The sequence below is a fragment of the Ornithorhynchus anatinus genome, chromosome 20, assembly GCF_004115215.2.
Source record: "Ornithorhynchus anatinus isolate Pmale09 chromosome 20, mOrnAna1.pri.v4, whole genome shotgun sequence".
NCBI classification, from domain to species: Eukaryota; Metazoa; Chordata; class Mammalia; order Monotremata; family Ornithorhynchidae; genus Ornithorhynchus; species Ornithorhynchus anatinus.
In genome coordinates, this window is record NC_041747.1 from 20,503,580 (window position 1) to 20,791,937 (window position 288,358).

General features: G+C 41.8%; 1 protein-coding gene and 1 non-coding gene across 3 annotated transcripts; both read left to right on the forward strand.

Annotated features, from left to right (window-relative positions):
- Positions 1-105,411: 105,411 nt before the first annotated feature.
- Positions 105,412-233,244, forward strand: PDGFD (platelet derived growth factor D). 2 transcript variants are annotated; one of them, XM_029048169.2, is made up of 7 exons: positions 105,412-105,803; positions 185,412-185,616; positions 193,039-193,219; positions 210,638-210,697; positions 214,352-214,550; positions 224,169-224,383; positions 230,491-233,244. In XM_029048169.2, the coding sequence occupies exons 1-7, from the start codon at positions 105,674-105,676 to the stop codon at positions 230,617-230,619; spliced, it is 1,119 nt and encodes a 372-aa protein (XP_028904002.1). In that variant the 5' UTR covers positions 105,412-105,673; the 3' UTR covers positions 230,620-233,244. The 2 variants fall into 2 exon arrangements, with proteins under 2 accessions (XP_028904002.1, XP_028904003.1); XM_029048170.2 differs by having other exon boundaries at positions 185,430-185,616.
- On the forward strand, positions 190,189-190,326 carry LOC114805969. The gene has a single exon (XR_003754100.1). It is a non-coding gene; the product is annotated as a small nucleolar RNA SNORA7 (small nucleolar RNA).
- Positions 233,245-288,358: the final 55,114 nt, after the last annotated feature.

Genomic DNA, 288,358 nt, shown 5'->3' on the forward strand with positions numbered 1-288,358 from the left:
TCTAACATTGTACATTTATCAAGACAAAAATCATCTCCTTTTCCAGGCTTCAGTGATCTAGGTGGAACAGGTCTTAGACTCAATGGCCACAATATTGTAAAACTGTTTTACTTTTCCCCAGATTCCTTAATCACTGTCTAATTCCAAGTGCCATGCCTAAATAGGCCCAAGTCCTCCTGTTGAGAACTAATCAATGGCATTTAAAGTGGAATACAGTAATTACTGAACCCTCCACGTCTCACAAAATATACTCTTGTCAGAGTGTGTATGATTCATTCATTCATTAGATGGACACTTTAATCCTGCTGGGTGAGGAAAAAGAATATGATAATCAGGAAGTAAAGTGTCCAGTCATCCACTTTCATGCTGGAAAGTAAAGTTTTGCACCGGTCTGTCCCCTGACTACTAGAGGGCAGGTCCTGGATGCTTGATTTGTGTTCAGAATTCCGAATTTCAACACTCTACCCCTTTCTCATTTTGTTTCCTTCTCTCTACCCCCATCCTGCTACGCTTTTTAGTCCCCCCCCTTTTACCGTACCCCCAGATCCTTGACTCCCTGAAGGTCCCACACCCCGGGAGTCCTACTAATAGACCGTATTCTTCATTGAAGACAACCTAGAATGCTTGTTCAGTTAAGTGTAGCCACAGGTTAAGTGCTAAGAGATAGCTTAAGACATAGCACTTCTAAAGTAAATGGTAATTCTGTTCCAGAATTCTTATGTGACTTTGAAAAAAATCAATACTGTCTGTAATTGGAAACATCCTCTTCCTTCCAGGACTACTGTCTAGAATAATGAATCTTGTAAAAACATTTTAAGATCCACGGATAAAACACTTAGACGGGTGCAAATGTATTGTTGTCAACCAATACCTCCGATTCTCAATTACCCATGCTAATGGGGCAGAGACACCATGGATAATGCAGATCTACAAATCATCCGCACTGTGACTCGATGTTTAATATGTATCCAAGTATCTAGTACAAGTTACTGGCAGTTAACAGTCTGGTTCTTTTGTTCAGTGGTTGAAATAGGGCTGGAATCACCCATCAGTGCACCAGGTGGTATTCTCTGGTCTTTCTACCCTTAGCCCCTTCTGTAGCAGGGAAAGGCCTCTCTATTAAGAAGTTCTTTACAACAAATCCTTCCTTTCCCACGTTCCCTGCCAACGATGAGCTTACAGTCTAGAGGGAGATATCATGATTGATTGGAAATGAGACCCAGGCCCCCTCTAAGCCAAGAAAGCTGATTCTTTTCCACTCAGAGGGTCAAAAGATGAAGTGTATGTCTTAATCAGATGCACACTCTTAGCGACAAACCTTCCAGGAACCCAGTGAACAAATACATAATTCTGCAAGGCAGATTGTCAATATAAGATTTCGTAAACTGGGTAATAATAATAATAATGTTGGTATTTGTTAAGTACTTACTATGTGCAGAGCACCGTTCTAAGCGCTGGGGTAGGTACAGGGTAATCAGGTTGTCCCATGTGAGGCTCACAGTTAATCCCCATTTTACAGATGAGGTAACTGAGGCACAGAGAAGTTAAGTGACTTGCCCACAGTCACACAGCTGCCAAGTGGCAGAGCCGGGATTCGAACCCATGACCTCTGACTCCCAATCCCAGGCTTTTTCCACTGAGCCACACTGGGTACGTGAAAACACCTCAAGAAATCGATAGTCACAAATAAATGAATAAAGTGTGTGGCTTTATTGGCTAGGCCTTTCTAAAAATGTGTCATTTGGTTTCAGAATGTAAAAGAACACAGAATGAGGTATCTTTCAATTGGGGACAATTTCTTAGCAGCAAAAGGTCATTTTAGCGTATCCCTGTGCTTTTTTTTTAATGGTATTTGTTAAGCGCTTACTGTGTTCCAGGCACTGTATTAAGTGCTGGGGGAGATGCAAGCCAGTAAGATGGACACAGTCCATGTCCCTCCTCGGGATCACAGTTGTAATCCCCATTTTATAGATGAGGTAACTGAGGCCCTGAGAAGTTGTCACGTAGCAGACAAGTGGTAGAGGCAGGATTAGAACTCAGGCCCTCTGACTACCAGGCCCGGGTTCCATCCACTAGACCACGCTGCTTGTCCTGGTGAAACAACTTCTTTCTTCTCCAACCCTCTCTCTTTGCAGTCTCCAAAACACTTTTGAACTTTCAGAAGATGCTTGACTTGGTTAGCACAGTCTCTAGTCAGAGGTGAGGGAGATGTAGCTGAAAAGTAGGTTTAAGAAGAAATCATTTTCTATTCTGTAATCTGGGTCAATAAGGTGAGTGTTTGTTTCCCCCTAAGGAAGAAAAAAAATCATCAGTGATATTTATTGAGGGCTGTGTGCTGAGCACTCTACTAAGCGCTTGGAAGAGTACAATACAATAGAGTTAGTAGACACGATCCCTGCCCATAAAGCCTTTTTACAGTCTGCAGCCTAACCAGCAAAATGCTTTCCCTTTGATTCCTGGGGATTTTCTTTGGTTTTGTTCTGTTTATGCTCCAGAAAAAGATCTGCAAAGGCAAAAATAGAAGAGTCACTCTTTAGTGGAATTTTGCATCTGCTTAGCCAGCTCTAATCCTGTTCTAATGGTTACTCTTCTCTCTGATGTGCTTGCATTTTGACTGCTGAAATTCCCTAGTGACAAATTCAGTGCTTAAAATTTTCACAGAGAAGTCGATGACGATCATGATGATTCATTCATTCATTCAATCAATTATTTATTCAGTGCTTACTGTGTGCAGAGCACTATACTAAGCGCTTGGGAAAGTACAATGCGACAATAAACAGTGACATTCCAGTGCTTACTGTGTGCAGAGCACTTTACTGAGCACTTGGAGAGTACAATATAACAGAGTTGTAGGCATGTTCCATGCCCACCTTGAGTTTACAGTCTAGAGGGGAAGACAGACATAAATACAAATAAATAAATGCTTTAAAACCAACGATAAGGAGTGTCTGTTTGACGTGGAAGTGGATAGACAACAAGTGGTGATTCTTGAGGAGTGGGGAGGCATGGACTGAATGGTTTTGTAAAAAACAGAATGGTCTGAGCAGCAGATTGAAGTATGGACTGGAGAGGGGAGAGATAGGAGGCTGGGAGGTCGGCAAGGACGCTGATGCAATAGTGAAGGCAGGTTAGGATAAGGGCACATAGTAAACGTTTAACAAATACCACAGTCAGTATTTCCAGACTGACATTCTTCTTGTTAAATCGAAAGCACAACCAATTAATCAGTCGATCCCTGCCCTTTAGTAGCTTACAATCTAGCGGTCTATAACCAGTTCTCTGGAGAATACTGAAAAACATTTTATCACTGGTTTTACAGCGTGAACCTATAAAAAAAAAAGAATATGTAAAATCACTAATGTCATAAGTATCACAGCCCTTCTGGGCATAATTGACCTGATTCTTTTATTTTGTCAGAAGCAGAGGAAACCCATATGGCATGACCCAGACATAGATGAACTCATTTTAATTTTATGAGATTTCCTTTATAAAGAGAATATGAAAAACTGATTTGAGGGAAATGTAAAGTGATTTTAAATAATTTCCAAGGGTTTAATTTTTCATTTTATGGTTGAGAATACCTGAACATCATTTTCCCTCCCTGTACTTTAAAATAACAACTGAGCAGGTCATCTTTCCCCACAGCCCCCACACCGTTTTGAATGAAATTCAAATGAACTTGATTGTAGTTATTCACTCATTTTCCACGTTCAGAGTCCCTTACCTCCTCAAACCATCTGTCTTTTGCTGCGATTGAGACGCATGCAGTGGCTGGGTCAGATCTCAACACCAGCTAAAGAAGGAGCCCAGATTTTTGTTTCCAAATCCAGAACTAAAAATAATCAATGGAACTAGGACCACAAAGGTTTCTCTTGGATGATCCTGTACGATGTTAAACTGGGCTTAAATTTTGATGCTGGTTCCCTGGTCTGTGTTCTTATCATTTCATGTGATTTATATGAGCAGTCATTTTCCAAGAACAGGAAATTAAATATCAGCATCCCCATGATAGGAGCTTTCCAAAGTTGAAATTAAAAAAAAAAAAGTCTGACTAGAAGGTCCAGAATGTCACGCATGTTACAGCGGACAGCAGTAGGACATGATGATGGTCCACCGATCCACACCACTTGATTTAGGGAGGAGAAGAGACTGGGAGGGGAAACCAAAAACAGATTCCAGAGCCGTTTTAAAAACTTCTGACCCTCAAGAAGACAGGTCTCCATCCTAAGTTCCTCAGGGAGAATTTCCAATGCTGTTTGCTTCCCCCATTGATAATTTATTTCAGTAGATTGTAAGCTCTTGCGGTTAGGTGATAATGTCTACTAACGTATTCCAAGTGCTTAATACGGAGCTCTGCACATAGCATTCAGTGAATTCTACTGATTACGGAAGCAGTTGTCTGAAGCTGGGGTTCATCAAGACACCTTTGTTTGATGCAGGTCAAACAACCCAGGAAGACCTGGAGATGTTGCGCCCACTGAGGGAGGTAGAAGAATGAGTTGAAAGAGGGTGGTTACCCTGGATTCAGTTAGAAGAATAAGGTACATGTTATATATGTGTTACTATAAACATGAATTTTTTTCTCCCATCAACCACGCAGACTGGGGCTGTAAAATGGCGGCCACTTCAGAACATCCCAAGTAGGATTTATTGCACCGATCACATTGGTCAAGTGCTCTGGTTCCAGATCAATCAATCGGTTAGTGACAGATTAATTATAATTATGGTATTTGTTAAGCGCTTACTATGTGTCAGTCACTGTTGTAAGCGCTGGGGTAGATATAAGGTAATCAGGTTGGACACAGTACCCATGGGGCTCACTCTCTTAATCTCCACTTTGCAGATGAGATAACTGAGGCACAGAGAAGTGAAGTGACTTGCCAAGGTCACGCAGCGGACAAGTGACAGAGCCAGGATTAGAACCCATGTTCTCTGACTCCCAAGCCCTTGCTCTTGCCACTAGGCCATGCTGCTTCTCATGGGGGTTGAAAGAGAGAGATCAATTGATCGATCATATTTATTGAGCCCTTACTTGCACAGAGAACTGTACTAGAGATCAGCCGAGGATAACGCTAAGGTAATGGACTTGTGAGAAAGGGTGGAGATTTAGATTTAGATGTAAATATCCAGAGGTGGACATAGCTCACGCGTTCTTCTGGGCCGAGGTGGAATGCCTAATACTAGATATTGTGAACCCAATACTTAATAGCTACCATTTTAAAGATGAAAGGTTCCCCCACTCTGTGAACGTTTGCACGGGACTTCTTCCAAAGATCGGTTTCCAGTTGGGCTAAACAAATTTCAACAGCATGGCAAGGGACTGATACTCTTTTTCTTCTTGACATGTAGAAGTCTCTAACTTAAATAGGCATTCCTACCGATTCCATATCATTTTTAGCTTAATTTAAAAAGAAATTAATTCACAGAATTAGGTCCGCTTTTCATTACTTATAATCATTTCAGTAAAAGGCTGATTTTGAAGCTTTGAATAATGCACATTTCTTTCAGAGATTAGAAGGTGGGGCCCATACTCCTTAATTTATATTTACGTCCCTGTCATATGTTGAATAATCCAAGTTATTTTTGAGAAGAGGGGTAATGTATTAGTGCAGATTAAATAAAATGATTCATATTGTATTGTGTTAGGGTTCAAGTGACAGTAGTTTAATAACTGGAAAAGGGACAGTTTTCTGTGATAGTTTTCTGTATGCAACCCCTCTTCTCTTGACCAGAACAAGCGACTTACCTGGAAGAGGGTTGACTCTGGCTTTGTTCTCCCGTCCCTTTCCTGGCTACGTTCCCGCTGGTGCAACTCATTCCTTCATGGAGGGTGTCCTCAGTGAGTTTCTACCTGTTCTAGAAACTCCTGAGGTCTCCTCCTACCCCTGTATGTGGGGCTACTTTGAGTGACTGTCAAAGGAGGAAAGGGGGAGTTGTGACCAAAAAAAAAGGAAATTACAATTTTCATTTATTGGCAAAAGCTGGACCGTTGACCCTGGAAAGGACCACTTTCTGTTCTTGAGTTCTCTGTGCAGTTATAGAATGTTTCCTAAGGAACTTTCGGGTCAGTTAATATCAACGAAGAACATATTGGGAAAAGATCAATTAAGTCAAAGCCACTTGCCCAGCTAAAAGACCTTGTGACACTGTGGAAATTGGATGATTTTTCCCGTGAAATTGTTTAGGACTTTATTCACCTAACTGGAAAACAAAATCTTAAAGACCCAAAAGATCTTTCTCTCTCAGTGAGAAAAAGAGACTCTATCTGTAGCCAGCTCAGCGTTTTTCCATTCCTCTTCCTGGAAAACTCTCCTCTCTCTTCTAAGAACAATCGATCGATTAGTGATATTTGTTGAGCACTTACTACTTGTAGAGAACATCGTATTTGGAGCTTGTAGATTCCTGCCCTTGATGACTGTACAACATAGCCGGGGAGACAGGCAGTCACTAAAATAATAAAGCAACAGGAAGAAGAATTATTATTATTGTTCTTGTCTGTCCCTCTCCCCCGATTAGACAGTAAGCCTGTCAAAGGGCAGGGACTGTCTCTATCTGTTACCGATTTGTACATTCCAAGTGCTTAGTACAGTGCTCTGCACATAGTAAGTGCTCAATAAATATTATTGAATGAATGAAAGAAAGAAAGGTATATTTGGACTTGGTATGGTTGAAGTGATGAGGTATCTAAGACACATTCGTAGGTGATGTGAATGTTTGTGAGACCTTGTGAGAAACTTGTGTGGAAGCCCTCAAGTGGCAGATGGCGGGCTATAACTGATGAGCTTGATCAAGGTAGAGGAGCAGCGGGTTCTAATGGAAAGACCAGGGGCCTGAGAGTCAGAGGACCTGGGTTCTAATCCCGGCTCTGCCACTTGGCTGTGTGAGCTCGGACCCAATTATCTCTGTGCCTCAGTGATCTCATCTGTGAAATGGGGATTGAGTCTGTGAGCCCCATGTGGGACGTGGACAGTGTCCAACCTAACCTGATTTTTTGAGCTCTACCTCAGTGCCCGGAGCACAATGAGCACTTAAAAAGTATCATTTCAAAAAAACCATTCTTGGAGGAGATGTGCTTTCAGAAAGGTTTCGAAGAGGATATGGATTTGAAGGGGGAGGAAATTTCAGGCAGGGGGAAGTGTGTGAGCAAGAAGTTGATGGGGTTAGAGATGAGAAGAAGACAAGACATGGCAGGTAGGTTAACCTGAGAGGACAAATCCCCCCTAAAAGTTTACATCCTTAAGGCTCTGAAGAGCCATCCTGCTTATTTTCTCCTCCCAGACATTCCTTCCCAATTTCCCATCCCGTCAGTAATCTCGGTATTCCAAGCGTTTATCTGTTCACTTATTCTTCTGCCTTTTTCTTTTAGTCTTGTCCCTCATATTTAACCAAGATACATTCATCAAATTGAGCCTACCACTCTCACCATCGTCCAAGTCCTATTAAAATCACATCTCCTTCAAGAAGCCTTCTCTGACTAACCTTGCAATTCCCCTTTCTATTCTCCCTTCTATGTTACCTATGCTTTTGGGTCTCTACCCCTTAATTACTTTGATATTCCACCTCACCCGCAACCCCACAGTACTTTTTATGGTATCTATTAAGTCGTTAATATGTGTCAAGGCTTGTACTAAGCACTAGGGTAGATTCAAGATAATGAGATTGGACCCACTCCCCGTCTCACAGTTTAGGAGGGAGTAGGATTTCATTCCCATTTACAGATGCCAAAACTGAGACACAGAGAAGTAAATGACTTTCCCAGGGTCACACAGCAGGAAAATGTCAGAGCTGGATTTAGAACCCAGGTCCTCTGACTTTCCGGCCTTAGCTCTTTCCACTAGGCAACTTTCCTCCATCTGTAATTTATTTTAATGTCTGTGTCCTTCACTACATTATAGGCTTCTTGTGGGCAGGTATCATGTCCATCAATTCTGTTGTATTGAACTCTCCCAAGCGCTTAGTACAGTGTTCTGCAACTGTAAGCGCTCAATATACACCATCGATTGATTGATCTACTGTTTCCTGTTGGATTGTGTCTTTGACTTCTTTTTCATTTTCCCTAATCATCTATTAACAGTGCTCTGCACACAGTAAGCCCTCGAAAAATATCGTTGATACTGATACTAACATGGATGCATGTTGTTTTAAAAAATGGATTGGTAGAATTTTAGTGATAGCTAGATATAAAATTGGCTTCTGTTAGAATTAAGTGCCTGTTGTGTGCAAAGCACTGTTCTAAGGGCTAGGGAGAGTACACTAAAATTAAAAGAAATAATCATAATCCCTGCCTGCCAATGAAACAGTTTCTGGCTGCAGCATAACTGGTTGACGAAACAAAATCTACTTTCCCTTCATGTCCCAGTTAACCAAAAGAATACAGAGTGGCAAAATGGAGATAGAAGATCTGAGGATCACAGAATAACCGAAAATGGAATACATTTAATGGGCACTATGAAATTCAATCTCCAAGCTGTGACAAGAAGCCACTTGATTGGGGCTGAATGTGCTCAGAGCAAAACGAATGTCTATTTATTAAAATAAAAAAAATCCTGAATCCACATATTTGTTTGGCACAAACATCGGTCGCCAGTTTCTCAACAACAAATGGGGAATTTGACACGGCTGGACGGCCCAAATTTTTGAGTTGGCTCGAGGACGGGATTGACCCTGGGACTCTGCGGTGGTTATGCTGGACCCACTAGGGAGTTGCTTCGATGTGCCCGGAGGGTCACGCGATTGGCTCTTGGAATATCTCTGCACCGCTGCCTCTCTCCTAAGTGACTCCAAGCCAGAATCTTGCCACTCCGATCGGCTTGGAGCAGATTGATTCGCCACATGGCTTTGCTTCAGAGCCAGGTCAGAGAGCAGCAATGTAACAGATCACAGGCTGCTGCCCCAAGGCCAAAATTTAGTAGAGGAGCCACTGATGACACTGGAAAATACTGGACAGTGCAATGATCCAGAAACAATTCACCGTCAGTCATATTTATTGAATGCTTTCCATGTGCAGAGTACTATACTGTTTGGGAGAGTACAATACAACCATAGAACAGGCACATTCCCTGCCCACAACGAGCTTACAGTCTAGAAGGGGAGACAGACATTTAGAGAAATAAATAAATTACACATAGTTATATAAATGCTGTGGGGCTGGGAGGAGGGATGAATGAAGGGAGCAAGTCAGGGCGATACAGAAGGGAGAGGGAGAAGAAGAAAGGAGGGATTAGTCAGGGAAGGCCTCTTGGAGGAGATGTGCCTTCAATAAGCCTTGGGGATGGGGGGAGAGAGTAACTGCCTGTTGGATTTGAGGAGGGAGGGTATTCCAGGCCACAGGCAGGACGTGGGAGAGCGGTCGGAGGCGAGATAGATGATATGTTATGTCCATTAGGAAGGTTATGTAACATAATGTAATAGTAACTATAATGATAATTTTTTGTATGTGTTGGTTAGCACTTACTAAGTGCCAGGCACTGTACAAAAGCTCTGAGGTAGATGCAAGAGAATCAAATTGGACACAATCCCTGTCCCACATAGAGCTCCCAGCTTTAATCCCTATTTTAAGGAAAGGTAACTATTTGTTCAGTGTTTACTATGCACTAAGCACCGTACAGGGGTAGACACAAAGTACCTCCTGTCCTGCATACTCACAGTGTAAGTCGGAGGGACAACAGTTACTGAGTCCCTATTTTATGGATAAGGAAACTGAGGCACAGAGAAGTTGTGACTGCCCAAGTCACTCAGGAGGCGAGTGGCAAACCTGGGGTTAGAACCTAGTTCATCCGATTCCGGGCCCGTGCTGCTTCTCATTGTGATGTCTTATCATCCCTTATTAAAAAGTTATTAGTACTATTACTATGATTAGTTCAATCATTATCATGATTCAATCATTCATTACTGTGAATAGGCACAGTGACTCTGGAGCAAAGCAGTGCGTTAGGAGTACCCTTGGTCTCTCACACGTTTGAGATTTGGAATATTTCCACCACCAATATTTTTGCGTTCCTTATGACACCTGCAGATTCAGGTGAAAAGCAGATTTTTTTCAGCTGAAAAAAAAATCATTAAAAAATATAACTGCTCTTAATCATTCAGTGGTATTTATTGAGCACTTACTGTATGCAGTAAGTGCTTGGAGAGTACAATTTAACAGAGTTGGTAAACATGTTCCCTGCCCGCAACAAGCTTGCAGTCTAGAAGGGGAGACAGACAGTACTATAATTAAATGAATTAAGGATACGTTCATAAGTGCTGTGGGGCTGAGGGAAGGGTGAATAAAGGGTGCAAATCTAAACACAAGGGTGTGGCAAAAGAGAGTGAGAGAAGAATTGAGGATTGTAGTAGGAAAGTAGCCAGGTGAAGTAGGAGGGGGTAAGGTGATCGAGTGCTTTAAAACCAGTGGTAAAGGAGTTTCTGTTTGATACATGTCCTAGTGACTAGAGCAGGGGCTTGGGAGTCAGAAAGTCTTGGGTTCTAATCCCAACTCTGCCATTTGTCTGCTGTGTGACCTTTGGCAAGTCACTTCACTTCTCTGTGCCTCAGTTACCTCATTTGTAAAATGGGGATTGAGACTGTGAGCCTCATGTGGGACAGGGACTGTCCACCCTCATTTGCGTGTATACATCTCAGTGTGTAGTACAGTGCCTGGCACAAAGAAAGTGCTTAATAAATAGCATAATTCTCATTAAAATTATTATGTGGAGGTGGATGGGCAGTGACTGGAGGTTCTTGAGGACTGGGGAAACATGGACTGAACGTTTTTGTAGAAAAATGATCGGGGCAGCAGAGTGAAGTCTGGACTGTCGTGGGAAGAGACAGGAGGCTGGGAGGTCAGCAAGGAGACTGATTCAGGAATCTAGGTGAGATAGGATAAGTGCTCGGACTAACATGATAGCAGTTTGGATGGAGAGGAAAGGCTGGATTTTCTCAACGTTGTGAAGGTTGAACCTACAGGATTTAGTGATGGATCGAATATGTGGGTGGAATGAGAGAGGTGTCCAGGATAATGCCAAGGTTAGGGATCGGGAGGATGGTTTACTGCCTACAGGGTTTGGAAGGGAAGTTCTGTTTTGGACGTGTTAAATTTGATGTCAGGACATCCAAATAGAGTTGTCTTGAAGGGAGGTGGAAACGCAAGACTGCAGAGAGAGAGAGAGAGAGAGAGATCAGGGCTGGAGATGTAGATCTGGGAATCATCCACCAAGAGGTGGTAGTGAAAGCCTTGGGAGTGAATGTGTTCTCCAGTGGAGTGGATATAGATGGAAAATAGAAAGGGACCCAGGACCAAACCTTGAGAGACATCCAGGTCCCTAAAAACATAATGATTTTTGATCTACGAGGCTTAGGTACTTGTTTGAAAGCAAACCATCTCAAGTTAACCTGTTGATAAATCTAACTCTTCGACCTTGATCGATAAAATATAATACCATCGTTCTTTCACAAAATATGGAAATCCTATTCTTTGTCTTCCCTCAAGACAAGAAATTTAAAATTGAAGCTTTCCTACGCTAAAACCTTTGAAGCCTCTTCTTAAACACATTCCATAAACTGAATTTCTCATTTTGATTGAAAGATAGAGTAAGTCAGTTTGTAATACATTGATTTGGTACTTTTGATGCCTGAAGGCTTTCTGTTTTATTAGTTATCTGAGAAGCTTACCCATCCATAAGTCCTTCTTAAAATCACTACCTTGCTAAAATATTCCCTAGATAAAAATATTTCCGAATCAGATAGCTAGATAATCAGGAGGGCCGGGGCCTAAGAGGGTAAGATTAAGACTCTAAATAAAATAACGGTCTTCTCCTTAAAGTAGTAATAGTATTTATTAAGCACTTACTGTGTGCAAAACACTGTATTAAGCACAGGGAAAGAGTACTTCGGTGGGAATTACACCTGGACCACGTATCCCAAGGGACCCACAGTGTACTTGTGTTTCGTTGATTCTATAGAGAGGGATCTTGAAGCCCACAGAAAGCCACCTTTCCCCCTCAATCACATTTATTGAGCGCTTACTGTATGCACAGCCCTGTACTAAGCGCTTGGGAGAGCACAACGCAACCATAGAGCGGACACATTCACATTCCTTGCCCATCGAGCTTACATTCCCTCTCCAAAGTCTCTGGCACATATCTCCTAGGAAGAGGGGACAATCTGAGTGACCTGGGAGTGTGGCATTAATGAGTGTTGAAGAGGATGGGAGGGGGAAGGAGTGTGTTGTTGCTTGTGTATGTCTGGGGGGGATATCGGTATGCAGTTATAATTATAACAATAATTGTTGAATTTGTTAAGCACTTATACTGGGTCAGGCATCTCGTTAAGCGTTGGGCTAGATGGAAGACAATCAGGTTGGACACAGTACCTGATGGGAATCCTTGTCTAAGGACAAATCGGGATCAGAACACCCCCTGCCTACCCCCCATCTGCCCCAGGGGGTCTCCTGAGCTAGGGAGCTGCAAGCTGAGTTGGGATACCAAGAAGCAGTGTGGTCTAGTAGATAGAGCACAGGCCTTAGAGTCAGAAGAACCTGGATTCTTATCCTGGCTCTGCCCCTTGTCAGCTGTGTGACCTTGGGTAAGTCACTTCACTTCTTTATGCTTCAGTTCCCTCACCTGTAATAATGGAACGATGACTGTGAGTCCTAGGTGGGACAGGAACTGAGTCCAACCTGATTAGTTTGTAGGAGCAGCGTCGCTCAGTGGAAACAGCCTGGGCTTGGGAGCCTTGGGCAAGTCACTTAACTTCTCTGTGCCTCAATTCCCTCACCTGTAAAATGGGGATGAAGACTGTGAGCCCCATGTGGGACAACCTTAATGTTAATGTTGGTATTTGTTAAGCGCTTACTATGTGCAGAGCACTGTTCTAAGCGCTGGGGTAAACACAGGGGAATCAGGTTGTCCCACGTGGGGCTCACAGTCTTAATCCCCATTTTACAGATGAGGGAACTGAGGCACAGAGAAGTTAAATGACTTGCCCACGGCCACACAGCTGACAAGTGGCAGAGCTGGGATTCGAACTCATGAGCCCTGACTCCAAAGCCCGTGCTCTTTCCACTGCGCCACGCTGCTTCTCTGATAATCTTATATCTACCCCAGTGCTTGACACATAGTAAGCGCTTAGCAAATACCATTGTTATTATCCACTCCAGTGCTTAGTTCAGTATCTGGCATGTATTAAGCGCTTATCAAGCGTCACAGTTTTATTTATGTATTTATTTTAGTGGTAGCAGGAACGGCCATTGCTATTTTTTAAAAAAGAAGAAAGCAAGAACACTATCAATATGGGGGGATCTTCAAGGGGAGCCCTATCCAAGGGGGAGGGGTGGGGAAGGTGAGTCAATGGTGCAGAAAGAAAGAAGGACCAGGAAAGCCAAGGATCAAAAGTGTGAGACAGAGAGGCCACGTTTCCAAGAGAATGGCAGCGAAATCAGGAAAGTGCTTCCCCTTTAGAAGAACCAACCTGTAGATTAAGAACCTGCACTTGTGGACCAAATGGCTAATTCAGTCTTGTGGATGTGGTTACCAGTTTCACTCAAGCCGAGGCCTTCTTTGCTTAGCAAACTAATTAGGAAAACGCACACAATATGAAGAGAATATATGATCGTGTGTATAGAGAACAAGATGAATCGCGAAGTTCTTTAATTAAACTTGGCATTTATGATCTCACAGATGCTCACTCTCATTTGCTATAAAATGCCATGATTTTTTGACACCAGAAGGAGGGAAGCTTATTGCACGATGCCATAAAACCAGACTTCATCTAGCGGTAATTAGTCATAAGCCACTAATTTGATCGCGATCCGACTTTACCTGAAACATAGACCGATTGCGAAACGGAAGTCCTTTTGAGTTGCTAATCTGATTTGGTTAAGTTTACTTCGCTATCTCATTTTAATGAGAATTAAAGCAGCGGGGCTCAGTGGAAAGAGCCTGGGCTTCGGAGTCAGAGGTCATGGGTTCGACTCCCGGCTCTGCCACTTGTCAGCTGTGTGACTGTGGGCGACTCACTTCACTTCTCTGTGCCTCAGTTACCTCATCTGTAAAATGGGGATTAACTGTGAGCCTCACGTGGGACGACCTGATTACCCTGTACCTACCCCAGCGCTTAGAACAGTGCTCTACACATAGTAAGCGCTTAACAAATACCAACATTATTATTTAATGGAGCAATTGCACCCTAGAAGTTCACAGCAACGGCACATCAAAATGAGTCACGGGAAGGGGAAGGAGTGGAGTTTTTAAGGATATGCCCAGATGTGCTATGGAGGTAGGGGTGGGGTGAATATCAGAATGCATAGCTGGGATGGACCCAAGTGCATGGTGACAGAAGGGCGGAAGAATAGGCTGGGGACACAAGAGGTTAGTCAGGGAAGCCTTCCTGGAGGAGATGTGATTTTAGTAGGGCTTTGAAAATGGGGACAGTATTGCCCGTTAGATATGAAAAAGGAGGAAGTCCCAGGCAGGAGGGGGGGGATGAACAAGGGGTCAACCGTGAGCAAGACAAGATCAAGTCAGATTAAGTAGAGTGGTGTTAGAAGATGGAAGACTGCAAGCTAGTCTGTAGAGGGACAGAAACAAGGGCTCGTTATGGTCAGGGATTGTCACTCTTTATTGTCGTGTTGTATTTTCCCAAACTCTTAGTTCAATGCTCCGCACACAGTGAGCGCTCAATAAACACAACCGAACGAATAAATGAACGATCTCTTTTTACTGTATTTTCATCCTTTTATGACTACTGCCCTTTGCAGATTTCTTGGGTTAGGGCATATGTGATCCCTACTCCCGCTCTAGACTGAGAGCTTGATATGGGAAGGGAATGTGTCTATCAAATCTGTTGTATCGTACTCTCCCAAGTGCTTAATGCAGTCTTCTGCATACAGTAAATTCTCAATAAATACGACTGATTGATTGATGCATTCGTGGACAAAACACTGATCCCGGGGAAGGATGGAAAAGGGAGGGACCATTATTGGAACTAATATTTGTAATATTAATTTTTTTTTAATTGAGGGCCGAATCGCAACTTTCACTTCTTTTATTCCCCATGTTCTTAGTAACGGTGTTTTGCCCAGAGTACGTGGCTAATACGCTAGTATGTGGAGAAGCAGCGTGGCTCAGTGGAAGGAGCACGGGCTTTGGAGTCAGAGGTCATGGGTTCGAATCCCAGCTCTGCCACTTCTCAGCTGTGTGACTGTGGGCAAGTCACTTAACTTCTCTGTGCCTCAGTTCCCTCATCTGTAAAATGAGGATGAAGACTGTGAGCCCCACGTGGGACAACCTGATTCCCCTGTGTCTACCCCAGCGCTTAGATCAGTGCTCTGCACATAGTAAGCGCTTAACAAATACCAACATTATTATTAATTACTGTTAATATTGACACTGATATTATTTTCTCACTCTTCTAAATTTGACTGTCTCTATCCTTACAGATTCATGACGGGAGGTTTTAGCGACTAAGGAGAAACTAGAATTCAGATTATTTTTTCAGTCCTTTGAAATATTCATGCTTTATCTGATCAGGGCTAGTTTTTTAGTGCAGAGGTAGGAGATGAATTTTCAGTAGTTCTTCAGTCTTCCAAATTTGTTGAAATTCCAGCAAGGAGTACTCAAGAGGTCAGAATGTAATTCTTTTTTACAATCCAAAAATGAGTCTAAGGAGCTGATTAGGGAGCCAAAGCAGTCTTTATTCTGGATTCTAAACTGCATGCTTTAAAGTTTCTTAGGGGTATTTAACTTCAAAGACTCCTAAAGCAGATCACTGCACTCCAATAAAATCTGATTGATACTTCAAAGTCCTCTGCAATTTCTCTCTGAAGCCAAAATGCTTTTTTTCCCCCTTTTTCTATCAAAGTTCCTCTTTATAATTAGTCACTATTGTGTTAGACCCTAGGAATTTTGATATAAAACTTCATCGATGTTACTGAGTTAGACTCTAAGCTCCTTGTGGACAGGGAGTATATCTATCAAATCTATTATGTTGTTCATTCATTCAATTCAATAGTATTTATTGAGCGCTTACTATGTGCAGAGCACTGTACTAAGCGCTTGGAATGTACAAATCGGTAACAGATACAGTCCCTGCCCTTTGACGGGCTTACAGTCTAATCGGGGGAGACGGACAGACAAGAACAATGGCAATAAATAGAATCAAGGGGAAGAACATCTCATTAAAACAATAGCAAATAAATAGAATCAAGAGCAAATAAATAGAATCAAGTTGTATTCTCCCCAGCTCTCAGGACAGCGTTCTGCACACAGGAAGTGCTCAATTAATGCAATTAATTGATCGCAATTTTGCACGAGCAGGATTTTGGGGAACCAGGCAATTTTAATTTCTTCCACAAGAAGACAGGTAACCATCTGTTTGCATATATACTTAACACCTGACAGAAGAATAACTTGGCTACCTCGGTTAAAAATCATTTGTTCCATTATCCCAAAGAAGCCTCTAAAATTCACCATAAAAATCATCGACGCTACGTCCGAGGTATACAGTGGAGCACGGTTAAAATTTCCATTCGTAAAATTGATATTTGTCTAGTGTCATTTAGCTTTTGTATGGTTCCACACCTGTGCCATATTTTCAGAGAATAGCAATTCCCTGAGGGCAGGAACTGCAGTCTTTGAAATTTCTGGTTAATTAGTAGAGCAACTAGCAAAGCATCGTAGACAAGACCAAGGTCAATCTAGCTCGGTTTCATGCAATTGTCTTACCCCCTCTAGTGGATGGAGCCTACAGAAGAGGAATTTTTATTTATTATAGTTAGTCCTCAGATTTATAGCACAATTGGTTCCCGAATTGCTGCACCTTAAATCCAACTGGTGTATACTGGAACTCATTTGACCAGAGCCAATATTATAAATGGGGATTGATTCCTGGGCCCAGCTCAGAAATCCTATTTTTCACAAAATTAAATCCTCGGCCACCTGTAGAGAAGTTACGGAGCTACATTGCTATGTTCATAGCGTCAGGGAAATGTTTCGACGGTGCGGGAGACTCAGACTTTGTCTGAGAAACAGCATGGCCTAGTGGCGTTAGTCCGAGGAGCTAGGTGTCTCCGGTCGGGAGAGCCGGGTTCTGATCCCGGCTCCACCGCTTGCCTGCCGTGTGACCTTGGACAACTCGGTTATCTTCTCTTTTTTAGTTTCATCATCTTTAAAAATGGGGACAAGATGGTGAGCCCCGTTTGGGACGGGGCTGTGACAGTCTGCTTATATTTTCCTCTGTCACAGCGCGTAGTATAGTAAATTGGCACACAGTAAGTGCTCGACACATACCGTGATTGTGATCATTATTATTATCGTCTGAAGTGAAATGGATGTATCTTCCCTTCTTGGTGATACTCCCTGGCGATCAGTTAACGCCTCCCACCCTCTTCCCTCCAAATCCTTTGCACTCTCTCACTTGGCTCTCTCTGCCCTCTTTCAATTTTAAACTCCCTCTCTTCTAGTTTTACAATCTGTTTCCCAGTTGCCCCACAGTTTCCACGTGCCCCTTCCCCACCACCACCGATGAAATACTGAAGGCAGTCAATGACAGTGCCGGGAAAGAGACCCGTGTCTGAGGCCGTCGCTTCTATTATTGTCTGGCCAATTCATAAGAGAGCTATGGGCCTCTCTATCTGGCAATCAATGGCATTTATTGAGCACTTAGCATGGTACCAGTGCTTGGGAAAGTACAGTACAACAGAGTTGGTAGACACATTCCCTGCCCTCAAGATGCCTACGGTCTAGTGAGAGAAGGGCCAATTTTCTCAAACCTTTCCCTCAAGATCGAAGTGAAATTAATTTGGTAATTTCACCTTTATTTTAGGTTACATTCATTTCTTGAGAAAACCTAGTAGCCTGCATTTTAGAGGAGATCGATTTCCAGAGAAGGTATGTTGTCTATGTATAAACCGAAATAGCAAATGATGGAGTTTAAGAAAAATCTTAAAAGTGATACGCAAGAATAGATTGTATTAAATTTACAAATTTGGATGAATCACACTACATTTATATCTTTACAACGCCAGCATTCCTGGTTCGCCAGAACGTTATACCTTTAGTCGTACCCCATAAAAATTTTTTCTCTCTTGATTTTTGTCTGAAGACTGGAATAACCAATGAGAAAGCCAAGAGGCATTGTCAGAAGTGTGTTGTGGAAATAGCAGGCAGCTGGATGAAAAAGGAAGGGAGAAATCACTGATTTATCCTGGTCTGACTATGCCATAATGAGTGTCTTATCCAGTTATGTCAGTGGTATATAAAGAAGTTATTTGCATATTAATTCAGAGTGTTGTACAAAGCATCAGCAGAGGAGAAAAGGCCCTGAGACTGCAGAGATGATGTTCAGATGCTTCCTTTTTCTCGGACAGAGATACAAATGGGTACTGTATTTCAATTTAGCTAAAAATTAAACTAAAATATCACAGTGCCATTACCCCTGAGCAACATATACCGGATGGAAAATGTTATCTAATAAATAAGAAAATGATTCTCTGCACCGTCTTTGTGCTTTGTATCGCACACTGGTGATTTCTTAGCGTGGCAGTAAATGCTAGCTCACATAGCTGGGGAGAAAATTGAAAAGAGTAGACTAGGTAGAAGATCTAGGGTGGGGAAAGCATTTTGCATTGAATCTGCCCTCTGGGATTTTTCATTAAGCATGGCATATGTCCTATACTAATTCTACAGGCTTCAAACAATCAGGAGCAATCCATCCGAAAACTTTAATTCTTGTCACTCACGGTTCTATATCCCAAGCCACAAATAGTCAGAATGGGTAAGTTATTCCGAGTTCTCTAGCCTGCAGAAATGTAAATTTACGATTTCATATTAATTCTTTGCTCTCGCTCTGTGTTGATAGTGCACAGTGTACAGTACTTCTAGATATACTGGCAGTTATGTTAACCATACAAACCCCATATGGAACATTGTCGTATTTGCCTTTTTCAATAAGGAGGGAAAAAAATAAAGGAGGATTTGAAGGTTCATGCAGTCTGGCGACCTAAAAGCACAGGCCTAGCCACCTTCTTTCTGGCATGACCAAAAATGATCAGAGAACCTAAAGATCGGATAGAAATGGAAATTGAAAGAGGCTTAGCAGGTGACACACGCACACTTCTAAACCATTAGAAGCTGTGATTAGGGAAAACGGCCATTATAACTAATATTCCTGTTTCTAGTGGCATTATTTCCGCAGTGCCTCGGCTTGCGCATCCCCAGAAAACCAAGGAAAAAGCTAGAATTTCTAACAGTTCTATAAATTTCAAGATTTTTAATAGAGTTCTTGGTAACATGACAGTTGTTCATTGCATCACTTTAATGTCTATAACTTTATTTCAAGGGCTTTGAAAGTAACCATCATCATAATAACTCGCTCTCTTCACAATACAAAAACAAATTTACGTAAGGTACATAAGGCAAGTTCATTGCGTTATATCTTTCATGCTTTGATGGTTGGATATGATAGGCGTTCTAAAGTGGCAAGTAGCAGAGCCCTGAAGAAACAGTAACAATGCAGAAAAGGCAGGAAGAGATTGTAAAATTGCCACTGGATAGTAAAGTCCTTGAAGGCAGGGCTCAAGTCTTCAACTCTACTGAACTTTGATGCTCACCCCCACTCTCAGAGCACTTATGCCCATATTGTACTCTCCCAAGTGTTTTGTATAGTGCTCTGCATGCAGTAAGTGCTCAATAAATATCTTTAATGATGATATAATAATTATGATGATAGTATTTGTTAAGCACTTACCTTGTGCCAAACTCTGTTCTAAGCACTGGGGTAGATACAGGATAATCACGTTGTCCCATGTGGGGCTCACCCTTTTAATCTCCATTTTACAGATGAGGTAACTGAGGCACAGAGAAGTTAAGTGACTTATTGCTTCCCCCATCTATGTTTTAGTTCACTGTCTGTCTCCCGGCTACACATGAGCGCTTTATGGGCAGGGATCTGACTCGACTTAGATTAGCGTATTTTGGACACATAATCAGGAGGACTAATTCACTGGAGAAGACACTGAAGCGAGGAAAAGTCCAGGGAAAATCTGGAAGAGGAAGACCGGGGGCTAGATAGAGACCATTAACAACAATAACAGAAGAACCGTTAGAAAGGTTACAGGTTACGGCAGGATGATCTGGAGAAAATATATCCATAGAGCCGCTATGAATAGGAAATGACTCGACGGCACTCGATAGTAAAAGAGTACAGTGCTCCGCATACAGTAGGAGCTCAATAGATATTATTTAAAAGACTCTCTTTTCTTTAACACTTTTCATTGTAGCACGTAAGATGGAGAGAAAATGGGCTACCGCTTTCTGGACTGTGAGCACTCTAGACTGCTGTCTAGACTGTAAGCTTGTTACTGACAGGGAGCTACCAATTCTGTTGCATTGTACTCTCCCAAGAGTTTAGGACAGTGCTTTGCACCTAGTAAGAGCTTAACAAATACCGGTGATTGATTGATTGATTGCTTTCATGACCTTAAAGATGGAACCTCACGTTCTGGCCTCTGCTATTGACTTGTTGAGCCACCCATGAAAATCTAGTTAGTGAGCTTATAGCTGAGAGCAAAATGAGAATAAAAAGTAAACTCTTTGTGGGTGGAAAATGTGTCTGCCAACTCTGTTATATCGTATTCTGCCAAGTGCTTAGGAGATCGATTGATCGTTGTATTTCAAATCTTTTAACGGGGGCTCAGGGGTTCATGTATGGCAGGGGCTGGGGGCTGGGGAGGGCTCTTCCTTCCTGCCCACCACTCTATAGTCAATCAGTGGTATTTACTAAGTACTTACTATGTGCAGAGCACTGTCCTAAACACTTAGGAGAGTACCACAGGTAAGAGCTGTACTGCAGTGGCCTCAGTATTTAGAAAGTCACTATATATAGAATGATAACCCTAAAATTGGTGGTTTGTCCATATGAACATATTTTTTTGCCAGTGTGCTGTTTATCCACACATCGTGTTTTTTTGCGGAGAAAAAAGCTGGGTTTAAAATATATGAAAGGTACATTTTTACCAAAAGCTCTTTTTTCTATGTACATTTCACCCTGAAGTGATATTCTGAATTGTACACATTCCAGCACCACTGTTCCCTCCCCTCACACCTCTTTACCTCACCACTCATATCAACACGTGATACAGGAAGCACAAGGCTAAGGTAATAGGTCTGAGCCCCTTGCCTTAATGGATGGCTTCCTGTGATTTGTTTCAAATTGACAAACATTAGAAGTTACAAGTCAAAACTCTTCTGTTACACCATTCAACCTGTTTCACCCCATTCTGATAGCCACCAGAAATAACGTCACTGCATCTTCTTCTTAGTAGACCATGAAATTAAAGTTCAGCAAGCTGAGACAGCCAATAGGTCCGCTTTTTGGGTAAGGACCAATCTTTACAGTCAGTAAAGAATTCATTTTGGGGGGAAAAAAAGGCTCTCTAGGAAGCATAATAGTAAAGATCATAATGTTAGAACAATTCATCTGGACCGGACCAGATCAAGTAGAATGGTCCTAAATGCTGTCAAGAAACCAGACAAAAAGAACTATTTAGCTCTGTTATTTCCGGAGAGCAAAAGTTGCTTGCCATGTTGTATTAAATCATAGACCCAGAGAAGTGCTCTGACCCATTCCTCTGCTTTTGTTCCAACTTAATCTTAAAAATGTGAAATAATCTCTTATGCTTACTTTGATTTCGGGCAATCTCTCGGGGGCTGGATGAAGGCAGTCTCAGTTTCCTCATCTGTAAAAGGGGGATTCAATATTTGTTCTCCCTCCCACTTAGATTTTGAGCCTCATGAGGGTCAGGTACTGTGCCTGACCTGATGATTTTGTATCTGTTCTGTGGTTTAGTACAGCGCAAGCCCATAGTAAGCAAATAACAAATACCATAATTAGCATGGCATAGTAGATACAGTACAGGCCTGAGAGCCCGAAGTTTCTAATCCCAGGTCCACCACTTGTCTGCTGTGAGGCCATGAGCAAGTCACTTCACTTACTCTGCACCTTAGTAACCTCATCTGTAAAATGAGGATCGAGACATTGAGCCCCACGTGGGACAGGAATTATGTCCAACCCAGTTCACTTGTACCCCTCCCACGCTCTCCCCCCAACAAATCCTAGTGCAGTGCCTGGTATATAGTAAGCACTTTACAAATACCACAGTTATTATTATTATTATTATTATTATACTTACCTCTCCTTTTTCCAGTTGATTAATCAGTAGTATTTATTGAGTGCCTACTCTGTGAAAAGCACTATGCCAGTTCTAAGCACCTAATACATTAGAATTAGTAGACATGGGCTCTGCCCTCAAAGATTTTCAGTCTAGCAGAGTTTACATTTGAGCAGTCTTAGATTGTACTTGTCTGTTGTATTATTGTGTTAACGGTCTCCCAAGGGCTTAAAACAGTGCTCTGCACACAATAAGCATTCAGTAAATGCCATTGATTGATTGATTCATGAGGGTTCAATTTTCCAATTCTTTTCATTCTTTTCCTCTAAACCATCTCTAATTGCTCACATCCTTTTAAAAGTTCAGTGACCAACAGAGAATGTATCTGTTATACTGTCACATCAGATTCTCTTAAGCACTTAGGACAGTGTTCTGCACACAATAAGTGCTCAATAAATATGATCGACTGACTGACTGACAAAAGTAGACACCAGATTCTAAGAAAGGTTTGACCAGAACGGGATAACTTTCCTATTCGTACGTGTCACACTCTTTATTAAGACACGTGACTTTGAAATAACAGCAATATATCACTGAATCCAATTCAGGCGCTAGTCATCTATGACTTCAGATCTTTTCCTGTGGTAAGCGTACGTAGTCAATTTAGCTCCATCCTTTAATTGTGATGCTAGTTTTTCACTCTTAAATGTTTTACCTTGCATTCACCCCCATTGAATTTCATCCTTCATTTAGGACTATTTTTCCAATGTGTAAATCACAGAGTAACAATAACAGTAAGATCCTTCTTTAGGACTTTCATCCTTTTGAAAATTGGTTCAAATGATTCTTAATAGGCCTCAAACTTAATGACTCTTATTGAAGATTTTCCTTATTTTATGATCGTTCTTGATTTTTCTGAGAATGCATTTGAGTTACTTGGGATGCCTTGGTGTGCCTAATTCAACACTCAAGTTTGGATCACTGAATGTTGGAAAACTGGCTCAATAATGGGTGAGAGATGTTGACAGATTATTTGACCTATGAGATTTAAAGTGTTGGTATATTTTTTTTTACAGTTCCAGAGGTTTGAATGCAAACATAGACCTTGCATTTTATTGAGGTTTTTGTAGTCTAATAGAGATGCTTTTTTTTCCTCTTCAAAACCTTAAAAAGTTAGCAAGCTTATGTTTTTTAGTATCTGAAAGTAACTGCTCTGAGCACATGAAAACACTGATGTGTATCACCAGCTCTGCATTCATTGGAAATGGAAATGTAGCTTCAAACTCCATTGTATTATTAAGGCTATTTTAAGATCAGGCTACCATGAGACAACCGTAAAAACAGAGACAGGTACTGGGTGGAACAAATTGGTTACTGCAGCAAGGATATTTGCTTACTTGTAAACAATGCAGGGAGTGGGGTGGGGGAGAATATCAATCTCACATTAGTCTTTACAGCTGCAGTTGCCCACATGGATAAGGTCTTATCAAGTGTAATAGTAATCATGGCATCTATTAAGTGTTTACCGTGTGCTAAATCCTGGGTTAGATACCAAATTATGAGATTTGACACAGTCTCTGTCCTTCATGGGACTCGTAATAATAATAGTAATAATAATGGTATCAAGCGCTGTTCTAAGCGCTGGAGGGGATACAAGGTAATCAGGTCGTCCCACGTGGGACTCACAGTCTTAATCCTATTTTGCAGATGAGGGAACTGAGGCCCAGAGAACTAAAGTGACTTGCCCAAAGTCACCCAGCTGACAAATGGCAGAGCTGGGATTAGAACCCTCAACCTCTGACTCCCAAGCCCGGGCTCTTTCCACTAAACCACGCTGCTTCTCTAATCTGTCTTATTCCCATTTTACAGATGAGGAAACTGAGAACTAATTAATCAGTGGTATTTACTGAGTGCTTACTGAGTGCAGAGCCCTACATCAAGTGCTTGGGAGGGGGCATTTAAAATTGAATTGTTAAACATAATCGGTGCTTAGAACAGTGCTTAACATTCGTCCATTCAATTGTATTTATTGAGCACTTACTGTGTGCAATGCACTGTACTAAGCACTTGACGCATAGTAAGGGCGGAACAAATACCATAAAAAAGGAGTCTTCATTCTGGTGACCCAGAGAGGTTGTGATTGGCCAGTAGTAGGGCTGGGATTCAGAAACAGGTGTCCTAATTCCACCATCCTATGTAGATATACTTGAACATGATAGATAGGATATATGTAGATAGATATAGTTCTATGCATAGATAGGTAGGAGCATGATGTAGAGAGAGAGCCCGGACCTGGGAGTCAGAGGTCATGGGTTCTAATTCCGGCTCCGCCACTTGTCTGCTGTGTGACTCTGGGTAAGTCACTTCACTTCTCTGGGCCTCAGTGACTTCATTTGGAAAAAGGGGATTGAGACTGTGAACCCCACATGGGAGAGGGACACAAAAGATTCCTGACTAGGGACAGTTTTTTTTGTTGGTTTGTTTCTTAATGGTATTCGTTAAGTGCTTACTGCGTTCCAACTACGGTACTAAGCAGCGTGGCTCAGTGGAAGGAGCTCGGGCTTGGGAGTCAGAGGTCATGGGTTTGATTCCCAGCTCTGCCACTTGTCAGCTGTGAGACTATGGGCAAGTCACTTCACTTCTCTGTGCCTCAGTTACCTCATCTGTAAAAAATGGGGATTAAGACTGTGAACCTCTTGTGGGACAACCTGATGACTCTGTATCTCCCCCAGCGCTTAGAACAGTGCTTTGAACATGGTAAGCGCTTAACAAATACCAACATTATTACTAAGCACTCGGGAAGGCAAAAGCTAATATGGTTGGCCACAGTTCACGTCCCTCATGAGGTTTACAGTCTTAATCCTCATTTTACAGATAACTCAAGCAGGGGTTCACAGTCTTAATCCACAGAGAAGTGAAGTGACTTATCCAAGGTCACCCAGCAGACACGTGGCATCACGGGGATTAGAACCCAGGTCCTCTGACTCTCAAGCCCACACTCTTCCTATTAGACCACACTGCTTCTCTACTTGAACTATCCCTAATAATCTCACCTGGAGCAGTGACAAGGAGCCATTAAATGTTCTCCCTCCTATTTAGACCAGACTCTAAATTCCTCTAGACTGTAAGCTTCTTGTGGGTAGGAAACACATCTGCCAACGCTATTGCATTTTACTCTCTCAAACACTGGGGACAGTGCTCTGCACACAGTAAGTACTCAATAAATATTAATGATTGATTAGACTGTGAACCCCACGTGGGACGGTGACTGTGTCCAATGTGATTAACTTGTTATCTACCCCAGGACTTAGAATAGCAGCACATTGTAATTATTTAGCAAATACCATTTAAAAAAAAAAAAGGAAACCAACTTATATTCGTAGTTGAGAATTTGCCTTCCCTCCCGTCTGAGATTACACAAGAGCTCACTCCTTAGTACGATAGCACTATTTTTTTCCAGTCAGACTGGCTTTGGCAGCCTCAAAATCAGCTTCTACCAAGACTTGAGCCAAATGCTACTCTTGCAAATCAACTCTTTGAGGAATGGTGGGTAGGAAATTGCTCCCCTTTATAACTTCAGTTCCACTGCCATCTTTAAGGGATTCTTCAGAGATGAGTCATTATTTTCTCTTTGTTGAACCTCACAAGTACATCTGCTACTCATCAACGGAATGGTTAACCTTAGGACAGGGGGTTAGTGCTTTTTTCCACACTGCAGAAATATGCAAGAGCAGACGAATGCCAGAATTGTCCAAGAAATAGACATTCTAGTACCAGGGAAGAACGCCCCGTAATATTAGTGTTGGTATTTCTTAGACATCTATTATGTGCCACGCACCGTACTATAAGCACGGTGGTAGATAGAAGATAATTAGGTCAGATATAATAATAATAATAATGGCATTTGTTAAGCGCTTACTATGAGCCAAGTACTGTTCTAAGTGCTGGGGTAGATACAAGGTTGTCAGGTTGTCCCACGTGGGGCTCACAGTCTTAATCCCCATTTTACAGATGAGGTAACTGAGGCACAGAGATGTTAAGTGACTTGCCCAAAGTCACACAGCTGAAAGTGGCAGAGGCAGGATTAGAATTCACGACCTCTTAGTCCCAAGCCCGTGCTCTTTCCATTGAACCACACTGCTTCCCCTAGTTCCTCTCCCATGTGCGGATCCCAGGCCAAGTAGGAAGGTCAACAGATATTGATTCCCCATTTTACAGAAGAGGAAACAGAGAAGCTAGGTGACTTGCCTAAGATCACACAGCAAAGTGAGTGGCAGAGCTGGGATTAAAACCCAAGTTCTTTAACTCCCAGGTCCATGTTCTTTCCACTTAATAATAATAATAATTATGGCATTTGTTAAGCACTGCTTCCTGATAGCCAAGTATTCATTAATTCACAACTCCTGGAAATGCTTCCCACAAATCAGTAGCAGCAGCAAATCAGGAGAAGCAGCGTGGCTCAGGAGAAGCAGCGTGGCTCAGTGGAAAGAGCACGGGCTTTGGAGTCAGGGCTCATGAGTTCAAATCCCAGCTCTGCCACTTGTCGGCTGTGTGACTGTGGGCAAGTCACTTAACTTCTCTGTGCCTCAGTTCCCTCATCTGTAAAATGGGGATTAAGATTGTGAGCCCCCCGTGGGACAACCTGATTCCCCTATGTCTACCCCAGCGCTTAGAACAATGCTTGGCACATAGTAAGCGCTGAACAAATACCAACATTATTATTATTATTATTATTACAAATGAAACCTGCCTTTCAAATCAACTGAGATGCAGTGTGGTCTAGTGGAAACAGAACAGGCTGAGGCGTCAGTTTTCTCATCTGGAAAATGGGTTTGAATACCTGTTCTCCCTCCTACTTAGACTGTGAGCTCCCTTAAGGGACAAAGACAGTGCCCAACCTGATAATCTTGTATCTGCCCAGTGCTTAGTTAGTGCTTAGCACAAAGTGAGCACTTAGGTACCACTATAATTAGTGGTATTATGATTACCAAATTATTGTTATTTGCTAACTCGACAGAATTAGGTCCTCTTCTCCTTAGCAGATTTCTGTAGAAATACCACCAAGACCAGTCACCTTAATGTGGTCTAGAGGATAGAGCATGGGCCTGGGAGTCAGAAGGCCCTGGATTCTAATCCTGATCTGCCACTTTTCTGCTGTGTGACGTTGGGCAACTCACTTAACGTCTCCATGCCTCAGTTACTTCATCTGAAAAATGGGGATTGTGACTGTGAGCCCTTTGTGGGCCAGGCATTGTGTCCAACCTGATTAGTTTGTATCTTCCTCAGCATTTAGAACAGTGCCTGGCACATAGTAAGCGCTTAACAAATACCATAAAAAGGTACTTGACACATAGTGAGCTCTTAACAAATACCATAAAATGCAACAAAACAAAAAGCATTGTAGAAAACTAATCTGGTGTAACCCACAGCAGTAGGGAATGGACTGGGCGACTGGATCAAAGCAAGCTTCTGGAAGATTTTGATTCAAAGTTGGAGATGTGAAGAGAGGCCAGGCTCTGGGGTTAGGTAATTTAAGAATGATGGAAGAGGCAATCTTTACATGAACAGGAATTGGGCAGAATTGTTGCCTACTAAGCCACTTCATCAGCCAAGCCCATGTGCCCTGATCAAAGTCTCACAGAACGTGTGTCTTCTGTGATCCTGAAGGACAGATATATGTATTTGGAAGAAGTATCAGAACAGTTGCAAGACTGTATAAATCATATTAGTAATAACAGCTGCAGAACTAGATTTAGTGTAAATCCCCCCAAAGACAAGAATAATGGCCACCAGGCAAAATCAAGAAGAGCTGAATGTATAAAACTAGAGAATTGGGATTTGGGGCAAGTGAAGGGAGATATATTTAGTGATTATGATGACGGAGCCAAGCTCTTTTAGAATGACAAATTGATCTACCTTTGACCATATGGAAACTCTACATCTGAAATAGGCAACAACACAGACCCATAAAAGTCATGGTTTCAGATTTACACCTGAATCACAGCCGGAGAGAAATGCTATAGCAGCAGTGCCAGGTGAAGAGAAAAAAAAAAAATGTTCCAAAAGTATTTTCCTATGGGAATGTTCCGTTTCTAGCTCCTCTACTGTGCATTCTTCTATGTGTGAGGAATCAGAGAAGAGATTTGAATCAATCAGTCAATCATTGGTAGTTACTGGGGCACTTACTGTGTTCAGAGCACTGTACCAAGCAATTGGGAGAGTACAATGTAACAGAATTTAGTAAAGTCCCCTGCTCAGAGAGGAGTCCCAATACCCACTTAACAGGGAAAAGTTTCTTCAATGATAGGGGAAGGAGAGAGGCTTTCTGGAAGTCTTTGTTACAGGTATCCAAAAGCCGGGGGATTGACTTGGATCTTCATGATTTGAAAGGTGCAGGCAGGTGAGATAACAAGGTTAATGAATTCTCTAGTTGGAGGAGATGGAGTTAGGAAAGGGAGTTATTAGAAATGCAATGCCAAGTGGCCTGATGTAGACTTGAGAAGGCTCTTAATGCCTACGGAGACGATTGGGGAAGAGATTTTTTTTTCACTAGGATATTCCTGCCGCAACAGTCTGCTGTTATTAGATCTTTGAATTTCCTTTTTGGTATGTGCACACCAGTCCATTTCCTGTTCCTTTATCTCCTCTCCCCAAACCCTCTGCTTTCCCTCTCTTGTCCTTCTTTCCTTCCTCTGACCCGCGCCCCCCCCCCCGCCCCCCCGCCAAAATATCAACCTACTTTCACACAAGTTCCCCGAGGGAGGGAGGTGTTCTGAAGCTTTGCTCCAAATTTGTGTTTCTGAACCTTAATTCACTAGAAAAAGTACTAGCAATGAATTAAGTTTGTAGAGCAGCCCCCGTAGAGTTTGAAGTAGATAGTGACCAAAATCAGTCGTTGGATTTAACCCCAGTGAAGCTGAACTAGAAAGATTCCAGGATTCCAAATGGAATTTGGCCACAACTAAGTGAGTGGTTGGATTTTGTTCTGGGACTCAAAGGGACAGATCTGCAGACAGGTGCAGGGAAAAGATGTAACATTTGGTAACAGGGGACTGAGGGAATGGAGAAGTGAGAGATGACTCGGGTTTCTTGCTCGGTAAGGAAACGGTAGCATTATTCACGCTGATGGGGAAGTTAGTCTTAAGGAAGGGTTTTCAGGGAATGATAAACAGCTCTGTTTTGACATATTTAATTTGAATGGACAGTTGGGGTTTGATAGAGCCTACAGCCAGAGCCTGATGAAGGATTTGAGTGATGAGAAAATTTCTGGGGTGGTGGATAGATTTGGACATAATTCATTCACATATACATATGTTACATTACTAAGCACCGGGCATAATTAATCACTGAACCCATGGTTGACATGGCCTTTCTCCAACTACAATAATAACAATAAAGATAATAATTACAGTATCTATTAAGCACTGTACTAAGCACAGAGATAGATATAAGATAATTGGACATAGTCCCTGACCCAAATGGGGCTAACAGACTGAGAGTGAAAAGAGAGAGAGGAGCAGAAAATTCATGAGAGAATCTAAAGAACCCCCATTGTCATGGGAGGGGAAGAAAAGAGGCCCATTATTATTATATTATCAGTCAATCTATCAGAGGTATTTACCAAACAATTGCTTCATGCAGAATGCCATACTAGTGCTTGGGACTGTACTGTCTACTAACTCAGTTATCGAGTCTATCTGTTCAAGAGGGATTTCTCACTAAAATCTTAGTAATCTAGAGGGTTTCCCTAAATCAGGCACTCCATCACATTAAGCCTCCATATTTGAAAATATCCATCCATTGTTCCCTGGCGACGTTCTTGTTTGGGAAATAATGATTTCATCACTTTTCAAATATTACAAATATTTCAAATGTTACAAATGAGAAGCCACTGCTGGTTAGCGCTCACCCGACCTGGGTGGAGTTAGAGGATTTCCTTCGCAAAGCTTTCAGCGTTCTTTTTAGTCACTTAGGTTTCTTATTGTACTCAACCCAGCTGCTAGTATAGTGCTCTGCTAGCAGTGAGTGCTCAATAAATACAACGGACTGACTGATTGGACTCCTCTGAGACTCTCCTCTGAAGAATACTTCCACTGTAATCAAAGTACCCAAACCCTAGTTTAATTGTCATTTCACATTATCAATCAATGGTATTTATGAGCACTTACCATGTGCAGAGCACTGAACTAAGCACTTGAGAGAGTACAATACAACACAGTTGGTAGACACATTCTCTGCCCACAACGAGATTGCAGTCTAGAGAAAAACATTCACAAGGTGAAAAATCTCCATGCAATCTGTTGGGATCCGTACTCTTCATTCTCTGCATTACATACCTCTTAACAATGAACTGAGTATAAATCAGTAGAATCTATTCAAATCTTATCTTTTATATTATTGTCACTTTGCATTTGCATAGCTATTTTCCTCTGAGAATTCAAGGTGCTTTCCAAAACCATATGGAACATTAATACTCAAGCAATACTGTTGTGGTGACAAGTAGGTAGAAGAAATTAAATGAAAAGAAAATAATTAGAAATCTGAACAGCAGTGGTCTTTTCCTGCCCAGTGGGAACACCAAAAATCATTTCCTAATGACCACCATCTCCCCGCAACGCAATTAATGGGAAAAATATTATGGATGCATCTAAGACCAAAAGAGTGACATCTCATTAATTTCAGCAGGATCTGAAGCAGCTATCTATCTAATCTCTCTATCTCTACCTCTCTCTATTATCTACCCAACTATCAGAGAGCACCAAAAAGCATATTCCAGAGAAAAATCACCCAAGAGTAATAAGGAAAAATGATCACTTCTTTACTCTTGTGAAAATTCCATCGGAACTAAAAAAAAAAAAAAATACAAATCCTTAGTTTGCTCTCACTCCATCCTTCCCTATTTCTTTTATCCTCATCCTCCAAAATCATCATTATCAGCAACAAAATAATTTACTGACCATCTACAATACACAAAATGCTGATACAATACGCACAATACATACAATATTGTATGTACATACAATACATATAATGCTTTGGGAAGAAAAGAGGAAACTTGAAGGGCCAGAGATCACAATCAAGAGGCAAGGACAACACCAAAATAATGAATATTTAATCATTAGACTGGTAAACAAACCCTATTCATCAAGGCTACTCAGAATAAATAGATCTTCTGTTTCCCCCAACCTCCCCGCACTGGTGCAGAAAAGCGTTTACTCTAGAATGTAGACTAGAGTACGCTAAGGTGTGACGCTGCCTTCCTGTTCTTCCATATTGAGCAGCACTTGGGCACCATGATGGTAGATGGTATGCCAGGGTGAGGGGTGGAGAGGTGAGGGAAGGGGAAAGATTCTAAGGCCTCAAGTTTCCTGTGCTGCCTGGCACCAGGGGGAATGAGCTCACGCCATTCTCCACCATCTGTTCTACTGGCCGGGGGGGATATATATATCTTCTCTGGCACATTTAACTTTACTATTTCAGGCATTTTTCTTAAATATTTTAATTTTCATGGGGCCAGTGGAATCTCATGTTGCTTTTTATTGGCCGGATATTATAGTCTCCTTAAGGACCATGTTATTATGCTCCGAAGTGTGGAATGTTTGCTGCTATGTTTCCACTTGAACCGTTTGTCCTTCTAATGAATAAATACCAAATTTAGCATTGATCCTTATTGGATTCTTCCTTTTGACGAAAGGCTCATAGAGGGCCGTGTGGCTTAGTGGAGAGAGCATAGGCGTAGGAGACAAAAGGACCTGGGTTCTAATCCCACCTCTGCCGCTTGTCTGTTGTGTGACCTTGGGCAAGTCACTTAAGTTGTCTGTGCCTCAGTTTCCTCATCTATAAAATGAGGATTAAGACTGTGAGCCCCATGTGGGACAGGGACTGTAATCAATGTGCTTAGCTTTTATTGACCCCAGCGCATAGAACAGTTGCTTGACATATAGTAAGCACTTAACAAATACCATCCAAATACCAAGGTGACACAGCAGGCAAGTGGCAGAGCAGGGATTAGAACACAGGTCCTCTGACCCCAATCCCAGACTCTTTCCATTAGACCACACTATACAAGAGGTAAGTCCCCGGCCCCACACAATCTGTTATAATTCTAGAAATGCCCTAATTTTGATGTCATAAGCAAAAATATAACTCACAATGAAATACATCTAAGAACTATTGACTGGAGGTTTTGAAAAATGTAAATGAATCTTCAAGTGTTCTTTCTTCAATCTTTGATTTTTTCCCCCTTTCCTGGTGCAGTGATTGGGAAAATATGCTTCTTGAGTAGCCTGCTTTCTTGCTATTAAAGTAGCAAGTGCCCTTTTCACCTAAAGCTACTAAGTCAGATGCAAACAACGGGCACTGAACAAATGTCAGAAAAGTAATGGAATTGAAATGGCGATTTCCTTCAGCCAAGCGCTGGATGGGAACAGTCATTTTGAAAGTCTACCAATGCTTCAGGGAGCTAAAAGAATGGATGACATGAAATAAGCACAGATCTGATTCCAAAATTAGACTCAAGTGTTCTGTTTGAAGAAGGAGAAGGAAGATTGGATTTCTTTTTAGGATGCAAATTAAGATCTGTGTGGGCTTCCTTTCTGTTTAAAGTAAAGCTTGATTCAGTGGGAGGTGTTATTTAGTCCTGTGCTCAAGCCACCAACCCTGCTGTTTCTCACATTCACCTTGGTATGTCTACCTTTCCTCCATCAAAGCAACCTAATATTTTCCAACTCTAAGGACCTAATTCACACGAGAATATTAGTTTCCAAGCCTCATTTCTTTGGACTGAAATTGAAACTACTAATATTTATGCTGAGAAACTCTGATCTGGTAACTGCTTTTCATTCTTTTCAAATTACCACACAGTCATCTCATGTAGACATCTCCATCGATTAAAATTCCATGGTACAGAAGGAAATGAGAAAAAAGGTTCTTCACTGGACAATAACAAGCCCATAATTTTTATCTAGAACTCCAGATTCAGAGGCAGCATCCTTTGATATTGAAGTAAAACAGAAACTGCAGATTGGTGTAATGTACTGTAGTTATGGAGATGGCACAGGAAAAAAGGAGTTTGAAGCTTCATGTAAATTTTTTATCTTCAGCTTGGGAATACAACTAAATAGCCTAAATATTCAAGGACGCCCTTCATAAATGATTTCCAAATGTTAAACTTTGGACCCACCACTAAATACATTTGGGTTTCAAATACTACGCATTTGAAATTTGACCATTTTGTGAAGCTGCTAGGAATCATTTACATTATTATTGTTTTATTAATAATTTATTATAATTATAATATTAGTAATAATGAATTCTGGTATTTGATAAGTGCTTATTACATGCCAGGCACTGGGGTAGTTACAAGATAATCAGGTCCCACATGGGGCTCATAGCTTGAGTAGCAGGGAGAACACGCATGATTCCCCATTTTGCACATGAGGGGAACTGAGGCACAGAGAAGTTAAGTGACTTGCCCAGGAGAGGGGTGGCAGAGTGGGGATTAGAACCCAGGTCCTCTGACTCCCAGCCTCTTGCTCTTTCCACTAGGCCACCCTGCTCAGAAATGGTGGATTTAGAAATCACGGGAGCCAGAACTGACTTAAAATTGGTAGAGCATGTTCCCACTTTAAACAGATGAAAAACAGAACCTGCATGATTCAAGACAGTGTACATACAATTTCCTATTTACTTAATCAACCAATGGAATTTATTGAGTACTGACACTGTGCAAATCACTGTTCTTAAGTATGATGTATAGGGAATACATACTAGAGTTACAGACACAGAAATAGCTTCCACCTCATTGTTTGCACTTCTCTTTCTACTGTAGATAAAAATTAAAGGCCCCCACGAACCACCGTGTACCAAAATTGTTCTTGCCCATCCCCTTTAAATGTGGTGGAGATCAGGGGGTGGTGAAGGGTGATGTGAAAGAGGGTGACTGCTTTTGCTTGTCTTTCTGGGAGTAGAGGGGAGAAATCATCGTCTCTTGACCCTCACCCTCTATGTTCTTCCTTCCTAAACTGGCGGGGACAAACCCCTCTTCTGCCCACCTCAGGTTATACACATTGGTACCCACTGGGATAGAATCTCCATTTTACAAAGACCTGAGGCACAGAGAAGTAAGTGACTTGCCCAGGGTCACACAGCAGACAAGTGGTGGAGCCAGGATTAGAAGCCAGTCGCCTTATTTCCGGGCCCATGCTCTATCCACTAGACCGCACTGCTTCCCATGCTGTTTTGGTGCTGAGCAGACCCAAGATTCTGATGAGGCTGTGTTGGCAGAGGGAAATTCTCCCCAAGTCCACACTTGCGCGTCTTATGCCAGCCTACTTCTTGGGGAGAAGTGGGAGAAGTAGCCTAAATCACCTTCTGGTGAAATAAAAAAAAAACTCCTTCAGTGTTTTCCCATTTCTTCTTGCATAAAACCAAACTTATAACTAAACTTTGTCTTAAATAGTTTATCTCTTGGTTTCTCTCATCTATCTGCTCTCTTCTCCCACTACACTCCAGACTGTGATCTTCACTCCTTCCAAGTTAGCCTTCTTACTGTGCCTTTCCAAAGACTCTTTGACTTTTTCCCCTAAATGGAATTCCCTCACCCCTCAGTTCAGCCAAAACCACATTTCTTCTCTTTTTGCAAGCTCGCTTATAAAGTCACGTCTTCCAATACACATTCCCCGAGTAATCGCCAACCTTTCTGGTTTTACTGCCCCATTGATTAGGTTAGCACTTTTGTCTATGTTTATTTGCTTTTATTTCTTATTTGGTCAGGAGGTTTAGGAGTTGTTGTTTTTTGGTTTGGGTTTTTTTTATGATATTTAAGTGCTTACTATGTACTATGCGCTGCATTAAGCTCTACAGTAGATTCGAGATAATCAGATATCCACGCCCTACATGGGGCTTGCAGTTTTAATCCCCACTTTACAAATAAGGTAGCTGAGGAACAGAGAAGTGGGGTGACTAACTGAAAGTCACACAGTAGACAAGTGGCAGAGTCAGAATTAGAACAATAATAATAATAATAATGGTATTTATTAAGCACTTACTATGTTACAAATGTTTCAAATTGTTCTAAGTGCTGGGGTAGATACAAGGTAATCAGGTTGTCCCATGTAGGGCTCACAGTCTTCATCCCCATTTTACAGATGAGGTCACTGAGGCACAGAGAAGTTCAGTTGACTTGCCCAAGGTCACACAGCTAAGTGGCAGAGCTGGGATTAGAACCCATGACCTCTGACTCCCAAGCCCGGGCTTTTTCCACTGAGCCAAGCTGCTTCTCATGTTCTCGGAAACTCTAGGGAGGCTTCTTGAGAATTCTCACTCTGAATTTTCTCACGTATTCAATTCCATTCACATTTCAATTTCCAGAAGTAAATCATTATTCATTTGCATGCTTTAGTGTTTTTCTAGAATAATAATGGGATTTGTTAAGCACTTACTATGTGCCAGGCACTGTACTAAGCGCTGGAGTGAGTACAAGCAAATTGAGTTGGACACAGTCCATGTCTTACGAGGGGCTCACAAGTTAATACCCATTTTACAGATAAAGTAACTGAGGCATGAGAAGTGAAGTGACTTGCCTGAGGTCACACAGTGGACAAGTGGTGGAGTCAGGATTAGAATCCATGGCCTTAGGATTCCCAGGGCTGCCTTATGATTCCCAGGGCTGCTCTCTGTCCGTCACACCATGCGACTTCACAAATAGAGAGAGGGAGAGAAGGACAAATTAAACTTGGTGATCTGTATTTTCCTCTGTGAAAATGCTACCCTAAACCCAGGTGTGTGCCTTCTGAGCCATGAACTTATTTGATTTAACTCTAAAAATGTTTCTGAGTTTCCTAAGAGGCCTTTGCAAAATGACTTTTCAATCATTTATATGCCTGTTCTTTTTTTCCAGTAACCCAAGAGTCCCTTTGATAAGTCTCAGATGTGATCAAAGTTTCCACACTCAAATTTCAACTGGATGAAATATCCAGATGAAACAAAAATCACTCTGATAAATAGAAAAAGTGTATTTCTTTATTCCACTCATCTCAAAAATCCTTTTGCAATATTCCCATCAAAACTCCAGGATTTGGGACAGAAGCCAACTGTGGAAATTTCACTAGAAGAGACCCTCCTCTTTGAAAAAAGAGGTCTCTAATTCAAGTCCACCCAGGGATTTACTAATATATTCAGTGATGCGGTCTTTTTGTCATTTGACTTCAGTCAGTCAATCAATCAAATCAAGCACTGCTTCTACTGCAGTAATGAATTTTCATGATCACAAGTCACCCATTCAATGTAACTGCATGGAAATCCTAAACAAATCGACAAAAATGTTCTCTTGTGATCCAGATTTATCTCTGGCAACACACTAGGCAGGCACCCTGGAAGGTATAATAGCATTTTACTTAATTATTGCAGCAGTAATGGACTGAATTATTCTCAGGTGACCTGAAAGAGATCATCTGCCTTTTAGATTTCCCAGACTACTACCGTGATGTAATTTTGATTCTGGGACAATCTCCCTCAGTTGAGTAGGGCCCAATCATTGCTATACAATTGTAAATCATGCATGTTTTTGCTTATCTGAATGACGTTCTCTTGGTACTTTTTTTTTTCCCAATTTCACTTCTTAGAACAGAACAAAGAACATAGAACAAGCTGAGCAAGCTGATCCTAGTATATATAGTACATAGAACACAGAGTAAGTGCTTAACAAATATATATACATTATATATTTACATATTATATTTATATATGTATATTATACATATATATATTTATATGTATATTACATGTAAACACTAAGGATGACCTAAATCTATTACTGCAATATCTTCAACTTTAAGTCCTTCCCTATTTTTCAAAACAATCATAGTGCTGAATCTTGATATGATATAAATTCTTCTCCACACTGGGCTCTGCTACTTTACCTGGGTCCCGACGACCTTGAGAACTTAGATGTTGTCTTGTCAGGCAAATCAAAATACAGAACTTTAACCTTGAATTTTGATATTTGGAACTGAAGAGCTTCCCTCCTACAGTACCGTGTAAGGAAAGGGATTTTCAGATATCCACTGTGAGGGGCTTACGCTGCCGTCAGAGGTTCATCTTAAAAGTGCAGATGCCTCTTCTGGGAGTAGAAGTCGAGTAGATATTCCCCACAAAACATTTACTCCCCTGGAGGCCCCTGAGTTACAGATGAATAAAGCCCTAAAGCCCTCTGACTTTCAGAATCACCACACAAAAGGATTATGTGGTACTTTGCAAAATTCTTCTAGCTAAGAAGGAGCAGAAGACACATACATACATCATAAGAGGACCTGTCAAGAAACTACTGTTCACCTTTTGTTTCTTTGCCTCCAAAGTCATAGGGAATACAATTATCAAAGCATCCATCCCTCAGAGTCTGATTCAATGATTGGAATCTGGGATTTCCCCACTCTTCCAAATGCATTTCTTTCTCCTGAATTTTCACTCTAGGTAGAAAAAGGCCACTCGGTTTTGCAGGAAACCAGATAATATTAGAATTAGAACTCCAACATCTTGATAGCCTATTCACAGTAGAGTAAAATAAAGGGAAGAAAAATGACAAATAAGACAAGCCAGAGGCCTGGAAAAATGCTGAAGGTGCTTATTACTGTTTATTGTCACTCTTGCTGTTTCCAAATGGACAATACAGATCAGGAATAAACTGTGGTCTATTACATATCTCAATAGCAAATTTAAACTGAAAAAGAGTGTATGAAAAAATGGGCTCACTGTTCTTACATATTTGGCTCCATTTTCTGTATCCAGAGCTTGAATTTTGACTGGCTTTTCTTGACCTCATACCCTTAAAATAAGCTGATAAATTTCCCCTCTCGATAGTTGTATGTACCTTAATGCTGCAAATGTGAATTCTCCACTGATTTCTTTCCAATCCTGGAATACTACTGACCCATAATCCAGGTTTTACATTTATTCCTTGGATATAAACCAATTTAAGGTGACCAATGCAAATGTCTGCACATTCATCCACAGAAGGTGAAAATTGATTTTCTACTTGAATTCTCAAGGTTACTCAGTGATCGTGACTAATTGCAGAAAGATCATTTCTTGTTCATAACTAAGAATATCAGTAAAGGATGAAGTAAGTTTTAACCTTCCCCCTCCCCATCCGTTCTTTGTTCTAAAATGTCCCGAATGCAATTACCAAAACCGTTGACTCTGCTGATTCTTAGGAACATTCAACCTCAAACCATCAGAATGCTTCTTGAAGTTCCTCATTTAATGTAGGTTTCTTTTCCTCACATCCACTCCCATATTATTGCCATATTCGCCTTCCAGCTGACTGCTGTGAGGCTAATGGTTTATCTATACTTCAATTTGGTACACTTTAACTTATTTTGAGTGCCTCTCCATTAACCTCCCCGTTTGGAACCATCTCCTAATCCACGGTCATCACTGCCCTTATCTCTTAGTCAACATTCCTTACCCATATTAGTATAAATTGTGATCACCATGGATAAGGTGATAAGGGATGAGAAGCAGCGTGGCTCAGTGGAAAGAGCACGGGCTTTGGAGTCAGGGCTCATGAGTTCGAATCCCAGCTCTGTCACTTGTCGGCTGTGTGACTGTGGGCAAGTCACTTCACTTCTCTGCGCCTCAGTTCCCTCATCTGTAAAATGGGGATTAAGACTGTGAGCCCCATGTGGGACAACCTGATTCCCCTATGTCTACCCCAGCGCTTAGAACAGTGCTCGGCACATAGTAAGCGCTTAACAAATACCAACATTATTATTATTATAAGGATGCCCTTCCTTTTGGTTACTCTACTGCCTCCACTTCCTCTTTCCCAAAACCCTCTTTGATACCCTACAATCCTTTTTCCCCCTTAATCCCAATGAGCCCACTCTCTTCAACATCACCAATGGCCTCCTTCTTTATCATTCTAGTGGATTCTACTGGGTCCTGATCCTTCTTGGCCTCTCAGCTTCCTTTGCTACTGTGAACACTATCTTCACCTGGAAACATCATTTGAGCTTTTTTTTTTTGGTCAATTGATTGTTTTTGATCTTTTTTGCTGGCTTTTTTGTGTCTTCCCTCTCTCTAACTGGTGGGGGGCAAGAGGGTGTCCCTCAAGGCTCAGTTCTGAGTCCCTTCTCTTCTCAGTCTACACTCACTCCCTTGGGAAACTCATCCATGCCCATAGTTTCCACTTCCATCAGCAGGCTGCTGACTCTCAAATCTACCTGGCCAGCCCCAACCGCTCTCCTTCTCCGCAATCTCACATTTCTTCCTGTCTCTTTGCATGGAGCACCTCAAGCTTAACATGTCCAAAATTTCCCTCCCAAATCTTCCCTCCCAAGTTCTCATCTTCCTTCATCTCCTCCAGCTAACTTTTCCCCTCCCAGTTGAAAATACCTCCCTCTTCCTCACCTCTCAAGCTCATAATTTTGGCATTATCCTCCCTCTCTTTCAACCCCATATTCGCTCCATTGCCAAATCCTGTCAATCCTTCTCCACAAAATTTATAGTCTGTACCTCCTTCCCTTTCCTTCCTTCTCCATCCAAACTGCTACCGCATTGGTCCAGGAACTTGTCATATCTTGACATTCATTCATTCAATCATATTTATTGAGCACTTACTGTGTGCAGAGCACTGTACTAAGCACTTAGAAAGTACAATTTGGGTTTTGAAGCATTATTTTGCCGTATAATAATCTTGGTGTTTGTTAAGCGCTTACTATGTGCAGAGCACTGTTCTAACTGCTGGGGGAGATACAGGGGAGTCAGGTTGTCCCACATGAGGCTCATAGTTAATCCCCATTTGACAGATGAGGTAACTGAGGCACAGAGAAGTTAAGTGACTTGCCCACAGTCACATAGTTGACAAGTGGCAGAGCCGGGAGTCGAACCCATGACCTCTGACTCCGAAGCCCAGGCCTAGAAAAGGACATTAAAAAACATTTCCTTCTAAAATGAAATAGGTTATAAAAATGCCAAATATGGATTGGAATAATGAATAGATGACAATAAATGGGCTGTGTGCAATCAAACCTTATCTTAAATGCCTTTAACAACAAGAAAACTTTGCTTAGCTTTTGTTTCTAAACATCCAATTAACAAAGGTAAACACAACTAGACTTGTTCCTAGTAAAACCATGGCAAATGAATCTTTTTTTGAATAAAATTAGCCTCATGGTAAAATTTTACAATTTAGGCAGATTTTCAAATTTCATTTTTTATTGCTCAACTCCCACTTGGTCTCCTGGTTTTCCTTCCTTATTTTGTATTAATATGATTGACTCTATTCTTTCCACAAAATGGCTTAAAATTCCAGTCTGCCCACTCAGCCTTACAAGTCATCCATTCATTCAGTTTGATAGCAAATCATTCAAGTGAGTATACACCGCTACAATCCTGAGTAATTTGAATGCAAATTGAATCAATACAATATCTTGGAGGAGTTTGCCCTTGGAAAAAGCACAAGTTCAACAGCTCTTCTAGGTCTTTATTTTCGTACTGTAAGTTTCCAGCGACCTGACTAGACTGTTGGCATTTCCACTGTAAACACCTCTGAAGGAGGTGAAGAACTCCAGGCTGGGAAAACTCTTGTATTGGCAAGCAGATCAAACTGGGAGCAGGAGGCATGCAAGGAGAACATGATCTTCAGCGTGACTACCTCTTGCTCTGGCTGTTGCCTGCTAAATATACTCTTTTCCAGTGGAGAGACCAGAAGTAAAAAAGAAGGCAAGTAGGGCATGCTAGAACAATTGATCGGGGTTTGCGGTGGAACCACTGAGAAGCAGTGTGGCCTAGTGGAAAGAGCGCAGGCCTGAGAGTCAGGGGACTGGGTTCTAATCATTCATTCATTCAGTCAGTCGTATTTACTGAGCACCTACTGTGTGCAGATCACTGTACTAAGCACTTGGAAAATGTAATACAGCAATAAAGAGAGACAATCCCTGCCCACAACGGGCTGCGTTACTTGGTTGCCGAGTGATTTGGGGTAGGTCGCTTAACTTTTCTGTGTCGCAGGCTCCTAATCTCTGAAATGGAAATTAAATGCCTATTCTCCCTCCTACTAAGCCCCACGCACGAGACAGGGACTGGGTTTGACCCATTTATGTTGTCCATCACTTAGTATAGGGCTTGGCACATAGTAAGTGCTCACCATATACCATAATCATTACAATTACTATCAATATAATTATTGTTATCATTAACCACGGTTGCAGCCATACCTAACAGAGAGATTAGGACCAGAGAGAGTTGCTCAGGAGAGTTAGGGGAGAAGTGGACTCGCGAAATACTAGGCTATAAGCTTGTTGCTGGCAGGGAACGTGTCTACCAACTCTGTTACATTGTACTCTCGCAAGAGTTTACTACAGTGTACCGCACACTGTCAGCACGCAATAAATTTGATTGATGAGGAGAGATCTGGCTGACTGGTCTCTTCCAGGACCCTAATTCAGATGGGAAAATAACCATCAGCTGTTCCTTACATCAGACTCTCTCTGCCTCTCTCTTCTCTAATCTGCCTGTCTGTAATCTCCCTTGGGTCTCTATCTCTCCCTCTGTCTCTCTCTCCCTCCCCGAACCCCTTTACTTTAGATTACAGTTTTGGGTGTCAGAGTCTGAGAAAAGAAAGAGAAGATTAACATGATGAAATAAAGTTAAAAAAAAAAGTGTCCGGAAGGATGACACAGATACCGTTTTGAACGCCACAGGCCTTTAGAATTTAGGTCTATTGACATTCAAAGTGTCGATTTGTAACCTCCGGGAAAATACCAGGAGATAACAGACTTCACATTAATTTCTAACATTTAGAGAGAAGTGGAAATTGACAAGAACTTTAAAATGACTACCTTAAATTAAAGTGATATTCATTTTTTGGCACAAAACATTACTGCCAAGAGTTAAGATCGGGATATGAAAAAGACCATTGTATCACCAACAGGTGATTTAGGGGAAATTGAAAATATTGAAGGAAAAATAACAATTGTTTAGTCCATTTATTTTCACAGTTGCTTCGGGGAGCAACTGAGTCAGATATTATTAGGGGTAATTAGGTGTGTTCCCTAATTTCAAACCCCTGGAGCCTTTTGATTATCTGTACTGAAAGAAGTTATTAACTAAATGCAGACAATCATAGACAACTAGCCCACAGCCAGTGCCAAGAGCACATAAAATAACAATAGAAGGGAAACTAGGTATAATTATGCTAAATTTAGTTTTGATAAGAACTCATTCTGCATAAGCGAAGGCTCAATGGTGAAAAAAATAGTTCCCAGCTTTTTAAAGGAAGAAAACACAAATTTAGATCTAAACTAAAACACATATAATGTAAATTCTTTTTACAGGTTTCCCTGTGAGCTACTAACACAATGAAAAGAGGCTAGTAAAAATAAGGTCAATTCATCCAACATCTCCCCAAATCATGTGTGGTTTTCATCTGGAAAACTCTAAGTAAGATGAACATGGTCAATTGAAACAGTCTGTTCAAATGCTTCAGAGGGAGGCAGATTATAATCTTGAGAGCAGATATCATGTGTACTAATTCTAATGTATATTCCCAAATTCTGCATAAAGTAAGCACTCAGTACATAGCATTGATTTCTTGATCGTGTTAAAATGAACACTTACAAGGGTGCATGTTCACTCAGTTGTACTTATTGAGCGCTTACTGTGTGCAGAGCACTGAACTAAGCACTTGGAAGAGTACATATAACAATAAACACATTCTTGCCCACAAAGAACTCACGTCTAGAGGGGGAGATAGACATTGATATAAATACATAAATAAATATAGATATATACAGATGTATGTGGTTATGTGGTATGTGATTAATTCCTTCACAAAATCTGAGTTGACTGGTGTTTAGCATCCTTAGGACACCAGGACTGCTTCATCTTAAAAAAAAAAATAATTCACCAGCTTTGTATGTGACACAGACCTGTAATGGCATCTCCTAAACTGCATGTATCGAACAGATCAATGTCCTTTCAGGACAGCTTCCCTTTACTTCTTAACAGTGGTAGAACTACAACAGATTTATATTCTTTAATGATATTTATTGAGTGCAGAGCACTGTAGTAAGTATGTGGGAGAGCAAAATATAATAGAGACAGTAGATGATGACGATGGTATTTGTTAAGTGCTTACTATGTGTTCTAACACTGTTCTAAGAGCTGGGGTAGGTACAAGCTAATCAAGTTGGATTCAGTCCCCGTCCCACGTGAGGCTCACAGCCCCCATCCCTATTTTAAAGATGAGGTACCTTAGACACAGAGAAGTTAAGTGATACAGTACATGTGCTCAAGGAGTTTACAATACACTCTAAAGCAGTGAGATTAGGGGCTCAGGATGAGTGCCAGTTTCTCTGCAGAGTGAGCAAACCAGAGACTTCCCTCCAGCCATTCAGAGAGGCTCCAGAAAAAGGGTCTGGAGGATCAATTCAGGGATTTACTCACAACAGTGGGGCCTCCTCTAGACCGTAAAGTCGCTGAGGGAAGGAAATGTGTCTTTTTATTGTTATATTTTACTTTCCCAAGTGCTTAGTACAGTGCTTTGCAGTAAGCACTCCGTAAATACAATTGATTGAATGATCGATTGGCATCACTATTTCCCTGCCTTAGGATAGGGGGACTCATAGCCAAGGGCTATGGTTTGACTCCAATCCTATCTCTGACTGGGATGACTCAAAGCCAGGAACACTGGGTACAGATCTCTGTTAGAGAGTGAAAATGGGGCTGTTGGATCCTTGAGAAGGAGCATGACCTGGTGGATAGAGCACGGCCCTGGGAGACAGAGGACCTGGGTTCTAATCCCGCTCTGCCACTTATCTGCTGCGTGACCTTGAGTGGGTCACTTCACTCGTCTGTGCCTCAGTTATCTCCTCTGTAAACCGGGGATTAAGACTGTGAGCCCCATGTGAGACGTGGACTGCGTCCAACCTGATTACCTTGTATCTAGACCAGTGCTTAGTACAGTGCCTGGAATAGAGTAAGCACTTTGCAAATACTGTAGAGAAAGAATGTAATGTAGGTAATTCATTTTTAATGTTGTTGTAACCAAATGCCATGTGACTGAATGTGCCCTTTATCATTTGAGCTTGCAGAAAAAATGGATTTTCCTATTAATAATGCTGAAGATGTTTATTAAGTACTTACTATTAACCAGTCGCTGGGGTAGATATGAGATAATCTAGCCTGTGAGCTCATTGTGGGCAGGAATGTGTCTGTTGATATATTGTATGCTCCCAGGCGCTTAATACACAGTAAGCGCTCAATAAATATGATTGAATGAATAATCGGTTGGTACAGTGTACCACATGGGGCTCATAGCCTAAGAGGGAGGGAGAGCAGATATTTCATCTTTATTTTACAGATGAGGAAACTAAGGGACCCAGCAGGAAAGTGGTAGATCTGGATTAGATCCCAGGTCTGTTGATTCTCAGTTCCATATTCTTTCCATGCAAAGAGGAAAGCAGCAAACTTCCCCTTTGGATGTATGTTAATGGCATGAGGACAAGCCTCTAGTTGTTAATTAATTATGGTATTTATTAAGCACTTACTATGTGCCAGGTGCTGTACTAAGTGCTGAGGAGGATACAAGCAAATCGGGTTGGAGCCAGTCCCTGTCCCGAATGGGGCTCACAGTCTTAATCCCCATTTTACAGATGAGGTAACTGAGACACAGAGATATTAAGTGATGTGCCCAAGACCACCCAGCATACAAGTGGCAGAGCTGGGATTAGAACCCGTGATGTTTAGAACAGTGTTCGGCACATAGTAAAGCCCGTAACAAATACCATAATTATTATTATTATTATGACCTTCTGATTCCCAGGCCCGTGCTCTATCCCCTACCCCATGCTGCTTCCCATATGGATGCCAGCTGCCATTCTGAAGAGGCATTATTTGGTGATCTTCACTTGACTTTGTTTCCTGATTTCTAATCAGCAGACCCTGATTAGTGACACTGTTAGCACTAATTTTGCTTATTCTGTGGATACCAGGCCATGATTAGCTGAAAAAACAGCAAGAACTGAGTTGAGATTTCTTCCCAAATTCCTGAGAAGGCAACCAGTAAGGATGCATATAATCACCCCCGTCAAGAGTTACAAATTAGGTCATTACCTTTAAGCCTCTGTCTTTCTTCTGGATCATTCTTTTCTTCCCAGTTACTCATCCCAGGCCCCAGAGTGATCTCAGTTAGGTTACTCTAATTCACACCTGCTTCTTGTTAATAATCTCTTTTTAAAAAAAAATATGGCATGTATGATCTTTTTCTCAACGAAGGTAATTATGACGGTATTTCTTAAACCTTTACGACGTGCCCAAGGCTGTGCTAATTGATGGGTGGGAGAGGGCAAGATCCCAGGTTGGCTAAAATCTGAACTGCTACACCTCCCACAGCCAACACCCATGGTGGTTGGGGTATTCTGGGAGGAGGGGCCAGTTTTTGGCTTTAAAGCACTTAATCACCTTGCCCCCTCTTTACCTTACCTCTCTACTCTCTTATTACAACCCAGCATGCTCACTTTGCTTCTCTAATGCCAACCTATTCACTATACCTCAGTCTCATCTGTCTCACCGCTGAGCCCTTGCCCACATCCTGCCTCTATTGTTTTATATTTCAAATGGTAGCACACTGGTCTCCAAGAAAAAAAATCCCAATTTCCCCTTGGGATTCAGGCAAACCTCACTCGCCTCCTGCCCAAATTTCACAGGTGCACTGGGAAAAACTCCTCTGACTCCAACAAGAGGGAGATTAATAGCCGGGCCAAAAAGACAGAACTTCAGATCGGAGGGTCTTACTTGAAAGTCCTCCACCCGGGCAACCATATGTAACTGACTTTATCTACTTCAGGTATATAAATAGATGAGGCAGCCCTGAATGTTCAGAGAATTGAGATTTCAAATAACCCGAGACCACAAAGCCACACCTCACCTCGTTCTCTTGCCTGACGGGGCTTTCGAGCATTATAAATGGATAAAATGGTGACTCCTTAGCTGTCTCTGAAATGAATCCCCACCTTGCCCCGGATAAAAGGAAAATACCCACCAGCCACAAACCCTTGAGAAATGAGTGGTGTGGACCTTTTATCTCTGTCTCTTTTTTTAGATATGAAACATATATTACACTTATGTTATGGATCAAATAGGTTCTTTGAAAATTTCTAGTTCATAAAAACATGTTTTCACTGGGATGAGGAACACTATATCATTTGAGAATCTCTACTGGCTAAGCAGTGTCCCAGGAGTCAGCAGGAATAGCCATTCTGGGTGGAGGTTAATAGGCCACTTTGGGGAAAAATGTCATCCCTTTTGCCAGTTTACCGCAAGCGATTTCCTCCAGGGACTTGGGTGCTCTCAGAGAAAAGATGGAAAACCGTGTTTCCAAGCCTCTACGGAGAGTGAACTTGCTAGGATAGGACATCTGCTGGTGATGTAAAACACTTCTTGTTTCAGGGATCATTTTTAATGATAACAATAATGATAATTATGGTATTTGTTAAGTGCTTACTGTGTGCCAAGCACTGTACTAAGTGCTGGGATGGATATAAGCAAATAGGGTTGAACACAGTCCCTGTCCCACATGGGGCTCACAGTCAAACCCCATTTGCCAGATGAGGTAACCGAGGCATAGAGAAGTTAAGTGACTTGCCCAGGATCAAACTGCAGTCAAGTGGTGGAGAGGGGATTAGAACCCAGGTCCTTCTGACTCCCAAGCTAGTACAGTGCTCTACAAACAGTAAGTGCTCAAATATGATTGATTAATACTGGGAGCTTCTAGAGAGTCAACTCTGTGCAAAGTTTGGCCCCCATTTGACTTGTAGAATAATAATAATACATTGTTAAATATTTATTATGTGCCAAACACTGAATTAAATGCTGGGGTAGATGCAAAATAATGAAGTTGGACATGGTCCCTGTCTCCCAGTATAGCTGGAAAAAAGGGTATTGAATCCCCATTTTACTGGTGAGGAAACTGAGGCACAAAGAAGTTAAATGTCTTGCCCAAGGTCACACAGCAGACAAGTGGCAGAGCTGGGATTCAGTACCCAGGTGGTCGTCTGACTCCCAGGCCCAAGCTCTTTTTACTAGGGCATGCTGCTAGTTATATCAGAAATATGGTTTCTTTTTTGAATTGTTGCATTTTATTATTTTTGCACCGTGGATGATGATGGAAATATGCCCAGGAGTTCTATGCAGTAGCAATGAGCAATTTCTTGGCATTTATCTTAAGAAATGGTCACCACACAAGTCTTGGTAATGACTCTGACTCCTTAATTTGATTATGTTGGAGTCACTGACTGGCTCTTAGAACTTAGAGCAAGAAGATCACCATGAGGCTGAATTATTCCTCTTTAAGACTGCAGGAATTATGGTGTCATTCATTCATTGTAAGTCAGTCATATTTATTGACCGCTTACTGTGTGTAAAGTACTGTTCTAAGCACTTGGGAGAGTACAATATAATAATAAACAGACACATTCCCTGCCCACAATGAACTTTCAGTCTAGAGAACAAAATATAGGGTGGCCTAAGATGAAGAGGCGGAATTTGGGCTTCTTGAAGACATTCCGTTTATTTTGAACTGTGAAGTCTACTGAAGTCTTATTCTTGAGTAAAACATTTTCAGGCCATCTCACTGATGGTAACTGTCAGCACTAGTAATGTTTAATGCAAGTGATGAATGGGGAACATGGCGTTTGTCCATCCAGGAGAGCAAATGTACCAAGTCAGCATAAGATGCAATTCTCTGAAGTGAATCTCATTCCAGGAACTGTGACTCTGATTCTGTCGGCTCCTGCATTAGGCTCTGTATTCATTAGCCAGATCCACAATCTCTGTCTCGTACCACACATCGACGGGGCTATGAATAGGCTCTCATTTAGCAGTACCAGCCACTGTCACTGATTATTATTATAATTATTATATCAAGCACTTACTTTGTGTCAAGTACTGTTCTAAGCACTGGGGTAGATGCACATTGATCAGATTGGTCACAATCCCTGGCCCACATGAGGCTCACAGTCTAAGAGGGAGGGAGGAAGAACAGGTGTTGAATCCCCACTTTATAGTTGAAGAAACTGAGGCATAGGGACATTAAATGACTTGCCCACTTGCAGATAAGTGGTGGAGTCAGGATTAGAACTCAGGTCCTCTGACTCTCAGGCCCATGCTCTTTCACCATGTGTCACCATACCTTTCTTTATTACTTACCATGTTTCTAGACTAATGTGATTTGTCTGTCCCAGCCATATACTAAGAATGGGCCTGGTTGTCAATTGAGACTTTGAAATAATAATTATAATAATACATTGTGGTATTTTTTAAGTGTATACTATGTGCCAAGCACTTTACTAAGGTATGGGGTAAGTCATGGGTTCGAATGCCGGCTCTGCCACTTGGCAGCTGTGTGACTGTGGGCAAGTCACTTAACTTCTCTGTTACCTCATCTGTAAAATGGGGATTAACTGTGAGCCTCACGTAGGACAACCTGCTTACCCTGTATCTACCCCAGTGATTAGAACAGTGCTCGGTACATAGTAAGCGCTTAACAAATACCAACATTATTATAGAAGATAATCAGGTCCAACATAAGGCTCCTAATGTATATGGGAGGGAAAACATGTACTGAATCGCCATTTTGCAGCTGAGGGAACTGAGGCCCAGAGAATTGAAGTGACTTGTCCGGGATCACACAGCAGACAAGTGGCAGAACCTGGGATTAGAACCTCTAATGCTCTAACCACTGGTCCATGCTGCTTCTCTAGACTTCTCTGCTTCTCTTTTGATTTGAATTATTCTGCTGTCCCAGGGAAAAAAATCCATCCAAGTCATATCCTGAAATAATTGGATGACTGAGATGAAAATATACTTGGGAGGGACCTTACTATCCAGAAAATTTGCAAGTAGATTCAAATGTAGAGGCATGTAGATTCATCCAAGTCTGGATGGAAATAGAAATGAAATAGAGAAACGGAGGATTGTACTCTCCCAAGCCCTTGGTACAGTGTTCTGCACCTAGTAAGCACTCAGAAAGTACCCCTGTTGATTGATTATGTGAAATTTATTTTAGGTTCATTTCCTCCATCCTCATCACCCTCTCAGTTATCGATTAAATGCCCATTTTGTGCCGAGTCTGGTTATAGACGGTTAAGAAGCTACCAGAAATGTCTTAAGCAGACTACCTGCCCTTGGAGGAATTTAAAATCTGTTTCCTGAAGGCTAAATCTAATTTCTATTAGAATCAGGTGATCTAGGCTGGTGCTTATTTTCAAACACGGGTTATTTCATTTGCCCCTCAAAAATCAGTCATCGGCCTATAAAAATGCGATCTCAGACATCAGATTTTGGTTACAGGAAAATGGAAATGCAAAGCACTTAATGTATTGCATTCTATTAAGGTGAAATAATCTGGCTAAATTCACTGAACAGAAAACAGAAGAGAAACAACGTATCTAAAATCTTTTAAATTGTCATTGTTTCATATTGACTTTGCAAAAGCTATTAGTGATGGTAAATAGGTGTTTCTGCAAAATATTTAAAATCAATACTGATTGGAATCGATTCAGTAAAAAAAAGCAATGCAGTATATGTTTAGAACTAAAGATGGCTCCAGCGACTGCTTCATTTCCATTTTTAGAATAATTTGATTTATCACCAGTCACATACAAATATTTAGAGAGACCTTATGACTTGATTAAATTCAATTGCCTCCTCATCTATCTTTCCCAAGTCATTTCCCAGTTTGTCTGACAGCAGGTTAATCACTATGACTCATGAGAATGTAAGCAGAAATCTTACAGATATTCTTCTTTCGATTTATTTGAAAATATGAATCCCTCATTAAAATTATATAAAGCTTGAGGAGCACAGGAGACAATGCTACTAATGTTTGTGTGAGCCCTCTCAACTTGTTAAGGCAAGAAACTGTCCTGAAATAAATTATTTCTCACTGATTTTATTTATACATATTTTCACCTTCAGATTTGCAAACAGCCTAGTAAACAGTAGTTGCTGAATATGTAATATATAATTATATAATAAATACTCTTGTATACATGTTTATACAATAATATTTGTGGGTATTTGTACTCCAATCTGCTGGTAGGGTGTTTTTCTTTCTTTCTCTCATTTTTAAAATACAAAACTTAAAGATTTAACAGTCTCTACAATGGGATAAAATTTCACTTAGATATCAGCAGTCTAAATACTCTTAGAAATCCCAGAATGATGGTCCAAGAAGGGAGCATGGTGGGATCGATGGGAAATAATTGAAGGGATCTGATTTTTTGCCGTCTCCCAAAGTTGATGTCTTCTTCCCTGACTCCAAGTCTTCAGGAGGCAGGATTCCTGCTCCTTTCTGTGTCAGGGAAGAGAGGGTCTGGATGAGGCCAAAGACAGAACAACTGTGTGTGAGAAGCAGCATGGCCTAGCGCAAAGAGCACAAACCTGGGAGTCAGAGGACCTGAGTTCTAATCCTGCTCTGCCAGTTATCTGCTGTAAGACTTTGGGCAAATCACTTAACTACCCTGAACTTCAGTTCCCTCGACTGCAAAATAAGGATTCAATACCTGTCCGGTTCTCCCTCCTACTTAGACTGTAAGCCCCATTTGAGACCTTTTTTTATTTTTAATGGCATTTTTTAAACACTTACTATGTGCCAGGCACTATACTAGCACTAAAGTAGATACAAATTAATCAGATTGGGCAGAGCCCATGGCCCACATGGGCTCACAATATTGCCACTCATTTTTACAGATGATGTACCTGAGGCACAGAGAAGTGAAGTGACTTGCCTCAGGTCACACAGCAGACAAGTGGTGGAGCCGGCATTAGAACCCAGCTTCTCCTGACTCCCAGGCCCGTGCTCTATTCACTCGGCCATGATGTTTCTCCAGTAAGGGCTCAATCAATACCATTGATTGATGGAGTTGCCCCTCAAAAATCCAAACAGCGTGACTGCATCGGCTGCTTTGGTTTTGAGTAGGAAGGCAATCTGCAGCAGGACATCCAGGGAGCTCCATGTGAATTCGTAGCTTCAAGCGGGAAAATGAAGGAGAGAAAGAAGGGCGCCTCTCGGTTGGGGAATTGCCATGTTAACATTTGCAAAAATGCAGGCGAATACAGTGCCTTCTAAAAAGCATGATGGATTTTGTCTTTTACTCGAGCTGAGTCACCTCATCTTTCATTGCTCTGAGCCTGTATTTTGCTTTGCTCCTGCCCCAGGAGCTGAACTTTACTCTGGAAAGTGACTTAACTCTTTCCACGCACTGGGATAAACTGATGTATCATACCGTAATAATTGATGTCCTAAGGAGCTGATAAAATACTTCCTAATTTAGTCCACCTGTAGTACCTTGCATTTCTGGGGAGCCATTCCTTCCAACTAATCAGCACGCTGAACCGATTCAATCCCCGAAGACTTTGGGTACTAGTTAAGAATAATAATTGGGGTATTAAGCGCTTCCTATGTGCCAAGCACTGTGATAAGCATTGGGGTAAGTACACTATAATCAGATCTCACACGATCGCCTCCCTACTGAGTAAGGAGGAGGGAGAACAGGCATTTTATCCTCATTTTACAGATGAGGACACTGAACACAAAGAAGGTAAATGATTTTTCCGAGGTCACACAGCAGGCAGGTGTGATTAGTACTGTGTCTCCTAAATCCCGATCCTGTGGCCTTAATAATAATAATAATGATGGTGGAAACAGCCTGCCTCTTAAATTGGGGTAATGTATAATAATCTTTTCAGCATCAGGGAAATGTCCTGTAAGCTTGCTGTGGGCAAGGGACGTACTTACCAACTCTGTTGTACTCTCCCAAGTGCTTAGTAAAGTGCTTTGCACACAGTGACAGCTCAATACATACTACTGATTGATTCACTTATTCAATTGTATCTATTGAGCACTTATTTACAATCTAGTGGGGGAGACTAATTCTTGATTCCAATCGTATTTATTGAGACACATTCCCTGTCCGCAATGTGATTGATCGAAATAAAGCAACGATATATGCAACGGATACCACCACGGACCGAACAGACCCGAGAATGTATGGTGCTTCCTGCCCAGCTAAGATTACATTTTTGACGGTCGTGCCCTTTTAATTCAGTTCATTTTGATAGTAACGTCTACTGAGCTTCTACTCTGTGCAGAGAACTCGAGAGAGTATTATAGAATTAGAAGAAATGATGGCGCTTTACAATCCCCCGAGGGAGATGGACACTAAAATGAATTCCAGAGAGTGGAGAACAGTGAGGAGTAAAGATACGTTCATAAGTGTTCAGCGGGCTGGGGAGGATGGAGGAAATGGGTACCCGCGTGCTTTGGTGTTGAGGAATTGCTATTGTCCTCGTGAAGTGAAGAGGATCTGTCTGATTCAGTAGGTCATGTGAATTTAACTTTAGTTCAAGAACTCCTCAGGACAATAGCAGCCAAGTCAGCACCGTCAACAGTTTTGATTGACTGATTGTTCCATGAAGAACTCTTCACTAAGCACTCTGGTGGGTATGAGTGGGAGATAAGGCTGAAAAGAGGCTGAGTTAATTTCTTAATATTTAAAAGCCCGTTCGCCTAATTATCCAGGAGCAGCAAAGCTTAATTATTAGGCGGTAACAAGGGCGAAATTAGGGTAGAATTATTTTTTAAAGGAAATTTCCTTTTCCAAGAGAAAACGCTTTTGGTTATTGAGAAGGAAGCAATTAAATGCAGGGACATTATAACAGCGTCGGTGTGCTTTAAATAAGAATACTGAGAGTGAATTTTCCAGGAATCCTTAAAATAAATGACCTAATGCATTCTCAGAGGAATTCTGTTAGCGATGCTATACCTAATGGAATATTGCAGCATCCAGGATTGGGAAGGAGACAAGGGGTTGGGGCAGAAGAGGAGAGAGAAGAGAAAAATCCCACACATCCAAATGGCAGCAATCAGTCAGCCAGAGCGGGCTGGACCTCCGGATAAGGCTCTTGGAGCATCAGAGACCACAAGAATGTGGTCTAGTGGAAAGAGTGGTTAATAGCATGGCCTAGTGGATAGAGCAAGGGCCTGGAAGTCCGAAGTTCTAATCCTGGATTCTAATCTTCGCTTTGCCACTTGTCTGCTATGTGACTTCGGGCAAGTCACTTAACTTCTCTGTGCCTCAGTGACCTCATCTGTAAAATGGAGATTAAGACTGTGAGGCCCAAGTGGGACAACCTGTTAGCCTTGTATCTATCCCAGTGCTTAGAAAGTGCTTGGTACATAGTAGGCACTTAACAAATATCATTATTATGCTCATTATTAATAATAAGTGCTTACTATGTTCCAAGCACTGCATTAAGGTGCTGAAGTAGATCCCTGTCCCACATGGAACTTACATCTCCATTTTACAGGTGAGGGAACTAAGGCCCAGAGAAGTTCAGTGACTTCCCCAAGGTGACACAGGATACCACACAGAAGCAGCATGGCAGAGCAGATAGAGCACGGGCCTGGGAGTCAGAGGTCATGGGTTCTAATCCTGACTCTGCCACTTGTCTGCTGTGTGACCTTGGGCAAGTCACTTAACCCCATTTGCTTGTATCTATTCCAGCATTTAGTACAGTGCCTGGGACATAGTAAGTGCTTAACAAATACCACAATTATTATTATTTTCTTTCTCTGGGTCCTTATAGTTGTTCCGCAGATGGTGAAAAACCAAAAAGATACACATGAATAAAATACTTTTCCTTATCATGTTTTCATTTTTACTCTTCCTTAGAATCCCCCTTTCACTTTCTCTTTGTTCTTAAAACACTTCACAGAAGGCCCAACAATTTTGAAATTCCTGGCTTCTCTATACTCTTGATTAATGTCACCAGAGAAGCTCTAGTGTGTATTAATCTGGGTGTAAAACCCAAGATAAAGTTTTTCTGTGTCCCCATGTTTCATTAGCTCGGATTGTTTTCAAGCAACTCGTGAAAAGAAAGACAAAGCTTGTCTTTGGGAATTATTTGGAGATATAGCTTAGGTGTTCTGGGCTTTCCAGATGGAAAAGCATTTTGGAGGCTTCTGTAGGAATGAATTTTTTGTGGCTGTTAAGAACAGTCAGGCTAGCGAAATGATTCTTAAATCCACCACAATTACTCTTGGAGTTCCCTTTATTGTTCATCTTGACGTCCTTTCTGGCACTTAAATCTGTTGGAACTTTATAACAATTCGATTTTGTTCAGCTTCTCTGAGGCAGTGGGGGTGTTGGGGAAGCGGAGGATCAATAAGGCACAGACAGAGCCCATAACCCTGAGGCCCATACTTGAATAGCAGAGAATGGGAGCCAGGTTTTCTCTATGCCTAATTAAGCTAATCCCCACTCTTAGAATCCTAATGTCCTGCAAAAGTTATTGATCCTAATCATCTCTTTTCTCCCCTCAGGGGAAGTATTCATGTCTTTTGAACTGCTTTCTTGCTGCTCAGATCTCATCCTTTCTTAATCATATCATTTGTGTATAGCCCGAGTTGTTCTTTGTCTCTGTCTCTTGTTAGGCAGAGACAGAGAGGCAAAAATGGAAACAAAATGTGGTTATAGATAGGGCTTTCTCAAGTGTGGGTTGGTATATAATTTCAGTTTCTTCAGATTTATTATTAATCTATAGTCCTGTGCTGAATCTGCAAAGCACTCCAATCAATTATTGATCAATCAGATTTATTGAATGCTTACTGTGTGCAGAGCACTGTACTAAGTTGAGGACAGGTTCTTTCACTCAAGGAGTGTTTCATGTTCTCTTGGGTCTTCTTCCAGGAAGCCTTCCCAGACTAACCTCTCATTACCCCACCTTAACCCCCCACCACCTTCTCCAAAGCCTAAGAACTTGGTCCCATAACCTTTAAGAATTTAGGATATTCACGCCACCCCGACTCCAGTGCATTTTTTTACAGATTCTCATTCTCTGATGCTTCCCCTACATATTCTTTATGGTATTTGTTAAGCGTTACCATGTGCCAGGCACTGTACTACGTCCTGGGGAAGATACAAGATAAATGGATTGGACACAGTCCCTGTCCCGCACTAGGCTTGCAGCTTTAGAACAATGCTTGGCACATAGTAGGCACTCAATACCACAGTTATTATTGTTGTTATTAATCCCCATTTTACAGATGAGACAACTGAGGCACAGAGAAGCTAATTGTCCAAGGTCACTCAGAGCTGGCATTAGACCTCAAATCCTCTGACTCCCAGACCCTTGCTCTTTCCATTAGGCCACAGCGCTTCCCTCTCCGGAGTTAATTTTAATGTTTGTGTCCCTCACTAGATTGCAAGCTCCATGAGGGCAGGGATGATGTCTTCCAGCTCTGTTGTACTTTCCTAAACACTCAGTACAGTGCACTGCATAGATTAAGAGTTCAGTAAATATCACTGATTGACTGCACATGCCTATTGAGCAAAAAGTGTTTCCCAGTTTTTCAGAAGCATATTTTATTGTAGTTCCTTCATTGCATCTTCAAGCACGGTAGCACAGGGTAGACTGAATAAGACTCCAGGTACCAACCAGCGCAGCTGGTCTTCACTGGAGATCAAAGGAATCGTACTTTCCAAGCACTTAGTACAGTGCTCTGCACACAGTAAGCACTCGATAAATACAATTGAATGAATGACTCCCACACTGGGTGAAGATAATTTCAGGTGCTTCACTATGTAACAATCTACTTATACCCTACAGCTACAAATTCCTACCTTCAAAACCATATTCTTAAATGAGCTTCATTAGAAGAAAAGGAGAAGCATTTATCGAGTGTTTATTGGGTGCAGAGCATTGTACGAAGCTCAAGGAAAGTGCAACAGAGTTGGTATATTGGTTGATGGTTCATTTGTTCGCAAATAGAGTGAATATGCCTTAATGGTGAGCAATCAGCCATATTTATTGAGTACTTACTATGTGCAGAGCACTGTATTAAGCACCGGGAGAGTATAATTTGAGTTGGTAGACATGTTCCCTGCCCACAATGAGTTTACAGTCTAGAAGGTGATACAGACACCAGTATAAATAAATAATGGATCTGTAAAGAATGGCTGTGGGGCTGAGGGAAGGATGAATAAAGGGTACAGATCCAAGGCAAGATCAAAACAGAAGGAAGTGGGAGACGAGAAAGAAAAGAGGAGGAGAGAGGAGAAGAGAAGACGGCAGGCTTGTGTCTACCATTTCTACTGTATCATTTTCTTCCAAGCGCTTAGTACAGTGTTCTGCACAGAATAAGGGCTCAATAAATACCACTGAATGACTGCTTTAATTTCCCAATTGCCGCCTCTGCCTAACCACATGCCTGGCTCTCCTGCCTTTAGAAGCCTACATCTGTCCATAGTTCTCTAGCCCGAGATAGGCAGAAATTATTCTATTTTAAACCTGCCTTAGTTCATTTTCAGTGTTTGCGAGTTGTGTGTTCTTTGCTTTTAAAGTTGGAATTTTAATGCACTTTTCTATTTTAGCTTAACTGTGAGTCGAACACCTAATTGGTACCCAAAGCGCTTTTGTGTGGATCAAATGGGGAGAGACACCAAATAAAATAATTACTTATTACAGTATTGCAAATATGGATTTTCTAAAAAGTTTACATTAACTAGTTTCATCTACTTCATTATCTCTGTAACTGTGAATGGAAGTTGCAAACTGCCCAAATAATGAGATTTCCCTGCAGGAACTCCAGGCTAATGATGTAGAGGGGAAGGAGGAACATTTGGGAAAACAGAAGCTTTCAAGCTATTTATGTAATATGTTTTATTTTGCTAATTCCACGGTGATTAGGTTACTCATACATAAATAAACGCAAATCCCCATCATATTATTATCTCATCTCCCAGAACACATTTAGAGCTTACGGGAAATTCCTGCATATCCAAATTTCACAGAGTATCCCAATTTCATTTACCTTAACACTTCTAGAATCCACCCTTTCATCTCCATCCAAACTGCTCCCATGTCAATCCAAGTGCTTAGTGTATCCTGGTTTGATTGCTGCTTCAGCCTCCTCATTGACCTCTCTGCCTCCTGTCTTTCCCCACTCCAGTCCTTACTTCACTCTGCTGCCTGGCTCACTTTTTCTAAAAAAAAAAAAAAAAAGTCCATGTCTCCCTACTCCTCAAAAACTTCAAGTGGTTACTCATCCACCTCTGAATGAAGCAGGGACTCCTTGCTGTTGCGTTAAGGTATTCAGTCAGCTCTCCCCCCTCCTACCTTACCTCCCTGATTTCCCATTACAACCCAGCCTCCACACTTCACTCCTTTCACACCAACCTATTCACTATACCTGTCTCCTCTATCTCACCACTGACCCTTTGCCCGTTTCCTGCCTCCAGCCTGGAACTACCTCCTCCTTCACATTGACAGTCCATCACTCTTCCCTCCTTCAAAGCCCTCCTAAAAATCACATCTCCTCCAAGAGGCTTCTTCTCCACTGCTTTCAAACATGCCCATATCTCCCCATCCTAAAAAAAACCCTCCCTTTACCCCACAGCTCCCTCCAGTTATCACCCCATTTCCCTCCTACCATTCCTCTCCAAACTCCTTGAGTGAGTTGCTTACGTCCACTGTCTCAAGTTCCTCTCCTCCAGTTCTCTCCTTGACACCCTCTAATTTGGCATCAGCCCCTTCACTCCAGAGAAACCACCCCCTCAAAAGTCACAATGACCTCCTTCTTGCCAAATCCAATGGCCGCTACTCCATCCTAATTCTCCTTGACCTCTCAGCTGCCTTCAATAGTGTCGACTCCCCTCTTCTTCTGGAACGATTATCCAACCTCGACTTCACTGACACAGTCCTCTCTGGCCTCTCATCTCTCTGGACACTCATTCTCCGTCTCTTTCATGGGCTCCTTCTCCGCTGCCCACCCCCTACCCGTTCAATTCTGGGTCCTCCTTCTATTCTCCATCTCCACCCACTCCCTTGGAGAATACACAGAGTCAACTATCACCTCTACGCAGATGATTCCCAAATCTTTATCTCCAGCCCTGATCTCTCCCTCTACCTCTTTCTCTATCTCTTTCTCTTTTCAGTCTCATAATTCCTCCTGACTTCAAGATATCTCTACTTAAATGTTCTGGTGTCATCTCAAACTAAACAGATCAAAAATAAAAGTCCTTATCTTCCCACCCAAACCCTGTTCTTCCCCTGACTTTCCCATCATTGTAGATGGCAGGATTTATATCTTTATATATAGATATAGATAGATAGGTAGATATGAGAGTGTGTGTGTGTGTGTATGTGTGTGTGTATTCCATGTAAGAAAGTCCATCTCATGTTTCTATGCTATCCCAATTCAGCCACCATTTGTGACTAATTAATGAGCTTTCCTACCTAATGGATTCAATTAATGTATTTTAGTGGATGACTGAATTCTAAAGTTTTCTATGACTCAATAGGGAATGATGATCCCAGCAAATTTGTTTGTTCTAAATGCATCATTCAAGTTTTCAGACAGATTGGATTCAATAAAAGACCAACTATATTTTGTCAATCACATTTCCCTCTATTGTCAAACTCATTTGCCTTGTAAAAGAAATTCAATACCAGTGCTTCAAATTTCTTTATGCCTAACTAATAGCATTTCCTTTGGTCAAAGTAGTTAGATGTCAAAGATGCTTTTAGAATATTTTAATGAGGCTTTCAAAATCTTTTTTTCTGAGAAACACAATCAAATTCCTCTAAACATATCTCATAAAGTAGTTACAGAACCTGTCCTATTATGATTTTCCAGTTATCATTTTTACATGGCTTTGTGCCCCTAGAGCACTTTGATACCCCAGACCAACAATACTTTTATAAATATTCTTATACTCTACCATCTCCCTTACCCCTAATCTCTTTTACTGTCTGTCTTCTCTTATAGATTATAAATTCCTGGTGGGCAAGAATCACATCTACCAATTCTGTTGTATTATACTTTCCCAGTCTTGGAAAATTGATTCACTTCTTTGCCAAGGTCTCTTTTTTTTTGCATAATTAAAAAAAAATCATTTTTGACCAGATTTTAGGACAGGCCTTAAAAAGTGGGTAGGAGCCATCCTTCTTACTTGACTTTGCTGGGTTCTGTTTTTCTCAGTGCGTGACCCTATTTCCTGTCTTCTTCCCTGTTACCTCATTATCATCTTTACCATCACAATTACTATGTACTGAGTACCTGGTCTGTACAGAGTACTTTTTACTAGAGGTGTTGGCCCTGAACCCTGAATGCTTTCAAGCAATCGATGATATTTATTGAGCATTTACTGTATGCAGAACATTATACTAAGTGCTTGGCAGATTACAATTCAATAGTTTGCAGATATGATCCCCTCCCTCAAGGAGTTTACAATCTAGTTGAAGAGACAGACATTAAAATAAACATGCATTGGGCTCACCAGCACTCCTAAAATCCCACCTCATCCAAAAAGCAGTCTGTTTAATTTCCCAGCACTCTGAGCCATATATCATCCTTTCAACTATCGCTAGCACCTATGAATTTATTTCTACCCTCTTCAGTACTCCTAAAAATATATATATTCTTTTATTTTTACCTCTCTTGTAAAAATTATATGTCCGTCTTCCCGTTTACAGTGTAAACTCCTTGTGAGCAGGGAACATAACATTTCCCTAATGTGCATTTCCCACATGCCATTAATAATTGTGATATTTGTACAGCACTTATACTATGTGCTGAGCACTGTACTAACCACTGGAGTAGGTGTAAGATAATCAAGTCAGATAAAATCCCTGTCCTACAATGGGCTCACATTCTAAGTAGGAGTATTGCAGTATTGAATCCCCATTGTACACACCCACACGTACATAAACATTCATGTATATGTTGAGCATATATGATTAATTTATTCTGACCTCTCTAGTTGTAAGAATTTTTATGCTAGCCTCCCACATGAAAGTAAATACTCCTACCTGGACAGTGCTCTGCACATAGTAAGTGCTCAATAAATATGACTGAGTGATTGGGCAGGGGATCAGACACTTTTTTGCTCTGTACTTGCCAATCAGCTAATTCAGTGCCCTGAACCAAGTGAGAGCTCGATAAATCAGGCCATTTCTATTACTCCTATTGCTGTTGCCACTGGCCAGGAAATCTGTGGAGCTCCAGTGATCCCCGGATATTTATCTCAGACTGTGCAGCTCAGGTAGAAATTTGACCAGTTTTCCACAAACCAGTGGTGGCTTAGTGGAAAAAGAAGTGAACTCCGAGTCAGAAGACCTAGGTTCTAATTCGGGCCCTGCCACTTTACCTGCTCTGTGACCATGAGCAAGTTGCTTCATTTCTCTGTGCTTGTTTCTTCATCTGTAAAAAGGAAACAAAACACCATTCTTCCTGCCTCTCTTAGACTGTGAACCCAAAGTGGGACAAGAAGTATGTCCCTTCCCGATGCTATGGATTTAATTAAGCGATAATTTCTTCTGGAAAGGTTGGTTTTTGCAAATCAGGGTTAGATGTAACCACATATTGCTGTTAGCAGAGCAGGCATTATCCAAGCAACTAGGAAATCATGGCCACTTCCTTCATTGTTCCTTGGGAACCTGATAATTTCCTGCTGAATTAATGGACGGGAAATCAACAGACCCATGAAGAAAACTGTAGTCCATGATTCCCCGCCCCCCTCCTTTAAATTCCCCAACTGATGAAGCCACAAGGTGGAATAACTTCTGGGAAGAATGCAAAGTTTACTTTGGCCTTATTACACTCCCTTAGAGAATCCTTGCAAATTATCAAAAACCAAACTATCTGAATCTAACAGGAATTGGCTTACAGCAGGCAGTCTTTCACTTGCTTGAAAGCGGTAGAAGAAAATAGAACATAACGCGTAGAGTTTCTGAGACTGCTTTTGGGACTCTCTTCTGAGTGGAGAGCTATGCTCTTAATTCACCAACCAACCCCCAAACACCTCTCCTTATTGTTCAGAGGACTAAATTCTGACTTTGGGTTGACCTATGTATTTTCCATCATAGAGTATTTCTCTTAATTATATATTCAGAGCAAGAACCCAGAAAGGGGGAGAGTTTGGGACTCTTTGAGGTCTCGGGTGTTTCTGGGAGGTATGAGATCAATGTCACATGTTGAAAGCTGGTTGTCGGAAGGGAGAATGTCTTTTTATTGTCCTACTATACTCTCCCAAGTGCTTAGTACAGTGCTGTGCATACAATGAGCACTCAGTAACTGTGAATGAGTGAATGAATGAAAGCATTTATTCCCATTTCCCCTTCTGAGAAGCCCCTGACATGCTCACAAGATGGAGCAGTTCCTGGTTCTTTTCCATCCATTTCCCTCTCCCCTACTCCTCTTTGCCTTTCCTGTTCTTCTCCTGCCTCAATCAGGAGACTTCCTGTTTCCTTGGGCTGATGAAGCAGTGTTCCCCCCTTCTTGTTCTGCCCTTTTGCCCTCTCCTCATTCTTCCCTTTTCTGATTCACTCAGGCAGATCCATGTCCCTATTCTGTCCTTTCCTTTGAGACTTGAGAGGAATATAATAATAACTGTGGTATTTGTTAAGCGCTTAGTACGTGCCAGGCACTGTACTAAGCACTGGGGTGGATACAAGTAAATTGGGTTGGACACAGTCCCTGTCCTACATGGGGCTCACAGTCTTAATCTTTGTAGTCTTTTTCCTGTCAGTGACAATACCAATAATCGTGGTGTCTGTTAAGTGTCTATTACGTGCTGTACTAGGGACAGTATATGCCAGTGGGTCACAATCCCCATCCGACTTTGGGTTTATAGTCTCGGAAAGGAGACTTTTTACTCCCCATTTTACAGATGAGGAAAGTGAGACACAGAAAAATTGACTTGCCCAAGATCACACAGCAAGTAAGTGATGGAGCCAGAATTAGAACCCAGGTCTCCTGACTCCTAGGCCCAAGCTCTTTCAGCCAATCAGTCAGTGGTATTTATTGAGCATTTAGTGCATTCAGAGCACTCTTTCCACTAAAATATGCCAAACCTGGAAAGTTCTTTGCATTATAACATAGAATATATTTGACATTCCTATTAAAATAAATGCCATATTTAATAACTAGATAATATTTCATCATCAGTGATACGAACTGAACACTGTGTGCAGAGCACTGTATTAAGCGCTTGGGAGAATACAACAGAGCTGTTAAAAGCATTTCATGCCAAATATTGTTTTTCCACAACTTGGAACACTTCAGGGGAACTCTCTCAAGAGATGGTTAGGTGTATTCTAATTTCTTCACCTTTACAAAATCCTCTATGTTGTTTTTAACAGCTAATTCCAAGAAAATCAGAAAGGTTTGGTTAGGTTTGATTTTTTAAACCTGTGAAAGTTCTTTCGCCTTCTCTGAGTCAATCCTGATCCCTGGATCCATAGAAAATACTTGAATCTAATAGATGGCAAGTTCCTTGAGAGCAGGATACTCATTTTTCTTAATCGCTGTCAGATTATTCTGGGTTCACCCTCCAGTACTTGATGTAAACCTTTTGAATGAAAGTTCAAATGCAAGAGTCACTGAAAACTCAAATATTATTCAGCTAGACCTTGTTATGATAAATTGTAAATGTCCTATTGATTACTTGAATGGCATTGTTGTTTAAAATCATTAAAGAACCTATTACCTCTTCTCTGGGACTAATATTCCAAAAGAAGGATATTTCTACCCTTTTGTAGGTCACATTTCCAAATCAACTGAAAAGCGTGGAAAGGGTTCAGAGGACAGCTACAAAAATTGATTGAATCTTAGAAGAACCCTACTATTAATAGACTTCAGAGAAATGGCTAAAGAAAGGAAGTCTGTAGAAAAGGGGGAAAAAAACCGAAGGGGGTGATCAAAACGAACTGCTCATCAACAGTTGTTACAGATAACTGTGGTTAGTCCAGTGGAAAGGACAATGAGAAGATCTGGGTTTTAGTCACAGTTTGGCCTGCTGAGATTCATTTGAATCCCACCAGGTGGATGAAGGTTTTTGAATGAAGAACTAAATAGGGCATGTTACAAGATGGGCAAGTCCAGCAGGAATCCTGAAATAGAGCAGGCTAACATGGGTCAATCATTGGTATTGAACACTTACTGTATGCAGAGCATTGTACTAAGCGCTTGGGAGAGTACATTATACAGTACAATATAGGTGGCAAAGGCCAAAGAAACTGCCGAGGTGCTGTAAAACTAATAATAATAATAACTGCGGTGTTAAGTGCTCACTATATGCCAGACATGGTACTAAGCACTGGGGTGGATGCAAGCAAATGGGGTTGGACACAGTCCCTGTCCCATACGGGGCTCACAGTTTCAATTCCCATTTTACAGATGAGGTAACTGAGTCACGGAGAAGTGAAGTGACTCCAGTAGCATTTATTGAGCCACCTACTTTGTGCAGAGTGCTATACTAAGCACTTGAGAGAATTTAGAGTTAGTTCACAAGAACCCTGCTCTCAAAGCCCTGTCATTCTATCCAGGGAGCCAGACACTAAATTACAGAGAGGAGGAAGAAGGAGAAGGTGCTAGGTATATAATAAAATTGATGAATGCCAAACCCTGAGCTAAGTGCTGGGGAACATCGATAATAATGGAATTGGCCACGGTCCCTGCCCTTCGTAGTATAGTCTGTGACGGAGCCAGGGGGGCCAACAAGTTTATCCTTGTTTTACAGATGAGGAAACTTAGGCAGCAAATAGAAAAGTGACTTGCCCAAGGTCACTCAGCAGGCCAGTGGCAGAGTTGGGATTAGACTCCAGGTTTCCTGACTCTCAGTCCTGTGACCTTTCCAGTAAGATATATCTCCTACCCAGATCCTCTGCTTTCCAAGATGTGCTCTTTCCACTAGGCCACACTGCTTCTCTACCTCTAGGAATGTTTCTCCTTAGATTAATTTCAATGAAGGATTGTCAGGTTCTCTTTATTCAAATTGCAGCCCCATCTCAATGGGGCTAAATAAGGAATTTGGGGCCACTTTCATCAGAACTGAACTGGCAGAAGTAGAAATGGCATCGGGGACTCCAACTGCTTGCAGTGCACTCTACTAAACACTTCTCGCCTTTAGTCTGGTGATCAGCAGTGGTGTTCCATAAATGAAAGGGACTTCTCTTCAAAATCCTTCTGCCTTCACTTCAGCACTCAGGGTTTCTTCGTTTTTGTAAGGAGGGAAATGTTATTCCATCTAATGGAAGAACAGAGTACGTGTCTATGGTACACATCTTGGCATTGATCTCACAACTATCACTCTGAATGACTTTTTAGTGCCGCTGTTCCCATATGACTCAGCAAAGACATGATTTCAACCAAGATGCTCCTGAAGTGAAATGAGAATTATGTGCCAGCAGATTCAGTCTGGAGAGCCTCATTTGCTCTCAATTTCTGTAATAAATCTTTACTTTTTGACATAACTGAGCCAGGCATTTCCATTTGAAAGTTGTACAGGGTGACATTTCCCACAAAGACTCATTTGGGGTAGGGGGAACTTGAAACTAAATGGAAGTTTTCCATGTTCGTCTCGGGACTCCATGCTGTATCTATACAGTCCTGTTCCTTTCTCTTTCACGCAGTATCTGTCATTTTACTGTTTTCAGTTGAGTTCCTATAAGTGTGGCTTTGAGAAAGGCTGTCCAACACCAAAGGGAAATAAGGTCTTTCAAATCTTAGCTACATCTTGAGGTGGACTCTCTGTGACAGAGTACCATGGAGACATTCAAATCATTTCAATTTTGTTGGACTGTACAGCAGTGAAATACACTCTTTCAAGTGCCCGTCATGAAACTATTTCAAATTGCTCCTCTGCCAAATGCTTCTCCTTCCTTTCTCTCTTAGTGGTCTCCATTCTCCCTTCTATCCACATGTCTGTAGGTTCGTAGATATGTGATATTTGTTGACCACTCTCTTAAAAGAGTACATGGTTTTCCACTTAATAAATTACAGAAGGAAAGAGCAAGCAGTAAAATGTTTCACCATGAAAGTTTTCTTCACGCCTTAAAGCAAAACTATATGAGGTAAGATGATATGGCAATGCCCGTCTCCCCTTCTAGACTGCGGGCTCGTTATGGGTGGGGAAACGTGTCTACCAACTCTACCAACTTTTTTTGGCACTTTTCTTTCATCAGAAAGGTATCCGTTTCTTTACGACAAACAGGGTTTTGTGACACCTAGACAACTATTTGGGTTGATTTCATCCAAAACAGTTGAAAGATACGAAACAATCCTTTCAATTACTATGAACAGTGTATGTATGATGCACAAGGTGCTGTCTGAAAGCCAATTCACAGTAGTTAAGAGGCGTGAATTGATGTTTCCTAGCATAAATTTCCCACTGTGCATCCTTAGTTCACTTCACGCTGCTTCCCTTGCATTATTCCAGCTGCTGAATGAGTCGATCTCACTGTGTCTGCTTAAATACATGGCACATTGCTTACACAAGTTCTTGCAATCAAGATCAATGGGACCCCGGTGACAGATATTTTTTCAAACGTATTTTAGTCTGGGCAATCACTGGATTTGGCAGGCTTTCCTTCCAATTACAGTGCTTGCTGTCATAATCAGTTAAGCTGCAGCATTTTACTACCCGAGCTTGTCTAACAACTCTTTATAGTGTACTTTCCCAAGCAGCTAGTTCAGTGCTCTGCACACAGTAAGCACTAAACAGATACTATTGATGTTGGACAGAATGTGCAATCTCCAGTGAAGTTCATACTTCTTTACTCATGCTGGACAGAGTAGATTAGTCATTAGACGACCCTGAGACAGAAATCTTTATCCTACCCTTGGACCCTGTTGCAGATTTAGTGTGAGGTATATCATAATTTGAAGGCCAAAAAACACCAGAATTCTTCACTGAGCCCAATTCTCCATCCAGTTACTACTACTAATAATAACAATAATAATAATAGTGGTATATAAAGGGTTTACTATGTGCTAGGCACTGTTCTAAGTGCTGAGGTCAGTACAAGCAAATCGGGTTGGACACAGTCCCTTTCCCACGTGGAGCTCACAGTCTCCATCACCATTTTACAGATGAGGTAACTGAGGCACAGGGAAGTTGCCCAAGGTCACAAAGCTGATGAGTGGCGGAACCAGGACTAGAACCCATGACTCCCATGTTCTTTCTACTGCTCTGCACACAGTAAGCCTTCCATCAGCGTGGCTCAGTGGAAATAGCATGGGCTTTGGAGTCAGAGGTCATGAGTTCGAATCCTGGCTCGGCCACTTGTCAGCTGTGTGACTGTGGGCAAGTCACTTAACTTCTCTGGGCCTCAGTTACCTCATCTGTAAAATGGGGATTAAGACTGTGAGCCCCATGTGGGACAACCTGATTCCCCTATGTCTACCCCAGCGCTTAGAACAGTGCTCGGCACATAGTAAGCGCTTAACAAATACCAACATTATTATTATTATTATTAAATATGATTGTCTCTGTTGTCGAATTGTACTTTCCGAGCACTTTGTACAATGCTCTGCACACAATAAGCGCTCAGTAAATTCGATTGAATGAATGTTTGATTGATGTATCTACCCATTGCTTGGCACACAGTGTATGCTTAATGAAAATCAACACTATTGTTACTAAAGGAAGGGATGGATTCAGGAAATATTGTGGAGACATATCGTGCCTGACACATGATTAAGAGTGATACGGTAGGAACCCTGTGCTCTGTGGCAAGTACTTTACTAAGAAAGTATTCAATGTATATATATATATATATATATATATATATATATATATATAAAATGTTATATCGCAGGTCCTACAAAGCAAGGAAACTCTGGAAGGGTACTGGAAAACTTGTTTATTTTCAAATCTGGAATTGATCTGTGCTAAATGATAAACATCTTGTTTCAAGTCTTTACAACTCAGGCTTTTAATTTCTAAACTGGAAATAGCAACACGGGTCACTAATTTACATAAAAGGGTGCTAAAAAGATCTTGGCTTAGAAATGATAGAAATTGAACAAGGGAAAGATTTTTCAATTAACCAAGACTGATTTGATCATGAATCCAATTGTAAAAATTGCCTCTGGACCTTTTTCAGTGTAATATGTTTAATATCTGGGTTGGCTTAAAGTTTGCTACCTGCAGTGCTTTTTTTCCCCCCTCAGCAAGTTGATCAATTGATTTGAACAGATGATTCATTTGATTCAATAGAAGGCTTTTCAAACTCAGTAAACTGAAATTTATGAAGTATGTGGATCATTCAGTGATGTATTTCACCGAAGGACCTATTCTGAAAAATCAATCTCCAAAATTTAATCCAAAAAAATTGATCTGTTTGCTAAGCTGAAATTTTAAATGAGATAAGAAGTGATTTCAGCAGGCACCTTATTTGTTCATCTGGCTCAAAAAATGCAATTAAATGTAGTTCTGATTGGAATTAATATTTCTATTATGGTAAAATCAATACATAATATTCTTATTACTAGGGATTCCATTTCAAATCTAGTATACTTTTTTGACATGAAATTTCAGATATAATTTCTTTTACTGTCAGGTGTCGGTTAGAGGAGTCGAGAAATTGTCCAGTTCTGGCAAAAGGGTCAGAGATCCAGGGCCTGTATAAATGACAATAATGATAACATTGATATTCGTTAAGCATTTATTACATGCTAAGCACTATACTAGATACAAGATTATCAGGTCAGGCACAGACCCTGCCCTACATGATGCTTACAGTTAAAGTAGGAAGGAGAATGGGTATTGAATCTCTATCTTCCAGCTGAGGAAGTGGAGGCACCGAGAAGTGCAGTGACTTACCCAAGGTCACCCAGCAGACAAGTAGCAGAAATGGGATTAGAACCCAGGTCCTTTGACTTACCAGGCCTGTGCTCTTTCTACTAAGCCATGCTGCTCCCCAAGAGACAGAGTGGAGGCAATCCCTGACAACAAGCCATTACCCTCTTTCATCCCTACGACTTCAGCCTGCCTCCCCTTCCTCCCATCCATATATACATATATATATATATATATATATGTAATGTTGGTATTTATTAAGCGCTTACTATGTGCCGAGCACTGTTCTAAGCGCTGGGGTAGACACAGGGGAATCAGGTTGTCCCACGTGGGGCTCACAGTCTTCATCCTCATTTTACAGATGAGGGAACTGAGGCACCGAGAAGTTAAGTGACTTGCCCACAGTCACACAGCCGACAAGTGGCAGAGCTGGGATTCGAACTCATGAGCCCTGACTCCAAAGCCCGTGCTCTTTCCACTGAGCCACGCTGTAGATATGCACGTAGAACAGTACTCTATACACAGTACTCAGTAAATACCATTGATTGATTATATACATATAAATGCGAATTGACAATTAGCATATTGATCACATGATATAAATATTTCCTTTAAATGCATTTCCATTCAATATAACGTTTGGGCTTTGAATGATTACATTAGTTTTTATTCACTGATATCCCAATCTATTTCATGAAAGTCCTTATCGAGCCTTGATAAATGAACTGTAATACAGTTCGAGTGTAAATTAGGCACAGAGAAGCAACTTGGCCAGAGGGAAAGAGCATAGGGTAGTAAAGGATCTGGGTTCTAATTCCAGCTCTGCCACTTGTCTGCTGTATGATCTTGAGCAAGTCACTTCACTTTTCGGTTGCCTCAGTTCCTTCTCACCTACAAAATGGGGGTTCAGTACCTGTTCTCCCTTCTACTTGAAGTGTCAGCCCCATGTGGGACCCGATAATCTTGTATCTACCCCAGAGCTTAGTACAGTAATCGGCACTAAGTAAACACTTATCAAATACCACAATTATTATTATAGGGAATTACATTCTCTCATTTACTTATACTTCATTTCACTGCACAAAATAAGCTTTCCCAGGATTTAGTTTTGGCTTTTTTTTTTTTTAACAGAGACTATGCTTTGGGGCTTTCCTGGAAATTTTCATTTGAGTTAGCAGTACATATCCTACAACCTAAGATTCATTATATTTTGAAGCACAAGCTAAAGTTCAAAAATGTTGGGTAAACAAATTAAACTTCACTTACCATTATTAAATATGATTCTAAAGAAACATATTTGCATCAATAAAAAGGAATCAATTTTTCACTCTGTCCAAGTTAAATGAACTGCGCTTGACTGGTTATTCTTTCAGAAAACCAAAACCAACTTGGAAATTGTTGCTATAATGATGAGAGAAATTACTAATGCATTTTGTCAGAGCCGTCAACGTTTTTTAAAAGTCAGCTGTGTACTATTTATTCTTTATTTCTTGAGTCCATGTTGTCAGTTTCCTGTAAGATTCCATTTTGATATCTGGTGCAAAGGTAAATTTAATTAAAATAAAAGATGAAAGTGATTTATTTTTCCCCAAAAAATGGATAACTCACTCAAAAAGCATGAATACTAATTTTTAAAATGGACCTGAAGTACCTGAGTTCAGATTCAGTAATAGTTGTGGTATTTGATAAGCACTCACTATGTGCCAGATATTATTCTAAGTGCTGGGGTAGATACAAGATAATCAGGTTGGACACAGTCCCTGTCCCACAAAGGGCTCACAGTATAGATACCCATTTTACAGATGAGACAATCAGGTTGGCACGGTCCTTGTCCGAAATGGGGCTCACAGTTTAAGTGTCAATCAATCACTCAATCGTATTGACTGAGCACTTACTATGTGCAGAACACTGTACTAAGAGCTTGGGAGAGTACAACAGAATAGTTAGATTTTAGTTCATCCAGTGGACGGGAAGCATATAGAATTGATTACCACAGGAAGTTATGCAAGCTGAAAAATATCTGTGCATTAAATTTGATATGATTTGTTTATATTGTGGATTCATGTAGAACTCTTACTGAAAACTCACATCTATCAATCATTGGTATATACTGAGCACTTACTGTGTGCAGAGCACTGTACTGAGAGATTGGGAGTGTACATTACAACTCCCTGCCCACAAACAGCTTAGAGTCTAGAGGGGACATTTACAAAGTACATTTACATTTACCACAGCATATTTTATTATTTTCTCTTCTAAACATACTAGTGAGGTAAGGAAGGAATATACTGAACACTTATCTATGTGCAGAGCGTAGCATTCATTCAAACATATTTATTGAGTGCTTACTGTGTGCAGAGCACTGTATCAAGCATTAGATTTTGTAATCTAGTCGGGTCATTGACAAAGCAAATTTACATCTATTACAGCCCGTCTTTTTTTTTTTGTTATTTTATCCTCTAAACATACTAGTGAGGTAAGGAAGGGCAGGCCCAATTATTTCCATTTTACCACTGGGGAAACTGAGGGGCAGGGAGGGTATGCGGTGGGTGGTGAATGCAAAAACCAGGGAAAGTCAGCCCCAAGTTGGACATGGACTATGTCCAACCTGATTAGCTTGTATCTACCCCCTTGCTTAGGACAGTGCCTGACATAGTAAGTGCTTAACAAATATGAAAAAGTACGCACCTAACAAATATGATGATTATAGCATTAAAGGCAGTAATAATGATATAGTATGGAGAAAGCTGGTAGTGGGCCTTGAGGCCAATGGTAAGGGAGAACAGAAAGATTCGTGGCTTGAATAAGTTCAGCTGTCTGGAACTGAGCTAAGAAAATGAAGCTCCAGGGCTTCTTGGAATAGAGATGTTACACGAACAGACACTTTGAAAATAGACAATGAATTCCAGAACTTTATAAGATTGTGCCATTCCTCTTTTCTTAAAATGCCTTTCTCTATCACTCTAACTTGTCAACTCCATTCTACATTCAACGCAAAGCACAGAGCTGCTTTCCTTTCTTCCTACCTACTATATTCCCCTAAAATTTACACTTATGCAGCAGATTTGGGTATTAATACAGTCCTCTCTTCATTCGATCGTATTTACTGAGCATCTACTGTGTGCAGAGCACTGTACTAAGTGCTTGGCAGAGTACTAAACAACAATAAACTAACACATTTCCTGCCCATAACAACGTTACAGTCTAGAGGGGGCAGAGAGCGACATCAGTACAAATAAATAAATGACAGATATGTACATAAGTGCTGTGGGGCTGAGAGAGGGGCAGAACCAAGGGAGCAAGTCAAGGCAGAAGGGAGTGGGAGAAGAAGAAAAGAGGGGCTTAGTCTGGGAAGGCCTCTTAGAAGAGATGTGCCTTCGATAAGGCTCTCAAGGGGGAGAGTAAATTGTCCGTCGGATTTGAGGAGGGAGGGCATTCCAGGCCAGACGCAGGATGTGGGCGACGGGTCAGCGGCGAAACTGGCGTGATGGAGGCACAGTGAGAAGGTTAGCGTTTTAGGAGTTAACTATTCGGGCTGGGTGGTAGAAGGAGAGTAGTGAGGTGAGGTAGAAGGGGGCTAGGTGGTGGAGTGCTTTAAAGCCTTTGGTGAGGAGTTTTTGTTTGATGCAGAGGTGGATGGGCACCCACTTGGAGTTTTTTGAGGAGCATGGTGACTCATCCTGAACTTTTTTGTAGAAAAATGATCCGAGCAGCAGAGTGAAGTATAGATTGGAGTGGGGAGAGGCAGCAGGCTGGGAGGTCAGCAAGGAGGCTGATGCAGTAATCCAGGAGGGCTAAGATGAGTGATTGTACTAACGTGGTAGCAATTTGGAAGGAGAGAAAAGGGTAGATTTTAGCGATGTGAAGGCGAGACTGGCAGGATGTAGCAATGGATTGAATATGTGAGTTGAATGAGAGGGGAGTCAAGGGTAACACCAAGATTATGGGTTTGTGAGACAGGAAGGATGGTGGTGCAATCTACAGTGATGGGAAAATTATGGGAAGGAAAGGGTTTGGGTGGGAAGATAAATTCTGTTTTGGACATGTTAAGCTTGAGGTAACGGGAGGACGTCCTCTAGACTGTAAGATTCTTGTGGCCAGGGAGCATGTCTACCAACTCTGTTATAGTGTACTCTCCCAAGTACAGTGCTCTGCATTCAGTAAGCGCTCAATAAATACCACTGATTAAGAATATCCGAAAACTAGAGCAGCACTTGCAAAGACCTGAAAATCTATCTGGTTGAGGACAGACTCTGAAACTTCTCCTGAGCCTCCATTTTTTCTCTCCTCAGGATGCTTTGTGGCAGTTTACTTGGAAGAGATTCATGATGGAATCTCTTTCAGGATCATGTTCTGAACTGTTGGGCTTAAATAGAATCATTCCTCTTCAGTGTATTTTCTAGTCGATGGTGGTTCAGGGATTTTTGAATATCACTGTCAGCATACTACAAGATATACAGCAGTAAAGCTGTATTTTCCAAAATCCTAACAGCATTAGCAAATAAAATAGTTGTTAGCCCAATAGCCATTACGAGTGTAACTGAAAGGTTTAAAAAGATCCCTGAATGAAGAGGCAGGTGAAAAAAAAATGGAGAGGAAGAGGGGAGGGAGAGAGATGTGATACTGTATAGTCAATAGAAATACCAGTGGATGTGAAAAAAGGAGACAAATTTCAGCTGGTCAAAAGGGCTGAGTAATTAAAATGCTAGGTGACCCCTCAGGAAAACCTTGTTTTCACTGTTTTATTCTCCTGATATAAAAACTCCCCCAACACAGACCTGCAACTGGAATCCTATACTATTAGTAAATCTACAATGCCAAAAATTTTTTCTAACTCATTGTGACTTTTCAGGATATGTCTTGGATACTAAACTCCTTTTAGTTAGGCTTGCTTGTCTTTTCTACAGAGTATTTACTACTATTACTGCTAATAATAATAATACAAATAAACCTATTTTTTCATGTTTTAAATAGTGGACATCTGGCACCTGGCAAACTTCAGAGACTTAAATTAGACCTGGAAAATAACTGATCCATTTTAACTCCATCTAAACTCTAGGTATATTAAAAGTCGATTACATTATCTTTGGAATGTCCCAGGCAAGCTGTTTAGCTTGGGAAAATATTTATATAAAACTAAAGTTTTTTGTAAATATGATGCCATATTTGAATGCTGGAGGCAGTTATAATTAGATATCTCATCCCTGACACCATACTAAGCATTGGGATAGATACAAGCTAATCAGGTTGGACACAGTCCTTGACCCGTGTGTGCTCACAGTCTTAAACCCTTTTTTCCAGATGAGGTAACTGAGGCACAGAGAAATGCAGTGACTTGCCCAGGGTCACACAGCAGATGAGTCGTGGAGTCAGGTTTAGAACTCAAACCCTTGGACTCCCAGGCCCGTCATGCTCTTTCCACTAGACCACACTGCTTCCTTCGGGCAGGAACCGGGGATAATAATTTCCCAATCTCCCATTCTGACCTTTTCACTGTTTAGCAGTCTCACTGGCAAGACCACCTTCCTGCCTCTATCCTAAATACCTCATGCTGCAACTTCAGTTGATTCCTATCATTATGTGTTCAGTGAAAGAGCAGTTGGTCACTTCCCCTTTTGTTAAAGCCATTTCTATGTCTGAAGGTCATTACTGAATCACCTCAACTAATTTTCCCCAGACTTTCTTGTGTTTCCCTTCAAGTTTAAATTTACCACCATTTATTATCTTTTGAACTTTCTCCAAGTTCTGGAAGCTGTGTGACCTAGTGGAAAGCTCACAGGCCTGGAAGTCAGAGGGCCTGCATTCTAATCCCAGGCTCAGTGGAAAGAGAACGGGCATGGGAGTCAGAGGTCATGAGTTTGAATCCCGGCTCTGCCACTTGTCAGCTGTGTGACTGTGGGCAAGCCACTTAACTTCTCTGTGCCTCAGTTCCCTCATCTGTAAAATGGGGATTAACTGTGAGCCTCACATGGGACAACCTGATTACCCTGTATCTCCCCCAGTGCTTAGAACAGTGCTCGGCACGTAATAAGCGCTTAACAAATACCAACATTATTATTATTAGCTCTGCCACTTGCCTGCTGTGTGACCTTAGGCAAGTCACTTTACTGCTCTGTGCCTCAGTTTCCTCATCTGTAAAGCTGAAATCAATGCCTGTTCTTCCTCCTATGCTGAGCCCCATGTGGGATCGCAACTTTTATACAAGCTGACTATAGTGTATCTACCCCAGTACTTAGTGAAGTGCTTGGAACACAGGGCTTAGCCAATATTATTATTATTATAGTATTCTCCACATCCTCATTTCATTATGGAACTCTGAATGGGACCCATTATTGGAGTAAAGAGGTGAGCTGTTCTGAGAATAATCTAATGAGAGAATTATCTCTTGGGTCTTGAATTATATTCTTCTGGTTGGATCTCATCGATTTATTTTTTGATCAGGGGTGGGATTTGTCTGTTTCCTTTAAATTAAAAGGCTATATGGCTGCCACACCCAGTCATCCTATGTTTATGCTTTCAATCCTTATGATGTCTGATAAGCATTTGGGATGCAACAGTTTGTTGGGGCTATAACCACTATGACAAGCACAGTGGATGTGCAGTGGAAAAATCTCTTCAATAGCTTTGTTGGCTGTGTTGTACTTCCCTAAGTGTTTAGCACAGTGCCCTGCACAGCACAAGTATTCCATAAATCCCATTGATTGATTGATCAATTAATTAGGGGATTTGCAGGGATGGTAACAGAGAAGGCCGAGAAGTAGAGAATTGATGAATTACAATAGATCCACTTAAAATGGACCAAGTCTGGAATAATCGTGTTCAAGGCGTATCACGGTGATGAAGATGAGGATTTTCAAAGGTGAAAATAAGTGTTACGGTCTCCACTAGAGCTATTTTACTTGGGTGTGAGCCTTTATATTTTCACCTCCATGATTTCTCCAACATGGAAATTAGTCTTTACAGATTTGTGTATTAAAGTCTGGAGCATACAAGGTTTCATGTGAAAAGTGGAGGCAGTATTTTGTTATGGATAGAAAAGTGGCTATAAGATTGGGAACAGAAACCAGAGATAAGTGGCCATTCTTCAGGATGAAGCAGCATAAATACTAGGGTTCCACAGGGACTTAGTGTTAATTTAGTTCAACAGTTTCTGGGTTAACATTAACTGGTTTTGGTTGTCATTTTTATAAATGATGTGAAAGAGGAAGTAACGTCTTCCACCACTTCATCCTGGAGACTTTCGCTGCAACCTGCTTTGATCCAACATGGCAGGATGGACAGCAGCAACCACAGCAGGCCGCCTCCACAAAATGTGGAGAAACAGCATGGCCTAATGGATAGATCCCTTGCCTGCGAGTCAATAATAATAATAATAATGTTGGTATTTGTTAAGCGCTTACTATGTGCAGAGCACTGTTCTAAGCACTGGGGTAGATACAGGGTAATCAGGTTGTCCCACGTGAGGCTCACAGTTAATCCCCATTTTACAGATGAGGTAACTGAGGCACAGAGAAGTGAAGTGGACCCATGTGTCATGAACCCCGTCCAGGTATCGCTCCCCTTCAATATAGGCACTCCGACCTAAGAGCCCTTAACCAGGGATTTGACTCCCTTATTCATTCGGGTGCTCAAATGACATGTCAAAAAGTAAAACCAAACACCACTGTTACAATGAAAAGCTTTATTTTAAATAAAACAGGGGTTAGGCACAAATACAAGCATGCACGCACACACACACATACCCCTCCTCCCCCCACATCTATAGTTACCAATCCAACTGGTTTTCCTGCAGTCTTGGTTGGAGGAGTTTCAAGGAATCAGATGGCCCACAGCTCATCATCGTCCTGGCTCAAGTCTTAGGTGCTGGCTGCGGCAGCCATAGGTGTCTCGGTGCCTGGTTTAGGTGATTCCGTGTCGGGCAAACTGGGCCAAGAGGGACAGTTTGTTCCCCCCTTTTACCCATTGTTCTTGGTGAACTGCAGCAGCGGGGGCTGCTCAGGATTGCCTGCTGTCTTCTGCTCATTAGCAGGTAAGCATGGCCCATATGGCAGTTCTTTTCCTGCCCAGCAGAGCAATTTAGCCCCTCCTTAAGCCCTCACCAAGACAATTCAGTTCCTTTCCTCAAAACTCCTCAGAGAGGTAATACAGTTTCTCCTCTAAATCATCCTTTGGCCCTGTTGCTCACAGGGTCAAATAATACAAAATGGAGTCATTCTCTCTCACCACACTAATCCCGGCTCTGCCACTTTTCTGCTTTGTGACGCTGGGCAAGTCGCTTCACTTCTCTGTGCCTCAGTGACCTCATCTGTAAAATGGGGATTAAGACCGTGAGCCCCGTGTGGGACAACTTGATTGCCTTGTATCTACCCCAGCACTTAGAACAGTGCTTGGCACATAGTAAGCGCTTAACAAAATACCATCATTATTACTGCTTTTTTTCCATTGCATTTATTCATGCTCTTTATGTGGGTTTTTGGGGGATTCTTACTGTTTTATCTCTCCTTATGTGTCGGTTACCAGTCCACACCACTAGAAGGCCAAGGACCATGTCTAATTCTCACCTGTGTATTCTCTCTCAGTGCTTAGTACAGAGCTCTGTACACAGTAAGTGCTTAATAAATATTATTATTACTTCTACTTCTTTTACTCTTCCAGGTGGTGAAATACCCTGAGGGTGGGAATGAGTTGCAAGGAGATTTCATAAATGCAAAAAAATGGCAGAGGAAACTCAGACTGAGCAACTGAAAGGTAATACACAGAGAGGGGAAATAATATAAACTGTAATTACATAACGGTGAGCTCTGAGCTCCCAGCAGTGACTGACAAAAGAAATCCCAGAGACGCTATTGACTGTTGTTTTATATCACTGGTCCCTTGGACTGTAGCAGCCAAGAAGACTAATTTAGTACAAATAGGCCTTTACATTTTTAGACACCAAAACTAAGAGCAGCAGAGTGCCAACTTACAGTTTTCAGAGGCATGGTGGGAAATTTCGGGAGGGCAGAGCACCTGGAAATCTCACCCAGTAAAATCTAGCGTAGTTAACGGACAACAAAATCTGAATTTACAGGATTGCATTTTTCTGCCAAAAGATTTCCATTACTCCAAAATAGAAATAGTTCTCCAAAACGGTATGTTAGCCACAAACTGCAACTCTCATTTTCACCCAGACTTTTTAAATCTTAAAAGACCTATCTCAGCCTTGGGATGGTTCTATGGTTCCGGTTCACTTGTTTGGAAGAAATTTATTCTGGAAGTCTTGTTTTACATCTCATTTCAAATAGCACTGTTCAACAGGATGTTATGCCCACGTTAGTAATAGGGTCTGTGTTTAACTCTTCTCGGAACGTTTATGTGTATATTGCATTGCATAATAACAGTAAACCATTCTAGAAAGAATGTGCTTTAAAAAATGATGAACTTCTGTCTACTGCAGCATGACATTACCTGCTATATGTAATCATCATCCTAAAATGCAGAGCTTATTGAGTTCTGTTGCTTAGATATTTTACTTCAAAATGTGCTACTTTATTAGGGTTTTCAGCATTATTGAAGTTTCAAGAGTGCTTTATATCTGGCTATTTTATTATCATCCATCTTTTTTGAGCTTTATCCTTGATCTATAAACAAGTAATTCTGCCTTTCAGCACAGCTTATAGATCCTCTACGAATTGAGTTCAGGCAACATTCACTTTAATTTTCTTTTTCAATTTTGTGCCTGTTACAGGCCGCACTTTATAAGTTTCTTCTGATGAGCAGCTTGTCAGACCTTTCCAAATTTCATCTGACACAACTTGGCTGATCCCAGAGACTGATTTAAAACTGACCGACCCACAAATCTGTATAGGTTTGGGCCAGTACTTGAAGTAAAAACGAATAGATTGAAGTGATTTCAAGAGGAGTTGGTGTGTCTGTTGACTCTGACTATGTAAACTTAGAGACAAACTCTCAAGCACCCTGAACATTGAGGAACAGAAATGGTATCCTAACTGGTCCCACCAGAATATGAACTGCATCCCCCAAACAAAACTAAATTAAGGCAACACAAATCACTTCTCTGGAAGGATAACTGGGGAAATCATTCCACTTTTACATTAAAACAAGGACTTCAGAATGCTTATTCAGATTCAATTTGGGGGGGGGGGAGGGTGGACAAAAGATAAGGGACCAGACCAATTTGGGGAGGAGGAACCAGTCTGACTGGCTCCTCCTAAATCTGAATTCATCCTTACCAAGATTACCACTGTAATAGTAAAGCTATGTTTAAAAAAAAAATACTACAGAAGGAGCCTAATCTCACTGCGGCAGAGAGAAGTGAGTCAAGAAAGCCAGAGCTGTGGTTGTGGGTGATTCACAATTGTCCTTGGTCCAGATGGAAAAGTCTTTCTTGGGGGAATGCTTTCTTGTGGAAAATTAGCAATATCATTTTAGCTTTTGATGACAGTATTCAAATCTTATTTTTTCCAATCAATCGATGATATTTATTGAGCATTTACTTTGTGCAGAGCATCATCATCATCAATAGTATTTATTGAGTGCTTACTATGGCCAAGGCACTATACTAAACACACCAGAAAGTCCAGTACAACAGAGGTTGTAGACAACTGGCTGGCCACAACAAACTTACTTATAGAGAGGAATACAGACATTAATACTAATGAATAATTTCTAATTTATAAATATGTAAATAATTATTCTGTTTGGTGTCTAGCTCATAAATTCTCCTTTCCCTCTTCTTTCTTCCTGTTGTTTCCCTCTTGGGATCACTTTAATCACATTCACGTAACTGTGACGGGCAGATTTTTCATAAACACTTTTAGATCTTGTAAATTTTTCCCAAGAAAAGACACCCGGCAACAAATTCTCAAGTCTTTAAATCACAGAGGGTCGTTAGATATTACGACTCAACCATAAACTGTGGCGGAGCAACTTGATGACTTTACATGTATTACCCATTATTAATGAATTATGTCACAATGAAAAATAATTAGGATGCAAGAGCAAATTAGTTTTGCATGCAAAATTGGCTTATGGTATTTCTCACTTTTTAATTGTACCTAGCTTGACTGGAACAGTAATGTGGTGGCCAAGTGTGACTTCTAATTCATTCAATCATTCACTAGTATGGAGTGCTTACCGAGTGCAAAGCACTGTACTAACTGCTCAGGAGAGTACATTATAACAATAGACATTCCCTGCCCACAATGAGCTTACAGTCTTGAATGAAAATAGTCTCCTCATTTGCTCCATAAAGTAAGACTGGAAGGGCTTCTTTTCTCAAATTTATCCCTCAAACAACCAGTTTATTCATTTTATGATAATAATTGTGGTATGTATTGTTTTCTATGCACCAAACACTGTGCAAAGCACTAGGGTAGATATAAAATAAGCAGGTTGGACACAGTTCCTGCCCTACATGGGGCTTACCATCTCAGTAGGAGGGAAAACAGGTATTTTTATTCGCCAGTTTACAGATAAGGAAACTGAGGCACTATTTTCTATTTCATTTAGGCTACTGCTAAAACATAATCCTTTAATATACACTTTTCTCAGCTAGTCAGACAACTCGTTATTTTATAACATCAAATGGAAATTTCATTCAAACAGGAGAAGGATTCAGCACTTGATGAACATCCTTTAGAAGTTATGAGTTTATTAGAAAAAAAACTCAGCCAAATTTGTCTGGAATCAAAGTCCAGTGTAATCCTGTCAACGCGTCAATGACGCTCCTTGAGCTATTAATGTGAGCAGTCACGGTACTAAGTACGATAGTTTGTAGACATGATCCCTGCCCTCAAGAGACCTACAATTAGGTGGGAGAGGAAGTCATTAAAAAAAATTAGATAGGGGAAACAGCAGAGTGTAAAGATATACACTTAAATGCTGGGGGCTAGGATGAGTAACAAAAGTACAGACCCAAAGCAGCATGGCAGGAGAAGCAGCGTGGCTCACTGGAAAGAGCACGGGCTTTGGAGTGAGAGGTCATGGGTTCGAACCCCGGCTCTGCCACTTGCCAGCTGTGTGACTTTGGGCAAGTCACTTAACTTCTCGGTGCCTCAGTTCCCTCATCTGTAAAATGGGGATTAAGACTGTGAGCCCCACGTGGGACAACCTGATTCCCGTGTCTACCCCAGCGCTTAGAACAGTGCTCGGCACATAGTAAGCGCTTAACAAATACCAACATTGGAGAAGCAGCGTGGCTCAGTGGAAAGAGCACAGGCTTTGGAGTCAGGGCTCATGAGTTCGAATCCCAGCTCTGCCACTTGTCGGCTGTGTGACTGTGGGCAAGTCACTTAACTTCTCTGTGCCTCAGTTCCCTCATCTGTAAAATGGGGATTAAGATTGTGAGCCCCACGTGGGACAACCTGATTCCCCTATGTCTACCCCAGCACTTAGAACAGTGCTCGGCACATAGTAAGCGCTTAACAAATACCAACATTATTATTATTATTATTATAGAGCATGGGCCTGGGAGTCAGGAGGTCACAGGTTCTGATCCTGACTCCACCACTTGTCTTTGGTGTGACTTGGACAGGTCACTTCACTGTGCCTCAGTTACCTCATCTGTAAAATATGGATTGAGACTGCGAGCTCAACAGGGGACAGGGACTGTGTCCCACCCCATTTGCTTGTATCCATCCCAGCATTTAGTACAATACCTGACACATAGTAAGGGCTTAACAAATACCACAATTATCATGATTATTATTAAGGGAGGGTGAATAGGGTGGAGAAATGAGAACCAAACAGTTCTAATCAGCAAATAGGCTGTCCAAGTGTAAGGCACAGACACGTGAAATGTCTATGCCTCTGGAGTGTAAACTCGTTGGGGGCAGGAAACATCTCTACCGACTATATTAGAGTGTACTCTCCCAGGCTCTTACTACAGTGCTCTGCACAGAGTAAGTGCTCAGTAAATGATTGATTGAAATGGTGGGACCCTGATCCATGAAAATCTCTTTAATCCTGAGCTCATTGATCTGGTGGTTCTTTTCCACTCAATTACTTGTTCCTGACTTTAATGGAAGCTGACAGAGTGGAAGTACAGGAAAACGGAGCAATGTTGTGTTTACTACAGCCTTGGGGATCCCTATGACTGATGAAGTAGCAGGAATAATAGTCAAACTAGCAGGAATATTCCCCCCTTCTAGACTATGAGCTCGTTGTGGGTAGCAACTGTCTATTTTTATTACTGCACTGTATTTTCCCAAGTGCTTAGTACCGTGCTCTGCACACGGTATCCGCTTAATAAATACGATTGAACGAATGAATGAATGAAAGGAATAGTAGTGGAAGTAATGATGGGACTAGCAAGAGTAGCATTAATAGCAGGGACAGTAGGAATAGTATTAATAGCAGATGTAATAATAATTAGAGGTAGTAATACTAATAATAATAATACCCCATCCCTTCATACCTTATCGGAACGTTTGCCCCCCGTCTTTCTTCTCTCCCTGACGTCCTTTTCAACTGTTCACTCTACCAAGCTTTTTCCTCACTGCTTTCAAATAAGCTCATGTCTCCCCTATCCTAAAAAAAGAAAAAAAAAACAAACCCTTCCCTTAACCCTCCAGTTACCACCCCATCTCCCTCCTACCATTCCTCTCCAAACTCCTCGAGCGCGTTGTCTACACCCGCTGTCTCAAGTTCTCCTCCTCCAACTCTCTCCTTGATGCCCTGCAATCTGCCTTCTACCACCTTCACTCCACAGAAAAAAACGCCCTCTCAAAGGTCACAAATGATGTCCTTCTTGCCAAATCCAATGTCCTCCACTCCATCCTAATCCTCCTTGACCTCTCAGCTGCTTTCGACACCGTCAACTACTACTTTCTCCCGGAAACGTTATCCAACATTGGCTTTACTGCCTCTCCTGGCTCTCCTCTTATCTCTCTGCTGTCCGGTCTCTTTCACAAGCTCCTCCTTGTGTCCTCCTTGGAGAAGCAGCATGGCTCAGTGGAAAGAGTCCGGGCTTGGGAGTCAGAGTTCATGGGTTCGACTCCCGGCTCTGCCACTTGTTAGCTGTGTGACTGTGGGCAAGTCACTTAACTTCTCTGTGCCTCAGTTCCCTCATCTGTAAAATGGGGATTAACCGTGAGCCTCACGTGGGACAACCTGATTATCCTGTATCTACCCCAGCGCTTAGAACAGTGCTCTGCACATAGTAAGTGCTTAACAAATACCAACATTATTATTATCCTCCTCTGCCTCCCATCCCCTAACTGTTGAAATTCCTCAAGGTTTAGGTCCCCTGCTATTCTCCATCTGTAACCACTCCTTTGGAGAACTCATTCACTCCCACAGCTTCAACTAGCATATCTGTGTGGATGATTCCCAATTCTACATCTCCAGCCCCGATCTCTCTCCTTCTCTGCAGACTCACATTTCCTCCTGTCTTTAGGACACTTCTACCTGGATTTCCTGCCAACACTTCAAACCTATGTCCAAGATGGAACTCCTTATCTTGGCATCCAAACCTTGTCCTCTCCGTGACTTTCCCATCACTTTAGAAAGCACCACCATCCTTCCTGTCTCACAAGGACGTAAACTCGGCATTATCCTTTATTCATCTCTCATTCAACCTGCATATTCAATCTATCATTGAATCCTACCGAGTCAACTTTCACGATGTAGCTAAAATCCACCATTTTCTCCCCATCCAAACACTGTGACCATGCTAATCCAAACACTTATCCTATCCTGCATTCATCCATCTGTCAGCCCCAAAGCACTTAGGTACATATCCTAAGAGAAGGAGCGTGGCTTAGTGGAAAGAGCACAGGCTTGCGAGTCAGAGGTTGTGGGTTCTAATCTTGACTCCGCCATTTTTCTGCTGTGGGACCTTGGGCAAGTCACTTAAATTCTCTGTGCCTCAGTTACCTCATCTGTAAAAATGGGGATTAAAAAAGGTGAGCCCCACATGGGACAACCTGATTACCCTGTATTTACCCCAGCACTTAGTGCTCAGCACATAGTAAATCCTTAACAAATACCATAATTATTATTATTATATCCAAAATTTCTTTATATTAATGTCTTTCTCCCTTCTAGACTGTAAGCTCTTTGTGGGCAGAGAACATGTCTACCAACTCTGTTATACTGTATTCTCCCAAGTGTTTAGTACAGTGCTCTGCACATAGTAAACACTCAATATGATTAATAGTTGTAGCAATAATAGTTATAGCAGTAATAGTAATCTTTGGTGTTCTGGTAGTAGTCATAGCATAGTAGTGATAATAGTAGAAATAATGATATTAATAGCAGTGCTAGTTTCAGCAATTATAGTAATTGTAATAGTAATAGTAGTTATAGTAATAATGGTAATAATATTGCATTTTATTAAGTATTCACTGAATGGAATGCACTGTACTCAAAGCTAGGAAAAGTACAACCTAAATACAAGACACAGTTCTTGCCCGAAGGGACCCTACTCTGTTGCAGGGGAGTCAGACATAAAAACATTTATGAAGAGTGGAATCAGTAGAAACAAACTTCCAGTTGGATTATTGACTATTGGCTGTGCTTTCTTAGTGATAATTCTTTAGCGAGGTGATTCACATCAAATATTTTAACTAATTATGCTTTTGCAACAGCAGGCTCGCAATCATTTAAAAAGAAGTCATTAAATTAAAATGAATCTCTCGAACCAGTGCGTTATAATCCTAATAAATCAAATGTCTCATTTTAACTCAATGGAAAGCCTGCTAGTGAGCCAGTAAATGAAATGAGAGTTGTTCTTTTCTTTATGCAGTAATTGGTATGAATGATATCATTGGCAACTTTGGTTCTATTACTCATGTTTCTGTAATTTTTATGTTCTAAGGATGAAGAGGGAAGAACCCTCGGCCCACATTCTTTCCAACTAGTCCTGCAGACAAGACTGTACCTAACATATGTTAGCTTGTATCGGGGATCTCCAGGAACTGAGCTTCTCAATCTTCCACGGCCACACTTTTATAGCACCTACAAAAGGTGGTTACACTGTTGTGAGATTCATTAATAATGAATTAATTCTCACCATTCTCATTATTAATTATGAGAAGCCCCAGGGCTTAATGGGAGGAGCATGGGCCTGAGAGTCAGAGGACCTGGGTTCTAATTCCAGCTCTCCCACTTTTCTGTGTGACCTTGGACAACCACTTAACTTCTCTGTGCTCTCAGCTTCCTCATCTATAAAGGCTGGGAGTCCCATGTGGGACATGAGCTGTGTCCAAACTGATTAGCTAATATCTACCCCAGGGCTTAGTACAGTGCCTGGCAAATAGTAACAAATCCCATTAAAATGAAACAAAATAGTAACTTAACAAATCCCATTACAACATAATACTGATGAAGATGCTGATGACAAGGACAGGATGTTTTATGGCAGCTTATCACTGAAACTTCTTTCCCTGACTTTATTTATTTTAGTATATTTTAGTATGTCTAAGGAGCATGAGGATTAGAGGTAATGATTGAAAGAGCAGTGAAGAGGTGGGTATTCTCAATCAGTGGTATTTATTGAGCACTTACCCAGTGCAGACCATTTTACAAAGCACTTGGAAGAGTACACTCCATTAGTGCTGTTAGGAATGATCCCTGTGCTCAAAGAATTTACCCTAAGGGTATATTTATAGGAGTGCCCATCTTATTAGCAGGATTTATTGAGTGCCCAATGTGAGAATAGGGAGATGGTTGGAGGAAGTGGTCATGTAAAATTTCAATGAGAATATAAATGAGAAGCAGCAGAGTGGAATGGATAGACCACAGGCCTGCGAGTCAGAAGGTCAAGGGTTCTAATCCCAGCTCCGACACTTGTCTGCTGTGTGAACTTGGGCAAGCCACTACAATTCTCTGCGCCTCAGTTACCTCATCTGTAAAATGGGGATTGACACTGTGAGCCCCACGTGGGATAAGGACTGCGTCCAACCTGATTTGCTTGAAACCACCCCTGTGCTTAGTTCAGTACCTGGCACATAGCAAGCACTTAACAACTACTATCATTATTATTATTATTACTTGCCCAAAGTCCCACAGCAGAAGAGTGGCAGAGCTGGGATTAGATCTTTAAAGCAGTCCACCACCTTGCCCCCTCCTACCTCCCCTTGCTTATCTCCTTCTACAGTTCAGCCCACTGCTCCATTAGTGCTAACCTTCGCACTGTGTCTCGATCTCATCTGTCTCGCTGCCCACGTTGTGAGTCTGGCCTGGAACGCCCTCCCTCTGCAAATCGGACAGACAATGATTCTCCCCTGCTTCAAAGCCTTAATGAAGGCGCATCTCCTCCAAGAGGCCTTCCCAGCTAAACCCCACCTTTCTCCATCTCCCACTCCCTTCTGTGTCACCCTCACTTGCTCCCTTTGTTCTTCCCCCCTCCCAACCCCACAGCACTTATGAATAAATCTGTCACTGTATTTATTATACCGATGTCTGTCTCCCCACCTCAAGACTGTAAGCTCATTGCGGGCAGGGAATGTGTCTGTTTTTTGTTGTACTCTTCCAAGCGCTTAGTACAGTGCTTTGCACACAGTCTTCAATAAATACGATTGAGTGAATGAATAAATGAATGAATAAACAAACCCTGGTCCTCTGACTCCCAGGCCCATGCTCTATCCCTTGCCATCTGCTTCCCTATGATAGAAAACAAAGAATTCCCAGAAGCAGGTCTAGGGTGCTGTATGGAGTAGCTTAGTCCCTAGAGGACACAGAGGCAGATATTTGGGGGTAAAAGCCAAACACCCCTATGTCCAAAGTAATCACGTTAAGAAAAATCTGCTTCTTCATGTCTGTCAAACATTCATTCTTAACTCTGGGATATTCATCCCCATCCTTACATTTAGTGTTTCCCTTCCATGTCATATTTTATCCAATCATTTTAAGACTACTGAACCTCAGAAGAATGAACTGTTGGGTTGGCAATGCAGCTGTAATTAATTGAAACAGACTATTAATGGAGACCCCTGCCTCAATTCAGGTGGTGCAAAGCTGGACATTAAGGAGCTGCCCCCAAACACTCTGGAATTGAGGTTGGAGGAAGAAGGGTTATCATAAGAAATTCACACCCAATTAAAAGGCAGGAAAAAAAATTCCCTTTTATGCTTGTCAACAAAAATGCTTTAGCAACACAGATATTCATAAAGCCCATCTTCTAAACTTTATGACAACCTCACAGCTATTCATAAAGCCATCTTCAAAACTTTATGACAACCTCACAGCTATTCATAAAGCCCATCTTCAAAACTTTATTAGCACCTAGCTGCAGATTGCAGTGCTTTATTTTCTCCAGATACCCCTAAATCCTTGTTCATTTTCCTTTATACCCGGGTAACCCTTTTCTTTAAGACTGTCCATATCTCCAGCAAGGAGTTAGGAGCAATAAAGTGAGTTGATGCATTCAGTCAAATATTATTGAGTGCTTACTATGTGCAGAGCACTGAACTAAGTACTTGGGAGAGTGCAATACAACAATTAACAGACACATTCTCTGCCCACAATGAGTTTACAGTACACAGCGTTGAAATTTTTGAGTAGTATTTCCAACATTATATATCATTTTTTCCCTCGACATGTAAATGAGGACCTTTTAAGGATTTCTTGCATGTTATTTCATTGTCAGACTGACTCACATTTAAAAATATTTTCCTTTTTTTTTGTTTTGTCATCATTATTCAGAACTTGCTCTCCTGTGACCCTCTGGGCCATAAATGGGTCTCACACATATAAAAGCTTTGCATCAGGGATGAGAGAGTGCAAGAGAGTAAAACTCCAGCAATCTCATCAGTCCTTTTATGCAGCTTCTCGGTCCGAGGCTCAGTCGACCATTTACTGTGTGCAGAGCACTGTACTAAGCACTTGAGAGTCGAATATAACACATTCCCCGCCCACAGGGAGCTTTACAGTCAAGAGACTTCCAATCTACAGTCTGTCCATCATTCTTGATCTCCGTCGTCATCCTGCTGTGTGCAGAGCACTGTACTAAATCAATTAATTGACGTATTTATTGAGCGCTTGCCACTCACTGTATTGAGCACCTTGAAGAGTGCAAACATTGGAAGGTTACAATAGAATTAGAAAGCAAGATCCTTGCCCTCAAACTTATTCTTGGCTTGGGTCTTCCTAGCCTCTGGACTCCTAATAGTCATATTGTCCTTTCACTGTCCGTCCAGGACATTATAATTCAAGATAACGGGGAACACACCCGTTCCTCCTCTTACCTTTCTCACCAATCCTTTTCATTCACTAGCTCCTCTTCTTGCATTTCCCCTTCTCTCCAGAGTTCCTTGACTTGGTTGTTGTGGTCAGGGAATGTGTCTAGTTATTGTTGTATTTTACTCTCCCAAAAGCTTAGTGCAGTGCTCTGCACACAGTAAGCTTTCAATAAATACGACCGATGTCTCGTCAGAACCTTAAACAAAATATTTAAATAACTTTCAAAAATAAACAATGTTTTGCTAAAATGTTAATTGTTAAATTATAACATTTTTCCAAAGTCGTGGTTACAATAACATACTTGGACTTCTCTCAGGCACCAAAATGTTCACTTTCAAGTACATAGCCAACATATATTAAAGAGCATCATGAGAACCTTTAAAAAATACTCTATCTGTAGATTTATAACTGCAGGGCCCTAAGTAAATTATTCAAGAAATGAAGAAGTTGAAAACAATGAAGAAGATGGAAGCAGCGTGGCTCACTGGAAAGAGCACAGGCTTGGGAGTCCGAGGTCATGGGTTCGATTCCCCGCTCTGCCACTTGTCAGCTGTGTGGCTGTGGGCAAGTCACTTAACTTCTCTGTGCCTCAGTTACCTCATCTGTAAAATGGGGGTGAAAACCGTGAGCCCCACGTGGGACAACCTGATTACTCTATCTACCCCAGCGCTTAGAACAGTGCTCTGCACATAGTAAGCAGTTAATAAATACCAACATCATCATGAAAAAAACAGGGTGCATATTAAATTCAGTCTTCCCATATTCACATTTCAAGGTCTTCTGTTTCTGTATGTTCCTGTGTGTGTTTGTTTTGATGTTATCAACATAGCTGGGAAATAACCTTCCAGCCATTCTGTACTTCAGAGTTAAGATTAAGCCAAATCTAACTGAGCAACTATCTGTGAATTTAGCACTGATCTGATCTAAATGGGCTAGTAAATTTCCCTTTCCAGTTGGTTCCGGGTGCTTTTTGGACCAAATATAAGCCTACATCAGGATATGTTTTCTACCAAACCAAATTACACATTGCAGTCCACTGCAAGAAGCAGTTATTATTACAGTCATGAGCATCTAAGAATCTCCTAAACTCTGACAAAGAGGTAGACTACCTGATTTTAATGAAACCCAGGAAAGCAGGCATCACAAACTAGCTCCAAGCATTTCAAACACTTCACTGATGTCTGGCATGAAAGGAAAAGAAAATCCTGTTATTTCCTAATTAGAGGTGATGTGGCTTGATGCATTCTGTTCTGTTAAAACTCTCTCTGAACGTTAGAATAAGTGGAAAAAACAGAGAGACTACTCTTGCTAAGAACAGGAAAAAACTTATACTAATGCAAGGAGGGAAACAGAGAGAGCAAGGTTTACTCAGAGCAGAAGACAGCTTTTCATTGAAAGATTTACTGTGAAAGGATGGCTGTCTGCACACTCTCTTAAGATGGTTTTTACATAAGGTGCAGTTTTCTGTCTCAAAATGAAGCTCACACTCCCCTGATCAAACCTTCCTGAAACTCCAACTGCTCCGGGATGTTCTCATCCATGAATTCCCACTATCCTCAATTCTGTCAAGCCCTTACATACTTATATAGAGAAGCAGCATAGCTTAGCGGCTAGAACACGGGCCTGGGAGTCACAAGGACCTGGGTTCCAATGCAGGCTCCTCCACTTTTCTGCTGTGTGGCCTTGGGCAAGTCACCTCACTTCTCCGTGCCTCAGTTACCTCATCTAGAAAAATGGGGTTAAAGACCGTGAGCCCCATGTGGGACAGGGATTATATCCAACCTGACAAGTGGTGAAGCCAGGGTTCATTCATTCATTCATTCAATAGTATTTATTGAGCGCTTACTATGTGCAGAGCACTGTACTAAGCGCTTGGGATGAACAAGTCGGCAACAGATAGAGACAGTCCCTGCCGTTTGACAGGCTTACAGTCTAATCGGGGGAGACGGACAGACGAGAACAATGGCACTAAACAGCGTCAAGGGGAAGAACATCTCGTAAAAACAATGGCAACTAAATAGAATCAAGGCGATGTACAATTCATTAACAAAATAAATAGGGTAACGAAAATATATACAGTTGAGCGGACGAGTACAGTGCTGTGGGGATGGGAAGGGAGAGGTGGAGGAGCAGAGGGAAAAGGGGAAAATGAGGCTTTAGCTGCGGAGAGGTAAAGGGGGGATGGCAGAGGGAGTAGAGGGGGAAGAGGAGCTCAGTCTGGGAACGCCTCTTGGAGGAGGTGATTTTTAAGTAAGGTTTTGAAGAGGGAAAGAGAATCAGTTTGGCGGAGGTGAGGAGGGAGGGCGTTCCAGGGTTAGAAGCCAGGGTTAGAACCCAGGTCCTCTGACTCCCAGGCCTGTGCTCTTTCCACTAGACCATGCTGCTTTGAGGCCCAGGCTCTATCCACGCCGGCCAACTGGAGCTGTGCTCCTTGCCCACCTTCTACCCTCTGGGTGTCCTTGCCTACAGCAGTGGTGCCAAGATGGGGCATCCAGGGTAGGTAGAGAAAGGCTTCTCCCTTGTCCCCAATCAATCAATGGTACCCATTCCTGAGGGCTGGATTTTGGCTTCTCTCTACTAAGCCCTGGGTCAGCAAAAAGAATCTGCAGGATTATTTTCTTAATGAGGTGAACATCCTCTTGATTCTGTTTATCTCGATGATGTCTTTGTTTTGTTCTGTTTTGCTTTGCTGTCTTCCCCATTTAGACTGTGAGCCCATCATTGGGCAGGGATTGTCTCTGTTGCCAAATTGTACATTCCAAATGCTTAGTACAGTGCTCTGCACATAGTAAGCGCTCAATAAATACTATTGAATGAATGAATCTCCCCCTGCTCCCTCCTACCTCACCTCACTCCTCTCCTACTCCAATCCAGCCCACACACTTCGCTCCTCTAATGCCAACCTTCTCACTGTACCTCAGGCACATCTATCTTGCCGCCAACCTCTTGCCCACGTCCTGCCTCTGGCCTGGAATGCCCTCCCTCCTTATACCTGACAATTACTCTTCCTCCCTTCAAGCCTTATTGAAGGCCCCTCTCCTCCAAAAGGCCTTCCCTGACTAAGCCCTCCTTTCCTCTTTTCCCACTCCCTCCTGCGTCTCCCTGACTTGCTCCCTTTATCATCCCGCAGTCCAGCCCCACAGCACTTGGGTACATATCTGTAATTCCTTTATTTATATTAATGTCTGTCTCCCCCTCTAGCCTGTACACTCCTTCTGGGCAGGGAATGTGTTATATTGTATTCTCCCAAGCACTTAGTTACAGTGCTCTGCACAGAGTAAGGGCTCAATAAATAAGAATAATAATGGTATTTGTAAAGTGCTTACTGTGTGCCAGGCACTGTACTAAGCGCTGGAATAGTAATGATGGTAATAATAATAATGGTATTTGTTAAGCGCTTACTATGTGCAGAGCACTGTTCTAAGCGCTGGGGTAGGCACAGGGTAATCAGGTTGTCCCAGATGAGGCTCACGGTCTTAATCCCCATTTTACAGATGAGGTAACTGAGGCACAGAGAAGTGAAGTGACTTGCCCTTAGTCACACAGCTGACAAGTGGCAGAATCGGGATTTGAACCCATGACCTCTGATTCCCAAGCCAGGGTTCTTTCCACTGAGCCACGCTGTTTCTCAACATGGTGCTTGTTAAGCGCCTACTATGTTCCAGGCACTGTACTAAATGCTGGGGTGGATACAAGCAAATCGAGTCCCTGTCCCCTGTGGGGTTCGCAGTTTCAATCCTCATTTTACAGATGAGGAAACTGAGGCCCAGAGAAGTGAAGTGACTTGCCTTGACTGACTGATTGCTGACTCCCTTGCCCCAATCTCCCAAGAACAACATAGTGAAATCCCTCTAATATAAGTGGTAAGGTCAGGCATAAAAATGCATTCACCATTTATCACAGTTCGGTAGGGACATAAGCAGGGAGAGGCGGGGGACAAAAACAGAAATTTGGAGTTCAAAAGTGAAAAGGCGGGACACTGGTGATTAACAGGCTGTTAATAGACAATCAACATGCACACAGGTAGCAAACGAAGTTAATTACCAGACGTCAAAGGAGACAATTGACACTGAACCGAAAATCCATCGTTTGGGAGGTGGTAAAAAAAAAAATGGAAAATCCAGGGAGCAAACAGAGCATGTTATATGCAGTGGTATATTTTTGGAATTAGTTGAATCTTAAATTGCTTTTCATAAATATCAAATTTTGATCTGTTTTATTTTTATGGCATTGAAATATTTTCTAGGCCTGTCTTCCCTCATTTAGATTATCGGCCTCGTAAGGGCCATGGATTGGTTCCAAGTCAGTGGGCGAGAAATTACTTCTTCTCAAATTCATAGCGGATTAAACCTTTGCTTCATTGAACTTGCCAAGGAAGTAGCTCTACTCTGTTCTTACTAGTCCAGCTGTCCCCCAATTCCCAGGGATTTTCTGGATCCTCTTCTTTCTCCTAGCTCACCCTGCCAATGTTCCCAAACCACCCTCTCTTCTAAATCTATTTTTCTGACTTTTTTATGTGTAAATCCCATGTGGTTAGCCTTGCTCTTCCTGCAGCTCTGGCCACCTTCCTACCATGCTGCTGCCCATGAAAGGAAGGAGGAGGGCAAAAGTGATTCGAATTTATTGGAAAGGGCAGTGGGGAAGGAGTATCACTTCCTGATTCGGGAGGGGAGAATTCCTAAGGAGGCATCCAATACCTTGGGACTGTTGGAGGGGGCTCAGGAATCATTAATTTTTTTTATGGTAATTGTTAAGTGCTTACTATGTGCTAGGCACTGCACTGTTCTAAACTCTGGGGTAGATACAAGGTAATCAGGTTGGATACAGTCTCCTTCCCACATGGGGCTCACAGTGTTAATCCCCATTTTACAGATGAAGGAACTAAGTCACAGAGGAAGTGAAATGACTTACCCAAGGTCACAAAGCAGACAAGTGGCAGAGTTGGTTTTAGAACCCAGGTCCTTCTGAGAACATGTTCTTCCCTGTATTCAATCAGTCGCTTAATCAGATTTATTGAGCACTTATTGTGTGCAGGGCACTGTACTAAGCATTTGGGAGAAAGCAATTTAACAGAGTTGAGAATAATATAACAAAGTTATACAAAGTTATATTATTATGTACTCTCTTCAACTCTTCGTATAGTGCTTTTTGCACTGGGATGATGATTATGATGATGAAGAAGAAGAATATTGCAGAGAACTCCTTGGGAATAATCTCTATTGTTTGTGAATGATAAGAAAGGATGATGTTTACTGGAAGTCAATGTCAATTCCATTTCTGGTTGCCAAGTTTCTTATCACAGAACGAGGTTATTGCAGAGCAAGGAATGAACCCTAAAGCGAAAGATTAATACTCCATATGCAAATCTATTACAAAGTAATATGAGGAAGTATTTTTGATGTAACATGTTTTGATTATTTTCTCCTCCAACACAAAATCAAACTTTTATAAATGCTTGTACTTTAGAGACCTTAGCTAAGGTGATTTTAAATCATTTATATTCATCTCATTGGTTTGCATGGATATCTGGCATGTTAAGTCCAACAATTATCAGGACCAGAGGAGTATTCCATTTTCATTTTCAAGACTAGTATTTTTTAAGATTGAATATGCCTGCAATATTTCTGCATTATTACTTAAAGTGTGTTTGGTAGAATCTCATTTAAACTTGCTAAGGAAATTTAGCTTCCACATTGCTATATAGAAATATATTCATCCTGAACAATTTTTTTAAAAAACATGTTTTACTGTTTTAAGATTGTTTTATCCTTAACAACTCCTAGAAAGGAGTCCTTAGGTTGTGGGAAAAATCTGCTTTGGATAATGTGTATCACTAATACCCTTTTTAGCCTCCTTCAAACTTAATTTCAATTGTGTTCAATATTGTGAGAGCAGAACAGCTTGAAATATGACTAAGGAACTCTCCAGAAAACAGTATGTTCCACATAGTCCACAGTTATGTCTTTCATCATTATTATTATTATTGTATTTGTATTTGTCAGTCCCCTCTAGACTGTAAGCCTACCATGGGCAGGGAACATGTCTATCATGTCTGTTGTACTATACTCTCCCAAGTGCTTAATAATAATAATGTTGGTAATTGTTACGCGCTTACTATGTGCAGAGCACTGTTCTCAGTGCTGGGGTAGATACAGGATAATCAGGTTGTCCCATGTGAGGCTCACAGTTAATCCCCATTTTACAGATGAGGGAACTGAGGCACAGAGAAGTGAAGTGCTTAGTACTAGAAGGGCTTATTCTTTCCCCAAGGATGTGCAATTTTTGAAGATTAAAACGATCTTTAAATTGATTCTGCTTGTTCTTAAAGTGACCGGTGAGTTGAGGAGGGGAGTGGCTAGAAGGACTCATTTGTTCAGCTCACAGTTCTCTCCTCTTTTCTGACTCTTGGATTTTCTCTTGGAGATGTTAACCTTGTGGCCTCTGACCTGATAATTTTATATAGACCCCAGAGCTTAGCATATAGTAAATGCTTAACAAATACCACAGAGAAGCAGCATGTCTTAGTGAAAAGAGCATGGGTTTGGGAGTCAGAGGTCGGGGTTCTAATCTCAGCCCTGCCACTTATCAGCTGTATAATTTTGAGCAAATCACTTCACTTCTCTGCATCTCAGTTACCTCATCTGTAAAATGGAGATTGAAACTGTGAGCCCCACGAGGGACAATGTGATCACCTTGAATCTACCCCTGCGCTTACAACAATGCTTGGCACATAGTAAGCACTTGAATACCATCATTATTAGTAAAATTCTAATCTCAACCCCCTGAAAGGGATCTTCAATCGTCACCTGTAAAATGATGCCGTGTATGAGACTCGCTTATTTTGTGAGATTGGGGTCTTGCCAAGGTACCTGGGAAGAGAAGCAAAAGGAACCCTTCACCAATCTAGTCACCTAAAAGGACTGAGGGAGCTGTGAATTCTTTCTATAAACTGAAAGGGGACTTTCCCCTTTCCCTTCGAAGAGTTGTAAAAAAACAAAACTCTGTTTGAACATGTCTGTCCACAAATAGCAATATAACTGGCGATTAATTGAAAAGAGTGTATGAGGTGATTCATGTGGAAGCTACCTGTGAGAACAACAAAACAAAATAACTGTCAGCCCTTGAGGCCAAATGATATAACATCGTGGAAAACTCTTGTTTTGGGTACTAGCCTAGGTAAAAGACATCTGCTCACCATTAAGGGCTATTATTGATATACTGTGCATGGTAATAAAGTTGGGATGCTATAGAGCAATGACAAAATAGGGATCAGAAAAGCTAAATTATTTTACCTCTTAATGTTCCTATTGATCTCAAGGAACATTATATTACTCATTTTTGCCCAAGGCAATATATTACATCTCAGAGGAAAGGGTGGGATGAGGGAAGGATATTGTCTTTGGCATTCTCTGAATTTTAGGGAGGGGGAGAGGGTAAAAGAGAATCACCCAGATGGAATTCCTAGCTTCCTTCTTATGGAAACAGTCTATCAAACAAAGAGAAAACTCATCCAATTAGCTAAGAAATCAAGTCAACCTCCTTGTGTTTGAAATAGTTATAATTTGCAAGAACGGGAGTTGGAAGTAGATAGAATAATCGTGCATTTCAACCATCCCCTTTCAGAATGAGAATTCATATTCTGCAAGTAATCATATTTATCGAGTGCTTACTGTGTGCAGAACACTGTACTAAGTGCTTAGGAGAGAACGCTATAACAAGAAACAGACACTTTCCCTGCCCACAACGAGCTTACATTCTGGACATCGTATGAGATGAATGCAGCACACGCTGTAGATTATATTTAATCTTAATCCATGTTTGTCCTGATCCTACCAGTAAAACAGTAGAAGTTTCTTATTTTTTGTGTTTCAGAAACTCTAGAGCAATTGTTTAGCATCTAAACTCTCCCAGACATGTTCCCAGGTGTCCTAAAAGATGCCATCTACCCCCCAAAAGTGGTAGAATGATCCATATCAATTTTATTTATTGAGTACTTGCTGTGTGCTGAGCACTGTACTAAGGCACTGGGAGAGTACAACAAAATAGTTGGTAGACACATTCCCTGCGCATAATGAGTTTACAGTCTAGAAGGGGAGACAGACACTAAGTGAATACATTGTAGATATGTAAGTGTTGTGAGGTTTAGGGAGGGGAGAATAAAAGGCGCAAATCTAAGCGTCAGGGTGATGTGGAAGGGAGTGGGAGAAGAGGAACTTAGGACTTAATCGGGGAAGGCCTCTGGGAGGAGATGTGCTTTTAATAAGGCTTTGAAGGTGGGCCGAGTCTGTCCCATCTGTCAGATATGATGAGGGAAGGGGTTCCAGGCCAGAGGCAGGACCTGAGCGAGAGACAGGCAGCAAGACAGACGAGATATAGGTACAGTGAGTGTGTTGGAGAAGTGTGTGGGCTGGGTTGTAGTAGGAAATCAGGATGGTAAAGTGATTGTGTGCTTCTAAAGCCCATGATTAGCTCTTTATGGCAGGGAAAGTGTCTGCTAATTCAGTTGTATTGTACTCTTCCAAGAACTTAATAAAGTGCTATGCCTATGGTAAGCGCTCAGTAAATGCCATTGATTGATTGAGAAGTTTAATAACATACATACATAATTTCGATCAAAACCACCAAGCTATCCCAGAATGCAGTCTTCTTCAACCTGTATAACTTTGACTGTGTCTCAGTTGCCGAAAAAAATATTCACCTTTCCCAAGGAGTTCTCTGAAGCCCTCCTCCAAAGTGCCCTTGGAAAAATGAAAATGTCACAAGGGATATGAAAACAGAGTTGGGAAAATTAGTGTAAAAGCCTTCTAGAAACTTGTGCCAGCCAGCGGCACGCTGAAATATTTGTGGGGATTGATAGCTACATGACATTCAAGTATCATCATTAACTCAAAGCACAACTCAGCAACCCTCAAGGTTGCAAAGGTGGCCATGAGAAGCAGTGTGCCTAGTGGATAGAGCATGGGCCTGGGAGTCAGAGGACCTGCGTTCTAATGCTGACTTCACCACTTGTCTGCTGTGTGACCTTGGGCAAGTCATGTCACTTAATCTGTGTCTCAGTTACCTCATCTGCAAAATGGGGTTTAAGACTGTGAGCCCCATGTGGGACAGGGACTGTGTCCAACCTGATTAGCTTGTACCTACCTTAACAGTATAGTACCTGGCAGATAATTAATGATTAATAAATGCATTATTTATTTAATCTCACTAAATAAAAGAGTTATTTATTTAACTCTTTAAAAAGAGTTAACACAATGGCTGGGCAGGATAGGCAGGAAATGCTAAAAATCAGTCTCTCCGTGAAGTATTTTTCACGAAATGCCATGGACAGGAGACCGGATTTCAAAGTCCTGGCTCCATGACCTGCCTATGGTATGCCCTTGAGCAAGTCATTTAACTTTTCTATGCCTCAGTTTCTTCATCTGTACAGTGGGGAAAAAGTACATCTTATCCCTCCCTCTTGGATGGTGAGCCTCCTGTGGGATAGGAACTGTAGCTCATCTTGTGCTTGGAATATAGTAAGCACTGAATAAACACGATCATAATGTAATTCAGGAGTTTTGCCACATAAAGTCCTAAATTACGGAGGCCTTAGTTATGTCAGGCTTCTGGGCGCTACTTTTGTGGGGAATCCTGAATGTGTCTGGAACACGCCATATTGTTTGGTATATAAAAGCCTTAACTACTCAGGTATATAAAAACCCTAGATCTCATCTGGATTATTTGACCTCAGATCCATTTCCTCTGTCTTCGCCGTCTAAATTCAGTGGATATTTGCCAATTGTTTCCTTCCTTTTGTATCACATTGGACCAGCTTCCAAGATAATAGAAGAAAAATAAAATATAAAAAAAGAAATGAAGGCAGAGGTAAATTGCCATCGACACACTAGTCACCCAAGAAATAGACCCTTACCCAGCTACAATCCTTAACAAGTAAAAGCGTAATCACAAGAAGGGGAGAGATCGAAGGATGATTTACTCAGCAAAATGAAAACAAGTCATGATAAATCACTTTTGAACAGAATCGTTCATATTTATCAAAGCTGAGTCGCTGAATTTTTTTTACCAATGATTAACACGGTAGCTTTTTTTAATGGTACAGGTTTTTCATCACAATTAAATATTTTGGTGTCTTCGATTCTCTACGTAACTGTCTTTCTTCCTCAGTAATTCACCAGCACGCTGGTTGGGTTATGTTTTTCTTTTTACTTTTCTGTCTTCATTTTTGTAAAATGGTAGAGGGAACTAGGAGCTGAGTTTCGAAGACATTTACATTAATTCTTTACAATCCCCAGAGATGAAGATGGATTTTATTATCATATTGAACTGAAGCATAATTCTGCTAATATATAGTTGGATTTTCATTTTTAATGTTTCCCAGTTAGAAGTAAAAAGGTTAGATTTACTGTCTTGTCAGAGCTAAAATACATAAATGGAAAGGAATGAAGAATATTCTGGGGGAATCATCATTTCTACCCGATTACATTTCACTTCTGTTGCACTAGATGGAGTGACCTAAAGCACTTCACAATCTTATTTATAAAATTAGTAATCCAGTTTTGCCACGGGGGAGACGAAATCTTGGGGAACATTTTCACTCAGTCTTCTTGGCAACTTAGATTTGCTGGATGGAACACGTGAGGAGAATGGGCGATAGCAAGATGAACTGAAATGGGACATCATGGAGCAGGGAGGATAGATAGATTCTTGCAAGACATAATGAATTGTAATCTCAGATAATATAGCAGAAAAAGATCATTCCACCACATAGATGAGCCTACAACAGAAACCATTCATTCACTCAATCGTATTAATTGAGCTTTTACTGTGTGCCAAGCACTGTTATAAGCGCTTGGGAGAGAAGGGGTTGCTTTCCATAAGTGGAGGCTGCAGGAGGATCACGATATCAAGAGGGCAATTTTAATCAACTGATCCATCAGTGGTATTTATTGAGTGTCTGCTATACTGTCCCAAGCACATAGCATTGATAGACAAGTAGACACACTCCCTGCCCTGAAGGACTTTATAATTTTGAAAATAGTGACCAGGGCTGCAGATGGTAGGTGGATCGACATAGCAAAATAGCAAATGAAAGCATCGTGACAAATCAATATAGGACCGATTTGTTCATATTTATCAAAACTTCACTGCACAGTGTAAAAGTTTGTTGGTAGCTCAGAAGTCTTTATAAGCATGCCCGCACCCAGGCAGTTTTCCGTAGTATTTTTTTAATGGTATGTATTAAGTGCTTACTACATGCCAGGTACTGTACTAAGCCCTGGGGTAGATACAAGCTAATCAGGTTAGACACAGTCCATGTCCCACTTGGGACTCACATAGTCTTAATCCCCATTTTACAGGTATCTGGGACCCAGAGCGGAGGAGGGAGACAGATATCAAAATAAAATACTGATAAGGAAAATGGGAGAGTATAAAGATCTGTACATGTAATTTATTTATTTGTCAGTAAGGCTTTGAAGAGGGGGAGAGTGGCTGTCTATCAGATTAGAGGAGGGAGGGCATTCCAGGGCAGAGGCATCTTCGCCCTTGGGCACCCAAAAACTGGACCTACTGGGGAAAATTCATTCAATCATTTATTGAGCGTTCTGTGCAGAACACTGTGCTAAATGTCTGGGAGAGTACAATCAACAATAAACACATCCCTGCCCAGAGTGCGTTTACAGTCTGTGGGAGGAGACAGACAGCAATACAAATAAATTACAGATATGTCCGTAAGAAGATGACCAAGAACCCTTACACTCCAAGCCCAGGGAAAGCAGAAGAGGGAAAGAGTTTGCCCAAGTTCTTTCCCCTCTTCCTGGAAACTTCTGCTCACCACTCATTTCCCTTTCTTCTCCCTTTCTACAGCACCCACTGGCAGTTTGGGCAAAATCTTTTTTTTTTTTTTTTTTTTTTACCTTCCACCCCTGTTCTTCTCCCATTTATTACACCTTAAATGTTTCTCTCACAAGATGTGTTTTGTACTTTTTATGAACCAATTGAAGGGAGAAACTTCAAAGGAAATGAATGAGATTCCTAAAAATATCCGGTACTTAAAACTTCAACAGACGATCGATTCCCACCTCCCTCTACCTTCTCCCTGCCCGAGAACCTTTTTGAAGATGGTGTATGTTTGATGGGCTGTAGGAATATATGAATAGTTAATTAGGCAGGGAGTTAAACTACAAGCAACAAAACAGAGAGGAAAACACACTAACCTTTTACATGCTGTCTTCTATTAGCCATATAAATGCAATACGATACTGGTCTCACCTGAATAGAGATAATGCCCGAGAGAGGTCTAAAGTCATTAGAATATAAGCAGTTTCCCATTGGTCAGTCCAAAAGTTCAAACCAATTTGGTCAACAGGGGCATCAAAGGGCACTTGGAAGAACAGAGGGTGTATACCAACTACATGATTATTTTGTTTTATTTCACTGTGACAGATCATCATCTAAAATCCCTAAAAAATTCTTTGAAGCCAGAAATCATGTCTTCGAACTCTATTGTATTGCACCCTCCAAAACACCTAGTACACTGCCCAGAGTAAGTGCTCAATAAATACCACTGATTGATTTCTACCACATTTCTACCACATTCGTGTATTTAGCTGGAATTCTCTCAATCGTATTTATTGAATACTTACTGTGTGCAGAACTCTGCACTAACCACTTGGAAGAGGGCAACATAACAGACTTGGTGGACACATTCCCTGCCCACATCCTTCTACTTCTAGGATTATGGATTTTTTTTTCAAAGTCTTTGAAGAACCTTGATGCCTAGGTATTTGAAATGCTGCATTTCAGGTATTTAAAAATATTAAGCTTAGGAAAAGGGCAGTAATCAAATATTAAAAGATCACCTTCCAGCTCTGAAAGGACAACAACAACAAAAAACCCAACAGAAAATGACAGTTACTGGATGAATGTTGGCCATATAGGGTTATCAATGTAAGAAGGCTAGAAGAGATTGGCAGACATCCCAAATCAATTAAGGAAGATTACTGCAGTATAAGCAATACATATGTCTTCTGAATCCTTACATTTAGATAAGGCAGCAAAAGAACGGCTTGTGAAAAGGTGGCAAGTTTTAACTAAGACAAAGAAAATTTACTCAAACAAATGTGAAACTCAGGAGAATTAAAAAGATGATTACTGGCTAGTCAATCAATCATATTTATTGAGGATATACTATGTGCAAAGCACTTTACTAAGCACTTGGGAGAGTACACAATATAAAGACCCACGTATAACAATATATATTGTGTTTGATATTGTGAGGCAAAACATAACAGTATGGAATTACTTTGTGAGCATGGGTGCGTATATATGATCTATATATTTTATACATAAGCATTTTGTGTGTCTCTATATATATACACACATAGAGTATACATATAACTCAGAATAACTAATGACTAGAAAATGTATAAATTTTCAAATAATCTAGATTTCACTATGGGACATCAGTGCAAATAAAAACCAAACAGTGTCATGCTTCAAGAGAAAAACCGTATATCGGGAAGTAATCTTAACAGTCTAATAGATATCGGCCATATTGATTCACACCTTTTAAGTAAATTTAACTCCAAACAATTTCTGACTGCGTTTATGACTGTGAGTACCCTGTAGGTAGTGGTAATTTTGGTATTTATCATGTACTCACTACGCACTAAGTGCTGGGTCGATACATACAAAGTTAACCGAGGTTCTTTAACAGAAACTCCTAGGTACCTGTGGAAGTTTCTAATTAAAAACAAAACTGACATCCATCCTCCATTCAATTATAATTCAATAGTTAGAAAAGGATGTATGTAAGCTAATCACACTTGTAAGGAAATATATAGTTGAAATGGAAAACAATTCCATTTTTCAAAAGAGAAATCAAAGAGGCAGGTAAGAAAACAATGAAATTTGCAGTATCTCATCTTTAACATTCTTGGTCATTGATTTAAAAATAATATGCAACTTGGAGTACGGGGGCTCTGATTAGTATTCCTGTTGTCATCCTGGGATTTTTAGGTCATTCTGGCCAATGAAAATGTGGAGAATATTTACCAGAGTTTATCATCTTGTGAATAGTGTACTTAATTAATGTTGGTATTTGTTAAGCGCTTACTATGTGCAGAGCACTGTTCTAAGTGCTGGGGCAGATACAAGGTAATCAGGTTGTCCCACGTGAGGCTCACAGTCTTCATCCCCATTTTCCAGATGAGGTCACTGAGGCACTGAGAAGTGAAGTGACTTACCCGCAGTCACCCAGCTGACAACTGGCAGAGCCAGGATTCGAACCCATGACCCAGAGGCTCCCAAGCCCGGGCTCTTTCCACTGAGACACGCTGCTTCTCTGCTTCACTCTCTGGTGCTCAGAGCATGAATAGACAGCCATTATTTCTTTCAACTAAAAGATAGGCTGCATATAATTCAATTCCTCTTCATTGCCCTTGCACCCTAAAAAGCACTTGATATTCACTGTACCCTTGGCCCCACAGCACTTACGTAATAAAAATAATTATGGCACCTGTTAAGTGCTTACTCTGTGCCAAGAACTGTTCTAAACAGTCTTAAACCCCATTTGACAGATGAGGTACCTGAGGCACAGAGAAGTGAAGTGACTTGCTTAAGGTCACAAAGCAGACAGTGGCGGCATCAGGATTAGAACCCATGATCTTCTAACCCAGGCCTGTACTCTATCTACTTAGGTACATATCTGTCATTTATTTTAACATCTGTTTCCACCTCTAGACTCTAAGCTCCTCGTGGGCAGGGAACATGTCTACCAGCTCTGTTAGACAAAACTGCTCAAAACTGCTTAGTACAGTGCTCTGCAGGCAGTAAGTGCTCACTAAATGATTGATTCATTCCTCTAGACTCTAAGTTCCTTATGGGCAGGGAACATGTTAACCAACTCTATCAAACTCTACTCACCCAAGTGCTTAGTATAGTGCTCTGCACACATTGAGTGCTCAAAAAAATAACTGATTGATTGACTGGTAAAACATCACCCTGGACCCTCGCCCACATCCTACCTCTAGCCTGGAACGCCCTCCCTCCTCAAATCCTCCAGGCAATGACTCTCCCCCCATTCAAAGCCTTACTGAAGGCCCACCTCTTCCAAGAGGCCTTCCCAGACTAAGCCCCACTTTTCCTCATCTCCCACTCCCTTCTGCATCACCCTCACTCGCTCCCTTTGCTCTTCCCCCTTCTCCTGGTCCCATAACACTTATGTATATATCTGTAATTTTACTTATTTATTTGATGTCTATCTCCCCCTCTCTAGAACGAGAGCTTGTTGTGGGCAGAGATTGTCTCTCTTTATTGCTATATTGTACTTTCCCAAGCACTTAAAGTGCTCTGCCCACAATAGGTACTAAATGTGATTGAATGAATGAATAAATCACTGAAAACCTTACTTTCATGAATTCAATCATTGAGCACTTACTGTGTGCAAACCACTGTACTAAGAGCATGGAAAATGCAATTTGGCAACAGATAGAGACAATCCCTACCCAACAACGGGCTCACAGTCTAGAAGGGGGAGACAGACAACAAAACTAGTAGACAGACATCAATACCATCAAAATAAATAAAATCATAGATATATACACATTAATAAAATAGAGTAATAAATATGTTCAATATACACAGGTGCTGTGGGGAGGGGTTCTCACATGACTGCTAAATAATAACAATAATAAGTTATTTGTGGACAAGGAATGTGTCTACCAACTCTATAATATTGAACTCTCCCAAGTGCTTACTTCATACCGTGCTCTACACCCAATAAACTCTCAATAAATGTCATTCAATGATATATACCTTGGAAAGATGAGCCTCAAAAAGGGCATTTAAAATGTTATCTCCAATTCACAGTGAACAGCATGAACAGTGAGTGAAAAGAAAGATATTATAAAAAGTAAAGGGAAACAATTGCCTGGTGAACTTTTAATGTGTGGGGAAAATATATTCAAAGGTTAAAATAGTGCCACACCTTAACCTAGGCTTCTAATCAAGTCATTACAGGTGAAACATTTAAGAGGGATAATTGTCCTTAATATGTGCTGATGCTGGATTTTTATAGGGTATCTTTTTTAACAGCATCAAAACACTACTGGCCAGACATATGTCTATAGAGTCAGTTATACTCTGAACGAGAATCAACATTTACAATATTTAACACAACTTCATGCAACTGTTCCTGACTTTCCACCTAATAGAAAGGTGTGTTCCTTTTCGAGGTCTTATTTTTTCATCACAATCACATTTATCCTTTTTTAACCTATCAACTCCCCCCCAGTCCTATTTTATATTCCTCCCTGCTGTCAAGTAAATGAAATCTTACTTTTTTATGGTATCTGTTAAAAACCTATTATGAGCCAGCCACTATACTAAGTGCTCGGGTAGATACAAGTAAATTCGCATGGATACAGTCCATGCCCAATAAGGGGCACACAATCTTAATCCCCCTTTTACCGATGAAGTAATTGAGAAGTTGAGAAGTGAAGTGACTTACCCCACGTCATGTAGTAGACAAGTGGTGGGGCCAGGATTAGAAGGCAGGTCCTTCGGACCTCCGGGGCCCGTTCTAGCCACTAGGCCATGTTGCTTCTGTAGGTGGGTGTTTGATTTCTGGTTTGGCAGTGATTACAATCAGACTCAGCTGTTGCTAGCAATAGGCGACCATTTTGTCCTTTACCACCAACAGCTGTACTGCTACTAAGTCGCAGCACTTCCATTCTGTTGCCCTCAGACTGCGAGTTCCTTGAAAGCAGGTTGATGTTTTCCTTTCTACTTTGTGATTCCCAAAGTGAATTCCACTTTAAAGAGGGGCAGCACCCAAGACAGAGCTTTGACCACATTGTTATGCCACAGGTGAGTGAACAAGTCTGTTTTTGTTTTTTTAATCATTCTGTGTGTCATCATACCGGCTAGTAACTGCAACTTCTAAGAGTGCCTACATTCTGGTTAGCTAGGCTGCTCTGGAGCAGTATGGATCATCACAGTTATATTTATTGAGTGCATACTGTGTGCAGGGCACTGTATTAAACGCTTAGGAGAGTAGAACACAAAAGAGCTGGTAGATTCATTCCCTTCCCAGAGTGAGCTTCCAGATTAGAGGGAGTGAGATAAGGATAGTGATGTTTACAAATATACTATTCCCCTCTGGCCCTGCGGTTCCCTAAAGGAAATCTATCTTTAAAAGGTTTTAGCCTGATATTCTACCGCCTTGGTTATGTGGTACACTCCCAAGTGTTCAGTACAGTGCTCTGCACACAATAAGTACTCAATAAGTGATTGATTAAAGTACTTTTCGCCGGTGTCTCATGGCTTAACGGATAGAAGGCGAGCCTGGGAGGCAGAAGGACCTGGGTTTTACCCCGTGTATCTATTGTGTGTGACCTCAGGCAAGTCCCTTCACTTACTTCTCTGTGCCTCGATTCCCTCATTTGTAAAATGGGGATTAAGACTGTGAGCCCTATCTGGGCCAGGGACTGTGTCCAATCTGATTTACTTGCATTCTCCTCAGGGCTTAGTACAATACCAGGCTCATAGTTAAGCACTTAATAATGGTATTTATTGAACGCTTACCGTGGGCCAAGCACTGTTTTAAGCGCTGTGGTAGATACAGGGTAATCAGGTTGTCCCACGTGGGGCTCACAGGCTTCATCCCCATTTTAATAATAATGGCATTTGTTAAGTGCTTACTACGTGCAAAGCACTGTTCTAAGCGCTGGGGAGGATACAAGGTGATCAGGTTGTCCCACGTGGGGCTCACAGTCTTAATGCCCATTTTATAGATGAGGGAACTGAGGCAAGGAGAAGTTAAGTGGCTTGCAAAGTCACACAGCTAATAAGCGGCAGAGTGGGGATTTGAACCCAAGACCTTCTGACTCCCAAGCCCGTGCTCTATCCACCATACCATGCTGCTTCTTAACAACTACCATTGTTGTTATTAGTCCTCCTAGTTCTGCCATTATTTTTATTAGTCCTCCTAGTTCCACTATTAATTAGTCCTCCTAGTTCTGCCATTATTTTTATTATTAGTCCTCCTAGTTCCAACATTAGTCCTCCTAGTTCCAGTATTAATTAGTCCTCCTAGTTCTACCATTATTATTAGTCCTCCTAGTTCCACTATTATTATTAGTCCTCCTAGTTCCACTATTATTATTAGTCCTCCTAGTTCCACTATTATTATTAGTCCTCCTAGTTCCACTATTATTATTAGTCCTCCTAGTTCCACCCCCTTTTCCCTGCCGCTTTCCCTTGCTGGCCTCGGGAGGAAAGTCAGCAGAGGTGAACGGGGCAGAGCCGAAGCCCACTGGATCAGCTCAGTAGGTTTCAGACCCGAGCAAGAGGGGTTTTAGGACCCTTTTAAAAAAAAAAAAATTCTCTTTTTTTTTTTTTTTGCATCCTGCAAGGCTGGCCGGGCACCTCGGCCTGGCTCGCAACCTGTCTCCTCCCTTTAGTCCCTTGCAACATCGCAAGGGAGCGGTAGACAGGCGCTCCCCTCCGGCCCCCAAACACACACAACCACACACCACCACACGTTCACACTCCAAGCCCGCACACACCCACCCCCCCAGACACACACACACCCTCGAGCATGCAGGAGGGCCGGGCAGGACTACTCGGCCTTTAGTCCGGTGGGGGGTCCCCCTCCTTGCTTCTGCCGAGCCCCCCCCTCCAGACCCCCCCAATGCACCGGCTGGTCCTCCTCTGCACCTCCCTCTGCAGCCTCGTCGCCCTGTGCAGCTGCCGGGGGGCTTCGGCGGGACCCCAGGGCGGAGCCTTCAAAGGTTTACGCTCCTCCAACCTCAGGAGAGATGGTAAGAGGACCTGAGGAGGGGTGTCCCCCAAAACCAGAGGTGTAGGCCTCCCCGCAGAGGTGGGATGGGAGGTGGGATTTTTTTGGGGGGGAGGGAGAGAGTAAGAAAGGCAGGCTTCCAGCCTCCCCATCCCGGACCCCTTCTGGGGAAGGGTCCCTCAGCCCCCCCAACCCAGGGGTCCCCCCGGACCCCCCGACTAATCCCGAAAAGTTGGGGAAAGTTGCAAGGGCCGGTCCTTGTTTCTCCGGCAGGACTCTGCTAAGTGGTTTGGGGGTTTGTTCGTTTTTTTGCAATGGGAGAGGGGCGAGAGGAAAGATCTTGGGGGGGGAAGGGGATCGCCCAGGGGTCGGGGGCTGGTGGGACACCCCCCCCCCGGGCAGGGAGGGGTTGGGGGGTGAAGGAGAGAGTTGGGGCATGGCTCACCTCCAGCCCCCCTTCCAGGGGCTTGTCTAGTCAAGTTCTGGCTGGCTGGGTAACTCTTAGAGCTCCTGCAGCTGGAGAAACCCCCTCATCTCCCCGACAGGCTGCAGCTCGAGAGCCCCCCACCCCACCCCAGGCTGCAGCTGGAGAGTGTCCCCCTCCAAAGCTTCAGCTGGAAAGGCTTCTCCCCCCCCCCCCCCCCCGGGGCTTAAGCTGCTTCTCAAGCTCCCCCAGGCTGCAGCCGGAGAGGCTTTTCCCTCCCCAAGCCCAAGCTGCACGTGGAAAGCCGCCTTCTCCCCCACCCCAGGCTGCAGCTGAAGAGCCTTCTTCCTCCCCCTACCCCAAGCCCCCACCCCAAGGCTGCAGCTGGAGAGCCTTCTTCCTCCCCCCACCCCAAGTCCCCACCGACCCCAAGCCTGCAGCTGGAGAGCCTTCTCTCTTCCCCCTCCCCAGGCTGCAGCTGGAGAGCCTCCTTTCTTCCCCTTCCCCAGCCTGCAGCTGAAGTCTTCTCTTTGCCCCCTACCAAGCTTGCAGCTTTAGAGGCCCCCAGCCCCCATTGCAGACTAGAGCTCCAGCAGTTTATCCTGGCCCACGATGGGGGTAACTGGTAGTTTCCCCTCACTCCAGGCAGTGGCTTCCAGTGGCCAACAAAGCGGAATCCCAGAAACAGCAGCTCCCCATGCCCGAGGGCAGCCTGGGTCGGATTTATTTTCCCTGCTTCCCCCTCCTCCTCTCTGGAGGATGCTTCCAAGTCTTTAGTTACTCATCCTGGAGCTGCACATTAGGAGGGAAGCTGGTTTCTACCAAAGAGGTGGATTCCTCTCCCATATCACAACTAAGGCCCACCCTCTGGGAGAGATGATAGGAGCATCCGATAGGTGCCCGGATTTACACGTGTCTCCCAGCTGGAAAGAAATCTCTCTGAAGGACTGATGGTTCAGTCGTGACCCAAGTTCTGAAGTTGTGTTCTTTGGTTTATCTGAGGACACTTGCCTGCTTTCTCTACCTTGAACGAAGTTCATCTGTAGCAGGAGACCTTTGGGCTTGGTGCATGTATATCTGTCGGAAAACGTTGATTTCAAAGCATTTTGTCTGTATTAGACATAGGAAGGAGACAATATCACTTTGGTCATTCATTGTGGTACTTATGGTGCCTACTTTATAATCATTATGTTAAGCGCTTTCCACGTGCCAGGCAGCGTACTGAGCTCTGGGGTGGATACGAGCACATCGTGTTGGATACGGTCTCTTGGCCCACGTGGGGCTCACAGTCTCAATCCCCATTTTACAGATGAGGTAACCGAGGCACAGTGAAGTGACTTGCCAAAGCACTTGGGAGAGTGCAATATAACAGAGTTGGTAGATGTTCCCTGTGCACAGTGAGTTTACAGTCTAGAGGGGGAGACAGGCATTAATATAAATCAGTTATGGATCGCTGTGGGGCTGAGGGTGGGATAAATAAAGAGAACAAATCCAAGGGCAAGGGTGATGCAGAGAGGAGTGGGAGAAGAGGAAAGTAAGGGCTTAGTCGGGGAAGGCCTCTTGGAGGAGATGTGCCTTCAATAAGGCTTTGAAGGTGGGCAGAGTGGTCCTCTCTGTCAAATATAAAGAGGGAAGACATTCTAGGCCTGAGACAGGATGTGAACAAGAGCTAGGCGAGGAGATAGATGAGATTAAGGTGCAATGAGTAGGTTGGCATTAGGAAGCAAAGTGTGCAGGCTGGGTCATAGTGGGAAAGCGGGGAGGTAAGATAACGAGCAAGATTCATTCATTCAATAGTATTTACTGAGTGCTTACTATGTGCAGAGCACTGGACTAAGCTCTTGGAATGTATAAATCGGTAACAGAGACAGTCCCTGCCGTTTGACGGGCTTACAGTCTAATCGGGGGAGAGACGGACAAGAACAAAAGCAATAAATAGAATCGAGGGGAAGAACATCTCATTAATATAATAGCAAATAAATAAAATCAAGGTGATGTACATCTCCTTAACAAAGATGACTGAGTGCTTCTCAAGCTCATGGAGAGGAGTTCCTGTTTGATGTGGCGCTGGATGGGCAACCACCGGAAGTTCTCGACGAACTGGGAAAAAGTGGTCTGAATGTTTTTGTGGAAAATTGATCCGGGCAGCCGAGCGAAGTGGGAACCGGAGTGGGGAGAGGAAGGAGGCAGGGAGGTCAGGAAGAAGGCTGATAAGGTAATCAAGGTGGGATAGGCTACGTGCTCAGATTAATGTGGTAGCAGTTTGGAAGGAGAGGAAAGGCAGATTTTGGTGATGTTGTGAAGGTTGAACCGACAGGATGTGTTGACAGATGGAATATGTGTGTTGAATGCGAGAGGTGAGTCAGGGATAATGCCCAGTTTACAGGCTTGTGAGACAGGGAGGGTGGTGGAGCTGTCTAAAGTGACAGAAGAGTCAGTAGAAGTGAAGTAATAGGCCATAGTAGCAATCATTAAAGGTGGTTTTTTGCTGTGTTTTTTTCTGGTATTTAAGGGCTTGCTATGTGCCAGGGATTTTACTATGTGCGGGGATAGATATAAGGTGATCAGTTGGGACACAGTCCATGTCCCACATGGGGCACACAATGTTAATAATAATAATAATGTTGGTATTTGTTAAGCACTTACTATGTGCAGAGCACTGTTCTAAGTGCTGGGGGAGATACAGGGTCATCAGGTTGTCCCACGTGAGGCTCAGAGTTAATCCCCATTTGACAGATGAGGTAACTGAGGCACAGAGAAGTGAAGTGACTTGCCACAAATGAGGTAACTTAAAAAAGTAAAGTGGAAGTGCCCAAGGTCACACAGCAGACAACATGTGGAGCCGGAATTAGAACCAGGTCCTTCTGATTCCCGGGACCGTGCTCTATCCACCAGGCCATACTGTTTCCCAAATTGATTGGATTCAAATTGGGATACTCTGTTTTCTCCAGAAATGTTTAATTCCTTGGCCTTTCCATATAACTTTATTTGTAGGATCAATTTTGCTTCCGTAAATGGGAAGAGGTGGAAATCATCCCCTGGAGTTCTCATATAAAATAAGAATTGCTATGTAAGCGTTGGATTTCTGACCATTGGAGGGAGCTGTTTTAAAAGGATTCAAAATGGCACCTCTCCTCTGTCCCCCAAGTAACAGCTTTTTTGGGAGAAGGAAAAGTTGTGCAATTCATTTAGCTAAATCTTGGTTAGATGAGGTCGGTAAAACCTGGAGAACCCTGAAGGGTCAGACTGACTTCTCTGGCTCTTTAAATCTGCATTAAACCAGTGATTTACGCCAGGCATTCTCAAAATATTTTATAGCCGTAGCATACCTTGGGGTTCAGGTTCTTCAAACTCAGACTTGATTAATGCACTCTTTCCTCCCATAAGATGTCACTATATCTGTAATTTGTCCCTGTGTTTTTGTAGATATTTCAGTTTCGGTTGTCACGTTTGAACGAAAAGCACGTTCCTTGAGGGTAGAGAATGTCCCTCTCCTTGTCCCAGCAACCTAATGTAACTGAAAGCTTGTTGTGGGCAGAGAATGTGTCTGTTCGATTGTTGTGTTGTACTGTCCCAAGCAGTTAGTACAGTGCTTTGCACACAGTAAGCTCTCAGTCAGTATGATGGATTGATTTGGTGCCGAACACCTTGGTTGGGCTTGAAATATGATAGTGACCTATTAAGAGATGGAAGGGACCCAGTGTCGTTTTTAAAATATATGAGGAAATTGAAGAAAGTTAAACGGTTTAACTGACGACAACGCGATGAGCTTCTGTAGTAGAAGATGTGGAACCCGTCCCTCATTGACTTGTCACCGGGGAAAATGACAGAGCGGACAGGAGTATACTGATTTGAAACGCGATGTGTTGTGTCCTTTTTTGGGCGAGTTGATTTGGGTGACTGATAGCCATCTCTGAAAATATATATTAGCAGGGTGATCTTTAACTTTTTAAGTCAGTGAGGTTTTTTTGGTGTTCTGGTGCCAAGAAAAATTCTAAATGGAATCTGCCTTCCCTAATGTCAGGATGATGCTTGAGGGCACTGTAGCTTTTTCAGGCATTTCCAGCCGCAGCAGATGAATAGTAATCCTCAGCGAAGGCTATATCAGCACTTAGTCATCCTCAAGGATTCCCAGACATATCCACTGTACTTAGAGGAGAGTGGTCTGTTAGTGATGTAATAGTCAAATATGGTGAATGAAAACCTGAAAGCTCAGTTACAGCAACAATGAAGAACTGGGTAAGGAGAAGTAGTGGCTGGGCCTCGTCTTCCTTGATGGTATTTGGAGTAGGAATCTTGATTGTCTTTGTTTCTCTTCTTTCGAGTAGAAATCTAGTTCGGGTCAACGTTTGTTCTAGTGTATAGTAATCTGTAAATATTACTTTCTGGGTTAATTTCCAGGGTAGGGACTACTTAATAAGCTACTACATAAACTCTCTCTGGGATCCTGACGTTCCGAAAGAGTTAATGCAAAGCCATCGGGGGCCTTTTGCTACTCAAAGTATCCTACCTCTTGGTAGATTCTTTGGCTGCGAAGCAGCATGACCTAGTGGAAAGAGCAAGGGCCTGGGAGTCAGAGGATCTGGGTTCTAATCCTGGCTCCGCCGTTTGCTGTGTGACCTTGGGCAAGTCATTTCACTTTGCCTCCGTTTCCTCCTCTGTAAAATGGGGATTAAGACTGAGAGCCCCTTGTGGGTTGGGGACTGTGTCCATCCTGGTTATCTTGTCTCTACCCCAGCGCTTAGTACAGTGCCTGGTACATAGTAAGTGCTTAAGAAATACGATTATGACCAAAGTTGTGTTGGAGATGTAGAAGTAGTACTTAGTCACATCCTTGCCTATTGGGTTGAGGAGGAACTAAGAGTTGTTTTCTTATTTTGGTTGGCCTTGAGTGGGGTGGGAAAAGTCAAATGTTTGTTTTCTAAAGAGCACTCACTTTGCCTGGGGATTAAAGGATGACTCTGTGTGTTCCGAGATGGGCCCAGAAAGAACAGAGCTATGTTGCTTACGCAGAGCAGCGGTTGTAACATTTCTGCGCGTGGCCCAGGCGGATCTTGCATGGCTCAGTGGAAAGAGCACGGGCTTGGGAGTCAGAGGTTGTGAGTTTGATTCCCAGGTCTGCCACTTGTCAGCTGTGTGACTGTGGGCAAGTCACTTAACTTCTCTGTGCCTCAGTTACCTCATCTGTAAAGTGGGGATTAAGACTGTGAGCCCCACGTGGGACAACCTGATTCCCCTGTGTCTACCCCAGCGCTTAGAACAGTGCTCTGCACATAGTAAGCGCTTAACAAATACCAACATTATTATTATTATCATTATCTTGGGAATTCTCCGGTCCTTCTCCGCTCAGTTCAGCTCAGGCAATCAGAAGGGTCGGGTCTTATTCTGCATCTTCTAAGATGCCAAAGAGGAGAGGTGAGGACACGTACAATTGGATCTTGCTCCCCTAAAGGGAGAATCGTTTGAAGTACTGCACTTTGGGATTCTTTTGGAAAACCTTTTTCATATTCACTGCTGTTTTCAGGGGCCTTCAAGTTAATATATTTTAAGGCACCCAGAAAATCTCCACCAAAGCCATTTGGTTTTTTTTATTTATTTTACCTTTCATTTTTGTTGCCACCTCAAATAGAATTCATCCAGGCTGGAAACAAGAAGTAAAGGGTAGCAAGTGCATTAAACCATTGTTTGCTAACTAACGCTAACTAGGTAGAACTTCCAAATGGCCAGGAATTTGGTGCAGGCATTTGTAATCTTCCAGCTTGACTACAGCCTCAGATTCTTGGCTAATTCCACTGCCTGCAGACTTCCTTCCCCCAGCCAATATTAAACTCTGTTTCCTGGATCTTTTTATATATATATAAAACTAACCTTCTGTGCACGTCTCCCCACTCTCTTTAATAATCAACAGTGGTTCCCCAGCCATCACTGCGTCAAGCAAAAACTTCTCATCATCAGCTTCAAACCAGTCAATCAGCTAGCTCTTTCCCCGGCAACCCAGGTTACACATTTCCCTCTTCTCATACCAACCTACTCACGGTGCTCTCCTCTTACCTCACTCACCTTTAACTCTCTCCCCCTTCCTGTGACAAACCACTATTCTCCCTATATTCATAGCCCTTCTAAAATCTCATCTCCTACAATAAATCTTCCCCCATGTGTCCCTTGCACTTAACCACACTACGCATTCATTGTCATAGTTATTGGGACCTTACTCTGTGTAAACTCTGTACTAAGTGCTTGGGTCCACTCACCCCCCAATCTGTTTTATTCTCGATTGCTTCCCTTACCTGCAATTTTATTTTGACTTCTGTTTCCCCCTCTATATTGCAAAATCACTGTGGGCAGGGATCATGTCTCACTAACTCTTACACTTGGCATATCGCTCCGCACCTAGAACGTGCTCAATAAATGAACCAATCCATCGTATTTATTGAGCACTTATGGGTTACAAAGCACTGTACTGAGCACTTGGGAAAGTGCAGTATAACAATATAAAAGACACATTCCCAGCCCACAATGAGCTTACAGTCTAGTAATTGATCGAATCACTAATTCAAGATATTCCTCCCCCTTCCCCTTTGCCTTGTGGGTCCTCGAGGTCAGTGAGCGCATCTCCCAACTCTGTAATGTTATACTCTCCCAAGCACTTAATACAGAGCTCTGCACACACTTAAGCCCTCAGTAAGTATAGTCGATTCTGAATATAAATAACTTATTGAGGGAGGAGTCTCTTGACTCTAGACCTCCTTCAGAGAAGATAAATTTAGGGAGAACTTCCAAATTTAGCATCGATGGATAACTTAGCATTTCTGAATGTGTCTACTGCCAAAGCTGGTGTCTCCAGGTACCTTGTTACTGGTCACAGTGTTCTGTTACATGATTCTACAAATCACCCTTAGTTTCAGGGCGTATTTGAGTTGTAAAATAGGTTATGAAAGAACAAAACAACTCTCCAGCAACCAGAATTTAAATAGAAGTTGAAGAAAATGCTCTAAAATACAGAGAGCTGCAGTAAACCAGTTTTGAAAGCAGTCCGAAAACCTAGGTTCAAGATTGTTTAAATTCAACATACATTGCATGTTGTTATTTTTTCCCTTGTTTTGATAACGTCTTGCAGAAGCCCATAAGGTTTACTTTTTTTTATTTGAAGAGACACTGAGCCCTGACTTTAGCAGTTGAACCTTAATTAAGTGGCAGTTGGTAGGTGTTTATATTAGATATCTCTGCACCAAATAGTGGAAGGTATTAGGTACTGTGAATTCACTGAGTGGCAGTGGAATTATCCATCATTTTCCTTAGAACATGAGCTTTTCATTTTTAGTTCATAAAAATGAAACCTTATTGTTTTGAAACAGTAAGTTTAAAAGAAGCACATCCCTCTAGACAGTAAGCTCGTTTTGGGTAGGGAACGTGTCTACCAATTCTCTTGTGTTCTTCCAAGCGCCTAGTTTAGTGCTCCACAAATAGTAAGCGCTCAGTAAATGGACTGAACCAAGATGAAAACTGCTTCCTTGCAGCATACTTGGAATTCTGGAATCAGTCACATCCTTTGCAGCAAAATGGGAAGGAAGGGGGGATCCTTATATTTTTTCCTTAGCAATTGAGTCATGTCTCAGATTATCCTCATTTGTTTGTCTTCATTTTCCATTTTTTGCGCTTTGAAGAGCGTAAGATAGTGCTTGAATACTGAATAGTAGCTCTTTTTACTGAAACAGATTTGCAAGATCCTTGGGCAGGGATTGTGTATAGTGACTCAATTGTATTGTATTCTCCCAAGTGTTTAATACAGAGCTTTGTTTAACATAAGTGTTCAGTAAATACAATTGAGAGTGGTGCAAGTTCAAGGTTGGGCCAAAGATGACCTTCTCTCATCTTTCCCTGCAATCTTGGAAATGGGCTGAGAGGAAGTACTAAGAGTAATTATATTTACTGACCGTCTACCAGAAGAGAGGGATTGTTGATCACCTGGGAAGACGCCAAAGCTGGACCCAACCACCTGGAGAAGCTTTCTACAGGCTGTTTTATTTCTAAAACAGCACGGCCTCGTGACTGGGGCCTGGGCCTGGGAGTCAGAAAGTCCTGAGTTCTAATCCTGACTCCACCACTTCATTCAATTGTATTTATTGAGCGCTTACTGTGTGCAGAGCACCACTTGCCTGCTTTGTGACCTTGAGCAAGTCACTCTGTTTCTCTGTGCCTTAGTTACCTCATCTGGGAAAGGGGATTAAGACTTTGAGCCCCACGTGGGACAGGGATTGTTTCCAACCTGATTATCTTATACCTACCGCAGCGCGAAGCAGCGTGGCACAGTGGATAGAGCGAGCGTGGGCCTGGGAATCAGGAGGTCCTGGGTTCTGATCCTGACTCCGCTACCTGTCTGCCATTGTTCTTGGGCAAGTCACCTTTCCTTCTTGTGGACGACCCCAGAGTCCAGGAGCGGATCCAGGGACGGCCTGGGAGGGAATGGGGGTTGGGCAGGTGGCGGATGTTGGGAGTGACACTGTGACGTAGGCAGGAACTACCAGCAGCCAGAGGGTGGAAAGAGTGGTGAACTGTGCTCTGTTATCCTTCTCCCTCCTTTTCTACCTTGCCAAGGACTGACCCTGACTTTCCTGCACTGCCCATGATGTCTTAGTGGCAGGAATAGAGGTGTTAGAGCCTGTCAGCAGACATGATATTAACAGTTTTATGATGCAAGAATAGGATTTTTTTTTAATGGCATTTAACCGCTTACAATGCACCAGACACTGTTCTAGGCGCTGGGGTAGATACAAGAGAGTCGGGTTGAACACAGTCCCTGCCCCACATAGGGCTCACAGTCTTAATCCCCATTTTACAGATGAGGGAACTGAGGCCCAGAGACGTGAAGTGACTTGCCCAAGGGTTACACAGCAGACAGGGGCATCATCATCCCAGGCCTGGGCTCTACCCACTAGACCGTGCCAATTCTCCAGAATTACAGACTGTTACCCTTATAACTGAATGTATTTGCCCTGGCAGGAAAAGATTTTAAACTTTTCCCTTACAAAAGAAACAAAGAATTAAAGAGCACCAGGCACTGGAGTCATCAAAAGTGACAGCACAATGAGAGTCAGCCTCTTTGTATGCACAATGGAGTCAGGTTCTGGGATCCAGAGTTGGCCTATTCAGTTACAGGCGCAGGTGAATTTTAACGTTGGTGGCATCTGCTCTGAGTTCAAAGGACAGCCATATGAAATATTCATTTGAAAAGTGACTTTGAAATATCTCAGGCAAAAGGGCATATTATTTACTAGAGAAAGAGTTCAAGGAAAGAACCATAGAGAACACTTGTTCTGATTTAGTATTTCTGGCTCATTCTCCATAGGCCAGTTTTGGAAACAAAAATAAAGAGGACTCTAAGGTACACAGAAGAAGAAACCTCTTTTGAGTAATATTTTCTTTCCTACTGGCAGAAGAGTTACTTCCGGTAATAAGAATGAGACATTTATTAGTATATCTTTTCCCATCATGATGGCATCCAAATTATGTATGATGATGTCACATTACTTTTTGTACAATTTCAAGGTTTTGGCAAGGATGGTGTAATTAAAGTGTATTGAAGCAAAAAACACCATGGGTTCCGTATCAACTCTCATTAAAAGAGATCTTCAGTGAAATGAAAATTTTCATTTCAATTTCGGGGCAAAATGAGGGAAAGTATTTCTTAACAGCATCTGGCTGTTGTGGGATGCTGTGACAGATTATGATTTTGTGTTAGGATTGTATTACACGAATCTTACTGGATTTCGAAACTTTTTCAAGTTTTATAATATGCTTCCAGCCTTCATTTCTGATCTGTTTCAAGATCTAGTCTCCCTTTTTTTAATAAAGAGAGTAGGTGATGGTATGTAGAGATAAGAACAAGAAACTATGGCTGGTTTTGTTTGATTGCCCCGGGTCTATCTATTGCTTGCTACTGCCGTTCACTACCATCCAGGAGGACTGTCACTCGTATAACTCAGTCGATCGTATATTTTGAGTGCTTACTGGACTCAGAACACTGTACTAAGCACTTGGATGAGTACAGTGTAACGGAGTTGGTAGACGTTCCTCGAAAAGAGCAATGTGTGTTTTTTTAAATACATGGCCTGTTCTAAAGAACTTGCCCACACTGCAGAAATCTCCATTTTGAGCGTGGCAGAAAACATTAGCTTCTGTTTGTTCTTCCATAAAGCTTAACCTCTCTCCTGAGCCGCAGGAATAAGTTACAGAAGCAGGACGATCTAGAACAAAAGCCTGGGTGTCAGACAACCTGGGTTCTAGTCCCGGCCCTGCCTGTCACTTGCTGTGTGACCTTGGGAGAGTCATTTAACTTTTTCAATTAGGTCCTGTTAAAATATATTACCCTGTCATCTGCTTTGAGGTCGAAAGATATTTTACATGTTTTTCAAATACCCACTAGAGTTCAGTGAACTCTACTCAGGGTCAGTCACAATAAGAACAGTGACAGTTAAGCGCTTACTGTGTATCAAGTATGGTTCGAAACACGGTGTAGATAGATGATTAGGTTGGACACAGTCCCTTTCCTACATGGGGCTCACAGGCTAAGTAAGATGAAGAACAGGTATATAATCCCCATTTTCCAATTGAGGAAATGGAGGCACAGAGCATTTAGGAGACTTTCCCAAGCTCACACAGCAGCCAGGTGACTTGGCCAGGATTAGAACACAGGTCCTCCGATCTGGGGTCTTTCCACTAGGCCATGTTGCTTGGCTCGATCCATGTGCGTGTCTCCCAGAAGACAGCACTAATTGAAATAGATTTGAGATCTGCTAATTTGGTAGTGTGGCTTCTTCCACGTATTCCTAAAAATCATATGAGTTTTGTTTCTTTTAATCCTACATCAGACACTTGGATTTAGCCTCTCTGTGATGATCCTGACTCTTGCCTTCTGTGTGACCTTGGGCAAGTCACTTGACTTCTCTGTGCTTCAGTTTCCTTTTCTCTAAAATGGTGATTATACATGTTCTCCCTTATGTTGAACTTGGAACTTTCTGTGGAATGGGGATGATTTTTTTTTAAGGGTATTAAGTGCTTATTATGTGCCAGGCACTGTTCTAAGCACTGGTTTAGATACAAGATGATCCAGTAGTCCATGTCCCACATGGGGCTGAAAGCCTTAATCCCCATTTTCCAGATGAGGTAACTGAGGCACAGAGAAATGAGGTGACTTGCCTCAAATCATAGAGCAGACAAGTCGCAGAGTTAGGATTAGAACCCAGGTCCTGAGCTTCAGGCCTGTGTTCTATCCAGCAGCGATGAACCATTGCTGTTTCATTATGTTTATATTGGGTCTATGTCAGTACTTCGGGCTTAGCTCAGAGTGCTTAACAAATACTATTATTTGTTATTATTACTATTAATTGTTCACTATTATTACCGTCCCTAGTTTTCCACCGGATCGCCATTTCACAATGGCATTGGATTTCCATTTTTGCCATTATACACAGATACATTTTTATCAGGGTCGAATAACAGCCATGATGATTGTGGTATTTATATAGCACTTACTATGTGCCCAGCACTGTACTAAGCGCTAGGGTAGTAGATATAGGTAATGAAGCTGAACACAGTCCCTGTCCAGTATGGGGCTTCCAGTCTAAGAAGTGGGGAGTCAGAGTATTCGATCCCCATTTTATGCACAGAAAAGTTAAGGGACATGTCTAAGGTCACCCAACAGGCAAGCGGCAGAGCCAGGATTAAAACCCACATCCTCTGGCTACAGGGCCCATCGTCGTTCCACCGGACCCATGTCAGTGATAAAGAAAATTTGAGGAATATGGTGATATGAAGTCTGTTTTCATAGGCATATTCCGCCATCTCCCATTGTGGCACTCTGGTTATTGAATTTCAGTGCTTGTATTCCTCGCAACAGCCTCTCACTGCAGTGTTTACTTAGGCTTTAACCACCTCCCTCTTCAACTTTCTCCTCCCCCTTGGAAGTATTTTGATCGACTTGAATGGAGTGATTAGTGCACGGTCATTTTAGCACTAGATGACTGCAAATTGACTGTGCCTGAGAGTTCAAAGACCTCTGCCTCCAAGAACAATTTAGTTGCTTTGTTTTACAATACCTTGGATTGTTGACTTTGTAATTTATGGTTTGGTTTTTCCCTCTATTGTTTTCTAAGTATATTTACCCGAGTTTAGATTATCAGCCTCTTGTGGGATAGGAACCACATTTAATCTGTTTACATTGTAATTACTCCAGCTCTTAGTTCCTTTATTTGTACTCTGTAGCAGAGGGATTTATGAAATACTTTGCCACCTGGCGTGGTGGATAGACTATGGCCCTAGGAGTCACAAAGTCATGAGTTCTAATCCCGCTCTGCCATTTTGCTGTGTGACTTGGGCAAGTCACTTCACTTCTCTGTGCCTCAGTTACCTCATCTGTAAAATGGGGGATAAGACTGTGAGCTCTATGAGGGACAGGGACGGTGTCCAACCTGATTTGCTTGTATCCACCCCAGCGCTCAGTAAAGTGCCTGGCACATAGTAAGCGCTTAAATGCCACAAATATTATTATAATTATTACTATTAGATAATATGCAACATATGTTTTTCTTTAATGCGTGGTGCCTTTTTTTGAAGTGTGTCCAGACTTTACATGAACCCAGTAGAATTAGAACAGTAACAGGCTCTGGGATAGTGGACAAAGAAAAACCTGCCGATCATGCATTAAACAGGGCAGCTAATATCGCAGTGTTAAGCACTTCCTGCCTGCTAAGCACTGTACTAAGCTCTGGGGTAGGTACAAGATAATTAGGTTGGACACAGTCCCTGTCCCACTTGGGACTCACAATATAAGAGGAAGCAGCACAGATATTTAACCCCCATTTTGTAGATGAGGAAACCGAGGTCCAGAGAAGTTATGGGACTTGCCCAAAGTCACAGGACGAGGCATGTGGCAGAGTAGAGCTTACAACTCAGATCTCTTGACTTCCAGGTCTTTCCTCTTGTTATCTCTTTTTTAAAAAAGTAGTTGGTACTTTACCCTGGCTGTTTTCTGAATAAACGACACAGACATTTTCAATATGGAACACTTCCAGTTACTACTGTGGCTTGTTTGGTACATGGTTGGTATGTGGGGATTGCTTTTTTTTTTGGCATTCCAATCAGGGACACCAATCTCTTGAGGACAAATAAAAGTTCCTTATGACAATTTTGATCTTCACATTTTAGAAGCCAACAAAGTATCTGTAAGAAAGGGGAGACAGCTAATTATCAGAAAAAAAAAAACCCAGAATGAGACTTAGAACCACAAGGGGAAATCTAAACCGATTGAATTGTGTATATCAACACTGGTCCAGGTGTCTTGATAGCCCAGCAGGATAAATTACCTCGTATCCAGGTTTCGTCTTATGCCCGTTATATTTTTGGGGAACTGTAAACTGATAAAGTGCGAGCTAGTGGAAAGAGGCCTGGCCTGGGATTGAGAGGACCTGGGTTCTAATCCCAGCTCTGCCACTGACAGGCCGTCTGACCCTGGGCAAGTCAGTTAACTTCTTGGTGCCTCAGTTTCCTCATTGGAAAAATAGGGATTTTTAAAAATGGAACTTGAGTGCTTATTATGTACCAGGCATTGTACTAAGCACTGGGGTAGATAGAGAGGTTACTCACATTGGGCACAGTCCCTGTTCCACATGGGCCTCACAATCTAAATCAGAGGGAGGAAGATTTAATTCTCATTTTACGGATACTGTAAATGAGGCACAGAAGAGCTAAGTGACTGGCCCAAGGTCACACAGCAGGTAAGTGGCAGAGTTGGGATCAGAACCCAGGTCCTCTGACTCCCAGCCCTGGCTCCTTCCATTAGGGTCACTTCCCAATTCCAGCATTCCTGTATTTAGTACAGTGCTTGGCAAAGAAGTGCTTAAATACCAGAATTACTATTATTCTTAAGGGTGGCCTTTTCTGAAAATGTGTGATAGATTATTTTTTATAAAAGGGAATTCTACTTCTTCCTACCAATTTTCTCTTCCACCTTCCAAGTTCTAAAAAAAAAAATGTGATCCTCAGCCTGCCAGTTCTCTCCTCAGTGAAGGACACACAAGTTTTTTGTGTTTTTTGCAATCAGTTGTGTCCAGAATCCTGCAAAGAGTTAAAAGGTCCCCTTCCTTTTCTCTCAAGGGATTAGCTAGGGTTTCTAAATACTCATCCCAATACACCTTTCAAGCAAAGTTGTGCTATTCATGCCTCTAGAACGTTAATTGTCACATGCGATATTCAATTGGATAATGTGAATAATAGATGTATCCTTCCCCAGAGGAGACCTGCTAATAAAAGCCCGGTTGTAAGAGGCGGCATTTGTAAGAGGCGGCATATATCATTGTGTCCTGAGGAACGTTGTCAGGGTGGCTGTCAATCTTTTGTTTTGTATTTCACTAGCAGTAGTACAGCAAAGTTCACTGTGTTGCTGGGGTGAGCACTGGAAAAAATATTGGAATATTGGGATAAAAGGGAGTCTCTTCCTCTCCCCCCAACACTGCTTTTTGCAAATTAAGAAGCGAGACCCGGGTCTCATGGTGGAAATCATTTGTCTTCTTGATTCTTGGGGATCACAGAAGTGCTTTGGCCAAAATGAAAAGGTGACAAAGGGAGTCTCCCCTTGTCGTTTTATCAAAGGGAGAGTATATGCACCAGAAGCCCTATCATGCTGTCCTTCCAGTGGGCCTAGTGATCTCTGGAATATCCAAACTGGAAAAGAGAAGGTGGGTGGGGGGAGGATCAAATTTGATGACACCGTGGAGCTTCGGCTGCCAAGAAAATCGACAACACTGCATGGGTTCCTAGACACCACCTGTTTACAGGGTCTTTGCAGTTTGATCTGCTTTTTGTTTTCATCAGCCCTTTACAGTTTGCCAGTTGGTTCATAAAATACACATGAAGGCAAGCAGAGTTCTTCCTTATTACCCCACTAAAATAAAAATAAGGGCACTTAGGTTTGGGTCATCTATCACAAACCACCAGCACAATTGACATTGATTATGGCTCTTCTTGGCCTCCTTAGCTGTTTTAGCTATAGGATGTTAAGAATCAAGATGAAGCTAGGGGTGTCTTTATTCCAATCTGAATTTTGAGCCAGTACTCCTGTAGATCAGGGGACGTGTGAAGAGATGCATCGACTTAGGATGCTAGGGAATGTTGGTATTTGTTAAGCGCTTACTATGTGCAGAGCACTGTTCTAAGCGCTGGGGTAGACACAGGGGAATCAGGTTGTCCCACGTGGGGCTCACAGTCTTAATCCCCATTTTACAGATGAGGTAACTGAGGCACAGAGAAGTTAAGTGACTTGCCCACAGTCACACAGCTGACAAGTGGCGGAGCTGGGATTCGAACCCATGACCTCTGACTCCAAAGCCCGGGCTCTTTCCAGCGAGCCAGGCAGGGAAGCAGCATGGCCTAGTGGAAAGTGCACAGGCTTTGGAGTCAGAGGACCTGAATTCTAATCCCGGCTCCTCCATTTACCTGCTGTATGACCCTGGGCAAGTCACTTCTCTGTGCCTAGGTTCCCTCATCTGTAAAATGGGGCTTTAAAACAGTGAGCTCTTAAGGGACATGGACTTTGTCCAACCTGATTAGCCTATATCTGTGCCAGCACTTAGAGCAGTGCCTGGCACAAAGAAAGTGCTTAACGCATACCATTTAAGCAAAAGCTCAGATTTAAAATTGTGTCCTTCACATGTGATGTTCAAAATCCGGATCTTCCCGAACGCTGATTCTCAAATGCCAGGCTAATCTGTCTGTTGCTGCTGTTTTCCAGCAGTCTGCCGCTATACAGCATTGTTTGAGACTGTGCCTCGCTGTGTCTTTAAAATAATTTTGAAGGGAGCATTCACATCTGTCTCGTAGGAATTGGATCTCCCCATTCAGCCCCGAAATACAGAATCTGGAAGTTCCTACTCTTTGGGGATCATTTTAAAGATTGCTGTCCAGGTCTGAATGTCATTTCAAAAATTCACAGTGAGCATTATGGCTTAGTGGGAAAGGGCATGGGCTTGGGAGTAAAAAGACCTGATTTCTAATTTCAATTCTGCCAGGTGACCTTGGGCAAGTGACTTAACTTTTCGGTCCCTCAGCTTCCTCATCTGTAAAGTGGAGATTTAATATCTAATCTCCCGTCTGCTTGGACTGTGAGCCCCATATGGGACTGAGACTGCCTGACCTAATTAACTTGTATATATTCAAGCACTTAGAAGAGTGTTTGTCATATAGTACGCACTTAAATGTCATAATTGTTCTAACACCTCCTCATATAATAATTCATATGAGTAAGATATCAATTCAAATAATTTCTAGGTTTAAATTTCAAAATGCATATAAGTAAAGTTTCTTCCTGTGTAGTTATTTAACTTTTAAGTACACCTAGCTTTTGCTCTATTTACCCCAGTGCTTAGAACAGGGCCTGGTACAAAGTAAGCACTTAATACCATTTAAACAAAAGCTCACTTTTTAAATCATGTAACATACCAGGATAGGTCAGACAGATTTACCAGAATCATTTGGATTATTGCTTATTTTTTATGGTATTTGGTAAGCACCAGGCAGTGTACTAAACGCTGGGGTAGATACAAATTAATCAGGCTGGACTCTGGCCGTGAACCACATGGGGCTGATGATCTTAATTCCCATTGTGCAGAGGAGGCTGCTGAGGCACAGAGAAGTAAAGTGACTTGTCCAAGGTTTCACAGCAGACAAGGGGCAGAGCTGGGATTAGAACCCAGGTCCTTCCGACTCGGCCGGTGCTATATCTGCCGTGCTGCGCCGCTTCTTTTCAGCTCAGCTTTGCTTGTGGAGCTAAGGCAATGCAGTAAAGCATTCCCTCTTTTTATTTTAAGCATCATATGAAACATAAAAGACGTGGTCACTATCCTCAGGTTGCTTATTTGCTAACTAGTTACAAAAACCATACCCCTTCCTCCTCTGGGCAACAAGGACCATCTTGAGTTAGAGGACATATCTGTTATTGCTGTCTTCCTCAGGCTTTCTTTGGAAGAAGTTACTCTCCAAAACAGAACACATCATATAAGATAAACCATTCGTTCCTGTAAAATTCAGAATAACAAAACTCCCCAGTGGCTCTGATTGTTGGGATTAACATGGAGTGGAAAAATGTAAATACAGCTGTGTATGGTGTGTAGGAGATCCAGAGACTCGCATCGACAAGTTCTGGAGATATCTGCCCCAGCTTTGAATAATATTAATTTTCTCCCCGAAAATAAGTTTTCCTTGATCTGTTTCAGCCTGTTCTCCCTTGGTATGAAAAAGCACTCAAGTATAAGGGATAGAGCTTGCAAGAGCTCTTGGAATGTTAATCTATTGGCAGGAAGTCTTTCCTTGAACGATGGTTTGGTTTACCTCTATATTTTGAATCAGTTGTTCAATCGGTGGTATGTATTGAATGTTTATTGTGTTCAGAACACTGTACAGAGCTCTTGGGAAAGCACAGGATAAAGGCAGACATGATCCCAGCTTTCAAGGGGATAACTACCTGGGAATATAAATATATGTGTAGCTCTTTGAGGGTACATGGACCAATGATGTTTAAGACTCCTCTACCCTAAGCAAACTGATGTAGATTCACTTTTATTCACCAAAGCAGGTATCAGTAATGTATTCGGCATGTAGCATGTAACGGGGATCTTTAGAATTCCACTTTCCGAGTTTATTCGAGTAATTGACTGCAAGTGAAAAAACCTTTTCAAGAAACTGAATTCCCCAGGTGTGCCATTGAACATTGCTTTCCACTGAGTCGCTTTTCTGCCTAAATTGAAAAGAGTGATAAAGATGCCTCAGGAAAAAAAAAATAGAGTATGCCCAAGTGGATTGATAAATTACATTAAAAAGATTGAATTTGGTGTGGGAAGTATAATCTGCTTCGTTTAAAAATGTGCTTTTAATGAAAACAAACTATGTGATAAATACTACAAAATAAAGGTAGAATGGTTGGCTGTGAGGAAACTCAAGGAATCACCCCATTTATTTGATTGCTTTTAAGAGGGACCACACCCAAACAGATACTTGCAAGTTTTATTTTAAAAGAAATAACAGCAAAAACCACTGGAGGAAGCCTTTCATACTGAGGGATGGTTAAGTATGGAATGTGCTTCCCTCGTCAGTGTTTCCACTTTCCCCCTATAGCCTGTTAAACTTAGGGGCAGGGAACGTGTCCGTTAACTCTGTTGTACTGTACTCTCCCAAGCGCTTAGTGGAGGGCTTTGCACATAGTAAGCGCTCAATAGGTAAAATAGATTGATTTTTTGTCCTGGATTAACTCATTCTAGTCTGTCTCGTCACTGTCCCCTTGCTCATGTCCTCCCTTCCACTTCATATCCCGCAGGCAATCACTCTCCCCACCTTCCGTGCCTTATGGAAAGCACACCTCCTCCAAGAGGCCTTCCTGGACTAAGCCTTCATTTCCTCTTCTCCCACTCCCTTCTGTGTCCATCTTGCATTTGGATTAGCACCCTTTATTCATCCCTCCCTCAGACCCACAGCATTTATTTATCTATCTCTCCCCAACTTATTGACTGTAAGGTCACTGAGGACAGGGAACATCCTGCCAATTCTGTTGCATTTTACTCTCCCAAGTGCTTTGTATAGTGCTCTGCACACAGTAAGTGCCTGATAAATGCAGTTGATTGATTAAACCGTGTGCTCGGGAATTTGGGAATGTTCCCCTCAACAAAGTGCATCTACCTGGATAAAAATAGAACGCAATGTCGTACTTAACAGATGTATCCATGTGGGCAGCAGTGGCCAAATTATAATCACTACATGTTTCATTTTCTTTAATGTGTTGATTATTTAGAATGCAATCCTCACAGTCCATACATCTGCCACGAGCAATCAGTCATATTTCTTGAACACTTATTGTGTGCAGAGTACTGTACTAAATGCTCAGGAGAGTACAATATAACAATATAACAAACTTCCTGCCCACAGAAAGTTTACAGTGTAGAGCCTACATTTTAACTGATTGCCACCCCAACCCTACCCCATAGCCCCAGATAAATTGAAGAAATTTTCATTTTACCATGAAAGAATATCAGTGGTTTAAGAAACACATGAAGCATTTCTTGCCAAAAAAGAACCTTAGGAATACATAATATGTGGCTAGACCAATAGTCTTTTCAGCCCAGTGGTTTCTAGATCGTCTCCTTTCCATCCAAATTGACACAGGTATTGTGCAGATGTTCACAATATTCCATGTTGACTACTGCATCCGATTCCTGGCTTAATCCAGACTGTCATCTCTCTAGTCCATATTAAACTTTGTTGCCTGGATCAATCTTGGAAAATGAAGTTCTGTGCAAATCAACTCAATCCTCAAGACCCTCCAACGGTCATCTATTTGTCTCAGTATCAACCAGAAACTCTTAACAGCTGGTTTTAAGACACTCCATCATTGATCTCGTATCCTCTCTTTTCTCTCAAGCCTTTCATCTTTGTCTCTCAAGATACTCTCTTCACTCAACCACATTCTCACAGTATTTTGCTCACAACCTCTCCCTCTGCCCAGAACCTCTTCCCATATCATCCAACAGGCTACAGCTCTCCCCATCTTCAAAGTTCTTCTGTAATCTCATCTTCTCTAGGAGGCCTGTCTCTTTATCTCTTGATTCTAGACTGAGAAGCAGCGTGGCTCAGTGGAAAGAGCATGGGCTTTGGAGTCAGGGCTCATGAGTTCGAATCCCAGCTCTGCCACTTGTCGGCTGTGTGACTGTGGGCAAGTCACTTAACTTCTCTGTGCCTCAGTTCCCTCATCTGTAAAATGGGGATTAAGACTGTGAGCCCCATGTGGGACAACCTGATTCCCCTCAGTCTACCCCAGCGCTTAGAACAGTGCTCGGCACATAGTAAGCGCTTAACAAATACCAACATTATTATTATAGACTGAAAGCTCCCTCTAGACTGAAAGCTCTTGGTGGGCAGGGAATGTGTCTAGTATATTGTATTATACTCTCCCAAGAGCTTAGTACAGTGCTCTGCACATGGTAAACACTCAATAATTGTTTAATTTCTAACCTCCCCATCCCTTAAATCCCCATCCCATGTGACCACTTTCATACCGCCTAAGCACTAGGTACTCACGTTTCCTCATAGCATTTATGTTCATACAGTTAAACTCTACTGTTTGTCCCTACCTGTAATTTACGCCCGTCTTCTCCACTAAACTATGAGTTCTTTGAGGACAGAGCTCGTGTCTCCTAATTCTCTCGTACTCTTAAAAATCACTGTACAGAGGCGCTTAGTACTGATGGCATGTTCCATTGAATGCACGTGCGTGAGGACACGTTTTGTGGAATGTGTCAACCCTTTCGGTCTGAATGAGATGGCCAAAGGTTTGAAGCTCCTTGATTGGGATTGTGCCATTGAATGACCCTCATCTTCCCCTTTAATGACCAATCCCAGGCCTCTGAATTCAGGTAAATCCCTCCTGAACCTTGTATTATTCCTAATGGACATCATTGACGATTCCTTTCAATCATGGGCCTATCATCTGTGAATTTGTCTAAAACTTTACTGAGCCTATTGACAACTTTGGGGAATGGTGAATTCCATTCCCATGCATTTGTATTCCATTGGCAAGTTTCCTCTATTTAACACAGAGGCCCTTGTTGTATCACATTTCATCTCCCGAGTGAAAATAGGGGCATTCTTAAAATATCTCTCGGAACCAAATGTTACCCCATTCAGTCGAAGTCCTTTTAGAAAACAGCATCTACTGGAGTGTTTTCAGTGATAAATGAAATGTTCTAATTGGAATATTGGAAGATTTTTGGGTTAGAGAAAGCAGTATAATTTGTTCATGATTGTGTGGGCAGGATTTTGGGGAAATGTAGCAGCCCTCATGTGAAGAGTTTCTAAGATTGAGGATAGTGTTCTTATTTAGACTTGGTTTTTTGATCTCCTAGATATGTGGCAAATATTCCTATGAGTACTTCATTAGATGAACTAAATGGAAGGCTTGTTCTTCAATTCCCTTACAAATTCCCACAAGTAAATGGAGGAGAGACTATTTTTTAAATGCCTTTACGTAGCCCCGATAGTTTATCTTCCCTTTCCAACCGCAGAGTTATGCAAAACCTTTCTGTAACGTCTCCCAAATGGACTCTCGAGGCAATTGAGTTGACAAATTTTTGGAGCCCGGCACGAACTTACTGTTCCTTAAGTGATTCAAGACTTGTGTTTATTTTTCCAATTTTGGCAGTTTTTCATGGAACTTGAAAATTTTATCCTAACATTAATTTATAGTTCTGTCCTCTTCCTTTTTATGTTTGGTATCCCAGCCAACCCCCTCCATGCCCTTCCCCCTAGACTGTAAGCTCCTCGTGGGAAGGGAATGTGTCTTCCCACTCTGTTGTGTGGTACTCTCTCAAATGTTCAGTATAATGCTCTGCCCGCATTGAGTGCTCAAATAACCATTATTAATTGTATATAATTGCAGGCTAATCCAGATGATTTAGCTTCACTTTTTTAATTCTTCATTGAAATTAGTGAATAGAAATATTTTATTGTCACCCCACCCACCCGTGTTTTTGAGTCCCAAAGTAATCTTTTGTCATAAGAGCAGTGATAAAATGCCTTAAAAAAAAAGCCCATCACGAGTTCATCCTCTGGGCCTGACTATGAATAAATGACTAGTCAATATCGGCAGCATCTTGTACTCACTACAAAATAAGACTAGAGATTCCGTGTAATTTCCATGGACTGTATTACAAATAGCTAACATGCCCATAAAATACTTGGTTTTATACCTTGGAATTGCTTTGATATAGAATCTTAGACCTCAAAGTGTCCATCAGGTGCAGTTTCCTATATCTAGGCAAGACTATATCTATTTAGACTGATACATATCTATTCTATTGATGAAAGTTTCATTGGATGCTTATTCCAAACCTCTAAGTATAACAATAATGGTGATTTTGGCAAAGCACTTATTAATTGCCAAGCACTGTACTAAACATGGGGGAGAAGAGTGTGGCTTAGCGGAAAGAGCACGGGCTTCCGAGTCAGCGGATGTGGGTTCTAATCCCGGCTCCACTGCTTGTCAGTTGTGTGACTTTGGGCAAGTCACTTAACTTCTCTGTGCCTGTTACCACCTCTGTAAAATGGGGATTAAGACTGTGAGCCCCACATAGGACAGCCTTAATTACCTTGTATCTACCCCAGCGCTTAGAACAGTGCTTGGCACGGAGTGGGTGCTTAACAAATACCATCATTATTATTATTGTACGAGACAATTAGGTTCCACGTGGGGCTCACAGTCAAAGTAGGAGGGAGAATCCCTGCTTTGCAGGTGAGGAAATTGACGCACAGAGAAGTTAAGTAACTTGATCGAGTCACACGGCAGGAATGTGGTGGAGCCGGGATTAGAATCCAGGGCCTGGCCCCTCTCCTCCTTCAACTGTGTTCCCTATGTGGGACAGGGACTGTGATGACATGATTATCTTGTATTTACCCTAGCGCTCAGACGGTGCCTGGCACATAGTAAGCACTGAACAGATACCACAATTATTATTGTTGTTAGACCTAAAAATTACACTTTGGTCTAAGTAATCAGGATATGCTAGGCAGAGAGGTGTTTCTAAATGTGCTGATCTTCTAAAGCCAGATGGTTGAAGCTAAAGCATATTTGGAGACAAGGGTCCACACAATTTTCATGAACAGCCTTGTGCTGAGAAGCTTTTTTTGTCAGTTGCTCTGTGTTTCTTCGGATTGATTGTAATTCTCAACTCAGAGTTCTTTGTTCCTATTCTTGGAATTTCTGCTGATGCAGAAGTGGCAGTTGGCCCTGAAGACTGTGTCATGATACAGTTTTGGCACAGGCTTCTCTGTGTCATGGTATGTTAACATTCCCCATTGCTGGAAAATGCTACCATATGTTATCAATTAGAGGTTTCAGGGGTGGGCGGGCCGAAACTCTGCTTACAAACAGAGCCAGAACGTTGAAAAATAGAAATGACCTCATCTTGTTTTCAGGCAGCCTGGATGGAGTTTAGGTTTTCATAGCGGAAAAAGGGCAGATTGTCAGAATGTTTTTAAGACTCTCTCTGATTATTTTTAACTGAGAATTAATCGTCTTTAATTTGGGGGTATGTTAAAAAAAAAAAAGCTTCGTTGTCCTAATTAAAGATTCTAGTGTACATCTTTGAAACATAATTTTAACGGTACTTCAGTTTCTCTCTAAGGGATAGACTTTGGTCTTTTAAAGTATTATATCAGGTTCTAGTTTATGATCACCACAAAGCCTGCACTGGCCTTTTCCAAAACTCTCTTGGATGATTGTACATCTCATATTTCATAAAGGCTGTGATTTTTGTATATAGCAAAAATTATAGCCATCTTTTTTATGGGATTAGTTAAATGCCTACTGTGTGCCAGGCACTGTTCTAAGCGCTGGCGTCTATACAAGCTGATCAGGTTGGACACAGTCCGTGTCCCACATGGGGCTCACGGTCTTAATCCCCATTTTCCAGATGAGGTAACTAAGGCACAGAGAAGTTAAATGACTTGCCCCAGGTCACGCAGAAGACAAATGGCAGAGTCGGGATTAGAACCCAGGTCCTTCCGACTCCCAGGCCCAGACTCTATCGACTATAATAATAACTTTGGTATTTAAGTGCTTACTGTGTGCCGGGCTCTTTTCTAAGCCCCGGTGTGGCTACAGACAAACCTGGTTGTCCCCGTCCCACATGGGGCTCACAATCTTGATCCCCATTTTACAGATGAGGTAACTGAGGCCCAGAGAAGCAAAGTGACTTGCCCTAGGTCACATAGAGTTGTGGAGGTGGGATTAGAACCTGGGTCCTTCTGACTCCCAGTGCTCTGTTAGCCCACAGTGCTGCTCACTTGCTTGCTGTGTGACCTTGGTCAAGTCACTTAGCTTCTCCGTGCCTGTGTCCTCATCTGGAAAATGGGGATTCATACTTGTTCTCCCTCCTGCTTAGACTGTGAACCCCAAGTGGGACAGGAACTTTCAGACCTGATTAGCTGGTATTTACCCCAGTGCTTAGTAAAGTAGCGGGTACAGCAGTAAGGGTCGAACAATACCAGTGATTACTATTATTACTGCAGGGGGTGGGAAATGACAAGGGTAAGAAAGAGAATGGGGACCAAGAGGAAGAGTGGAGGCACGGGCTGATCATACCCTGACACACAGAGGCATGTGTAGACCCACCCACACGTACCCACACATCTTAAACTAATGTATCAGATGGGGCAGAGCTCTGCAAACCACCATCCTGTGGCCTAAATTAGGGCATCTGATTCCCCGTATTAAAATCTCAATTCTTTTCCCTCCAACGTCTCCTTTGACAAGATGGGGTTAAAATCTCCTACCTCCCCCAGTGTTTAGGTAACCAGTGATTGTCATAATAGGTTTCGATTAGGTTTGCAGATTACAAGCTCATTACAGGATGTCCTCGAAGTAAAAGGCAGGATTTTGCTCATATACATATGGAAATGCAAGTAAATAAGAGCTAATATACATAGGGTATCTGTGTTTTCAGTAATACACAATCATGTTACAAGGTAGTTTGAATACTAACGCAAATATTTTGAGAAATTCTCCTGGCAGGTCAAAGCTTTCTCTGTTAGGCTATTGATGGGTCGTGTTTGTTTATGTTTTACCGTTTGACTTTGAGATAATTTCTCCCAAAAAAATCTGAAAATGAATTCATCTAGAATACCTTTTTATGTTATTTACTGAGTGCTTACCGCATTTTATATTCAACTGAATAGGAAAATACATTTGATGGGAAATTGAAAGTACGAGAATTTATTGGGATAGGCAAGTGATAGCAAAATATAGTATATAGTGTTTATAATTGGATATATTGCAGTCATTAATTGGATGCAGCAAAACAAATGATTCTAAATAAACACTAAGGAATGCATAAATTATAGCAGCCTGAATGGAACCTAGCCTTAACAGTAAAGGGATTTCATCTGTTTACTAATCCTCCTCACATGATTTGAAAATGAAGCAGGAAATCAGTACTATTTATTAAGTAGCTAGTATGTGCAGAGCACTGTACTAAGCGCTTGGAAGAGGGCACTACATCAGAGTTAGCAGACACGTTTCCTGCACATAAGGAGCTTGCAATCTAGTGGGGAATGGCTGTGTACAGGATTTAGATTTTGTTTTTCTAAATCACCAGTTTTTCCACCATTCAGAATCGGTCATGACTTTTTCTATAGCTTGACTTTGTTCTGATATATTCACCAATAAGATGTCATTTTCACATTTCATTCTTTCATTGAATAGTATTTATTGAGCGCTTACTGGGTGCACAGCACCATACTAAGAGCTTGGAAAGTACAATTTGGCAAGAGATAGAGACAATCGCTACCCAACAATGGGCTCACAGTCTAGAAGGGGGAGATACAACAAAACAAAACAAGTAGGCAAGCATCAATACCTTCAAAATAGATAAATGGAATCATAGATAAATATGCACATCATTAATAAAATAAAAGTAGTAATAAATATGTACAAATATACACAAGAGCTGTGGGGAGGGGGAGAGGGTAGGGCAGAGGAAAAGGGAGGGCTCAATTTGTTTGGCTTCCATGTATGACCTGATACTAGTTTTAGTATGACAACTCATAATATAATCACATTTACGTTTCTCTACAATAATCCAGGTCTTTGTGTGATTTGGGGCATTTTTTGTTTCTGTTAGTGAAAAATGACAGACCAGACCTAATAAGATTATCCACAGAGAGGAATAATGAGTTAACTAGTAACATTTTATGAAATTCTAATAGATTTTAGACAAATTTGTATTGCAACAACTATGAAAAATGCCTCTGTGGAAAATATGGATAAAGACCACTAATATAAACAGTGTGTGTACTCTAAAATCTTCAAAGACATAATTCAGCAATCTGAGCAAAATCATTTAGGCGTTGATAGTTTAACCAAATAAATAACAAAAGTAGCACACACATTCAGCTCTGGTCATTTATCATCATTAAGGAACATTTCATCTTTGGTGTGAAAGATTTAGAAAGGTAAGTAGAGGTGATGGGAGTACTTAGTCACTTCTAGACGCCTCCTGGCCTAGTGGGTAGAGGACAGGTCTGAGAGTCAGAAGGACCTGGGTTCTAATTCCGGCTTTGCCACTTGTCTGCTGTGTGACTTTGGGTAAGTCATTTCCCTTCTCTGTCCCTCATTTTCCTCAGCTGTCAAATGGAGGTTAAAACTGAGAGTCATGTGGTACAGGGACCGTGTCCAACCCAATTTCCTCGTATCAATCTGGGAGCTTAGTACAGTGCCTGGCACATAGTAAACACTTAACAAAAACACCAGCATTATTGTATTGATTGCTTACAAAGACCTAAACAATATGTTGCCCTGTCAGTAGGAGGGAAATCTGTGTTAGCAGCAAAAGATTATCCTAAAAAGTACCCATTCTCTGCGTAGTGGTTTTATAAAATATATACATTCTGCCCCAAATCTTGAAATAGAGCAAGATGCATTTTTTTTTTTTACATAGAACATACCATATACTTTCAGTTGAAAATGTCTAATGTCTTTTTCTCTCAATTCTACAAACAACATGTGTGTATTATAGTTTTGGAAGCAGTGTGGCTAAGTAGCAAGTTAACAGGGCTTGGGAGGACCTGGGTTCTGATCCCAGCTCTGCCACTTACCTGCTGTGTGACCTTGGACAAGTCACTTAGCTTCTCTGTGCCTCAGTTAACTTGTCTGTAAAATGGGGATTCAATACCTTCTTCTCCCTCCTATTAAGAGCTCCACATGGAACCTTATCTTGTATTTATCCCAGCGCTTAGTACAGTCCTTGGCACATAATAGGCATTTAACAGTTAAAATATCTATTATTATGTAGCCCTACAGGGACAGGAACTGCCTGCATAGTTTTTTATCTCCCCAAATGCTTAGAACAGTGTCTGTCGCGTAGTAAGAGTTTAATAAATACCATTATTTATAGTAGTAAAAATAAATCACAAAATTATCTATGCTGTTTATTCGCCATTCCTTTAAACATGTCTTTCTTTTTAAACAAAACAGGTAGCGTGAGTTTAAGATCATAGTTGTTCTATAGTGCCTGCCCCACAAGACGAACTAAACTAAAGAAAATCGTTTACTAATGGCTTAGGTTGTCACAGAGTTTTTCTAATAGTTATTTTTAAGTTACTTTTAGGGGGAAAAAAGGACAGAACGGAAAATTGTAGAGAAGCCTTAAATTGGGCCTTCTGCTTTGTACTTTTTTTCTCAGATATTATAGTCAAATTCTTTATTCTTAAAAATAGCTGCTATTGATTTTCCACTTTGGTGTATTATTCACAATGTTGCAATTTGCCTTGAGAGTCACCATTATTGGTGTCATTCTTTTACAAAAATAGTATGTGTAATTCAGTGTGATAGCTCCCATAATTATAGAAATGTAGAACACTCCTTTTAAAAAAAAATTGGAATATTTTATAAATTTCTAGTTCCATGGAATAACAAAAGTTGATGCTGTCTTTCGTTCTTGAGATATTAGATGCCTTCATGTTGGTTAGACAGTATCATAACAATAATAATAATGTTGGTATTTGTTAAGCGCTTACTGTGTGCAGAGCACTGCTCTAAGCGCTGGGATAGATAGAGGGTAATCAGAGTGCGCCATGTGAGGCTCACAGTCTTAATCCCAATTTTACAGATGAGGTAACTGAGGCACAGAGAAGTTAAGTGACTTGCCCACAGTCATACAGCTGACAAGTGGCAGAGCTGTGATTCGAACCCACGACTTCTGACTCCCAAGTCCGGATTCTTTCCACTAAGCCACACTGCTTCCCATAATAATAGTATTTGTTAAACACTATGTGCCAAGCACTGTTTGAAGTGTTGGGGTAGATACAAGATAATCACTGTTCCCAACTCGTACTGAGAAGCAATGTGCCCTAAGTGGATAGAGCCCAGACCTGGGAGTCAAATGGACCTGGGTTCTAATCCCAGCATCTCCATTTTTCTGCTTTGTTACCTTGAGCACGTCATTTAACTTCAATGTGCCTCAGCTACCTCAACTGTAAAATGGGGATTAAGACTCTGAGCCCCATGTGGGACATGGATTGGGTCCAACCTGATTAGTTTTATCTACTCCAGTGCTTAATACGGTGCCTACCGTAAGCATTTAAAAAATGCCAAAAAAAATTCCTCTAAGAGTAAGCCCTCTTTTCTACCTCACTCTCCGTTCTGCGTGGTCTTGGCACTTCATTTTTGCCCGCCTCTCAGCCCCACAGCGCTTATGCATGTATTTGTCGCTTATTTATATTAATGTGGGTCTCCCCCTCTAGACTCTAAGCTCATTGTGGGCTGGGAATGAGTTTACCAACTCTGTTATATCGTACTCTTCCAAGCGCTTAATAGAGTGCTCTGCACACAGTAAGTGCTCAAGTAGTTTTGATTCTTGGGTTAAAACCACCTCACAGAATACTTCCGTCTCGTATTCACTCTACAATTGTCTTTTCCCATGGTGGGGGAATGAATCACCATTTCCAGATGACCGACATTGCATCAGGTCTGAGGACACACAGTATTTGCTAGCTCACGTTCACCAAATGACTGCTGCAGTATCAGCAGGTCCTGCTGCAGAGAGAGTAGATCAATAAATGATGCAGCGCATTCCAGGAGAGGCTGGAAGAAGGGTGTTTCTGGGGGAGAACCTTCGCCACGCTCTGGAAGAAAACAGAATTGGGTTCAGTTTTCTCTCACTTCAGTAGGGTACGGGGTGAAATATTATCTTATTTACCTGTATTGTTTTAATTGGCAAATTTCAGGAAATATGAGTTTTCCATATCTTGCACTGTATTTTTAATATGAGCTGAACATTGAAAGTGATTGTGGGCTCAGAAATACCATTTAAAAAACAATGTAATGGATTAGAATTTACTGTATAAGGAGCAGGAAAGATGCACAACTGTTTTAGATTCAACAGGATATTCTAAACACAATTCTTGGATATTGCTATTATGGTGTTTAAGTGCTTCGTGTGTGTCAAGCACTGTTCTAAGCAGTGGATTAGATTCAAGTTAATCAGGTGGGACACAGTCTCTGTCCCACAAGGGGCTTACAGTCCAAGTGCTTTGTGTACTTTTTATGGTATTTAAGCATTTACTATATGCTAGGCAGTGTACTTAGCATTGGGGTAGTAAAAGATAATTGAATTGTACACAGTCCCTGTCCCAGATAGGGCTCACAGTCTTAATCCCCTTTTTGCAGATGAAGGAACCGAGGCCCAGAAGAGTGAAGTGCCCTGCCCGAGGTCACAGACAAGTGGTAGAGTGAGGATTAGAACCCAGGTCCTTCTTACTTCCAGGCCCATGCTCTATCCATTAGGCCATTCTGCTTCTCTCATTATGTCGAGTGATTCAAAGGAGAGAGAAAGAGTAGATCAATTAAGAAGCATTTTGTTTTCTCCCTCTTCCCCACAGATATTTTAAATGAGGGATTTTTACGGTCAAATGAATCACCCTAATCTTTTGACATGGTCAGTTCATGGTGGACAGAGATTACGTTGTGTTGTTTGTACTCTCTCAAGTGCTTAGTACAGTGCTGTGCACACAGTAAGCACTCCATAAAAAATGACAGTGAATGAATGAATCACATCACTGCTTTATTCGCTACTTCCCAAGGACTTACTACAGTGCATCAAACCAGTAGCCACCCAATGCTGCTTAACCTTAGAACTATCGACTTAATAGACAATAAGGTGCGACCCTTTTCCATAGCTGGATGATCTTAAAAATTAATATTTAAAAGTTAATTCATTTTTTTATGTTTGGAAATAATGAGTATTATGCCCCGGGATGACCTGGCTTTGAGATTTTTCAGTACAAATTTTTGAGAGAAGAAACACTTGGTATACTTAGAACTCCACACACAGTAAGTCCTCAAAAATTTCATTCATTCAGTCGTATTTATTAAGCGCTTACTCTTATGCAAAGCACTGTTCTAAGAGCTTTGGGAGAGTTCAGTATAACAATAAACATACACATTCCCTACCCACAATGAGCTCAGAGTCTGAAGGATAATACTGGTTTGATTAAAACCTTTGCTTCTATAGATTGTAAGAATCCCTTAGTAGGATGAATTGTTCATCATTATCATCATTGGTATTTATTAAGTACCTACTGTGTGCAGAATACAGTACTAAGGGCTTGATAGAGTGCAGTACAAGAGAGTTATATTGAAAGCATCTATGAAATAGAGATTACTAATCACACAGAAGATGACCAAGTAGTGAAAAACAAAGCAGATTTCCTGCTCTTTGAGTAATAAGGGACAATAGGTAGAAAATACTTGGTGTGTAGCTGGTGAGGGAGCCCAGAATAATCATAATAATAATGATATTTGTTAAGCGCTTACTCAGTGCCAAGCACTTTTCTAAGTGCCGGGGTAACGCAAGGTAATCGGGTTGTCCCATGTGGGGCTCCCAGTCTTTATTCCCATTTTCAGATGAGGTAATTGAGGCACAGAGAAGTTAAGTGGCTAGCTCAAGGTCACACAGCAGACAAGAAGCCAACCGTTGGTCTTCTGATGCAAAGAGCCTGCCTTAAATAACACAGACTCTCTCTTGGAAGGAGATCTTTTCCAGTTAGGTGAGACTGAATTTCACTATTAGGGGCAAACATTTTACTTTAGCAGGCCTTCTGATCAGAGATTAGGACAGAATCTTCATGATGAACGAAACAACCAAAAGAGCACAGCTTTGAAAGAGCTATTTCTCCAAAGAAAACTGTTTACATTTCCTCTGAGACCTTCCCTGACTAAGCTCTCATCTCCCCTATCTGCCCTACTCTCAGTCACTTATGCAGTATGTACTCCATAAAGCACTTTGATATTCACCATACAGCAGTTATGTACATAATCTTATACTCTTCACCTTATCTGTAATTTATTTTAACATCTCTCTCTCCCCCCCCCCCCCCCCCCCCCCCCCGTAGACTAAGTCCCTTGCGGTCAGGGATCATGTCTGTGGTAGTTTCCCTAGAGCTTAGTACAGTGCTCTGCACACGATAAGCTCTCAGGAAATACAACTGGTTGATGGATTAATTTTTAATACACAAGGAACCACCAACACAAAAGTATTCTCTTAGCGCATTCCCTGCCCACAGCAATCAGGTCAGTGCTCTTGCCACTAGGCCATTCTGCTCCTCTAGAGCAGCAGGCGTTGATCCTTCTGTATGTGAAAAGGTCCACAGGCAAATTGCTGTAAAAGCTTGGATTCAGGGCCTTACCTAAATTGCACAAATGCACATATAAGGGACATGCTAAGGGATATGCATATGCTAAGGGATATGCTAAGGGAACTGCTCAGATAGTGAAAGATTCATTCCTCTAGAAAATAGCTGGAGGGTTTTGAGATCCCTTGTGATTCTGCAATCGAACATATATGGGCCAACTGAGGCAGACAATATCTTCCCAACAGCAGAAACACATTTCTGAAGTAGCAAAAAGAACACCAGTGTAACCTAAGGCAGCGCATACCAGAAAAAGGAGAGCGGCGTGAGAAACAGCATGGTCTAGTGGATAAAAGCACAGGCCTGGGAGCCAGAGACCCAAGTTCTAATCCTAACTCTGCCACTTGCTGTGTGACCTTGGACAAGTCACTTAACTTCTCTGTGCCTGTTTCCTCAACTGTAAAAGGGGGATTTGATACCTGTTCACCCTCCTACTGTGACTGTGTCCGACATGAACTGGTCTCTATCCCAGTGTTTATAACACTGCTCGATACATAGTGCTTAGAAAATATCATTAAAAAATGTCATCTGTCCATCAATGTGCTTTTGCTTATAATTTTGAAACCTGAAAGACTCAACAAATACAAGCGGCACTATGCAAATATTAAAATGTCACTAAGCATGGGTTTATGCCGCTGAGTGGAGAAAGCCATCATTCTTCCATCTCCTCTTGACAGAAGTAGAAAAGCGCTTTTTTTGAGGGCTGCAGAATTCTTGTGTTCTTCCAGGGTAACCTTGGAAAAGAAGCGTGAGAATGCTAGAGGTGAGGAGGAAGGCCCCATGGATTGCTTGTTCTGATTCCACAATACCCATCAGCTTCCTCTGTTATGAGTATATCCCTTAGCCATTTTGAAGGCTGCAATTCTGAACTCACTGAAGGCTCTGGATACCAGAGAAAACAATTGGGAGAATTTCATTTTTTTCACCTCTGCTCCAAAAAAGGTTGCTTCTTAGGATGCTATCAGGTATGAAGCGATAAGACTGATGTATTTTCTTTGAGAAGCAGCCAGGCCTAATATGAAGAGCCAGGTTTGGGAGCCTGAGAACCTGGGTCCTAATCCTGACTCTACTACTTGCCTGCTGTGGGACTTGGGGCAAGTCACGTGACTTCTCTATGCCTCAGTGTCCTCTTCTGTAAAATGAGGATTAAATATCTCTTCTCCCTCGCCACTGAACCGTGAGCCCCATATGGGACAGGGACTGTGTCCTATCTGCTTATAATATATTTACTCCTGTGCTTAGTACCGTGTTTGACACATAGTAAGCCCTAAGTCAGTATCACAATTCTGATTCTTTATTATTCCGGTTGTTTGAGAAACTAGAAATTAACTTCAGAAACGGTTTCTCAGTTTTATGTCATGATTTGCTTAGCAGACATCCAAAGCTGAAACATTTTCCATTCATTCTGGTCTCAAATGGATGAAAAATAAAAAAGCCCTCAACGGCAAACATATAATTATGTTTCATTTGGTGTTTCTAGATTGCTGACAGAGATTTTGTCATATGCTGTTTGGTAGGCTCTATTTCACATGAATAAAAGCGGAAAATTCAAGTCCAAACACTTAACTGATTTTGTTCCTCAAGAAGCAGAGAGAAAGATGTCTATTCTGGCTAGTTTGTATTTCTTTTGCTTAGGGGGTCTGTATTTGGCTAACCAAAATAACAAGCCATCCAGATTAGTTGAGTTATTAAGGAGTATCCGGATTAGTTGAGTTATTAATGGGTGTGAAGATTAAAACAATCGATTTTTTGAACATACAGTAATACCTACTGATGGTTTGGGGGAGCATCAGAGGAACTGGGCAAAAAATTTGAAAGCTAAAGTGAATTAAACTTGCAAGAGCATGTTAGATGTTGCTCATTCGGAATCGTTGTAAATATATTTCAAGTTGACAATAAATGATTACTTTCATCTGAATGAAAGTCACCCTAACATTGTCAGTTTTAAATAAAACATTATGTTGGGGAAGGAAGGAACTTAATGGATGGGTAGTGGTTTCAGGATGTTGATTTTTAGGTCACCCTTTTAAATCCAGCAAAGGTCACTGATGCTTGAAAATTGATGGAGTTTGAGAGCAATGGAGTGATTTAAGTGGAATTAGTCAGCAATCTCTTTGCTTCTTGGTAGCTAGAGATGCATCATTTTATCCCAAACATATTTCCTTGTCAGGTACAGTGCTTTGCACACAGTAAGCCCTCAATAAGTATGATCAACTGAATGAATGAAAGGAGGGAGAGGGAGAGATAGAAAGATGAGTGAAATCACAGTGGTAATGGTATAGGCCTTAGGAGTCAAGAGAATGACTAAAAAGATAAGTTTGATATTAATAAATATTCAATCTTCTCCCGAGTCCACATAAGTAATTTGGCTTTTGTAAATAAACTCTGGATAATTTAAGCCAAAAAAAAGCCATCCATCAATCAATCAGTGGGATTTACTGAACGCTTAATATGGACAGAGCACTGTATTGAACAGTTGGGAAGTTCAGGACAGTAGATTTGGTAGACACATTCCCTGCCCACAAGGAGCTTACAGTCTAGATGAGGACCCAGACATTCATAGAAATCAATTCTGGAAATTTGTGTAAGTGCTGTGGAGCTGAAGGTGGGGTGATTACCAAATACCCAAAGAGTAAAATCCATCATCATCAGGAGCATTTATTAGTAATCATGGTACTAGTCAAGCCCTTACTATACCAGGCACTGTAATAAGTTCCGGGGTGGATACAAACAAATCGGGTTGGACGCAGTCCTTGTCCCACATGGGGCTCGCAGTTTTAATCCCCATTTTATAGATGAGGTAACTGAAGCACAGGATTGAACTGACTTGTCCAAGGCCACACAGCAGACAACTGGCGGAGCCAGGATTGAGTTCCTACTGTGGGCAGATCCCTGTCCTGAGAGAGTTAGAAGACATGATCCCTGCTCTCAAGGTGCTTATAATTTAATCAGGGGGACAGACACTTAAATTATAGATAGGGGGAGTATTTGGGCATATAAGAGATGTACAAAAGCACTATGGGGGCTGTGTTAAGTCATTATTATTATTACGATCAAATGCCGTCGAGTCATTTCCCATTCCTCTATGGATATATTTTCTCCAGAACGTCTTGTCTTCTGCCAAAATCCGTAACCTTGCTAACCATTCTTCCATTATCGTTGTTATGGTTTCTATCCATCGAGCTGCTGGTCTGCCTCTGCCTCTTACAAACTTAGGTGATACGGAATGGCTGAGGTAGCTGTAGGAGGATTTAAATTGGAAAGACTAGAGAGTACGGGGGAGAGTGCTGGAGGAGATTAATCGCAGAAGGACTTTGAAGATGGGGAGAGCTCTAATCTGTCAGATATGAAGGGGAAAAGGAGTTCCAGGCAGGTTTTTTTTGGTTGGGGGGGGTGGTACGTGAGAGAGACGTTGGGAGTGGAAGAGATGGGATCAAGGCATATTTAGTCACTCATTGGTGGAAACGAGTGGGAAAGGATACTAGTGATTCATAAACTTTTTCAGTTTCATCCCTAAGCCTAGAAGATAACATCATTTTCATTGTCCTTAAATTTAAAAGAAATACTGAAAAACTTGGAGCATTCATAAAGAATCATTTTTAGATTCATTGCTATATTTAAATATTTATTCATAAAATTCAGAAAATCACCATGGTTTCAGTTTTACCCAGAGGTTATATTTTTCTTTTATTATCTCTCAAATGGCCTTTGGGATTACATCAGTACCACAAATCAGCTAGTATGTATACATTTCTTATTGTTCCAGAACCAAGTGTTACAAATAGAAATTCATAATGGGGTACTTAGATGGATTCTAGCCAAATTTTTACAAAACTATCCACTCTCAGTGGTAATCAATTGTTATTGCCATGGGCTTGGGGGTACTGAAGCAAAGATAAACAGATGTATATTCTGTAGGTCTCTTTAGAGTGTGACATATAAATCATTAGTGAAGTCAGTTTACAATGACATCAATTAATACCAAACTTCAAATGCAGGTACTAAAGATGCTACTTTTCTTAGTTCATTCACCAAATACCTCCACTTTTTTACTTTGGGGAGAAAAGATCATGAAGAATTAAAAAATTCCTTAAAAAATTTGACGTTTCTGCCCCAGGAAATACTTGTGAGAAAAATGCTTACCCCAAGTATTAACTTTCAAATAGTCTTTTTCAATCGATGAATGGTATTTACTGAGCATTTACTCTGCAGAGCACTGTACTAAGCGCTTGGGAGAGTACAATGTAAAAGAGTCGGTCGACATGGATTGATCCCACTCTGATGATACTTATACCTGCGTATATAAAATGTGATGGTCAGGGGACTTCCTGGTATCATAATTCTTTGGTAGAAGAGTATTGTGTTTTTCTGAGGTTCTAGTCTATGATTCATTATATACATCGCAACTATGCAAGTATATGCGTTTCTCATCCAAGATGGGGGGTTTCATTTGTGGATAACCTTGCTCTGAGGACCCCTTGTATTGTATCGTCACCCAAGTATCTTCCCTTAAAGCATCGGGCTGTATCCGAGCTGTAGATTAAGGAACATTCTGACAATGACGATCTATCTGCCTTTTAGCCAAAACGCATAGTGAAAATATGCATTATGGCAGAATTGAGTGCATTTTCACTGTTTGCCTTTTTCAAGCTTTGAAAGTGTTTTTTTCTTTTTAAGGTACTTGTTAAGCACTTTGTGCTGAGTACTGTAATGAGCATTGGGGTTGATTCAAGATAACCAGGTGGGTCACAGTCCCGGTCCCCATGGGGCTCACTAAGTAGGAGAGGTATGATTTAATCCCCAGTATGCAGATGAGGGAACTGAGGCACAGAGAAGTTAAGTGACGTGCCCAAGATCACACAGACAAGACAGAGCTGGGATTAGAACCCAGGTCTTCTGACGCCCAGGCTCTTTCCATTAGACCACACTGTTTTCATGCTGCTTCTTTCTGATAAGACACCGATGAAATTGAATATGAAGTGATATCACACATGTATGCTGGACATGCAGTGTAACATGATGGGCAGTTAGTTACAGTGCTCTCCACATAGTAAGCACTCTGAATGCGACGAATCAATGCTGGTCAGGCACACCAGATCAAAATTGCCCTGACTGGTATAAAAGCCAGGTGAATGACCCTTCTTTTTTTTTTTTTTTAAGCTCTCTACCCAGCTATCTATTACCACATATCAGGGATAGATTTTGCCAAGGTCAGTGGTACTTCATTGCATGTTGGGGTGAGGTTGAAACTGCCTCACACACACACACACCCACCCCTTTCTACCGACAAGAATCCCCAGTCTGTAGATGAGGGAACTGTGGCACAGAGAAGTTAAATGACTTGCCAAAGGCCACATAATAGACAAGTGGCAGAGTCTAGATTAGAACTCAGGTCCTTTGATTTCCAGGTTCATGCATTTTCCAATAGGCCAGGGAAACAGAAAAGTATAAGGGTATTTAAGTATGTGCTGTTGGGTTGGGGAGAGTATCAGAGTGCTTAAAGGTAAGATGTCCTTTGAAGAGAGAAAAAAGTATGCCACAGGATTTAATTATTACTGATAAAATGTATGAAGCACAGAAAAGTGTATAAAATATACTACAAAAGAAGCAGCCTGGAGAAAGTCAAGCCCCAATGAGGGGGCTGACGGACATTCGTGGCCTAGGGGAAAGAGTACAGGCCTGAGAGTCAAAGGACTTGGGTTCTAATCCCACCTCTGCCACTTGCCCTGTGACCTTGTACAAGTGACTGTATTGGTAGTTGGTAACGCAAAGAAAAAATAAATTGTTCTCACAGATCTGGTCCCGAAATGTGGCCTCCGGGGAATCGTATTTTAGATTAACTTCATATGTCTCTTGTTTTCATACTGATCAGCCAAGCGGTGTCTCAATTTTCAGTAGAAAAAAGGTGATTATTGCATATGCAGCAAGAAATTGTGTTTATAGCACAAGTATAAGCATGAATTGAAACAGCACCAGTGCCGTTTTCTGCTCCTAGTTAGTAGAAATTGAGTAAAACTTCAGAAACCAATGCTGGGAACCTCACTCTAATACCTTTGGTCATTCTGTTCCATTGTTGAATATCTTACCAGGTTCTGACACTCCAAATTCACTTTTGTGGGGGAATGGTCCAAAACATAAGAATCCGGTTTATGTTCAATAAATATTTATGGTCTGACATTAAAAAGCACAATCAATGGACTCAATTCTGTATTTTGTAGGGTGAATTCATTTAGGATCATGGGGTTATAGTGTCGGCATCCATGTGTATATACCGTCTTTGCATATTGTAACTCTGGATAGTTGGATTTACACATTTGCCCAAATATGGGGAATCTCAAGCACTTTGTGCAACTGCCTTTTGAAATATATTTTGTATCTAGCGGACATTTTAGACCTCGAGCACTAGGTTGGGACTAGAATTTGCTGCGTTATTTACCTAGTATTCACAATGTGAGAGACTCCTGTCCATTAGAAAATGTACTTAAGGATATAATAATAACCCTGCTCCGTTTTCTCCAGGCTCAGACTCACCATATCTGATTCAGTGCTTGTAATCCCAACGCAAGGCTCTGAGCTCTGTGTGTTCGAACAGTTGTAATTTGTTCTTTACGCTGCTTTATTGCTTTACCAATAATGGTCTCAAAACTGTAAACTTCGAGATTTAGCTGGAGTTTGAGGCCACATCATTTGATTTGGTTTGATTAGGTATTGGGTGCTCTTCTTTTTGCTGTATATGCTCCGAAATGCCCAGGACTGTGCTCTGCACCTGGTAGGCGTTCAGTAAATTGATGATGATAATGAAGGTAGAGGGAGAGAAAATGTTAAGATTGTTTAATATCTTTAATATCAAGAAGCATCGTGGCCTAGTGGAAAAAGCATGGGCCTAGGAGTCAGAGAATCTAGGTTCTAATCCCAGCTCTACCACTTGTCTGCTCTGTGACCTTGGGCTAGTCATTTCACTTCTCTGTGCCTCAGTTACCTCATCTGTAAAATGAGGTTTAAGACTGTGAGCCCTCTGTGGATCAGGGACTTTGTCCAACCTGATTATCTTGTACCCATCTCAGTGCTTAGTACAGTGCCTGGCACATAGTAAGCCCTTAAAAATACTATCATTATTATGATCATTATTAGGTCCAGGGTCTGGAATTAGGGGGCTCTGAACACTGCTTGGGCAGTAATAGTTCCAGAAAAGATCTTAAAAAAGCAAAACAAAAAACCCCCTCTCCATTTATTTATTTTTTCCCTGACAAAGGTGGCTGCTGTCATCGCTTACCGTATTCAACTGCCACATGTGTATTTTTCATCTTCTCCAGTTGCCTTTGAACAAAAGGACGACATTTATTTCCTCTGTAACTCCTGTGCCCGCACTTCATCTCTCCAAGATTAGCTGTTTATCGTAAAGAGAAAATAACATTCTCGGCCCACACTCTGTCTTTCAGAGACGTTTGGGAATTTATTTATAGAAACACCTCTGCGATGTTCTCCTCCTCTGCTCACTCCATCCCTGACCACGGTCCACGTCTCCCGCAGAAACGTGACTGGCAGAGCTGAGAGAGGGCAGCTAGCATTGGGCCACCCCCTTGCATGATAATCAGTTCTTTGGCTCAGGTGCTTGGCCTTGTAAGTCTCCGGACCAAGAAGAACATTGAACTCCTGGGAGAGAACCACAGGACTAGATTACAGTAGAAGAGGGTTATCTGAATCTTAACTACCGGTTATCTGATCTGAGTTTGGGGAAAAAATGAGCCCCACAAGCTCAGAGAAAGGAGCAAAGCAAGGCTAGTACTTGAGGTATCCAAGCTACATTTAGTTTGTCTAAACTTTCTGTGATTTGAACACCACTCTGCCTTATAATTGGCTTTTAGGTGAAATGGAATTCATTTCCTTATCTTCCAACATAATTGGAGTGGGGTTGGGGAGGAGGTAATTGGAGCTGAATTGCACTCTTACGGACTTTTTCATCTGTAAGTCACAAGGCATTTTACAAGCAAGTAACATGGGGACTGATATGGAGAGAGGTTATTTTTCACTCAAGGTGAACCATTGTGGACCAGCGGAGGGAGAAAGTGGGCTCCTAAAATCACCCTGCTAGTGACCCCCCATGTGTTCTAATCTTTAGGGAAGAGAATCTACCTAATGAACCATTTTATTAAAATATGGAAATTCTATTTTATTGCGAGCACAAAAGTTAGTGAACCAGTTTGGACGGAGTTTGGGAGATCTAAATCTAACTCTCCAAAGCTGTCTCCCAGACAGCTGGTGGAGCGCCCACATTCTCTTTAATTCTTGGCCTTTTAGTTCCTCAGACATTTCTGTCCACTCTTTTATATTCCAATTCTCAGCTGGCTTGCGCTGCAGTAGATTAAAAACTTAAGTGGGTGGGGAAGCACGTTTAATTAAGATGGGTAATAATTACTTCTAATGTTGATATTCTCCGAGGACCAAGGCAGTCACCTGCCTACCTGTTTGGTTCCTAATTAGAAAAACAGCAATTTATTTCCAGAGCTAAAGGGCTTCTCCGTACCAAATGTTAACCGGCAGCTCTCCAATTACACACTCTTATCTGAATTCTATCAACGTTTCCCAGGTTTGTGTAAAATATGGGGCTTGATTCTTTCCTATCCCCTCCTGGGTGCTGGAGGGAGAAGGTCTTCTTTAATGATAGTTTTATTAAATACTTACTCTGTGTCCTATGTCTCCTCCCTCCCCATCTTTGAAAACTCACACTTTCCAGTGAGTAGAGTCACCGCTGGAAATGAGAAAAAGCTTTCTGGAGGTTCTCTTCCATGTCTTCTAACCTGGAATGTAACACCATGGTGTCAGAAGGGCAGACGTGAAGTTCTTTGTAGAAGTTCATAGGGCTTACCTTGTTGTTGACGGTTTTACTGGGTGGGGAATTATAATTCCCTCTGCTGCTCTTGTAATCTTGTATTCCCTTCTAGATTCCTGTAAACAATCACTGGTGTTTACTGAGCATTTACTCTGTGCAGAGCACTGTACTAAATGCTTAAGAGTTTAGAGTAGAGTTCATAGACCTGATAGAGAAACAGCCTGGTATAGTAGTAAGAGCAGGTGCTGGGAAGCGGGGACTTGGGTTTTAATACCAGTTCTGCTACTTGCCTGTTGTATGTCCTTGGATAAATCACTTAAATTTTCTGTGCCTTGGTGTCTTTTATGCCTAAAATGTTCTTATTTAAACTGTGAGCCCCATGTAGAACAGAAACTATGACTAACCTGATGATCTTAGAGAAACAGCGTGGCTCAGTGGAAAGAGCCTGGGCTTGGGAGGCAGAGGTCTTGGGTTCGTATCCTGGCTCTGCCGCTTGTCAGCTGTGTGACATTGGACAAGTCGCTTCACTTCTCTGTGCCTCAGTGACCTCATTTTGTAAAATGGGGATTGAGACTGTGAGCCTCACATGGGACAACCTGATTACCCTGTATCTACCCCAGCGCTCAGAACAGTGCTCTGCACATAGTAAGTGCTTATCAAATACCAATGTTATTATTATTATCTTGTACCTACCCCAATGCTAAATACAGTACCTGACACATAGTAAACACTTAACAAATATTGTTATTATTCTCCTTATTATTATTTCCTGCCCTTAAGGGTAGCAGCGTGAGAAGCAGCATGGTCTAGTGGCTAGAACACAGGCCTGGAAGTCAGAAAGACCTGGTTTCTAATCCCAGTTCTGCCACTTGTCTGCTCTGTGACCTTGGGCAAATGACAACTTTTCTGTGCCTCAGTTACCTCATCTGTAAAATGGGGGTTAAGATTGTGAGCCCCACGTGGGACATCGACTGTGTCCATCACAATTTGCTTGTGTCCATCCCAGTGCTTAGTATAATGCCTGGCACATAAGAAGCGTTTAACATTACCATCATCATTATTATTACCGTTACCGGTAATAATAATAATAATGATGGTATTTGTTAAGCGCTTACTATGTGCCAACCACTGTTCTAAGCACTGGGGTAGATACAGGGTAATGAGGTTGTCCCACATGGGGCTCATACTTTTAATCCTCATTTTACTGATGAGGGAACTGAGGGACAGAGAAGTGAAGTGACTTACCCACAGTCACACAACTGACAAGTGGTGGAGCCGGGATTCGAACCCAAGACCTCTGACTCCCAAGCCTGGCCTCTTTCCACTGAGCCACGCTGCTTCAGGGGTGAGGCCATTAGAAAACCGAACTGTCCAGAATAATCTGGAAGAATGCCCCCCTCCCCGCAACCCTTCTTCCACCCCCACCAGGGTGCTATTAATCAGTGAACAAGCTGTGCGGAACCTCTGAGAGACTGCCCTCACTGAATCTACTTCACCCCAAGTCTGACTTCCTCTTTGAGGACTGGGGATTCTGGAAATAAATAAATTCAGCTGGGGCATTATGGTAGCCCAGGTGCTTCTCTCTCTCCCACCAGCCTCTAGCCAGGAATCGGCCCAGGCTGTTGGACAAACCTTGCCTGGAAGCCGGAAGGACAAAGTTATAATAATAAGAAAAACTGTTATTGGTGGCGAGACTTTGTCCACACTGGCAAAGTGGAGAGTTGCAGTAATCTAGGAAATTTAGCCTAAATCAATGCTTTGGAGGAATTATAAGAGAAGCAGCATGGCCTAGTCAATAGAACATGGGCCTGGGAATCAGAAGGATCCGAGTCCTAATCCCGACACTGTCACTTGTCTGCTGCGTGACCTTGTGCAAGTCATTTAACTTCCCTGGGCCTCAGTTACCTCATCTGTAAAAGGGGAATTATGATTGTGAGCCCCATGCGGGACATGAACTGTGTCCAACCTGATTCGCTTCTGTCTAGCCCAGCACTTAGTACAGTGCCTGAAACATAACAAACAGCATAAAAAAAAAATGACTATATTCAATCTTCCATGTTGCTTTCTAGAGTAGATGCAGGCGAGGTTGAAAATGAAAGACAGCATCTTGGGAAGAAGATCTATAGACTGCAGACTGCCTTGTTGTTTAGACAGATTTTCAAACTGTGAAAAATTATTTGATCAATACCTTTTAAAATGATCATATTAGAATTCTTTCCCTGGGGCATTATCAAGAGGCTAGGAGAATATGCTGCCCTGTATTATCCTTTTTTTTTTTTTAAATAGGTCAGTTGTTCCAATGAATCTAGATTATTTTTTTTCTTGGGAGACATGGTAGCTTTCTGGATGTAAAGCAAAATTGAACTCTAAAAACTAAGCACTCTTACAAAGCTCGTATCAGAAGCAAAGGCCTGGAGACACTGTAAGAAGCCTGATTAACAAAGCAAATGGCAGTCTTGAAGTTGCTTCGTGTTTTTCAGTATACAAAAGTGCAAAAAATAGGATTTGCTCCATCTCTGCATTCTTCATCCAATGGAGTTTGGAACCGTCAAAGAACTTCCAGTATTGTGAGGAAGCCTTCACCATTTTGAGATGCCTTATTAAACATTTGGCAATAGTTCAAATTTTAATTTATTGCCCTCCAATACGGTAGATGATATAAATAAATATAGGTGATAGTCAGGTGACCTCTATAGCAGCTCACTTTAGTGATTTGACAAGTATATCATATGTCCTAATACATAATACCTGCATGTATAAATTGATGATTTGATGGTTTTCGCTTCTTGTTTTAATTTTGCTTCCAGTTTAATAAATTTTCCTTTTTATATAATTTGGTATAGTTCAGGGCACCATAAGGAAAGGAATTGTTATGAAGAAGCTTAATAAGTGAGAAATTTTTAGGGTTTCATTCCTTTTATCGATTCACCTTTTTTCCCCTCCTCTGGCTTATTATATTTCTGTGCATTTTTTTCCTAGTGAATCTGGCCCTTCATAGATTTTTGTAAAATTACATCACCTGGTTTTGAAATCCAGAAGGTAATTAAAACTTAATTGAAATGGATAAAAGCGGACTTTTTTTTCCTTTTCCTGTGAAAGTATCAAAAGGAAGGGGCTTGAGGGAGGAAAAACTGGGTCTCTATGGCAACAGTTCAATTAAATGAGGGTTACAATAATATAACCCTTTAAATGCATTGCTTCCTTCAAAAAAAGAAATATTTATATCATTCTAGTCAGCAAATCCCAACCTAGCAAAATAGTCGTTAAGTATAATGGGGTTGAGACTTTTTTTTAAAAGTTCTGAAGTAATAATAATTCCCTTGTGACACATCTTATTTTGACCCTGTGAGACTATATATGCTTTTTTTTTTCCATTTCCAAATCTCTTTGCCAGAAGGTGGAACATAGTTTTGGTGTAGTAATTATATTTATACTATTTATCTCTTCAGAATCATTCGTTACTTGGCAATGCAACATGGCTGGTAACATCACTGTCTCCTCACACAAAAGTCTTATAATGAAGAGGCCACTGATTTATGTTTTATATCCTAAAGGTGTTCTGATCTTGGCAAAGGCGGGCAAAAATGCTTATTGTATGTAGTGATAACAGAATGCAGTAAAATTGGGCAAAAGATCTGGCTCCAGAAAAGTTGTTTTAAACATTCAAAATGTCAAATGTTGATATTGATGATGCACTGAGAAAAAACTGTGAGATTTCTGCAGTGATGTTTACTTCCTTGCAACTTTGACCCAATCTAAGCTGTCCATACCAAGGTATAATGATCCTCGTTTCCTCTAGAACATCTCACCAATCATTAGCTGACTTGGGTGTCCTTTCTCCTCTCCATTTTTGTGGCACTTTAGTAATGTGCTTTAAGGGAGTTCAGCAGTTTAGTCTTGGGCCCCATAATGCATACTTGCACATTATTGAGCACTTACTCTGTGCAGGGCACTGTACTATGGGCCTGATATGGGGGTAAAATACCTGCTCTTCCTCCTCTTTAATTGTGAGCTCCATGTGCGTCAGGCAGTGTGTCCAGCATCATCAATGGTACTTATTGAGTTCTTATTGTGTGGAGAGCACTTTACTAAGATCTTGGCAGAGTACAGTACAGCAGAATTAATAGGCACATTTCCTGCCCACAGTGAGCTTATCGTATTGTATGTACCCCAGCGCTTCTTAACGTACCATAATTAAATGAAGTCATGTTTTGAACTCGGTCTCCGGCTCCAACTGGGCACCCAGTCCAGTTACGAAAAATGAAAGTTACTTTCCTTTTTTAAGGTTTTTCCAACCAGAACTGGAAGGGGAAGGAAGACTTGTCAGCTTTTATTTTTGTTACTCCAGAACTACTGGTTCAGATTGTTTGGTGCAGCCAACCTGTGGGTGGTTTGGCTGTACAGGAATGTGTTTTAGAGTGTGTTTCAAATCTCATCTTGCATAGAGTGGGTTGGTGAACCTCCCCGATGAGATTACTTTATATAGATGTTTTACCCTCAAATTTGACAACCCTCTTTCCATTTATCCAGTCCTTCATAAATCATTATTTATATTCTTCACTTCTCTTTTGCTCCTAATTTCTCTTTTTCCTGCTCCCTCTCCTTCCCAATGTATAATCATCTTTTTGGAATAAATTAGGAACCTTTGAAAGATCCACTAAGATAACATAGAGTCAATGACTCCTATAGATTTGTAAGTGAATGAAAATAAAGAATACACAATTTCAGCTATGAACGCAAACAAAGAATATGTAATTCCAGTTATGGAAGTGTGAAAAGAGTCTGCCAATTAAAGGGTTAAGTTTTAGGTATTTTGTATTGTGTTTTCCCCCCAACCCTGCTGTAATATGAGAGAAAATGATGTCTCCTCTGAGGAGATTTTATACATGGTAAATGGTCTCTTAGCTTCTTTAGTATTCTTTTTGAAAACTCTTGCAATATAAAAAGTGCTGGCTTTATCTCTAAGGTATCATTAAGAAATCAAGTTAGCTCACTACCCCACTTCAGTTCAATGGGCTGAGTTTTGTTGAGGGAATTCATCATTCTTAGTTGCATAGCGAGAGAATGTTTGTACAATTAAATTGGAAGATTAAAAATCCAGGTAATATTAAAAGCAGGGCTTGAACTCACAGAGTGAAACTCAGAACTAATTCTCTGGCCATAGAATCCCCAGCTGTATTTCTAATGGTGTATAAAATTTAGAGGCCCGATAGCCTAGGGTATCACAAAGAGATTAATGATCTCATTGGGGTTACTTCTTTCTGGCTCTCCAATAGCAGGCGTGGTCTATAGGACGGAGATGGGAGTCAGGATAGAGAGGGGGCAGGATGATGCCACGTCACGGTTTTTCGCTCCCCTCCTGGTCCTAAAAGAATCAAGGGTGAATATATCATTGTGCGGCCCAGAAGCACTAGACTATTTTCTATGATATAATTTTAAATAATTATAAAGTTATAGTACATTTGAACCTACCTTGAAATTAGACAAGACCTCCCCCCCCATACACACACACATACCTACCTTGAAAGAAAAGAGTTGGTGTTGTATTTTGTATGTACATATATATACACACACATATATATAGTTGTCGTTCATATTTTAAGAGACCATGGATGGTGAAGGTCACACGTGAGTGTGTTTGTGGCTGAAGAGACCAGTGTGGGACCTGAGGACATGGTCACAGTGTACGTTTAAAAAAAAAAAAAAGTTGTGTCTTGGACAGGTTTTACGTTGGTAAGACCTGGGGCTGTTTCTGCCTCTGAATGGAACTGAGAGGAGGACAACTGGGGGCACATTTGGCTCTCAGACCTGGGAAAAGAAGAGACGATAGGAGCAGGGAAGCAGCATGGCCTAGCCAAAATAATTCGGGTCTGGAAGTCAGAGGACCTGGATTCTAATCCCAGATCTACCAATTGCTTGCTGTGTGAGCGTGGGCAAGTCACTTAGCTTCTCTGTACCTCAGTTCACCTATTCTCCTCCCCTACTACTCTGAGATCCGTGTGGGACAGGGTCTGTGTCCAACCTGATTACCTTGTAGGTACCCCAGTGCTTAGAACAGTGCTTGGCACGTAGTAAACACTTTACAAATACCATAATTATTCAGTATTATTAATGTTTTGTGTCCATCCTAATTAACTTGTATCTACCTCAGCATTTAGAACGGTGTTTAACAAATAGCACTGGAAAAACAAAAGGGTCAGTTTCAGTGGCTTGTAATGGTTCATCCTTTGTATTTCCCATCACTAGGGACTTTTAGAAGCCTCACTGCCTCTGTGCAATACTGTGGCACCAAAGAAAACGCTAAAAGGAATCACCCCCATCACAGGCAAAGGTTGGAGCTGATTAGGTTTGAATCACGGTCGTGAGTGTAAGAGTAGGGAGAAAAGGGCAAGTCTATAAAATATTGTAGAGAAGGAACCAACAGGATTTAAAGACAGACTGAATGTGGGAGACTGATGAAAGAGAGAACTTAGAGCACTGTGAAATTGTGAGTTTCCGGGAGGATGGATGATGGCGGTATTGTTGACTATGATGGGAAAGATAGGGAGAGGAGAACATTTAGGAGGGAAGATGAGTTCATTTTTAATTTTTTCTTGTTTGGTTGTTTTTCTGTGGGTAGGGTGGGGTAGAGAAGCTGCCTAATAGCAAGACCGGGGACTTGGGAGTCAGAGGATGTGGATTCTAATCTCAGCTCTGCCATTTGTCTACTGCGTGACCTTGAGCAAGTCAGTTAACCTCTCGGTGCCTAGGTTACCTCATCTGTAAAATAGGGATTAAGACTGCGAGCCCCATAAGTGACAGGGACTGTGTCCAACCTGATTACCTTGTATCTACCGCTGTGCTTAAAACAGTGCTTGGCATATAATAAACACTTAACACATGCCATTATTATCTCTCCCCTCTAGATTGTGAGCCCCTTGTCAGGTAGGGATTGTCTCTATTTGTTGCCGAATTGTGCTTTCCAGGCACTCGGTACAGTGCTCTGCACACAATAAGTGCTCAGCAAATACGTTTGAATAAATGAATGGGGAGGTGTGGGTGATAGTATTTAAGTGCTTATTTACTAGGTGTCAAGCACTAGTCTAAGTACTGGGATAGATGCAAGTTAATCAGCTTGGACCCAGTCCCTGTCCCACGTGGGGCTCTACGATGTCCAGTCAAGGAGTTCCCAGACAGTAAAGCAGGTAAGAGGAAAGCATAGGAAATGGAGGTTTCAAAGCTATCTGCAAAGTGGTGATAGCTGAAATCAGATGAAACCAGAAACCAAATTGTATAGGACAAAAAGATGAGCATGTCTACGAGTGAGCCTTTTGGGGAATCTACAGGAGGAGAGAGGAAGAGGAACTAGAAAGAGAAACTGAGAAACGATTAGAGATGTAGAAAGAGAACCACAGTAACAAAACCAGAGTCAGAGAGAGTTTCTAAGAGGAAGGGAGGGAAGCAACTGAGAGGTTTATGTGGAGGGTATCAGAATAAGCCATGAGCCACTAGACTGGTTCAGAAGGAGATCTTAAGCAATCTTGATGAGTGTTGCCTCAGTAAAGTGAGTTTAGACATGAATAGGAGAGGTCTAGAGGTGCGTGTTTCCCCATGTGGGAAAGTCTTGGATATATTTGAAAACAGAGCAGGAGGAGTCAGAGTAGAGGGAGAGGATGATGATCACAGTAAGGGCAGGAAGGGAGGAGAAAAGATGATTTGAAGTGGTGAAAGGGAATAGAGTCTAAGGCACATGCAGAAGGGTGGGATTCTGAGAGGAGACAAGAAGTCTCTGGGAGGCAGCCGGGAAGGTAGAGGCTAGGGAACTGGGAACAGGAGAACATTGAGGAAGAACAGGTGCTCTTAGAAGGAATTCATGCCCAATGACCACTTTCTTGTCAGATTAGCTTTATGAATTCTCATTAATCAAGAAATACATAGTCATTGGTTAGTTAAATGTTTTTCTAACATACTCGGCCTAGCACAGTACATTCTATGTGATATAAAAAAACCCCAAGTTGAAAGTCCTGTATTAAGGTTTAAGCAAATGATATTCTGAAATGGCCATATTTATATTTGACAATAATTGAAGTTCTTTGAGACCAACCAAGGAGAAAAAAAAGTCAAGTCAATTATATCATTTGGGATATCTTTAAGGCAGACTTTTTAAAATGAATAAATGCACTTCACTAAGAATAGCTGGATAGAGTGGAACTATTGACAGGTATTTAATGTTATCCTTTTAATTGTGGCAAGATGGCAAGTACATATCCATACATATACCAAAAAAAACCCCTTTGTTGTGGCATCATTTTATAATGGGGCAGTGGGAACTGAGACTTTGCCAGATGGTGACATAAATTGCTCTAACTCTTGGAATACAAATAAGATTTTTTCTGTCAATTACCAATTTAGAGACCAAGTGATGGCAGTTGGCAATGTTTAAAGAGAAAAATATCTTTGCTTCTGTTTTACAACAACTGTCCATCTGCTGTTTCTGACTGTGTGCAATTATTTCAGACCAGAATTATGTAGCAATTCCTTCTGTTTATCCAAAAGTATTTTGCATTGTCCTTTAGAAACAAAATCCCAACCAATTGTTTAGAAATCATTTAATTCTGATTAGGGAGAAACGCCAGATGGAATCAGAAATGCAGGTATTCAGGTCCAAATGAGGGAATTGGCTCAATTATTGTTGTCTCGAAATGCAAAATTCATGCAACTATCAGGAAAGAATAGTGCCTGAGATGTAAAAGGTTTACTGCAATTTATACCTCTCACTACAAACCGTTCAATTAACTCCCTTTTCTATCCTCCATTTATCAGTCTTCAATGCTTTAGCTAAATACCATTCTCCTTCCTGACTCTATGCTCTTCAATCTTCAACACTGTTGAGCACTTTTCATTATTATTCAACACTGTTCCTTCTTCCATTTCTTCTCCAGATTCTCTCCACCCTGAGCTTCCCCAGGACAATATTCTATCCTCTGCAGTGAACACTTTTTTCCTTTCTTCACTTTTTCCTGCGCTCACGGGTCTACCTGGCTTGACGCTGAACCCCTTTTTATTCTCCTCCTACACTCAAATCCTAGTAGCAGTTGTACTGAGCGCTTAATGTGTGCTGGGCACTGTAGTTAGTGTTGGGAAAGAGTAGATTAGAGAGAATAATAATAATAGTGGTATTTAAGTGCTTACTATGGGTCAAGCACTGTACTAAGCACTGGGGTAGATAGAAGATAATCAAGTTAGACACAGACCCTTTCCCATTTGGGGATCACAGTCTAAGGTGGGAGAAGAAAGGGTATTTAATTCCCTTTTTCCGGTGGTCATAGAGTAGTTAAGTGACTTTCCTCAGGTCACTTAGCAAACAAGTAGCAGACCCAAAATTAGAACCCAGGTCCTCTGTCTTCCAGGCCTCTGCTCTTTCCATTAGGCCATACTGCTTCTTTATGTTATTATCTTAATGAAAATTATACCCAAGTCACTTTTTTCCTCTTATCTCTTCCTTTCTGCCCAGCCACATTCTACAAAATAAATATCTCTATTTTTTCAGGAAGCTAACATTAAAATGGAGACTTCAGAACTGCTCACTGTTTCATTTCCAAATTCTCCCTCTTCTCCACTTCAAAATTTCTGTGTGTTATACAGCTGTATTACTTTTCTTTCAAACGGCATACCTGGAAGTTAGCTTTGAGCCTCGGATTTAATCTATTGCCATATTTTATCACCTTCTGCTTTCCATCTCCCCAAGCAGTCAGTAATGGACAGAATTCTCCACATCTTCACCACTTAAACCCCCTTCTTCCCTCCATCCCTATTCGTCTCTCTCACCCACAGAAGTCTAAATATATAGTGGGGAAATAGGATACTCTGGGGATGGACAATTTTGGAGAAAAAAGTCCCCAAATATATTAAAGACAGTAGGTTTACCTCATGGTGATATACTTTTTCATTAACATGTATAATAGGCGTCCTTCGCTGCCTTGTCACTGAAGTCATCAGTGGTTGATACAATATGTATGAACAACTCACTTATCAATAACATAGCTAAAGTGGATGGATTACTTAAACAGAAATCCTCATTACTGGATAAATAATGAAAATCTCATTGAATTTAAGTGTCTCACAAATAATGTCCAAGCAAAGAGCATCGAGGAGATTTTAAACTTGATTCATATTCAGAAATGATATATCATGTTTGCTCAAGTTGGGAAAAACTCTTGACCTGAATAGGAAAGGAATCTTGAATTAAAAGCCTAGCAGCAGAGATATGAAGTGTAGAGAATCCGTCATAAGACAAAAATATGAACTTTGTCCTACTCTTAAGGAAATCACTGACATCATCAGAGCGCCGAAAAAGGTTAAACTCCTGAATCTAGTAATTATCCGATCAAATTTTCCAACACACCAATTCCACATGCAAAAGTTAGAACTAAAGCAGCTTATTGTGAGTGAAGATGTTGGGCTAACAGATCTCCAGATAGCAATTGGTATCACAAATCATTTCTGCAGCTACAAGCAAATGGATAACCTTTATATCTAAGGCACAGAAAGCACTTCCAGCTGCACATAGAACTTTTCAATCACACTTCTTACCACAACGGCTTACGACACCTATTGTCATTCAATTTTAGAACTCTGTTGCCACAACCAAAGGCGCCACTCACAATCTGTGGTAAAATGGAGGGGTGATGGTGTGGGAATCTAGATCTGAAAGTCTAAGGAATGCCACTTTGAAAATACTTTTCTGCCTCTTTTCAAAGATGCCATCTTTTTCTAAGAAAATTAGTCATCAAGCAACCAACCAATGGTTATATTGAGCACTTACTCTGTGCAGAACACTGTCCTAAGCACTTGGCAGAATGAAGTAAAGTAGGTAGTAACAATCCCTGCCCTCCTCCTTTCTCAGTCTTTCTTATCCAGTAGCTATTTGCATTATTAATAGCGTCATTAATAGATACTACTTATTTCCTTAATTCATTAAGGATTTGCTGCCCAGTGGACACAGATTATTCAACAGTTGTTACTGTCTTATTGGGAGTCACAACGTTGACAGCATTAGCCTCGGTTTTCATGGGATTTCCACGAATGGTTTAATAATAATGTTATGCTTCTTTGATGTTTAGAAACTAGGAGAGCAGAGCTGTTTCAAACAATATTAAACAGACCAATTTAAATTGAAAATCTTGGTTGTCAAAAGACATTTAGTGGACTAGCTCCCCGAAGCTACAACTACAATTCCAGGAACCCTACCCACTTTTTTTTTTTGAATAAGAGAAGAAATATGGGTGCTAACTGTTAAGGAATCTTAAGCATTCTGGAGATGCTTTCAATTACTTTTAAGGTGCAATTAAAATATTGTGCCATTTTTCCGCAAGGAAAATTTCCATGGTGCATTTCATTTAATGCTTCATTTTACAGGTGATTAATTTGAAAGAGGTTGTCATAAAAAAATTGAAACCGTCAGTTACATTTTGACATTTGAGAGAGGTGTATAATGGGTCAAAATCAAGCAAACATTTCATATTGCAGTCCAAAGTAGATGTCCCGTAACTATATCAGCCATTCATTATTCATTTCTCTTTCTACTTGAGGTCAGTCTTGTTTATTCTCCCAACCAACTCCTCCTTAAACAAGTCACCATGCCAATACTTGTAGTTCTGTTGTTGCACTAAAAGACAAGTTTCTTTGAGCTTGCAGTGTAAGGAGCGTGACCTAGTGGAAAGAGCATGGGCCTGGGAGTCAGAGGACATGGGTTCTAATCTTATTTCTGCCATTTACCTGCTGTGTGATCTGGGGTATGTCACTTAACTTCTCTGTGCCTCAGTGTCTTCATCTGTAAAAGGGATAAAATACCTGTTTTTCCTTTTACTTAGACTGTCAGCCCCATGAGGGATAGGAAGTGTATCTGAACTGATTATCTTGCATCTACCCCAGTGCTTGGTAACAGTGCTTGGCACATTGTAAGTGCTTAAAAAGTACCACAAGTGATGTTAATTATTATTGCATCAAGCCAGAGCAACTTTCCACAATTTAGGTTTTCTGGGGCTTTTTTGGCAAGTGCTGCAGCCCAACTGGGAAGTTGTTTTAGGAACTCCAAAATAATAATAACAATAATAATTACGGAATGTGTTAAGTGCTTACTCTGTGCCAAAGATTCTTCTAAGCACTGTAGTACTCCTACTCCCCATTTTACAGATGCAGTAACTGAGGCGCAGAGAAATTAAGTAACTAGCCCAAGGTCACACAGCAGATGAATTAGAATCCAGGTCCTTCTGCCTCCCAAGCCTATGCTCTTGCCCCTAGAATCCTGGACACTGGACAGGATACAGACACTGGAAACCTGGATGCAGCAGCCATAAGCTCAAGTCAAACACCAGTCCATCAATCACTAATGTTTATTGGAATACCCATTGTGTGCAGAGCACTGAACTGCCTGCTTGGGAAATATAATTTTAGGAGGGAGACTTAACACCTCCCTCCTCTCAAAGGGCAGGGGGCATGACTAATTCCCACCTCTCTCTCTTTCTCAGGGTTTAATACAGTGCTCTGCACCCAGCAGGCATTTAATCTAGTCTATTACAACCACTGCTATTAACAGACATAAAGCAATTTCAAAGGTTTACAGCTATTGAGAACAAAAGAATAAATAGGTGCCATTATAAGCGTATGTTAATCTAAAATGAAAAAAATTTGTAAGTAGAGTGGATAAACGGTGCTCTGTACAACTTCAATGTCCAGTAAATATTGGATTGAAGAAAAGGCTGACTCTACACTCATCCACATGCAGAGAACTATACTGTCAAGAGTGTCATCTTGGAGATATTTCAAGAGAACAAGATTTTGAAATGTTCTCTAAACCTATTCAGTAGTGCTCATGTTGTTCCTACATGTGAATAAACAAATTGTTTCATACTTGCTATTGCCACCCTTTGGTAATTACTCAACTTTGCACGAGTTGCCGCTACGGACAGAAATTCCACTGCGCATTTTAAATGTCAAAATGTTGAACGATTGAAAGCTCTTTGGTTTCAGCAGGCAGTCATAATGAATAGCTATGCTCTACCTCACCTATCATCCCTCATGAAGGTGATTGTTTTCATTTCAGAACCTGAACTCATGGCTGGCAAGTCTCATTAAAACGTAAACGTAATTGAGTGGCTGAACGGATCGCCAAAGCCAGTAGGTTCCATCCTCTGTGATTCTTTATGCCCCCATCATTCATTGCCTGAGCTGCACGCTTCTCTGTCTGCCAAGGTCTCGGGCTAGCGGAACATGTGCTTCCAAAAGTAATGACTAATAACTAATTTTAGAATAGTACAGTGCGGTGTTCTCATTCTGAACTTTTAGGCTTCAGTTAAAGTCCAGTCCTGTGGGGAGAGTGAAATCAAACATGTGAGTTTGGAAGGCTGTGGTTGAGCCAGCTTTTTCCTAACACTCTAATGTGATTGAATTTCAAGCTATTACTCAAGATGAACACTAAAGCGGTAAAGGACTTTACATAAACTACACAAACAAAAAAAACTTTAAGTCCACTAAAACCCCAACTCTCAGAACGGCTAAATTGTAATGGATAGAGCATAGGCCTGGGAGTCAGAAGGTCATGGGTTTTAATCCCAGCTCAGCCTCTTGTCTGCTGTGTGACCTTGGGCGAATGACTTCACTTCTCTGTGCCTTAGTTACCTCATCTGGAAAATGGGGATTGAGACCGTGAGCCCCACGTGGGACAAGGACTAAGTCCTACCTGGTTTGCTTGTATCTATCCCAGCGTTTAGCACAGTGCCTGATACATAATAAGCACTTAACTAATGCCATAATTATTCAAGCAAAAAGCATAAAGCAAATCTCCAGATGAAACTGGGTAATCCTGTGGTTTAATAACCCCAAATATGAAGTGTGTGTTAGGACTATGTGGATTGTTTTTCCAGTAGTTCTTTGTTTTGAAAGATGATGCTCTCAATGTTAAATTTGTTGTAGGCAGGAATCGTGTCTACTTGCCCTGTTGTTTTGTACTCTCCCAAATGCTTAGACCGGTGCTTGGCACAGTGCAAGCCCAAGGTCACACAGAAGACAAGTGGCAGCGCTAGAATTCGAGCCCAGGTCCTTCTGACTCCCAGGCCCATACAGTATCCACGAGGCCACGTTTCTTCTCATCTTCTGTAGTAACTTTAGTTCTCATGGTCGCATAGTGAGTTAGACATCACAACGGTTTTATAAACTTTCAATCTGATAGGAAGCCTGATCTATTTTTGCTAAACAATGATGTGTCAGTTTCCCTAAACTCATGATGATCTTTTAAATTCTCTATTTTGGGGGCATTGTGGGCTACTGACTAGTAGCAGGTTTCGGGATCAGCATTAAGGTCTGCGCTGTGGATGAAAAATCTAAGGTTGGGTGTTAGGCTTTCTTAGTGCTGCGAGCACAAAACTTCCTTTTCTTCATCTTCTTAGTCCACTTTGTAGTTTCTCTGTGAATTGATTCATAATCAGTTGCATGTCTTCTTGTGATTATACCTGGAGCACAGATAAGCATACAATAGTTCCTAAAAAACTATTTCAAGGATGTTTGATAATACCTTGAGCCAGCTGAGTCGAAAGAGTTTCATAGTGAATTGAATCTCCAGCTTTCTGGTTCCTTCTTTTTCTTTCATTTGAGAAGTAGTGGCACATCAAGGATGCAACCAAGGGCTAAATGATATTATCTCTTAGATTACAACCTCTTCTTATCAGTCAGTAGTATGTATAGAGAGCTAATTGTGTGCAGAGCATTGTGCTAGCCGCTTGGGAGAATACGGAATAACACATTTGGTAGACATGTTCTCTGTCCACGGATTTAGAGTCTACAAGGGGGAAACAGACCTTAAATAAATTACAGATATGTACTTTAGTGCTATGGGACTGAGGATAGGGTGAATAAAAGGTATAGAGGAGCAGCGTAGCTTACTGGAAAGAGCACGGGCTTGGGAGTCAAAGGTTGTGAGTTCTAATCCCGGCTCTGCCACTTGTCAGCTGTGTGATTTTGGACAAGTCACTTAACTTCTCTGAGCCTCAATTGCCTCATCTGTAAAATGGGGATGAAGACTGTGAGCCCGTGGGACAACCTGATTACCTTGTACCAGTGCTTGGCACATAGTAAGCACTAACAAATACCATCATTATTATCATTACAAATCCAAGTATAAGGATGATGCAGAAGGGAGAGGAAGTAAGGTAAACAAGGGCTTTACCAGGGAAGGCCTTTTGGAGGAGATGTGCTTTTAGTAAGGCTTTGAAAATTCTGCTATCCTATCACTAGTGAAAGTAGAAACGTTGCCACAGACCATAAATGGGGAAAATAATCACCTTCTGGGATTGTCTGATCCTATGTAAATATTTAGGTATGTAGAATGATGTCATCTCTGCAGGAAATGAAGCTGGTTCTTGTACACCTTTGCAAATCCTGATTAAGTAACCTGGGGACCTATAATGGATGGTATTTAGGGTGAGGATTTTACATTTTTGGAATGTTAATCTTTTGATTTTCTCCTCTTTGGTGAAATTCGACAAATCCGGGGTTTGCGTTAGTTTTCATTTTTGTGATTCACACAGTAAGCATTTAAATGCCATTGATTAATTTAAATATAGATGCCTGGTTCTACTCATAGCTAACAAATGCTTCACCTTGTAGCCGTCAGTTCACATTGCAGTCAATCAGTGGTACTCACTGAGCGCTTACTATGTACAGAACACAACAGTATTTAAATAGAGCCATTTCCTGCCATTCCACTTGAATTCCTTCTGCAGATTTCTGCTCTTAGGTTAGGGAGTGGAAATTGGGAATAGAAGGAAAGGTGTCTAAAATCTGGAAGAAAGGCATCAAACTTAGTGCATTCAGCCGTATTTATTGAGAGCTTACTGTGTGCCAAAGCACTCTACTAAGCACCTGGGAGAGTACAGTAGAACAACAGACAGACACAGTCGCTGCCCACAAGGAGTGTAGAAGAAGTGGGGCAGAGAGAGTGGGAAAGAGGCAGTTAGAGGATCGGGTTAAGTCAAAGGGCGAGTAGGCCCACATTCCAACTTTTGAAAGTGGCCGGCTTCATTGCCATCCCGTTTCCTTGTTTTTGTCACGTTGGAAGTTGAAGGCAGTCTTTCAATAAAACAAGGTGAGAGGGCAATTGAACACATCCAGTTCATCTCCTAATCTTACATGGCTGTTCAGCATCACGCCCGCCTTTCTGGAACGGTTCTTAGGTGCCTGAGGTAATTCTTCTTTAGCTGAACGGAGCCTTCGCACAAGGGACGGTGGTAATATGTTTTTGAAAATTAGCTGCTATTAAGCAGTGATATTTATTGAGCACCTACTGCTTAAAGAGCCCTGTACTAAGCACTTGGGAAGAGTTCAAATAAGGAGAAACCACCCCAGCCCTCAAGGAGTTTAGATTAGTGGAATAAACACGATTGGGTTATTAATAGAGTATATGCGATTTGGCAGAACCTTAAAGGGCGAGGAGAGGAAGCCAAACAAATGCATTTAGGGTAATTTAAGGCCTGGAAACCAATCGCAGTGGCTCATTTCGTACCTGTTTCAGCACTGCATCTTAGAGTGGAGTCCCGCTCGGTACAATAAGATTATTTAGCAAGTGGTGTGATTTCAGCTCGAAATGAAGGCGATAGTGTAATGGAGTACTTGGACTTGAATCATAAATGGAAAAGAGAGATTACATCTTTGAAGAGGAAGGGTTCCCTGAAAACAAAGAATAAATCACAAAGCGTGTCCTGGAAACAGGGAAGCCAAGACGACTACAGACCAGAGAAAATGAAACTCTACTTATATGAAAATGTGGCAACCACAGGGCAGCTGGTTATTTTCTGGGTATGTTATTTAGTTTAAGCCAGGAGATATTCAAGGGCATAGTTGTGGTACTTTAAAAATTATATACAAAGCTATAAAAAGCAGAACATTGTACCCTCGGGAACCAAAAAAAAAGCCCATGCCACTTTATTTTATTAACTGAGCCCCCTGGGCTAGCTGTGGCTGTGTTGAGCTTCAGTTGCTAAATCAAAGAAGGTTTGTATATGTGCTTTGTTCCTCCTGGCAGTAATTGTTCCAAAATTTTCATCCTTACTACGTAGAAGGACAAACTAATAAACTTTTGAATGTTCATAATGCATTATTACCAAATGGACCCAGCAACTGTGAAAACTTGGAAAAAAATGTATGCTTAAAATGTCCTATAAATATATTTCTGTTTACCGTGGGTAGGGAACCTGTCTACCGACTCTTTTGTAGTGTACTCTCCCAAGTGCTTAGTACGGTGCTCTGCTCTCACTAAATGCTCAGTAAATACCTTTGAATGAGTGATGCAGTTTTGAGAGTCTAGATTTATTCGAGAAACATTAATAATTTCAATTTGAAAGCCTAAGATTCTAGTCTTTATTCAGGGTTACCAGTTGTAACTGATGCTGATAAGCGTAATAATAACTGGAATGGATAAATGTCTCACCTACTACCCCTCAATCCACTCTTTGTTCCTCCCAAACAAACTTTCTAGGTGTGCCCTAACTCTTGACTCTTCCACCCCTTCCTTCGCATTGTTCCGTAGGCTTGGAAATCCCTTGTCCAATTCCTTCAACATGTCTTCCCCAATTAATTCTGAGCATTCCAAGTCATGTCAGCCCTTCATCTTGTAGTCTGGGGGCTCCTCATGGGCAGGGGACGTGTCTCCCAATTCTCTATTATATTCTTCCAAGCATTTAATACAGTGCTCTGTACACAGTAAGCACTCAATAAATTCATTCAATAGTATTTATTGAGCGCTTACTATGTGCAGAGCACTGTACTAAGTGCTTGGGATGAACAAGTCGGCAACAGAGACGGTCCCTGCCGTTTGACGGGCTTACGGTCTAATCGGGGGAGACGGACAGACGAGAACGATGGCAATAAACAGAGTCAAGGGGAAGAACATCTCGTAAAAACAATGGCAACTAAATAGAATCGAGGCGATGTACAATTCATTAACAAAATAAATAGGGTAACGAAAATATTTACAGTCGAGCGGACGAGTACAGTGCTGTGGGGATGGGAAGGGAGAGGTGGAGGAGCAGAAGGAAAAGGGGAAAATGAGGGTTTAGCTGCGGAGAGGTAAAGGGGGGATGGCAGAGGGAGTAGAGGGAGAAGAGGAGCTCAGTCTGGGAACGCCTCTTGGAGGAGGTGAGTTTTAAGTAGGGTTTTGAAGAGGGAAAGAGAATCAGTTTGGCGGAGGTGAGGAGGGAGGGCGTTCCGGTACCGCGGGAGGACGTGACCCGGGGGTCGACGGCAGGATAGGCGAGACCGAGGGACGGTGAGGAGGTGGGCGGCGGAGGAGCGGAGCGTGCGGGGTGGGCGGTAGAAAGAGAGAAGGGAGGAGAGGTAGGAAGGGGCAGGGTGATGGAGAGCCTCGAAGCCTTGAGTGAGGAGTTTTTGTTTGGAGCGGAGGTCGATAGGCAACCACTGGAGTTGTTTAAGAACGGGAGTGACATGCCCAGATCGTTTCTGCAGGAAGATGAGCCGGGCAGCGGAGTGAAGAATAGACTGGAGTGGGGCGAGAGAGGAGGAAGGGAGGTCAGAGAGAAGGCTGACACAGTAGTCTAGCCCTCCACTCTACCGAGACTGCTCTCTCTAAGGTCACCCATGACCTCCTTCTTGCCAAATCCAATGGCTCCTACTCCATTCTGATCCTCCTTGACCTCTCTGCTGCCTTTGACACTGTCGACCATCCCCTCCTCCTCCATACCTTATCTCACCTTGGCTTCACGGACTCTGTCCTCTCCCGGTTCTCCTCTCACCTCTCTGGCCGGTCATTCTCGGTCTCCTTCGCTGGAGCCTCCTCCCCCTCCCATCCTTTAACTGTTGGAGTTCCTCAAGGGTCAGTTCTCGGCCCTCTTCTGTTCTCCATTTACACTCACTCCCTCGGTGAACTCATTCGCTCTCACGGCTTTGACTACCATCTCTACGCAGATGACACGCAGATCTACATCTCCGCCCCTGTCCTCTCCCCCTCCCTTCAGGCTCACATCTCCTCCCGCCTTTGGGACGTCTCCACCTGGATGTCGGCCCGCCACCTAAAACTCAACATGAGCGAGACTGAGCTCCTCATCTTCCCTCCCAAACCCGGTCCTCTCCCAGACTTCTCCATCACCGTGGATGGCACGACCATCCTTCCCGTCCCGCAGGCCCGCAATCTCGGTGTCGTCCTTGACTCGTCTCTCTCGTTCACCCCACACATCCTATCCGTTACCGAGACCTGCCGGTTTCACCTCTACAATATCGCCAAGATCCGCCCTTTCCTCTCCACCCAAACGGCTACCTCATTAAATACCATGCATTGATTGATCAGCTATCTGTAGCACTTATCTTCTTATACTCTCCCTCACCACTTATGTACATACATTTATTCTATTGTGCATTCAGTCATTTTAACTATTCTGAATTATTAGAGAATAAGCTCCTGCGTTGCTCAACTGGAAAGAGGTCATGAGTTCGAATCCCAGCTCTGTCACTTGTCAGCGGTGTGACTGTGGGCAAGTCACTTCACTTCTCTGTGCCTCAGTTCCCTCATCTGTAAAATGGGGATGAAGACTGTGAGCCCCACATGGGACAACTTGATTCCCCTGTGTCTACTCCAGCGCTTAGAACAGTGCTCTGCACATAGTAAGCGCTTAACAAATACCAACATTATTATTATTATTATTAGAGAATGTTTGGCTCACTTGTCGGGTACTTCCAAAGTGCTTAGTACATTGCTATTACTGCCACTTGTTTTCAAAATAGCTAAAGAATGGCTATCACATTTAACCATACTGGGGGTTCTTCACCTGGATTATAAATATAATTAAGCCAAATATGCATGAGGAGAGTGGATGATGACAGAATATCCAAGCAGCTTCTGAATGGTGACCTGAAAAGGGATATATGCAAAGTGGAAGAGCAGAATAAATGTTGTAAAGACTTACTGAAGCACAGTGTCAAACCCTTCAGCCTAGGAGAAGACGGGCGGGCGATCACTGCAGCAGACCGATTAGCCTGACGGGCAGCAATCGGGACTTCGAGCACAAGCTTGGCGGAGATAAGGTTAGCCAGAAGCAGGCCTGACAAAAGAGACAGGCTGGGAATGAGACCACGGAATTCATGCGGCAATGAGATTATCTTTCCATGCAAACAACTTGGGAGAGATCGTATCCATGAGCCGTCAGCCAAACTAACATGCGTGGATAGGATCTAGAAGGGAGTAAGGTTGTCTTTGAAAGGGAAGGGTCATTATTTGTACAGACACAAACGCATATGCCTGACTACTTGTTTGTTTTTGTTGCCTGTCTCTCCTTTTTAGACTATGAGCCCGTTGTTGGGCAGGGATTGTCTCTATCTGTTGCCGAATTGTACATTCCAAGGGCTTAGTACAGGGCTCTGAGCACAGTAAGTGCTTGATAAATATGACTGAATGAATGAATATGCAGATACACCATTATTATTTAAAATAATAATAATAATGTTGGTATTTGTTAAGCACTTACTATGGGCAGAGCACTGTTCTAAGCGCTGGGGTAGATACAAGGTAATCAGGTCATCCCACGTGAGGCTCACAGTTAATCCCCATTTTACAGATGAGGTAACTGAGGCACAGAGAAGTTAAGTGACTTGCCCAAAGTCACACAGCTGACAAGTGGAAGAGCTCTGTTAAGCACTTACTATGTGTCAAGCACTGTTCTAAGTGCTGGGGTTGATTCAAGTACTGCAGGTAATCAGGCTGGATTCCCTTTCACGTGCTTTCAATTGCCCCTTTGAGCTCGAGATGAGCACAAAGTAAGTGCTTAATAAACACCATTGATCGACTAATTGTAGAGCACCGTACTAAGCACTTTGAATAATACCATGAAATAAGTAGAGTCCCTACCTGTAAGCCGACAATCTACAATGGCAGCAGCACATCCTAGTGGAAAGATCGTGGGCCTGGGAGTCAGAGGACCTGGGTTCTAATCGTGGCTCTGTCAATTGCTTGACTTTGGGAGAGCCACTTAACTTCTCTTTGCCTCAGTTTTCTCGATTGAAAAATAGGGATTCAGTACCTGTTCTTTCTACTGTGAGCCCCGCATGGGACAGGGACTGTGTTCGGCCCGATTAATGTGTATCAACCTCAGAGTTTAGAAAAGTGCTTGAAATATAAGTAAGCGCTTAACAGATACCATTAAATTACAGATGGGATGGCAAAAGAGTCCATCTTTCAATAGAGGGAGACTATTTTTTAACAGTTAACTAAAACTGGAAATTAAGCACTTCATTTTAAGCGCTCGCTTTGTACCGGGCACTGTAATAAGCCGTGGGGTCTATACAAGTGATCAGGTTGGAGAGAGTCTTTGACCCACATGGGGCTCCCAGTCTTAATCCCCATTTTACAGATGAAGCACAGAGCAGAAAAGTGGTGAAGCTGGGATTAGAACCCAGATCCTCTGGCTCCAAATCCCACGCTCTTTCCTCTAGACCACACTGCTTCTCTTTAACAGCCGAGGCTGTGATTGGGGAGCAGGAGGAAGCAGGGTGCTCAGTACAGTGTCCGTCCACCTCTTAGAGCAAGCACCCTCTCGGGCTACCGAATGTCTCCTCGGAACATTTTTAGGGCTCCCTTGCGGATTTATTGCCTGTGCTAATTCTCTTTCCCTTGGCAAAAAAGGCAATGAAGAAATTTTCAAGTTAAACCCTGAAACCAGTCATCGATTTAAATGCAACTCAGGTTAGGACTGACTGAAAGTCATTGCTATCTGATGCCTTTGGAGTAGATAGTAAGAAATTAATTTGGTCTCAAGCCAGTTTGAAATAAACAGATGCCCACGTTCAAAAAATCCTGCATTATAAAATGACACCCAGTTTAATAGTTTCAGTGGATAATCAAAGAACAAACGAGTAAAGGCACCAAAATTCTATTTTAAGGTGTTCTGAGCATAAAGGATTTGACATTTAAAAGGTTTGAGTGTGTTTGTGAATCAGAGTTGTTCCTGCTTTACAGCTAAAGAGGGCAGCTTCTAATGTTGGCTCTAGTTCTCTCTCACTGGTGACGGCATGTCTCTTGTTTTATGGCTTGACCTTTTTTTTGGCCAATGTTTCCTCAAATATCCTGTGTACCTTGCGAAATCAATTTTGATTTATATGAAGCAATAGGTAGTTGGTGTGTTTTTTTTTTTTAAAAAAAAAAAAAGCAAAAAAGCAAAAATGCAAGCAGGAAAAGAAAATATGTGCTTGGATCCATTGTGCTTGTGGCCAAATCCCCATTCAATTTTGGTGAAATTTTCCAACATGTTACCCTTATGCAATGCATGTTATTACATCAGTGAAGATTTATTTGCTTGGTTCTGCTACCCATCGAGCAACTTTCTTACGATATACGTAGTGCATTATGAAGGGCTATTAAACCCTATCTGGAGCTATAGTACAGTCATTTCTTGCGTAAGACATGTTTTCACTACCCGTTTGGCTAGACCTCTGCCTGGGAATTAGTGTTCTTCTGACAGTGCAGATCTGTCTGGATAAAATGTGATGCCGGAAGCAGCGGCTGAACATGTGCTGCATGGATGTGTGTCCAACAGTGCTGATTTTCCCTAAACGCGGAGTTTGTCAACAAGCGTAATATTCTAATTTGGAGGACTGGCCAAACTTATGGGGGTGAAGGGGGAATACTAAAGGTCTCTTGTGTCCTTCACTGAATTGTTCCTTAAAAGAAGCAGGAAATTCAAGCGAGCTTTGTAACGTATTCTTGTCTGGTTCTCTTCTGAAAATGAGTCATGTGCAATATATTGCATAATATATTACCATGGCCTCTGATTGTTTTTTTATGGTTTTTGTTAAGCACTTATTCATGTGTCAAGCACTGTTTTAAGCGAGAAGGTAGATACAAGTTACATAGGCTGGTTAGTCTCTGTCCCAAATAGGGCTCACAGTCTAAGCAGGAGGGACAACAGGTATTGAATCCCCATTTTGCTGTTGAGGAATCTGAGGCATAGAGAAGCTAAAAGACTTGCCCAACGTCACCCAGCAGGCAGGTGGCAGAGTTGGGATTAGAACCCAGGTCTTCTGGCTCCCAATCCTGGGCTTGATCCATTAGGCCAGCTGTTTCCTAATTTGCCCTTTCTTCACCTATTATCTAGAATACAATTTTCTTCACACCTGAGACTATCTAGACTAAACCAAATCTGCATTTCTTAGTCAGACAAGAGTAGTTTCAATCTAAAGAGGATATGGAAGTCTGTTTCAAAGGGAAATCACCTTTCAGAGTAAACAAAGCTGTGACAGGCTCACTAATGATTTCCCACTTAGTCTTTATCTTAAATCAAAGGCTAGCTATTTATGATGCTTGTTACACAATGAAAACTGGGGGCCTTTTTCTAAACGTGAGTCACTGGGAATTAACCTGAGAAGCTCGATGAGGAGAGTGGGGAATTAGGAAAATGTTTAGAAGCTGTGGTTTGGTGGAAAGAGCAGGCGCCTGGGAGGCAGAGGATTCGGATGTGAAAAGTTGTGGTGGAAAAGGACCTGGGTTCTAATTCCACCCCACCACTTGCCTGCTGTGTGTCCTTGGGCAAGTCCCCTAACCTCTCTGTGCCAAGTTACCTCATCTGTGAAATGGAGAGTCAATACCTGTTCTCCTTACTACTTAGACAGTGAGCCACGTGTGGGCTCTGGTGATCATGTACCTAGCCCAGCGCTTAGTGCAGGGCTTGTCACATAAGTGCTAAACAAATACCACCAGTATTAATTGTCTTGGTGTAGCTTTGAGAGACTATTTCTTAAAGTCATTTTCATCTGAAATTTTTAAAAAGGCCACTTTATTATTTGATATTATCTAGTGAGCATCAGTTGACAGCATCATTTCTGGGGCTAACAATCTGCAGTGTAAAATGTTGCTTCTATCGGGACTCTCCTCAAGAAGTAACAGTGTCGCAAAATATAAGCACAGAATGTGGCTTTTCCTCTATAAATACCGATTTTGGTGCAGCCTCATAAAATTACTGCCAGTTTCTTTCCTGCTTTTCATACAAAAGAATGTCTGATTACAGTTAGTACACAGGAACCCTGTGAAACTGACTTGTTACTATTCTAATTTATCATTCCTTCCTCCCTCCTTCCCCACCCTAAAAAACAACAAAAACGACAAAGTCAGTTTATCATCTCCATTTTATGGATGAGTAAACTCAGGAAGAACAAGGCTAAATCACTCACTCACTCTGCAGAGTTGAAATAAGGTCAAAAACCTTGACTCCCTAACTTGGTGTTTAAGTGCATAGAGCACTGCCTCCCAACAGTATTAATGCTCAATCCTTTTAAATTTCATTTTAACATTAAATTTAGTTTTATGCAACGTACCCTCCCACACATTTAAATCCTTAAATGTTTGTCTAGTCTGATCTTTGTGTGTGTGTGTGTGTGTGCACGCACGTGTGGTATTTAAGCGCTTCTCTATTTAGGTGTGCTTCTCTAATCTTAATTCTGAAATTAAGATGTCTGATCTTGATAATGATGATGATGATCATAATGGTATTTATTAAGCACTTGCTTTGTGCTAAGCACTTGCTAAGCACTAAATTGGATTCAGAATAATCAGGTAAAGCACAGTTCCTGCCCCACATTGTGTTTACAGGCAAAGGGGAGGGAGAGCAGATGTTTTATCCCCATTTAACAGATGAGGAAATTGAGGCCTAGGTATATTAAACGACTTTCCAGGGTTGCCCAGCAGAGAAATGGCTGAGCTGGGATTAGAATCCAGATAACCTGACTCCCAGCCCTCTGTTCTTTCTACTAGGCCACTCTCTGCATCACAGATTCCTCTAGAATCTTCCATAGTCCAGGGATTCTCTGGAAACCATGTGGAAAATAGCCTGATATGCTAGTGAAAAGAATATGTGTGTGTGTGTGTGTTTGTATATATATATCAGCGGGATCTAGGGGCATGGACATTTAGAATCCTTTTTCACGGTAATTGGGTCATCGTTGATTATGCACTTTTCTGTACTTACATTCTCTTTACAAGAAAGTAGAAACGTTAATTTGGGATCCTGAGATATGAAATGCTAGTTGAAATCAGTCAATCAGGGGCAGTTATTGAGTACCTACTTTGGAGCTGATATTAAGTGCCCGGCTCTACCAGTTGTCTGCTGTGTGACCTTGGGCTAGTCACCTGACTTCTTTGGGCCTCAGTTACCTCATCGGTAAAATGTGGATTGAGACTGTGAGCCCCACATGGAACAGGGACTGTGTCCAACGCCATTTGCTTGCTTTCACCCGTGCTCAGTACAGTGCCTGACTCATAGTAAGCACTTAGCAAGTACCATAGTTATTATTATTATTACAGTACAGTTGGTAGACAAGATCTCTGTCTTCAAAGAGCTTGCAGTCTGTCTAAACCTGATTGAAAAAATGATTAACAGCTTTCCTTTGTTCAAATTGATTGTGTAACTATGGTGTAAGAATAGGAAGATAGGAATGAAAGTTGGTTTGTGGAGCTGAGACAAGGGGTTTAGAGGACCTGGGTGTTTGCAGCGGGGAAGCTGGGGTTAAACGTGGACACTTCTCCTATATGACACTGAACTAAACGGTGGGGTAGATACACAATAATCAGGTTGGATACAATAAAAACATTAATCCAGATTGCCTCCTATATGAAAGACAACCAACTAACCGTTGTTTCAGTAGAGACTTCCCTTAGGCCGAAGTGAAACCAAGCCCATTGGTAGCTTTGATGTGCTGGGTCCCTTAGATTATCAAGATTTCCAGTAATGTCTTCATCAGCAGTTGCGCTGGGTTTTGAGTCCCCAGGCATCCCGTTTCCAAAACCATAGCTTTAAAACAGTCCTTTCATCCCTGTGACTCGTGAATCTGCTGTTGGATCCTCTGTAGAATAACAGCCCCTGGGTGCTCGCTAAAGAGTTGTAAAGTATTTTGGATGTGACCACTTTTTAAGGTGACTGTATTTTCTGGATTGCAAAGTGGGGATAGAGTGTGAAACTGCTAAAGAAAGGACAAACATCAATCAATGAATAGGAGAAGAATGAAAGAAAGCAGAGAGAATGAGTGATGGGTAGGGAGAGAGACGGATAGAACATGTAGTTAGTGAGTTAGGGAATACTCCATCTAAGAGAAGCAGCATGGCTCAGTGGATAGAGCACGGGCCTGGGAGTCAGAAAGTCATGGGTTCTAATTCCAGCTCCATCACGTCTGCTGAGCTTATTGGGAGAGTACAATACAACAATATAACAGACACACTCCCTGCCCACAGTGAGCTTACAGACTAGAGGGGGGAGACAGACAGCAATATAGATAAATTACATAAATTGTTTCCAGCATGGCCGGGACAGAATGCCAGGTGACTGTAAGGGCCATTTCTAGGGAATAGCCAATCAGTAAAATGCTTATGTTCCAGGCACAGTACCAAGGGCAGGGGTAGATACAAGCTAATCAGGTTGGACACAGTCCCTGTCCCACATGGGCTCACAGTCTTAATCCCCATTTTACAGATGAGGTAACTGAGGCACAGAGAAGTGAAGTGACTAGGCAAGTGGTGGAGCCGGAATTAGAACCTAGGTCCTTACGACGCTCAGATCCGTGCTCTATCCACTGGGAAAGAGGGAGGTGGAGAATAGCTGCTGTCTCTGTCACATCCCCTTCCAATCATTGGTGTTTACTGGGTGCTTTCTGTGTGCAGAGAAATGTACTAAGCTTTTGGAAGAGTATAGCACAACAGAGTTGGTAGATACTTTCCCGGCACACAACAAGTTCAAAAGGTGGGGCTGTAAGGAGTCCCACTGACCATTTTTGGGGTTTCAGGACAGGCACTCCTTCCGTAATATGCTGGTTTGCCTAATGTAGGGCAGATAGACACTTGAGTTATTTCTGCCAAGTGCCTGTCCTAGAACCCTACTCCATTTCAGTTCAAATGGGACACGTCTGTGATGGGGTTTGTGACTGATCTGGATTGTGGTAGACACATTTCAAGTCATTTTCCTAGGGAGTGATTGCTTTTGACGGTCTCTGGCCCATATTAATTTTAACTAGGTAAATCCTTCTATATGTTTATATCTTTTTTTTGTGTTATCAGTGACCCACCTATGAAATATGTTGCCCTGACTCTGTCCTTTCTGGGTAATTGGTTGTCTTTTCTGATGATTTACATGGAGCTTTTTATATAATAGAAATGTGTGCGTATTACTGAAGGAAGCCTAGAAATAACATATCGGCGACCCGGAGGGCTGCTATAAATGCAATATTTCTGGCACCGCCTGCCCTCCAAGTGAACTGTTCATGGCAGAGATTCAAACATGTTTTACCCTGCTGCTTTTTTTTTTTTTTTAATTTTGTGGACTCAGCTACTTAAGGGACAGTCATTTCCAACCCAGGGAACAGCAGAGTAATTATTCCCTGGAAATGTAATCTCCATGGTATTACTATTTTAAAAATTGTTAACAAACCATTCATTGATACATTTTGTGCCAAACAGCACATACTTAGAGATGCTTAGCTAGCAAACTAACAAAATCTGCCAGTCCTTATAAAAATGTCAGGGACATTTTCTCTCTGTATTCTCAGGCAAATCCCTGCTCAAGAACTCTATCAACACCTGGCTGTTGTTGATCTGCTCTACTCTTCAGTTTCCTCTAAGTGCTGATTGTAGAGCCGGACGCAAAAGGTTTCTTTATTTTTGAGACAGTTTAGAACAGAATCGTGAAAGAACCGGGCTGCCGTTAGAGATGAGGCCTCCGGGTGAGAAATCCGAGACAGCTTGGTCCTTGCCCTTATTTTTAGGAGCCTACACTGTGGTGCCATCTCTGGACTCCTTGCTTTCTCTGACCCTCTGGTATTCTTGCTTATAGCCACTGGCCCCTCAGTGCTTTGAAAATAGGGGCAGGGAAGGAAAGCTGGGGGAGGGTATCGAAGGTCAATTCTGGCTTAGTGCATCATGAGTCTGGGAGTCGGAAGGACCTGGGTTCTAATCCTGGCTCCACCACGTCTGCTGTGTGATGTTGGGCAAGTTACTTATCTTCTCTGTGCCTCAGTTGCCACATCTGTAAAATGGGGATAAGAGTGTGAGCCCTATGTGGGTCAGGGACTGTGTACAACCTGTTTAACTTGTATCTACCCCAGTAGAACAGTGCATGGTACAAAGTAAGTGCTTAACCAGTGTCATTATTATTAATAATAACAAATAGATTATCATCATTATGCCACTGTAATAGCCCTTGGGGGGAAGGGCTTCTCAAGTCATTCATAAGTGGAAACAATTCACCTTCCATCCTCAACGGCTTCCCCTCACACCAAATGGACAATCGAGTTTACTTTGTTTTACCATAAGAGAAATCCTGTAATTAATAATAATCGTAATGATGGTATTTGTTAAGCGCTTACTATGTGCAGAGCACTGTTCTAAGTGCTGGGGTAGATATAGGGTAATCAGGTTGTCCCACGTGAGGGTCCCAGTTTTACAGTTGAGGTAACTGAGGCACAGAGAAGTTGTGACTTGCCCACAGTCACACAGCTGGCAAGTGGCGAAGCCGAGATTCGAACCCGTGACCTCTGACTCCCAAACCTGGGCTCTTTCCACTGAGCCATGCTGCTTCTCTAATACATTAATAACAATGATAGTAATAATAATAATGGTAATTGTTCATTACTTACTATGTACCTAGATGGGATATAATCAAGTCAGACCCAGTCCCTGACTCATGTATTGCTCATAGCCTGAGGGAGAGAGAACAGCTGTTGAATCCCCATTTTACAGATGAGGAAACTGAAGCACAGAGAAGTTAAATGACCTGGCAAGGGGATGCAGCAGGCAAATCACTGAGCCAGGATTAGAACCCAGATTTTTTGACTCCCAGGCCTGTGCTCTCTGCACTAGGCCACGTGGCTTCCCTAGTTTGATACTTCCAAGTGTCTCTGCCTAAGGAATCATCTGGAGGAAATGAGTGGAAACAGCTTTTCCAAAAGATTTTACTCCGTCTGTATTCAAAAGAGCGAAATAGCCACGGTGTAAGTCGGACCTGATACTTTTCGAACTAGGAGAGGACTGGTAAGAGCCCCCAAGTTCATAAACCATAGCCTGAGTTCTTGCCTGGGTGTTTTAAAACTCACTTCTCAGTGGAATCCTTCATTTTTACAACATTGACTTCCTGCCCTCAATCTCAGTTGCCCCTATCATTCCCTCTCATCTTCCCTCTCTCCCTTCAATTTCATCTGACACTTGGTTCCCAAGCGTTCAGGACCATATTTGTGTGAACATATTTCATTGCTCTTCTCTGACTGCTTTGCTTTTCACCACATCTTGAGTTCTCTTACTCACAGGTAACCCAAAACTCCATTAGATTGTAAGCTCCTTATGTATCCACCAACGACATTGAACTCTCCCAAGCTATCGGTACAGTGTTCTGTACAAAGGAAGTGCTCAATAAATACCACAGACTGATTACATAATTCTGGTGTTTGTTAAGGGCTTCCTGTGTGCCAGGCACTGTATTAAACACTTGGGTGGATACAAGCTAACCAGGTTCGACACAGTCCCCGTCCCACATGGGGCTCCCAGTCTCCATCCCCATTTTACAGATAAGGTAACTGAGGAACAGAGAAGTGAAGTGATTTGCCAAGGTCACACAGCAGGTAAGCTGCGGAGCCGGGATTAGAACCCACAACCTGGTCCCAGTATTTGCTGCCCCTGATATACTCAGCCTCTGAGAGGATCTCCCTACATATAATAATAATAATGTTGGTATTTGTTAAGCGCTTACTATGTGCAGAGCACTGTTGTAAGCACTGGGGTAGATACAGGGTAATCAGGTTGTCCCACGTGAGGCTCACAGTTAATCCCCATTTTAGAGATGAGGTTACTGAGGCACAGAGAAGTTGTGACTTGCCCACAGTCACACAGCTGACAAGTGACAGAGCAGGGAGTCGAACCCATGACCTCTGACTCCGAAGCCCAGGCTCTTTCCACTGAGCCACGCTGCTTCCCCAATACAAGCACAAGTACAATAGTACTTGTTAAGCGCTTACTATGTGCCAAGCACTGTTTTAAATGCTGGAGTAGATACAAGTTAGGTTGTACACAGTCCCTGTCCCACCTGGGGCTCACACTTCTAAAGCCCAGTTTACAGATCAGGTGACTGAGGCCCGGAGAAGTTAAAAGACTTGCCCAAGGTCACTCAGCAGACATGTGGCGGAGCTGGGATTAGAACCCAAGTCCTTCTGACTCCCAGGCCCGAGCTCTATACACTAAGCCACTCACCTGGGTTTCAAGCCCCAGCGGGAGCAGTGACTGACAGTTTGGAGAGAGCGTGAGTGACATTGTGCATTCCACTAACTCTCTAATCAGCTCCTCGAGCCTGAGGCTCATCTGTCCGTCCTGACGGGAGACTCCCTGATCATAATCAGCATCCCTAAGGGGGAAGAAAAGGAGCCCAGTCCCGTCTCCCCGTGGGAATGATGCACAGTACCTTAGCCCAGTGGAAAAATCCTGCTCTAGAAATCGGAGGACCAGGGTTCAAGTCCCAGTGTGCCTGCTGGGAATGCGCCATCAGTGGGTGAATGTTTCTCACCCAAAGAACCGACCTACGAGGGCATTCCTTGAGGTGGATCGGGCCAACGGGAATCTTGGAAAAGAGCTGTTACGGCTGTGTCAGCTAAGACCCCAGTGGCCTTTGCCAGTGGCAGTTGTGTTTATTGAGAGCCGACTGCGTTCAGAGCCCTGTTTTAACACTTGGGAGAGTACAATATAACACTAAACAGACACGTTCCCTTCCCACAACGAGTTTACAGTCTAGAGGGGAAGACAGACATTAATACAAAGAAATTACAGGGAGGTACAGGAGTGCTGTGGGGCTGGGAGAGGGGGATGAATGAAGGGAGCAAGTCAAGGCGACGCAGATAGGAGCGGGTGAAGCGGAAAGGAGGGCTTAGGGAAGGCCTTTTGGAGGAGATTCATTCATTCAGTCGTATTTAATAATAATGTTGGTATTTGTTAAGCGCTTACTATGTGCAGAGCACTGTTCTAAGCGCTGGGGTAGACACAGGGGAATCAGATTGTCCCACGTGAGGCTCACCGTCTTCATCCCCATTTTACAGATGAGGTAACTGAGGCCCAGAGAAGTTAAGTGACTTGCCCACAGTCACACAGCTGACAAGTGGCGGAGCCGGGATTCGAACCCATGACCTCTGACTCCCAAGCCCGAGCTCTTTCCACTGAGTCACGCTGCTTATTGAGAACTTACTGTGCAAAAGGCACCGCACTAACCCGTTGGGAGAGGAGAGTACAACAGTGGGCCTTCGATAAGGCTTCGAAGAGGGGAAGAGTCATTGTCGGATATACGGAGGGAGGGTCGGAGACAGGACGTGGGCGAGAGGTTGGCGGGGGAGAGAAGATCGAGGTACACTGAGAAAGGTTAGCACTAGTGGAGCGAAGTGTGTGGGCTGGGTTGTAGTAGAGAGGGACGAGGTGATTGATTGCTTTAAAGAGGTAATTGAGTTCTTTAAAGCAGTCAGCTTGGCTACGGTGCTGTAACAGCTTTGGCCTCATGGTATGCTCACTGTGGCTTGTAATCAGTCAGTCGATAGTATTTTTTGAGTGCTTAATGTGTGCAGAGCGCTGTACTACGAGTCTTGGGAGAGTATGATAGAGCAAGTAGGTGTGATCCCTGCCCTCAAATAACTTCCCGGAGAGCGTAGGAGAGACGGGCACTGAATAAATCACAGGCAGGGTGAAGCAACAGAGTTTAAAGATGCGTACGTAACTTTACAGATTCTGTCCAGCCGTAGTATATGCAGACTCCTGGAGAGCTGAACCCAGTGAGTGCTTCTCTCCTGGAGGCAAGAGAAACCAGAGCGAATACCAGTTGGGAGAGGACAGGTGTTATTCTGTCCCCTGCATTGCCAAAGAGAGTTGCAAGGAGAGATTTGAGTTAGCACGTTATTATTAGTGGTATTGAAGTGTCCATCTGATAGGCCTGCAAGTGGCAAATCTCTCAGCATGAAAAAGTTCCAGCTTTCCAAGTACGCAGTGTCGAATGAACTGTCACTCAGGCACAGATCTTTGAAGCCACACCTGCATGCACAAATAGGATCTCACCGTCAGCAGGGTTATCTTTGAATATGAAGGAAGCCCTGAGAGAGCAGAACAGTCATGTCATTAGTGTTCCAGAAAAGAGAACTAGACACCATCCCATCCCAAATCCTCACTTAGATTAACGTGGCATGAAGTGGGAGAAGGCTTGAGAAGCAGCGTGGCTGAGTGGAAAGAGCGCGAGCTTCGGAGTCAGAGGACGTGGGTTCTAATCCCGGCTCTGCCACTTGTCTGCTGCATGACCCTGGGCAAGCCACTTACTTCTCCGTGCCTCAGTCCCCTCATCTATAAAATGGGGATTAGGATTGTGAGCCCCACGTGGGACAACCTGATTATCTTGAGCCTACCCTAGTGCTTAGAACAGGGCATGGCACGTAGTAAGCACGTAACAAATACCATAATTATTATTATTATTATTTAACTATATCGAAGGGGGGTGTGGGAGCCGGGGGGCTGGGCGGCGGGGATGGGGGAATACCATGTTGTAGTGACTTCCCAAGAATGCCCTGGTGTTCCACTGTTCGTTCATTCCGTCGGATTTACTGAGCACTTACTGTGTGCAGAGCACTGTACTAAGCGCTTGGGAGAGTACAGTACAACAAGAAACAGACACATTCCCTGCCCAGAGTGAGAATTTGCGTTTCTTAGAAATGAAAACATCTTAAGATTTGATGCCACCTCCACCCTAATTTCTGTTGAGACATCTTTTCCTCTGCCTCAGCTCCAACTTCCTTTCAGTTAAAATAAATGTCAGACTATCTTTTACTTTTAAGGCTTTAGTAATAAGCCCTACTTGCTTTTCTTTGCATTTTTTCAGTATTTGGACACATTTTGCAAAGAAATCATAAAATTCCATCTGGTAGTCTTCAGCTTTGACCTCTTGTGACCTGTTGGCTGAACACTGAGAGATCTAGCTAATTTTAAAAACAACACATGATTCTGGAAACAGGGGAGGGAAATATTAACAACATATATTTTCTTTCTGCTTCATTTCATTTGAGTGGAAGTACATCCTCTTTTTACCTCAGTAAAGTATCCTGAGTGTTAATCATGATGTGTAGCTACGATAGAGTGGTAGGTCAAAGCCTAATGAAGATAAAGTTTATAGAAAAAAAAACCCTAAAATATTCAGTTCTAAAAAAAAACCCCTTATGTTTGCTTTAGTGTGCTATAAAGTGTAAATAAAGTGTGGTCTTAGACTGTTAGAACTCTGTGTAGGACAGGGACCGTATCTAACCTGATTATCGTGTATCAATCCCAGGGCTTGGCATATTGCTCTGGTACATGTGTTACAAATATTATTGCTAATTATTATTTTTGTTATTTTTAATGGTATTCGATAAATGCTTACTATGTTCCAAGCACTGAACTGAGCTCAAGAGTAGATACAAGGTAATCAGGCTGGATAAACACCATAAAGCTCACAGTCTTAATCCCCATTTTACAGATGAGGTAACCGAGGGATAGATAAATCAAGCGACTTGTCCAAGGTCACACAGTAGACAAGTGGCGGAGTCATCGTTAGAACCCAGGACCTTCTGACTCCCAACCCCGTGCTCTATCCACTAGGCCACGCTGCTTCTCTATGAGATCTAAGATGAATTTTTAAAGGGAACTTTCTCTCACTATCAATCACTAACAGCCTTAGTGTAAAATCAACCCAATTTACAGAATCCAAACTCAAATCCAAACAGACACGCTCGTCATAACTATGATGAAGTAATTTCATCTTCATTCAGCTGTGTCTGAGTGACCATCCGGTGGAAAGAACTGGGGAGAGTACAACAAAAGTTTAAAGATAGCCCTAACTTGGTCTAGTGGATAGAGTACAGACCTGGGAGTCAGAAGGACCTGAGTTCCAATCCTGACTTTGCTACTTGTTTGCTGTGTGACCTTGGGCAAATCACTTCACTTTTCTGTGCTTCAGTTACCCTATCTGTAAAATGGGGATTAAGACTGTGAGCCCCATGTGGGACAGGGACTATGTCCAATCTGACTACTTTGTGTCCACCCAGTGCTTAGTACCGTGCCTGGTAAGCACTAACAAATGCCATTAAAATATAAAAAAAAGATTGACTTTAACACAGTCGACTCTCCCCTCTTTCTCATCTCTCTCACCATCAGCCCATTACCCACTCTCTCCCTCTTGCCTGGGCACCTCATGTTTAAAGCCCTACAAAACTGTAAAATCATATGTACTTTTCAAAGCTGGGCGGTTCTCCTCGACGCTTGAAAAGATATGCAGGGAAGCCTGTATTTCCTCCTTGAGGGTTGGCACTGTATATTTGTTCTTCTTGAGTAACAGCACACAGTTTGGCATATTGTATATAGTAGGGAGCAAATAAATATCACCGACAGAGCCTACTTTTATTCCCAGACCACCTGTCGGAAGACATACGTTCCTTTCCAAGTCATTTAACTTCTCCATGCCTCAGTCTCCGCTGTAAAATGGGGATTAAATACCTGATCTCTTTCCTACTTAGACTGTGAACCCCACGCAGGGCAGAGACTGTATCTGACCTAATTAGTTTGCATATACCCCAATGCTTAGAACAGTGTTTGATGCATAGTAAATGCTTAACAAATACCATAAAAAGTACATATATACATAAATGAGTATTTATACACATATACATATATAATGTCTACAGATGTCCTTTATATTTAAAGAAGGTGCCACTGATGCCGAAACTCAAATTTTTAATGTTTAAAACTGTCCATGACATTTTAAGTCATTATTCTGTCCAAACCACCACCAAAGCTTAGTAGAGATATAGGTTGAACTATTTCTCTGTTTCTATTCTCTGTCGCTGTTTTTCTTGTGAACTCCATGGATACTGTTGGCTATGGTTCTTCCGTGAAGGAGAATTTTTCCAAAGTGAAACACAGACCTTTCCTTTTCCAATTTCAACTCAAATAGTCTGTAGCGAATTTGCGCCATTCATCTTAATAGACATCTTTGGAAAAAAAATCACAGAAAATGAACTGTTACAGCTTAACCCACTGAAGATAAAAAACAACTTTGTCCCCTTCTTTTACTAAAACAGGTAAATATATTGTCAACACATACTTTCCCACACATTGGCTCAGACAGCCAAAGGGAGGGAGACAGGGAGGGCCTGGCTAAAATAGTTTGAATTTACTTTTCTCATTCTAGTTCTTATCACAGGCTTGAGCTGATAAGCCATTCTCTGGGTTTGTCATTTATTGTTTCTCTCTTACTAAGAATAGTCCTGGGCCGGTACTTTGTTGGCAGTCAGCGTGCCCTAAATAACATGGGGACATGGATTCAGAACTAGAAAGAAACTAAATTCAAATTCAAATTGAAGAGTTGATGAACTCTTCAAGTTCATCCTTTGAAGAATTTTGAGCTAAGCAGGAATAAAGCCTGTTACTGTTTTTGTGCAGTCTTAGGATGCCATTTCATTCTTTTATTTTTCACAGAAAGATAATGCTCGGGGACTCCATCAGCACAAGGGCTTTGAAAGGTTCTGTAGCATTTTTCCTCTACTTCTTGGCTCACAGCCAGCCTAGATCTGTAGTAAGCACAACCCTCTGCGCAGCAGTCTTTGGAAACAGTTTATTGGGGAAAGCCTAATTGGCAAATAGGAGGTCCACCCTTCTCCCCATAAAACACCGCATTCACCACCTGAGTTAATGGTCTTTGGAAAGAAGCCAGAGAAGGAGTAGGTAGAAGGAGAATAAGCCACTTTCTTGCTCCGGAGATCAAGGCAGGGTCAGTGGGGGAAATCATTTTCAGAGCCGCTCCCCAGGTGATTCTGTGCTTCACGGCTTTCTAAAATACTACTTTCCTAAGCACTGCATCCGTTCTGTCTAACTTTATGGGAGGGAAGGGAGCCAAAGGTCAATTGGCATAAAAGTTTCTCAATGCACAGAATGGATAGCCATTCTTACTGCCCAAATAATGGAGATAGAAGATGTATTGCAAAACCAACACTATCAGCATCAGAACAATCAGTCACCCATTGATTCAGTCACCCACTGATTCATTCAAAAGTGATCTTTTTCTTCTCCGTCAGTCAGTACTGTTGAGTGCTTACTGGGTGTAGGTCACTCTTCTAAGGGTTTAGGAGATTTCTTTGGAAACAGGAGACCGTCCCAGGAGTTTACAATCTAATATTAGGCCTTGGGAGGAAAAGGAATGAAAAATTGGATAGAGGAAAAAGTAAATGCTTAGAAAGTAAAGCGTACATTGGTAGAAATATAAATGTTTTGGATTACTGAGTACATGGTTAGGTCCTGTAGACTCTAAACTCATTGTGGGCAAGGAATGTGTCTGTAATATGGTTACATTATACTCTCTCAATTGTTCCGTATGGTGCTCTGCACTCAGTGCTCAAGAAATATAGTTGGCTGACTTGTTAAAATCATAGTCTTTATTAAGCACTTCCTATGTGTCAACGACCCAGTCCCTTTCCTACACAGGGCTCGCATTCTAAAAGATGGAGAGAACAGGCATATTATTCCCATTTTACAGAAAACTGAGATTGAGAGGCTAAATGTTCTGCCCAAGGTCATACAATACGTCAGTGGTAGAAATAGGATTTAGAACCAGCGCCTTCTGACTTAGACTCACTGCTCTTTTCCTTCAGATCATGGGTGTATGTGACTTGGGGAAAAGGAAATGAAAAGGGAAAAGTGCCTCCCGAAGCAAGTGGAATTTTAAGGAGAGCTTTGCAGTAATAAAGAGCTGTGGTCTGATGGATTTGAAGGAGGTTGAAAGAAGGCCGAGGTATTGGCAGGGAATAAGCAAGGGCCTGAAGATGGGAGCGGTCAAGGAAAGGGACAGTAAAAAGTTTTGCTTGCTAAAAGCATAGGACAAGTTTTGGGAAGTACATGAGAAGCAGTGCTGCCTAATGGATAGAGCACAAACTGGAAGTCAGAAAGAGCTGAGCTGTAATCCCTGCTCTGCCACTTGTCTGCCCTGTGGCCTTGGAAAAGTCACTTTACTTCTTTGGGTCTCAGTTACCTCATCTGTAAAATGGGGATTAAGATTGTGAGCTCCATATGGGACATGGACTGTGTCCAACCTGATTAACTTGTGTCTACCCATTGCTTGGTACAGTACCTGACACATAGTAAGCACTTAACGAATTCCATAAAAATGAAAAGTCAAAGAGGACGCCAAAGTTGTGGGGTTCTGGAACCTTAGCAACGGAGATGGGAATATAGAAGAGGAATGTATTTAGGCAGGAAGATGAGTTCAATTTTGGATATCCTTTTGACGGGAGAGAAGTTGGGGCTGGTGAAAAGATTTGGGAGTCATCAGTGTATAGGTGGTAGCCAAAGCAATATGTCTGGATTTACTCCTCTAGAGATCAAAAGTAAATAAGAAAATCATAAAACCCAGAATAGAGACTTTGAAACACCCACAGGGAGGGGATGAGAGGTGTAAAAGAGCCAGTTGCGTGAGATGGAAGATGCGCAGTCAGAAATGAGAGGAACCATGACAGTACTGTGTCAGAAAAACTAAGGTTTGAGATATCATATCCAGTAGGGAATAGGGAGTGGCCCACAGTTCCAGAGGATGCCAAAAAGGGAAGATTAGGGTAGTGTACAGTCCATTGGAGTTAGCCATGAGGAGGTCATTAGTGACTTGAGGGAGGGTACTTTTCCTGGAGTTAAGGGGGCAAAAACCTGATTGTAGAAGGTCAAGAAGAAGGTTGGAAAGGAAGTAAAAGTAGCAGCAGGTGTATCCTGTATGTTCAAGGAGTTTGAAGAGGCATGGAGCAGCAATATAGTCGCATTGGAATTCAGAGAGAGGGCTTTCAGACCACAGTAGCGCCTGGAGTATTTCGAAGGTAGAGGGGGAAGGAGCCACTGGAGAGGGAGAGGATGAAGATGGTTGTGAGGAAAGGAAGAAGGATGGGAGCAAGAGTTTTGAGGATGTGAGAAGGGTTTATATCTAAGGCACACCCTCTCCCTCTGAGCTGTAGATTTTGTTTGCCTGTAAAGCATGCCAAATAGTGAATTTCCCCAAAGCAAAAAAAAAAAATATATATATATATATATATACTCCCAACATTTAAAAATCAGATGCTTGGAACTAAATTTATAACCTTGGGCTGGCTACTCATTCTTTTCCCCATTTTATATTTAAAAGAGCTTAAATTGCAACTCCAGGAATCCTGATAGGTACCCACTTGGACCATCAATTGGCACTGATACAAATATGAAAGTTGTCATTCGGCAAAAATTCACAGACAGTATTGGCACTGTGGGTGGTAGAAAACAGCAGTGTGAACCTTGATAATCTCTTTTCAGCTACTCCTGCTGTTTGTTAGAGCCCCACACTATGCAAGGATGAGTGGAATGATATTATGGGGGCTGTAAAGGAAAAATCTGAAACATGTGGGAGTCTAGGAAGTGAAAGAAAAGGGAAAATAAACAGGGAAATGGTAACCTTATGAACTGGATATGGCCCCGAAAAGTGAAACACCCTCCCCACCAATTTGAACAAACCCCATTTAAAATGACCATTAGACCAATGGAAAACTTATTTTTGGACGGGGAAGAAATTGAAACTAATGACAGTCTCTAATCTGAGGAAAAACATTCTCTAGAAAATGAGCACCCACCAAAAAATGGAGAAATTTAAGTTCTTGATAGTTTTTCGTAGCTTGCTGAGACAGCAGCATAAGATGGTGCTACAAGAGGTCTGGATATAGTGGAAAAAAAGAGGCATGAACTGTTTGAGATGATATGACCTCAGATCCACTCACCTCTCGCCAGTGAGGGATTTCCTCTTTCCTACCTGGAATAAAGTTCAAGAAGACCTTTGGTTAAGCAAGGGTTAGGGAGCACTGCGCCTTGAGGAGCCGCTTAAAGAGTGGAGGTGTCTCTCTTGACTTCAGAGGACACAAATTGAACTTAGATTTTTTTTTTTTTTAAAGATTTCAAAAAGTGCTGTGGAAATTTTCATGTTATAAACTGTTGTTTTTTGCTTTCCTATAATTGGAACAACACACTAATTTTTACAAGTTGTGACTACTAACAGAGAGCAATCACCTCACAGACTTGTATCGAAAAGAAGAGACTATCCACGTGACAGGAAATGGCTGCGTCCAGAGTCCGCGCTTCCCGAACAGCTATCCCAGAAACCTCTTGCTGACATGGAGGCTGTACTCCCAAGGGAACACCAGGATACAGCTGGCATTTGACAACCAGTTTGGATTGGAGGAGCCCGAAAATGATATCTGCAGGTGAGTGAGAATCTATCCCGATCATTTCTGATCATAAGAAGGCCCGAACTATAGATTGGAAACCTAGATGTGCTTATTTGGTCACTGAGGGCAGGGAACGTGTCTACCGAGTTTGTATTCTCCCAAGAGCTTAGGACAGTGCTCTGCACACTGTAAGTGCTCAGTCAATACCATTGATTGATTTGGTTCCTGAATCTGTTGTTTTTTTTTAAAGGACTTCTGAATCAGCATCAGTAAAACTCATGAGTTCGAATCCCAGCTCTGCCACTTGTCAGCTGTGTGACTGTGGGCAAGTCACTTAACTTCTCTGTGCCTCAGTTCCCTCATCTGGAAAATGGGGATTAAGACTGTGAGCCCCACGTGGGACAACCTGATTCCCCTGTGTTTACCCCAGCGCTTAGAACAGTGCTCTGCACATAGTAAGCGCTTAACAAATACCAACATTATTATTATTATTATTAAAACCATACCTAGTGGGCTTGATGTTATTAGTTTTGTGACTTTATATAATCTCTGTATGTTCTAATAGTTGTGGTATTCGTTCAGTGCTTACTGTATGAAAAGCAATAATACAAAATGCCACATGGCGAGAAGCAGCATGGCCTGCTGGAAAAGAGCACAGGCCTGGGGCCAGGGAGTGAGAGGATTCAGGTTCTAATCCTGACTCCTCCATCTGTCTGCTGTGTGACCTTGGGAAAGTCATTTAACTTCTCTGTGCCTACTTTCCTAATTTGAAAATTGGGGATTATGACAGTGAGTGCCATGTACAATATAAACTGTGTCCAATCTGATTAGCTTGTATCTACCCCAGCGCTTAGTACAGTCCCTTTCACACAGTAAGTGCTTAACAAATACCATTTTAAAAAATGTGCTAAGCACCAGGGAAAGTACCATACAACCAGATCAGGTTAAGTACCTTTGTCCTTTATGGGCCTTTTGAATTCACATCTCTGAAAGATTTCCTCCCCTTCTGTAAATAAAGAGTACCTGTTTTCACTTCCAACCCTCTCTCCTTGCCCCCCCGGGCCCCACAAAAAAAAAAAATGTTTTAAATGTTTGTAAAAAATGTTCACAATCAAATGGGGACAAAAGCGAGGCAAGCTTCACAGTTCACGTTTTCCTCAGATTCTATCTTTTCAGCACATTGCTTCTAAGTCAGCAGTATGAGACAATATTTTCTGCTCTCTCTGATGGGTTTATTCCTTCTTGGCATATTTATCTGAGCAAGCTGGGGGTTTTTTGTTGGTTTTTTGATTTTCCACTCAGAGCATCTTTTCCCTTTAATTAGATTTTAGAGGATTTAGGAAGGATTTTTTTGGACTTTGGGGTACTTTCTTGCTCTGCATTAGCGATGAGCTACGGAAGTGCTAACCCATTTTAGCAGGTTTGTTTTTCTTTGTAAATTGGGGACTTAAATTTGGCTGGCCTTTTGCGTGTTAATTATACCGATTGCTGCTATTGCCACTTTTTTCTAGGGTTATTAGCAGCATCTATTACTTTTCAGAATGACAGAGGGTAATGTCTGTCAGAATTTAAAGAGCAATGCACATAGAAAGAGCCTGTTAATCCTGACAGAGAGTAAACAATAACTGACCTTGTGTCAGCTCAACCTTGAAAGTCAGAGGTACTTTTCTTTGGGAAAAAATGGCATATTCCCTATTAAAATTTTATTTAAAATGATGACATGGTGAGGGAAAAGTCAAATTGTAATTGGTGAATAGGATTTTGACCATGCTGTGAAACCTGCCAAATCCAATTCTTAATAAATAGGTCCAAATTCACTTCCTGCAGGAAAGGGAAAGAAGACAAAGCATATATAACGATAATGATAATGAAAATACATTAAATTTATACAGTAGTTTCTATGTTTCCAGTTTATCCCTGTAGCCTCTAAGCTCCCTACTGGGATCATGTCTACCAACTAGTATTATAAATACCATTGATTTATTGGTTAAGTGACTCTTTGACCAGACCTGTTGCTCTCGTATCGGTGGAGAAAAGCCAACCAGGTATTCTACTGCCCCAATCTGAAATTCAGAGAAGCAGCATGGCCTAGTGGATAGAGCAGGGGCCTGGGCGTCAGAGGATCCACATTCTAATCACAGCTAGTCTGTAAACTTGTTATAATCTGTAAACTGCTAATTCTGTTGTATCTACTCTCTTAAGCGCTTAGTACAGTGTTCTACATATAGTATGCACTCAGTAAACACCATTGATTGTCGATTTGACCTGTGCTTCACTTCTTTGTGCCTCAGTTCCCTTAACTGAAAAATGGGGTTTCAATATTTATTCTCCCTCTTACTTAGGCTGTGAGTCTTATGTGGGACTTGGTTATCTTGTACTTACCTAGTGCTTAGTACAGTGCTTGGCACATAGTAAGTGCTTAACTAATACTTCTATTAAGAGGAGGAGGAGGAATAATGTTGGATAGGAATTGTCTCTGTTTGTTGCTGAATTGTACTTTCCAAGCACTTAATACAGTGCTGTGCACACAGTAAGCACTCAGTAAACTCGATTGAATAGTAGTAGTAATAATAATAGTAAACTTGTTCTGGGAAAGGGTTGTGTCTCCTCTGTGGTTTGCAATAGGAAGGATCATGTATTCAGCAAGAATAACGAAGACCCCTACTCAACTATTTGGCATTGTGCATGTACGTAATATCACTGGAGAGTCACATCTTCAGGTAATAGGTCCCCAGTAAAAGACTGGCAAATTTGAAGTAAATTACCTTTGTCCTAAAGATTGGAAAGTACTCCTGGAATTGATTGGACCAGAAAGAAGACATGTTGTAAAGCACCATCTGCCGAATCTAACCCATCTAAAGAATGTAAATCCAGAGGCCAGGCATTGTTCTCTGTGCCTAGATGGTTATGTTCCGAATTAGATATCAAGTGCCTGACTGAGCGAAACCCCAGGTGTTTTGCAAGTGTTTTCCAATTCATTCCCTTATTATCCTCCTAGGGGGGAGAAGAAATAAAATGAAGTCAGCCCTCCGCAGAGTTAGACATGGGTTTCAGGTCCTCAGACAGCAAACCGGGCACTACAAACATGAGAGAAGAAAGAAGGGCCATCATTGTCGGTGTCTGATGTGTTGACGATTGTGGGTCTCACACTGGTCTTTTCAGCCACATGTGCTCAGGGGTGACTTTTGCTTTCAAGGGGATCATCTTCCAAAAGAGATCTATCTATTCTCAATCACATAATCCAAAATACTCTGAAAATATCCATCCTTCAGATGGTATCTGTAAAGCACTTACTATGTACCAGGCACTCTACTCGCATTGGGGTGGATGCAAACTAAATCAGGTTGGACACGGTCCACTTCCCACATGTGACTCACAATTCTAATCCCATTTTACTAATGAGTCCTAGAGAAGTGACTAGCCCAAGGTCACACAGTCGTACTTCTTGAGCACTTACTGCGTACAGAACACTGTACTAAGTGCTTGGGAGAGTACAATATAACAATAAACAGACACATTCCCTGCCTACAGCAAGCTTAACAGACAGGTGGAAAAGCTAGAATTAAAGCCCAGGTCCTTCTGATTTCCAGGCCTGTGCTCTAACCACTAGGCCAGACAGCTTCTCGATTGGTACTCTCAATTGTAACTGTTCTGATCAATCGTCGTACCCAGAAGAGTAGAATAGATTGCTCGTATCTAATCCAAATACTCCATATTACCATATTTTCATTCCTAAGGAGTTTATTCTGGGTAAGGTGCCTGGTGGAAATACTAAATGTTTTGCAGGCAAGGAAAATTGTAAAGATACCTTTGTTGGTTAATAACAGAATATCTTTAACCTTCTCTTCGATCTCTGGATTCCCTCTAGACTCTAAACTCGTTGTGGGCAGGGAACGTGTACAGTAACTCTTTAGAGTACTTTCCCAAGCTTTTAGTCTGATGTTCTGCACGCAGTAGGTGCTCAGTAAGTTCCACTAATTGACTGGATTCTCATCGTCTGTACCATTTTTAAATTCCTCTTAGGCAAGTCTCTCCATACCCTCAAATGGAATCCATCTCTCTCCCTCCACTCTATGTTTTCATCGTACCAGGTCTTTCCCCCCAAAAAGGGTGGTCCCTTAGAGAGATCCGGGAAGGACAAATATCCGGAAATACAGGTTAATATAGCCATGTAGCCGGCACCCAGAAGCCCAAATTATCCAGGCCTAGGAAAGCAGAATCTTCCTTTCTGTCAGCCAGTGTTTTAGTGGTAAACAAAGAGGTCAGACATCAGTGGTATTTATTAAGCCCTTACTACATGCAGACCACCCTACTAAGAGCTGGGGAGAAAGTTAGGTGCTTTGAAAACAATCGGAACATTACCCAGAAGGGGCTACTGACAGCCCCTCTACAGCTTGCTTAAGGAAACTGCATCTTCAATCAGTGGTATTTATTGAGTGCTTACTGTGTGCAAACATTGTACTAAGTGCTTGGGAAAATACAAGACAACAGAGTTGACAGACACGTTCCCTGCTCACAAGGAGCTTACAGTCAACAGAGGGAGACAGATACTAAAACACGTTACAGATAGAGGAAATAGTAGAGTAGAAGAGTCTGTAGAAGTACTGTTCCCTCTCAGGGTCACACCTGGAGAGTTTCCAGTACTCTACCAGTCTCGGCTATGGGAGAGAGAGTCAAGCAGAGGCATAGCCATTCCATTCCTAGCTTGGGCAGTGGCTGGCGAGTGGAAGACAATCCGCTACTAGTCAAAACTCACCCATGCTGGGCAACAGCGGCACGGGAGTCGAGGGCGAAGACTCGAGTTTGCTGCACGGGAGGCGGCAATGATAAACCACTTCCACATTTTTACCAAGAAAACTCTACGGATCCACTATCGGAACGATCGCAGATGGAGGGCGGGGCGTTCTGGGAGAGATGTGTCCGTGGTGTCGCTATGGGTCGGAAACGACTCGACGGCATAAGACAAGAAGTACTGTGGGACCAGGGTGAGAATCCAACTGCTTAAGAAGAACACAGCCAAGTGCAGAGTTGATGCAGAGGAGAGGGCATTTTGGGGAAATATAGGGCTTAATCTGGGAAGGCCTCTTGGAGGAGATGTGATTTGGGGAGGATTTTGAAGATGGGGAGAACAGTGGGATGTCAGATATGAAGGCGGTGGGAATTCCAGTCATTTGGGAGGATGTGGGCAAGGAGTTAGCCGAGAGATGGATGAGATTGAGGTAATGGTGTAGATTGGTGTTGGAGGAGAAGAGGGTGAGGGTTGGGATGTAAGATACCAATGAGGGAAAGGAGGCAGGAGAGGGCTGATTGAGTGGCTTAAAGCTGACATATCTTGAGGTGTTTCTGTATCAGAAATAATGTATCAGCTCATTAGCTTTTTGTAGGGCAGTAATCTGTAATTGCTTGAAGTTCATTGTTCCTAATAAACCTATGGTTACACCTTTAAACATTTACAAGTAGTTCCCTATACAGTGCTAATGACCGGATAAAGTATTTCCGCTACAGAAACGCAATGTGAACCGTATAGCCAGTTCATGACTGGATTAAGGCACTGGGTTCTGCTGTTTCTACTATGTTCTTCTGAAACTGCAGTTAAATGTTGTGTGCTTGTAGGAATGATTGTATTTGAAAGGAATAGTTAAAATTGTCATGGTTGGTACAGGTGAGCAAAAAGCAGTCCTGGTCAAATATCCAAATAGTAACCTAGAAATACCATAAATCTGGAATTATAACCATCATTACTAGGGAAAATCACTCAGTTTTTTTCTGGATTGATTCCTCTTCCTTTTTTTTAAAAAAAAAAAGACGACCCAATAGACTATGTCTGCACATGTGAATTACTCTACTTCAGTTGAAAGAAACAGAACCGCTGTGTGATTTAATGGACAATACTAGCAATTTTCAAATGTATAGGTGTGATTCTGCTGATATTGGAATAAAAATGAACTACAGTGGTACTAACACAGATGCTCATGTGTGAGTGCCTAAGTGTAAATATAAATTTATGAACTTTCTATACAAAGTGAAATGTATCACTTTTCTACCATCTCCAAAAATATTCTACGTTGTGATTCCGATACTTTGTGGCATATATAGTTACACCCCACATTAAAGCCAGCTCATAGTGCTCAAAACTGTGACTGTAAAGTCAGTGGGGTATGCTTCCCTATAGATTTTTCAAGTCATTGCATTATTATTATTATTATTGTTATTATTATTAGTGCTATTATACGTGCTATGTCAAGCACTATTCTAAGCAATATATCATTATTTTTTGTTGTTGTTGTTGTTATTGTGTTTGCTATGAGAAGCAGAGTGACCTAGTGGCTAGAGCATGGGCCTAGGAGTCAGAAGGACCTGGATTCTAATCCTGGCTCTGCCACTTGTCTGCTGGGTGACCTTGGGCAAGTCACTTAACTTCTCTGTGCCTCAGTTCCCTCATCTGTAAAACGGGGCCTAAGACTGCGAGCCCCACGTGTGACAGGGACTGTGCCCAACTCCATTACCTTGAATCTACCCCAGTGTTTTGAAAAGTTCATGGCACATAGTAAGTGCTTAAATAACACAATTATTGCGCTGTGTCAAGCATGCACTGGGGTAGATAAAGAGTAATAATTGTGATATTTGTTAAGCAGTTACTATTCAAGGCACCAGGGTAGACGCAAGATAATAGGGTTGGACACAGTCCCCGGCCCACATGGGGCTCACAATCTAGGTACAGAAGCAATTCCATATAATGGTCAAACCTGCTAGGTAATGAATCAATCAATGCCATTCACTGACCACTTACTATATACCAGTTTACAGTCTTAATCCCCATTTTACAGATGAGATAATTGAGGCCCAGAGAAGTGAAGTGACTTGCCCACAGTCACCCAGCAGCAGACAAGGGGCGGAACTGGGATTAGAACCCAGCTCCTGACTCCCAGGCCCGTGCTCTATCCACCAGGCCAAGCAGCTTCTCTCTTGTTTGAGAAAGAATCTCTTGGATTCCATGCCCATTAGTGCACTTGGTTGTCTCTCTGCAAGAATGACAGCAAGCCATGGAATCCTTTCAGCATCAGTCAGTTACAAAAAAGTCGCTCTCATTGAGATATCCTTGGCCCTACTCTCAGCCACTCTGAATGAAAGCGTTTCGGAGTCGGAGCTTTTGTCAGACAAGAGAATCCAAACAGCCGTGGAGCTGCCAGCTAACTTGCCCTGTCATTTTAAATTTTCATTTCCAGAAATTTGTCATGAAGGCCAGTGTTTAATTTGTTTTATGGCATTTGCCTAGCACTTACTCTTTGTCAAGCATTCTTCTAAGCACTGGGGTGCATTCAAGTTTATCAGGTTGGACACAGTCCCTATCTTCAGTTGAGGCTCACAGTTAAGTGTCTAATTGTCTAAGTGTCTATCAAATTTCAAAAGCCCGAGTTGTTTTTTAAGACCTGTTCGTTCATATTACTCTGAATCCAGGTATGACTTTGTGGAGGTTGAAGACATATCTGAAACCAGTACTATAATTCGAGGCCGTTGGTGCGGACACAAAGAGATCCCTCCCAGGATAACGTCAAAAACAAACCGAATAAAGATAACCTTCAAATCCGACGACTATTTTGTGGCTAAACCCGGATTCAAGATTTATTATTCTCCCGTGGTAAGTAGCCTTTATTGCCCCAGGGCTAAAATCACAGAATGGTTTAAAAGATAAGCAGTTATGATTACCTTTAAGGAAGTAAGGATGGAATTGAGGGTAAATATCTTTCAGCTTATGTTTACACGGTATGTGTTGACACACCACAATTCTGCTCCTTAAACCCAGCCGTTAGTTAAATAGGTAAAAATGCAGCTTTTCGTTGCAACACATTCAGCACATTCCTTCCTTGGCTGCTCCTGACACAGCATTGATACAGAAGCAGCGCTATAAGAACTGTTGTTTAAATTCTGTTTGAAGTTCTATTTCAGGTCAGAGAAAAAATGCCTCTGTGGGATCATAGCCCTTGTTCTAAGAAAAGAACCTGGTGGTTTGAATGTGTGAGAAATGCCATACGTAAGATACGGCATTCTTAACGTGCGCTAGATTCTATCTGTGGACAATAGCAATGTGAGTTCAGAGTGAGAGCTTTGAGATTCAAGCCATGAAATGGTAGTAAACAGAAATATGTAAAAACAGAGAAATGTTTCTGTGTGTGAGGCAGCAATTGTAGTACATTAAATGATATTTTTATAACACAGTGTTCTGAAAATATGTTATTCGGTATAGCTGGAACAAATAGTTATCAGAAAATAGGAAATCTGGTGAATTCTTGTCTCCGTGCTTCGTAGCAGTCATGTTTATTTTCAAGCAATTTTTCTGCAAAGAGTAAATTTGTACTAGGAAAAATCCCGGACTTTGTTCTAACTCATTTCAGCTAATGGCTTTTGCATTAGGGTGAATTATTGTGTACTAAAAGAATTTCACATCAGAACATCACCGAGAGAAAAAAATAAAGCAGTAACATGGGCTCCATTTTTAATTTGGAAATAATCCATCATCATGATTTACATTATTGCAAAATCATGCAACATTGCTCTGCATAAAAATAAGGGAATGAAACTTCAGTTTTTCTCCACTTGGTAGTCCAGTGATTCATCCTGGCTCAATTATTTGCCACAGAGCGGGTTTTATCCAGAATGGACAAAACCTATTTTTGATGAAAATATAGAGGCTCGACGAGAATGTATTTTCCCAGCCTGAAGATATTCAACCACATTAAAGCTTTAGAGATGTTAGCTATTTCTTTAATGTCAATATTTATGATTCGATTCAGTGAAGCATCTTCCAGCTGATTTATCATCTTTACGGAAGTCTGATAGACACTCTGAAATTTATGAAGTACTTCACTAATTTAAAGGGAAGTATAGTTTGAGAGAGAGGGAGAGTAAATGTGCATCAAGTGTTTTGATATCTGATCTGGAATTTTAAGGAACAAATCTCACAATAATTATCATTAAGATGATGACGGAAGTTCTGCCACGTGTGTTTCGGTCTTAATTCTTTCGACAGAATACAGGAGCCAATGGGTTTTCTATCTCTGAGTCAGCCGGTGTTGAAATTGTAGCGACAGTTGTTGTCCTGGTAGATGGAAGATGGACAGTGGTAGTGAGAGTCGGGAGACTTCTTCATGAAGAGTGGTCTGTAGAAGAGTCGGGAAATCTGGATTCACTGCTGCTTTTATCCAGTTAGGAACCACCGGTAGTTAAAGATACGATCGTCTCCCCAGATCTTCCTTCAAATTCCCAGAAGGGAATCTCCCCCTTGATTCCTGAAGTGGTCTTTCAGAGGCAGAGACTTCAATAGCTCGATTCCTGGGTTAGCACAGTTTCTCAGGTACGTTTAGGAGGGTCGTCGGTGTGATTTTGGTTAGGCTGACTCCCCGTGAGGTAGAGCTTTGTGGGATATCTCGGGTTGCTTCGCTCCTCTCCTGGATCCCAGTGCCGAAGTGTTCCTCCGGATTTGGATGGGCAGGGATGCGGAAACATTGGCGTTCACTTAGCAAAGGGCTTTACTCCTGCTTTCCTACTTACTTGTTGCCCTCTACCCCGGCAGGAATGTGATTGGTAGGGACAAGTGTGGCTGGTACTGCACAAATAAATATCATTTTGATTGATTTCCCTACACCGGTTTTCGGTCTTGAAGTCTCAGGACCAAGGTTTCTGTAATTCATTGCATTTCTCTTGTAAGCAGCATTTGGGATAGTGCAACAGAAATAAGTACCCCCTCTTATCTTTCTCTACCTTCTCTCCTCCTTTCTTTTTTCTCTTTTTTCTCCTTCTCTCCTTATTGCTAGACTTATTGTCTTACATAATAGCCACCCCTGCTGTCCCTCCTACTCAGACTTCAAGGCCCATGTAAGACCTGATCATCTTGCATCTACTACAGGACTCAGTCCAGTGCTTGGCCAAAGCATAATAAACACCATCAAAATAATACCCGTGGGGGACGAAGAATAGGCTCAGACTGATTGATAGATAACCAGGTTTTAGGTAGGGGGTGGTAAGGGATCTTACCTGGTAAGCTAAGGCCTGGTAAGGGACCCGGCTTGGTGGGGAGAGTGTCTGGGAGTCACCTATATTGCTGCTTACTCCTTCCCCTAGACTGTAAGCTCCTTGTGGGCAGGGAACATGTCTACCATCTCCGTTCTGCTGTACCCTCCTAAGCGCTTAGTACAACGCTCTGCCCACGCTGTGACACCGTGAATACCATTAGTGCTAGAACTGCCAAGCAGAATCGGCAGCCACTCGTGGGAGTTACCTCCTGGACGAGGTCCACATCATTGAGCAGACCTACGCTAACCATGCAGCCACAGTGGCCTGGGACAGGGGAGCGTTCATCCATTCGATCGTATTTATTGAGCACTTACTGTGTGCAGAGCACTGTTCGAAGCACTTGGGAGAGTACAATACAAAAAAAAACTGACGCATTCCCTTCCCACAACAAGCTTACAGTGTAGCGGCAACGAGTGAGTGCTTACTACGTGCCAGGCACTCTACTAAGCGCTGGGGTGGATACAAGCAAATCGGGTTGGACACAGTCCCTATCCCTCATGGGGCTCACAGTCTCACCACACTAGGAAGCCAAGGGCATGGTGCAGGGATGCAAGTTGAGGATCAGCACAGCCCCCCGCCCCCGGATTTGCTGCCTGCCCACCCTTTCCACAGTCCTGCGGGAGTCTCTCCTGACCTCTTGGACCCCAAAATCCTGAGGGTCAAGCTGAGGGGGAGTCCGAATGTGGGCTGCTAATTCCGGGACTGAAGTACTGAGTGAGATCTGGGAGGCCAGACCTGTCGGTTCATGACCCCAGAATGATTTCCTATCTTTCTCCACCAGCGTCAGGGAAACTCTGGGGTGGTTAGGTTTATCCCTGGCCTATTTTGTGTCAAGGATGGATTTTTTCCATAATAAAAAATGATCTCGCAAAATCCTCCTGGGCTGTGAATATTTAGCCATTGTCTGTAGCCGTCAGTGACAGCTAGTGACTTTTATTATTCTTTTCAATTAGCCACTGTGGAACAACGGAACGTGCAGCCAATGGGAAATATAAAATTGGGTGTTTGCCCAGAACATCCTGGGCCCTAGAATCCAAGGTTCTCTATTTGGGGCTGCCCGGTAATAACTGTGATATTTGTTAAGTGCTTACTATGCGCCAGGCACTGTACTAAGCACTGAGGTGGATACAAGCAAATTGGGTTGGACTCAGTCCCTGCCCCACATGGGGCTCATAGTCTTAATCCCCATTTTACAGATGGGGTAACTGAGGCCCACAGAAGTGAAGTGACTTGCCCAAGGTCATACAGCAGACAAATGGTGGAGTCGGGATTAGAACCTTCTGACTCCCAGGCCTGTGCTGTACCCACTAGGCCATGCCGCTTCCCATAAGTTAAATATTACTCTGAAATTGTTTTGTAATACATCATTTTAGGTCGTTGTAATAACTTTTCTTATTTTCAACCATCTTCAAATCGGATTTGAAGATTCCCCTGACTCACTGTTGTGATGAGAAAGATTCTTCACCGAGTTCTGCAAAATATTTTCAACCAGCCCTTAAAATATTCCTTTAGCTTAGAGACTGTTGTAGTCTCCCAAGTTCTCAGTACAGTGCTCTGCACATAGTAAGTGCTCAGTAAGTACCATTGAGTGATTGAGATAAGCAGAGCCTCTCAAGTGTGGAGTCACTGAAGTGGAGGAGCTCCCTGACGTGCTGGTATCTTGCTTTCTATAGTGTTAAAATGTAGTTATCTCCTAGAGAGAAAAAGACCTTCAAATCCTCTAAGAATCTCGAGTGTCAATCTCCTGTGCATTCAACAGATAGAAATATGAATTGCAAGTGGAAGGAGTTTACATTTGGTTGACTAGGCTAACTTAATGGAACTAAAATTTAACGTGAAAATAATATAAATGTCAGTAGAGTTTTATTAACCAAGAATCGGTTCCAGAATGGAACCCCCGATTACAGAGGGAATGGTTTAAGTTGAAATTCTTCAACCTGTATCTCATTGTGATTTAATAGAATAATTACAATAAGCCAACGTAAATCAGTTCATTTTAAAAGCAACGCTCTGTAACAAAATCATGTGATTTAAGTTATTACTATGTTCATTTATATAGCTGGCCCAGAGGTAGAAATTGTAAACAAAAGGCAGCTAAGAATCTTATGTTATTGAAGGAAGCTCTAACCTGGGAATCAAAAGGCCAGGAATTCATTCCTAGTTAACTGTCGAGTGGCTGCCTGTTTTACCATCTGTAAAAGTGGTGTAATAATTCACTCCGTTCAGTCAAAAAGCATGTTTTCATTATGGGCGTTGCCTAGAACACTGTTGAGCTTATGTTCTAGTGGGGGAATTGGAATCAGACTTCCAGGCCTGTGCTCTATCCACTATGCCCTGCCCTGCTGTGTGACCATCGGCAAGCCACTTAACCTTTCTGTGCCTCAGTTACCCATCTGTAAAATGGGGGTACAATACCCATCTCCCTATCTCTTAGATTGTGAGCCACTTGTAGGATGGGGACTCTATCCAGTCTGCACCTAGTAAGTGCTCAGGAAATACGATCGATTCATTGATTGATGGGGAAAAAAAAATACATCTACCATGACTAAACTTTCATAAAAGTGATGACTGCTTTGGGAATCAAGCCATTTCTCACCATTAGTGCTCTGCACGTAGTAAGGATTCAATAAAAACTTCACTGTGGGCAGAGAATGTGTCTTTTATATTGTCATACTGTACTCTTCCAAGCTTATAGTAGAGTGTTCTGCAGACAGTAAGCACTCAATAAATACGATTGATTGATGATGATGATAATCGGCACCCAGCAAGCACTTTATACATAACAGGGTTATTATCTAGACAGTCGCACCCCTGACCTTTTCTATTTTTTCAGCATTTTTTTCGCTAGGTTATAAATCCAGTTCCTTTAGATTTCTTCACAGCAGTTATTTCCTAAACTGCTAGTGTCATTGCAACTGCGAGTTACATATGATCAAAGTTTTAAATCTTCCACACATGCACGTAAAATGAATCATTCACCTTATCTCCTTTGACAGCGGCAAGTACTGAAAAATATGTGTAGTATTAGGTCAGGTGCTAATTGTTTTGATCTTCTCATGCCCAACATTTGATCTTTCATTTAGTGCTTCATTATTCTGAGGTCACCCCGATGGCCTGTGGGAAATGCCAGGGATGTGAGGTGTATTTTTTACTCTGAAATCATAAATCTGGTTTTGTTAAAGACTACTTTAAAGATGTAGGTGTTTATTAACTCCCCCCCCCCCATTATTTTAATGATTCAGGAGACTCAAGAGAAACAATCTTTCCATCTCACTGGAGATTTTTGGGAGTGTGACATTAAATAGCTAGTTGTCCTTGGAATATGAAGATGATGTCTTTGATAGTAAAATGTATCTAGAGACTGTAAGCTCACTGTGGGCAGAAAATGTGTCTGCCAACATTGCTGTATTGTTTTATTATTCTGACCCTTAGTACTGAGCGCTTAATACAGTGCTCGACACACAGTAAGAGCTCAGTAAATACGATTAATGGAGATGCGAGGGTGGCCGAGAGCCAATAAGGTCTGAGAGTCCTGACCCTACAATTGACACACAAAGATTGTCACCTGTTGTTGCCCAGTTGGCTGTTTTTGTTTTTGCCTTTGAACCTTACAATTCTGTCAAAACGTCTCTCAAAAGAGACTGCCCCCCCCCCGCCCTGCCTTTGATGGTTGTAGCCTGTCAGACTAGTCTTTCTGCTGTATTACATTCAATCATATTTATTGAGTGCTTACTCTGTGCAGAACACTGTACTAAGTGCTTGGGAGAGTACAATATAAAAATAGACATATTCCCTGCCCATAAAGAGCTTGACTCCCACCACTGTCTGCTTTACTAGGCCCTCAAAGCATTTTATTTTACACAGTGCTAACAAAACCAAAGTTCACAGCAGAATATACATACACTGTGTTTATCCATTCTTTTCCTAGACAGTGCTTCTTACAGCCATCTTCTTTACCCTCAGAAACAAGAACTCTAAGTACAGATCTGTGTGTAGAATTAATACTCAATAAATAATATTGATTAACCCAAATTTAGTTTGGTAGTGAAGTAATTCCCATCACTTTTAAAAAAGTTTAATCATGGTAGGTGCAATTCTTCCATCAATTAATGAATCAATTGTATTTATTGAGCATTTATTATGTGCAGAGCACTGTACTAAGCACTTGGGAAAGTACAATATAACTGAGTTGGAAGACACACTCCCTGCCCACAGTGAGCTTATAATAATAAATAATAATAACTGTGGTATTTGTAAAGCACTTACTATGGGCCAGGCACTGTATTAAGTGCTCAGGTATATACAAGCAAATCAGGTTTGGACCCAATCCATGTCCCACATGGGCCTCACAGTCTTAATCCCCATTTTATAGACAAGGTAACTGAGGCACAGGGAGGTTAAGTGTCTTGCCCAAGACTACACAGCAGACAAGTGGCAGAGCTGGGATTAGAACCCCTGACCTTCTGAATCCCAGGTCTGTGCTCTATCCACTGTGTCATGCTGCTTCCCGAGAGGGAGACGTGCATTAATATAAATAAATAGATTTCAGGATAGGTACATAAGTGCTGTGCTGCTGAAGGAGATATGAAAAAGGGGAGAAAATCCAAACGCAGGGGCAATGCAGAAGGGAATGGGAGAAGAGAAAATAAGGCCTTAGTCAGGGAAGGTCTCTTAGAAGAGATGTGCCGTCAATAAAGCTTTGAAGATGAGGAGGGTAATTTTTCCTCTCCCTAGCTTCCTGTCTGCTTTCCTATGTCCCAGTAAAGAGCTGTAACTCCCTTCTCTGTCCCCCACTTTATTCATCCCCTCTTCCAGCCCCACAGCACTTATGTACATATCTGTAATTTATTTATTTCTATTACTGTCTGTCTCTCCCCACCCCACCTCCACCCCCGCCAGACTGTAAGCCCGTTGTTGGTAGGGAATGTGTCTGTTTATTTCTGTATTGTAGTCTCCCAAGCACTTAGTAAGGTGCTCTGCCCACAGTAAGCATTCAATAAATATGACTGAATGAAAAGTTACCAAGTGCATACTTTGACTTAGAGATCCTTGGTAAGCATATTTTCCTGTAGACGTCACCAGTACTCCTATCACTACCAACAAACAGCAGGTGCATAATGTTTAAATAAATTATTTAATGAAATTAATTTTTGATGTAAAATACTACAAGTGCTCCTAACTGCTAAGAATTATGAAATATATATCGCAGTTTGAAAATGGCAGCTAAGCTTCATTTTAGTGAAATTACTCTAAAGAGGGAATATTTAGCCTGCCCTGAAACAATATCCTAGCTTATCATTCTAGCATGAGAATAAACATGCACATGGAATTTAAAATAGGATGAGGGCTCTGTTACCAAGGAAAATATGCATATTCCATTTGGGTTATCAGAAATCATCAGGTGGTTTTTATAAATGTCAGGTGTAATGGATAGAAAGCCAAAAACCTATTTTTCCTCTTGTATTTGGTGTAGTTGAATTTCTCAGAAATAAACTTACGAAAGAGTCAGCGTGACTAAACCTCTATAAGGGAAAGGATAAACTCTAAGTAAAAGTGGGCAAATATCAATTTCGGGGCTGTAAAAAAAAAAATAGGACCCTTCACCCTTCTAATCTGTTATTTATCTTTCTAAACAGATGTGTAAAAGTAAACTCTGCTTTCTCATTTTGTAACAGCTTTGGGAGCATGGACTGCTAACTCAGGGCTGATTCTGATACATTTTCATCATGAAAAAGATTGAAATCCTAGTAGCAGTTTATAATGTTTCTAACAAAAGTATTCTAGTGCAGATTTTAGGATTTTAACTAAAATGGAGCTTCTTGGAAGGAGATGTCTGCAAAAGAAAGTATAGAGAAAATGAACAACTCCTTCCCCCCCCGCTCTCCCACAAATAAGGCCAACAAAAGACTCAAGTTAAAACTAAGCCAAACGAATCACGGGCCATCAGTTAAAATACTAAACCTGCTGTAACTGAGACATAAGAAACCTACTAGTTGGTTGTTCATTTATTTCAGCCTATCACTTTGGCAGGGTAGACTTTATACCAAAGGTACATCTTTGGATATTTTGTCCACCGTGTGTGAAATGGCTTACTTAATGGCTTTTCCAGTACTTCCATTGTGAGGCTATGCCACAATTTCATATATATCACTGGAGGGAAAACTTTGTAAATAAGTTCTCCCTCTTAAGTTTTCTATTACTCAACTGTGTGCCATTTTTTCAAAGGGTATTTGTTAAACACTTACTTTGTGCCAGGCACTTTGACAGTTGATATTAGCTAACCGGGTTAGAAACAGTCCATGTCCCACGTAGAGCTCACAGTCTACAGGGAAGGGAGACAGATATTTAATACCATTTTACAGCTGCAGAACGCGAAGCACAGGAAAGTGAGGTGACTTACCCAAAGGCACACAGCAGGCAAGTGATGGATCTGGGATTAGAACCTGGGTCCTCTGGCTCTCAGGTCATGCTGTTTCTTGTAGCCAGTCATAGCCAGGGTGTAAGTAAAGTAAACGGAAGATTTCCTTGATGCAGATTTGTTCACCAAAGCCAACACCACCTACATGAGACCCACAGAAGCTGCCAGCCTATAGAGTCAAGATAAAGGAAATATGAATCCCAATCTTTGAGTTTTCCACTGAAATACATGACTGTTAATTGACTGCAACTCTTCCAAAACCTAGAAAGGGGGAAGATTCATATTTTATATCACCTTCATATTTTCTAACAATTCAAACAGTTGAATTCAAACAGTTAATTTTAAATATTAAAACTGCAGTGATTGTACTGAGAGGGCACGTGGAGCTATCTCAATTTTAAGATTCTTTATGATTTTTAAAGAATTTTCAGAGATCAGGCCAAAACTGTTCCCAAAAGCAATATTCTTCAGTGTTTACAATAAATCAGCAGTTTCTGATCCCATCAGTAAACTAAGAAACTGGCAGGACATAATGCCTTTATTCTCCAGAGATTGAAGATTCCTGTGATTTTCTTCTCTTATCATCTCAGAAAGTTTATAGTTTTTTCTGATGCCCTTAAGGCACTACTTTTCAGGAGGTTGAACAGGCTGTTTTACTTAGCCCTAAGAAAGCAGAGACATGTTTTTGCTGTTTAGCAGGATTGTGCATGGGATCATTTGTGAGTTAGCAGAAATGAGTGAAATGCCCAAAATGAGTGTCATAGTATCGTACCTAACCTCAACCGGCCTTTGTTAAATCTGCTTCATTTCACGCCGTCACCAGCTGACGTTATTTCAAGACCATTCTGAAAGGCTGTTTTACTTTCGAATTTTAAAGTTACATGAAAATGCATCCTTTGATTTTTGTTTCAGATACCACTTCCAGCAAAAGTGATCCTTTCTTTGGTTCTCTGAGTCCACTAAAAACAATTAATGGTCCCTTCCTTTCTAATTCATTTTTGAGAGAGGACTTAGGTCAAGCTGCACGTCCTATCACTGCTTTCTGTTCATGCTTTAGTTTTGAGTTGCTTGTGTTTTGTTTTACCTGGATACCAAAAGGTCAGTGGAGTGCCCGTGTTTTCAGTTTAGTTCAAGCCAGCCGCTTCTCTTTCTGAGAAGAGTTACTCTAAACCTGTCAGTCAGCATGACAGAAATTCACCTAAACCCTCTCAAGGACACTGAATTCTCCATTAAGATTCAAACACTTAAGGTCAGCATTTCTAAGCAGGTGACTGAAGGAGGTGAACTGCCATACATACTTAATTCTCCTCTTGCCCCACCTACCTCAGTTGTTCTACACACTGTAAAGTCACTGCCCATTATCAGTTACTTTTTCCCATTTTATATGCAGCTTTGATTTTTACACAGCATAATTTAGGACTCCTTATTTTACCGTTTAACATGGCACACTGAATAGTCTAGCAAAAAGCCAGATGAAGAGCAGCAGCGTGGCCTAGTGGATAGAGCACGGGCTTGGGAGTCAATGGACCTGAGTTGTAATCCCTGTTCTGCCACTTGTCTGCTCTAATAATAATAATGTTGGTATTTGTTAAGCACTTACTATGTGCCGAGCACTGTTCTAAGCGCTGGGGTAGACATAGGGGAATCAGGTTGTCCCACGTGGGGCTCACAGTCTTAATCCCCATTTTACAGATGAGGGAACTGAGGCACAGAGAAGTGAAGTGACTTGCCCACAGTCACACAGCCGACAAGTGGCAGAGCTGGGATTCGAACTCATGAGCCCTGACTCCCAAGCCCGTGCTCTTTCCACTGAGCCACGCTGCTGCTGCTCTGTGACCTCGGGTGAGTCACTCCACTTATCTGGGCCTCAGTAACCTCATCTGGAAATTGGGGAATAAGACTGTGAGCCCCATGTGGGTCATGAGCTCTGTCCAAACTGATTGGCTTAAATTTAGTCCACTGCTTAATACAGTGCTGCATAGTAAGCACATAAGGAATAACATTTAAAAAAAGCCACAGGGAAGTTTAAAAATTCCTTACTAAAGTCACCTTATCTTACACATCAGCTCTCTTCACCAAATTGTAACTTGTTCTTGCCACTTTGTCCCCTTTCTCACTCTCTCCCCACATCATACAAACCCACCAGCAATCTCCAGCACTTATACCTATTCAGAGCACTTTTACATCTATGCTATTCACCTGTACATTTAATTCCTTCCTCTGATTACTCTATTTGTAAAGACTTTCAGGTTCAGTCTCCCTCATTAGAATTTATGATCCTTGTGGGCGGAGAATGGGTCACTTGATTGTTTTGCTCTCTCTAAGTGCTGAATTTATATTTACCATCTTTTCATAGCATAGTTGAAAGTTCTATTTGTAGAAAACTGTTTCTTTTGAGGTTGATATATTAGGTAATCCTGGGAAAGTTTGTGGCAGATCTTATATTAGCAAATCTCATAAGGGAAGAGAGTTTAATGTTTAGTGTTTTTATAGCCTGTCACCTTTCATGGAATAAAATATCTCCTTTTAGTGCTTATTTAAATGTCAGTGTATTTCCTTTTGGGTGGTTGCGTAGGATGTTCTCACTACTCTTCTGACATCAAGAAAGGATTACAAATGGCCAAACAGAATTGAAAGTATCTCATGAGTGTGTATGTTCTTTATTTTCTCTGAAGCAAAATACTGTATTTCCAGGAATAAGAGTGATCTGAGCGGTTGAGGTTGACTTTGGATAAGTTCTGGCTGGAAAGTTTAGAAATTTCTTTAGAATTTTTAGATCTGAAATAAGCTGATCATTCATTAGTCCAGGACAGAAGAGATCATGTCTTATACCCCCTCTCCCTTTTGTGTTGTCTATACACTTGATATTCACCCCACCTGTACTGCTCAGTACACTGGGGTTGATACAAGAAAATCAGGTAGAACATAGTCCATGTCCCACATTGGGTTCACAGTCTTGATCCCCGTTTTTACAGATAACTGAAGCACAGAGAAGCGAAGTGACCTGCCCAGGGTCACACAGCAGACAAGTGGCAGAGCTGCAATGAGAACCCAGGTCCTTCTGACTCCTAGGCGCATGCACATTATCTGTTTATTTTATTATTTATTCCCTTGTGCCTATTATTTAAATCTATTTTCTCACTCTTAAGTATAGCATATTCATCTCCCCCATTAAATAGTAAGCTCCTGGAAGGCAGGGATATATTGTATTCTTTTCTTGTGTGCTCCCCAAGGGCAGAGTTTTGTGTTCTGAGACCAGTAGGGGCTCAATAAATACCATTAATATGGATCCTGGAGCTTTCTGATGAGACACCTCTTGGGCCCTCTGTATCTAAGCCTCCTTATCACTCCTGCTGCTTTCGGGAATAGCTTTCAGTAATCCCACCAAATCAACCCCTGGTTGACTAACCTTTAAGGTCATCTAGGCGGCCAACTGGGTTGTTAGATAGAATAAAGCATTCTAGCATCCTTTTCCCAGAAAGGCACTTTGGCATCATGCTGTGGAACACAATAGAACAAAATTACATTTGAGTGGTGAACGTTGTCATTATTTTAGAGGATCGATGCTCTAAATAAGGAATAATTACAGGTCATAAGAAAGCTTTATTTTTTTCTAACCAAGACCCGATGGATCTGAAATAACTGAAAACTAGTCTGAGTGGCATACTTGGGACAGCAGAGAGACTCACTGATCCTTGTGTGTACAATTTAAATATTTGTTTGATTTGAATCAGAGTTTCTCTTCTAATTTCTCTTCTTTACCATTTCATTTCCGATTCTTTTGTTAGAATCGCTAGCCCTTACAAATATTTTCCCTCAAATTCCAGAATACTTTGTCATTTAGAAAAGAGGTGAGGTTGTATCTAATTTAAAATATTCTGTTGTTTACTCTTCTCATCATGATGGGATGGCGGAGAGAGAGAGGGGGAGAGAGACTGACATTTGGCTATCCAAATAGTAATTACTAGGATGTGGTAATCTCAATTTTGTTAACCCTTTATCCCCTAATGTCATTCATTAGCCTCCAGGCTATGTCATTTTCTAACCTAGACTCCTGCCTTTGAAATGTTCACACTGTTTTTCCTCTCCCTCCTACCTTCCAAGAGACAAGATATATGGCTCCCACCGCCTTTGGCTACCCAATGATGAAATTTCCAGTTTGAGCATGTGGGCCAAGTTAGCTCTAGTACTGACACACTGCCCCTTGATCTCAAAGGTGATTTTAGGCAAGACTCAATAAGCACGATCAAAGACCAAAAATCCAAATTCAGGAAAGCCCTAGACTGATCCTATATAGAAAAATAATTTAGCGTTTAGTGTCGATTACATTTTCCTTCTCTACCCAGAGCTTTCCTATTCGGTGAAATTGCTACTGCCATTCCTGGGGTGTGGATATGACTGAAGAGCCTGGATTCTAATTCTGGCTCTGCTGTTTGTCTGCTGTGTGACCTTAGGCAAGTCACTTAACTCTTCTGTGCCTCAGTTACCTCATCTGTAAAACAGGGATTATTATTAGTACTACTACTAATAATAATAAGCACTAAAATGTGCCCATCACTGTTCTAAGTACTGGGATAGATACAGAGTTTTCAGTTTGGACAGTTCATATGGGACTCACAGTCTTGGTTGAAGGGAGTAGGATTTAATCCCCCATTTTTTCAGATGAAAACTGAGGCACACTGAAGTGAAATGACTTGCCCTCGATCACACAACAGACAAGTGGTGGAGCCAAGATTGGAATCCAGGTCCTCCGACTCCCAGGGCTGTGCTCTTTGTACTTAGACCGTGCTGCTTCTCGACAACTATGAATCCCATGTGGGACATGGACTGCGTCCAACTTGATTAACTTGTATCTACCTCAAGTGTTTACTACAGTGCCGGGCACAAAGTAAGCACTTAACAAATACCATTTTTTTAAAAAAGTAAGAGCCCATCATGATCACCTAAACCCATTACCCTCCTTTGGTTTATGGCAGAAGCAGCTAGCACTCATTTCTATTCTGCCTTTTTCACTCATGGTCTGTTGGAAACCATTGCTCAGATTCCCCATTCTGTCCCTCCTGCTCCTATGCACTTGTCTAGCCCACCAAAAGCATCATTTCCAAACTAAAAAGAATAGACACATTTGTTGAAGATGACGGTTTGAATGTGCCTCAGTTTGCTGCTTTGTAAAACAGGAATAAAATACCTGTGCTCCTTCCTTCTTCAACTGTGAGCCCCGAATGGAACAGGGGATGTGTCCAACCTGATTATCTTGTATCTCTCTCAGTGCTTAACACAGTCCTGGTGTGCCCGCCACACCCTCATAAACTACATAGGTTCTAACTCCTGACCCTCGTGGATCTATTCTGATCTGGTCTGTGGATAATGAGAGGTCAGGAAAGTCCCTAATCCAGCCTCTGCCGCCACAGTTCCCAGATTATTCTAGTCTCTCCATTCCCTGACACCCTGACGCCAGTGCTTCCTGCTCTCGCTACACGAGAAAGCGGCAATCACCTCCTGTCCCAGTTGCTAAAAGCCTAGAGACCATCTCTAGGGACAGGGTGACTTGTCATGAAGTTATGGCCATGTCATGGACGTAAACATCCAATTGGATAAATCACAGGAAGTCGGAAGGGGCAAGAACTTGGAAACACCTTTCCCTGATCTAGGAGAAACAGGAATATTTGATTTCAGGACAGCGGCTGTCGAGGCTATTTTGTTCTGACTATGGAAGGAACACCTAAAGCTCCACAGAGTTTGCAGATCCATATCTTGGGTACTTCAAAAGTAACTGAGAGCCTTGAAAGATGCTGCATGAGCATCTTCATTAATGACTTGACTCTCGGAGACATAATATTGTCTTCTCAAATCCTCTTGCCGGTAATGAGCTGCTGCCAAGCCATTTATCTCTGCTGTTTATAAATAAGCCCATTGAAGATTAAATTGAGAACTATTACCAAAGGTATATTTGTAAATTTGTATACATCTATATGTATGTGTGTGTATATATATGTATTTATATATATATATACATACATACACACACAAATTTCTGTGAATGTATATATATGTGTGTGTGTGTGTGTGTGTATATTTGGGGAAGCAGTGTGGCTTAGTGGAAAGAGCACGGGCCTGGGAGTCAGAGGAAGAGGGTTCTAATTCCTGCTCTACAATTTACGGGCTGTGCGACCTTGGGCAAGTCAATTCACTTCCCTGGGCCTCAGTTACCATATCTGCAAAATGGGGATTCAATTTCTGCTCTCCCTCCTACATAGAGGGTGAGCCCCATGTGGAATATGATCATCTTGAACCTACCGCAGCTCTTAGTACAATGCTCTCTGCACATAGTAAGCACTTAACAAATACCACAATTATTATTGTATGTGTACATGTAAAGCTGATTGGGTCCCATGGTCACCTATTATTTTTCATTCTTCCCTAAATGAAATTCCTTTATTACTGTTTACTTAATCCAGAAAATGTGTCTGTGCTACTTAACACAGAAGAAAGACACCCAGTGCTCATTCCACCTTTCACCCGAGGTCAACAGGAAAGCATTAGCTACAATTAGAAACCCCATTTTGATTTCCAGTCGTGGAGGAAACACTCAAAACAAGAGGAAATGGGATACTTGAAAGGAAAAATAGTTGCCCAATGTGTTTTTGAAGCTCTGCAAAGAAAAAATCACATTGAGTGTGTTAAGAAAGGTGGTTTAAAGTTTTCTTTAAAACTTTAAAATATAAAATATTAGTGAAATGGCTCGAGAAACAAATATCTCATTTACTTAAATATAGGTTGATCACCTCAGAAAAAAATGGTGAAGGCTTTGCAGTGGGATATAAGAAACAGGATACAGATAATCTTGACCATTTAAAATAATAACCAGTCGTCAAAATGGTCCATCCCTCCAACTTCTGGGAGAGTAACTTTATTCTTTAAATAGAACAAAAAAGTGTACTGTTTGGGCATCTGTTTTGCATTTTAGGAAGAAGAACATTCATGTAGGGTCAGTTGTCTTTGTTTGGAGAATGCAGTTTGCAAGCATTGCAAAATGTTTTAACTGAGATAAAAAGGAAGTTGGAAGCTTCAAAATGACTTGTCCTGTTTGTTTGCCATGGCAAGATAATTTCACATTTATTCTTCAATAAATGTGAAATTATCTTAATGAAACCCTTTACCTTCCATTACAGCTTCAAATCAAACTTCTGTAGTCCACATTACTGAGAAGTGTCTTCTTCAGTAGAGTTGCTGGAGAAGCCACTGACGCTTAAATACATTTGAGTTCTTTCAGACGTGTATGCTTAAACGGTGAACTGAAGGGCTGAGCAATTCAACTGTCTTGGAGAGTTCCATCGGTCAGAATAACTGAGAACAAAAATCCCACTTTTTCCTCAAAAGTAGAACTCCTTAATTATTTGAGATCGCTCTAGGCTGTAAGCCCCTTGTGGGCAGGGAAAATATCCAGCAACTCTTTTGTGTCGTACTCCCCCAAGAACTTAAAACAGTGCCCTGCACAGAGTTAAGCATCCAATAAATACCATGGATTGATTGAAAAACTGCTTCATCAATGATCCATTTTGCACTGTGCAATGATGGTATCTATTAAATGCTTACTCTGTGCAAAGTGCTGAGTAGATACTAGAGAATCAGATTGGGCAAAGTCCATGACTCATTCAGGACCCACGCTCCAAGAGCTGGGGAGAGTAGAGCTCTTATCCCCGTTTCACAGATGAGTAAACTGCAACCCAGCAAGTTTAAGTTTAAGCCGTACTCTGTGCAAAGCAACTATATTAGGTGCTTGTGAGAATATAACAGAAGTCTCAAGCCCTGCCCATGAGGAGTTTACAATCTAGCGAAAGGACTGTTGGTTAGATTTATCTCATTCTAGGCATATATGTCCATGTCTGTAATTATATTAGTGTCTCTCTCCCCCTCTAGACCTTAAGCTTATTGTGGGCAGGGAAAATGTCTGTTTATTGTTATACTGTACTCTCCCAAGCACTTGGTACAGTGCTTTGCACATAGTAAGTGCTCGATATATGCAAATGAATGAATGAATCCATGCTTGGGTTTAACGTTTACCTGTGGCCAAGTATCCTGAAACACACTGTAATTTATTTTCCCCCACCATGACTACTTTAACACAACTGTTCTATGTGAAGATGCCATTTCCGTTAGCCTGTTTCTCCGCTTATAAAAATCTGACAAAATTCAGACGGGCTGACATCCTTTCCTCCCCTAGCAGTGAAGAGAAGAAATAGAATGAACTATAGGCAGAGGCCGTGGCTGCTGATCGGATTGTATTAATTTTTGTTTCTTGTGCTATGGCTAAGTATTACTTCAGTGCGAGGGGAAAAAAATGCAAAATCTTATTGTCTTATTTGGAAGAAGGTTCAAAAGACAAAATGTGTAGGCTGAACATTGTCTAGACTATAAGCTCCTCGTGGGCGGGGAATGTGTCTTCCACCTCTGTTGTATTGTACTCTCCCAAATGCATACAGTAAGCACTCAATAAATACAAGTGATTGAGAGTTGAAAGCCAAGACTTAGCATCATGACTGACTTGTGTGGGTGTTTCTTATCTAGGATAATTTCCAGCCCGCAGCCTCAGAGACCAACTGGGAGTCTGTCACGAGTTCTATCTCGGTAAGTAATTTGTGACCGGATTGCCAGTGAAAGGAACTGATAGACTAGCTAAGGCCAAACTTAATACAATTTCAGCAGCATCGAAAAACTATCTCAACCAAAGGCTGAGTTTGGAAGTGGGATGTATTCTTCTGTCTCACTCATGTTACACAGGGTCGCATCAGCGTTCATTGTATTTTTATGAAATGGTTTAAAGAAATGTCAGCAACCATTGTTTTAGCATGGGTGGCAAATACCTTCATCTTTTCTATTTGCTGACAAAGAGAAATTTATAGACATTTTAAATAACCAATTTGGACAGCCTACACCCAGCTGGGAAATTTAGCAATAGTTATTCTAGAAACTTTTAATCTTTACTAGAGTGGTGGTGTAACTTTTCATAGTAAGCCATCCTAACTGAAAAGTCTAGTATATATTTGGGTGGCTTTAATTACAGATGGAAATGTTCATCATTAAGTTTTGCAACCACTGAACTGTCCATGCTCTACAAATTGTGTAATGTGTTGTGTTATCACCCTAGGAGTAAAATCCTGGAATCCTTTCTTCCATCAAACCCATTTGCGGCATATGGAGGAACTGGATTCATGATAAGAATGTAAATGACTCATAAGAAGCTTAAGGCTTAAAAGATAGTAGAAATGGCCACTGATTTTTTTAATGGTTTTTTTTAATGGTTTACTGTGTGTCAAACCCTCTTCTAAGTGCTGAAGTTAGGTACAAGGTGATTAGGTTGGAAACAGTCCCTGTCCTGAATGGGGCTCACAGTCTAAGGAGGAGGGAAAACAGGTATTTTACAGTTGAGGAAACTGAAGCACAGAGAAGTGTAAGTGACTTGCCCAAGGTCACCCAGTAATCAAGTGGCAGAGCCAGGATGCCATTAGCATGTCATTGGTTTGGGAGTTTGGCAAGAGGCAGGTTAAATCTTTGTTAGTAGGATTTTTCACTCTTTTGGAGTGTTTTTTAAGGGGCACCCCTTCACAGGTACGCACTGAAATATCAGTGTTTTACCTGAAAATCATGTAATCCCCTTTACAGTGAAGTCTACTAAAATCATATCCTCCAAGAAGCCTTCCCTGACTGACCTGTCTTCTCCCAGCATATTCTACTCCCTTCTGCATCATCTGTGGATTTAGGTCTGTACCCTTTAATTACTTTGAATCCCACCCACTTCTAGACAGTACTTATGTATGTATATTTACACCATGCAAACTCCCCCTATCTGGAGTTTATTTTAACTCCTGTCTCCCCCACTAAATTGAAAGCCCCTTGAGGGCAGGGATCTTGTCTCCCAACTCTACTGTACTCTCCCAAGTGCCAAGTACAGTGTTTCCACACACAATACAAACTCAACAAATATCACAGATTGGTTGCTTTGCTGAATATCGAAACCTAAAACCAAATGAAATTAACCTTTTTTTTTTTAATTCTCCAAGCCGCCAACATTTTTCATGCGTTGAGTTCAAAACGAAGTAATTCCCAGAAGAACTGAGAAGTTAGAGAATTTTTTATTTAAAAAAAATGCATCTATATAGTGCCTTGCTTTTAGGGAGATATTAGATTCAGGAGCATGGGTTTTAGAGTGTGGTTGAGGCCATCTCGCTGATTTACTGATTTACAACAAGAAAAGATTAAAGATACTAATAGAAGGATACAGACCATTTTATATTCAGTGCCATTTAGAAATAGAGTCAGGATGCTTAGCCAGGATCCATTTACAAGCTTTTCAATAGCCCCATAGTCAGTGCTGGACCAGGTTCCCCAACAGAATAATAACCAAAGTCAAGATTTAATGACTTTAATGACTGTGGTGTTTCCAGTGACAAGGATAGATAAAACAGGATAGAAGGAGCACCGACTCTTTTGAAATGTGATTTTGGAGAAGGCTTTTGCAAATACCGTGGACTGCCCAAACAGCAGAGTTACAGATTATGGCAGAAGGTAGGGTGTTCTGGAGAAAAAATATCCATAGAGTTGTGATGATATTTGATAATTAGAAAACAAGATTTAATCCATATAACACACAGGAAAGAATACCAACAGAGAGATACAAAGACCAAGGTTGAAAGAATGATATTTAAAGTTTCTGAGGTTTAAAACTGCAAATTCAAAACTTGACTGCCAGATTACAAGAGCCACTAACAGTACTTGGAGCCACATGATAGCCCTGAGCTTGTGTGTGAGTTAGGGGTAGAATGGGTCTTAAAACTGAAATAACCTAAATAAGATCATCCTTTTAGCATGGGTGCTGACTAAACTGAGAGAAATACCTTGCCATATAGAAATCTTTAGGGAAATAACTACCTTCAGGGGTCAAAGCGGTACTGGATTTTCCCTTGGGTAGTGGCTTAGTAAAACTAAACTCTTTCCCGAACATCTCAGTGGCTTCTGGGACATAGAGGTAAACTAGCTCTTTGCACTTTGGGTCACATTCCTCTTGCCAGCTTCCAACCAGACAAAAAAAAATCCCTAAAAACCCTTCCAGGCCTTCCAGACAGGAAGGTTTTTACAGCACATCGCAGAGGATGTGGTCTAACCTTCAAACAGGTGATCAGCTCTTAATTCATTGTGATAGCTTTCTTTTTCTTCTATTTATGTGGTGACATTTCAAATCATTTCAAGTGAAATGTCACCAAGAGCATCCCAAAATAAATTGGAATGTTCAATTCTTACTCTAGATTTGGCTTTTATCATTTGGGATCTCTTTATCCTCACCGTAAGTAAGGTAACCTGAGACAGGATTCTTTACTGATTTCCACATTATTTTAATGAATATATTGGTGATTGGAGATGCTTGCAAAGGGGTAAACCTACTTAATGGGTTCCTTTAAAAAAATATATTTAGAAGGCATTTGAGAATCTGTGGCTTTTTTCCACTTTTAATGGGTCATGAGTTTGTACAGAGCTACTTGAAACAATCCTCACTTGTCAGAAGATTGTGATCGAACAGAGGTAAGTGAAACTGACTTGAAATGTGCTTTATATTTGAAAGCCCAATACATTCCAGACTGCCCACATAATTCATTTGTAATTTATCTATGAAGAGCTTCTGAATTGAAGTTACAGACCCTCTAGGCTGTTGTGGGCAGGGAATGTATCTGTTGGGTACTCTTCAATCACTTATTACAGTGCTCTGCACAGAGTAAGCACTCAGTAAATACATCTGATTCATCAGCCACAATCCTGCTTCTTAAATATCATGCCCATGTGATATTTCCACTCTTTTTTGTCAAGAGAGCTTGGAATGCTTGCTTAGCATCTGTATTTGTGGTGTAGTGGATAAAGTAAGAAGGCTGGGGGTCAGAAGGTCGTGAGTTCTAATCCCAGCTCTGCCACTTGTCTGCTGTGTGGCCTTAGGCAAATCACTTCACTTCTCTGTGCCTCAGTTATTCATCTCTAAAATGGGGATTAAGACTGTGAGTCCCATATGATGCAGGGACTTTGTCCAACCTAATTAACTTGTATGCCTCAGTGCTCAGCACAGTGCTTGGCACATAGCACTGAGCAAGTACCATAATATTACTAATTACTATTATCAATATTTGACAAAAGTGTTTAAAGCGTTCCATTTAAAAAAAAAAAGATTTGCTAAATATATTTGTGTCGAATAGCCCTGGGATGTTTCTGCAGTCACTGAGCTGTATGTGTCACTCTTAGGGCATAGACTATCATCCTCCCTCGGTGACGGATCCCACCCTCACTGCCGACGCTCTGGATCAGACGGTTGCTGGATTCGACACGGTGGAAGACCTCCTCAAACACTTCAATCCGGAAACGTGGCAAGAAGACCTTGAGAATCTGTACCTGGAAACGCCTCATTATCGAGGCAGATCTTACCACGACAGGAAGTCGAAAGGTAAGAAACAACACTTGGCCTCGCTTTACAAATGCTCGTTATTTGACAGGTCGGTCGACTCCATTATTGGTGATGGCCAGCGAAGCTTATGACGTAGCCATCTGAAATAGTATTGTTTGATTGATTGATGGGGTTTTTGCCTAAGAGTGGTAGGCTAGATTGTGAATTTCTCCATTCACTTAGTTGTATTTATAATAATAGTGATGGTATTTGTTAAGTGCTTACTAGGTGCCAAGCACTGTTTTAAGCGCTGGGTTAGATACAAGGTAATCAGGTTGTCCCAAGTGGGGCTCACAGTCCTTATCCCCATTTTAGAGATGTGGTAACTGTGGCACAGAGAAGTGAAGTGATTTGCCCAGAGTTACACAGCAGACAATTGGCAGAGCAGGGATTGGAACCCACGACCTCTGACTCCCAAGCCCATGCTCTTTCCCCTAAGCCACGTTGCTTCTCAGCATGTTAAATATGCCCTATAATCTATCCACTGAGGGGGTCAGACTCTAGAACTGGCAAATCGCTCCTAATCTCCCAAGAAGAACTTCTGAGCTACACAGAAATTCAAGAAAAACTGAAACACCCCCTCCCATCCCCGACACAGGCTAAAAATATTTAAATGAACTTTCTCTGCAATGGATTACATGAGCTGTCACTGCCATTGTATCAACTGTACAGGGTTATAGGCTGAAGTGCAAAATAACTTTAAATATAACTTCCCTTTGGGCACAAAAACCTGGCACTCCGGGGGAAAAAATATTCAGTCATTGGAATCACCTTGTAGAGGAAAGCTGAGATAAACCTTCTCGACATTTCTGTCGATATCAGTATTATCCTCTTCCATTTGGCTGGGATTTTGAGCCTTCTTCTCTTGTTTAGAATGGCTCTAAGGCAGATTTACAAAATTTGATTTAAGCCTACTATATCACAACATTTTCTAAAGTTGACATTTAAATGATACAAATTCATCGCCGTTAGTTCCACCGACGTCAAACCATCTGTACATAGTCAAGTGGAGTCAGGTTCAACACCTCAGTGGTTATTAGATTTTCTCCTTTCAGATTTGTAATGAATAACGTGTGGAACTTTATAAAAGAAATGTGTTCCTTAATATATGTATGCCTAGAGAAGGCAGTAATGAGGAAAGAATGAAAACGAAATGTAGAAAGCCTTTTTAGGTTATAGTACAACTTTAACCTAGTTCAAGTTTCTGATCATTTCATTCCTTCAGAATGCCCGTTTCCTCCAGGAAGCCTTCCCTGACTAATCTTTCATTGCCTAGGTGCAATTTTAAATGGCTTTCATTTACAGAAGCAGCGTGGCATAGTGGATAGAGCGTCCTCTGAGAGGGAGAGGACCTGGGTTGTAATCCCGATCTGCCATGTGCCCGCTGTGTGGATGAGCGATCACTTGGAGGGTTCTTGAGGAGTGGGGAAAGGTGATCTGAACGTTTTTGTATAAAATAATCCAAGCAGCAGGGTAAAGTATGGAATGGAGTGGAAAGAGAAAGGCAGAGAGGACAGCAAGTAATCCAAGGCATGGTGCAGTAATCCAGGCAGGATAGAATAAGTGCTTAGATTAATGTGGTAGCAATTTAGATGGAGAGGACAAGGCAGATTTTAGCAATGTTGTAAAGACTGAACTGACAGGATTTGGTGCAGTAATCAGGAAATGGCTTGGCTTCTTGGAGCAAAGGAAGGGCAAAAACACCACCTCAAATGGGATTGTTAGTTGCATTTAGGATTCCCTCAGTCTCCCTACTGTGAAAACAAAGGACACTAGCTACCTACCAACCTATCTCATGTGCAGTGCCGAAACTAAAAAAAACAAAAACATTCTAAGCGCCTCTCTAGATTGTGGGCAAGTCACTTAACTTCTGTGTATCTCAGCTCATCTGTAAAATGGGGATTAATTAATAATGTGAGCCCTACGGGGGACATGGATGTGTCCAACCCGATTACCTTCTATCTACCCCCTTATTTCATACAGTGCCTGGCACATAGTAAGTACTTAATATTTACCATAAAAAAACAAGCTCCTTGTGGGAAGCGAACAGGCCTACCAAATCCTCAAGACCGTACGCTCACTGTGGGCAGGAAATGTGTCTGTTTAGTGTTACGTTGTACTTTCTCAAGCACTTATTACAGTGTTTTGCCCAGTAAATGCTCAAGAAATATGACTGAATGAATTAATGTTATATTGTACTCTCCCAGGGTTTGGTATAGTGCTCTGCCCATAGTGAGTGCTCAATAAATTTGATTGATGGATTCTTACCAGAATGTCCATGCCATTGCCCGTTTTAGACTGAACATCCATTGGGCTGTGGTGATTCATTCAGTCATATTAAGTGAGTGCTTACTGTGTGCAGAGCTTGGGAAAGTATAATACAAAAATAAACAGTGACAATCCCTGCCCACAATGAGCTCACAGTCTATATGTGGGGGGGGGGGGGCCTCAGTTACCTCTTCTGGAAAATAGGGATTAAGAGTGAGAGTCTCACATAGGACAGGGACTGTGTCCAACCTGATTAACTTGTATCTACCCCAGCGCTTAGAACAGTGCTTGGCACATAGTAAATGCTTAACAAGTACCATAATAATAATAATACAATTGAAGCGGCACAGCATGACTTTTCATGATAACAAAGAGAAGGAGAATGTCCCCCTACATCACCTAGATCTCAGCTTGCGTCTATTCAGAAAGCATTTCACTTTTAGAAAATACCACCAGTAAACAGTTATCATGTAAGATCCCGTTCCGGAACCAAGCTGAGACTGCACAGGTTGAAAACTTTCTGTAACATTCTCCATCTGCTTATTTGATTTCTGGCTGATAGTTTCCAAAAAGCCCAAGGCTATCAGAAATGAAAAATCAGACAAGACAGTCCTGAGCTAGCATCTGTCTACATCAACATCTTTATAAATTAAACAAACAAAAGGTAGTGGCACCATCAGCCCCTTGGTCAAATAAGGAATAAAGAAAATTAAAGGAAGCCCTAGGACATCCTACCCAGTGAGATTTTTTTTTTCCTATTTCCATGTGAGAGATTATTAGAATTGCAGGTTTTCCCACATCATAAATCTGTACCTCGGGTGGAGGTTTTTTTTATGATTTTTGTTAAATGCTTGCTATGTGTCAAGCACTATTCTAAGCCCTGGGATAAGTACTAGTTAATTAGCGCGAATGCGGTCCCTGTCCCACATGGGGCTCACAGTCTAAGAAGGAAGGAGAACTGAGGCACGGAGAAGTGAAATGACTTTCCAAGGTCACAGAGCAAGCAGTTGACAGCTCCAGGGTTAGAACACAGGTTCTTCTGACTCCCAGGCCTGTGCTTTTTCCTCCGGGCCATACCGCTTCTCATCAAAGCTGCTAAAGCAAAGCTCTTCTTTATCATTAACTAAATGATTAGGCCAATACTTTGACCACTAAGCTCAGGAATCCCACTACTCAAAGGATTCTATGGGATGTTAATAAATTCTTGTAGATGCCCATGTTCTCTTCTCTGAAAGGTAGAGAGACAGTCACCAATGACTGCAGATAGAGTAACTTTAAAGGAGTCTCTGCTCAGAGTGCATGTGTGGTCTGAACTAAGCACTGGGATAAATACAAGATATTCAGGTTGGGGAGGCTTCATGTCCCTCATTGGCCTCACAACCTAGAAATAGGAGGGAGAACGGATGAGGAAACTGAGGCACCTAGAAGTAACATGACTTGCCCCTAATCACACAGCAAGCTGGGGGCCCAGCTATCTCTAGCTTGTAAGATTGTTTTATTTACGTTTTTAATGGTATTTAAGATCTTACTATGTTCCAGGCACGGTGTTTAGTATTGGAATAGATACAAGTTAAACAGGTTGGACACAGTCCCTGTCCCACATGGGACTCCCGGTCTCAATCCCCATTTTACCGACGAAGGAACTGAAGCACAGAGAAGTGAAATGACTTGCCTAAGGTTACAGAGCAGAGAAGTGGTAGAACCCAAGTCGTTCTGAGTCCCAGGCCCTAACTATTCACTGGGCCATGCCGCTTCTCTAGGCCAAGCTGCTTGTCTAGCTCGTCGTGGGCAGGAAATGTCTACCAGCTCTGTTGATTATACTTTCCCAAATACTCCGTAAAGTACTCTGCATGCAGTAAGAGTCTAATAAATACCACCGGTTGACTGACTGAGATTCGAAGCCAGGTCCTCTGACTCCCAGGCCTGTGCTCTTTTTATTCGGGCGCAATGCTTCTCTGTTCAGAGTAAGCAAGGTGATCCTAGATTTGGTTGCTCAGGCACACAGATTTCTGCCTCATTAGCCAGCAGGCAATTCGAATTCTGAGCTTGCCATCTTGCAGGGAACTTTAAATTAGCCTACAGTCAATGGGCAGGCATTTGAGATTTTTTTTTCACCGAGCTGTTTCACTGGGCCTCCCCCCATTGCGTAACAGAGAGAGGTAAAATATTTTCATCCTTTTGGAAATCAAACCAGCACAACTTTGTAAAATTTTTGTTGGTTTTAGAACAATAATGTTAATATTCCCCTGTGTTTTCTTCATTAGAATTGGAAAAACCACTGTTCCTTATGGGTTTTCATGTGAATCACAAATGCAGGATACAGGGCGAGAGGAAGTTTTTGTTATATGCTGATTGGGGGGAAGAATCTGTTGTGAAAGATATTATAATGTCTATAAAATATACAAACAAATTCCTTCTGGGGAATTTATTGGCTTTGAGAAAACTGGGTAAACTTAATTGCCTTATATAACAGGAAGTTATTTTTCCAGAAGTTCCCTTTAAAGGTTTTACAGGGGTTCTATCACAACGGCATACAATAGCGATGTTTTTTAAAAGGTCTCCTGATACATGAAATGAATGAAATGAGAAGGTATCTGGTCACTCGCACATTATCCTGGAACTGAGTGCAAAATCTGTGGTGCTGCATAATTTTATTAAAAACAAAAAACTGAGGTGTCTTGTTACCTCATCTATAAAATGGGGATTAAATCCTTCTCCCTCCAATCTGGTCAGTCAGTTGTATTTATTGAGCCCTTCCTGTGTGCAGAGCACTGTACTAAGCACTTGGGAGGGTACAATGTAACAATAAACCTATTCCCTGCCCACGACGAGTTTACAGTCTAGAGGGAGAGAGGGACATTAATATATATAAATTACAGATATGTACTTAAATTCCTTGGGATTGGGAGAGGGGATGAATAAAGGGAGCAGGTCAGGGTGATGCAGAAGGGAGTAGGAGAAGAGGAAAGGAGCACTTAGTCGGAGAAGGCCTCTTAGAGGAGATGTGCCTTCGATAAGACTTTCAAGGGGTGGGGGAGAAGGCTTTGATAGGAAGAAACTTTATGTGGGCCATGGATTGTATCCAACCTGATTATCTTGAATCTCTCCCAGTGCTTACAACAATGCCTGGGACATGGTAACCTCTAAACAAGCACTATTTTTTTAGAAAAAGTTCTCCTCCCAAAGGAGGCAGATCTCAGATGGGGCGAGAGACACTTCTGAAATCACGCATTTCTTTCACTTACACATTAAGACCTCCAGCAATCACATTTGGTCAGAAAGTTTATGGCAAATATCTAAAGAAAAATCAGAAATCATAGGTTCTAGTCCTGGCTCTGCCACTTGTCTGCTTTGTGACCTTAGGCAAGTCACTTCACTTCTCTGGGTCTCAGTTACCTCATCTGTAAGATAGGGATTGAGATTGGGAGCCCCACATGGGACGGGGCGAGGACCAACCCCATTTGCTTGTGTCCACCTCACAGCTTATTACAGTGCCTGGTTCATAGGAAGCCCTTAACAAATACCGCTCTTAGTATTATTATTATTACCCTTGCCCATTGCATTTTAGTGATACATTCCAGAAAATTGGCATGCAATGGGACCACGATTGCAAAGGTGCAGTCAGGAAGGGGGAGATCACACAATGAAGAAACAAATGGTAGATGTTCCTTACAATCAAAGAAGGGGCAGACACGCTGAAGGTGGTCAGTACAGTGGGCTATGAGACGACCCTCTTTCAGAATCACTGTATTAAGACAGAACGAAGCGCTAATAGTCATGGCACTAAATTGCCTTGCCATTTCCAAAATGAAATGGCAGTTTGTGAACTTTAAGTCTTTCGAGATGAATTGATGATATATAGTTTTCCTAAATTGCATATTTGTGCTGGGCTTGAAAAATGATCCAAGAGCAAGTCACCAGCTGGACTAAGGCAGAGATATCTGTTCATTATCCTTTTTATTACTTCTGATAGTAAAAGATTGAAGCAAAAGATCCTTACCAGTGTGTATTGGCATTTAAAAGTACCACATGTAAAACAAGAACAAAAGAACGCTCTATGCAGCTCCTAACCCAAATTCCTCCTTCCTCCAGGAATTAAAGTCCAAATCTAAGAAGCAGCATTGCTTCTTGGAGAGAACATGGGCCTGGCAGTCTCAGGACCTGGGTTCTGATCCTGGCTCAGCCACTTGCCAGCTGCGTGACCTTGGGCAAGTCACTTAAGTTTTCTGTTGCTCCATTTCCTCATCATACTAACCTCTTGATTCCATTTTTTTTTTCCATCGATACATCGTAGGACAGGGAACAGGCCAGTAGCAGAATATAGGGTCAGCTCAGTGGCTTATATAGTGAAATTAAACAGAACTCAACAATAGAGGATAAAGCAGAATAAATCAAGTAAGTATATGCTAATCATAATAATTGTGGCATTTGTTAAACATTTACTGTGGACCAAGCTCAGTGCTAAGTGCTGGGGTAGATTCAATCTAAGCAGATTGGACACGGTACTTTCCCAGTCTAAAGGTGAAGGTACTTTTATCCCTGCAAAAGTTTTGTAATAATCCCTTGATGTTATTTGCATTCAAGCAACGAGCCTTTTAATTCTAGTTCCAAATGAAGTACTTCAGTGATTTCACTCCCCTGACGGGTAAGGCACAGAGATTTCACATCAATCACACCAAGTGCTGGTTACTTTTTAGTGGTATCAGAGCATCGATGCATGAAGAAAGACTGAGTTGTATAGTTCATTGTGTTATATTGGACGAGAAGCAGCAGGGCCTAGTGGAAACGGCACGGGCCTGGGCGTCGGAGGACCAGGGTTCTAAATCCTGGCTCTGCCACTAGCCTGCTGGGACCTTGGGCAAGCCGCTTAACTTTTCTGTGCCTCAGTTTCCTCGATACCTGTTCTTGCTCCCCCTTTGACTGTGAGTTCCAAAGGCGACAGGGACTGTGTCGAACCTGATTATCTTGCATCTATCCAAGTGCTTAGTTGCTTGGTGCATAGTAAGAACTTAACAAATACCGTTATCATCACCACAATAATGAATGTCGAACGGACTCCACACACAGTAAAATCATCTTAAGACCGAAAAAAAGCCATTTCTAAGGTTTCTTAGTAAATAGATCTCGCCAGTTGGAGAACTAGTTGGAAGATAGCATAGTCATTTGGAACTCAGGGTTAGCAGTCTAAAGTCCTGGGTTTTAGTCCCAGTTCTGCCTTTTGCCTGTCGTGAGACCTTGAGCAAGTCATTTAATTTCTCTGTGCCTCAAGTTCCTCATCAGCAAATGAAAGACAGGGACTGGATCCAAACTGAAAAGAGTAATGTGACCTTGTGGAAAGAAAATGGGCCAGGGAGTCAGAAGGAACTGGGTTCTAAACCCAGATCAGCCGCTTGTCTGCTGTGTGATGCTGGGCAAGTCACTTCTCTGTGCCTCAGTTACGTCATCTGTAAAATGGAGGTTAAGACTGTGAGCCTCTTGTTGGAAAGACACTGTGTTCAAACTGACTAGCTTGTGTCTACCCCCAGCACTTAATATGGTGCCTGGCGCATGATAAGCACTTAACAAATATCTTCCCCCACTCCACCCCCCCAAAAAAAAGCTTAGGTAATGTTTGCAGGAGAAAGGAGTCGACCAAAGTGCCTATGGTAACTGAAGAGACGAGGAGGATTACGAAGGAATAGAGTCAAATTTGCCGTGCAGGAGGTAAGAGTGGGAGGATGGAGATTGGATGATAACTGGATGAGAAGGTAGTATCTGGCAAAGGTTTTTTTTAAGGACAGGACATGTTTGAAGCTAGAGGGAAGGCACCATAAGAGAGTGAATGTTTGAAATTGGCAATCAGGGAGAGAAGAGAATAATAATAATAATGTTGGTATTTGTTAAGCGCTTACTATGTGCAGGGCACTGTTCTAAGCGCTGGGGGAGATACAGGGTAATCAGGTTGTCCCACATGAGGCTAACAGTCTTAATCCCCATTTTACAGATGAGGTAACTGAGGCACAGAGAAGTTAAGTGACTTGCCCTCAGTCACACAGCTGACAAGCGGCGGAGCTGGGATTTGAACCCATGACCTCTGACTCCCAAGCCTGTGCTCTTTCCACTGAGCCACACTGCTTCTCTAAGAAGAAGAGAAGCAGCATGGCCCCAAGTCCATAACTAGTTGATCTGTTATGGCAGTAAAAAATATAGTTAATAAAAATGATTGGCTCAGCTGTGAGCTATGGAGGCTTGGAATATACTTTCTTGGTTCATCCAACTCCCATTTGCTATACGTATTTCCAAAATATGAATTACTTCCCTTGTAGGGAATATTACCAACCCTATTGTTATTTGCTATCATTATTGTATTAAGCACTTACTATGTGTTGAGCACTGTTCCATGCAGCGGGGTAGATACAAGTTATTCAGGTCTGAGCCTCTCATGGGACTCAGAGTCTAAGAATGAAAGAGAACAGGTATTGAATCCCATTTTACAGATGATCCTTGGGAAAACAATAGAATGATTTTTAAAAAGGCATGCATGTTAACAGTATTTCAAAGCAAAATTCTGATTTCTCCATCAGCCCAGGATAATGGAATTCCATGAACTGATGCAGTATACCTACTGTGTAAAATATTTTTCTCTCCATTTTTCTTTTTTTCCACCTTGGCTTAGTGAAAATGAACTCATGGGCATTTGCTGCAGCTTGTTTATTGGTGAAATGTCTCTGTCCAGTTAGATATGTTTATTTGAACACCATATATATTCCCTCAGTCGTTTCAAATTCTACTTAGATCATGGTTTGGAATGAGAATTGTATTTTTTTTCAACATTTACCTTACATTACAGAAAGCTTTTTCTTCCCTCCAACATATCTGCATGATAAATGAGGTAAGGATGTGTGTCGTGTAACAGGTTAAAGCAAACTTTTTTTTTTATCATTTTGGATAGACACATGAGAAAAGTGACACAAGAAGCAGTGTGGCCTAGTGGAAAGAGCACAGGCCTGTAAGACGGGAGATCTGGGCTCTAATTCTGGCTCTGCCATTTGCCTGTTGTGGGACCTTGGGCAAGTCACTTAACTTCTTTGTGCCTCAGCTACCTCTTCTCTAAAATAGGGATTGAGACTGTGAGCCCCACGTGGGACAAAGTAAGTGCTTAATAAATACCTTCATTATTATAAGCACTTAGTACAGTGCTCTGTACACAGTAAGCCCTCAGTAAATAAGATTGAATGACTACTCCATTGTCAAACACCACAGTTATTAAAAATGGAATTCTCAGGTGGGCAGAATTTGGCCCAGGAGACCCTAACCCTAGCCTGGCGTGCTTTCCCTTCCCGCCATAACCGAAAAATGTTTGCCTTGCAGTTGACCTGGATCGGTTGAACGACGATGTGAAGCGTTACAGCTGCACTCCAAGGAACTACTCGGTCAATTTACGGGAGGAGCTGAAGCTCAGCAATGTCGTCTTCTTCCCTCGCTGCCTCCTCGTCCAGCGCTGTGGCGGGAACTGTGGCTGTGGGTCCCCCAACTGGCGATCCTGCACATGCAATTCGGGCAAAACGGTGAAGAAGTTCCACGAGGTATGTCAGTCTTCACTTTCATCCCATTTTTATATGTGGAATTGGTTAAGCACTGTGCGCTGGGATAGCTACTAGGCTGGACACAGTCTACATGGAGCTCACATTCTTAATCCCCATTTTACAGGTGAGGTAACTGAGGACTAGAGAAGTTAAATGACCCACCCAAAGTCACACAGCAGATAAGTGGCAGACCTGGGATTGGAAGCCAGGTCCTCTGACTCCCAGACTCATGCTCTATCATAGGCCATGCAGCTTCTCTTAACACAAATATCTTTGATTTTTTTCTGGGGGGGGGGTGAGACTTTTTAGGCAAACACATGACTTTGTTACACATTTTTAGGGGAGCGGCAACTTTTTTGGCCAAAGAAACTATAATACAAGTGTTTATTTAGTCTCCCTCATCAGTGGTTTGGGAAGCGTGAAGGAGACTTGTGTGCCTTTAGGTTGAACTCGGTGTTGAATTCTTCTGAGAGGGTTCTCTTGCAGGAGGAGATGGCTTAACTGTGTCAGGCCAGAGATAGATCCAGAATAGCTTATTCTCGACCATGCTCGTATTATAGTTTGCTAGGCAAAAAAAAATCACCTCTCCCCTAAAAATGTGTAACAAAGTCATGTTTGCCCAGAAATTCTCCCCTGCCTCGGAAAAAAATATTTTTCTATATTTTCGTTAGACCTAATAAGCTTTTGGTTGGATGTCAGTCCACGTCTAACACCCAGGATTTTGAAGTGTAAAGTCAAACTGGTGGAAGAATCGACAGTGTTAAGATAAAGGAGGGAGCCGAAATAAACTGTAGTTGTCACAGCATCCCTCTAGACTGTAAACTCATTGTGGGCAGGGAATGTGTCTGTTATACTGTACTCTCCCAAGCCCGTGGTACAGTGCTCTTCACAGAGTAAGCTATCGATATATATGATTGACTGTAAGAGCACTTAATTCCCAGGATTTGTTGGACGTTCTCATAGTGTTCCTTACTTCATTTTGTGTCGCATCTTAGTCTCTAGTGAACCTCTCCATTGGGCTTTTGAGAAAACAGTGTGAAATAGTCACGGAAGGCCATAAACCCAAACTGTCTTGCATCAAATTCTCCCTTGCTTAGTCATTCACTGTTTGCTTGTTCCACTCTGGTTTCTACCAACAGCAGCTGCTAGCTAGCTGCTAGCCCCCAAGTCAGGTTATTCTGGTTTTGTTTAGTCACACTTGAGGAAAGAGTTCAAAACAAAATTTTCTTTTTTAAAATAAAAAGAAAAAAGCCTCAGCTGAACATCCCATAGAAATTTATCTTAAAAGCATTTCTCTTAAGTGCTGTGCTCTGCACACAGTTAAGCACTCAATAAATACCACTGATTAATTATAAGCATGTGTAAAGATACCTTTACCTCTACCACTTCACATTTACCATATCTACTACGAACACAGAGGGAAAGATTGCAGTGAGCTAGAGAGGACCATTCACAAAAGAATGCATCAGATTTCACCTATGTCTTCAATTCAATTGCCCTAAAATGGGATGCAGTTATACCACTGCCCACAATATCCAGCTTTCTGTGGAAATAAACAGAAGACTTTTTTTTCAAGGAGGTGATATTTTTTTTTGAAATGAGAGAAAGCATGGGGTCAACTGGAAAAAATCCTGAGTGATCTCAGTTCTAATTCTTCCTTTTTCAAGTCCTGGGTTTTTGCCATGGACCTAGTATGGCCCTCCCTCAGAGAAATTAATTTCTCCCATCTCCTTGGAGTTACTGGTGAGATGTGAAATGAGTTTCGAGGAGGGGTGAGCACTCTTGAGATGATAACAAGAATTTTCCAGTCTATAAAACTGTCCTTTCCCTGCCCGAGACAACCCCAGGAGCATTTAAAGAATGGAAAGAGGCAACATACAGAACTCCAGTGAGGGTAACTCTTGTGCCATTTCTTCATTTCTTTCACTGCCTTAGCCGCTAAACGCTTTTGATTTCAACATATTGAAACATAATTACTTATGTCCTACAGGTTTGGCAGGCATGAACTTTTCAAAGTTTCTCCATCAACTGTTCCATCATTCTCTTGTTTTCCTCCTGTTTCTCAAGTGTTCTCCACTGCCTACTCTCTAAATCTACATAACAACAATAGTAATACTACTGGTACTTGTTAAGTACTTACCTTGTGCCAAGCACTGTTCTAAGTGCTGGGGTAGATGCAAGATAATCAGGTTAGACACAGTCCCACATGAGGCTCACAGTCTTAATCCCTATTTTACAGATGAGATAACTGAGGCACAGAGAAGTTAAGTGAGTTGCTCAAGGTCAAACAGCAGACAAATGGCAGAGCCAGAATCAGAACCCAGGTCCTTTTAACTCCCAGGCCCATATTCAGTCCACTAGAACATGCTGCTGCTTGTTATGTGTGCTAAATCTGTTGTGCTCTCCCAAAATTCTTAGTACACTGCTGGCCACAGATTAAGTAAATGATCAGTAAATACTACTGAATGAATAAAGCAAGTCACTCTCACATCCACTGCAGTAAGGATAGCGATAAACTCAGATTTGCTTCTAGTCCCTTAGGCTTCAAAGGTATTCACTCATGGACCTCAAAAGCACCAGTTGTTCACAACCCTAGTGAACCTGAGTGGATGACGGCAAGCAAAAATCTAGGGAAATAAGGATTATTCTTATTTTCCCATTTTGATGAAAGAAAGAGTGGGTGTGGCCTCGAACATTTTATTGTGAAATATGTATTTGTGTCCTCGTGTCGGCCACCAGCTCGAGGTCATACTAACCTTTCATAGGTTCCTAATGAAACGCAAGTCCAACTCAGCAGATAGCTCTTTAGCACAGTATTGCATTATTAGCAAACTGACTTTATGGCAGTGGTTTTGTCTTTAGTTTATTGATGCTGAGGTGAGGAATCAGAGTTAAATATTCACGATGAAGCAGTAATTTGCAAAATTGAGCAATTTTGCTGTGCTTAGCAAAGTTAATGTTAATCCATCAGCCTTAAGAACCGAGCTATGGTTGAGTAATACGCCAGTAATAGGAGCCAAATTTCCATCACTTTCCAGCACCAAAAGCAGAGTTTAGGAAATAGGCATGTGAGAGACACATCTCTTAGAACAAGTCTATTCTTTTTCATTATATATTAAGATCATATCTGCAAATGAAAATTTACAGTTTCACAAGGCATTGACGTGTATATAAACGCCCAACTCAGTAGCTGAGGAGGAGGAGAAGTAGTTTCCGGTAATAGAACAGACATCCCATGGCGTCTCCTTTCATTTCACTCCTATGCTTCCTCAAAATTAGTCATGCTTTCTTATTCCTTTCCACACTTGGTACCTGAATCTAAAGGATTGGGTTTACTAACTCTGTGGCAGTGTACTTTCCCAAGCGTTCAGTACAGTGCTCTGCATACGGTAGGTGTTCAATAAATACCTCTGATTGAACTCAAGACTATTATGGAAAGGATACTGTGAAAGGCTTGAACACAATGTGATGAGCCAGCTAAGAGGCCCAATTTCCACTTTGTTCAAACACTGCTTTCCTGTCCTGTCTGGGAAAGTGCTTATGCCTCTTCATGAGTCAGAAGGATCTGGATTCTAAACCTGACTCGGCCACTTGTCTGCACCTCAGTAACCTCTTCTGTAAAAATGGGGATTAAGACTGAGCCCCATGTGTCCCATCTGATTTGCTTGTGTCAACTCCAGCACTTAGTACAGTATGTGGCATATAGTAAGCACTTATCACAATTATTATTATTAACATTTTTATTATAAAACACAGGGATAGTTCCAAGATGCTGGGAAGTCTGTTAATTTAGAAACTACCCAGATCCCTTAGCATACATACACTTTCATTTGCCAAATTCATTCAGTTGTATTTACTGAGCGCTTATTTTGTGCAAAGCAAATCAACTTGGCTCAGATTTTACCAGTTCCAATCATTGTAAATCATTTTAAAGCCTTAAAGTAGAGAATGCTTGTCATAAACTCAGCTCCCTAGCAAGGTATGATATTAAAAGGTCAAAAATGTGTAAGGGAATTTGGACATTATAGTCTATTTCTAATTTGAAGGATTATTAATACATCTATGGGGGTTCAGTCTCCCTAACCCATCAACAGGCAACATCCCTAACTCAGCTTCGGGTGGTTAATTTTCTGCAGTGCTGTCGGGATGTCTGATTCAGTTCAAGGTTCAGGACCTTAAATTGGATGAAGAAATGGCTATGTTTTTTATTAAGAAAAATAGTTATTTGCATTTGTACAGAAATGAAAACATCCTAGCTTTCATTTAAATGCAATTTCGGTATGAGCTTTGAATCAATTCTATCAATTCCATGCACTTTAAAGTATTCACGCTTCCTAAGTTATTTACAGATGCATTTTCATAAGACTTTCTACCCAGTTAGAATCCATCATGTTGTGGTGTGTATTACGGTTTCTTAAATGATTGCATCTAACTGAATTCTAAATCCTCAAAGGAAAATATTGTACAGCAATGACCTATGTCAAATTGAACATGGCGACTCCTAAATATTATATTCCACTTCATCCCAAATAAAAGTGGTCTCAAAAGGGCTAAAATAACAAGTGGGTTTAAAAAAAAGTGTAAAGATTGAGAACTATCTCAATCCTAATCGGTTACTGTGGTATAAAGATGTCTCCAAATCTGCACTCTAGTATTAATTCTCGTGGGGCCGTGAGAAGGCCAATCAGAAAATGTATATGGCTTCTCTCCCTTTTCACCTGTCCTTCTCTAGACTGTTTGGCTGTGATGGGACAACAAATTAATCGTTCATGCAATTAGTCCATAAAAATAAACAAAAATCCATGGCCCATAGGGAATCTCTGAGCTTTGATCCTTTGATAATGATATTTTAAGCACTTACTATTTGTCAGGCACTGTACTAAGCACTAGGATAGATGCAAGCTAATCAGGTTGGACAAAGTCCATGTCCCACTTAGGGTTTATAGCCTTGATCCCCTTTACAGCTGAGGTAAGTGAGGCACAGAGATATTAAGTGGTTTGCATAGAGTGGTCAAGTGGTGGAGCTGGGATTAGAACCCAGGTCCTTTTGAGTCCCAGGCCTGGGTTCTCTCCTCTAGGCCATGCTGCTTCTTAGCTGTCTAAGTATCTCCAAGATGTGTCACAGTTCTTTCTCATTCAATCCAACACTATTTTTGTTCTAGTCTTTGGAGTCATCATTGGGTGTCCTTTGCTCTAATGATTTTTTTAAAAAAACCCTCTCAGCCACAAGGTTAATGCAGTTGGACAAAACATTCCAATCAAATATAGGTTGAAGATCAAGGCAGGGAAACAGGATGGGCTGGGAGTCACACGACCTGGCTTCTAAACCCGGCTCTGCCACTTGTTTGTTGTGTACCCTTGGGCAAGTAACTTCTGTGCTTCGCTTTCTTCATCTGTAGAATGTGGGTTGAGGCTATGAGTACCATGTGGGACATGGAGTGGGTACAGTCAGATTAACCTGTATCCTCCCCAGCATTTACTACAGTGCCTGACACATAAGTGCTTAATAAATACCATAAAAAAGTATTTTCATTTGAGCAGTCAATGTCTACAGATCTCACTATTCTCAAATATTTTTATGTCTTCCTTTCCTGTGGGCAGGAAATGTGTCCTGTGTTTCCCATTGTACCTCATTAACACTTATTCCAGCACATTGCACAAAGCAGGCTCTCAATAATACTAATAGCAGCATTTACTGAGCACCCCTTTGGTGTGCTTAGTAAAGTACAAAATGACAAACATGTTCCCTTTCCACAAGGACCTTATCCTCTAGAAGGGGGAGGCAAAACTTAACTCGATTCTACTGTGGCACTTAGACCAGAGCTTGACAATTCAATCAGTGATATTTGTTAGGCCCTTACGAGGTGCAGAGCATTGGACTAAGCACTTGGAAGAGTACAACGGAGCTGGCAGACACGATCATGCATTTTACAAATACCGTAATCATCATCATCATAATACCAGTTTGACAGAGGAAGAATAAGCTCTGTCCACTGGGAGATTTCTTACCATTTCCACAACAAGGAATTAACCACAAGGTCCTTGGTAGGGGGAGGAATGAAGAAGAAGCACCTAAGGACTAACAGGAAGTCATCTTCTCATTTTAGGTTCTAAAGTTTGAGCCCGGCCACTTCAAGAGGAGGGGCAGAACTAAGAACAACATGGGCTTGGTGGACATCCAGTTGGAGCATCACGACCGTTGCGATTGTATCTGTAGCTCCAGGCCACCGCGATAAGGGAAATAGGCACGTGATTTTGAAAGGGAAGACACCTTGCTGGTTTTAAGGAGGGGATAGTAAGAGAGCCTTCTCCAATAGGCCACTGAACTTGGCTACTCGCCTGCAATGCAAAGAATAAAACCGATGGCTGAATCTCAGCAATAGCTTTGTTAGTGCCATGGCAGCTAAATAGGTGTTATCATAGATTTCTGTATCCAAGAATATACAGTTAAGGTTAGAAATAGTATTTGCGGTATCTGAGATCCTTATAATATATAAAGAGGTATCTGTATCCATCTATATGCAAATAGCTAGATGATATGGAGTACCCAGTTTAAACGAACACTCATATACGTTGGATCTTAGAATGGGAATGCTCCTTCCATTCCCATAGAGCCATTAAGGAAAAAAAGGGTAGTATTGAAATCATGGGGAAGAGTGGGACATAAAGACTTAAATGCTTTCTCCTATTTTTGTAAAAAAAAAAAAAAAAAACCTTATCTGGAATTTGTTTAAATGTCGAGAGCACCTTATACGTCACAAGTACTGAATATTCCTGAATGTGGCTCCAAGTTGAATACAGTAGAAAAATAGGAGAAATCTAGTTGAGGTTTTAGAAGCCACCCAAAAGGAACAGTTATGCCTTCTCGTAAAGAGATGCACTACACTCTTTCCACTGGACACAATAATTACTATAGTCTTTCTCCAGAGTCTTCACAAATAGATGTTGCCTTTGGTTAGACCTTTTATAATAGCTTTTGTTTTCCATTTTGCTGAGTCCCCAGCATCTGAAAAAAACTTCATCTTCATTCATTTTGTCGAAGAGGCTATGAAAAGGAAGCACCTTAAAAGCTAAACTAGAACGTAATAATTATTTGTATTAAATATTATGCAAGTGCTTTGATTTTTTTTCTTTTCTTTTCAAAACCATGTCCCTTTCCAGAATAGCTTCGAGACTCTAAGTCTGCTACGGGTGTACAGAAGAAAAGGTAGGCAGCTGAAAGTCAGGAGAGTTGCGCCTTTGATTGTAAATGTAACAGAAGATGGGATGGAACATTAAACGGCCAAATATCCTCATATAAGAGCAGGCTCAAGCTCTCCCTAAGCTGCATCGATTCATTTTTATGTGTGTTGCGTTTGTGTTTCTGTCTATTAGATCTATGGAAGTGGATTTACAACAGTACTTCATACATGAGCAGAAACGAGGGAGCTAGCACAAGATATTTATAACGCTAAAGCTTTTGTGTTTTACTAACAAAAACAATTTCAGAGATATAGGAGCCTAATCTCATACCCCTAACATTCCAAAGCCGTGTTTCTGAATCCAATAATGCTGGTTTCTCCCTGTTTTTTTTTTTTTGAACTTTATCAACCCTATCACCAAATTCACAGAAAAAAATATCACGTTAACACCAACTCAGGTCTGCAGTACCATTTCAAAGTTCTAACCATTTGATTTTTTTAACTATTCTTTTCATGATATTTTTTTTTCCCTCTCTGGCTCCCAAATGCCTATTTAAAGAGAGACTGAAACTGGGCAGCGGAAGCGATCTATCATCCTCCAAAGCAGGTCTCTTTAAAGAGCAGTACTGAAACCAAGGATTGCCAGTGTTATTACTTTTTTCAGGGTTGTTCAAAGAAGCCTTCATTTTTCTTCCTGTCTCCAACCTAACAACAAGGACAGCCAATTTCTTCTCTAATTCAGAGTTAAAGCTGTCTAAAATGAATTGGAGAAAAAAATACAGACAGGTTGCCATTGCATTTCCGATACGGGACTGCTTCAGATGGGCATTCTGCTTTTCTACAACTAGTACCTTGGAAGGTACTCCAAATTAAGAGCTCAACTGTACTGGAAGGTACCCACCTCCTAATATATTCTAGCATCCCTCTCTGGGCCAGGGCTGTCATTGCTAGATGAGAGGATGGGGGCATTAGTTTGCTGTTCGTCTCATTCGGTTGGGGTTTCACCACTGATCCTGGATCACATAAAACCTGCAGGACTCAAATCAGGTGCCACGGAGGGGATCCAACAGCTCACAGCAGCCTTTTAAAATTAGAAGTGCTAGTTCCTGGTACATATGGGCTACTAGTCTAATTCACTGCTGGTTGCCCCCCGAGCCCTGTGGAAAGTATGCCATCATCTACCAGAGGCCAGCAGGGTCAGTGGTCAAACTGGGGCACGACCTAGCATAAACAAACACAACACACCTCGGGGCTGTAAAGAAGGAAGGATCACGCTCTACCCAGGCTTCTAATTCAGCCTTGCAGTCAGCCACGATCATTTCCTGGAATATCACATTTTCACTCAATCAGTGATATTTCTTGAGCACTTACTGAATGCAGAGCACTGTGCTAAGCGCTTGGGAGAGAACCCTTTAACAGAATTGACAGACATGATCCCTGACCACAAGGAGCTTATACTCTAACCACTTTTATTTATGAGTAGAAAATGTAAGCTGGCATTTTCACTCTTTCTTCTTCTGAATATTTTATTACATTTTCTCTTTGGCTTATCTCTTCCCCATTGAGCTTTCAAAAGGCAGTTAATGAATGTGATGCACTGTCATTAAGGAAATACAATCCTACCCTGTAAAATTCCATTTCAAAATGAGCTCCAATAAATCCATATTTCAGAGTTTCTCACTTGCCTGGGATATTGTTTTTCTTTCAGGGTAGTCTTACAAGGTGGATCATTTTCTTTAAGTGCATTTTGATGGATTTTTGTTACAGTGTAGAGGTCAACTTTGTTCCCCCTCCCCCACAGCATTTCTATACAGCATGTAATGTGTCCTTTATCTTAATGAAAATTAAATACTGCTTTTGGAAAAAAAACTGCTCAATGGTTATTTAGCATTCTAATAGACTTTAAAAGTCATACAATGTGACAAGCATATTTTCCCAAGCTCTACTCAGCTGCTTGAAATTAAGCGGCACATAAAATAGACCGTATGATTTCAAAGAACTTAGCTTCAAAATGCTGAACTATAGCTAATCTGACCAGTTTTCCACACTATCCTTTGCCTGCCAGCCATGTCATAGATAAAAATAAGTTTATTCCCCAAATGCACTTTGAAGTGATAGATTCTCCTCTGGCATCCTTCTCCTAAAGAGGAGGGAAAAAACACACAAGAATCCCATTTCCTCTTTTCATGGACTAAAGGCACTTTGGCACTAGCATTTCAATAACACGGCATCATTTTAGCCCTAATGAAATCACTTCTGATCATTGTTTCAGCCAGGCCAGCAGAGAGTATTGTTCAACAGGGTCTATTGCACCAGAAGTGCTAAAGATGATGCAATCTAGCCATCTAGTAAGGTTGCTAAAATAGAACCAGCTAGAGGGCTGCTTTCTTTGTCATCATTATGTCAGTGAACCAGAGCTTCTAAGAATGGTGCAACAATTCCCTCCCCTGGCCTTTCTCTCGTTTTAACAAAATTGGGGCTGGAATGAGAAGAGGAGGTGGATAGGTGTATACTTTTGAAAAGTAAGCAAAGTCAGTATGAGGAATACCTCTTATTCTTCTATTCTTCCTTCAAGATGGAACGCTCCTGGTGAGCATGCCTACCGAATCGCCCATATTGTACTGTCCCAACCGCCTAGTACTGTGCTCTGCACCCAGTAAACGCTCAACAAATACCATTAATTGATCATCAGGAGCTACTTATGTTCTACTACAACAGCATGATGGATTCGAAGAACTTTTCCTGCCCCCCAAATGTTTTTTTTTTTAAAACAAGACAGCATTTTTAACACATTGATCATCAAATTACAAACACACTTTAGATTTTTCCTTTCCTTTTTCTGGCATATACTCATGCCCAGTTTTATTCCTGGAATGTGATATCAACTGATGCCTAAATTGCTAGGCCTTTCCCAGGGTTCTCTTAATACAACATTAAATGAAAATGCAGAGATTAGTATTCAGGTCTCTAATCCTAGGAAATACAATTTTGTTTATTGACAACCCTGATCAAATATGTGGGGGAGATAGAACTTTTGTAATTGACTGGCTTATTGAAATTCACTCTAATGCTAAGTTTTAAATGCAAATACTGTGTATCCTTTCAAACACAATAAACAGAAATTCCAAAATGAAAAATACTGCTCCTAACAGCCAGGAAAATGTCTAATGTTGGAATGTGCCTCTGCTGTTAAATTAGTTGGTCTGAATTCTTACAAATTAACTCATATCCGGGGACTTTTAACAAACCTATTTCATTTATAGACAACAGGCTCCAATAACCTCATGGCAGATCCAGTTGGAAAAAAGTGGCTCTAATTCCATAATAAAGGCTAATGTAGCAGGTGCTGCCACTGATGAGCCAAAAGTCAGTCTCCTTCCTGAAAGTATCTGAGGTCTGGAATTCCTTAAAAGGGGTTGGACACTGATGGTCTGCAGAACAAAATCTATATATCTTACTGTGTTCAATGTGTTTTCCAGGAAAAAAAAACCCACTTAAGATATGCCCCACCTTTCTCTTGGAAATTAACACAAAGGAAATTCTGGTTCTAACTCTAGATGCACACTGCCCCAATTCAAATGAGATGCACTCATTTTTAAAAGGGGCAGTCATTAAATGGGACATACTGTATCAATTGTTCATTATTTAGAAACAAGATCTGTGCCTCTGCATATCCAAATCACCAATTATCCAAAATCTTACCCAACTGAAGGGAGAGTCCAATGCCTCACTTATTCCCTTAGGCTTCCAATAATCCCTGTATCCTAAATCCTCGTACAAAATGCAAAAAAATAGGTTCTTCTTCCTACTTAGACCGTGTGCCCCATGTGGGGCAGGGCCTGGATCTGACCTGATTATCCTGTACTCACCCTAGCGCATAGAACAGTGTTTGAGACAATAGTAGGACCTTAACAATTACCATTTAATACAGAGAATATGTGGGAGCAGCAGAATGGGAGGAAACAGACAAAAAACCCAGCCAACCTATTTTCTGAGATAGAGAGAGTTTTAAAGGCAGCACACCCAGTAGAGGCATCAAAAAAGTCAGCACATTTACTGATTGATCTTCTCGGTGCTCCTGGATCCTCTAGGCAACCTCACTTGTCCTTTTTTAATGGTATTTTTTAAGCACTTACTATGTGCCAGCCACTGTACTAAGCACTTGGGACAGTACAATAGGTTTGGTAGATATTTCTTGCCCTCAAGGAGCTTACAATGTAGTGGGAAATACTGGAAAGGGTGGGGGTGGGTGCAGCATGAGTTCAGGGTCAAAGAGGACCCAGACTGTGAACTCACTGTAGGCACGGATTGTCACTGTTTATTACTCTATTATATTTTCCCAAGTGCTCAGTACAGTGCCCTGCACACAGTAAACACTTAATAAATATGACTGAATGAATCAGTGAATGAGGAGAAGCATCGTGGCCTAGTGGATAGAGCACAGGTAAGGGAGGCAGAAAGACATGGGTTCTAATCCCAGCTCTGCCACTTGTCTGCTGCGTGACCTTGGGCAAATCCCTCCACTTGTCTGGGCCTCAGTTACCTCATTTGTACGATGGGCATTAAGACTGTGAGCCCTGCTGTGGGACAGGAAGTGGGTCCAACCCAATTCTTTACCTACCCCAGTGCTTAGAACGGCGCCTGGCACATAGTAAGCACCTAACAAATGCCATCACTGTCATTCAGGAAGCACAAGACGACTGAAAGTCACTGGAACACCACCAGAAAAGCCAAACTCTAATTCACAGGACTCAGAGGGGCTGCTTGGTAGAAAGAAATGACATGGCTCTGATAGCTAACTCACTGAAGATTAGAAATAGCTTTTTAGAAAAAAAAAGTCATCAGCAGAAACAAATGTGGAAGATGTATCTGCTTCCTTGGTAGTTCACTCCCTGATTGTACCTGAGAGTTTTCAAATAATGAGAATTGTTACTCTACGACAACGCCCTTCTGATGATGACGCAGTCTTGAGATGAGTAAGCTTCCATCCCGTCAAAGACTTTTGAGAATGAGGACCTACCCGTAAGAATTGATTATGGTGCACTTTAACGGTTCGACAGAATAGAAGGAAAAAGGCAGTTCCATCTTCCGTCAGGAGCTATTTTATTCGTGTTATGCCCTGAAGTGGTTTAGGGTGTATATGAGACATTGTGTCATTACTTTCGGATGATAAGAAACCAATCACAGAAATAGGAAGATATCCAGCCCAGGGAGACAGTCTTTTGCCTATTGAAGTGTCATGCATCCTAAAGATATTTATTAGAAGGAAGTTGATGATCATGATGATAATGGTTTTGGATAATAAAGGCATCCAAAAGGTACTTATTAGAAGAAAGTTGATGGTCTCGATAATAAAGGTTCTGGATCAATGCTCACTGTCCTGGGATTGTAAATGGAGGGTCTGGAAGGTGACTGACTTCATCATCATCAGTGGGATTTATTGAGTGCTTACTATGTGCACAGCACTGTACTAAGCACTTGGGGGAGTACAGTATAACAAGGTTGGATGACATATTCTAGAGTGTAGAAAGATAAGGTCTGCAAGAGATGAGATAAGGTGTGCAAGCTTTGCTTCTGCAGCGGTGTGATATACAGGCTGACTGTGGAGTTGTACGGAAGATAGACATATACACCACATTTTACTAAAGCTTAAGTGGATTTGTCACCACTATGCAGTCTGAGAACTTGTCAGGATTTCCTGTGCTGATGTTAGGGCAGTGAGTCTGCCACGGTTGAGTTTATAAACAATCAATTAAGAGTATTTATTGAGTGCTTACTCTGAGCAGAGTGCTGTTCGAAGTGCTAGAGAGCATGCAGTCGAGTTAGACATGGTCTCCGCCCTCAGGATTTCTTACAATGTATCATGGGAGACAGACATGAAAATAAATTATAGGCGGGGTGGGGGAGAAGCAGCTGTGTATAAAGAAATGTACATGCGTGCTACGGGGTGGGTACCTCGGGGCTTAGGTGGTAGAAACTCAAGTGCACAGTTAATACGGTATAGAGCGGGGATGAGAAATGATTTGGGGAAGGCTTCTTGAAGGAGATGTGTTGGACTTAGAAAATGCAGAGAATGGGGGGTCTCGTCGGACGTGAAGGGGGGAATAATAATAATAATGTTGGTATTTGTTAAGCGCTTACTATGTGCCGAGCACTGTTCTAAGCGCTGGGGTAGACATAGGGGAATCAGGTTGTCCCACATGGGGCTCACAGTCTTAATCCCCATTTTACAGATGAGGGAACTGAGGCACAGAGAAGTTAAGTGACTTGCCCACAGTCACACAGCCGAAAGGAGGGCGTGAGCAAGTTAGAAAGGATGACCAGCCGTCTAGCTCAAGTTAGAAGGAAGTTTCGGGTTAAGAAAGATGAGTTCTAGTACAATTCGACCATCGCTACAGAACAGAAACTACGTAGGCGTTTGTTGTCCGGCACACACAGGAAAAGCTGATCTGTAAACCGCTGCTCCCTGATTTATCTCCATTACACAAGAGTCTGAGTCATGGAAAGAAGTAGCATAGATCTTCTGAAAGTTGTGTGGATCCCCAGAATTCAGGAATAGAACATGAGAGAACACCTGAAAAACGCTCATTACGGAAATAAGGGGATAAGATCCTCACTACGGATTAAAGGTCCGGGAAAGCCGTCCCCCGCTCTTGTTTTGTTTTTAATAGTATTAGTTAAGCGCTTACCTCATGTCACGAACTGTTCTAAACACGGGTAGCTACAAGTTTATCAGGTTGGACACAGTCCCTGTCCCACATGGGGTTTACAGTCTAAATTGGAGGGAGGAGGATGGATTTAAGCCCCATTTTCCAGATGAGATAACTGAGACACAGAGAAGTGAAGGGACTTGCCCAAGGCCACACAGCAAGATATTGGCAGAGCCGGGATTAGTACCAGTGGCATCTGACCTAAGACAGTGGTTTTAATGTCTCCCCCGGGCCCATGCTGCTTCTCAATTTGGCAAATCAAGTAGAATTTTCACCCAGTTGCAAAGGCCGGGAGACAATAAAACCGTTCACTGCATCCTTTGTGTAAGAGCATCACTCTGCCTGGCTGGGAAACAGAAAAACATTCTGGGTTGTAGCCTGACCATGAGAAAGAACCCTCTGCTGCTGCTTTTGCCCGTGAAGGAGAAATTTTGGTTGCAAAGCAGTGTTGAAGGAGCCTAAGATGTAAGTGGGATTGTCATATATTTGTATTCTTCTGTTTCCTCAAAAGGCAGTGCACGTGAGGACTAGAACCGTTTCTGAGAACAAAAGCGGAATTCTAAGCGGATCCAATTCTTACTGCTCAGCACTGCGGATGCTAGGCAAATAAGGCACATTCGGGGACTCACAGAAGTCACTGGAGAGCACAGTACTAAGCACTCGGGAGAACACAATAGAGGGAAAAAGACCCAAACTCTGCTCACAAGGAAATTACAATCTAGTGGGGAATGTAGCAAATAATTTACAAATGGGGAGGAATAAGGGTTGAAATAGTACAGTATGTAAAATGACACGTACTTTGAGAAGCCTAGTAGCTAGAGCACAGGCCTGGAAGTCAGAAGAATCCTGGCTCTGCCACTTGTCTGCTGAGACCTTGGGCAAGTCACTTCACTTCCCTGTGCCTCAGTTACCTCATCTGTAAAATGGGGATTAGTACTGAGAGCCCCATGTGGGACCTTGGCTGTCTCCAACCTGATCACCTTGTATCTACCCCTGTGCTTAGTACAGGGCCTGGCAATATAGTAAGGGCTTAACAAATACCATTAAAAAAAATGTACACAAGTGCAACAAGAAGCCACGAATGTAAAGAATGCTAAAGTGGAGATAAAATGCTTAGAAGATAACTGGGATGAAGTAAACTTAATCCAGGAAAGCCCTCTTGGAGGAGATGGGATGTCAGGAGAGTTTTAAAGCTGGAAGGAGGAGTTATAATTTATTGTGATTTCACACTCTCCCAAGTGCTTAGTACAGTGCTCTGCACACAGTTACTCTCAAAAAAAATAATGATTTTATTATTATTATGTATATATGTATATATATATTTATATTATTTTTATTATTATTATTATAATGTCATTACCAGTGACAAGTTTTATCTTTTTGTATTTTTTGACATTTGGAGCCCAGTTATAACAGTATGGCTTAATGGAAAGAACACGGGCTCGGGAGTCAAAGGATGTGGGTTCTAATCCCAGCTCTGCCACTTGTCTGCTGAGGGACCTTGGGAAAGCCACTTCACTTCTTTATGCCTCAATTACCTCATCTGTAAAATGGGGATTAAGATTGTGAGCCCCATGTGGGACAACCTGATTACCTTGTATCTACCCCAGGACTTAGAACAGTGCTAGGCATATAGTAAGTGCTTAACAAATACCATAATTATTATTATTACATACCACTCAGAGACCCCCATCTTAGTGTGGGTGCTCTATGTAATATTGGTTGTGGTACACATTTTATTTCATTCACATACTGCATCAATTACTGGTGCAAAAGCTGTGTGTCTATAAACACTGTGATTTTTATTGATGTGATAGAGTGGTATGGGCCTTCACACCTTTACATGGTACAAATATACAGGTACACAGACTAGAAAATGGATAGCTGCAACAGGATATGTTTTTATATAATAATAAATAAATAAATAAATATTTGCAGAGCACTGTTCTAAGCGCTGGGGTAGATACAGGGTAATCAGGTATATCTTATATATATCTTATATCTATTATATCTTAATGAGAGTTTCAGAAACAGAAGTCTAGAATAGCCATATTACAAGGCAGAATGAGGAGATTCCAAGATTGCACGAGTCTTCAGCACTCACGTGAGGCCTGTATTGATTACATCACAAGTGATTTCATTAAAAAACTTTCTTGAATTCCACATTTCCACCAACTACTTTCTTCCTAAATTCCCACTGCACATAATTCTGTTCCCTGACATTCATTCTGTAATGAAGAACGCCACTTCTGAACAACATATGCTACCAATGCTGATATTCAGTGGTTCAAAATCAATCATTTTGGGGAGTACCATGGTTGGCATCTCGTGAACCTTCCTCCCAAATCTATAGATGTTGCTGAGGAGGTGGTAAGACAACTACTTGTGGAACAATGGGGTGATAGGTGACCTCAAAAGAGCATCTATCTGGGTCTCCAGGATTGGCAAAAGGCCTGAGAAGGGATGGATATAGGTGGGGATGCAGAGGAAGAGAAATTTAGAGGAGAAAAATTAAGAAACATGAAGAAAGACGATGAGAAAGGCAGAAGAGAGCACAGGTCTGGGAGGGAGGAGGCCTGGGTTGTATTTTTATTTTTTTTAATGGTTTTAAGTGCTCACTATGTGCCTGGCATGCTCTAAGCCCTGGGATAGATTCAAGGTAATCAGCTTGGACACAACCTATGCCCCACATGGGACTCTCAGTCTTAATCCCTATATTACAGATGAGGTAACTGAGGCCCAGAGTAGTAGTAGTAGTAGTAGTAGATCTTGCCCAAGATCACAGAGTAGACAAGTGGTGGAGCTGGGATTAGAACCCAGGTCCTTCTGACTCTCCGGCCCGTGCTCTACCCACTAGGCCACACTGCTTCCCTGCATGAGGAGCTGCTACCGAAGCCATGGACTGGGCGTCCACCGTGGCCGGCTCTACCGCCGGTCAGGCCCTCCCTCTTACTGACGGAAGGGCTGGTTCCGTCACGGCGGTGGGATAGTAGCTACAGTAACAGAAGTATCCGCTCCGATGTGTACCGTGAAGGGGAGTTGGAAGCGTTAAAGCCTAGTGACTGACTGATTCCCTCCTCCTTACCTTTTATCCAAGCTGTTAACAAGCCTCTAAACTGACTCTTTTGAGTTCCCCTCCATTCCCTTCCCACCTACCTGCTCTCAGAGGGTGGGTCTAAAGAGAGCACCAAAATGGCTCAGGTCGGATAATCAGACCCTGCAAAATGGAATCCAGTCCGTTTTCATTTGGGCGGGACATCCAAATTTGGGATTGAAGCGGGTGATGAGGACAGGTGGAGTGGTCCAACAATGTTGGGATTCTGATGAACTGACCTATTGTGCGAGGTGGATTTTCAGTGAAAATTGTTGACTGTTTAGGGGATTAAACGTGAAGCTGACGTGAACCGTGAAGGTGGTCGGCAATTTACACACAGCCCCGCCAGCCGGTCTGATTCTAATGAAAAAGCTGAGAACCAAATAAAGCAGGAGCCTCTTCAGAGAAAAGTACTAAGCTATGGTATTCAATAATTTTGAATTTCCCTAATATCCACTGGCAGCAAAATCAATTAAGCGGTTAGGAGAATCTGGAATCTGGGTCAATTTTGCCAGTCTTCTATTCTTCTGCTCTTCCCTTATGCTCAGGGCAATGTATCTCACTCCTGAAATAAACATGTCACTGCAATATTTGCACAAATGCGCCCACCTGGGAAAAACGGGAAATTCCACTGGCTTGTGTATTTGACTCAGTAAAAAATACTCATATTGCATGCTCATTTCTAAACCAAACTGGGTGCAAATGGAAAGGGGCTATCACCAGAACTGCTGATGGAAGGTTTCTCTGAGCTCTGCGCTAAGACTTGGGTCCCGTTTTTGCTTCTGATAATAAAGCCGCAAAGGGTTCTGGCTTTGAGTTTCGTTAAGATGAATGCAGAAGTATTGTGTATTTCACGTGGGTAGTTTCACAAAGCCCACAGGACCTGTAGAACTAGGCAGCAGATATCATGAGGAGCCTGCTTGTAAAAATGTATGACATTCCTACGTTCCCTCAGGGGAACAAGGTAGACGGAACAATATTTCTGTTCATGGGTTTCAATCCTGGAGACAGGACAGAAGGCTAAAGAAATCTGGTTTCAATATTTCCAAACCTTTAACAGCCATCTCTCAATTATTACCTACGGTCCACAATGAAGGACTGGGCTAGTGATGGAGGGTCTGGAGGGTGGGGATGGGGGAAGAGACAGAGTGTATGTGTGTGTGTTCATCAAAAACAGCATGGATAACTGAAATCCCAGACAATTCTCAATCTTTTTGCAGTCAATTTCAATGCCTTTCTCTGCTGCACCTTTGTTCCAACGGCTAATTAGGAATAACCTCCTAGGTGAAATTTATTTTAAGTCGGTCACACTCCCTAGACTGCAAACTCCTTATGGGCAGGGATCACGTCTACCGGATCTATTGTTTTGTACTGTCCTAAGCACTTAGTTCAGTTTCTGCACAGCGTATGCACTTAAATACGACTGAATGAACAAAATTGACAAATAAGGTTCCCTCGTGTGCTTCTCCCTCCCTTCCATGGTGTAGTGCACCGACTACTGGCCTGGGAGTCATAAGGTCAAGGGTTCTAATCCTGGCTCTGCCACGTGTCTGCTGTGTGACCTTGGACAAGTCGATTCACTTCTTTGCACCTCAGTTACCTCATCTGTAAAATGGGGATCGAGACTGTGAGCCCCACATGGGACAGGGACTGTGTCCAACCTGATTTCCTTGTCTCCACCCCAGTGTTTCAAACAGTGCGTGGCACATAGTAAGCACTTAAGAAACGCCATTTAAAAAAGAAGAAAAAGTATCTCCCATTGATGTTGCAAGCTCCTTGAGGGCAGCGATGGCTCTTTTTCATGTATTTTCAAAGTATGGCTAGTACAGTGCCTAACCACAAGGAGGGTGCTCAATAAACACTGCTGATGCTGAGACCTCACACCTGGTGAGGGATGAGTAGGTTGAGCTCAGGTTGGGTTCCATTTTAAGACTGGAAATATCTTCCCTGCAAAACTTGTTTTTCTCTTTTTTCTTACGAGCCATTTCTAAATTGAATAAAGTGATTGATGAGAACACCGGTTATTTACAATGATTTACATTTTAAATGATGTACTACTTTCAATTTAGGGTGACAGCTCATGAAAAGGTTCATGATTTCTTGACATTTTGGGCACTCCCTCCAAACTTTAGCAACAAATTCAATTAACTAGAGGATGCGACATACTGCTGCATGCCCAAAGCACCTTACCTTTACTCTCAATTTTCAAATTGCAACCTTCACCAAGGCACTGTACATTAAACCATCTGCCTCAGAATCGGCCCTTCATAATCGTAATAATCAACCGGCCGAATTTATTGAGCCCTTACTATCTTCAGAGCACTGTACTAGGCGCTTGGTAGAGAACAATATAACAGAATTAGGACACATTCCCTGCCCTCAACGAGTTTACAATCTAGGTATTACTACCACTGTGAGATGCATAAAGCCTTTATCCCAAAGATGCAGAGTCAAAAGTGTAAACGACATTAAAGAGATTAGAGCTATTAGCAGAAAAACAGTAGTTCAGGAGGAAAGCAGAGAGCTGTTTCAGCACCAGTTTTTTTAATGGTATTTCTTAGGCCTTTACTAAGTGCCAGGCACTGTACTAAGCACTAGGGTAGATACAAGCTAATCGGGTTGGACACAGTCCTCGTCCCAAGTGGGGCTCACATGCTTAATCCCCATTATGCAGATGAGATAACTGAAGTCCAGAGAAGTGAAGTGACTTGCCGAAGGTCACACAGCAGACAAGTGGCAGAGGCAGGATTAGAACCCAGGTCCTTCTGACTCCCAGGCCAGTAGTCTATGCACTACACCATGGTAGGTAGGGCGAAGCACATGAGGGAATCTTATTTATCAATTTTGTTGCTTCTCCTGCTGCTTCTCCTGTACTAAGGATTCCATCCAAAGTAGTAGGGGAGGAGATGGGAATAGGAGGACAAATTCTTTCTCCGATTTTTAGACTTAAAAAAAAAAAAGGCTGAGGTTAAGGTTGATGATGATTGCTGACTGTGGTATTTATAAAAGGCCTACTATGTGCCAAGCACCATTCTAAGTGCTGGGGTAGACACAAGGTAATCAGGTTGGACATAGCCTCTGTCTCATATGGGGCTCATGGTCTTAATCCCCATTTTACAGATGCGGTAACTGAGGCACAGAGAAGTTAACTGACTTGCCCAAGGTCACACAGCAGACATGTTGGAGAGCAGGATTAGAACCCACATCCTCTGGCTCCCAGACCCATGCTCTTTCCACTAGGCTACGCAGCTTTTCAGGTTCAGATCTTACTGTTCATTGTAGTCACTGTTGGAGACAAAACAACTAGCTGGACAGACTGTGTTATTCGGTACTGCCTTTTTTAAAAAAAATAATAAAATGGTCCTTTAAAACTATAGCTCCTCTGACTCAGCACAGCCAAGGATAACAAATTTGCTTGTCCATCTGGCTTTTCCAGTAATATTCCCAGAAGTCTGGGGCAGACTGTGGTCTGTCTCGTATTTGTATTCATCTCCCCAAACAGGACCCAGAAGCCTGATTTGATGTCTAATTTACTATTACATAAAGCCTTATCGAACCATTAGAAAGACTAGATGTCTCTTAGAGAACTTTTCTTTCAGAAGACCAGAAAGTGTTCATAGAAAGGCCACTATGTGATGGACAGGGTTCCATAGACCCCATGCCCAAACTTTAAAATACAAATTCAATTACTGAACTAAAAAAAAGAAAATACCAGAGTCTATCTCTTGCTTGAACACTACGGAAAATGGAATCAGTCATATTAACTGAGTGCTTACTGTGTGTATTAAGCGCTTTAGAGAGTACAACACAATCGTAATAACAGTCACATTCCCTTCCCAGAACAAGCTTACAAAGGGAGACTGACATTAATATAAATAAATTACGCCTGTTTACTTGTTTTGATGCCTGTCTCCTCCCTTCTAGACTGTGAGCGTTATGGGCGGGAATCATCTCTGTTGCCAAACTGTACTTTCCAAGCGCTTAGTACAGTGTTCTGCACACAGTAAGCACTCAATAAATATGATCGAATGAATGAATGAAATTATGGACATGAAACCTAAGTGCCACGGGGCTGGGTGATGCAAAAGGGAGTGGGAAACAGAAAATGACGGCTTAGGGAGCACTTCTTGGAGGATTTGTGCCTTCATTAAGGCTTTGAAGGTGGGGAGAGTAATTGTCTGTTGGCTATAGAAAGGGAGGGCATTCCAGACTAGGGGCAGGATGTGGATGAGAGGTCAGCAGCGAGACAGACAAGATCGAGTTATACTGATCAGATTGGCATTGGTGGAGCAAAATGTGCAGATTGGGTTATAGTAGGAGAGTAGCGAGGTAAGGTAGGAGGGAGCAAGGTGATAGAGTGCTTTAAAGTCGATAGTAAGGAGTTTCTGTTTGATGGGGAGGTGGACGGGCAACCCCTGGAGGTTCTTAAGGAGTGAGGAAACGTGGAAAGAACTTTTTTGTAGAGAAATGATCCGGGCAGCGGAGTGAAGTATGGTCTGGAGTGGGGAGAGACAGGAGTCTGAGAGGTCAGCAAGGAGACTGATACAGTAATCAAAGCGGTATAGGATAAGTGCTTGGATTTTAGCAAGGCCATGAAGGTTGAACAAAGTACTGATTAGAAAGGGTTTGATACTTCTCCAGTTGTCTGGTAAACACTACTTAAGTATTTTATGATTTACAGAAACAGATTTTAAGTTGGTCAAGCACCTTAATCCCTTGAGTACAGAGGGAGTAATATGTATGCAAAAACATTTTAAAATATCGATGACATGAATCTGCAAAGCATTCAAAATAAATTGCAAATGGATCCCAGCTTTGCCATTTAAAGAACACATCTAAATTTATGGTTACTCTCTAGCTGAAATTCTTAGCATTCCCTCAGGCTACTTAAAATACTGAAGTTAGGATAGATATTAAGTTGGTTCAGTATCTGGATTTACTCCCGTGAGCCGAAAAAGTATTGGCAGCGGAACAAACACGGTATTGACGACAGCTGGCACCTCCGTGTGACCCTGACAAGAGAGATGTTTCGAGAATTCAGGCTCATGGCATGGAGAGGCAGTTAAGTGGTGGGTGCCGAGTTGATCAATCAGCAGTATTGAGTGTTTACTACGCGTAGAGCGCTTTACGGACACCTGGGAGAGTACAATAGAGTTAGCAATCCATGGCATTTATTGAGCGCTTAGTGTGTATTGTATTAAACAAGGGGGAGAAAAGAGTTGGTAGACACGTTCCCTGCCCATCAGAAGTCAGAAGTTTACACTCTATACGGGGAGACAGACATTAAAATTACTGCTATGTACATATGTGTTGTGGGTTGACGGTGGGGTGAATATCAAGTGCTTAAAAAGATACAAATGCATAGGCAACTCAGAAGGGAGAGGAAGTAGGAGACTGAGATTTAGAGAAGGCCTCTTCGGAGGAGATGTGATTTTAATAAGGCTTTGAAGGTGGGGAGAGTGATCGGCTGATGGATATGAAGTGGGAGAGAGTTCCAGGCCAGAGGGAAGATGTGGGCAAGGTATCGGTGGTGAGAGAGAGGACCTCTGTCCTCAAGGAGTTTACAACCTAATTGGAGAGAAAGAAGCTAAAGGAAATGCGCATATGAAGGGACGTGGAGGAGGAGTGAGGAAGCAATTCCACAAGTGATGGCGTGAGGGGATAGGGTGGGAAGAAGAGGATTTAGTCAGGGATGGCTTCTTAATGGAGATGTGATTTTAATAAGATTTTGAAGGTGAGGAGAGTGATGATCTGTCAGTTACCATAAGATCATTATGGGCAGGGAATGTTTCTGCTAATTCTGTTGAGTTGTACTCTCCCAAGTACTTAGAAACAGTGCTCTACATAAGTACTCAGTGATAATAACTGCGGTATTTGTTAAGCGCTTACTCTGTGCCGGGCACTGTACTAAGTGCTGTGGTGGATACAAGCAAATCGGTTTGGACACCGTCCCTGTCCCACATGGGGCTTACAGTCTAGTGGCAGGGAGTTCCAGGCCAGAGGGAGGATGTGGGCAAGGGGTCGGCAGTGAAATAGATAATCCCTGATCTCAAGGAGTTTATGATCTAATTGGAGAGAGAGACAGTAAAGGAAATTACAGGAAGATTATATTGAGGGGGAGGCGAGTGAGGATTCAAGTGCATGTGTGTTGAGGGGAATAGGGTGGAGAAAAGAAGGAAGTCAGGGAAGGCTTGAGAACAGCATGGCCTAGTGAGCAGCAGCATGGCCTGGTGGCATGCGCACGGGCTCGGGAGTCAGAGCACGTGGGCTCTAATCCCACCTTCGCACCTGTTTGCTGTGTGACCTTAGGCATGTCACTTTTCTGTGCCTCAGTTACCTCATCTGTAAAATGACGGTTAAGACTGTGAGCCCCACGTGGAACAACCTGATTACCTTGTATCTACTCCAGCGCTCAAAACAGTGCTTGGCACATAGCAAGCGCTTAACAAATACGATAATTACGACAATTACTATTAAGAACCTAAGTTTACTCTACCAGAATGTACCGACCTAGTCAGACCCATTTCCCATCACTAGTAGAGTAAAGCAGCATTGTAAAACGCATCCAATCTTGTTCAACCTATTCTTAACAGAGAGGTTTGAGGTTGCCACAAGCAACCTTGGGGGTTAGATTATGAAGCCAGTCCTCATAAAACCTTTCTAATCGAACAGGACAGCACGTCACTGTAAGACTGTGGACCGTTGAGTCAGTAATGGCTAAATAATGATGACTGTGCTTTTGGGAGTTCACGTACAAGGAGACACGCAGGCAGTTATGAACCGTTTCTCGGAATCAGCAAAATGCTACGGATGGAAAAAACGAAAGAATGCTCCGATTACCTAACGATGAGCCCTGGCCAATCTTACAACGAAGGACCTCCATCAGAGATACAGAATTAAATGTCACTCCATTCTAGACGGCACAATGACTTTTGATAAAAAAGAAAATGTACGCATAGAACCAAAAATGTCAGGCTGTCTTTAGGAAGGCTGGCAGAGGTACCGATACGTCGGATTTATCGAGCGTTTACTGTGTGCAGAGCACTGTTCTAAGCGTTAGGGAGAGTACACTATAACAGAGATGATAGATCCATTCCCTGCCCACAGTGAACTCAGACTCTAGAGGCACAGATATGGGAATCGAGATTCAGGCTAAACAAAAACAAACTAAATGAAAAGGTAGTTGTATTTATTAAGCATTTGAACAGAGTGCTGCACTACGTGCTGAGAGAAAATGCACAGGTGGGAATTACACATGGCTCCATGGGGTCCATTCTCCCTTCCCCTTAGACTGTGAGCTCCATCTGAGTCAGGGACTGTGTCCGATCTGCTTACAGTGTTTCTACCCCAGGACTTAGTTTACAGTATTTACAGCATACTAAGCACTTAACAAGTACCGATACTCCACTGACTCTGCCACTTGTCTGCTGTGTGACTTTGGACAAGTCACTTCACTTCTCTGGGCCTCAGTTACCTCCTCTGTAAAATGGGGATTGAGACTGTGAGCCCCCACGTGGAACAGGGACCGTGTCCAACCTGATGGACTTGCATCTATCCCTGAGCTTATTACGGTGCCTGAAACATAGTAAACACTTAACAAATACCACAGTTATTATTATTATTAACTGAAGGGGTGGGGCGGGTGGCAGGGAGAGAACCAGGAAGAGCAAGATAAAAACTCAGGGTGGGAGAGGGAGAAGGAGAGACTGAGAGCCAGACACAGAGCCGTTGATTTTAGGCTAGGCCTTAAGTTCAGCACTCACTGCCTAACTACCCTGAGCTACCCAGAACATCACCATCTGGAGTCCTAGAAAGACGTGAAGTAGAAAACTTCCCAGGCTTCCGGCTTGAAGCCATCAGTCTGGGTCCCGGTCTCTCGGGGAGGATTCAGACTTACTCCCAGGCAAGGCGAATTCTCTCACCTGCTGTAAAGAGGAATTCCCCACAAGGGATCCATTCGCTAAGACTGCTCCTGGACAATGGGGTATTAAAAGAGTTATATAATTGGTACAGTGCCAGATCACAGTTGTACTTATCTACCTATTCATACTTCAGTTTCTGCCGGGATGTCCCACAACCTTCCTTAAGGATTTAAGAGGTCACGAGTCTTCCCTTTCAAACCCTCGTTTCCCCTTTCCGCGCCATCACTGTTTTTCCAGATCCCGTTTACTTGAGTCATTTTGGATTCCTCTCTCTCATAGCCGACCTTCATCCTACCAATTCCTTTGCGGTAATATCTCACAGATTCACCCATGGCGTAGTTAGAGGGAGCATGGTTTAGTGGCTAGAGTATTTATTAATAAATGACTGCTGGTCGTTGAGCAACTCACTCACTAAGTAGCAAAGCACATTCATAAAAGTTTGACTGTGTTGTAAAAATCTTGCTCTATTTTTGTTTTACCACTTCAAATTAAGGTAGATTATATTAAACACATGGTGAAACAATAAAAACACAAAATCAAAGATCCTCTTACAGCAACCTTCTCTAAACTGCACCCAGTTCGCCTATATGGCAAGAGATGAATCCCTTACCAAACTTTGCAGTAAGGAAACCCTGCATATAGTACTCTGACTTCATGTTCGTGGACACAACCATTTCTTTACCCTGTATCTACCCCAGCGCTTAGAACAGTGCTCTGCACATAGTAAGCGCTTAACAAATACCAACATTATTATTATTCTTCCGATCGCACTGTGATAAAGCAGGCTGATGTCAAACGATCCCAAATTCTCTAACAATAGTCTAACCGGAGCACGTGGTGGGTAACGTATGCTAGATCAGACCTGCAAGTTTATTTTTCATAAAGAGCACGCCACAGCCTCTTCCCTTCCTACATGATTAACTTTTCCTTGTCTGCCTTTTGTGTTTTTTTCTCCCGTCTAAACTCATGCATTCAATCGTATTTATCGAGCATTTACTTGGTGCAAATCTCTCCTTCCTGTAAACTCTCAGAGTTAGAAGAATCTTCTGCATCAGACATATTTATTGAATGCTTACTGTGTGCATTACACTGTATTAAACGCTTGGGACAGTACAACAGAACACTCTAACAGTTGGTGGGTACCTTCCCTGCTGTCTATGAATACCTCCTGGGAGGAGATTCTCTTCCAGCTGAAGGAAATGAACAGGAACAAGGAAGCAGTGTGGCCTAGTGGAAAGATCACACAGGCCTGGGAGTCAGAATGCCCCAAGTTCTAATCCTGGCTCTGCCATGTGTCTCCCGTGGGACCACGGACAACTCACTTACCTTCTCTAGGCCTCAGTTACCTCATCTATAAATTGGGGATTAAAACTGTGAGCCCCCTGTGGGCCGTGGACGGTGTCCAATCTGAATAGCCTTTGGCTACCCCAGCACTTAAAACAGTGTCCAGCACAGAGTAAGTCCTCAACAAATTGCATTCAAAAAGAAACGAAGAGGGAGATAAGAAGCTCACAGAGTGAAGCACTAAATCCCGATTTTATTTGGGACGACTAGGAAGTGCTTCTTTTTCTTAGTTTTGGCACAAAACAATCTGTCACAAAAACGTCAGTGAGGCCTTTTAGAAAAGTGCTACAACTTGGATATTAGTATGTAGAAGGAAAGATTCAATTATTTACGGTAGCAAGAAATTGCTCAGTGAAATAAAAAATAACCTTATTAAATCCCATAACCATGATGGATTTCCTTTTATGACTACTTTATGTTCCTACACAAAAGGGCTTTTATTAAAAAAAAAAATTAAGCATCCAATAAAAGCCTCCCCTCATTTTTTTTTTGCACCCCAGAAGAGACAATATTTTGTTTCCACATCATAGGAAACAAGACTTATTAGGGGTTGAAGGTGTGGCTGGCTGTGCCATCTGTGGAAGTATCGACTGAACGATTGAACAAAACGCATATACTAAAGTGCTGAGGAACTTAATAAGAACAAAACTGCCAAGGGAAAAACTCAGGAAGACTTTTGTGGAAGTTGGAATTTAGGAAGGCACTGAAGCTGGTGAGAGGCGGTCACTGGTTTGGTGGATGTGAAGTGGGAGGGAGATTCGGGTGGCGAAATTGTGGAAGAAAGGGTTCTGAGGTGGGAGAGTTGGTAACGAGGTACAGTTGGAAGACTAAGTGGAGGGGAACTGGACATGTAAGCTGGTGAGCTGAGGGTCAAGTGAGCCCCGATGGCAGATGAACCAAGGGGACGGAGAGACTCGAAACCAGTGGTTCTAATACCAACTCCACCCCGTGACTGCTGTGTGACTTTGGGCAAGTCATTTCACTTCTCTGTATCTTGGCTACCTCCACTATAAAATGGGAATTAACACTGTGAGCCCCATGTGGGACAGGGAATGTGTCCAACCTGATTACCTTGTATCTACCCCAGAGCTTAGAACAGTAGCTGGCAAATAGTTAAGGGCTTAACAAATACCATAATCAACAACAAAACACTGGAGGACTTTGACCAGCGATGTGTCAAGAGACATTTTGGGAAGATGATCCGGACATCAGCGTGGGTTCTAATTCCACTCTGTCACTCGTCTGTTGTGTGAACTTGGGCAACTCACTTCACTTCTCGGGGCCTCAGTTACCTTATCTGTAAAATGGGGATTCAAGACTGTGAACCCCATGTGGGACAGGGACTATGTTCAACCTGATTAGTTTGTATCTGCCCCCAACGTTTAGTACAATGCCTGGTACACAGTAAGTGCTTAACAAATACCAGCAGGATTTAATAGATGAGCAAATGGGGACTCTGAAAGACAGTGACGAGTCGTGGAAGTGACGAGTCGTGGACAACACTAAGGCTGCAGGCTCCGTGAACAGGGATGTTGGTGATGTTAGTGACCGAATTAGGAATTTAGGAGGGAAGATGAAAAATTCAATTTTAGACATATTGAGGATGAAGTGTCATTCGGCAACCAATGGGAGATGTCCTGGAGACAAGAGGATATGAGGGATTGTAGAGGAGAATCAGGGGACTAGGGAAGGAAATTTGGGAGTCGACTACAGAGGAGCATTGTGGCCTAGTGGAAAGAGCAGAAGCCTTGGAATCAGAGGATGTGGGTTCCAATCCTGGCTCTGCCACTTGACTGCTGTGTGATCTTGGGCAAGTCGCTTAACTTCTCGGTGCTTCAGTTTCCTCGTCTGTATAATGGGGATTCAATCCCTGCTCTCCCTCCTATTTGGACTGTGAGCCCCAGATGGGGCAGGGACTGTGTCCTTCATGATTACGTTGCAACTACCCCAGGGTTTAGCAAAATGCTTACAAATTGTAAATGCTTACCGAATACCGTAATTACTATTATTGGTAGCTGAAGCCATGCAAATGGATGATCCATCCTGAGTATAAAGCGACAGGGTGAGGAGAAGCGGAAGAGAAGCAGCAATGGCCTAGTGAAAAGAGCACGGGCCTGGGAGTCAGAAGGTCCTGGGTTCTAATCCTACCTCCTCCACTTGTCTGCCCTGGGACCTTGGGCAAGTCACTTAACTTCTCTATGTTTCTATTTCCTCATCTTTAAAATGGGGATTAACACTGTGATCCCCATATGGGACATGAACTGTGTCCAACATGATTACCCGTATCTACTAGAGTGATTAGCACCGTGCCTAGCACATAGTAAGCACTTAAGTACCATCATTAAAAATAATAATAATAAAAAGAAGAGGGCCTTGAGAGACCCCCACAAAAAGAGTGTGGGAAGCAGAGGATGAGTCAATGAGAGCAGTTGAGGAGAATCTGCCTGGGTGGTCAGAGATGAACCAGGAGAGTACTGTGTCTATAAAACTAGGGCCGGAGAGTGTTTTTTGAGGAGAAGGGAGTGGACCACAGTGCCAGAGGCAGTTGAGAGATCGAGGAGGATTAATGAGGAGTCAGAGTAATAATTAGGAATCCACTGGGTGGCAAATACCTCTGATATTCTCGACCCCACAATGTCGGGCCAGGGTCAGGATTGGCTTCTCCCTCCTCTGTGGGGACTTGGCTGCCAATTTCTCTGTCTGCCTCCCTCCTTTCCTCTTCTCCCACTCCCTGACTTGTTCCCTTTATTTACCCCCCCCCACCCCCAGCCCCACAGCACTTGCGTCCTTACTTGTAATTTATTTATTTATATTAATGTCTCTCCCACCCTAGACTGTAAACTTGTTGTGGGCAGGAAATGTGTGTGTTTATGGTTATATTGTACTCTCCCACGTGCTTAGTACAGTGCTCTGCACAACGGTAAGCGTTCAATAAGCACGATGGGACGCAGGACTCCTGGCTAGATTTGGATTGGCCGGCCCAGGACTTTGCTACACCGGTGCCGGCCGGGACAGAAGATGACCAGGATCCCTGCTAAAATTCTCTACCTTCGGCAGGATGAACGGAGCCTGGAATCTCTCCGATAACACCGGCGAGTATTGCCTCATGAATTGCAGGGGGAGATGAGAAAACAGGGATTTGATCGTGTATAGCTGATTGATTACTTTATTCATTTCCCTTCCTTCAGTGACGCCTTAAAGCTTCTAAGCTTCCAAAGCTTGGCATCATCTTGTTCTCTGTAGCACAGAGTAATGTGTTTGACTTCACTGCACCTTCAGCTGGGTTGCTGCAATGCAGTACGTTATCCCGAGTCACTCTAGGATGAACCCTGTTGCCATTTCCACTTCTGATTGTTTAAAGTAAATGCTGATTATCTGGGATTGATAATTAGCCAGGCTTTTCAACAGACAAAGCAAAAACAGCAATCATACGGTTAACAGACAGCTATAGCTGTCAGGCAAATTGTATACTTAGCACAATTGCTCGAACCATTAATTAGAGGCTAGCATTACTCTTGAGATAGCGCTGATTAATATTTATATACACGGCTGAAAGATAACTTCAGGGCTCATCTGAAACCAGCGAGAGAGATTTAGAATAAATGTGAACACCATCGCTTTGAAAGGCAAGGCATTTATCAAAGAGGGGGTCTCTTTCTGCCATGGCTGGAGTTTGAGACTTAAATGATGAGCACCTGTAAGTTTTCCTGAACTGAAGAAGGGATGGGAGGAAGATGGGAGTCCTAAACTCTCAGTGAACTAATAGAGTGTTCTCCATCAGGTTGACTTTTTAAACCAATCCCGGCAATCACAAATACCCAACTCACTGCTGCTTCGTGAAATATGTGCCTGATCCCCGGAGATGGAAGCTCCCTGTGGTCAGTGAATGTGTCAACCAGCTTTTCTGTATTTTGCTCTCCCAAGCACATAGTCCAGGTCTCCCCCTTCAAAGCCTTATTTATTGTTTACTGTGTGCAAAGCACTGTATTAAGCGCTTGGAAGAGTACAACAGACACATTCACTGCCCCCATTGAGCTCACACTGAAGGCACATCTCCTCCGGGAGGCCTTCCCTAAGCCCTCCTTTTCCTTTTTTCCCACTCCCTTCTATGTCACTCCCTTTATTTTCTCCCTTTATTTGCCCCACACACACACAAAAAAAGAAAATCCACAGTGCTTGTGTACATATCTGACATTTATTTATATTAATGTCTGTCTCCCCCTCTAGACTGTAAGCTCGTTGTGGACAGGGAATGTGTCTGTTATATTGTACTCTCCCAAGTGTTTAGTACAGTAAATAGGATTGAATGAATGCTCTGCACACAGCACGCACTCACTACATACCCCTTAGTGATTGATTAATGAAGGGAGAGGAGACCAGATCCATAAATCCATCGATTCCCCAGTGGCTGAACCTGACTGTGTGTTTCCTGAAAGTTACTGCAGCAGACACTCATTAGCATTTTTCTCTTCTTTAAGCATCCACTTAACATTGCACTGCAGGTGGTTGCTTCCCTGGATGACACAGCGGGAGCTATGTGAAACTGCTTTCTCGTTTCCTGAAACTGCACAAAAAGCTGACATTGCCACCATCAGGACATTCCATTTACCCTACAGTCAACCTAGAAGACACCCACACAGAGAACTAGCTCTCCCAAAGGGGATGAATGATGTGCATTTTAAAACCAGTCCAATTCGGTGTGATTTGTTTCCAGAATTCAAGTGCTGGAACATGAGCTATTTGGGATTAGCTGGTTTAGACTCCAGAAGACAGACAGCACTGTTCCTCACTACTGCCATCTCACCATCTCTACTTAGCTACCCTGACATCCTCACAGTGATTTTTTGATCACCCCGATATGGAAATCCTGAAAAACTGGTGGGTATAGTGAGCCATGGTGACAGAAGACCCTTTTTTTTTTTCCTTTTGGGGGGGGGGGGATTTAGGGGCTTAATATGTGCTAGGCACTGTACTAAGCACTGGGGTAGATGGACACAAGTTGGACACAATCCATTTCCTGCAAGGGACTCACAGTCTTAATCCCCATCTTTTAACAGATGAGGTAACTGAGGCACAGAGAAGTTAAGTGACTAGCCCAAGGTCACGTAGCAGACAAGTGGTAGAGCCAGAATTAGAACCCAGGTCCTTCTGACTTTCAAGCCCCTGCTCTATCCATTAGGCCTGCTGCTTCCACAGACACCTGTACTAAGCTTTTGGGAGAGTATAATATAATAGAGACATTCCCTGCCCACAGTGAGCTTACAGTCTAGAGGGAGTCCCACTTGACTGCAGTGGGACTCTGACCAAGTCATTTAAATTTCTCTGTGGCTCAGCTTCATCATCTGGAAGATAGGAATAATGATAATTGTGGTATTTGTTAAGCACTTACTATGTGCCACACACTGTACAAAGCGCTGGGGTAGATATAAGCAAATTGGGTTGGATTTACATATTTCCTGAAGATTTGCCCTCTTCATCGCTTGAAGGGTGAGAAAACCTGGTTCCCATGAGGGTCCAGTTAACTTCCTGGCTCCCAGTGGATTGGGGTAATTTGACAGCCATGGTTATGTAGCTAACAGACACCATTGTTCTTAGCTGAGAAGGTGAGTGTGAGGTCGGGAGTGTTTGATTGGTTTTTTGTTTGTTTTTTTTTTTTTTAACATTGAAAGCTTTTTTTCAAAAAAAAAAAAAATGCTGAGGAAGCCTCCTTCATTGCCAAGTTGACAGAGTAGCAGAGTGTGACTGTCTGGTTGGCCTGTCACTTATGCTCAGTTTTGAAATAGTTTCTGATCGCAGCCCACCCACTAATTTATGGGAACAACAATGTGCTACCCAGTATTGTTTCCATTAGAAACAGACAGATCGAGCCTGAAATGCGATCAATCCCTTGCCTGGGAACCAAAGCAAACTTCCTGGGAGAAAAATAAAGGGTGTTACAAATAGGCCAAGAATTGATACTTCATACAGGAAGATTCATTCATTTGATTCACTGTCATATTTATTGAGCGCTTACTGTGTCCAAAGCACTGTACTAAGCATATAGAAGAGTACAATATAACAGACACATTGATGATGATGGTGTTTGTTAAGCGCTTAATATGTGCCTGTTCTAAGCACTGACAGAGATACAGGTAATCAGGTTGTCCCACGTGGGGGTCACAGTCTTAGCCCCCATTTTACAGATGAGGTAACTGAGACACAGAGAAGTGACTTGACCAAGGTCACGCAGCAGACAAGTGGCAGAGCTGGGATTAGAACCCACGACCTCTGACTCCAAAGCCCGGGCTCTTTCCACTAAGCCAAGCTGCTTCTGCATTCTCTGCCCAAAGTGAGCTTACAGTCCAGAAGAGTACTTAGTTGGGGATTTAGAAAGCACTATGTGCCAAGCTCTGTGCTAAACCCGGGGGTAGATAAAAGATCATCAAAATAGACAGTCCCTCTTCCACTGGGGTTCACAAATCTACGAGGAAGGGTACCGTATCCCTACTTTTCAGGAAGTGACTTTAAAAAAAAAAAGATTGTGAGCCTCCTGAAGGACAGAGATCATGTCTAATTCCCACCTGTGTATTCTTGCCATCACTTAGTGTAGTGCTTTGTCAGTCAGCCATATTTTTTGAGCACTTGCTTGAGTGCAGAGCACTGTACTAGGCTCTTGAGAGAGTACAATATATCAGACATTCCCTGCCCACAATGAGCTTACAGTCTAGAGGGACAGACCAATAAAATTACAGATATGTACATAATGAGGCGGGGAGGGAGGATGAATAAAGGGAGCAAGTAGAGGCAAATGCAGAAGGGAGTGGGAGAAGAGAAACAGAGGGGTTAGTCAGGGAAGGCCTCTTGGAGGAGATGTGTCTTCATTAAGGCTTTGAAGGAGGGGAGAGTAACCGTCTGTCAGATATTTGGAGGGGTGCAAAAAGAGCTTAATATACACCATTACTACAACTATTGCCCAAGATCACCTGTGGGCCAATGGCAGAGCTAAAATCAATCAATCGGTGGTATTCATTGAGCACTTACCCTATCCAAAGCACTGCACTAAATGCCTGGGCTTTGAACGTGAGTCTTTTGGCATCTAAAGGATGAGAAAGAGAACGAGTCCTTTCCTCTTCCCTAATTCTGTCCCGGTGTGTGGCTGGGCCTATCTTAGATATGGACCCTGATCCATCCAACCGGAGAGAGATCCAGGTATTAGTCCATCAATTTAGGGACACTCGCAATCATATCTGATGCTTTTTAAGCAGACCGGTTCTTCAGGATTTATGCTGATTGTAAGGCTCTCCAATGGTGAGGATTCATTACTCCTTGAAGACTCAAGGGCTAGGACATAGGGAGAAATCTTTGGCTAAAACAGGGCCATTTCTGTGTGATTGGGACAATGACTTATATTGGGATAGTCAAAGACCTGCCTTAATGGTGGTTGTGAGAGGAGATGTATGCCGTCCTTAATCACATGACCGGACAGAATTCAAATACAGCTGCTTCTCAAAGTCACAGGAAAATCTGACTTTGGAAAATACTGTCTCTGGAAGACCAGCTGGTGTTTGGCTTTGGATATTTTGTCAAAGATCAAAAGGAGGAGCTGCTGACCTCACAGGTTGGTGTCTAGAGAAGGAAGCACCTATAATTTGCGGTTACGAAGCTTTATGCCATAGTGGAACATTCCAACCTGTGCCCACTCTATCAGAAGCAGTATAGACACAGCATGTCAAAAATCCAGGCTCTGCCACTAGTGGCCCCAGACAGGTCATTTGACTTGTCCAAACTTAATTATCCTCATCTAGAAAATGGGATGACAATACCTGTCCCTCCCCACCTCACGGGTATAGGATAATATGAGAAATACATCTGTGTACACCTTACAAGTCTAAGACAATCGCACTGTTATTTTACATATACCCTGAGATAGCCTCAGAAAGTGACACAACTCAACAGGAAATCAAAGTAGATATGGATGGGTGAGCCATTTTTTATTTTTGCAAAATAAGAGGTCTTCACCCCAAATTAAAAGCTCCAAACTATTTTTATGCTAAAAAAAATGTGCTGATCCTCATTAGTCCTCTTTTTGCTTTTTCATTTTTCCCAGAAATTTTTGGCTCTGGCTAAAACTGATGTTCTGCCCAATTTCTCTCAGTATTTCCAGCCCAACTACAAGTAGGAAATACTGGAAATCTCACAAGAAGGTCATTCTTTGAGATTGCTGGCCTACTTTATCCTTCTGGAACTTTTCTGAGGTCTTCAATAAAGAGCCAAATAAAAATGATTACTTATGACCATTGTTGATTTCTGTGTACTAATGTCCTCTTACTTCTGAAGCATGTTACTTTTTTCTTTTTTTCCAGAAGAAAATGGAAATTTGCCTTCTATACCTTTACTTCTTTGTCATTGTTCCCTACTCCTCCCCCGACTCTGTCTGCACCCAACATCTCTTCCCCGAAACTGCACGTCAAAGTAGATACAGCCAGACAGATGGAAAGAAACACTTTTATATGCTACACTACTAGTCAGTGATCTGGTATTTAAATTGCATTTATTCTTTCTTGGTATTATCTTGAGAGGGGAAAATCAATTATTTTAAATGTAAAATTACCAGCACTTCCCAAAGGAAAAAAAAAATCACAATTTCAATCACTGTGGCAAGACTAAGCAATTGAGCTTACTTTGGAAATATCCCAGAAGGAAACTGTTTAAAACCAAGATAACCATAGCTATTTGTAGGTGTAGTCCTTGAGGTGAAAGTGACCAGATGCATGGCGACGGCACCTGTTACTGTTTTATTTTTAAAATTGTCAGCTCCTCTATGGATAGGTCAAGTTCATTCCTTGGAGGAGCCTTTTTATGTTGTCACACACTCATTAGATTGTAAGATCTTTGAGACCAGGGTTGCACCAGGGGCTCAGTAAATCCTTTTGCACAAATCATGCTTTTAAAAAAAAGCTACTAAAATGAGGAAGAGAAAGAGAGATGGGATGGGAGAAAGATTCTTAGACTGTAAGCTCCTTACGCACAGCGAACATGTCTACCAACTCCATTGTACTGTACTCTCCCCGGCGCCTAGGACAGTGCTCTGCACCCACTAAGTGCTCACTAAATATCACCAATTGACTGGCTAAAAAGAGGATGGGGGAGAGAGAGTAAGAGAGAGAAAAACTTAGAAACTCACAAGTAGAGAACACACTCAGACATTCACCTGAATGATCTTCCAAACTCAACCAAAGCTACACCTCACCTGACTCTGCCTTGTAATTTGTCTCAATGTCTCCCCTCCTTGAGGGATCAGCAATGATTTTTCCAGAGCACTTACTGCGTGCAGAGCTCTGTACTAAGCGCTTGGGAGAGCACAGTACAAAACAGAGTTGATAGACACGTTCCCTGCCCACGAGGATCTTACAGTGCAGCGGGGGAGACAGACATTAATATAAATCAAGTGTCTATTTACATGCCTGTTTACTTTTGCACTCTGTCTAGCACTCAGGACAGTGCAGTGCTAAGCACAGAGTAACTGCCTAATAGACATTATTAATCGCAGACTCCTGATTGGAACATAAGGGCTCTGCTGCTAGAGATTTCTGGATGGGAATAGAGAAAGATACAGGGCGATCTTCCCACTAAATTCAGGGAACTTGATCTTGGCAGGGATTGGTTGGCCTCGGCTGGCTGTATCTTTTCTTCTGCTTCCCTGGTGACAGTTGGATATGACCCTTGAGTTTGACATGCCTTCTCTACAGTCAGCAGTTTCCAGCATTTTCACGTGATTGATTAATGGCATTCTATTAAAGCAGGGGTTACAGCATCGGCACCGCCCAAAGATATTAGAGATCAAGAAAAGTAAAACTCACTCAGTGCATTCCGAGATCCAGCAGGAACGTGACCGACGGGGACGAAAGGGTGCAGCGGTATTCTCGCAAACCGATATCACCCTGATCAAGTCCTTCTCACAGCTTTTCAGCCGAAGCTCTCCCGTAGTTCTCAGCGGGAGACTCTGCCGTTCTCATCGTTCCGCTCCTGCAACGAAAAAAAGCATATTTGCTCTATTTAATCTTACAAGGTATATAGAGGTTGCAAAAGTGATCAAGAATATAAAAGTTGTCACTATTAACAATATTTATTGTGCATCTGCTGTTCGTAGAGCATTATACAAGGCGCTCAGGCAACGTATGATAAACGTAAGCTCGTCCCTCTAGACTGTAAGCTCGTTGTGGACAGGGAATGTTCCTGTTTGTTACGTTATACTCTCCCAGGCGCTTAGTACAATGCTATGCCCATAGTAAATGCTCAAGAAATATGATTGAAGGAATGAATAAGCTCATTCTAGGCAGGGAATGTGTCTACCAATCTTACTGGATTGCACGTTCCCAACCACTCAGTAATAACGTTGGTATTTGTTAAGCACTTACTATGTGCAGAGCACTGTTCTAAGCGCTGGGGTAGATACAGGGTAATCAGGTTGTCCCACGTGGGGCTCTCAGTTAATCCCCATTTTCCAGATGAGGTAACTGAGGCACAGAGAAGTGAAGTGACTAGCCCACAGTCACACAGGTGATAAGTGGCAGAGCTGGGATTCGAACCCATGACCTCTGACTCCCAAGCCCGGGCTCTTTCCACTGAACCATGCTGCTTACTTGCTTACGTGTTCTGCACACAGTAAGTACTCAATAAATACCATCAATGACATTATAAAAGACCCTGCTTCAAGGACCTCACACTTGACTATGGAAAAGACCACTTACAAATAGCCCAATATGCAGTGGGTAAGGGTGAATTACAATGAAAAAATATTACTAAAATCTGGGCAAAAAAGCACTCTTAAAAACATTTAAAGGGTCTGATCTGGAAGGTGAGGGATTAGAGAAGGTATGCCTTTAGAGAGGAGATGATGATTCTTTTAGAAGGACTTTGAAGGAATCTTTAACGTTTAGTAACATTAAAGTCTAGTGACTGTAAGCTTCTCCTCATATCTATAAGAATCTACCAACTCCAGTGTGCTATACTCTCCCTAATAATAATAATGTTGGTATTTGTTAAGCGCTTACTATGTGCAGAGCACTGTTCTAAGTGCTGGGGTAGATACAGGGTAATCAGGTCATCCCACGTGAGGCTCACAGTTAATCCCCATTTTACAGATGAGGTAACTGAGACACGGAGAAGTTAAGTGACTTGCCCATAGTCACACAGCTGACAAGTGGCAGAGCTGGGATTCAAACCCATGACCTATGACTCCCAAGCCCAGGCTCTTTCCACTGAGCCACGCTGTTTCTCTAGTGCTTAGTCCCTAGTGCTTAGGACACTTAGTACATGAGAAGCAGCGAGGCCTAGTGGCAAGAGCACCGGCTTGGGAGTCAGAGGACAAGGGGTTCTCATCCTGGCTCTGCCACTTGTCTGCCATGCAAGCCTCAGTTACCTCATCTGCAAAATGGGAATTAAGACGGAGCCCCACGTGGGATGAGCTGATAACCTTGTATCTACCCCAGCGTTTAGAACACTGCTTGGCAGACAGTAAGCGCTTAACAAATATCTTCAATATTATTATTATTATTGTACTATTGCTAACCAATATTGTCATGTAGTAAAACCTAGTTTTGGTTTGATCAAGATCAAGTTTGGATATGAAACCCGTAAAGAGGAGGAAATGCAAATATTAAGGCCTCATAGGTTTAATCCACACTGAACAAATGCAGTTTTAGATCATCCCGGGCGTTAAATGTATTCCTGTTCAATATAATTCTTAAGAGGCAGAGAAAAAGCATTTCAGTGAGAAAACATACTATAGGTGAGTGCCAATTAGAAGGTAGTTTGTATTCAGTTTTATACGAAAGTTGTCTTACTACAATAGACTATTATAGTAGCTTTCTGAGTTAAATTTGCCAACATTTACAAATTTTAAAACATGAGTTCATGACAACAGATTGTAGAAACTATTATTGAGCACCCATTAATGCCTGGATTTGCTCCCTTTATTCATCTCTCCTCCCAGTCCCACAGCACTTATGTACATAGCTGTAATTTATTCATTTATATTAATTTCTGTCTCCCCTAGCCCGTAAGCTCGCTGTGGGCAGGGAATGTGTCTGTTGTTATATTGTACTCTCCCAAGCTTTTAGCGCAGTGCTCTGTACACAGTAAGTGCTCAGTAAATACAATCATCTGACTGATGGACTGAAACGAAAAGCTTTGCACGATACCAAAGGCAAAATAATTAATCCCAGGTACCTCTTTCACAACTCTTTCTGGGAAAAGATGAAGTAATCACTTGTAATTATTGAGGTTAACTGTTTGCAGAGTGCAATAATAATAATTATGATATTTGTTAAGCACTTTCTATGCGCCATGCACTATTCTAAGTGCTGGGGTAATCAGGTTGGACACAGTCCCTGTCCAGAGAAGTTAAGTGGCTTGCCCAAAGTCACACAGCGGATAAGTAGAGGAGCCGGGATTAGAACCCACCACCTCCAACTCCCAGGTCTGTGCTCTTTCCATTTAAAATCTGATAGTTGAATCTCCTAGAGCAGTTTGGAATCCAAGATTTATATCCCCATAAGAATTTTTATCATCTTTCCCATATTCCATTTCTTTCATTCTTCTCAGAAAGGTGGCTAAATTGCTAACCTGATACTGATTTATTTGCTCTTAGAAAGACAATTGCTTTTAAGTCTTTTAGAAGTCTTTAGACTTCATCGTCTTGGAGTTAAACCTCAGTTTAAAAATTCAAATTCCCTTTATTTCTGTCTGAATATAAATTGGAATCAAATAAGATTCAAGTACCATACATCAAATTTGAGAATACTTTCACTTCACTAGTTAAAAATGAGTTAGGGGGAGGGGGAGAGGCAACCCTAAGTAGGGGCTTCTTTAAAATTATCCATCACCTCAGCTCAAAATGAAACCCGCAAGCAAAATGATGTCTTTGGTTCAAATGCTTATTGAAGAGATTCATTCAATCGTATTTATTGAGGCTTACTGGGGGCAAACCACTAAGCCCTTGGGAGAGTACAATATGACAATAAACACATTCCCTGCCCACAATGAGCTTACAGTACAGAGATTGAAAATGCATATTTTTTTCTGATTTCTAGGTATTTTTTCTTCAAGTGTGCACCATTAATAACAATAGTATTTATGGAGCATTTACTGTGTGCAAAACACTCTATTAAGCACTTGGGAGAGGACAATACGATAGATTTGGTAAACCATCCCCTGCCCACAATAAGCTTACAGTCTATAGGGAAAAGCAGACAATAATATAAATACATAAATTATGGCTGTGTACATAAAAGTACCGCGGAGCTGATTTGGGGGCGATTATCAAATGTCCAAAAGGCGCACAATCAAGCGCACAGGTGATGCGAGAGGAAGAGGGGGTTGGGGAAAGAGAGGTTATTTGGGGAAGGGCTCTTTGGGGAGATGTGACCTTTATGAGGGTTTGACATGGTTTCATTTCTTGCTCCTTCCCTTCTTTCATGCAATTGTCTGAATCTAGGTTCCCGCTAGATTGTAAGCTCCTGGAAGGCACGGATTCTACCAACTCTATTGTACTGTATTTTCCCGATTGCTTAGGAGAGTGCCCTGCCCAAGGTAAGCACTTCAATACCAATGATTGTGTGATTACTATGTTCATATTAATTGCTTTCCTATTTGTCAGGTGTTCATTCATTTTAGAGATATTCAATAAAAACACCCCACGCTTTACTCCCTCTTCACCCCAAAAGAAGAATAGGAAATTGACCATCTCTATTAAGTGCTGTCATGGAGTTTCGAAAACAGCCTTCCAATTAGCATCGTAAGAATGATCGAAGTAGCGCGCCTGACTCCATAAAAGGCAAAGTCACTGATAAATCATTTAACTGCTGAAAAGGGATAAATCTCAGAACTGCTGAAAGACTTGATTCATCTTAAAGGAAGGTTTCTTCTTTGTTTACCCACAAGTGTTTGGGATTCTGTAAGGCATTACCAAAACTGATTCATAAGCAACTGCAACACATTGAAGATTAGGAAATTGCTGACTGGGGGAAGTTTTTTTTATCTCCACAATATCACATAAGTCTTACGGTAAACTAATAACATTTGTCTTGTGACATATTACAAGAGAAGCTAGGGGAAACCCAAAATATGCATTTTTAAACTTTTTTATTCATCCTTATCTCAAACTAGAAGATTCTATTTTTCTTACAATTGCACAAGCTGAAAGGAAGAAGCTGATTAAAAAACCTAGTTAGTTTTCACTGTTCTGCGCTGAGTTCATACTATAAAATTAGCCTTCTTTAAATGTATTTATCAAATCCCGAGGAATAACAGGGTTATCACTCACTAGTCACTTGGAATTTTGTTCTTTTATTAAAAAAACAAAAAAACCCTTTGCCTAGATCAGAACTTATGCTTTTAAAAGTATAAATTGAAATTCTTAATTTTATAAAAGTATTTATAAGTTGGTGTGCCAATTTCATTACAAATTGGCTGTGAAAGTGCCTATCCACTCTAAAGTGCATTTCTGACTTAAATTGAACTGATAAATACTCTGAAACAGTTTTCTAAAGGGATTTATAATTAGTAGACATGCTGGATAAACTGCTATGTTTTCAGAAGGTTGGACAAGCTTAACCTGCCTATTAAATCAAGAGGGCATATTAATTAAATAGGAACTGGTGGCCTACTCCTTTGTTGCTGGTGTACATTCGAAATCAATCTCATGCTTCTTTGCAGATTCCTGTTTACTATATGGGCCACATCGGGGGTTTTTTGTTCTTGTTTTTGTTTTAAATTAGCATTTCGACTTCCTAAATTCTCCAATGGCTCAAATGCTGAGCACATTTTGCTATTTCCAAAATGCTCCATTCCACTCAGTACTATCCTGGCTAAATGACTTTGCACAGGTATCATCATCAATGACATCTGAGTGCTTTCTGTGTGCAGATCACTCTACTAAGCGCTTAGAGAGAGAACACTATAACAGAGCTGGTAGACATGTTCCCTGCCCACACCAAGCTAACAGTCTAGAGGAGGAGACAGATGTAATATAAATAATTTTTGATATGCAATGTATATACAGGTGCATAAGTGCTGTGGAGCTATCGACAGCCTACATCGCTTAGGCCTCTTCTGTCTGGAAAAAACAAAGGCTGAGAAGAGATGTGAACGTTTCCTACAAAGTCACTGTTTGCGGGGACAGGGTGAATTTGGAATTATTGTTCACCTAATATCACTGACACGGGAGGAATCACCCTCTGAAGCTCGAGAGTCAGCTCTGACATGCAAAGAAGGAAACACTTCACATGGCGCATGGTGTGCGTGTGGAATTTTCGTGACTACGGAACGTGGGTTCGAGAGACAACTGGGTGAATTTATGGACAAGTGCTCCATAATGGTTATATCAGGGTGGAAAAATGGGGCTGGGAAATAGTATAGCTGTAACCATGAGAATAGGAGCTGTTAAGAGGTGGTCTTACAATCACCTCTAGTCTTAGAGATGGCTGCTGAGCTGATACGAAGCCAAAGCCATGAGAAAACAGCATGGCCTACTGGACAGAGCAAATGCCCGGGAGTCGAGGACCTGCGTTCTAATCCCAGCTTCGCTGCTTGTCTGCTGTGTGACCTTGGGCAAGTCATGTCGCTTCTCTGTGCCTCAGTTCAGAGCACTGTACTGAGCATTGGGAGAGAATATGCAGGTAGGAACTGGACACGGTCCCTGGCCCCTGCTGGGGACTCACAGTCTTAGAGTTGAAGTGGAGAGAGGGGACTAAAGACGAACACCTCTGGACGAATGAACCATTCAACAAAACCCAAATACATAAATAGGATTACAGTATCAAGAGTCCGAGAGTGTGTGGCGGCAGTTTATAATCCAGAAGCAGAGACAAGAAAAGGCAGTGTTTGCCACGATGTTTTTCTCAGTAGGATGGAGGAGTTTAAGAGTGTTTGGGAGCAGTTTTTAATAATAATAATAATAATAATAATAATGTTGGTATTTGTTAAGCGCTTACTCTGTGCAGAGCACTGTTCTAAACACTGGGGTAGATACAGGGTCAACGGGTTGTCCCACGTGAGGCTCACAGTTAATCCCCATTTTATAGATGAGGTAACTGAGGCACAGAGAAGTGAAGTGACTTACCCAGAGTCACACAGCTGACAAGTGGCAGAGTCGGGATTCAAACTCATGACCTCTGACTCCCAAGCCCGGGCTCTTTCCACAGAGCCACGCTGCTTAATCCCTGGACAGGTGCACCTCCAGAATAAGAAGCAGAGCGTCTTAGTGGAAAGAGCCCGGGCTTGGGAGTCAGAGGACGTGGGTTCTAATCCCAGCTCCGCCACTCTGTGTGACTTTGGGCAAGCCACTTCACTTCACTATGACTGTTACTTCATCTGTAAAATGGGAATTAAGACTGTGAGCCTCACATGGGACAACCCGATTATCTTGTATCTACACCAGCGCTTAGAACAGTGCTTGGCACATAGTAAGTGCTAAATACCATAATGAATCATGCCACGTGGTCAACACAGGGAAGCTGTGCCTCTCTGTGCTGATGAATTGCTGCTCGAGGAACCTGCCATTTCTACGCTTGCCTCTCAGTATCTAGAAACAGCGTGGTCAGGAGGAAAGAGCATAGGCCTGGAAGTCAGAGGGTATGGGTTCTAGTCCCGGCTGCGCCACGTGTCTGCTATGTGGTCTTGGGCAAGTCACTTCACTTCTCTGGGCCTCAGTTACCCCATCTGTAAAATAGGGCTTCGATACCTTGTTCTCCCTCTTATTAAGAGCTCCATGTGGGAGCTCCAGGATAGACCTTCTATCTATCCCAGAGCTTAGTACAGTGCTCAGCACATAGTAAGCACTTAAATGCGACATTTATTATCAGTCTTCACAAAGCCTCTGCTCCACGAGAATAACTTGGTTCCACTCAAAGAACCTATGGGCCGAGCTTGTTTCCAATTCCCCAATTAGCATCTGTTTCTCTTTTCATCCCCTTCCCCGAGAATGGAAGTGTCATCACGCAGGTCAAGCGGGAGAATTCTATTCCCGAATTAGGCGGTCGTGCTTAACTAAATTTGGCACGAGGCTTTACAGCTCTCATTCCTGCGATGTCAGACCAGATGTCCCGTCTAAAGACTAATAACGGTTGGCTCCCGAAGGCCGGGTCCATATGGGGGAAGCAGAAGACAGCCTTTAGAACTGTGCTAGTCAATTTTTAAGTTATGTTCAGGACACCGTATCGAGAATCAACAAGCTCTTACCATATGACCCTGTAAAATCGGTTCATTTCTGCAAGGCACCCAGTCCCAATTTGGATATCGGTCCTGTGTTCTGCCCCATTTAGAGTCTTACTGTCAGTGTGACTAAGAATATTAGGTCCTAGAAGGCTAGGAGTGCACCGGTATGAACGAAGAGGAGGTTGGACTATCACGCTAAGCACTAGGAACCTGAGTCGGCTGCTTCACTGCCGACCATCATAACCACTGCCATTCCCATGGTTTGCTGCTCTTACATGTTGGAGTGGGAAATAGAATCACAGCGCTGGAAGGGATGTGAGGAGATTCACTGATCCCGGCTCCCAGCTCCAGGCCGGTGAAAACCTACATGGATTTTTGTCTGTTCTCATCTTTAAATCTCTATCGATTAATCGTACACGGTACTAAGAGCTTAGGAGACTACACTAAAAACAGAGTTGATAGACACATTCTCTGCCTTTGAGCAGCTTGGGGTCAAGGGGGGAGGCAGATGTGAATATAAATTATGGATATAATTACATGTAATACAGAAATGATGTGTCCCTGACGGTGATTAAGGGTGCAAATCCACATTTGGGAGGTACCGAGCACGTGAACTTACCCTAGGAGGATTGGATACTCATGTTTTGCTACAGTTCAGCATGGGATGGGATGGGATTGGAGCATCCATAAGCACACATCTTTGTGTATATTTCCTGTTTAGCAAGTAGAGCTTCATACTGCCAGTGGCTCTGTGAATTAAACCCCATTTTACAGATGACAAAAACTGAGGCTCAGAGAAGTTAAATGATTCTGCCCAAGGTCACGTAGCAAGCGATGCTGCAAGCTCTTAGTAGAGTGCTCTGGACACATTAAGTGCTCAATAAATATGACTGAATGAAGCGACAGAGCCAGGATTCGAACCCAGGGATTCCCAGGCCTGTGCTCTTCCCACTAGGCCACTCTCCTAAGCATTTAGTACAATGCTCTGCACACATAGTAAGTGCTCAATAAATACCACTGATTGATTAGATCAGAAGCAGTAATTTAGCAGTTTATACTCTAGGTATGGAGATGGAGTCCGTGGTAGGTGTTTGATAGTGAGTCTACAGAACACTTTCCTATTAACCTTAAGTCTGCAACTAACACTGAGTTTTCCTCCACAGCACTTACATCGACATCCATAATGCATTTATATTAATGTCCGTCTCCCCCTCTAGACCATAAGCTCGTTATGGTAATGCTGTCGTATCATACTCTCCCAAGTCTTTACTACAGTGCTCTCCACACAGAAAACACTCAATAAATAACACTGATCGACTGATGCCAGGGTTTTGCTACATCCCAGGAGACCAGGGACACACAGATTGAAAGCATCTCCCAGACGATATTCCAAGATACGAAGAGCTAGAATTTCAATTTTAGAAAGCCCCAGAGCTCGGAAATGCTAAAGTGATTTATGAATATTATACCTGTCATCTCGGATATGCAAAAGAATTTCAGATCAAATTAAAATGGGCATAAAAAGTTTGCATTTTAATTAGAACCACAACCCAGTACAAATAATTAAAGCAAGGAGAAAATATGTTGATTTCTCTTTTCAACATGATGAGAGAAGCACTGGCAAAATGAGTTTTGGAAGGGAAACTAGGTTCTATTTTCGTCCAAGAATTTGGAGATCTGCAGATTTTCCCTAAACCCTCTTACCTCTATTCTCATCCTATTCTACCCAGAAGCATTCAAAATACCCCAGTGATTAAAGGACTGAACATCACAATGCTACACGTTAGCATGGTTCCCATCCTGCAAAGGAACCAGGGGATGTAACAGGGATGACGGAAATGACACAGGCGGTTTTCCATGTGCAAACAGACAGAGGAAATACGGCTGGGAGGGGGGGAGGGGGGAGCCACAGTAAAGGAAACAAACAAGCAAACAAAGCCCAAGGCTGAGCTCTGCCCAGAACAAAAGCCCAGCACAAAAATAATTTATAAAGGAAGATAAAAAGCATGTTTCCCCTTGGAGACTCATGGAAATATGCTACTTCCCTATCATCTCCATCGTGCCATAAGCACTTCTAAAATGCTATAAACATTCAGATGCATGTAGTGGCTCCACCACTTATCTGGGGGTTGAGACTGTGATCCCACGTGGGACAAGGACAGTGTCCAACACGATTTGCCTGTATCTGCCCCAGTGCTTAGTACAGTGCCTGGCGCAGAGTAATTGCTTAAATACCACAATTATTATTATTATTATTAATGGCTAGCTCTCCCACTGGACAGGCAACTGAAACCCTGCCACACGGTTCCTCTTTTTAGATAGGGAGCAGTGCACTCGCCTTTGAATTTGAACAAGGGGCTTTCTCAGCTTGAAACTGTGGAAACAAGTTCAAAGTTGTGGGACGCAAGAGGGTTTGTGGGTCTGGGGTAAGGTACCTGGGTGTGGACTTCTTTTCCTCACCCATATTTAATATTCATATTCAAGCAGGTATTCTCAGGCTCAGCCTATTAAAGCTTGGCCAAAATCAAATGAATTTTCCTCTCTTTATGAAGTTACTGAAAATACTTGAAGACAAAAAGATTTGGGAAGTAAATCCTTAAGTATTCTGGAAAACTCTCCGTCTATCGGTTATGCATTTGGTCACCCATGTGGAACGGGAATTGTGTCCAATCTGATTAACTGCATCTCTCCCAGCATTTAGTATAGTTCATTGCACATGGTAAACATTGAGCAAATGTCACTTATTATAAGAATCGTTAATGAGATCAAGGAGTGGAGTTTTGAATGTTTGTAAACAACTGGACAACACTGAATCACAATGGCAGACAAAACTTTTCAAAACTAAACTGATCTTAACCAAATTCACCGGGACATTATTCATATCAATTTTTAAATGGTATTATTAAGCACTTACTATGTGCCAGATACTGTTTTTACTGCTGGGGTAGATATAAAGTAATCAGGTTGGACATAATTCGTGTCCCACATGGGGATCACTGCCTTAATTCACATTTTACATATGAGTTAAAAGGCAAAGAGAAGTGCAGTGACTTGCTTAAGGTCACACATAAGACAATTGGCAGAGTCAGGATTAGAACCCAAATTCTTTTGAATCCCAGGCCCACATTCAGGCCCGCACTCTACCCACTAGGCCATGCTGCTTTTCCTTTTGAAAAATAAAGGTTCCCTGGGTAATGTTTAAGGTTACTTATAAGTAATTTCAGCTAAAAAATAAAGAGCTATTTTAGATTCTGATTCTATTTTTCTTAGCACTGACCTTTCTTCAGTAAGTGGAGACACTGCCAACCATAATGATCATGTTGTTTTTTCAATAGCTGAATCATTCATTACAATAGTAAATCATATAAAGCAGGACAGACACCATGGAAAACACCTTTCTGCAACCCCAACCCTAAGTACACAATTAACCACAACTATTTTCCATCTACAAAGTTGCAAAGCATTAGTGAATTTAGGATTTTCTATACATTTTGGCACTGATAGCGAGGGATTTTTTGTTGTTGTTGTTTGCCTCAATTACCTGCATTGATTGTGTGGATCAATTTACCATATCCCTGATCTTTTCTAGTTCTGTAAACAAGGACCTTGAGTATGAACTTCAAAATAAATATCCATCTACTTTTCAAGTCATTTTCCTAGGTTGTCATTGAGTATGGTCATGTTATTCTTAGCCACATTTTGGGGAGAGTTTTTGAGTTCAAGTTATCAAACCTGTTACAGATTTGGATAACACTATAACACTATAAATACAATCCAAGTGTCACCAGACCATAGGACATCTACACAAGCAGCTCAAAACTCTTCAATAATGCAAATCCTTAAAAATGGCAGTGCAAGATATCAAAGGAGAGATGTGCTCTGCTACTATTCAGCTCAGAAGGCAACGGTATAAACATTTTAACATCTTCCTCTGTTTGTTTTTTAAAATTCCCTTGACTGCTCTAACTATATAGGGAATTTTACAACAATTGCAGAAATGTGGTAAATTGACTCACCCCTCAAGTCTATTGTTGAGTTAATGGTACAGTTTTGTTATGGGGAAAATAGGAGACAAATGCCATTGTTTGGGGGATTTTGTTTTTTTATTCCTTGGTCAAATTTAGTGCTTTGTTATCTTATGTTCATTTGGCTACATGCTGATTTCTTACCCTGAAGTAGGTTGGTATCTCCCTAGTTTGACAATAAGAAAGTGGAAATGTCTCAAGGCTGAATTACTCAACTCCAGCAGAGCAGATTTCTGTGAATTACCTTGGGATTCCTCCTGTGACCCTCAAACTTTCTCTTCCTCTATTCCCCTTTTCAAATATCTATGAAAATGATACTTCCTTCTCCTCCTCCTTTCCCCAACGTCCTCTGTTTTACAACTGCTTCTTCCTTCTCCTTTGCCAAAGGGTCCATGCCTGCTCTCCTCTCGAGTTGTGTATGGATGAGTCAAATTGTCTCAGAAGCTTAACATTATTTCCCGAGAGCAATTCTGGTGGCCACATTAACTGTGTCAGGTTTAGTATTCAGAGAACTAAATCTTTTCTCCCCGCCTGAAAGAGTGGATGAGGTTTCTTAATAGTGTTTTTCTTTGTTTCTCATTCAGTCATATTTAACGAGTGCTTAATTGTGTGCAGGGCACTATACTGAGTGCTTGGGAGAGTAAAATTTAACAATAAAGAGACACATTTCCTGTCCAGGGTGGTTTTGCATATTATTCCACTCAATTTATACCTTAGGAGGGTCTGCTGAATGCACTGTGGGCAGGGAATATGTCCTCTATTAGTTGTACTCTACCAACCGCTTAGTACAGTGTGCTGCACAGTGTGCTCAATAAATATAATTGATTGATTGCATCAAGTTGTGGGGCTTAGAATATGGTCAGAGGACCAAACTTTGATTAAAGAGGCAGTCTTCTCCTTGATAAATCACTTTGCTAGTCAATAAGCTCAATTGATACAAAATCCTCAAATAATCATCATAATAATAGTGATGTTATTAAGTGCTTACTATGGACCAAGCACTGTACTAAGCACTGGGATAGACACAATGTATTCAGGTCCCACATAGGGCTCACGGTCGAAGCAGGAGGGAGAACGGGTACTGAACCTCCATTTTGCAGATGAAGGACCTGAGCCACAGCGATGTTAAATGACTTGCCCAAGGTCACACAGCAGGTAATTGGCAGAGCTGGGATTAGAACCGGCCCTCTGACTCCAAAGGCCCGTGCTCTTTTCACTAGGCTATGCTGCTTCCCAGAGATGGAATCTGTGAGAATGGAAGATATAGAATTATTGATCTCTACCTCTTCCCAGATGAATCTTCTGGGCTTATACCTTTAAAGCAGAAAAATCTACTTTCTTTTCCTTACACATTTTCCTTGGAAAGAGCCAGCAGAACAGACTGCATTCATTCTGATACTCTGACAAGGGTGACTATTATAAAAAGAAGTTCTGCACATCCTTATTTGAATCCCCATCATGAGAATAAAGAACTCAAAAAAAAATCCAGTCAAAAAGAACATTACAAAAGAGGAGGATTTTCAACTCCATAAATGTCTGTTGGAGGGCAGAGAGGTGTGAAGAGAGGGTGGTTGTGCCTATGATTCTTTTAAACCAATTTGTAGCAAATTCACAATCCCCATATTCAGATGCATCGAGCTTCTTTAAATGTAAAACAAACACGCATAATCTCTACAGATGGTGAGTGCAAATAGAAAAATCTATCTTTGTTGAGGGGAAAAATCGAAAGGCAGAACATACTGAATAGAGGCCAAATCTGGATTCTGAAGTTTCTGCTACCTCTAACTAAGCTCAATTAGAAGTAAAATCTATGACACTTTCTTTCATAAGTGGAAGGCATAGGCTGATCTCTCAAATCGCAAGGATGCCAAAAATCATGACTATTTTAGAAGGGAGCTGACGAGAGAGAAATAAGAGGTTACTCCGCATTGCCTTGACAAGTTAGAGATATGATCAGAATAAATAAGAAGAAATTCAATAGGAGGAATGGCAGCGAAGTGCCCAAGGGAAGAAAGATGAGCCGTATAAATGCAGGTGAGAAGAGACCGAAAATTCAAGGTTCCCTGGAGGCCCCTGCGATCTTAGCATTTTAGCTTTCTTAGGCTTTAGAAAGTGATTTGGAGAATACAACACAGATTATTCTGTTGCATGGTACTCTCCCAAGCACTTAGTACAGTGCTCTGCAAATAGTTTGTGTTCAATAAATACAATTGATTGATGGATGACTGGAGGGGTAAAAAAAAAAAAAAGAATCTAAGAGTAAAAATCAAAAGAGGGGTTGCTCCATGTGAACAAAGGTTGAGTACCAGTTGATTTTCTGGCAGTTACGTTAGTGGGAGATTGGCTATTATCTTTCTATCCAATGAGAACCAAATTTGGGGAAACTGATTTAAAAGGACAGCACAGAAGATCTGGGTTTCAGCAAGGGATTTTTTTTTAAGAATTGGACCATCTGGACTATGCGGAGCCCTGCCTGACAGAGTCATGGGATAGATAAACCCTAGAATGATCTCACTCTATATTAAATATTCCTTTTAGAGAACAGTTCCTACTCCTCATACTGTTCTTCCACTCAGGTTCCACATGTCCAAGTGCTAAATTCTTCATATCAAAGCAACTCAAGAAATATACTTTTGCCTCTTAAAGTTTTCAGCTTTCTATTTTTCCTCATTTTTAAAACAGTCCAAAATTCAGCATCTTCTTTCAAACAAAAATAAAATTATGATCCCCAGCTCAGCATACATTCATTCTAGATTTTATATATAAATATATCAGTAGATCATACCATTCTTCTTGCTGCCATAAATTCCAAATTCTCTCCTTTACTTCTAATTCATTAATGCAGTAATTTTTAGCACCATGAAATATGCATTTTTGCTATATGGAAAGCAAAATACGTTTCTACTAATAGCAAATTAATTTCTCATTTATGCAAAAAATATTTGAAAGAGGGTGTGTGTGTGTATGCGCGCGCGTAGAGTTGCTAGTTGCTATTATCTACCAAGGAAATTTTCAACACTCTTTAAAAAGAAAAAAAAGTCTCAGCGTATAAATTTTCTAATGCGAAGAATTAGACACTGCTTTAATAGAGGATATGAAGATTACTTAATGGGCTCTAATTCATAATGATTATGGTATTTACAAAATAATATCACGGCCTTACTATGTAGCATGCGTTGCACCCTGAAAAAGAGTGGTTTGACTTCACAATGGATTTCCCAGATTCCACTTCATGTAAGGTTTGGTATTCTGAGGGCATCCATGCAATATCTGAAGGCAACATTCACTCGTTTAGGAAAAGGGAATCAAAAACCCCCAAATCCTCTAGCATAGCCTTCCTCAGGGTTTGTGCAAGATACAGGATGAGTTCTAAATCTCACCTGTCAGCCAAGAGCTCTGTTCTAGCACCATCATCTGGAGAACATAACACTTCCCGAAGCTAAGTGTTTTTGAATCATGTTTATCATGAGTATGTTAACACCTGATGTATCACGGCAGTTGATAAATGCTCGCCCAGCCTTATTTATTTTTCGAAACAAAATTATTAAGACTTTCTGGTCGTCGGTAAATACAAAAGTCCAAAGCAGCAATGGGAAGAGCACAGGCCTGAGAGTCTGTGGAGGTGGATTCTAATCCTAGCTCTGCCATTTGCCTGCTCTGTGACCATGGACCTGCCAATTAACTTCTCTGTGACTCAAGTTTCCTCATCTGTAAAGTGGAGATTCCCTAGATGTTCTCCCTCCCTGAGACTGTGAGCTCCTTGTGGGATAGGGACTGCATCTCATCTGACTGAACTCTATCAACCCCAGGGCTTAGCACAGACTTAAGTGTTCAAATACCACTGTTATTACTACAAGGAATGAAAAATTTAAAATTACAACACTAGAAAAACCGTATTGTTTTACACTCTCATTTGACTAATTATAGTTATTGACAGCCATTATGAAAGCTTCTCTAGTCCCAACAGTTTCCATAGATGAAATAAAGGATTTAGGGTATAAATTTTGGAAAATAAGACATAATAATAAGGGAAGACATGAAAATAAGACACTCTGCCACTTGTCTGCTGTGACACCTTGGGCTAGCCTCTTCTCTGTGCCTGAGTTTCCCCATCTGTAAATGGGGATTAAGACTGTGAGCCTCATGTGGGACAGGGACTGTGTCCAACCCAATTTGCCTGTACCCATCCCAGCACTTAGTACAGAGCCAGGTGCATAGTAAGCACTAAACAAATGCCACAGGCATTATTATTATAAGCCATTTCTTGACTGTAAAACAGGCAATTCTGGAAACTACATTAACTTTTTCAGGTCGCAAGGGTAACGTAAAATGCCTAGAGATCATAATCAACAAAATGGTCCCTTAGTAGCCTCAGAGAGGAAACATGCTTCCCAAATGCCGAGCCAGATAACTGCATTACATAATGCGTGTGGGCAGCTGAACAACTTAGCTTTTACAGGAATTGGAATTAGGAAAGGAAACTTGCCAAAACTGTGGCATAAAGAAATAGCTCAGGTTAAAGGCTTCTAAAAAATAATGAACTTTGCCTTTATGTCCCATCTCTGTGGAGATGTTGACAATAACTATTCTGTCTTGCTACCACTAAACAAACAGAGGAATGGACTGAATCAATGGAATTTATTGAGCGCTCTCTATGGGCAGAGCACCGTGGTAGGGAAAGGGGGTGAACTGAGTGCTTTAAAGCCAACGGTAAAGAGTTGGATGGGCAACCACTGGAGGTTCTTGAGGAGTGGGGAGGTGTGGACTGAACTGTTTTCAGAAAAAGGATCCAGGCGGCAGAGTGAAATACGGACTGGAGTGGGGAGAGACAGGAGGCAGGGAAGTCAGCAAGGAGGCTCGTGCAGCACTTAAGGCAGGAGAGGATAAGTGCTTGGATTGGCATAGTAGCAGTTTGAATGGAGAGAAAAGGGTGGATTTTAGCAATTTTGTAAAGGTAGGACACATGGGATGTGGTAAGAGATTGAATAGGTGAATTAAGACAGATGAGCCCCTGTGGGCAGGGAATGTATCGACCAACTCTGTTGAACTGTATTCTCCCAAGAATTTACTACAGTGCTCTGTACATTGTAAGTGCTCAATAATTACAACTGATTGATTAGTGAGTCAAGGATAGTGCCAATGTTATGGGTTTGTGCGATAGGGAGGATAGTGGGGTTGTCTACAGTGATGGGAAAGATGGAGGAGGGCAGAGTTTGGGTGGGGAGATAAGGAGTTCTGTTTTGGGCATGTTTAGCTTGAGGTGTCGGAGGAACATCCAAGTAGAGACGTTCTGAAGTTAGGAGAAAATGTGAGAAGGCCAAGAAGAATGGGTAAATTTGAAAGTCATCCACATAGAGAAGTAGGTGAAGTTGTCAGAGCAAATGACTTCTCCTAAGAAGTGGGTGTAGATGGAAAATTGAAGGGGGCTCAGAATTGAGCTTTGAGGAGTCCCCCTCTCCACTATCAGAAGATGGGAGGCAGACGAGAGGCCTGAAAAAGGAACTAAGAAGGAGCCGTTGGAGAAATAGGAGAACATCCAACCTTGATTTTACTGACATTGTCTTCTCCTGGTTCTCCTCTCTCTCTGACTCCTTGGTCTCACTTGAAACTAGAGCATTTTTCCAGGAGGTTCCTGATTTTCAGTCCATCATCTACCCCACCCAGATCCTTGTGAACACAGACACCACTTCCAAGCTGAGACGGAGGGAGGCAGAATTCTTAAAGGAAAAAAAAAAAGGAGCATAAAAGTGTTTGGGATGAAGTGGGTACTAGACAAGAGAGAAGAATTGCAGCCTGGCCTAGTGGAAAGATCACAGAACAGTGCTCAGAACAGTGCTTGACACATGGTAAGCATTTAACAAATACCATCATCATCATCCTCACAGGCTTGGGAATCAGAGGACCTTTGTTCTAAAATCAGCTCTGCGACCCTGGACAAGCCATTTAAAATGATCTTTACCTCAGTTTCCTCATCAGTAAAAAGGGATTCAATAACTGTTTCCCTCCCACTTAAACTGTGAAATCCTGGTGGAACAAGGACTGTGTTCGATCTAATTATCTCGTATTTACCCTAGTGCTTAGTGCAGTGACTGGCACAGAATAAGTGCTTAATACCAACTGTATTTTAAAATCAGACCATAATACAAAACTGGACAGATGGATACTAAACTGCCCCCAGGCACAGCCAGGTAAGCGTTCACCTCATCACTTCTTTTTTTTATGGCCTTTGTTAAGTATTTACTACATGTCAGGCACTGTACTACGCCCTTTCCTCTTAGGCCTGGTGCTAAAATAGAACGACCACCAAGGAGGGAGAGATGAGTCATAATAATACTAAAAATTGTGGTTAAACGCTTATGTGCCAACACTATACTAAGATAATCAAGTCAGGCACAGTCCCTGTCCCAGGTAGGGCTCCCAGTTTAAGGGAGAGGAGAAACAGGTACTGAATCTTTATATTACAGATGTAATATACTACAGATACTACTACAGTTGTAATATATTACAGATGCCCACTTGTCAGCTGTGTGACTGTGGGCAAGTCACTTAACTTCTCTATGCCTCAGTTACCTCATCTGTAAAATGGGGATTAAGACTGTGAGCCCCACGTGGGACATCCTGATTCCCCTGTGTCTACCCCAGCGCTTAGAACAGTGCTCGGCACAAAGTAAGCGCTTAACAAATACCAATATTATTTTGAGGAAACCAAAACCCAGAGAAATCATGTGACTTGCCCAAGGTGACCCAGCAGGCAACTGGCAAAGCCAAGGTGAGAAGCCAGATCCTTCAACTCCAACTCCCAGGCCACTGTTCTTTCCACTAGGCCTCACTGCTTCTCATCAGCATTAAAGCTGGAATGCAGAAGGGAATACTCCTGGAATAGACATAATTATTTCTGGGATATTTTCCGAGGAGGTATTTGGCCTTTTGTTCATTTGGATGATCCAAATCCTCAACAGGGCTTAAAAGATCACGTCCAAGAGAAAAGGCTAAGCTTTTTTTTTTTCCGGTCTGAATCGGCGCGAGGTTCGTGTGCAATCCCTGAAACTGTATCGTGAAGGAAAAATCAAGGCCAGATGACCGTATTGTCTTCTCTCTGTACCAGGAAGAAAAGATGGGACATTCTTTTGTTATGTAGTCAGCAACACACTATTCAATTGCCGCTCCAGGCCGAGACAGTTGGGTTGGCCTTTAGAGTGAAAGGAAATGTAAGTCGGAAATTTTTCGCATTTTTGCCTCACTTCGTACAGTTCCTTCTCATTGTTCACTTTCTGGGAGCAAATCCGGTTGGGCGCTCTCACTTAGCTTTCAGAAATTAAGTGTAATAGAGGTGAATAGTTCCCAGGCTTCAAGAAGCTGATGCCTAAGGAACCTGACGTCTTGCCTTTTTTGCTTCATTCGCCCAACGGGCTCCTCAGTGTGGCGTGTGTTCTCGGAGCATGCAAATCAGGTTCCTGCAGATGAAGAGCTCCTCTGATTCCCGTAAACTTGTACGAGATGAGATTCCGCCAAATTGTTTTTGCTGCCTTTAATTACTTCCTCATCAGTTTGGGATCAGTATCCCTCTACTAAGCATCAATAGTGTCCTTCACCACTAGACCCATTTTTTCCTATGGAGGCAAAAATGACTCTCAGCCTCGTCAACTCAGCTACTCATGCCTTATTAGACGCAGCAGAATTTACATGTTTTAACCCTGGGCTAGTTAAATGGCATTCCCACAGAAACAGCAACAGGTTTCCTTTTAAGGATACAACTTCAGTTAAGACTATGACAACATACATCCACCAAACTGACAGCCCCCCAACAAAAAAAGGCAAATATTCTAAGGCCAAAAGGTATAGCAACTTACTTTTGAACTATAGTATATCTAAACTTATAGAGTCATACATCTAACTTGAATCTACAAAAGATAAATGTTAATCAGACTTTTTTTTTAAAAGATATTTAAGTGCTCACTGCATGCCAGGCACTATACTAAGCACTGGGGTAGATACAAGCTAATCAGGTTGGATAAAGTCTTTGCCCCACATGGGGCTCACAGGCTTAATCCCCATTTTACAGATGAGGTAACTGAAGCACAGAGAAGTGAAGTGACTTGCCCAAGGACACACAGCAAATGAGTAGCGGAGTCAGGATTAGAACCCATGACCTTGATTCTCAGGCAGACTTGATTAAGTTGTACTTATTCCAATGCTTAGAACACTGCTCAACACATATTTAGTGCTTAACAAATACCATAATTATGGAACTCCAAAAATAAAATCTGGTACTAAGTCAACCAACAATCATTGTTTATTCTTAACCTTCTGCCTTCCTTCTCTTCTTGCCTCCTCCCCAGTTTTAAAAGATGTGTAAATTCAACTCTATGAGATTGAAGGGGCAACACGGTTGTAAATATAACATGCAGAAATCAGTCTGTTCTAGCTCTTGGTTCCCGTGTCTCCTTAGATACATGTGAGATCTGAAATTATCTGATTATATGAGATTTGACTTTTGAGTAGTTTGGAGGGAATGTCAGAACACTCTTTCTAAAATGAAGATCTCATAGCAGCTAGGAGGAAGTCAGCAGTATAATCAACAGGTAGGAGTCAAGCTTCTTGACTCTGAGAAGAGTTTCCGCATCAGACCCTATGCAGCTTTGGAAGCATCAGTAAAAACTAGTAAGAACAAAATGAGGATCATTTGGACATGGGAAAACTAATATGAGAAGGTAATATGTCTACCAGCCAATCAAGCAGGCCAAAGACCTCACTCAAATACTCTCGCCTTTAAAAGGATACTGAAAATAGCATTTAAAAAAAAAGCTGCAATGATTATCAGAGGAATTGTCTGATCCCTTTGAATTCTGTTTCTGCATGCTATCAATGTTAAGATTTCTATAATGCCCCCAAATGATCTCAGGAATGCAAAGGGGGTGTGTGGGGGGAGGGGTGTAGAAAGTACAGTAATCTGCCAAATTTATTTTCAGATGAAAAGCTATAGAATAACTTCATCTTTGATGGTATGAAGGAAAATTATTTTAACGTAAGGTTTACTTGCCAGAATTAATCAAATTTACAATATCTGTTTAATTAGGAATGACTTGACGTCAGACACGATTCACTTTTTCATTAAACGATCAATAATATGGTTACTAAAAAAAAGCTCTTCGTGATTATATAAAGTCATGCCTTTTAGGAGCCCCAGTATTTATTAATGAACCATAAATATAGTCTCTTTAAAACATGCAATAAACATTTGCAATAAGTGACTAGTGAAGGATTCATATTCACAAATAGACTCTTAATAGCAAATCCTCATAAAAGATGTTTTTATGATTATTTCTTGATTATAGCATCACTTATGAAGGATGCATCGCAACACCTATAAACTATCACCATGCCTTGTTTCCTGTTTCCAGTGATTGAGTCTGCTCATCACAAGGGAAATCAGAGATCTGAGAATCGGGGTTTAAAGACACCGACCAGGAATAATTAGCATAATACCCTCATCTTCACTGCAACTGAATGAACTACAACCCTAGTACACTTAGCAGAATGAAAGGGATTAGACTTCTCTCCTAAGAGATCACCAAAATAGACAAATGGGCTTACTTTGAATACTCCCTTTTGGCTGCTAGCAGGAAAATCCTTATGAGCCAAAATATAGAAGAGAGCTACCGAAATGAAAGCATCCAGTCCTCAAAGATATCACCATTCATTTTTCATACATAAACACATGCTAAATTTTCAATCACTCCAAATCACTTGGGCCTTTACAAAAGGGCCTCCAAATGCAGCAGCTAATTAACCTTCTGGCCCAGGATGTAAGGGGCAAACTCAATAATTTGAAAAAAGTGTGGAAGAATTAACAGTGTTTTGTAAAATAAATAAAAATCTTAACATTTATAACTAAGCTCCTCGTGGCAAGGGGAAGCGTTTACCACATCTGCACAGTGGACTCTCCCAAGTGTTTAGTACAATGCTCTGCACCAAAGTAAACGCTCAAATATGACTGATCATAGTTTAATTCAGACTTTATTTAAGCACTGTGTGCCAAGCACTGTGCTAAGGGGTAGATACATGATATTCAGATCATTCAAAATCCTTCCCATATTGGGGTCCCAATCTAAGAAGAGGGGAAGACAGGTATTTAACTCCCATTATTATTACTATTTTCCACTAGGCCACACTGTTAGCCTCATTAACTAGTCCTTTATGCATGGGGCAGGTGGGCATACAGTAAAATATTAGGCTGAGTTTGAACAGGCAAGGTGGTTTTTTTTGTAAAGTGAAGTCCCAAGCTCGTTCAAGTTTTTCCAAGAGGCCTCTGGCTCTCCACCGCTAGACTGACTGGTCTCTGGATAAGACCTGAGGTCAGAGACTGGAAAAGCCAAAGTTATTTTTTAATCAAATTGGGCCCAAGTGCTGCTCTTTGGGGCTCCTGGTGAGTACCAGGAGGACGAACAGTGCTTGGCACATAGTAAGTGTTCAAATACTGCAATTATTACAATTATTGAACCTCTCCAGTGTCTGCATTCCACATTTCTCATACTCAGGACAGCTGCTGATAATCTTTTTCTAGATGCCACACAATCAATCGTATTTACTGAGTGCTTAGCATGAGCAGTACACTGTACTAAGAACTTGGAAGAGTACAACAGACTAGACACGAACCCTTCCCCACAATGACAGGTTGTTTTGTTGGGGGTTTGGGGTGGTTTTTTTTTTTTGCTCTCGGTGGTTCCAAGGAAGTGAAGATAAGTGCAAAGGTTGAGAGAGAGTTGCCATCTTTCAATCTTGTATACGTTGAAATATGGCAGAGGCTTCCCAGAGTGCTCTTCTGATGGCCCCAAACTCACTGAACCGCTGGAGATCTCTGACGGCCAAGCACTGAAACGACCACCATATCGAAGCTCCACAGTTCCGCACACGCTTTAATCAGAATAGAAATAAACCATCTCTGTTCTCCAAAGGCCAAAATGATGTGGCAGGGTTTGAGGAATGACGCTTGACAGACAGGAATAAGAATCGATCGAGTTGCTGTGATAGTGGCATTGTAAAAATGGTGTACAATCTCCAAAATCTCTAGTTTGGGTTTTTGTAAGGAAAATTATTTGCATGTAATATAGCGTGTACCCCATACTGGGCACTCTTTCCTTTTTCCTCCCCTCTGGTAATTTTTTTTATAAAGTCCCCAGGGGTGATTTTTTAATTTCTTTTCACTTAACAGGGACTTGTGTGGATAGATAAGCAACAGAATTTCCCTGCAATTACTGTAAACGTTAAATTGCAAGGTTTGGCAACACTGCATAAGTAGAGACTTTCTTTTTAATGGGATGCAATTATAGTGTAAACTCTCTGATATTGGAGAGACTCTAACCTCAATCTTCACGGACAGACAAATTGTCAACTAACCCCAGGGATTTCCCCCACTGCCAATTACTAGGAAGAATGAATAAAAAATAATGCAGCGGCACCCTCATTTCTGCCTACACTCTCTCTCGAATCCCTTGTTCGAACCAGGCATAGTTCAGGATGCTGTTTCACTGCTAGTTTTTCAGTAAACCACATCGAGCTCGAAAGCAAAGGCTACAAACCACATTCAGCTTTGGCATTTTTATTACCTATTTTAAGTCATTACCAGTAACTGGAATCTGTATACTTCAGTGAACTTTTCACAGTAAGCTCATTTATAGCTCATTCAGATTCGTGTTTGGGAAAATGACTAACCAATTTTGCTAACTTTGTGCGTTTTAATTGGCTAGCAATTTGCAGATGCGTCTTCTGGATAAGTAATGGTAAGTCACCCCCTGCCCGTTATGAGGTGAAAGCGTCATTTCAATTTGTAGGCAAACACTTCTTAATTTTCAACTAAAACAGTAGAAAATGTTCCCATCCAGTTTAGAACTAGGTCAGAGAGGATCAGAAGTTATTGTGTTTCTCTGTTCTATCACAAGATCTTTGAGATGTTATCCTACTCCATTGCTTCTTTTCCATATTTTAATGTTGGTATTTATTAAGCGCTTACTATGTGCAGAGCACTGTTCTAAGCGCTGGAGTAGATACAGGGCAATCAGGTTGTCCCACGTGAGGCTAACAGTTAATCCCCATTTTACAGATGAGGTAACTGAGGCACAGAGAAGTTAAGTGACTTGCCCACAGTCACACGGCTGACAAGTGGCAGAGCTGGGAGTCGAACCCATGACCTCTGACTCCGAAGCCCAGGCTCTTTCCACTGAGCCACGCCGCTTCCTTACAGTACTTGTTAAGCAATTACTATCTGTCAAGCACTGTTCTAAGCGCTGGGGAAGACACAGCTTAAGTAGGTTGGACACAATCCTTACCTCACTTGGGGCTCAGAGTTTAGGGTAGGAGGGGAACAGGTATTGTATTGACTCCCCAATTTATTGCTGAGGAAACTGAGGACCCGGAAGGTTAAATGACTTGCCCAAGGCCGCAGAGCCGACAATAGAACCCAGTTCCTCTGACTCCCCGGCCTGTGCACTTTCCACTAGGCTTCACTGGTTCCAATAATTTCTAGTTCTGTCTTTAGCTACCTCTTCTTAATTTTAATTCTGCCTGGAGATGCAATTTACTCGCGTTTCTTTGACTATACAAAGGATTTGCAATCCCCTAATTGATGACAACCTGTCCACAGCACTAATGCTATAGATCTGACCGCAATCAACGTATTTACTGAGCACATACTGTGTGCAGAGCACTGTACTAATCACTTAGGGGAATACAACAGAGTTGGTAGGTAGGATCCCCGCCCTCAAGGAGTTTATAATCTCTCCTTAACCCGCCAAGCTTTGGGAAAGCAAGGACCTTCACATCTTCTTCTAGACCAACACAAACGACATGGCAGAAAATTCATTCATTCAGTAGTACTCATTGAGCGCTTACTGTGTACAGAGCACTGTACTAGGCGCTTGGAAAGGGCAATTCGGCAACAGAGAGAGACAAATCCTACCCACAACAGGTTCACAGTTAAACATCATTTTTCACTGATAAGATACAGCGTGGGGGAGGGGGGGAGGGTTACCTGCCTGAAGGCAAAAAACAAGCCCAGTTCAACTTAGTTTTCAGAAACCTTCCATTTTGAACTAGATCCAGTCCCAATTAGTTTAGAGAATCGATTTTAATAAGTCATAATGATAATTATTGTGTATCTGTTAAGTGCTTACTATGGACTAAGCACTGGGATGGATACAAGCAAATCAGATTGGACCCAGTCCCTGTTCCACGTGAGGCTCACAGTCTTAATCCCCATTTCACATATGAGGTAACTGCGGTATAGAAAATTGAAGTGACTTGCCCAAGGTCACACAGCAGACCGGTGGCGGAGCTGGGAACAGAACCCTGGACCTTCTGATTCCCAGGCATATGCTCTATTCACTATGCCATGCTGCTTCTCCTGGCATACTGTACTTTGTTTCCGGAGAGTCAAGAAAAGGGCAGAAAGGAAGAATTCTAGCCCATCACTTAGAGAAATCTGTAGTTCTCATTTTCCTTCTAGCGCCTCCACTCCCAGCTTCCCAAAGTGAAAAGTTTATCTGTGTTCACACCTTGAGAATAAAAGACTCTTTAACCCCTGTTCCTTAGGAACCAGAGTATGAAATTAGCCAGAAAATGGTCCACCGTAATATATTTCTTTCCTCCCTCCTCGCATATCGGGCGGCTTCATCTAGGTTCACTTCTCAGCCCTCTATGAGAAATAGCGGCCAAAGAGGTTCTAATAATTGATGATGCCTGTAAATATAATCCCAACCAATACTGCCTGGCAGAGGCCCTGCCAAACTGTGCCCATACATTAGAGTAAATGATGCGTCAAGAAATAAATCATAAAACAAGCAGCCATTTAAAGGCTCACTAACTTTCCTTGCCTATCCCTCCCTGCATACCTTTTCCTCCAACCAGTCAAATCTTCTCATTCATTTGCAAGCTGCTTGTAGGCAGGGAATGTGTCTACCAACTCTGTTGTATTACACTCTCCCAAGCGCTTAGTACAGTGCTCTGCACACAATAAGCTCTCAATAAAAACGATTGATTTAATCTTTGCCCACTTTCCACTGCTCTCCTCCTTACGTGCCGTGACTTCCTCACTTTTTTTTAAATGGTATTTTAAGTGCTCACTATGTATCAAACACTGTTCTAATTTGCAATACCCTCTTCCTCCCAGCTCACCATCCACCTGCCTCCTTCATTCATTCAATTGTATTTATTGAACTTTTACTGTGTGCAAAGCACTGTACTAAGCACTTGGAAAGTTCAGCTACAAATAGAGAAAGTCTCTGCCCAGCAATGGGCTCACAGTCTAGAAGCGGGGAGACAGATATCAAAACAAGTAAACAGGTATCAATAGCATCAATATAAATAGAATTATAGATCTATACAAATCATTAAAATAAATAGAATAATAAACATGTACAGTTAATACCCATGGTTTCTCTTCCGGTGTTTAAAAAAAAAAACCAAAAAGCAAAAATAGCAACCTGTAAGTTAGACTAGAGCTATTTCCATTTGAATAACTGGAGGCCAAGTTCATATTAATGAAATGCTTCCCCATCTCCCTTTCATCCTGCTCAAGTGCTGTGCTTTAAGAGAAGCAGCAGCACAGTGGCTAGAGCCCGGGCCTGGGAGGTAGAAGGTTATCGGTTCTAATCTCCGCTCTGCCACTTGTCTGCTGTGTGACCTTGGCTAAGTCACTTCACTTCTCTGTGCCTCAGTTACCTCATCTGTAAAATGGGGATTAAGCTGAGAGCCCCATGTGGGTCAGGGACTGTGTCCAATCTGATCACCTTATATCTACCTCAGTGCTTAGAATAGTACCTGGCACATAGTAAATGCTTAATACCATTTTTAAAAACCCATAATTTATTTATATTAATGTCTGTCTCCCCGTCTATACTTTAAGCATACTGGGGAGAGGAAATGAGTCTGCTCTCTTTCACTGTACTCTCCCACGACCTTAGTACAGTCCTGCACACAGTAAATAATGATTGAGAAAAACACACTGTGCTAAGCACTGGGGTAGCCATGAGCAAATCGCATATGACAGCCCATCCTCCCCTCAGGATTCACAAAACAAAGAAGTAGAGAGAACAGGTAGCTTAGCCCCATTTTTCAGATTCTGACACTAAGCCCCAGAGAGGTTTAAAGGCTTCCCCAAGGTCACACAGCAAACCAGCGGCAGAACGGGCATTAAAACCGGGGCCTCCTCACTCCTAGCTTCATGTTCTTTCCTCTTGGCCAAAAGCTACAAGAAGTGACCTGGAATCTGAAATCTTGGGTTCTATTCTGAATCTTGGGCCCAAGTTGTTTTTGATCCTTGTTAGCTATTTCTCCACACTCTGACAGTTCTACTGTTTCACAAGTGGGTGCAATCTGGGCTGTGCCACAGTTTCCTTATCTGTAAACTGGAGATTCAGTACCCATTCTCCCTCCTGTTAAGGCTGTAAGACCCATATGGGAGAGGGGTTGTGTCTAACCTGACTGAAATCTTTGAAAAGGGTAACTTCTTCTAGAAAGCAGCCCAACTAGGACAGTTTCTATCTGGTATGTTTCTTCAGGTTGGTAATTAGCTTAATGAAACTTTAAAGTGTGGGGGCTAGAATCAGAAATATTATTAATGGAACAAAAATCCATGTCTAAAAACGTACATCCACTGCAGCATGATCTGTAATTTAAGCTCCATTTCTTGATGGCTTAACTTCCCTGGCTTTTTTTTTTCTGCAGCTGATTCTAAACTGGAAGAGATCACAATGTTCCAGTGCTGCTATAATTGTCCTCATGTTTGTCTGCTTGCACCACAAATGTGCTACAAATGAATGTGGATGCAAGCATTATCTAGAAACGGTTTAAAAAATGAAATTTTGGCTTTGACACATTCTTCAAAAGCACACGCATGTTATATTTTTTCCCCTTTTAACTTTGTCATCCACACATATTTTTGCATAACCTTAGTATGCGGCAGCAGCTGAAAGAGAATTGGTGGTTGTGCATAAATCCTAAGGGTGCTTGTGACAATTGTTACCAGCTTATCACTTAATTAAAAGTCACTTAAGAGTTTCTCTAGCATCCAAACTAAATAAAAGAATTAACAATTGCATTCTCAAGTGGGTGGAGAGTTACAGAAATTGAGGATTAAATCTCATCGGTGATATACATTTCACAGGCCAAGAATTTCTAAATCAGGAGGAAGGTTTACATGACTGCGGGGGAAAAAACAAGGTTCTTTCAGCATACAGATTTGGTGAGGGATATTGAGGACCAAGAAGAAAAGGATGGGGGTTGCCCTTGAAAGGACTGGATTTCGTTTTCCCCCCTCAGGAGGACCTATCCATTCCCCATCCTCAATCCTCTTTCACTACAACCTTCACTCTTCTAAGGCCAGCCAACTCACTGTGCCTCATTCTCATCTATGATTGACTTCTTGCTTATGCCCTCATTTCTGCCTGAAAAATCTCTCCCGCTTTATTCGGGGCAGAACCCTATTCTCCCCGTCATCAAAAGCGTACT

Coding starts and splice junctions, on each gene's coding strand:
- PDGFD (XM_029048169.2), top strand. CDS start 105,674: ATGCACCGGCTGGTCCTCCTCTGCACCTCCCTCTGCAGCCTCGTCGCC. Junction 193,220..210,637: donor AGATTTATTATTCTCCCGTG/GTAAGTAGCCTT, acceptor TTTCTTATCTAG/GATAATTTCCAGCCCGCAGC. Junction 210,698..214,351: donor CTGTCACGAGTTCTATCTCG/GTAAGTAATTTG, acceptor TGTCACTCTTAG/GGCATAGACTATCATCCTCC.